Genomic DNA, 229,654 nt, shown 5'->3' with positions numbered 1-229,654 from the left:
GTGGCTTCTGTTGTCCACCAGATGTCACCGACACTGAAGATTCGACGCTTCCAACCTTTCTCGGCACCGACTGTCAGCAAAGCCTCACCGCGGCTGTGTACTGGCTCCCATGAACTCCGCCAAAGTAAAGTCAAAAGTCAGCCCGCGGCGGACAGTCAGCTTCCTGTCACATGGCATGCGTTGGACGAATCACCTTCACTGCGCTGCTGAGGCCACTGAGGAAGATGACCGTCGCTTTCATGAGGTCCATCTCAACGACTTTCCGCACACATCATCAGAAGACGTGTTTCATGTAAATTGTAAACTGACAATGTCAATTTTTTAGGTTGAAAATTGACCCTTCCAATGCCCTGTGACGCGCGTCCATGCGGTTTAGCGAGCGTAAAGAAAGGGCCTTTTCTCACTGAGGCTTTCCTGACAATCGTGCCGAAAGAGGTTCGAAGCTTCAAAACTTCATTTATCATTCAATATTAATATTGTGAAATTGTTGTTGTTAAAAGGCATTCACAGACGGAGCAATGCTGAGTGAGGAGAGAGTGGTTGCGTGTGCGTGAGAAAGAGAGAAGTCAGAGATGGACTACAATGGCGGGAGTGAAGCAGACACTGGAGGCCTGAGCAGACATGAAACTTGTTGACGGGTCCAAGGTCAGGCCCGGATGGAGCTGGATGGAGCTGATCCCGATAAGAGCCACCTCTGTCCGAAGGAGTGGAGCGTGTCTTGTGATTGTTGCCATGGTTACGAGGGAGCTAGTGACCAGCATTGGCGTCAACGGCTGAGGACCAATCAGACGAGCACAGAGTCCACGTGGAGAACTTTAGTGTAAACAAGGGTCAAGATCTCTGATAGTTTTTTGTCGCTTGACCGGCCTACTGCTAAATCTAGGTCAGGTGCAGCTGCTGACCCAGAAGTCTGCCCATGTATTAGACTCCTGTGTCAGGGAATACATTTCTTGGATGTAACTTGTCGTCATTCTCACTAGCAAACAAACGCGCAGAGATAGACGGGAGGTGTATTTTCAACAATACCTCTGGAGCTCCACTGTAGTGCTGGCAGATGCACTGCTAATGCGCTGCTGAGATTCAACATAATTGGCATCAGAATTCAATACTTTCAGCGTTAACTCACATACGCACATATTTCTACATCCTTGTGATCACATCCTGTCAACTAAACTGGTATTAGAGCAGTTGACTCTTTATTCCATCATAGAATTGAGTGAGTGGATATTTGCTCAACATTGCTTTGCATTACCTGGTTCTACAATGCATGATAATATGTTAACAATGTAAACACTAAACTCTGTGTTAATATTCTAAAGTAAATGTAAACTGTATTTTAAACATTTTATTTCGATTAATAGCTAAAGTTTTAACTTGAAGTCTAAATATTCATCTTTTGTATCTTCCGTGCCTCTGTGGATTGTTCCCTGTATGTACATAGTTCTCCTGCAAAGTAAATGTTTGGGTATGTTTGTGACTTCAAAACATTTCCAGTGTCAACTTTGAATCTGTCATTCTACGTTTATTCATCATTTAAAAAATATTGACTCAGTCTTGGAGAGAAAACTTTATTTTTTATACACATCATAAGAAGAAACATACTATTTAATTTGAAGGCTTTTTTCAGCACTGTTTTTTTCTCATCAATAAATACTTAACATCCTTGTGATCACATCCTGTCAACTAAACTAGTACTATTTGTGGTGGTGGGTCCCACTAGAGCAGTCAACTTTTTATTTCGTAATAAAATAAAATCATCACCAAGCTCAGCAGTGTGTGTCTACAGTGTGACTGACATCAGCAAAGAGTTTTCTGAGGGAACAATTACAGTCAAATACTATAATGAATGGCATCTCCACAACCAGCCACCGCCAATGTATCGACCTGGCTCTGTAAGTCTGCTGTTTTAAAATGTCAGAATATATGTCTTGATGTCCACGTGACTGTAAAACTGCACGTTGCAATTTCACCATTTCCTTGATGGTTCTGGGACCTTGTTCTGTACATTCCCTTCTTTCAGTGTATCGATAAAGCAGCAACTAATGCTGACATCAAGAGCAGTTTGGATATCTCTGAAGAAAATCTTCACCATGTTGATCTGAATCCCATCATGTATGAAGACATCCAGGTGACAGAGAGAGGGGAATTCACACGCATCATCGTCGACCAGGTTCAGACGACAGATGGTGACAGCCATCATGTGATGTTCATCGGCACAAGTGTGTATATGTGTTTGTCTCTTCATAACAAAAAAATCTAAACTATCATCCAACATCCCTCAGGAAGTGGTAATGTGTCTTGGTCCAATCTAAAAGACCACAGTGGTTGAAACCTTTGTTTCCTCACATGACAGAGAAAGGAACCATCCTTAAAGCAGTCAACTACGATGCAGAGAGCCTTACAATCCTGAAATGTAAAAAAAAAAAAAAACACACGGTGGAATGGTTGAAGATAGCGTTGATGATGTCCTGTTCACTCAACAACTATAAAAGGCCCTCTTCAATGGAATGAGCGCTCCAATAAGAGAATGGCTGCAGAGAAATTATGTGCCTCTGAATACATCTGGTCTGAATGATTTAATGACTTATGCGATCCATGCCGAAGAGGAGATGGAAGATATGAAAAAGCTCCGTCGGAGGGAGCTGGAGTCTATGTTGCTGAAGCAAAGACAAAGAGACGTTTTGATTATGGAAGGGAGAAGCAAGTTTCAAGGACAGAAAGATAAGAGAAAGTCTGAGGAAAGATAGACAGGAGAGAGAGAAGGGTCACATGGCCAAAGATTGTGATGAGGGAGACAGTGGCAAGGCCAGACCATGTGACCAGGCAAGGAAGAGACAGAAAGAGCAGAGGGAGGAGACAAAGAAGACTGTGAAGGAGGAGAAATGGGAGTTTTAATTGGCAATAAGAGCAACCATAAAGGGTCATTTCAAAGTTGGGCACCACCCTGTGCAAGCAGAAGCACCGGTTGCAGAAGCTGATGATTTAGACAATGCTGTTTAATGACCCCAGAGAAACAACCACACGTCTGCTAAACCTGGACAAACAAGAAATTTGTGTCCCACATGACACCCTGGAGACATGCGACACATCTGTCCTGATCATGCATCTGCCAAAAGAGGTTCAAAGCTTCAAAACTTCAGTGGCGGTGGTGGACAAGTGAAGCCTACCAAGAAGCCAACCTCTCAAGAACAACGGTTCAACCCCATGACAGCAGTGAAAGGTCAGAAAAGTCTCTGTGGCTGTTCAAGGGTTGTGTTCATGCAAACCAAATAATGTTGATATAATCATTACAATCAAATATGCAGATCCCACATTCTCTAAAACAGCTTCCAGACAAGGCAAAGAAGAAATGCAAATTATATTGAGAGCCAGTTGTAAAAAGCTCTATTTAAAACACTGCACTGAAGGTCACTACTATGCCAATGATAATGGTGTTTGGATTCAGAAACATTGCACCATGTCTGGGAAGTTTTAATTCATTATTATTTTTTATTTATAAGAAAACCTTCAGAAATGATGGTCTGTCATTGGTGGAGTTGGACGGCTGATTTGGAATGATTATTCACAGAAGCAGACAATTTATTTGTTGCCACAGGTTTCCATTGAGAAACATAATCTTTTCCACTGTTGTTGGCTTCAGTCGTCTCCTCTTCAGGGTGACCAGCTGCCCAGCTCTGGAAAATATTCTTTCGCATTGGCACACATGCTGCTGGGATGCAAAGATGTTTGCATGCAAGTTTGCACAGCGTTGGATACAATGTCAGTGTTCGTGTCACCCACCACTGTAGCGGATCCTCTGCTCATGTCAGGATGTGTTCTTTTAAATATCTATGTCACAGACAGGCAGACAATGAATGACGACAGTGATCAACCTGCACATTACTGGGAATTGTGCATTTATCATTCAATATTAATATTGTTGGAATTGCTTGTGCTACTAATAAAAAAGGCATTCACAGACGGAGGAATGCTGAGTGAGGAGAGAGTGGTTGCGTGTGCGTGAGAAAGAGAGAAGTCGGAGATGGACTACAATGGCGGGAGTGAAGCAGACACTGGAGGCCTGAGCAGACATGAAACTTGTTGACGGGTCCAAGGTCAGGCCTGGATGGAGCTGGATGGAGCTGATCCCGATAAGAGCCACCTCTGTCCGAAGGAGTGGAGCGTGTCTTGTGATTGTTGCCATGGTTACGAGGGAGCTAGTGACCAGCATTGGCGTCAACGGCTGAAGACCAATCAGACGAGCACAGAGTCCACGTGGAGAACTTCAGTGTAAACAAGGGTCAAGATCTCAGATAGTTTTTTGTCGCTTGACCGGCCTGCTGCTAAATCTAGGTCAGGTGCAGCTGCTGACCCAGAAGTCTGCCCATGTATTAGACTCCTGTGTCAGGGAATACATTTCTTGGATGTAACTTGTCGTCATTCTCACTAGCAAACAGACGCGCAGAGATAGACGGGAGGTGTATTTTCAACAATACCTCTGGATCTCCACTGTAGCGCTGGCAGATGCACTGCTAATGCGCTGCTGAGATTCAACATAATTGGCATCAGAATTCAATACTTTCAGCGTTAACTCACATACGCACATATTTCTACATCCTTGTGATCACATCCTGTCAACTAAACTGGTATTAGAGCAATTGACTTTTTATTCCATCATAAAATTGAGTGAGTGGATATTTGCTCAACATTGCTTTGCATTACCTGGTTCTACAATGCATGATAATATGTTAACAATTTAAACACTAAACTCTGTGTTAATATTCTAAAGTAAATGTAAACTGTATTTTAAACATTTTATTTCGATTAATAGCTAAAGTTTTAACTTGAAGTCTAAATATTCATCTTTTGTATCTTCCGTGCCTCTGTGGATTGTTCCCTGTATGTACATAGTTCTCCTGCAAAGTAAATGTTTGGGTATGTTTGTGAATTCAAAACATTTCCAGTGTCAACTTTGAATCTGTCATTCTACGTTTATTCATCATTTAAAAAATATTGACTCAGTCTTGGAGAGAAAACTTTATTTTTTATAAACATCATAAGAAGAAACATACTATTTAATTTGAAGGCTTTTTTCAGCACTGTTTTTTTCTCATCAATAAATACTTAACATCCTTGTGATCACATCCTGTCAACTAAACTAGTTCTATTTGTGGTGGTGGGTCCCACTAGAGCAGTCAACTTTTTATTTCGTAATAAAATAAAATCATCACCAAGCTCAGCAGTGTGTGTCTACAGTGTGACTGACATCAGCAAAGAGTTTTCTGAGGGAACAATTACAGTCAAATACTATAATGAATGGCATCTCCACAACCAGCCACCGCCAATGTATCGACCTGGCTCTGTAAGTCTGCTGTTTTAAAATGTCAGAATATATGTCTTGATGTCCACGTGACTGTAAAACTGCACGTTGCAATTTCACCATTCCTTGATGGTTCTGGGACCTTGTTCTGTACATTCCCTTCTTTCAGTGTATCGATAAAGCAGCAACTAATGCTGACATCAAGAGCAGTTTGGATATCTCTGAAGAAAGTCTTCACCATGTTGATCTGAATCCCATCATGTATGAAGACATCCAGGTGACAGAGAGAGGGGAATTCACACGCATCATCGTCGACCAGGTTCAGACGACAGATGGTGACAGCCATCATGTGATGTTCATCGGCACAAGTGTGTATATGTGTTTGTCTCTTCATAACAAAAAAATCTAAACTATCATCCAACATCTCTCAGGAAGTGGTAATGTGTCTTGGTCCAATCTAAAAGACCACAGTGGTTGAAACCTTTGTTTCCTCACATGACAGAGAAAGGAACCATCCTTAAAGCAGTCAACTACGATGCAGAGAGCCTTACAATCCTGAAATGTAAAAAAAAAAAAAACACACGGTGGAATGGTTGAAGATAGCGTTGATGATGTCCTGTTCACTCAACAACTATAAAAGGCCCTCTTCAATGGAATGAGCGCTCCAATAAGAGAATGGCTGCAGAGAAATTATGTGCCTCTGAATACATCTGGTCTGAATGATTTAATGACTTATGCGATCCATGCCGAAGAGGAGATGGAAGATATGAAAAAGCTCCGTCGGAGGGAGCTGGAGTCTATGTTGCTGAAGCAAAGACAAAGAGACGTTTTGATTATGGAAGGGAGAAGCAAGTTTCAAGGACAGAAAGATAAGAGAAAGTCTGAGGAAAGATAGACAGGAGAGAGAGAAGGGTCACATGGCCAAAGATTGTGATGAGGGAGACAGTGGCAAGGCCAGACCATGTGACCAGGCAAGGAAGAGACAGAAAGAGCAGAGGGAGGAGACAAAGAAGACTGTGAAGGAGGAGAAATGGGAGTTTTAATTGGCAATAAGAGCAACCATAAAGGGTCATTTCAAAGTTGGGCACCACCCTGTGCAAGCAGAAGCACCGGTTGCAGAAGCTGATGATTTAGACAATGCTGTTTAATGACCCCAGAGAAACAACCACACGTCTGCTAAACCTGGACAAACAAGAAATTTGTGTCCCACATGACACCCTGGAGACATGCGACACATCTGTCCTGATCATGCATCTGCCAAAAGAGGTTCAAAGCTTCAAAACTTCAGTGGCGGTGGTGGACAAGTGAAGCCTACCAAGAAGCCAACCTCTCAAGAACAACGGTTCAACCCCATGACAGCAGTGAAAGGTCAGAAAAGTCTCTGTGGCTGTTCAAGGGTTGTGTTCATGCAAACCAAATAATGTTGATATAATCATTACAATCAAATATGCAGATCCCACATTCTCTAAAACAGCTTCCAGACAAGGCAAAGAAGAAATGCAAATTATATTGAGAGCCAGTTGTAAAAAGCTCTATTTAAAACACTGCACTGAAGGTCACTACTATGCCAATGATAATGGTGTTTGGATTCAGAAACATTGCACCATGTCTGGGAAGTTTTAATTCATTATTATTTTTTTTTAATTTATAAGAAAACCTTCAGAAATGATGGTCTGTCATTGGTGGAGTTGGACAGCTGATTTGGAATGATTATTCACAGAAGCAATTTATTTGTTGCCACAGGTTTCCATTGAGAAACATAATCTTTTCCACTGTTGTTGGCTTCAGTCGTCTCCTCTTCAGGGTGACCAGCTGCCCAGCTCTGGAAAATATTCTTTCGCATTGGCACACATGCTGCTGGGATGCAAAGATGTTTGCATGCAAGTTTGCACAGCGTTGGATACAATGTCAGTGTTCGTGTCACCCACCACTGTAGCGGATCCTCTGCTCTGGTCAGGATGTGTTCTTTTAAATATCTATGTCACAGACAGCCAGACAATGAATGACGACAGTGATCAACCTGCACATTACTGGGAATTGTGCATTTATCATTCAATATTAATATTGTTGGAATTGCTTGTGCTACTAATAAAAAAGGCATTCACAGACGGAGCAATGCTGAGTGAGGAGAGAGTGGTTGCGTGTGCGTGAGAAAGAGAGAAGTCGGATATGGACTACAATGGCGGGAGTGAAGCAGACACTGGAGGCCTGAGCAGACATGAAACTTGTTGACGGGTCCAAGCTGCCCATGTATTAGACTCCTGTATCATGGATGTAACTTGTCGTCATTCTCACTAGTAAACTGACGCGCAGAGATAGACGGGAGGTGTATTTTCAACAATACCTCTGGATCTCCACTGTAGCGCTGGCAGATGCACTGCTAATGCACTCCTGAGATACAACATAATTGGCATCAGAATTCAATACTTTCAGCGTTAACTCACATACGCACATATTTCTACATCCTTGTGATCACATCCTGTCAACTAAACTGGTATTAGAGCAGTTGACTTTTTATTCCATCATAAAATTGAGTGAGTGGATATTTGCTCAACATTGCTTTGCATTACCTGGTTCTACAATGCATGATAATATGTTAACAATGTAAACACTAAACTCTGTGTTAATATTCTAAAGTAAATGTAAACTGTATTTTAAACATTTTATTTCGATTAATAGCTAAAGTTTTAACTTGAAGTCTAAATATTCATCTTTTGTATCTTCCGTGCCTCTGTGGATTGTTCCCTGTATGTACATAGTTCTCCTGCAAAGTAAATGTTTGGGTATGTTTGTGAATTTCAAAACATTTCCAGTGTCAACTTTGAATCTGTCATTCTACGTTTATTCATCATTTAAAAAATATTGATTCAGTCTTGGAGAGAAAACTTTATTTTTTATACACATCATAAGAAGAAACTATTTAATTTGAAGGCTTTTTTTCAACACTGTTTTTTTCTCATCAATAAATACTCCAGAATCAACGTGTAACACCCCAATTTCCTTGAAAAAAAATAAAAATAAAAATAAACGGCAGCACTATCTGTATAATGGACATTAGCTCAAGATCTTACAGCAGTAAGTGCTGCAGTCCAACCAAGAGCACCAAATGTCCCGAATCGAACGACACAAACTCAAAGTTTTTCCCCGTTATTGATCTCAGCAACACATTTTGGTGCATTCCAGTACATCCTGACAGTATGCTTTGTTTACTTTGACCTATAGAGGACAGAAACTGACATTCAGCAGACTGGCACAAGGTTTTTATTTTCTCAGTAGCAGTGACTAAATGTTGAGCAGCATTCGACCCCCCAGAAGGAGGTCAAATTCTTGTTCATCTTAATGATATGTTGAAAGCATCAAAATCACAATGGCAATGTCAAGTAGACATCCCAGCATTGTTGGCAGGAAACAAAGTCAGCAAGAACACACAGCACTTGTGGAAAAGTAAAGTTAAATACCAACGGTGAGTGCTGAAAGACAGACAGCTATACAACACGCACTGAAACAAAGACACAAATGATGGCATTTTTGGGATTGGCATTGTGTACCTATTGTAGAACTTGGGTTTTGGACTATGCACCACTATCAAGGCCTTTACAAGATTTAATCCTCACCAGTCCTGTGGCAATGAATGATTAAGCTACCTGGACAGAGGAAGCTGAAGAAGCATTTGACAACTTCAAGTGTGACCTGATGAAGCCAACTGTGCTTGCTTTACCTGCCTAATCATAAACCATTTGTTGAAAATGTTGATGCAAAAAATGGCTTCATGACGTCAGTACTGTTACAAGAACTTGGTGGTAAAATGAGACCAGTTGCATTCCACTCACAACCACTAGACTCAGTGGCAAAAACAACACCCTATTGTGTACAAGCTGCAGCGGCACTAGCCGTCGCCTCCTCCCTCCACATTGAAAGTTTCACACTCTGTCTCAAACAAAAATGGTGTTTTTGTCTCCAGCACGACACCTGTAGAGTCTTTATCACAACCACATGTTTCTATTGAAAGATGGGACACATTGACCCCAACAACATTGTATCCATCAGAGGTAGACGGAGAACCACACGAATCTGAAACTGTGTATAAACCAAGGCCAGACATGCAGGACCTTCCGGTGACAGATGGATGAGTTGTTTTCGTGGATGGTTCTGCAAGAAAGCACGAGTGTGGAAAGTTGCCATCCGACATGTCAGATCAAGCTGCAGAGCTTGTCGCTCATACTGAAGCTCGCAAACTGTACACAGCAAACGCTGTTGCGGACAGTATGGTTTCAGCTCAGTGCATGTGTTCTGCGGACAGTGGCAACAGAGAGGGTTCAAAACAACCACTGGAAAAGAAGTGGCTCGTCGACATTTGCTTGAACAATTGTTAGAGTCAATTCAATTGTCAAAAGCATGATGTGAAACAATCTGCAAGTGTGAGGCCCATCTCAAAGCTAATCCCATCTCAGTACAGGACAAATAAGCAACCAGGCCTTTGAAAACAAGCCCAAAACAAGCATCTTTTCCTCCTGAGCCCTTAGGTTCTGCCTTCAGAAAAAAAAAAGTATTGTGTGCATGTTTTTAACAATCTGTTTGGATGGATTGTAAAACCGTGGGGATTATAAAATGCCAATTTGCACCCTTGTGGACAGATTGGAAAACAGTCCACAGTGGACCCTGCAACATTAATAAACATAAGAAATAGAAAGGGATATCACAGTACATTAGAACACAGTAAAGCTCCACAAATATGTACCCTGAGTTCACAAATGCCTAATTGTTGCTTTAATGAACTCTTCCTTTTTTTAACATGTAAATTCTGAACTACTTCAAAACTAAAGTGGGGTGGAAACCATTCATGTCTGTTTCTTGTGTAGAGGTCACTCAGGGCTTGCGCTGCAAAAAGAAGACATTTTTTTTAGATGTGGTCAAATTATACTTCAGCCGTAACACTTGAAGGATATTGAGGATTCCCTGAATCTGCATTCATCAAAAAACTTCCATTCTTTCAAGCCAGCGCTGAAACAGCTCTGGTTGGCTGCTACTCGTTGCCATGGGGGAAAAACACTGCCGTCTCCTCTCTCTGTGTGCGTGTGTGAGTCGGGAGGGGCGACAGGGGAACTTACCAATCCTGCAACCCGCGACTACCAATATTTATAAGTCACCTCTCAGAAAAATAAGCATAAAGTTGCTTATTATAAGCGGACTTGGCAACGGTGATCACAATGGGAAACACAATGTTAGCAGATAAAACAGCAAAAGATGCAGTAAGCTGCTGGGGATGAAGAGGAGGATCCTTTCGACGTTCTGAAAAGCAGACAGAAACAAGCCTCGAGTGCAGAGAAAAGGTTTTGGATCAGGAGAAGCGCAAGACAAGTGAATGATTTATTCACTGGACCTGACAACAAACCATGGTTACTAATGTTTAAATGATCAAAAAACATTTATAATCAGCGCATAATCTGCATCAAAAACATCTCACAGGGGCAAATGAAGCCCAAGAGAGGAGCACTTCCTGAGCCAAAACATCCATTTCATACAATCCACATGGATTTCATCCAGTTGTCAAAATCAGGAGTTGAATATTGTTTATTTATCATTGATGCATTTTCAAATGGGTTGAGCTGTTTCCCACAGCACAGCCAGATGCCTTGACAGTCGCAAAAGCGCTATGCAAACACATTATTCCAACTTTTGGGATACAAATTATCAGAAGTGACAATGGCACACACTTTGTGAGTGAAACATTAGTTTAAGGTGTTTTAATGGATGCACTGAATGACTGACTAAAAGAAAATCATTGTCATGTCATGGTGTTATTGTGCAGTTTTATTCTTTTGATTACCCTCCGATAAGACACTGCTCTTATTTATTTTCAAAATGTTTTAAATGTGTTCTGATCTTTTATTGGTTCTGATTGTGAAGTTATCAAAATGCCTTAAGCTTGTGCTCAAATCATGTGAATCAGAAGAAAATTCTGGTCGTGTGTCAGCTGTAGCTGAAAAACAAGAAACATTTAATGAAATCGAGAATGTCCTTGAATGGCGCTGACTCCCAGGATTCTGGGTTCTCACCTGCGCGGATGATGTCAATGACTGTATGAGCTGATTGTGTGACCCATTAACTCCTACTGTCTGAAATGAATAAAGAGGCGAGGAGAAGTGAGGCTCTTCATTGCTCATGTGAGGAGCAGCCTCATGCAGTCCTCGCGAGTCAGATCCTGACCGAGTGTTTGACCGATTCCTTCTTCTCCTTTGCAGATTTGTTGGCGGGAGACGTTCTCCCCTGACGCGATCTCACTCAGACTCCCAGCTTCAGGCAAGAAAGGATGACTCCACTCCAGCCCTTCTTCTTGTTCCTGCTGCTGCTGCTGCCTCTGGCCTCAACACTGGAGCCTCGCAGATTCCTGCCTTATGACAGTGAGTCACACACTTGACACACCACTCTGGATGTTTGTCCAATGTTTCCGACACTTTCTTTTTGTCTGCCAAGGTGACAATACTCACACGTTTCATGAGGAGGGAGTGTTCGACTACTCCACCATGCTGCTGAGGGAGGACCTGGACCTGCTGGTGGTGGGTGCCAGCGGGATGCTGTACGCCCTCCACCTCAATGACATCTCCAAGAAAAACGACTCAGTGAGGATGTTTTTGCAGCAATAATCTGAAACGTGTCACTGATTTTATTGTTTTTATGCCTCTGTGATTCTCTCTTCCTGTTTGCTGCTCAACACTTTCACCTAATGAAACTGTTCCAGGTGAAATGGGACGTGACACCGCAGCAGGTCTTGAAGTGTGAAGCTAAAACCATCCATGCAGCTGTAAGTTGTGATGTGTGTTTTCTTATTTGTGGGCAGAACTGAACGTTTGAGATTTTTGCTTTGGTTTCATGACTCAACAGACTGACTGCAGGAACCAGATCAAAACCCTCCTGAAAACTCAGGACGACCGGATGTTAGTGTGTGGAACCAATGCACGGGATCCATGGTGTGATCACATGGTGAGACCTGTGTCTGTGTCCAATGATGCTTAGGAATGACAGCATTACTCTTGATGCCTTTGATGCCTTGATGCCTCTGAAGAGAACCTGCTTTGAAATCGATAGCTGTAGAACCTCTGACATTGTGATGATTGTGTTGTGTTGCTCAAGGAGACGATGTGTACTCAGCCACTGAATCTGTCTTTTCACGAAGTCCTCCAAACTTTGTGCGGACATCAGAAAACAAAGACACTTTCTCTGGTAAACAAAGCTTCAGAGTCAGGTGTAGTAAACATCAGCTCTCAAATCCTCATCACATTCACTGTGTCCAGATCCCAAATTTGTGGCCATGGAGATGATGCCTGAGAGTGAAAACAGTGACACTGGAGATGATGACAAGATCTACCTGTTCTTCAGTGAGAAAGCTGTGGAGTATCAAACCAACAATCCCATGCTTGTTAGCCACGTGGCTCGAGTCTGCAAGGTGGGAACAGATGCTTTTATGGTGTCGATGACATGATGTCCATGATAACTAGACACTGATGCAGGATTCTTCTTATGTTTTTTATGTTTGCATGTATGTAACGTTTGTTTCGCCCATGATGCTGTTGCAGGGAGACCTTGGAGGTCAGGATTATTTCCCTCAAAGATGGACGTCCTTAATTCGGGCCAGACTACAATGTCCAGTTCCAGGGTCCAAATGGCCTTTAATAATCCAGGACAGCTACCGCTGGTGTGACCCCCAACAAGACTGGAAGTCATGTCTGTTCTTTGCTGTCTTCACATCACAGACGTGCGTATATTTCACCTGAGGAAGAATCTGTTTCTCCTCAACTGTCACTCAACACTCTTTCTTCAGCAGGTCATCACCAGGCTCAGCAGTGTGTGTCTACAGTGTGACTGACATCAGCAGAGAGTTTTCAGAGGGAACACTTTTGATCAGAATTTGGGGTAGATGGGAACCATACATTGACTCATTGCTAGTGCCTCGACCAGGCTCGGTGAGTGTGCTGTGATGAAAATGATCAAGTCTATATAATGCTGTGAAAAGTGTATGTAAAAGTTCCAGCTTCTCCTTTGATTCTGCAACCTTGTTCTGTTCATTTCTCTTCAGTGCATCGATAATGCAGCACGGAAGGCTGGCATCAATCAGAGTTTGCTCCTCCCTGCGAGAACTATTGAGTTTATTCAGAGGAATCCCATCATGTATGAAGTCATCCAGCCAGTAGGAGGGAAAGCATCACTGGTGACACAGAGAGGGGAATTCACACGCATCATCGTCGACCAAGTTCAGACGACAGATGGTGACAGCCATCATGTGATGTTCATCGGCACAAGTGTGTATATGTGTTTGTCTCTTCATAACAAAAAAATCTAAACTATCATCCAACATCTCTGAGGAAGTGGTAATGTGTCTTGGTCCAATCTAAAAGACCACAGTGGTTGAAACCTTTGTTTCCTCACATGACAGAGAAAGGAACCATCCTTAAAGCAGTCAACTACGATGGAGAGATGTTCATCATCCAAGAAGTTCAAGTCTTTAAGACCCCGGAGCCGATCAAGATTCTCAAGTTCTCCAGCGTCAGGGTAATGATTCCACTGAGTGTTGAGCTTCTCTTTCATTTACAACCCTGAAATGTGAGTTTCTCTCTGGTGTGCAGCGTCAGATCTACGCAGGCTCAGACTCTGGAGTCGTGCAGGTGTCAGTGTCCTCCTGTGGAAGATCTTTGTCTTGCGTGGACTGTGTTCTTGCCAGAGACCCTTACTGTGGCTGGGACCAAGCTGCTGGCCGATGTACTGCTCTGTCTGCTGAACCCAGGTGAGACTCTGGTCCAAAATGTGAGCCACTGAGCTCAAGGTGGATCACATCAATGCACACTACAACATGATTCATTAGAATTGAATCGATGGTGTGCACCCACATGACTGTTCAGACAAGAAAGCTTCCTGCTTTGTTTTTCAGTCTCCTGCTCCAGAGTGTTAAAGAAGGCAACGCCTCTCTGTGTCCCAAAACTGGTGAGAACAGACTTCTCCAACCCTTTTGCAAAAGTAGTCAAGAATCATGGGCATTAAGTTTTTTGTTTGTCCTTTGTTTTTCCCCATTCCTAGAAGTCCCAACTGAGAAGAAATCCCTCGCTGCTCCTGGGTATCTGAAGCTTCTCTGCTCTTCAGAATCAAAGCTGGCTACAATCAGGTGGGAGAAAGATCATTCTCCACTGGTCTCTTCACCTCGTCGTCTGGAGCTAGAAGATGGACTGCTCATCCTGAATGTCTCAAAGTCTGACGCTGGTCTCTACCGCTGCCTCTCTGTGGGGAGGTCCAGAGAGGATGAATACATAACTGTAATTGCCCAGTACAATGTTACCATGGAGGAAGAAACCAGAGAAGCTCAGGTTCCGCTGTACAATTACCCTGTCCTTGCTCAGCAGGTCGGGTTGGTGTTGCTGGGCCTGGCTTTCTTTGGGATCCTAATCTGGATCTTCTACAAAGGTCACATGTGTTTTCTGTGTAAGTACAGAAGACAGACATACATGGTTAATCAGGGACCTCCACAAGAGCTCAACAATAGAGGACCAGAGAGCAGAGAAGATGAAGAAGATTCCATCGAAGTCTAATTATGTATTCACCTCAGTCTTAGGTTGAAATTCTTGGCAGTGACTCTTGAAACACATTTATTTTCAAACCGTTCAATCAAATGTCTAACACTCTGCCAGATACAAGTCCTCCCTGGTTTCAGGCTAAAAACAATTTCATTTGTTCATTGTCTTTGACTGAAATGTATAATACTTGGTTTGGTTTTCTATGATTCCTAAAGATTTTAAAAGGATGACTGAGAACACTGACGGTTGCCTTCTTCAATATCACAAGATGGCAGGGTTAAATTGTTGGGCAGAAACATTCCATAATTTTTGTCTTTGTGTCAATTTTCTTTTAAAAAAACTGAAATTATGTGGCACATTTCCTCAGACAGGAAGAATCTGCAATGCTTTACTGTGACTGTCAAGGTTTCTCAGGCTAGGGATTTTCTAAAGTGTAATTGTAATGAAGTACATCTTGCAGTATTTTTGTGTGACGAATAAAAGAACTGAAGTTTTCATGAGTCTCATGGCTGAAGGTAAAAACTTTTCCTGTTGTGGAGGTTCTAGTCCTGACTGCCTGTAGCTTCCTGCCTGAGGAGAGAGGCACAGTCTGTGTCCAGGGTGAGACGGGTGAGCTGTGGTCTGACTTGCTTTTATAGAGTTGGTGTTGAAGGTGGAGCTGATGTGCAGGAACTAGATCCTGGCGTAGGTTCCTGGGGAGTACTGAGGCTGCAGGATGGAGGTTTTTAGTTGGTGTTAAGCTTCACACCCTTCCACCAAGAAGTGGACCGCTTTAACCTTCTCCAGTTCCCTTCTATGTAGCAGGTCATGTTTCCACTTAGGCGAGCTGCCTCTTTCTCACAAATCTGGCTGAGTTTTGGTGTGAACCAGCGTATTTCATGTGGATAACTCAACCTGGTGTGTGGTGGTACAATGCACCCCTCACCGCACAGCTCCTCACGATGGCATATATGAAAGTGCCTACCACATCTGGACCATCGGACTCCTGCTAAACACCCCAAAACCCAACGCCAGACAAGCGGATGGATAAACAGTTTAATAAAATACCATGTCAGAATATAGTCAAACATCTGGAATACGACGGTTGTGTTAGCACTGCTGATGTCTACCTTCACTTTAATGTTAGCACTGATGTCACACAGCGAGTGACAAAATGTTCTCAGTTCATTCCCTCTCAATGTACAGTCACATCCGACTCACTTGCATTGGTTCAGTTTTGGAGCTGAATTGATCTGCTAATCACATTGACTGACAATGTCCATTTGAAGAGCACTTTCTCCGCCTATTGCAGTGCTACATTATTCCAGACATACTTCTCTAGTGTTAACATAACTTGTGTAGAATATAAATTGTGGAGCTTCAATACATCAAAAGAACATCAACTGTGCACTTCTGATGCGTATAAATAAACAGTGATGCAGTTTTCAGGAAGAAAAACAAAACATGCTGACACTGCTCACTAAAGTCGTATGAGCAAATGTAGACACTGACTTTAATGACAAGCTTCATGTGATGCAGAATTGTTTTTGTACGATTAAAGAATTACTTTTTTGAAAACATCTCCAAATATGAACAAAGACACAGTCTTTTATTCCTTTCATATCCACATGCGTCTTAGATTATAAATCTAGCTGCATCCAGTCAGTTTGGTCAAACAGCTCAACAATACTTCGCAGTGGTCAGAAGGAACGCTAATATTTGGGGGTTAGATACGATTATTTATCCTACTATTGCTCGCATAGATCTTCAAATTCAAGATCAAATGTAAGCGTGTAGTTCCAAGCAAGTACTTCCCAAATATTGGTCACACATTTATTATATTTCCTATTGCATGGATAACGTTTGCTCGGACAAACGTACATTTTTTCAGACTCCCAGCTTCAGGCAAGAAAGGATGACTCCACTCCAGCCCTTCTTCTTGTTCCTGCTGCTGCTGCCGCCTCTGGCCTCAACACTGGAGCCTCGCAGATTCCTGCCTTATGACAGTGAGTCACACACTTGACACACCATTCTGGATGTTCGTCCAATGTTTCCGACACTTTCTTTTTGTCTGCCAAGGTGACAATACTCACACGTTTCATGAGGAGGGAGTGTTCGACTACTCCACCATGCTGCTGAGGGAGGACCTGGACCTGCTGGTGGTGGGTGCCAGCGGGATGCTGTACGCCCTCCACCTCAATGACATCTCCAAGAAAAACGACTCAGTGAGGATGTTTTTGCAGCAATAATCTGAAACGTGTCACTGGTTTTATTGTTTTTATGCCTCTGTGATTCTCTCTTCCTGTTTGCTGCTCAACACTTTCACCTAATGAAACTGTTCCAGGTGAAATGGGATGTGACACCGCAGCAGGTCTTGAAGTGTGAAGATCCAAGGTTCCATGTAGCTGTAAGTTGTGATGTGTGTTTTCTTATTTGTTGGAAGAACTGAACGTTTGAGATTTTTGCTTTGGTTTCATGACTCAACAGACTTACTGCAGGAACCAGATCAAGACCCTCCTGAAAACTCAGGACGACCGGATGTTAGTGTGTGGAACCAATGCACTGGCTCCACGGTGTGATCACATGGTGAGACCTGTGTCCAACAGTGGCGGGACTTCAGTCAACCACCCACATTTTATTTATATATATATATATATATATATATATATATATATATATATATATATATATATATATATATATATATATATATATATATATATAATCCGGGATTTTTCAGTAAATAACACATGAAAACCGGCATGTTCAAGACCACCTCTTCAATGTTTCTACTTCGTTTTAATACTTTTGATCACGTGAGATTTCATGATTAAAAAGTGATCAGTTTTCTGATGGCATGGCGGCTCTCGTGTAAGTCGCTCTGTGGCTGTCAATGCTGGGGAAATGCAGGGGCTGAGAACAGCGTGAAACAGCGCAAACATCTGTGGTTTCATTTCTCTGAAGTTAGTTTGCCCATAAAAATCCCTGTTTAAGTCACTGGGTTCTGAGAGTGAGAAAAGAGTAGCGGTTAGTCTGGAACGGTATGAGTATCCAGTCACAGGACGCGTACAAGTCATGTTCAATGTGAGGCCAGCTAGATGGCCTCGCTGTGCCCAACTCATCATATCATTGGCTATCGCAACCAGGATTGCTAGGTCCAGTGAGATAAATAGATATATTACACTTACTTTAGAAACAAGCCCAAGAAACCTACAACCCACAACTATATATATATATAGAGAGGTGAAATACATGGGAAAATACATAAAAAATGAAATTTTGTCATAAATATGCTCATGATTTCTGGTTATGTTAGGCCAGCAGAGAAAGCATAATCCTTGATGCTTTTGAGAAGAAACATGGCACTTGTGTATTCAGAAAGACATTTTACTAAACCACCAAATCACACTGTGATTGAAGAGAACCTGCTTTGAATCGACAGCTGTAGAGCCTCTGATATTAAGATGATTGTGTTGCTACATCATGCTACTTAACTTCTCCATCGATGCCTTTGCAGTCATACGTGGATGGGAAGTTGACTCTTGAGGGGAAAGAAGAGAGTGGAGAATTCAAGTGTCCATCTGATCCTTCTGAGAGCTCTGCCTCACTCATGATCGGTGAGGAGGATTTAAAATATTCATGTTCATGATCAGTGTTTTGTCTGAAGTTGTATTTCCTTTCAAGGAGACGATGTGTACTCAGCCACTGAATCTGTCTTTTCACGAAGTCCTCCAAACTTTGTGCGGACATTAGAAAACAAAGACACTTTCACTGGTAAACAAAGCTTCAGAGTCAGGTGTAGTAAACATCAGCTCTCAAATCCTCATCACATTCACTGTGTCCAGATCCCAAATTTGTGGCCATGGAGATGATGCCTGAGAGTGAAAACAGTGACACTGGAGATGATGACAAGATCTACCTGTTCTTCAGTGAGAAAGATGTGGAGTATGAAACCTACAAACCCATACTTAGCCGCGTGGCTCGAGTCTGCAAGGTGGGAACAGATGCTTTTATGGTGTCGATGACATGATGTCCATGATAACTAGACACTGATGCAGTATTCTTCTTGTGTTTTTAATGTTTGCATGTATGTAACATTAGTTTTGCTCATGCTCATGTTGCAGGGAGACCTTGGAGGTGTGCGTTCTTTCCATCAAAGATGGACATCCTTTGTTAAGGCCAGACTACAATGTCCTGATCCAGGGTCCAAACGGCCTTATATAATCCAGGACAGCTACCGCTGGTGTGACCCCCAACAAGACTGGAAGTCATGTCTGTTCTTTACTGTCTTCACGTGTGTATATTTCACCTGAGGAAGAATCTGTTTCTCCTCAACTGTCACTCAACACTCTTTCTTCAGCAGGTCATCACCAGGCTCAGCAGTGTGTGTCTACACTGTGACTGACATCAGCAGAGAGTTTTCCGAGGGACATTTTCTGACCACAGTTTTGAATATGAGGACACCATACAAAGGGCCTCGACCAGGCTCGGTGAGTGTGCTGTGATGAATTTGATCAAAACTATGAGTCTAAATCATGCTGTGCTCGGCAAAATTGTATGTTGATGTTCCAGGCTTCTCCTTTGATTCTGCAACCTTGTTCTGTTCATTTCTCCTCAGTGCATCGATAATGCAGCACGGAAGGCTGGCATCAATCAGAGTTGGCTCCTCCCTTATGAAACTATTAGCTTTATTCAGAGGAATCCCATCATGTATGAAGACATCCAGCCAGTAGGAGGGAAAGCATCACTGGTGACACAGAGAGGGGAATTCACACGCATCATCGTCGACCAGGTTCAGACGACAGATGGTGACAGCCATCATGTGATGTTCATCGGCACAAGTGTGTATATGTGTTTGTCTCTTCATAACAAAAAAATCTAAACTATCATCCAACATCCCTCAGGAAGTGGTAATGTGTCTTGGTCCAATCTAAAAGACCACAGTGGTTGAAACCTTTGTTTCCTCACATGACAGAGAAAGGAACCATCCTTAAAGCAGTCAACTACGATGGAGAGATGTTCATCATCCAAGAAGTTCAAGTCTTTAAGACCCCGGAGCCGATCAAGATTCTCAAGTTCTCCAGCGTCAGGGTAATGACTCCACTGAGTGTTGAGCTTCTCTTTCATTTACAACCCTGAAATGTGAGTTTCTCTCTGGTGTGCAGCGTCAGATCTACGCAGGCTCAGACTCTGGAGTCGTGCAGGTGTCGGCGTCCTCCTGTGGAAGATCTTTGTCTTGCGTGGACTGTGTTCTTGCCAGAGACCCTTACTGTGGCTGGGACCAAGCTGCTGGCCGATGTACTGCTCTGTCTGCTGAACCCAGGTGAGACTCTGGTCCAAAATGTGAGCCACTGAGCTCAAGGTGGATCACATCAATGCACACTACAACATGATTCATTAGAATTGAATCGATGGTGTGCACCCACATGACTGTTCAGACAAGGAAGCTTCCTGCTTTGTTTTTCAGTCTACTGCTCCAGAGTGTTAAAGAAGGCAACGTCTCTCTGTGTCCAAAAACTGGTGAGAACAGACTTCTCCAACCCTTTTGCAAAAGTAGTCAAGAATCATGGGCATCAACTTTTTTCTTTGTCTTTTATTTTTCCCCATTCCTCGAAGTCCAAACTGAGAAGAAATCCCTCGCTGCTCCTGGGTATCTGAAGCTTCTCTGCTCTTCAGAATCAAAGCTGGCTACAATCAGGTGGGAGAAAGATCATTCTCCACTGGTCTCTTCACCTCGTCGTCTGGAGCTAGAAGATGGACTGCTCATCCTGAATGTCTCAAAGTCTGACGCTGGTCTCTACCGCTGCCTCTCTGTGGGGAGGTCCAGAGAGGATGAATACATAACTGTAATTGCCCAGTACAATGTTACCATGGAGGAAGAAACCAGAGAAGCTCAGGTTGAGCCGTTCAATTACCCTGTCCTTGCTCAGCAGATTGGGTTGGTGCTGGCCATCTGGGCTTTCTTTGGGATCCTAATCTGGAACTTCTACAAAGGTTACTTGCGCCTTCCTTGTATGTGCAGCAGACCAGGATCAGATGTAGATCAGGAATCTCCTGTATGCACAAACAGCAAGGATCAGCCAGAAAATGAAGAAAATGACATGTCCACTGAAGTCTAATTCTTAGAGGTGAACCAACGTCTCCAAGACCTGTATTCATTTTTTATTTACTATCCTTTAATATTTGTCTTATACTTATTTTTTGAGATACAACTACTCTTGGGAACATTATTGAGGTGTAGAGATAAAAAAAAATCTTCTGTCATGCTTACACTGTGTGTTCATTATGTTGCTTTAACTGACTGAAATAAATAATTCCACATTAAAAATACATTTTGTTGAAAGATTCATTATATCCTGGTTTTATCTTGGGCGCGTTCAGGCACAGTCAGGCAGACGCAGCACCGATTGGCGAGAGCTTGCGCTATGCACTATGGGAAGTCAGGCTGTTCAGGCTCGCGGAGTTCGGCTCTGACGTCATCGCCGATGCTGCCATCTAAATTTCAAGAGAGCCAAGAGCGTAGGGGCGGGTGATGTCACCGTATTTACTCCATTGACTCACCAAGACGGAGTTTGTTTTCAACTTCCACTGGCAAGGATCACAAGTTCCGCCCACCAGTCGGACTTTCAGGGTGTATTTGATCCAAGCCTGTCTTGGACAGTGAGCGGATCCGTGCACAATGGTTCTGTGTTCTTTAGTCACAAAGTTGTTGTATATAAAGAAGTCGCAGACACAATGCCAAATACGATGCCAATAGTAGTCAGTGCATTGAAAGCAATTGCTAAATTCCCATGAAATGTAAGATGGTGCTCTAGTTAAAAAAGTGATCATATGAAGTTGTGAACGCTTTTCATACTATGTAAACCTGTGCCACCACACCATAAAAGTAGTTTGCAAGATCACAATTGCAATTGTAATTGCACACAGAGGTCTGTTTTGTTCACTATTTTCATATTGTCTGAGACAATCTTTGGAGGTTTGTATATACCACAAAACATTTGACAGTGATCTGGAGGTCTGTAGAAAATGATGGATGAGGGCCGTGGTATCTGAATCTGTCTATCTGGGAGAGACCTGTCACATAGGTTCTCTCTGGGAGTGAGCAGGATGGATAGGATCAGGAAGCAGTATATGACAGGGACAGCAGATGTCAGGTGTTTAGGAGACAAGTCAGTGAGGTTAGATGGAGATGGTTTGGACATGTACAGAGGAGAGAGAGCCAGTACATTGGTAGGAAGATGTTGAGGTTGGAACTGCCTGGCAGAAGGTGGAGAGGAAGGTCAAAGAGGAGATTTATGGAGGTGGTGAAGGAGGATATGAGGCTTGTAGGTTTGAGAGAAGAGGAAACAGAGGACAGGGTCAGATGGAAGGAGATGATCCGCTGTGGTGACCCCTGAAAGGAGAAGCCGACAGCCCGCGTCACTGTTTATTTATATGTGTCAGAAGTGCACAGTTGATGTTCTTTTGATCTAATGAAGCATTAAAATTATTATTCTGCAGAAATTAAGTTAATAATTGAGAAGCAGGTTTGGAATAATGTCTCTTATCTGGCCTTGTGATATTGAAGGATGCACAGACAAGCCCAAAACAAAACCATTTCCCCCACAATCCTCCAGAGGCGGCGGCCCGAAGGACCGCATCACTTTAATTTTAAACTTTGTGCAACACGGAATAAAGTTCCCTTTCTTGTAGAATAGCTGATTAGCTTGTTCTGTGATTAAATTAGTACAGAAACCTTGGCATTTATTTGCCATTTACACGTCAACGTGTCTCAAGTGGACAAAATGGAGGCCTCACAACCAAAGGATTGCTGTGGCTTCTGTTGTCCACCAGATGTCACCGACACTGAAGATTTGAAGCTTCCAACCTTTCTCGGCACCGACTGTCAGCAAAGCCTCACCGCGGCTGTGTACTGGCTCCCATGAACTCCGCCAAAGTAAAGTCAAAAGTCAGCCCGCGGCGGACAGTCAGCTTCCTGTCACATGGCATGCGTTGGACGAATCACCTTCACTGCGCTGCTGAGGCCACTGAGGAAGATGACCGTCGCTTTCATGAGGTCCATCTCAACGACTTTCCGCACGCATCATCAGAAGACGTGTTTCATGTAAATTGTAAACTGACAATGTCAATTTTTTGGTCGCAAGTTGGAGCCAAAGCGCGGTTGAAATTGACCCTTCCAATGCCCTGTGACGCGCGTCCATGGGGTTTAGCGAGCGTAAAGAAAGGGCCTTTTCTCACTGAGGCTTTCCTGACAATCGTGCCGAAAGAGGTTCGAAGCTTCAAAACTTCAGTGGCGGTGGTGGACAAGTGAAGCCATCGCAACCTCTCAAGAACAACGGTTCAACCCCATGACAGCACTGAAAGGTCAGAAAGGTCTGTGTGGCCCTTCAAGGGTTGTTTTAATGCAAACCAAATAATGTTGATATAATCATTACAATCAAATATGCAGATCCCACATTCTCTAAAATAGCTTCCAGACAAGGCAAAGAAGAAATGCAAATTATATTGAGAGCCAGTTGTAAAAAGCTCTATTTAAAACAGTGCACTGAAGGTCACTACTATGCCAATGATAATGGTGTTTGGATTCAGAAACATTGCACCATGTCTGGGAAGTTCTAATTCATTATTGTTTTTTATTTATAAGAAAACCTTCAGAAATGATGGTCTGTCATTGGTGGAGTTGGACGGCTGATTTGGAATGATTATTCACAGAAGCAGACAATTTATTTGTTGCCACAGGTTTCCATTGAGAAACATAATCTTTTCCACTGTTGTTGGCTTCAGTCGTCTCCTCTTCAGGGTGACCAGCTGCCCAGCTCTGGAAAATATTCTTTCGCATTGGCACACCTACTGCTGGGATGCAAAGATGTTTGCATGCAAGTTTGCACAGCGTTGGATACAATGTCAGTGTTCGTGTCACCCACCACTGTAGCGGATCCTCTGCTCATGTCAGGATGTGTTCTTTTAAATATCTATGTCACAGACAGGCAGACAATGAATGACGACAGTGATCAACCTGCACATTACTGGGAATTGTGCATTTAGGTGAGGTGCAGCTGCTGACCCAGAAGTCTGCCCATGTATTAGACTCCTGTGTCAGGGAATACATTTCTTGGATGTAACTTGTCGTCATTCTCACTAGTAAACAGACGCGCAGAGATAGATGGGAGGTGTATTTTCAACAATACCTCTGGATCTCCACTGTAGCGCTGGCAGATGCACTGCTAATGCACTGCTGAGATTCAACATAATTGGCATCAGAATTCAATACTTTCAGCGTTAACTCACATACGCACATATTTCTACATCCTTGTGATCACATCCTGTCAACTAAACTGGTATTAGAGCAGTTGACTTTTTATTCCATCATAAAATTGAGTGAGTGGATATTTGCCCAACATTGCTTTGCATTACCTGGTTCTACAATGCATGATAATATGTTAACAATGTAAACACTAAACTCTGTGTTAATATTCTAAAGTAAATGTAAACTGTATTTTAAACATTTTATTTCGATTAATAGCTAAAGTTTTAACTTGAAGTCTAAATATTCATCTTTTGTATCTTCCGTGCCTCTGTGGATTGTTCCCTGTATGTACATAGTTCTCCTGCAAAGTAAATGTTTGGGTATGTTTGTGAATTCAAAACATTTCCAGTGTCAACTTTGAATCTGTCATTCTACGTTTATTCATCATTTAAAAAATATTGATTCAGTCTTGGAGAGAAAACTTTATTTTTTATACACATCATAAGAAGAAACATACGATTTAATTTGAAGGCTTTTTTTCAGCACTGTTTTTTTCTCATCAATAAATACTCCAGAATCAACGTGTAACACCCCAATTTCCTTGACGGCAGCACTATCTGTATAATGGACATTAGTTCAAGATCTTACAGCAGTAAATGCTGCAGTCCAACCAAGAGCGCCAAATGTCCCGAATCCAAGCACTGTGATAAATACCTGAGACACAAACTCAAAGTTTTTCCCCGTTATTGATCTCAGCAACACATTCTGGTGCATTCCAGTACATCCTGACAGTATGCTTTGTTTACTTTGACCTATAGAGGACAGAAACTGACATTCAGCAGACTGGCACAAGGTTTTTATTTTCTCAGTAGCAGTGACTAAATGTTGAGCAGCATTCGACCCCCACTCCACTCACAACCACTAGACTCAGTGGCAAAAACAACACCCTATTGTGTACAAGCTGCAGCGGCACTAGCCGTCGCCTCCTCCCTCCACATTGAAAGTTTCACACTCTGTCTCAAACAAAAATGGTGTTTTTGTCTCCAGCACGACACCTGTAGAGTCTTTATCACAACCACATGTTTCTATTGAAAGATGGGACACATTGACCCCAACAACATTGTATCCATCAGAGGTAGACGGAGAACCACACGAATCTGAAACTGTGTATAAACCAAGGCCAGACATGCAGGACCTTCCGGTGACAGATGGATGAGTTGTTTTCGTGGATGGTTCTGCAAGAAAGCATGAGTGTGGAAAGTTGCCATCCGACATGTCAGCTCAAGCTGCAGAGCTTGTCGCTCATACTGAAGCTCGCAAACTGTACACAGCAAACGCTGTTGCGGACAGTATGGTTTCAGCTCAGTGCATGTGTTCTGCGGACAGTGGCAACAGAGAGGGTTCAAAACAACCACCGGAAAAGAAGTGGCTCGTCGACATTTGCTTGAACAATTGTTAGAGTCAATTCAATTGCCAAAAGCATGATGTGAAACAATCTGCAAGTGTGAGGCCCATCTCAAAGCTAATCCCATCTCAGTACAGGACAAATAAGCAACCAGGCCTTTGAAAACAAGCCCAAAACAAGCATCTTTTCCTCCTGAGCCCTTAGGTTCTGCCTTGAGAAAAAAAAAAGTATTGTGTGCATGTTTTTAACAATCTGTTTGGATGGATTGTAAAATCGTGGGGATTATAAAATGCCAATTTGCACCCTTGTGGACAGATTGGAAAACAGTGCACAGTGGACCCTGCAACATGAATAAACATAAGAAATAGAAAGGGATATGACAGTACATTAGAACACAGTAAAGCTCCACAAATATGTACCCTGAGTTCACAAATGCCTAATTGTTGCTTTAATGAACTCTTCCTTTTTTTAACATGTAAATTCTGAACGACTTCAAAACTAAAGTGGGGTGGAAACCATTCATGTCTGTTTCTTGTGTAGAGGTCACTCAGGGCTTACGCTGCAAAAAGAAGACATTTTTTTTAGATGTGGTCAAATTATACTTCAGTCGTAACACTTGAAGGATATTGAGGATTCCCTGAATCTGCATTCATCAAAAAACTTCCATTCTTTCAAGCCAGCGCTGAAACAGCTCTGATTGGCTGCTACTCGTTGCCATGGGGAAAAAAACACTGCCGTCTCCTCTCTCTGTGTGCGTGTGTGAGTCGGGAGGGGCGACAGGGGAACTTACCGATCCTGCAACCCGCGACTACCAATATTTATAAGTCACCTCTCAGAAAAATAAGCATAAAGTTGCTTATTATAAGCGGACTTGGCAACGGTGATCACAATGGGAAACACAATGTTTGCAGATAAAACAGCAAAAGATGCAGTAAGCTACTGGGGATGAAGAGGAGGATCCTTTCGACGTTCTGAAAAGCAGACAGAAACAAGCCTCGAGTGTAGAGAAAAGGTTTTGGATCAGGAGAAGCGCAAGACAAGTGAATGATTTATTCACTGGACCTGACAACAAACCATGGTTACCAATGTTTAAATGATCAAAAAACATTTATAATCAGCGCATAATCTGCATCAAAAACATCTCACAGGGGCAAATGAAGCCCAAGAGAGGAGCACTTCCTGAGCCAAAACGTCCATTTCATTCAATCCACATGGATTTCATCCAGTTGTCAAAATCAGGAGTTGAATATTGTTTATTTATCATTGATGCATTTTCAAATGGGTTGAGCTGTTTCCCACAGCACAGCCAGATGCCTTGACAGTCGCAAAAGCGCTATGCAAACACATTATTCCAACTTTTGGGATACAAATCATCAGAAGTGACAATGGCACACACTTTGTGAGTGAAATGATGGACAACATTTCAAAATAGACAGATAAATTATAGAATAGATGATGAAACATTTGTTTAAGGTGTTTTAATGGATGCACTGAATGACTGACTAAAAGAAAATCATTGTCATGTCATGGTGTTATTGTGCAGTTTTATTCTTTTGATTACCCTCCGATAAGACACTGCTCTTATTTATTTTCAAAATGTTTTAAATGTGTTGTGATCTTTTATTGGTTCTGATTGTGAAGTTATCAAAATGCCTTAAGCTTGTGCTCAAATCATGTGAATCAGAAGAAAATTCTGGTCGTGTGTCAGCTGCAGCTGAAAAACAAGAAACATTTAATGAAATCTAGAATGTCCTTGAATGGCGCTGACTCCCAGGATTCTGGGATCTCACCTGCGCGGATGATGTCAATGACTGTATGAGCTGATTGTGTGACCCATTAACTCCTACTGTCTGAAATGAATAAAGAGGCGAGGAGAAGTGAGGCTCTTCATTGCTCATGTGAGGAGCAGCCTCATGCAGTCCTCGCGAGTCAGATCCTGACGGAGTGTTTGACCGATTCCTTCTTCTCCTTTGCAGATTTGTTGGCGGGAGACGTTCTCCCCTGACGCGATCTCACTCAGACTCCCAGCTTCAGGCAAGAAAGGATGACTCCACTCCAGCCCTTCTTCTTGTTCCTGCTGCTGCTGCTGCCTCTGGCCTCAACACTGGAGCCTCGCAGATTCCTGCCTTATGACAGTGAGTCACACACTTGACACACCATTCTGGATGTTCGTCCAATGTTTCCGACACTTTCTTTTTGTCTGCCAAGGTGACAATACTCACACGTTTCATGAGGAGGGAGTGTTCGACTACTCCACCATGCTGCTGAGGGAGGACCTGGACCTGCTGGTGGTGGGTGCCAGCGGGATGCTGTACGCCCTCCACCTCAATGACATCTCCAAGAAAAACGACTCAGTGAGGATGTTTTTGCAGCAATAATCTGAAACGTGTCACTGATTTTATTGTTTTTATGCCTCTGTGATTCTCTCTTCCTGTTTGCTGCTCAACACTTTCACCTAATGAAACTGTTCCAGGTGAAATGGGATGTGACACCGCAGCAGGTCTTGAAGTGTGAAGCTAAAACCATCCATGCAGCTGTAAGTTGTGATGTGTGTTTTCTTATTTGTGGGCAGAACTGAACGTTTGAGATTTTTGCTTTGGTTTCATGACTCAACAGACTGACTGCAGGAACCAGATCAAAACCCTCCTGAAAACTCAGGACGACCGGATGTTAGTGTGTGGAACCAATGCATTTAATCCACGGTGTGATCACATGGTGAGAACTGTGTCCAACAGTGGCGGGACTTCACTCAAGGCCCCCACATTATATATATATTTTTTTATTATTATTCCGGGATTTTTCAGTAAATAACACATGAAAACCGACATGTTCAAGACCACCTCTTCAATGTTTCAACTTCGTTTTAATACTTTTGATCACGTGAGATTTCATGATTATAAAGTGATCCGTTTTATATATATATATATATATATATATGGGAAATACATGGGAAAATACATTAAAAATGATTCATCATTCTTGATCCTTTTGAGAAGAAACATGGCACTTGTGTGTTCAGAAAGACATTTTACTAAGGCACCAAATCACACTGTGACTGAAAAGAACCTGCTTTGAAATCGACAGCTGTAGAACCTCTGATATTGAGATGATTGTGTGGCTACATCATGATACTTAACTTCTCCATCAATGCCTTTGCAGTCATACGTGGATGGGAAGTTGACTCTTGAGGGGAAAGAAGAAAGAGGAACATACAAGTGTCCATCTGATCCTTCTGAGAGCTCTGCCTCACTCATGATCGGTGAGGAGGATTTAAAATATTCATGTTGATGATCAGTGTTTTGTCTGAAGTTGTATTTCCTTTCAAGGAGACGATGTGTACTCAGCCACTGAATCTGTCTTCTCACGAAGTCCTCCACACTTTGTGTGGACATTTGATAACAAAGACACTTTCTCTGGTAAACAAAGCTTCAAAGTCAGGTGTAGTAAACATCAGCTCTCAAATCCTCATCACATTCACTGTGTCCAGATCCCAAATTTGTGGCCATGGAGATGATGCCTGAGAGTGAAAACAGTGACACTGGAGATGATGACAAGATCTACCTGTTCTTCAGTGAGAAAGCTGTGGAGTATCAAACCAACAATCCCACGCTTGTTAGCCGCGTGGCTCGAGTCTGCAAGGTGGGAACAGATGCTTTTATGGTGTCAATGTTATCATCTTGTGTTTTTAATGTTTGCATGAATGTAACGTTTGTTTCGCCCATGATGCTGTTGCAGGGAGACCTTGGAGGTCAGCGTCCTTTGCTTCAAAGATGGACGTCCTTTATTAAGGCCAGACTACAATGTCCAGTTCTAGACTCCAAACGGCCTTATATAATCCAGGACAGCTATCGCTGGTGTGACCCCCAACAAGACTGGAAGTCATGTCTGTTCTTTGCTGTCTTCACATCACAGACGTGCGTATATTTCACCTGAGGAAGAATCTGTTTCTCCTCAACTGTCACTCAACACTCTTTCTTCAGCAGGTCATCACCAGGCTCAGCAGTGTGTGTCTACAGTGTGACTGACATCAGCAGAGAGTTTTCCGAGGGACAATTTATGACCAGAGTCGGCATTAAATGGCAACCATACAATGACTCATTGCCAGTGCCTCGACCAGGCTCGGTGAGTGTGTCGTGATGAAATTGATCAATACTATGAGTCTATATCATGCTGTGCTCAGCAAAATTGTATGTTGAAGTTCCAGCTTCTACTTTGATTCTGCAACCTTGTTCTGTTCATTTCTCTTCAGTGCATCGATTATGCAGCACGGAAGGCTGGCATCAATCAGAGTTTGCTCCTCCCACCCGAGACCCTTGAGCTTATGAAGAAGAATCTCATCATGGAAGACATCCAGCCAGTAGGAGGGAAAGCATCACTGGTGACACAGAGAGGGGAATTCACACGCATCATCGTCGACCAGGTTCAGACGACAGATGGTGACAGCCATCATGTGATGTTCATCGGCACAAGTGTGTATATGTGTTTGTCTCTTCATAACAAAAAAATCAAAACTTTCATCCAACATCTCTCAGGAAGTGGTAATGTGTCTTGGTCCAATCTAAAAGACCACAGTGGTTGAAACCTTTGTTTCCTCACATGACAGAGAAAGGAACCATCCTTAAAGCAGTCAACTACGATGGAGAGATGTTCATCATCCAAGAAGTTCAAGTCTTTAAGACCCCGGAGCCGATCAAGATTCTCAAGTTCTCCAGCGTCAGGGTAATGACTCCACTGACTGTTGAGCTTCTCTTTCATTTACAACCCTGAAATGTGAGTTTCTCTCTGGAGTGCAGCGTCAGATCTACGCAGGCTCAGACTCTGGAGTCGTGCAGGTGTCGGCGTCCTCCTGTGGAAGATCTTTGTCTTGCGTGGACTGTGTTCTTGCCAGAGACCCTTACTGTGGCTGGGACCAAGCTGCTGGCCAATGCACTTCTCTGTCTGCTGAAACCAGGTGAGACTCTGGTCCAAAATGTGAGGCACTGAGCTCAAGGTGGATCACATCAATGCGCACCACTTTCGATTTTTTTTTTCAGACGACTGCTCCAGAGTGTTAAAGAAGGCAACACCTCTCTGTGTCACAAAACTGGTGAGAAACACAGTCCTGCACAAATGTCCAAAGAAAAAAATTGTTTGGCACAATGTTATCTTCCAAACTTGGTGAGTTGAGTGGCTTCCTTCAGGGGCTCAATCTGTATGTGGAGGTCTCTTGATCTTGGAGATATATATCAGAAATTTTGGTTAACAATAACTTGTACATTGACCTTGAAAATGTCATGCCACAATGCATTTTGCCTGTCATTTTGACTCACATTATTGTCCTTCTTCCCATTCCTCGAAGTCCAAACTGAGAAGAAATCCCTCGCTGCTCCTGGGTATCTGAAGCTTCTCTGCTCTTCAGAATCAAAGCTGGCTACAATCAGGTGGGAGAAAGATCATTCTCCACTGGTCTCTTCACCTCATCGTCTGGAGCTAGAAGATGGACTGCTCATCCTGAATGTCTCAAAGTCTGACGCTGGTCTCTACCGCTGCCTCTCTGTGGGGAGGTCCAGAGAGGATGAATACATAACTGTAATTGCCCAGTACAATGTTACCATGGAGGAAGAAACCAGAGAAGCTCAGGTTGAGCCGTTCAATTACCCTGTCCTTGCTCAGCAGATTGGGTTGGTGCTGGCCATCTGGGCTTTCTTTGGGATCCTAATCTGGAACTTCTACAAAGGTCACTTACGCCTTCCTCGTATCTGCAGCAGACCGGGATCAGATGTAGATCAGGAATTTCCACTATGCTCAAACAGCAAGGATCAGCCAGAAAATGAAGAAAATGACATGTCCACTGAAGTCTAATTCTTCGAGGTGAACCAACGTCTCCAAGACCTGTATTCATTTTTGATTTACTATCCTTTAATATTTGTCTTATACTTATTTTTTGAGATACAACTACTCTTGGGAACATTATTGAGGTGTAGAGATAAAAAAAATCTTCTGTCATGCTTACACTGTGTGTTCATTATGTTGCTTTAACTTTAATAATTCCACATTAAAAATACATTTTGTTGAACGATTCATTATATCTTGGTTTTATCTTGGGCGCGTTCAGGCGCAGTCAGGCAGACGCAGCACCGATTGGCGAGAGCTTGCGCTATGCACTATGGGAAGTCAGGCTGTTCAGGCTCGCGGAGTTCGGCTCTGACGTCATCGCCGATGCTGCCATCTAAATTTCAAGAGAGCCAAGAGCGTAGGGGGCGGGTGATGTCACCGTATTTACTCCATTGACTCACTAAGACGGAGTTTGTTTTCAACTTCCACTGGCAAGGATCACAAGTTCCGCCCACCAGTAGGACTTTCAGGGTGTATTTGATCCAAGCCTGTCTTGGACAGTGAGCTGATCCGTGCGCAATGGTTCTGTGTCCTTTAGTCACAAAGTTGTTGTATATAAAGAAGTCGCAGACACAATGCCAAATACAATGCCAATAGTAATCAGTGCATTGAAAGCAATTGCTAAATTCCCATGAAATGTAAGATGGTGCTCTAGTTAAAAAAAGTGATCATATGAAGTTGTGAACGCTTTTCATACCATGTAAACCTGTGCCATCACACCATGAAAGTAATTTGCAAGATCACAATTGCAATTGTAATTGCACACAGAGGTCTGTTTTGATGATGGATGAGGGCCGTGGCATCTGAATCTGTCTATCTGGGAGAGACCTGTCACATAGGTTCTCTCTGGGAGTGAGCAGGATGGATAGGATCAGGAAGCAGTATATGACAGGGACAGCAGATGTCAGGGGTTTAGGAGACAAGTCAGAGAGGCTAGATGGAGATGGTTTGGACATGTACAGAGGAGAGAGAGCCACTACATTGGTAGGAAGATGTTGAGGTTGGAACTGCCTGGCAGAAGGTGGAGAGGAAGGTCAAATAGGAGATTTATGGAGGTGGTGAAGGAGGATATGAGGCTTGTAGGTTTGAGAGAAGAGGAAACAGAGGACAGGGTCAGATGGAAGGAGATGATCCGCTGTGGTGACCCCTGAAGGGAGAAGCCGAAAGGAAAAGAAGAAGAAGGCATTTAAGTGTCCTACCTGTGACCCGACAGCCTGCGTCACTGTTTATTTATATGTGTCAGAAGTGCACAGTTGATGTTCTTTTGATGTAACGTAGCATTAAAACTATTATTCTGCAGAAATTAAGTTAATAATTGAGAAGCAGGTTTGGAATAATGTCTCTTATCTGGCCTTGTGATATTGAAGGATGCACAGACAAGCCCAAAACAAAACCATTTCCCCCACAATCCACCAGAGGCGGCGGCCCAAAGGACCGCATCACTTTAATTTTAAACTTTGTGCAACACGGAATAAAGTTCCCTTTCCTGTAGAATAGCTGATTAGCTTGTTCTGTGATTAAATTAGTTCAGAAACCTTGGCATTTATTTGCCATTTACACGTCAACGTGTCTCAAGTGGACAAAATGGAGGCCTCACAACCAAAGGATTGCTGTGGCTTCTGTTGTCCACCAGATGTCACCGACACTGAAGATTCGAAGCTTCCAACCTTTCTCGGCACCGACTGTCAGCAAAGCCTCACCGCGGCTGTGTACTGGCGCCCATGAACTCCGCCAAAGTAAAGTCAAAAGTCAGCCCGCGGCGGACAGTCAGCTTCCTGTCACATGGCATGCGTTGGACGAATCACCTTCACTGCGCTGCTGAGGCCACTGAGGAAGATGACCGTCGCTTTTATGAGGTCCATCTCAACGACTTTCCTCACACATCATCAGAAGACGTGTTTCATGTAAATTGTAAACTGACAATGTCAATTTTTTAGGTTGAAAATTGACCCTTCCAATGCCCTGTGACGCGCGTCCATGCGGTTTAGCGAGCGTAAAGAAAGGGCCTTTTCTCACTGAGGCTTTCCTGACAATCGTGCCGAAAGAGGTTCGAAGCTTCAAAACTTCAGTGGCGGTGGTGGACAAGTGAAGCCATCGCAACCTCTCAAGAACAACGGTTCAACCCCATGACAGCACTGAAAGGTCAGAAAGGTCTGTGTGGCCCTTCAAGGGTTGTTTTAATGCAAACCAAATAATGTTGATATAATCATTACAATTAAATATGCAGATCCCACATTCTCTAAAATAGCTTCCAGACAAGGCAAAGAAGAAATGCAAATTATATTGAGAGCCAGTTGTAAAAAGCTCTATTTAAAACTATACTATACCAATGATAATGGTGTTTGGATTCAGAAACATTGCACCATGTCTGGGAAGTTTTAATTCATTATTGTTTTTTATTTATAAGAAAACCTTCAGAAATTATGGTCTGTCATTTGAGGAGTTGGACGGCTGATTTGGAATGATTATTCACAGAAGCAGACAATTTATTTGTTGCCACAGGTTTCCGTGTGCGTGAGAAAGAGAGAAGTCGGAGATGGACTACAATGGCGGGAGTGAAGCAGACACTGGAGGCCTGAGCAGACATGTAACTTGCTGGCGGGTCCAAGGTCAGGCCCGGATGGAGCTGGATGGAGCTGATCCCGATAAGAGCCACCTCTGTCCAAAGGAGTGGAGCGTGTCTTGTGATTGTTGCCATGGTTACGAGGGAGCTAGTGACCAGCATTGGCGTCAACGGCTGAAGACCAATCAGACGAGCACAGAGTCCACGTGGAGAACTTTAGTGTAAACAAGGGTCAAGATCTCAGATAGTTTTTTGTCGCTTGACCGGCCTACTGCTAAATCTAGGTCAGGTGCAGCTGCTGACCCAGAAGTCTGCCCATGTGTTAGACTCCTGTGTCATGGATGTAACTTGTCGTCATTCTCACTAGTAAACAGACGCGCAGAGATAGACGGGAGGTGTATTTTCAACAATACCTCTGGATCTCCACTGTAGCGCTGGCAGATGCACTGCTAATGCGCTGCTGAGATTCAACATAATTGGCATCAGAATTCAATACTTTGAGCGTTAACTCACATACGCATGGATTTCTACATCCTTGTGATCACATCCTGTCAACTAAACTGGTACTATTTGTGTTGGTGGTCGACTTTTTATTTCATAATAGAATAAAGTCATCACCAGGCTCGGCAGTGTGTGTCTACAGTGTGACTGACATCAGCAAAGAGTTTTCTGAGGGAACAATTACAGTCAAATACTATAATGAATGGCATCTCCACAACCAGCCACCGCCAATGTATCGATCTGGCTCTGTGAGTCTGCTGTTTTAAAATGTCAGAATATATGTCTTGATGTCCACGTGACTGTAAAACTGCACGTTGCAATTTCACCATTTCCTTGATGGTTCTGGGACCTTTAAGACTCTTTAAGGTCTCTTTAAGACCCCGGAGCCGATCAAGATTCTCAAGTTCTCCAGCGTCAGGGTAATGACTCCACTGACTGTTGAGCTTCTCTTTCATTTACAACCCTGAAATGTGAGTTTCTCTCTGGTGTGCAGCGTCAGATCTACGCAGGCTCAGACTCTGGAGTCGTGCAGGTGTCAGCGTCCTCCTGTGGAAGATCTTTGTCTTGTGTGGACTGTGTTCTTGCCAGAGACCCTTACTGTGGCTGGGACCAGGCTGCTGGCCGATGTACTGCTCTGTCTGCTGCACCCAGGTGAGACTCTGGTCCAAAATGTGAGCCACTGAGCTCAAGGTGGATCACATCAATGCACACTACAACATGATCCATTAGAATAGAATCGATGGTGTGCACCCACATGACTGTTCAGACAAGAAAGCTTCCTGCTTTGTTTTTCAGTCTCCTGCTCCAGAGTGTTAAAGAAGGCAACGCCTGTCTGTGTCCCAAAACTGGTGAGGAAAAACTTCTCAAACTCTTTCGCAAAAGTAGTCAAGAAACATGGTTGTTTTTTTCTGTGTTAGTTCATTGGGGACGCATTACTTGTACGTCAAATGCGGCGGGACTCTCCCGCCCGCCAGAACTCTTCCAGTATTCCAACGGAGCAATCTCGAAATTTAACATCAAACAGTGAGTAATAGATTTGAAAATATGTTGAGATTATCTCAACATAATCTTAACATATTTGAGATTATGTTGCTGAACCCTAACCCTAACCATCATATGATATTGCGTTGATAGGTTTTGTTCACCAACTGTGAAACATGCGAGTAGTCGGCTAGCTTGATGCTAACTTTAGCATGTTGATGTCCACCTGTTAGATTCTTCATATCAGACTGCATTGGCCGCCAAATGAAGGCGGTGGATTCAAAATATTGGCAATCTTTCATTCCTACTGTAAAGAAGCTATTGCGCCTTTGTTGCTCTGCTCACAGTGACGTAACAATGAGCATCAACAAAGGCAAAGTTTGCCACTTTACATACAGTTGGATTAAAGTTCAGAATCACTCTTGTCACATATAAATAGTCCACAGACCAAAAGACATTTTATTGAGACCCTTGGCCAAAAGGAAACGAGAATGATTCCAGTGCTCTTTTTCTGTCTGTTTCTGCTGTTGGACCTGGCCTCACCGCTGGACCCTGCCCCTCGCAAATTCGTGCCTTATGACAGTGAGTCCCTAACTTTGTTCTTTGTATTTGTCCTGTGTTTTAGACGTATTCGTTTTCTGCCTAGACGCATTTCATCGCGCATTTCACGAGGAGGGAGTGTTCAACTACTCCACCATGCTGCTGAGGGAGGACCTGGACCTGCTGGTGGTGGGTGCCAGCGGGATGCTGTACGCCCTCCACCTCGATGACATCTCCAAGAAAAACGACTCGGTAAGATAACTTTTTGTTGAGATCGTTTCATCCCCACCTTCCAGTCTGTACATATTAAAGCCAGGGCTGCAACGACTGATCAACGTGGTCAAGTCTAAGTGTTCAATTAGTAGCAGATGGGTTCATTGATCCAGCTGTGACATCATTGTTTGCCTTTGGTAACATGTGAATGAGTGCAACAGTTGTAACAGTCCAATGTTTGATTTTTAATTGCTTTATTCTGTTATATTCAGGTGGAATGGAACGTGACACCGGAGCAAGTCACCAATTGTGTATGGAAAGGAAAAAATGGAGCAGTAAGTTGAATGGAAATTTATTTTTCTTCCTGGATAATGGACTTCGACTTTTGCTTGAATATTGGGAAGAAATGACTTTTGCCATTTTTATGAATTTTCAGATTGACTGCAGAAACCAGATTAAAACTCTGTTGAAACGACAAGACAACAGGATGTATGTATGTGGAACCAACGCCTTCAACCCAAAATGTGATTATATGGTGAGAGATGTTTGTTTTATCGACACAATGCTTAAAATACATAGAAAAATGGATATTATTTAGTCATCTTATCATGGTTGTGAGCATAGTTTTCCATCTTCAGTAATCAGATCTCAGATACTTAGACGTAGGGTCGCATCCAAATGAAAAATGAAATGTTCAGCAACAGTCAAGTTCAGAAAATGGCCTCCTTGTTCAAAGCTCTATGGTTTATGTTGAATGGCTGACAACAAATATATCTCCAAACATGGGGGGTAAGCTGTGCCCGTGAGTCCCTTGGAGTTTCGACTCATCAAAAATGTCAATTTGCCGCATTGTGGGAATCACCACAGCGATCAAAGCGTCTTAAACAAATCTGTAATAAAGTCACCTCAGTATTTTTCATCATGAAAAAGAACTATTCAGAAAAGAGGCCAGAAATTTAACAGATAAATCAGATGCCAAGAACGGAAACATGCTTAGTTGAGAAATAAGAACATTTAAAGCAGAATGTCCCATGAGATGCCCTTTATGATTCCCCAGTGGAGATATTCAATTTGTCACAGCTGAACAAAACATTGGAACATACAACATACAACATTTAAGATGCACAACAAACATCAATGACATCCCCAAAGCATTAGCATCATAAACACTCTCTGGCTTTGCAGGCATATGAGGATGGAAAGTTGACTCTTGAGAATAAGAGAGAGTCTGGAGTGGGGAGGGTCCCATATGATCCCTTCGAGAGGTCTACTGCGATCATGCTCGGTGAGTACGTTTACACGAGGATTCATTTCTATCACATTTGCATTCTTTAAATCACCATTTCTTTTTCAAGAAAATGATCTCTACTCTGCAACATCAGTGAATTTTCGAGCGACTCAAAAGGTCCTGGTACGACGTTCTCAAACCCTCATGCGAACTGATGATAGAAGATCCTGGTTCTATGGTGCTTTACTTAGTTGTTGCTCAAGTGTTATGACGCGGAATGACATGTATTCTGTCAATGGCAGACCCTGATTTTGTTTCCCTGGAGATGATACCTGAGAGTGAAAACAGTGACACTGGAGATGATGACAAGATCTACCTGTTCTTCACTGAGACAGCTGTGGAGTATGACAGCTACAAAGACGTGCTTGTTAGCCGCGTGGCTCGAGTCTGCAAGGTGAGGACAAATCCGTTTTTTTCCTTATGCATCCTCCGTCCATCCAATTAATTTGCTGAGCTTGCAGGGTGACCGTGGAGGTGCAAGGACTTTGCAAGACAAATGGACATCTTTCATCAAGGCCAGACTAGAATGTCCAGTTCTGGATTCCAAGTTGCCATACGTTATCCAGGACAGCTATCGCTGGTGTGACCCCCAACAAGACTGGAAGTCATGTCTGTTCTTTGCTGTCTTCACATCACAGACGTGCGTATATTTCAACGTTGACATGTTTTCGTCTCCTAACTTCTCCGCAGTCGCTGAATCTCTTTCTATTTCAGTCCGCCAACAGACATGTCAGCTGTATGTGTTTACCAAGTGCCGGACGTCAGCAGAGTATTTGCTGAAGGACAATTCATGACTGAAGAAGTGGTGGGGGGGATAGATTTGAAATGGTTTAAGCATCACAAGGAATTGCCAGTACCTCGGCCTGGTGCGGTAAGTGGACCCATTTCAGTGATTTGTTCAAATTTGTGATGCATTTATTTTACTCTTCTCTATTCCTTCTTTAGTGCATAGATAATGCAGCACGTAAAGCCGGCTTCGTTCAGAGTCTCGACCTTCCCGACTCCACTCTAATGTTCATTCAGAAACATCCACTGATCGGTGACCCGGTGAGGCCAGTCGGACAGAAAGCTTTGCTGTTTATAAAGGGAGTCAACTTCACACGCATCATCGTCGACCAAGTTCAGTCTGCAGATGGCGACAGCCATTATGTGATGTTCATCGGCACAGGTGTGTAAATGTGATGTGTGTACTTCTTCGGTTCTGAAGCATCACACAATGTCAGTTTCAATTTTATATTTGTTTGTCTTCCAACATGACAGAAAGAGGAACCATCATGAAAGCAGTCAACTACGATGGAGAGATGATCATCATCGAAGAAGTTCAAGTCTTCAAGCGTTCGGAGCCTGTCAAGATTCTCAAGTTCTCCAACGTCACGGTAATGGATTGGAATAAATAGTGTCACGCACTTCAGAGAACGTGGGTTATGTTGGGCAAGATATGTTTTGTGCTGATATGTGAGTTTCTCTCTGGTGTGCAGCGTCAGATCTACGCAGGCTCAGACTCTGGAGTCGTGCAGGTGTCAGCGTCCTCCTGTGGAAGATCTTTGTCTTGCGTGGACTGTGTTCTTGCCAGAGACCCTTACTGTGGCTGGGACCAAGCTGCTGGCCGATGTACTGCTCTGTCTGCTGCACCCAGGTGAGACTCTGGTCCAAAATGTGAGCCACTGAGCTCAAGGTGGATCACATCAATGTGCACTACAACATGATCCATTAGAATTGAATCGATGGTGTGCACCCACATGACTGTTCAGACAAGAAAGCTTCCTGCTTTGTTTTTCAGTCTCCTGCTCCAGAGTGTTAAAGAAGGCAACGCCTCTCTGTGTCCCAAAACTGGTGAGAACAGACTTCTCCAACCCTTTTGCAAAAGTAGTCAAGAATCATGGGCATTAAGTTTTTTGTTTGTCTTTTATTTTTCCCCATTCCTAGAAGTCCCAACTGAGAAGAAATCCCTCGCTGCTCCTGGGTATCTGAAGCTTCTCTGCTCTTCAGAATCAAAGCTGGCTACAATCAGGTGGGAGAAAGATCATTCTCCACTGGTCTCTTCACCTCGTCGTCTGGAGCTAGAAGATGGACTGTTCATCCTGAATGTCTCAAAGTCTGACGCTGGTCTCTACCGCTGCCTCTCTGTGGGGAGGTCCAGAGAGGATGAATACATAACTGTAATTGCCCAGTACAATGTTACCATGGAGGAAGAAACCAGAGAAGCTCAGGTTGAGCCGTTCAATTACCCTGTCCTTGCTCAGCAGATTGGGTTGGTGCTGGCCGTCTGCGCTTTTTATGGGCTTCTTGTTTGGAACTTCTACAAAGGTCACTTACGTGTTCCTTGTAAGTGCAAAAGACAGAGACACAGAGTGGATCAGGAATCTCATGTTTGCACCAATAGCAAGGATCAGCCAGAAAATGAAGAAAATTAGATTTCCACTGAAACATTAATCACCCTAGGTGACCACGCTGACTCACATCACTCTTATGTTGACGCTTGAAATGCCTTTAATTTACCTCACGACATCTCTAGGCAGCATGATTTAGATTAGATTGATATATGTATATATATATATATATTTTTTTTTTTCTTCTATTTTTCTTTAGTTGTAGCCATGAATACCGTGACATTAGTCTTGTTTTTGTTCAACGTCAGAATGCTAATACTCCAAAGATACATCTATATTTGTCTCATGATAGTGGGAAAATTAACAAAATTATATGACATTGCATCATTACTTTTACCGAACTATGCTGTATATTGTGAATATCAAATACATATTGCTATTATTGTCAATAAATAACACCACTGTCTGGTCTGATGTTTTTGCGCTTTTATGAGGGCCAGGATTCAACAGGGTGAAGCCTTATTTTCACGTGCATTTATAAAGTAGTGAATAAAATGTGTGCAATAACAATATAATAATGTGTCTGCTTCATCAGACGTCATTAAACCTTTATTAAAAACAACATATAAAAACCGATCGTGTTTTTGTCGCTTGAACAGCAACAGTCCATTGTTCACTTGTCTGGGGGCGACGCTTGGTTGGTTTGCTGCACGTGCACCAAACTCCCTTCCTCCCTGGTTGTGGTAGGACTTGACGGTTGAACTAGCCAGACGACGTGACGGTTCTTCGCTTACTGGGCGGAGACTGCGTTTAGAACTCACCAGATGCGGAACAAATCGCGTTCTGCGTTCGTTCATTGGGGACGCATTACTTGTACGTCAAATGCGGCGGGACTCTCCCGCCCGCCAGAACTCTTCCAGTATTCCAACGGAGCAATCTCGAAATTTAACATCAAACAGTGAGTAATAGATTTGAAAATATGTTGAGATTAACTCTGACCATCATATGATATTGCGTTGATGGGTTTTGTTCACCAACTGTGAAACATGCGAGTGTAGTCGGCTAGCTTGATGCTAACTTTAGCATGTTGATGTCCACCTGTTAGATTCTTCATATCAGACTGCATTGGCCGCCAAATGAAGGCGGTGGATTCAAAATATTGGCAGTCTTTCATTCCTGCTGTAAAGAAGCTATTGCGCCTTTGTTGCTCTGCTCACAGTGACGTAACAATGAGCATCAACAAAGGCAAAGTTTCAGAATCACTCTTGTCACATATAAATAGTCCACAGACCAAAAGACATTTTATTGAGACCCTTGGCCAAAAGGAAACGAGAATGATTCCAGTGCTCTTTTTCTGTCTGTTTCTGCTGTTGGACCTGGCCTCACCGCTGGACCCTGCCCCTCGCAAATTCGTGCCTTATGACAGTGAGTCCCTAACTTTGTTCTTTGTATTTGTCCTGTGTTTTAGACGTATTCATTTTCTGCCTAGACGCATTTCATCGCGCATTTCACGAGGAGGGAGTGTTCAACTACTCCACCATGCTGCTGAGGGAGGACCTGGACCTGCTGGTGGTGGGTGCCAGCGGGATGCTGTACGCCCTCCACCTCGATGACATCTCCAAGAAAAACGACTCGGTAAGATAACTTTTTGTTGAGATCGTTTCATCCCCACCTTCCAGTCTGTACATATTAAAGCCAGGGCTGCTACGACTGATCAACGTGGTCAAGTCTAAGTGTTCAATTAGTAGCAGATGGGTTCATTGATCCAGCTGTGACATCATTGTTTGCCTTTGGTAACATGTGAATGAGTGCAACAGTTGTAACAGTCCAATGTTTGATTTTTAATTGATTTATTCTGTTATATTCAGGTGGAATGGAACGTGACACCGGAGCAAGTCACCAATTGTGTATGGAAAAGAAAAAATGGAGCAGTAAGTTGAATGGAAATTTATTTTTCTTCCTGGATGATGGACTTCGACTTTTGCTTGAATATTGGGAAGAAATGACTTTTGCCATTTTTATGAATTTTCAGATTGGCTGCAGAAACCAGATTAAAACTCTGTTGAAACGACAAGACAACAGGATGTATGTATGTGGAACCAACGCCTTCAACCCAAAATGTGATTATATGGTGAGAGATGTTTGTTTTATCGACAATGCTTAAAATCCTGTCACAGCTTGTCACAGCTGAAGAAAACATTGGAACATACAACATACAACATTTAAGATGCACAACAAACATCAATGACATCCCCAAAGCATTAGCATCATAAACACTCTCTGGCTTTGCAGGCATATGAGGATGGAAAGTTGACTCTTGAGAATAAGAGAGAGTCTGGAGTGGAGAGGGTCCCATATGATCCCTTCGAGAGGTCTACTGCGATCATGCTCGGTGAGTACTTTTACACGAGGATTCATTTCTATCACATTTGCATTCCTTAAATCACCTTTTTTTTTCAAGAAAACGATCTCTACTCTGCAACATCAGTGAATTTTCAAGCGACTCAAAAGGTCCTGGTACGACGTTCTCAAACCCTCATGCGAACTGATGATAGAAGATCCTGGTTCTATGGTGCTTTACTTAGTTGTTGCTCAAGTGTTATGACGCGGAATGACATGTATTCTGTCAATGGCAGACCCTGATTTTGTTTCCCTGGAGATGATACCTGAGAGTGAAAACAGCGACACTGGAGATGATGACAAGATCTACCTGTTCTTCACTGAGACAGCTGTGGAGTATGACAGCTACAAAGACGTGCTTGTTAGCCGCGTGGCTCGAGTCTGCAAGGTGAGGACAAATCCGTTTTTTCCTTGTGCATCCTCCGTCCATCCAATTAATTTGCTGAACTTGCAGGGTGACCGTGGAGGTTCAAGGACTTTGCAAGACAAATGGACATCTTTCATCAAGGCCAGACTAGAATGTCCAGTTCTGGATTCCAAGTTGCCATACGTTATCCAGGACACCTATCGCTGGTGTGACCCCCAACAAGACTGGAAGTCATGTCTGTTCTTTGCTGTCTTCACATCACAGACGTGCGTATATTTCAATGTTGACATGTTTTCGTCTCCTAACTTCTCCGCAGTCGCTGAATCTCTTTCTATTTCAGTCCGCCAACAGACATGTCAGCAGTATGTGTTTACCAAGTGCCGGACGTCAGCAGAGTATTTGCCGAAGGACAATTCATGACTGAAGAAGTGGTGGGGGGGATAGATTTGAAATGGTTTAAGCATCACAAGGAATTGCCAGTACCTCGGCCTGGTGCGGTAAGTGGACCCATTTCAGTGATTTGTTCAAATTTATGATGCATTTATTTTACTCTTCTCTATTTGTTCTTTAGTGCATAGATAATGCAGCACGTAAAGCCGGCTTCGTTCAGAGTCTCGACCTTCCCGACTCCACTCTAATGTTCATTCAGAAACATCCACTGATCGGTGACCCGGTGAGGCCAGTCGGACAGAAAGCTTTGCTGTTTATAAAGGGAGTCAACTTCACACGCATCATCGTCGACCAAGTTCAGTCTGCAGATGGCGACAGCCATTATGTGATGTTCATCGGCACAGGTGTGTAAATGTGATGTGTGTACTTCTTCGGTTCTGAAGCATCACACAATGTCAGTTTCAATTTTATATTTGTTTGTCTTCCAACATGACAGAAAGAGGAACCATCGTGAAAGCAGTCAACTACGATGGAGAGATGATCATCATCGAAGAAGTTCAAGTCTTCAAGCGTTCGGAGCCTGTCAAGATTCTCAAGTTCTCCAACGTCACGGTAATGGATTGGAATAAATAGTTTCACACACTTCAGAGAACGTGGGTTATGTTGGGCAAGATATGTTTTGTGCTGAAATGTGAGTTTCTCTCTGGTGTGCAGCGTCAGATCTACGCAGGCTCAGACTCTGGAGTCGTGCAGGTGTCAGCGTCCTCCTGTGGAAGATCTTTGTCTTGCGTGGACTGTGTTCTTGCCAGAGACCCTTACTGTGGCTGGGACCAAGCTGCTGGCCGATGTACTGCTCTGTCTGCTGCACCCAGGTGAGACTCTGGTCCAAAATGTGAGCCACTGAGCTCAAGGTGGATCACATCAATTTGCACTACAATATGATCCGTTAGAATTGAATCGATGGTGTGCACCCACATGACTGTTCAGACAAGAAAGCTTCCTGCTTTGTTTTTCAGTCTCCTGCTCCAGAGTGTTAAAGAAGGCAACGCCTCTCTGTGTCCCAAAACTGGTGAGAACAGACTTCTCCAACCCTTTTGCAAAAGTAGTCAAGAATCATGGGCATTACGTTTTTTCTTTTGTTTTTTTCCCATTCCTAGAAGTTCGAACTGAGAAGAAATCCCTCGCTGCTCCTGGGTATCTGAAGCTTCTCTGCTCTTCAGAATCAAAGCTGGCTACAATCAGGTGGGAGAAAGATCATTCTCCACTGGTCTCTTCACCTCGTCGTCTGGAGCTAGAAGATGGACTGCTCATCCTGAATGTCTCAAAGTCTGACACTGGTCTCTACCGCTGCCTCTCTGTGGAGAGGTCCAGAGAGGATGAATACATAACTGTAATTGCCCAGTACAATGTTACCATGGAGGAAGAAACCAGAGAAGCTCAGGTTCCGCTGTACAATTACCCTGTCCTTGCTCAGCAGGTCGCGTTGGTGCTGGCCGTCTGTGCTTTCTTTGGGATCCTAATCTGGAACTTCTACAAAGGTCACTTAGTCCTTCCTTGTAAGCGTGGAAGACAGAGAGATAATGTGGATCAGGAATCTCAAATATTTGTCAGCAGCAAGGAGCAGCTTGACACAGAACAAAATGAGGTTTCCACTCTAGAATAAATCATGTTTAGACCCTGTTCAGCAGTGAAAACACTCAACTCAGTATTACGTTGAAGCTTAAATTGATAAATTTTCTTTCTGTGATGCATCTCTGGGCTCACTGAGATTAATAAGGAGCCGATTAAAGAACTTTTTTTTCCCCCTAGAATAACAAAATCTGACCACACCTATTAAATAAATGTATTTTGCATGACAATAATTTTTATATTTACAATTTTTGACCTGCGTTGATGTAAGTGTAATTTGTAAATGTGCACATTTGTAAATGTAATCATTTTATGTGGCTTCAACTTCATTGCATTATTTATTAAATATCTGTGGTTTTCATTTACTTTTTTTCTCATTTTAAATTTTATCGTTCTTTCTCTTAAAAAGACCATCATTTTTTTAATGCGAGAGTTGTGTATGTGTAAGTCTTTATTTATATGCTGTTTTTTTAAATTATAACTTTTATTATTTTTGTTCAACCCATGTTCACATATTGCTGAATGTCATTATTGTAATAAAATAGAGTAACAATGTCAAAAATCACACACGTATCTACAGATTCCTGACCCGATGTTCACTGAGCTGCTGTACAGTTACAGCTGACCAGTGGGAAACACACTTTGATGGACTTGTTCTAACAGACCTTGGGACATGCAATTCTGTATTGCAGATACTCTTTTGGACTAGAATAGGAGTTAATACTGAAAGCATTTATTTACATAAGAGTGGTCATTTTCCAGTTTACTAGTTACAAATGAAAACGATTTTGCAGCAGACTGTTTAGCAAATTACTAGTTTATTTATTAAACGATGCTGTAACCAGGAAGTTTGTGAGGATGGTCTTGCGCCCTCTGTTGATATTACAGGGTATATAGTTTACAAAGCAATGACAAATGCACTTCTCACCACGTTTATCTCAAAAGACTGCAAAAAAAAAAAATGTACATCCATGATTTTAAAACTGCAGGTGCTCATGGGCTTATCTCCTGTAGCGGTACCTCTTGAAGTGGAACCAAAGCTGGAAGATACCATTTGCAAACTGACAGCGGAAACCGTGGCGGTGAGAGTACTCCCACTCTCTGTTCACGATCTTAAAAGCGATATCCTCGTACGGTGGTCCGGCGTGGAATCTTAAGATGCCGAAGTCCTTGTTGTCAGGACTGGGCTCAAGGAAGTACTGAGGGGTGGAACGCTTGTCAATCAGATCGGGGTAGAAGATATTGAACTTATAACCCTGGACGATCTTCGGCGGCGGGTTGTCAAAGTCGTAATGAGTCTGGTTGTACTTGTTCCACTCGAAGCCGGTGTGCACTCGATTGAAGAAGCGTGGTTTCCTGGGCCGGTATTTGTCGGCCCACAGGTACATCTTCCCGGTGACGGGGATCTCCACGCTGAACTGAGCTTCGTCGTTGTTCATTCCTTCTTTGGCGCGGCGTACGAAGAAGTCCTCGGCGCTCTCGCTGGCATCACCTGACGGGAGGGCAGAAAAGTGACCATCTGTCACTTGAAAAGAGGTACTGCAAGTCTTAGAGATTTTGTTAGGTACCTGTAGCCTGCAGCTGCCTGCGCGCTAGCTGCAACCTGTGCGCGTCCTCTTCTGGTGTGATGGTGTGAGTGTCAAGCGGCATCTCTGAGGACGTCAGAAGAGCTGGACTGTAGCGGCCGGAGTCATACTCCGCCTGGCTCTGCTGGATTAGATCCTCCTCTGTCAACACAGCCTCTACTGCTTCCCCTTTGTCCTCTTCCCCCTTGTCGTCGTCCTTTTTTCCCTCTTCGTCTTCACCCGCTCGGTTGGTGCCGGCTGATGTCGATGGACCTGGTTCGTCAGCCTCCCCGCCACATGCCGCATCTGCCACTCTTCCAGTGGATGAAGTCGAAGAGAGGCCAGGCTCGTCTCTGCTCCTGCTGTTTAATAACACGAGATGCTTACACAGGTTTCTGTTCCTTGTTATCCTAATACCGTCCCCAAAACAGGTCACACCAAACACGATTTGAGCGTCAAAACCGACTAAACGTCAAGTCAACGCGGAGCCACAATTACTACAATATAGGAGCAGAGGATGCAACACGTTTCAGCAGGTTTTAAGCTCCATGTTTTTGTCTCATCAAACACTGGAGTTGAAAACGCCAATCCCGCTCGCTCCAATAACTTTAGCCCCGCCACCCCAGCAGACAGACGTTTTTTCTGACATGACCTGAGAGGCAGGGGAAGTCGCTTTGGAGGCTGGACACCAGCAGCTACCCGGGTGCGATTAGTGTGTCGCCAAGTCACGTTTCATGCGAGTCATGTCGGAGCACTCTGCTGGATGTAAACATTCACACCCGATGTTGAGGACACAATTCAACTTACTCAATACTTTCAGTCACCGGTTCATCCTTGATGATGGGGAACAAAGGTTCGCTTTCCACTCCCTGTTCTTGTTTCAGCTTGAAGAGTTTTTGCCGTAGCACATCCTGGTGTCTCTCTCGTAACCTGCAAAAACAAATATTTTTCACAATATCACTTTGAAGCTTGTGGAGTTTAACATCAGCTGGAGGTGTGTGAAGGTGCCTACCTCGCTCTCGCCAAATAGACTCGCACTTGTTGCAACAGACTCTCCCAGTACCCGATATCCAAGTTGGAGCCACCGGCTCGGATTTTAGACTCGATGTTTAGGTGCAGCGCCTGCAGCTGGCTGTATGTCTTCCCTTTAAACACGGTCTGAACATCTGTGCTGACAGCTGTGTTGATGCCCTCACGGCGATCACCTAGAGGTTGCAAATAATATTAAGCCGAGAACCCAAAGTTGTTTAAACATACATAACCGTCACCAGCAATGAGGTGGCCAGGTGAGTTTTTCCGATAAAGAATACAGCTCTAGTGACAGAAAGAACATTAGATCAACTGGATGTATGTACCCGGTCCTTTTCCAGATGCCTCCAGTTTCCGAAGCTTGTTTATCTCATCCTCAGTTATGGTGGTCATGTCTCTCCAAAAGTCCACGTTTTTGCCCTGCTCCAGCTCCATATAAACCTAAAGGAGAAATGAGGCTTAGATTAAAAAGGTTACACTGTTAGGGTTGGATTACACCAAAGTACATCGAGACGCTGTCCACAATCCACTGTAACTTCACAACAATTACAAACATCATGTATTTGACTGTTTAAGTCTGTCTTTTAGCTTCACATTTTTCCTCTCATCTCCTCCAGTTCCTGCAGTTGAATAGATTGGTTGCTTCTAGGGATGGGCGATGTGGACAAAAAACGTTATCGCAATAAATATGGTTATTTCGGTGATAAAGATAATTATCATGATAAATAAATTTTCATTCTATACCATGTGTTGGACACACTAGTCTCTCTTGAAACGGTTTTATGATGTTTTTGTGGTGAAACTTATTAGTGTACAGATGGGAAATTCAATGTTTCACATCTCTGGTAGAAGCCGCTGGTGTCTGACAGACTGCTCTACCAGTTTTATTTAGGGGTTAAATTGAGCCGTCTATCTGCTGTATCTCATGTCTCTGAACAGTTGACTTCAACTATGGACCAGTCTGGACACATTTCCTAGATGCTATTGAAGAAATATTAGAAATAATGTGAATAAATGATCATTTAGTCATATTCTATTCTGGGAATCAACCTTCTCTCTCCTAAAATGGTTGTTTTCCATTGCCTTTTGAAGACTTCACACCGCTTTTGAATTTGTTGATAGTCCCTAACTGATGCCAGGTTGCAGCACTAGCGCTGTCTGAGAGAGTGTGTCCACGATCAGTGAACCCTAATAAGGAAGAGGATGCCACCGCCAATAGCGGAGCGGATGTCTGTCCAATTCCAACTATTTTCACCACGGTGTTTCGCCGAGGCTCCAGCGCAGTAGGAGACCTGCAGACGACCGCGTCAGAGAACCTATGAGGACAACTCCATCTAATAAAATAAACACTCAAGAGTCGACCAGTGTCATTGTCAAAGGTTCCCAGTATTAAAAATAAGTTTAAAACCACAATAGTGAACCAAAAGCCACCACACTCTCCACAACTGTCACACACCGGTGTCAGCTGTCAAGCGCCGCGGAGATGGAGAGTTGTAGGTATGATCACCTTGATGTCCTCAAGGAGATCGTCCATGTCAGTCACGGTCAGTCCATTAAGGAACGTGTATGGTTCATGCATTTCAACTGCCAGATCATCATCTTCTGCACTGATGTACTTGGCCAAAAGGTCAATGGGCTTCGCACGACCATCACGGATCCTGATCTTTGACCTGAAACCCAACACACGTAAATAAATTACTCTTGATTCCATTGTAGTTTTTGCTTTACATTCTAATGATTAGTTCTGTTTATAAACTGTGGTGCAAACAAAATGAACTAGCGACTGCAAACATTGCTACCTGAGTTTGGCCTGATGCAGATGAAAGTTGTCTTCTTGTTCGGCCCAGGTCTTGAAATGCTCTGCCTCTTTTTCTCTCTGCAACATCTCCAGTTCCGTTTCCCTCATGGCTTTTTCTCGCTCCCGCTCAAGACGCAACTGTTTCACCTACAAATATCATTAAGTTCATCAGTGCTGCTGCGGCTTCACATCAGAACAGTTCAAATACCTTCTGTAACTCTCTTCGATTTTCCTCCTGGATTTGTTTGTTTCTCTCTTTGAGCTCCTTTTCTCCCAGGTGGCCAATTCCTTTCTTATCCAAAGCCTGAGAATAAATGTGCGATTAAAACTGTGACAAAAAACTCAAATCCAAAAAGCTGGAATCTCACCTTTTGCCATTTAAACGTGCCCAATAGGTTGTTGTCCCCAAAAGGGTTGTCAGCGTTGGTGTACCCCATGTATTCCTCACTCCAGCCCATCTTTTCTCTACGTTTCTTCTCCTTTGCTTCTTTCTTTGCCAGTCGTCTTGCCCTCTTCTCTTCTGGGGTCTCCAAAGACTTCATCATCTCCTTCTGTTTTTTCCTGTCCTCCTTCTCATTAATTGTTCTCCTCTCTGGGTCGGACCCCGAGCTGTCAGACGAATCTGGGGAACTTGAACGCTGCCTTCTCGCATCTTGGCTCCGATGTGTCTTTTTTCTTTTCTCCGGGCTTTTGTCTCTATTACCTTTTCGGTCTCTGCTGCCCCCAGTCCATCTGTCTTTCCTGGAGTCTCGCTCAGATCTCTCTTTATCGCGACTTCTTCGTCGTCTGTGTTTCCTGTCACCACTGCTGTCACTTGAGTGGGAGGAAGATGAGGATCTTTTGTCCCTTCTCTCACGAGACGTAGCTCTAACACGCTCAGGTTCCCTTTTTCTGCGGGATTTTGTGTTGTCCGCTTCAGAGCTGGGACAAAAATGCATTTATTAATGAACCGTTTTAAACAGAGTGAACGTCCACACAGTCAAAACAGCAAACAATCAACACAACAAAAATGCAGCTTATTACATAAGACCGCTTCAGTGGCCATGTAATAATGTTGATCACGATAGACTTCATAATGGTGTATCTATAACTGTATTGCAGTGAAGTGAACCACTGGCACAAGTGAAAATCTTCGTTTTTTGGTAAGAGCAATGTACAGTATATTTGTCTTTTTTAGTAATTCAAAAGAGTAAGTAATTACATTGCATAAAAACGTATATAAAAAACGTTAACAACGTTCACCTGGATGATCGTCCGCGTCTTTGTTTCGCGTCCGTGTCGGAACCACTTCGACCAGGGGAACCGCTGTCGGACCGTCCTCGAGATCGACTAACTTGTTTTCTCTCCATAGACCGACTACGACCCCTCCTTACATCTGGGGACCGGGATCTGCTTACTTTGGATCGATTCTTTCGGTCCCGAGTTTGACTTTTGGATCTGGACCGACGTCGAGATTTAGAGCCCATGGTGAGCGTAGCGTATGTTCATAAATGTTTTTTGTCGCATGAACATGACGTAATCCAACGGATGCTGGCGCGCGTGTGTTTTACGTCACCAGAAAAGAACCGTTGAAAGAAAAAAAAGATAATTAAAAGCAAATGAACACTGCAAACAAAGGAAATACTAATCCAACATGTTGTATCTCCATTAAAAATACAAATTTGCATTTAATTTGTCACCTTTTAATGTCGACTAAAAACACTGCCGGGTGTTTAGCGCCATCAACTGTCCAATAGTGTGCATTGTGTCGAAATTCTTTTTAAACAGAAAAATAATAGTTATCGTTTTTTTAAAAACATCAAGGAATCGTCAATCATAAATGTGGTGAAGTCAATGAAGCAATAAACACAACTGTGGTGCTGTTGTGCAGTGTCACCCCCATCCATCTATCGAGCTAGTTAAAGAATGTGGTCTTTATTTTCATTTTCTATTTTTATTTTTCACAATTGTAACTGCTGCACCTTCTGTTTATTGTGAAGGAGAAATGGCTATGAGTTAAGCAATCTACAGTGAAGTACACTGCTGCACCGATCCCGAATCAGCCGTGTGCGTTCTTGACTGCGCAATTTCCTGCTAATAAAGCGTTCTTAATCGGACCTAGGATCCGTTTCACAGGAGCCCCGTCCACCAATCGCAGACGCTGAGAAGTGACTTGAGAGAAACACACAAATCGTCTCCGCGGGTTGTGGCCCAATGAGTGTCGTAGACGCAGATAAGCGCTGTTTTCTCTGAAGGCTCCTGCGGAAATGAGAGACTTTGAAACTCCATTTTCCGGTAAGTCAATCGCACCCAAGTCTAGACAGTTCTTGCCGTTGTGTGGGGAACTATTGAGCGCTGTAAAACCAGTAAAACAATGATTGTTTTTACGTTGGGAAATACGCTAGGTGTGTTCTAGAGGAAGCGTGTAACTTGGGGCGTTGCCCTGCGCAGGTAAGCGATTGATTCTCTTTGATTTGTGTTGACCATCGTCGCTGTGCGTGTCTTCTGTTTCCCCGCTTCAATTTAAACTCTCCACCTAAGTGTCGGATTCATGAATACGCATCGAGTATTATCGATAAATGGGTGTGTGAGTGAGTTCAGTCGCACTCAACTTTTTTATACTAAGGAGGAAAACCATGATATGCGCGCGCCTGCGTGCGAGTATGGCTTTGGCGACAACTATGTAAAACATCTGCATTCTCTGACATGCTGCAGCTCATCAGGTCAGCGCGCGCGCACACACCCTCTGTGGGTACATTCAAACGACTGTCAGTATGGGTTTGTCGCGTTAGGGTGTTGAAAGACAGCCATATTAGGGAGCGTTTCACTGCGCTTGTATTGTAAAATGCATCAGTAGAATCCAATAAACGTCCAGTCAGAGTCATCATGAAGAGACAACAGGCTTTAATTGCCATTTTAAATATGTAGTTATACTGATAATCTAATTGAGCACAACATTTTTGTAACATTTTTTACTTCTAGCTTCTTATTTCATTGCATCCCGTCTTCCTGTTATGAAGTAGTGTGACTGATGTGAAGTTGTTTTATAATCGAAAGAGAAGCCCTGAAGTTTTGTTTCTGAGTTCTCTCTAGTCAAAAGACTTTCTCCTTAACTCTAGATCTTATTGTGTTCACTGCACCAGGAGAGTTAAAGTGGACATCCCTGCACCCTGCTGAACGCTTTTCACTGCCCCTCATTAACATCACTATAGCTCTGACAGATTTACTGGGGCGATGACTTTAGCTCTTTCTGCTTTCTCTGCTCACACTTTGTTTCAAGGAATTTTCAGTGTGCGGCCCCAGATCTCGACTTCTGTTAGGATCGCTTTTTATGCCCTTTTCGTCAGTTAAGTTGCTGGAGTTATTCACAAATGCATATCTCTTTCAGGTTTGTAGTTGGTGTCATCCATCACAGCATGGGTAACCCTGCAGACAGGGGCCAGACCTGGGGCCGTTTGGTTGGCAGCAGGGACTCTTCGTAGATGCCATTTGACGACTTCACGCCTGCATGACTGTTAAGGACCTAATAACGCTTTAAACTCCTGCTGTTCCCACAAAGACAAAATGCATCAGCAGTTCCTTCTCTGTGCTCTGTGGCTGCTGCCACTGGTCTTGACCATGGACTCTTCATCACCACTGGAGCTGGTCCCTCGAAGATTTGTACCATATAACAGTAAGTGATGCTGTTTTACGTTAAGCCAGTGCTCATGTTGTAGTTCAGAACCACCACTAGCTCATCACTTGTGTTAAGGTGAAGACTCCCACATGTTTCATGAGGAGGGAGTGTTCAACTACTCCACCATGCTGTTGAGGGAGGACCTGGACCTGCTGGTGGTGGGTGCCAGGGGGGTCATCTACGCTCTCGACCTCAAAGACATCTCCAAGAAACGTGCCTCTGTGAGTGTTTTACAAAGACTTCCATGCAAGTTCTCTCATAAATACAAGCCTCTATTGTCATAAACATGGGACAGGAAAGGCGTAATAAATACATGATGTACATGAATACATAGTTTAATAAATACACAAATTAATAAATGCAAAAATAAAAACTCAAATTAATAAACAATAATTTTCATGTTTTTCATGTTGTTCTATCATTTTTAACAACATTAAAAAAATATTTAAACATTGATTCATTCATTCATTCATGCATTATTACATTGATTATATTCAATATTTATAATTTTCCTCCAGGTAAGTCCACGCAAAAATGCAGAAAATACTACTTAAACAAATAAATGCATAAATCTGGAAAGGCAATAATACAACAAAAATATAATATAAAAAATAATGAATAAAAAATATATATTTTGAACCATATGCATCAAATAGAAAATACATCATGAATACATGTAACAGTATGGTAATAACAAATATTTCATAGTAATTACTATTTTTAAATTCACTTATGTTTTTATATCTGTGTATAATATTTAGGCTGTTCTGTAAACCATTTTAGATTTCTGAGTGTTGGTCAAATAAATGTTTTGGGAACACGGGAAGAACTACAGTTTTAAGAGATGTGTCTCCTGCAGGTGAATTGGGAAGTAACGAGAGATAAAAAAGACCAATGTGTAAGCAAAGGGAAAAACCTAGAGGTAGGTGGACGTGAATTGTTCGTAAAACTGTAAGAAAATACATTTTCCCGCTTCTCCTTCTAAATTTACAGACAGACTGCAATAACTATATCAGGATTCTGCACAAACTGGAAGATAACAGGATGTACGTGTGTGGAACGTATGCTTATGATCCGGAGTGTGACTACATGGTGAGACATATTGTTTTATTGAAGTATAATTTAGGACGACGAGTACATTTTTTTTGACTAACTCTGCCTCAGTCTTACGCAAATGGAGAGCTGATTCTTGAGAAGAAAGCAGAGGAAGGGAAAGGAAAGTGCCCATTTGACCCTTTCCAGAGATATGCTTCCATAATGGTCGGTGAGTGAGCATTTATTGGAATGAATAAATAAAGTAAACTTGTAAGTATAATGGATTTATTTAAGCCTGTGTGTCCTGACTTTCAAGAGGACCACATCTACTCTGCTACAGTCATGAACTTTCTTGGCTCTGATCCCGTCCTGATGCGCAGCTCTGACAGCGTCATCCGCACAGAGTTCAAACGCTCCTGGCTGAATGGTGAGGTGGCATGTTTGTGACATGGCTTTTCAACTCAAATTGTGGCTTGCTGAAACTGTTTTACATCACATATCGTACCTTTAATGCAGTGCCGGAGCTGTTTGTTTTCAATGTGCTGATAAATTTTTCTTCTCCGCGTTAGAACCCAACTTCGTCTCTCTGGCTCAGATGCCTGAGAGTGACAAAAGCGATGAGGGGGATGATGACAAAGTCTACCTGTTCTTCAGTGAGACAGCCGTGGAGTATGACAGCTACACAAAGACAGTTGTTTCGCGTGTTGCTCGAGTCTGCAAGGTAAACACCCACAAGCATAAAACCATCCTGCTGCCTCTGTGAAAACGCCTTGTGGATTCAATGTTGCAGGGAGACCTGGGGGGTTTAAGGATTTTGCAGAAGAAATGGACATCCTTCCTGAAAGCAAGGCTGGACTGCCCCGTTCTGGACTCAGCCTTTCCTTACATTATCCAGGACACGTACCGCTGGTGTGACCCTCAGGAACACTGGAAGAAGTGCTTGTTTTTCGCCGTCTTCACACCACAGTCGTGCGTATACTTTTACAAACCCATGTCTCCAATCGGCATCTTACAGTCAAATCGCTGGCTCTCCGTTTCAGTGACACATCAGAGCTGTCCGCTGTCTGTGCTTACCGTGTGTCTGACATCAGCCGAGTCTTTGCCGAGGGAAAATACAAGAACCCAGTTCATGTTGAAACCTCTTACGTGAAGTGGGTGATGTACAGCGGGGAGGTTCCTTCCCCTCGGCCTGGAGCGGTGAGTCCATCACTCCTTATTTTGTGGGGAATTTCTTCCTATAACTTTTTCCTCTGCAGTGCATAGATGATGAAGCTCGTAAAGCTGGATTTACTCAAACGCTCGACCTTCCGGACCGGACCCTGCAGTTTGTCAAGGATAAACCTCTCATGGATCAGGCTATCGAGCCGATATCAAACGAGCCTTTACTGGTGCAAAAGGGAGTGAAATACAGTCGTATTATTGTCGACCAAGTACAGGCAGTAAATGGCAAAAAGTACCATGTGATGTTCATCGGTACAGGTTTGTAAACATTTGCATTCATTCACCAGCCGCGTTTGTTGCAACCCATCTTGTCTTATGAAAGAGGAAGGAACCATTGTGAAAGCCGTGAACTACAATGGAGAGATGTTCATCATCGAGGAGGTTCAAGTGTTCAAGGCCCGTGAGCAGATAAAGATTCTCAAGTTCTCCAACATCACGGTGGGAGACTTTTTGTGTCTTTATTTTGCTTTGTTTTGTCAAGCTCATAACCAATGATCTTGTTTCTATAGCGTCTGATCTACGCAGGCTCAGACTCTGGAGTCGTGCAGGTGTCACCATCCTCCTGTGGAAGAACTTTGTCTTGCATGGACTGTGTTCTTGCCAGAGACCCTTACTGTGGCTGGGACCAAGCTGCTGGCCGATGTACAGATGTTTCTGCTACAAAAAAGTGTGTAAACATCATGTCATACGTTCCACAATAATTTCTTGTGAAGAGCTTTTTTGCTCTAAATGTGTGTAGTGAATCAGAAAGTGGTTCTTAATGTAAAGTTGTTGAGACAACTTCACAGACATTAACAGAGTTATGTTTCCACTTCAGAGGACTAATCCAGAGTGTGGAGGAAGGAAAAGCCTCTCTTTGTCCGAAAGCCAGTGAGTATCGCACACTTTCACCTATCATCTATTTAGTTTAGACTTTCTTAAAACTTTATTTACAACTTATTTTGCTCATTATTTGATGGCCCTCAGCCCCTCAACTGTCACATTTAACCCTTTAGAGAACTTTACTCGCCTAATGCTAACCAGCCACATCTGCTTAGAAGGACCACATTGTCTGAGGAAGACCACTGAATGACCTTTAGGAGTGTGTGACTGTTTTGGTTGGTGTATTGTGGTATATAAACTAGCATGTCCCTTTGGCACTAACATATCAGTTCTTTATGTTCATAGAACCTGTCTCAGTCGTTGATAAGTCTGTCTGGTCAAGTGGGAACCTAAAGCTTTCCTGCCTTTTACCTTCAAAATTGGCAACGACAAGATGGGAACGTGACAAGAGCCCCCTGATCCCTTCACCGCGTCATCAGCAGCTTCGAGATGGACTGCTCATTCTAAATGCCACTCACTCGGATGCGGGTCGGTATCGCTGCCTTGCAGTGGAAAGCTCAAAAGCAGGGGAGTATATCGCTCCAGCTGCTGAGTATGATGTGAGCGTCATCGAGGCGGCAGGCGACCGGGCTTCTGTTCCTCAGTCTCAGAAGGATGGACCCACTGTTGCTGGACTCCATGCAGTGATTGGGCTGCTGACGGTGTGCTTGCTCGTCCTCTTGGCTTGGAACTTTTACAAAGGCCATATACCTTTGCCATGCAAGTGCAAAAACAATAAACATGACGAAGGTCCAATTTAGCCCTCAACCAAGCTGTGAAGGAGGCAGACGTCCACGATGACAGAGGAGTGTTCTTGAAGAGGAACATGATTTTTCTAGCTTTGTACAAGCTCAATGACATTTTTTGAGTTCACCTTTGGAATTACTGCATTATTTGAGCAAAGATTGTAAATATCAGATGTAATTACTGTCTACGGATTAATTCGTTTATTCATTCAAATACGCTCACAAATGTAGTATTGCAGTGCATCTTGTGAAAGCTGCCTCCAGGTACAGAGAGTACGAACAAGACTTGACTTGCCAAAAATGTGAAGAACAGCTGCAGTGTTTGACTTGCTTTTATTAACCTTTAGTTTTAACTTTCAATCACAACAGACCCCCAAAAATGCAATAAAAGCTAATAAAGGCTCCATTATACATGTTTTGTTTCTAAATAAATGTCATGTGTTCAACAATGTGTTGATCAATTAATCAATTTATGTGACTGAATTGTTGATATCTTGGCGATCTTATTAGGAGCACGGGGTTTGTTGTCATTTTTTTATTACTTTTTTTATACCTTTTTATACTATACTATACTTTTTATATTTTCATGCTTACAATGAATTCACACAATGTTTTGTTACTAATAAATGATTGAATTGTTCTTTGACAGATTTCTCTTTTCATGTGGATTTCTGATTTATTTTGTTATTTTTCGAGTCTAGTAAAATAATAACAATGATAATAAGCAGAAAAAGAAGAACAATACTGTGAGTGCACCCAAGTGGCTTCACGCTAATAATAATAATAATAATAACAATAATAATAATAATAGCGATAATAACAATAGCAATAATAACAATAGTAATAATAATAATCGATACATTTTCGGAAATGTTGCACAGCAGCTGACGAATGGCAGCTGCCGGACTACAACTCCCAGCATCCACTGCGTGTTTTGAGACGCGAATCGACTCCTTTTAGCAACATTCTTCTTCAGTCCCTTCTTCTGTTTGACCTTTCCAAGTGTACTCCTAACTTTCTGCGCTCTTTATCTATACTGTTGTTGTCGTAGAGCTATAGGTTCGTTTTGACGAGAGACTGTTGGACCAGCGGTGAGTTAGAAAGTGTTTGTGGAGCTCGAGCTTGTTATCTAGCTTATTTTAGCCAACAGCTATCAGTAGATTTACGGCTTATACTCGAGGCTTTCCACTCTGTCCGCTCGTTAAAGGCTCAATGTTCTGGTCAAATACCAACAACAAGCTCGGTGACATTGGCGAATAACCCACCAAGATTGTGAGAACCCAATCTGCGTTCGTGTGAAGTGCAACCGAGCCTGTTTGGCCTGTTTTCCATTGTCTCGAACACCACAAGTTGCTGTTTTTGAAGTGTGGGGAGGTTGTGAGGCTAGTCGTGTTCCTGTAAACAAACCCAGTCAGCTGTCGTGTTTCAGATTATCTGAGGGGATCGACCCGACAACTATGGCGCAACACGACTCCTCTCATGTAGCCAGCTCGCAGAAAGCTCTCATGATGGAGATGAAGAGTCTCCAGGAGGAACCCGTCGAGGGATTTAAAATAACACTGGTGGACGAAGCAGACTTGTACAACTGGGAAGTAGCCATTTTTGGACCCCCCAACACGCATTATGAAGGAGGATATTTCAAGGTAAGGCATCTGTATGTGTCAACAACATGGATTGGTTGGATTATGTTTATTTCATGACTTCATCTTTGGTGATTTTATACAAAAAAAATACACACAGGGCTATGTATATACCTTCAAATATGTTGGAAAGTTGCCAATGCACAGTTACGGTAGTGCCCTTGAGCTATGGACTGCATTTTCAAATGCAGGATATACAGTGGTAGACCCAGAATTCCACCCCATTGGTTCTTAAGTGGGCCTTACAGTAGCTATTCATTTTCCCAGGTTGTCATTTTGCAATTGAACCTTTGTTTCTGAAGTTGTACAAAGATTTACTCAATGATGTACGCACTAAAACCACCAGCTGGAGGACTGAAACCAGAACAAGCCATGGATCATCCATCACTAGTGATCAGTCATCAATGATCGGCTGACAATTTCAGTGCTCCAAAAGTTTGGAATGTCCGTAAATAACCGATGGGTTGCCCTAAACTTCACTCTCGCTCCTCTTCCTTGGCGATGCTGCTCCATATATATTATTGAGTCAGACGTTGGCCGTATAAGTGCAGACTGGGATACATTATTAATGAGCAGGGTTTTGAGTTCATGTCAGGACTTTTATCAAATAACAGTGGAAATATTAGAGCACCAGTGCAATGTGTTGTGTGTGTGTGGATGGGAAAGAGTGTTCTTAATTTGAGAGACCCCTTTTTAAGGGATTTTCTTTTTCACTGTTCTTCTACAGCCTGCAAAAATACAAAAGTGAACCATAAATAATTAACAATGCATTGCCAACAAGCAACTTCCGTCTGTCTCTGACCACAGGAATTAAATGTGTTTTATTATAAACAGAGAGCTTGGTCTTTTCTGTTTTAAGGCTCGGATGAAATTTCCGATGGACTACCCGTACTCGCCCCCGGCCTTCAGGTTCCTCACTAAAATGTGGCATCCAAACATTTATGAGGTAAAGTCAGTGCTGTGCTCTCTTATTCTTGCTGTGTTCAATATATAGGTCAATAGACACTTGGTGCACATGAATGGACTGTTTTTTTTTTTTTTTTTTGCCTAGAATGGAGATGTGTGTATTTCTATATTGCACCCTCCAGTGGACGACCCGCAGAGTGGAGAGCTGCCGTCAGAGAGATGGAATCCCACCCAGAATGTCCGGTGAGTTCTCGCGTTGCATTATCTTCTCATGTGTCTCGGCACCGATCGGCCTCCTTCTGAAACCGATCACATGGCGTCCACGTTCTCACAACGGTAAAAAAAAACAAAACGTCCTTCTTTTGGAGGATGTTTACATGCAGATATTTGCGTAGTATTTAGTCAGCTTCACAAGATGTTTTGGCTTGGCTACAATTTAGTATTCTTGTGAAGTTGTCATCCACACAGGGCAATTTGCAGTTGTATTTCTGTTCCTGCTCATATAGTGAAGTGTGTTAACATTTGAGAAATCAGTTCAAGAAGTCCCATACCAAGAAAGGAAAATTAAATTGTTAAAAAAATTGTTATACTTTTTCTTTCAGTTTTATTCAGGAACATTCAGCTATTTTGGAGGTTACAAAGAGCTTTTGAAAATTATTTTCGCAGTACACTATAGAGTGCGAAATGATTTGATCAGAAGAAGAGACTGACTCTCACATTTCTTCTTTCAGCACGATTTTGCTGAGCGTCATATCTCTTCTAAATGAGCCAAACACTTTCTCTCCTGCCAATGTGGACGCGTCCGTCATGTATCGCAAGTGGAGGGACAGCAAAGGCAAGGACCGAGAATATGTGGAAATCATAAGGTAACGGAACGAGTTTTTTTCTCTGCAATGCAGTTCTTGAGGACAAGTCATATGTGTATATTCAGTGTAGAATTAGTGTTAAATGTTCTATGGCTACTAGCTTTCGTTGAAGATCACTTCTGTGATGGCTTTTCAAGTAAGACATAATGGTGCTCCTGTCATTGAAATGTCATTTTGTGTCATTCTGGTTTTTGTTTTGTGCACACAACCCACGTTTTCTCCTCTGAGCTGTGCGGTCATGCAGAGATCTAGCCAGGGAACGTGAACACTTGATATGAATGATAGTTTATATGTAAGTTTGCCGAAAACAATTACAGGTTCAACCTTTTTTTTTATATTTCAGTTCATATGTTACATAAATGACTATTGATTTCAGGGCGATATGGATGGCAGTGAAGGATCATAATCAGAAGAAATAAATGGCCTGTTTCAGAAGTTAAATAGTTTTTTTTTTCCTGCAGAAAACAAGTGTTGGCCACCAAGGCAGAAGCTGAACGTGACGGAGTGAAAGTGCCCACCACGCTGGCCGAGTACTGCGTGCGCACGCGTGCTCCCCCTACTGACGAGGGGTCGGACCTCTTCTATGACTATTACTATGACGACGACGACGTGGACGACGCTGATGGCGACTGCTGCTACGACGAAGACGACTCTGGGAACGAAGAGTCATGACGTGCTTTTTCCTCCTCCTCCTCCTCCTCCTCCTCTTCTGCTGCTCGGCTAATGAAGCTGACGTTGGCGACGCCCACGCTGTCGGAGACTCTTGGCGCTCAGCTGAGAGTCAAATGACGCCTTGTATTCTGAAACCAATGAAATTAGCTGTTTTCTCTTCAGCTTGAGGTGAATCTGAAAGGGTCCACCCTGGTAAGACTTGCACCAGCACAAAGGTCACCACTGCACCCAAGCCTAAACCCTGACATGGCCAGAATGACTTTCCATTCATTCTGTTCAAGTGTCCAGTTCAGAGTTGAGAGTAGTGAGATGTTGTCACTGTCCACAGTTGCAGCATTTCCACTGGAGCAAACTCTTGACTTTTCCTTCTCTGTATTTCCTGATGATCACGCAATGATTCTGAGTGACTATCAATGGCGATGGATGAGTTGAATCAGACATTCCCAAGTCTCTTCGGTGCTTCATCTAGACCTGACGTGTCTTGTGAGGTAACATCGTTTTGAAAAACCTTTGCATGCAACCTTCTATTCATGAATTGTTTCCCGACTTCACAACCTCTTTCCTGCGGGGATGAAGATCCTTAAGAACTCTTGTATATTGAGTGAAGTGTTAAGCTGAGTTAAAACGTTCATGAACTTTTTAAATCATGAAGCGACCTTTGCTGTGTCTCCTGGTTATGTTTGTGTGCTTGTCTGTCAATTTGGGGTTGGGCTAGTTGAAGTGTCACTGGTAAAGACCTGGCTTGTTTGGTTATTCAAGGGCAGAACTAATTATTATTTTGACTTGTATTTCTTCTCGGGTCGACTTCCTTAAGAAGCCTGACGGAGCCAGATTAAAACGATGTACAAACACAAGTATAAATCATTGGCTTTCTTGTAATCCTGCCTTTGTTTGCTTTTCTCCCTGCAAGCAAGCGTTGCTATTTCATTTCTTAAATTGGACTTTATGCCTGATGGAGAATGTGTCATGTGCTGAGATCAGCTGCAGTGAATTCCCAGGAATAAAGAAAAAAAATATTTGTTTCTTTCCAACTAGTCTCTTTATCCAGTGGAGCATTTCATTTTTTTATTATATATATATTTTTTTGATTGTTTGTCGGTCACTGTGTGTTCTACATCAGCGATATTGATTGTTTCAATTTGCTCATTTCGGACGTCATACTGAATTTCTCAGGATATTTGTCATAGCGAGCAAATACTTACTGCTACAGAGTGAATTTACAGCCTCAACCATAACTAATATGCACATGTAGCTGCGTGGATGGTCACCGTGTTTTTATTCACCTGTGTTTGTTTACCCTTTGTTTTTGGCTATTTAAAACTACAAAAAAATAAAGATTTATGGAAATGATTTGTGTTGATATTTCACTTTACTGCGAACCTTAAATTTTACTGTAAAAGAAGTACACAATCTGTCACACACTTGTGTTATTTAGGGGCTCCGTTTTGCTTCTCAAATCTCATTATCAACAACCTTAGATAGAAAATATTATAGTCTTTATGAAGTATTATTATAGCACTATATTGTGCTCTGGTTTCATGGCGTTTATTGAGTTAAAAAAAGAGCAATAGAGCTGAAATTTGGTGGCTGCCTTACATGTCTATAAATTTGATTCACTGCAAAATGCAAATACTTAAAAACAGTTTTGTAAGAACTAGAGTAATAAATGAGGGGATAAAACAAGATGTTTATATTTTAATTGTTTATTGCTTAAAATTCTAAACCTAACCTCAGGACTCGCTTCTCTCCGACGCTGTCGATTTCTCCGACTACACCTGAACGCAACACAACGCTATTGAATGACAACAGTTTCATGCGACATTTGTAGTTTAAACATTATATTACCCATCACTTAAAAACACAACTTAGCTATGTCAGTGAATTATGCTGCTGGGTTGTCGCCGTATGAAGACAAAGGAGTATGCGGACTCCCAGAGGTATATTCTCCGTATTCCTCTAAGTTAGCCTCATTAGCAACTAGCTTCTGCTAGCAGGCTTTTACTAGTTGCTTTTCCTCGCCGTTTCGGTTAATAAACGTGTTTTGCCTCGACTTTTTTGTTATCACGATTAAAGTATTGTCATGTGTAACACATGTGTGCTGATAGAGCACGGAACGACGTCTTTAGCATCAAAGGAACATACAGAAGCTGCATGCTAATGCTACAAAACATATCAGCTGTGAGCGTGCCACATTATCCAAAGTACAGAGTAACGTTCTCTTCTAAACTGGAGTGTTAAGAGTGTTTATACTGTATGTGCTGCTGTATATCTGTGCTCCGTGAGTACAGCCTCACATAACTCTGAACATCCTAGCACATTTGTAAATCGGTAACAGCAAGCAAAACCGTAAGTTCTAAGCTTGCTTTATTCTTTCAGATATTCGATGGTCCCGAGGAACTGAAAACCAAAGTGGAGACCCTGGCCCAGCTGATTAAAGAATCCCAGTACATGGTGGTCCACTCGGGGGCAGGAATCAGCACCTCAGCAGGCATCCCAGACTTCAGGTGAGTGACAAGGGACACACCCAAACACTGGCTCTGTGTCTTCACTCTCCTGCTTTCAGTTGTCTGTTCAGGTATGCTCTTTGGCAGCCATTGATATTCCCCAGGGCAGGACTCAAACATTACTTTTCAAATTGAGCTGAAATTCCATACGAATAAGTTTGGAAGCTTTTGTGTCCATGCTCAAACTTTAATGCTCTAAATGTAAATGTTACTATCCATAAAAGTTCAGCTTTCGTCTTTGCTTTCGTCTTTGTGATTATGAATTTTGCTTTTGTGCATAAAATAAATAAATGCACGCGACGGTCAATGCAACAGCTTTCACCCTCACATTAAATATTTAGCTGCTTCTTCAAAGTCATAGCAAGTCAGATTGGACGGTTGGTCGGTTGCAAGAGGTGTGTCTTTTGAAAAGGCAAAACATTTTATTGTCACCACAATAATAAAAGCTGTTCTCTTAAAACCACATGCCGTTCCAGTAAATGTAGTTGCTGATTTACTGGTAACCTTTGAAATGGTTTGGATCGGTTTCATGTATGACGTTTGGTTAGTTTGCTTGTTGTGGAGTTGGACTTTGTTGAGCAGAAGGGGGCAGTATAGATCAGTTTTTGAAGTCGACTTTGATGAACAACATTATGTATCACGTTGTGTGTATATACTGTATATACACAGTATATAGTTTCCGAAGAAGGTTGGTATATGCTTGACATTAATTTCTTTCATCTCTATTTTAGGGGTCCAAAAGGGGTGTGGACGTTAGAACAAAAGGGGGAAATGCCTCATTTTGATACAACGTTTGAAGACGCTAAACCCAGTTTGACCCACATGGCGCTGCTGGGTCTACAGCGGGCCGGCTACTTGAAGTATCTCATCAGTCAAAATGTTGATGGCCTCCATGTGCGATCAGGTTTCCCAAGGTTACTCCACTCTTAACAGCTTGTCAAATAACTGAATAAAGTTTAAAGTGCAAGAAAGAAAAACAAACATGTTATAAGAACTAGACACCTTTTTTGAATTACGTGTGAATATATTTCACAGGTCTTTACGTAGGTATACTAACAGTTTTTCATTTTTACAAGCTGAAGAAACTACATTCAGATCAAATAAACCAAGAACAGGAATACTTATTAATATCATTGTGTCTCTTATCTCTAGGGATTTGTTGTCTGAGCTCCATGGAAACATGTTTGTGGAGGAGTGTGAGAAGTGTGCCAGGTAAGTAGAAACATCCCTTATTTCTGAGTGGTGTGGCTTGTTTAGCGAGCAGAATAAGTCACAAGAGTAACTGTATTGTAAGAGGAAGCAGCTGCAACATTTTAAAAACGGTTCTCCACCATTCTTGTTCCCAGGCAGTACGTTCGAGAAAAGGTGATCGGAGTGATGGGACTGAAACCGACTGGACGTTACTGTGACATGGTTAGGTCCAGGGGACTGCGAGCTTGCAGGTATCACTCCTAAAAATCCGTTGACATATGGATGATTTTTCTGTGTTAGTTTCCATTCATTTATCAGCATATATCCTTCCCAAAAAGGGGGAAGCTGATCAGCACCATTCTGGACTGGGAGGATGCCCTTCCGGACGATGATCTGAACAAAGCTGACAATGCGAGCAGGTGATGGTGGTATTATTTATGTACTTATAAAAAACGTCAAGAATGAAATCACATTCATTCATTTGTATAATGCTTTGTTAAATATAATGAGCTTGTGTTGACTGAACTAATTCCAGAATGGACGCTGGTATTTAATGGAACTTTCAGGGATGCATGGATGTGGAAAGTGATTCAATTTTTTGTTTGTAGATTTGACTTAGCGTTGGTTCTATAGTTTCCAGTTGATTTTCAACATCCTGGATGGCACATCTGGCCACCTGCTCTTGTTGCAATGGGGCAAAAAATATTAGGTCAAAAAGGAACCACTATATGGCTTTGTGGAGGTCTAGGTTCAACAAACTGATGGCAGGTGCATTTTAGTTTAGTTTAGTTTTTTTCCCATCCGTCATAGATTTCAACTGTGCATTTACTTGGCAAAAATATTTTTTAGTTAAACTGTGATCTTGAAGCCTCGCTCTTCTTTTAACAGTTTGTCAAATGAAACCAGTTTTATGAGAAAACTGTTGAAGACAAGACAATGTTTAATTCCCGAAAATGATAACAAATTGCACAGAACTTGCGAACCGAGTAAAAATATTATTTGCACTTCACCATCTCTAAACCCATGTATAATGTCCGCTATTGGAATCAGCGTGAAGGATGACCTCTTAAATGACTTCACTTTGTGGAAGGTTAGGGGTTTGTGTCGGGGTCCGGTAATACAGAGAGCACGACAAACCTGAATTTTTGTCTTGTGAATAATTCTTTCTTTATCCTCTGCAGCATTTTCCAGTTAGAACTCTTGTCTTTTATAACCATTTCTCTAGTCTGTCATTCACTTTGTCTGAATTGTTTGTGCGTCTAATTGATTTCTGGGAACTTGTTTCCTCTTGAAAAAAAGCCTTTCTGATCGACCCACCAGCAGACGTGCACACTCGCATTCAATCCAACAATCTTAAAAACCCACCACACAAGCAATTTCTGTGATAATTGGACACTCTGATGCCTAGCTTAACCACCAGTCATTTTATAATCATCATTATTCCGCAACAGGATGAAGAGCCTTGCAGGTACTTCGGTCGGCCAATTTGTTGCGTTTTTGCAATGTCAGGAATTGCTGTTTTTGAAATAGGAAAAGTGCTCTTTGTGTACAGCCATTTCCGCCACTCATACTTTTGTTTCCTCTCGACCATGTGCCCCGAGCTGTAGCCTCAGAAATAAACCACTCAGGAATGGAATTCCACTCACATTCAAGTTTGTTTAAAGGATGGGTTAATGTCAAATGTTTTTTTTATTATTATATATATTTTTTATCCCGGTTCCAGACAAGCAGACCTGGCTCTGACTCTTGGCACATCCATGCAGATCAAACCCAGCGGAGATCTTCCGCTCCTCACAAAGCGCAAAGGCGGGAAGATTGTAGTCGTCAACCTGCAACCCACAAAACATGTAAGCCACTTTCTGTTGCTCCACAATGACTCATTTTAAAACATTAGTCTGCCTTTGTATGCTGTAATTTGCGGACTATAAGCCGCTGCTTTTTTCTAATGGTCTGAACCCTGCAGCTTATACAACAACGGGGCTGATATATTGATTTTATGCCAAAATGCTGCCAAAATATTGAGCCTTGTCACATCAAACTGATGAAATCAGAGATGTTTTATTGACCCACATGTCTGCAGCTCCACCAACGGAGACGAGAAGCAGCAGGTGAGACCGGCTGTGGTGTCTGAACTTCTGACACGCGGGCAAAAACAGTGCATTTTTTGGAGCACTTTAATGTCAGTAAAAGATGTGAGGAGTTCATGATTCAAGATTCATTGCACAGTTTGTTCCATGAGTCAGTCTCCTTGCTGGACCCTCGACCCCTTTCAACTTTGAAGTGATCTTCGTGCATTTTTAATCACCAGTGACCTCTCTACGGAGCAGACAGCACCACGCTCTATAGTCCTGAAAGAACATTATTAATTCAGTTACATAAAATGTTAAATATCTGTGATTAATATTCCATGATAGAACCTACAGTAACTCTGTTTCAGTAAATCCTGTTTCACACCAAATTTGGAGGTTTTGAGTGAAGCGTATGTCAAAGATTCTTTTTTTTTTTTTTAATTAATGTTTTTTAATGACCAATAAATGTAATGTGTAATTTGCTCCCTAATAATTTTGCGCTGCCATAAAATCTGTATATGAAATAAATGAATAAAAGTAACATGGGTGAGGTGTTAAAGACATGTTGTCATATTAGCATTGTTATTCCCACTTGTGTAATTCTCTGCCTTGTTATTTGTTGGTCCTTTTCATTCCTATAGGACAAGCATGCCTTCCTGCGTATCCACGGCTACGTGGACGAGGTCATGAAGCAGCTAATGGAACTACTGGGACTGGACATTCCGCTTTGGGAGGGGCCCACTGTGTGTGAAAGCTCCTGTAAGGCCGAGCTTGACGCCGACATCAAAAGAGCAAGTACCGAAAAGGCAGAGAAGAATGTTAAAACGGACCTTAATAAGGAGGAAAGGAAGCGAGATGCGGCGCAGCTATTGGACAGCGAGAATGTCAAAGAGGATGTTGTCCCAGTGAAGCAGGAGAGAGCAGACTCTGAGGTGAAATAGCCTTGAGTTGTTAAAGTCTCACCGATCAGATCAGCTGAAACCATCAATCCTACGACTAATTAAGCGGCGAGGGTAAGTCAAAATCCAACAGGTTCACATCCTCGTGGAATTCAGCACAAATCAGGATGGACACTCAAGGATTCTCCGAACACTGGGGTAACAGCACACGTTCATATCGCTTCTTTCATCTGACTTAAATATGTGTTTATACCTTTTTATATATAAGCATGTCCTGTGCTTTTACCCACCTCAAGTTCACTTGTCTTCACTGAACATCACCGGGTGAAGGACTTAGCGGCCTTGGTGGCTCCAGTAGTGCGTCCCAGAGCGAACATTGTGTTGTGGTGTTAAACTTTAACTATGTTCGACCATTGTGAACAAGTCGACGCGAGCTAGCTTTTCCATTCCTGTCAGTGATAGTGTTTATCTGTAGGCCTTTTTAAAACATATCTCAGGTATTTATGTTGTTAACAAGTTGTTTTTTTAATGTTTTATTTGGCAATAAAACCAATGAAAACATGTCACCTCAACATCCTCATCCACTTAAAACCACAACTGTTGAGAGTTTTTATATGCATTAATATAGATGTATTTTTCACCATATATTTTCAGTCACGCCTTCTCCCACGCCAAGTCCTCCCACTAGTGTCACAGCATTTGGACTTCTCTCCTCAGTGGTGTGGTGGAGTTTTATCTTTTTTTACTTGACCCATTTTAAAGCTTGGTTTCACACTCTAAAAGCTCCTTTCTTCTCCTCTACCTCTTGGTGTTTATCGGTGAAATGTTGTCTTGCCATCATCCCCCACAGGTCGTGCCTTGTCTCAGTCTTATATTATTTCAAATGAATTTTAGCCTTGGCCTCAACTGAAGCTCTTGTTTTTTCGCTCTCTAAGCCTGAATTTGTTGATCGCAACATTAACAAATTTGGTCATGAGTAGTACTACTATATATATATATATATATATATATATATATATATATATATATATATATATATATATAATTTTATTTATTTCTTTTTTACACTTTTTTTTTTTACACCTTCGCCCTGGACCAAAAATTTATTTGAATTAGCTCCAAAAAAATTCGGTTCTCGCATGGTATTGTCACATTGACTATATTTCACTGACTGAAGATACTTGAGTACTCAAGTAATCCGAAAGAAAATAAAGCTCTATTCCCCTATATTTTCAACCATAATTTACCCCCCAATGTAGCACTGCATAATCAGTACATTTCTCTCCTCTGCTGCAGGAGTGAAGTGCAGGAGTGCAGTCTTACATGAATACATTCAGCCGATATTGACTGTTGCGTGATTAATGAGCATTGAACATCCCGGCCTGCTTTGCAGGACTAAAAGATTCCACTGGCTTTTCTCTACAGGTCATGTTTCTCCATAAGGCAGCAGTATTTGCTCGGTTTTGGTGACATTCATTTAATGAAGAGGTCCACTTGGAGCATGACAGTCTAGAACAGGGGTTCTTAACCTTTTTGATCTCGGGGCTCAACTTTTCCAGAGCAAATGGCCCCAGGGGCCCATTCAAGGAATAGAACTGATTCATTACTCTTGATTTTGTTTGTGTTCAATAACCATATTTAATCTACTTACATCTGAACAAACCAAAACCTTGTGAAATGACTTGAAACCATGTGATCGACAAATATATTTATTCGTCATCAAAAAGTCCAACCAGCTGCAGAAGCAGGTACAAGTCATGTTCATGTAATTTACTAAAGAAATGTATGAAATTCTGATTAAAACAAATACAATAAAACGATTTCTTGTTAAAGAAGATATAAGTCAAGTGTAAATGAAAGTATCAAATTTTCTAATTGACTTTAAAAGTTTCTTTCATGACCAGTTTTTACGTTTGGGGGCACCCTCACTTGGTTTATCAATTTTTCTTTTTCAGGAACTTCTCCATAGTTGGTAACTACTACTTGTAGCTGTCAACTCAATTCAATGACTCACCACTGCCGCCATATGGGGCAAGTATATTAAGGCTGAGCGTCTTGCTGCCGTCACGCCCCAGAGGTGTAAAACAAAAAACTTTAAGTGGCCCTCTAGGTGGCGCTCGCGGCCCAACCATGCGCCTCAGCATCACTGGTCACTGGTGTAGAAGCCTAATAAAGAAATAGCTATTAAAACTGAGCAGTTTTGGAGGCATAACTTTGAAGTGGTTCTGGTTTAGAGATGGACTAAGTCTGTGTGCAGGTTTCGCCTGTGGAAAAACTGCATTGAAAACTAGTTCCCCTCTGCTTCAAATGGTGTCATAAGTAGTGGAGCCATTGTGTGTTTTAGGTTAAAATATGAACAATAAGGTTTTCCTCCTAAGGATTAGGGCGTTTATAGCTATTTCAATCAAATAGAAAACAGCAGGGCTTTGACTGGACATGACTGCACGTATTTGTAAATACTTGATATTGGAGTGAAATATGTTTTTTGAAGGGAGCTGCCAGAAAAGTCCTTTGGAATCATGCTACAGTCTGAAGAAAATTGCTGAAGACCTAATAACACCTGAAACACATACAGATGCAATCTCCCAGCGCGACAGCTTGAGTTGCTATGGCGACGTCTGTTATCGCACATTCCTAAATAAACCATGCCAAGAATGACCTGAATCTGATTGCAGGAGTAATTATACCCAATAATGGGGAGGCTGGTGCGTGTGGTATTTACTTGTCAACCGTCATCCCCGAGCCGCAGATGTGTATCTGTGTTCAGCATTTAAAGGTTGCAAAAGGGCAGCTGGGAACTGTCATTTTCTTCCCCTTTGGATTTGGTGTCTGTTTATTGGTTGACATTAATTCCAGGGGTCGTCACATCATGACGTGTCTTTTATTGGAAATCAATACATGATAACTCACAAATTCAGACTGGGATTTATCACGTGAAAAATAGGCAAGCAGCTAGACGCTGCTCTCTTTTTTTATACTCTCCAGATAGTTAGGTCTATTTACATTCAGCGTCGGCCACTGGGCCAAAAGCAGCGCAGTAGTCCAGGTGGTTGTGGATGAGGGGGTGATGATGTCATCGCAGGGATGCAGTGTAAATGTCACATGCTGTTGCTCTTGTGAACCATGACTACAACGTTGTGCGATGCCTCCTCCACTTTCCTGCCTCTCAGAGCTCGGGTGCAAATGTTCCGGATGGACAGAGACACGCGGAGCAGAAGCTCCTTCAGTCCGGCTCGGTACTCCTGGCGGATCAGGCAGTAGAGCACCGGGTTGAGGCAGCTGTTGGCCTGGGCCAGGCACACGGTCAGGGGGAAGGCGTAGGCCTGAGCGTTGTAGAAGGCTTTGCTGAAGTGCACCAGGTCAAACTTAATCAGGACCCCCCACAGAGTCAACGCCTGGTTGGGCAGCCAGCAGATGAAGAAGGACAGAACCACGATGCTGACCGAGCGGGTGACCTTGGAGCGGCGGCGCAGGCGGCCGCTCTTGGGCTCCGACTTTTCCGCGTCGCCGTCTGCGATGACGCTTCCCACGACGCGCTGACGCAGGATGAACCTCAGAAGCAGGAGGTAGCACACACTGATGATGATCAGCGGCACCACGAAGCCCAGGAGGACCTTCTGGGTTTGGTACAGGCCAAGCAGGACTTGAGGGTCCCAGTGGTCTGAGTCTGACTCAGAGAATCTCACAAGGCATAGCTCGTCGTCAGCGGAGACCTGGCAACACAAATAAGCATTGTAACTGAGTGGGGAAAAAAGCATGGACAACACAAATGTTTACTTCAATCAGTATCGGATGTAAACAACGCTTAGGACTGAAGAAGTGAATGGAGAGACTAGATACAGTGATTTCACCTGCTTTATTTTACTTACACCCTACCTTGCACCATTTCATAGAAAATAGAAGCAGAACTTATCAGTCGCAGCCTTCTTCCCAGTTTCCCCCTAAAATCCCACCAATTTTTGCATCTCAATAACTGGCAATCTGGGTAATAACAGACACACCAGAGACTTGACACAAACAGCTGATCGAACTGGCTTTGTGAGGTTCAGTTCTTCTTTCCACATTTGAAAGCATGATATAAAACTAACGTCCTATAGTTGGCGCTCTTTACTGTTGTCCAGAGTAGCAGAGTAGTCCTGTCTAAGTAACCTGCAGGGAGTCATTTCAGAGTCAGGCCTTAGTCTGGGTCTGCTCCCACTGACCTGGACGGTGGTGGAGTAGAAAGCATGAGGCAGCGTGGCCACCAGTGAAACCACCCAAATAGCCAGACTGGCCCACTTGGCTCGGGCGGCGGCCGCTCTGGGGCTGCTAATCTTCATGCAGGTCACCAGGGAGTGGTAGCGGGTCACGCTCATGGCAGTGAGGAAGAAGACGCTGGCATACATGTTCATGGTGGTGACCGAGCTCACGATCTTGCACATGAGCTTGCCGAAAGGCCAACGGAAGTCCAGCGCCGTGTCCACGGCCCAGAAGGGCAAGGTGAGGACGAACTGGACGTCGGTGAGCGCCAGGCTCATCACGAAACAGTCAATGGAGGAGTGGTTGTGGCCACGGTGGCGGGAGTGGAGCAGGAAGAGGGCCAGGAGGTTCCCCACCAGGCCCAGGACACAGACCACCAGGTAAACCAGAGCGATGAGAACCCGCACCTGTGGGACAGGAGCAGGAAGCCATTTTGTTTCTGCCTTATTTGTTACATTTTATATATATATATATATATATATATATATATATACATATATATATATATATATATATATATACAAGGTCATAATAAAAATAAAATGTATATAATGCAAAAGAAACTTGGAAATATGCTCCATTATAAGTGCAAACGTGAAGTATCTGTCTGGTTCTGCACAGCAGGTTGAAGTGAGTGAGTGAAAACACCTACTGCCAGGTTGGCGCCGTCTCCATGCAGATCCACCGTGGACTCTTTGGAGAGGATGTGGAGCCAGCAGTTCAGAGAAAGATTAAAACCGGCCAAATTGGAGGTGGCTCCAGTCGGGTTGACTAGTTTGGAGATTTCCCATTCATCCTCTCCTCCGCAGACGCTCAGAACACCTGGAGGTCCAGATGTGCTGCTGCTGCTGCTGCTGTTGCTCGGCATTGTTCTTCATGAAACTACTGCCAGACTTCAGAAAAGACTTCCTGGATCAGTTGTCGATGTTTGAAATATTGGAAACTAGGAGTTTAAAGAGAAAAAGTTCCCGGAGGATCGGCTTCATCGGGCTGCTGCGGACGTCCTCGCAGCATCTTCTGTATGTGATGCTGAGCGAAGACTGGGGTTTTTATATCGCCGGATACCGTTTTCTTCCACCAGGGGGCGCGCTACCCGCACAGCGAGCTCATGCATCTCATTTCTGGAGAGACGGTGGGAGCAGTTCTCTTCAAAAGATAATACACGAGGTCCAGACGGATGACTCATAGAGGGGGCGACTTTTGTGAATGAGAGACACTAGTGCACTTTACAGAGCAGTGGTTACTCCACAGTCTTTGTTTGTTTTTTCCTGCCACAACCTTTCATTTCATATTCCTGCCTGATCGTTTCCATATTAAAGTGCTCCCGCCACGAGCCACTTCAGAGGAATTTGAAATAATGGCAAACGCTTTCAGCCTTTGAGGAGAAGCCAGACTCAGACCCGAGGGTCGTGGACCGGATGAATTTAATGTATGACTATATATGCTCCCTTAACACACTTTCATGACATCCGTAACCAATGGAAACCCCCCTCTACCGCTCCATAATGCACGGCAACAGTTGACATTAATACATTGTTTGAACGTGTATTGACTCTCTAATTTGTCGCACTTTTAAGTGAAGAACCTGGAGGGTGAGTCAAAGCGGAAAAATCACTTAAATTACATTGAACTAGTTTTTTTTAAAAATCTACATTTTTTCATGTCGCTCAGACATAGACTTGACTTTATTGATCCCTTTGGGATGACTCCCTCCAGGAAATTTACATTTCCAGCAGCAATAGAGGCAAGAAAGGGCATGCAGTCAGGAAGAGCATCACACATAGAATAATAATAATAATAATAATAATATAAAAAAATAAATAAAATTAAATTAAACTAGATTAAATATAGGTTATTGCACCAGAGGGCATTCATCCTGAAGTAAAAAAAACTAACAAACACAGTAACAAGGTCAATTTAATATTCTTCATCATCACTACAATTATTTAACTTTATTAGCTTTACACTCACCAAAAAATCGCCTGGAAACGTCTTCAAGTCTACTGTCTGGGACGTGCACAGATTGACACCTAGTGGTGGCACCGGTCCTTTTTTTTCACTGAAAAAAGTGCGCCCATTGGAGTCCATTTTTCTCCCCTTCATTTTTAAATTCTTGAGAAAAACAGTTGCGAAAATAAGTGTAAAATACACCTTCTTATGGGAGATGAATATGTTTTATGGGAGATAACCTTTTTTACTACTATAATATATTTTTACAATACTTATTTTATACACATAATACACACAAATACGTGTATTTCGTAAATATACTCGAATATTAAGTGTATTTTAGTATCTGACTGTGTATTTATTTGGTCATTCAAAACCACACTGACTGGCATAATTATTTAGCTTAATATTTTTGAATTAGTTCACAGTAAAACGCGTTAAAGAGTGAGTGATAATAACAGTCTATATGGCATGAGCTCAGACGGCCAGCAGGTGGCTGTAGCATCACAGAGCTCCAATGAGACTCACACAGGAGACATGAAGAAGAGAATGACCAAAGAGAGAACCTTCAAAACGTTTGGTAAATTCATATTTTGTCACCATAGTCACATGGAAATGAAAAGTGACGTGATTGTATGTTTTGGTTTCTGACTGTTAAAATGCTAAAACACAAAACACTAAAAACACTAAAAACTAACGCTAAAATAAATGTATGTTTTTTACTTCGAAGATTTTCCTCAATCACGCTGTGGTGTTGGAACTCATCAAAAATCAAAGGCTGAATTTTATTATTTTACTATTTAGAAAGAAATACCTCGTAACGCAGCATAAAATGTCTGTGAGATCATTGGCCATGGAATTTATTTTGAACCCACAACACATACTGATGCCTTCAGGTTGAACTTCATCTCCATGATAGTGTTCATATCGCCAATAATGAAATGTCAAACATCGTGTTCCTGTCCGCTGCGTTGCAATAAGCAGACCATTTGTTTTTCATAGAAGCTCTCAGACACTTCTGGGATAAACTGCTGAATATTTATATTCATTTGCACGCTTTTATTTTCAATCTTCTGAGGCTTTGGAATTTATTTGAATTTGCAATTGCTTCACAGTGAGCCATGCGGTTGTAATTATCATCTACTTTGTGTAACTGCTTGATAAAAACAGGGAAGTGGAGAGCAGTACATCACTTTCTACTCCAGCTTGCCCTTTTGAAGGTGTTCCAGGTTGGAGCCGCTGGTTGTAGGTCACGACCAAAGCCAGGTGGGAATACAAGACTGGCATAGTCGCATGTGGAGATCCATCAGTCAGAAAAGTGGCTGGAAATATGGTTAATTTCAGCACAGGCTGACTGAAAAGTGGGGCTTCACTTTTACAAACTCCTGGATAGACTTACCAGCACTTTCCGAAAACATGATTTCACCACACAGTGGAGTTGCTGTGTGTTTGAGAGTGTTGCCCTGCACTTGCTCAGGTTCTGGGTAAATCACACTATTGAGGCTTTAGAGGTTATTAGACTGTAGGAGGATGCTTCTCCCCGGTGGCCCACATCCCCTCAGGTCGCAGTGCTGCTCGTCTGCTCTGACATGACTGAAATTGCAGTTGGACCTTCATCTGTATCTCCCTTCACAGTCGTTGCCGGCTGCCTGATCCATTATACATGTCAAGCTCCTGGGTTTTCTGAAATCTCAGCACTTCTAAGTTCCAGAAGTCGGCCACAGTAACACATTAAGACCTGATAACTCAACCAAAGATAATTTGTGAAAGGTCAACATCCACACGAAATGAAGTGAGTTTTAGAGCAGCGGTGTGGCGGTTTGTGCTGCAGGATCACATGCAGGTTCAAATCCAGCTTGTGGCAACGCGGATTTCCTATGAATCCAGGAGCTTTTATTGTATGCTCTCTCAGGAGTTTTTTTATGGGCACTCTGGTTTCCTCCCAGGTTTTTGTTTTCCCATAAGCCAGATGTGGGTAAAGTGAGGGTCGGGGGGCCACATGTGGCCCATTGCTTGTCTTTGTGTGGCCCTCAAGAGGACAGAGAGGGTGAAGCAGGCGATTTTTCTTCTCCTCACTACAACTCACTATTTAGCAACAGTCATCTTTGGATGCCTCTCTCTGACCTTAACTGCCAAACAACACAGGGAACAAAGGGCTGAACAAAGGGCCCACCTCTGTCACTCCTCCAGCTCACCTCACCACTGTCTCACTGTCCTCATACATACCCTGCACAACCTTCACACATCCCCGGTGAACCCCTCACACAGTATCACACTTCCTGTCAAGAAAATCACAGGATTTTTCTTGATCCACAAAAGACAGCGCAGCTCCTTCTGACCTTCTCTATCAGAAGGCAGATGTGTGGCGTCTCTCTCTCCGCAAACTATGTCGCTGCTCACTGGTGTCGGTTTCTAAATTCTGACTAGAAAATCACTTCACTATTTGTCCGGTCCCTTAACCGCCCCACCTCTGTAAGACGGCGGTTCCAGAAGGGAAACCATCACACTGCTCATCACCTCTGTCTCAGTCTGTATAAAAAAAACAACAACTTAATGCATCAACATATTTTATTTCGACATACATTTCCTGGTCCTTTGTGGATGCATAAATCCACCAAAAGAAAAGCAGCATAATACAAAAACACAATTCAAATAATGATGAATATTTGCATGATAATAAATTACTGCAGTGAACATAAATACATCTCTTCTTCTGGTCCAAACTGGAGCCTTTGTTTGACCTCCACCTGGGAAAACCTACAAGCTGTTGGGATGTTTTGGGGGATGAAACGCTCCATTGCTGAGCGGATGAGGGGAAGCAAATGACTCATTTGATGGAAGCACGAGCGTCTGCATCGCCTGCTACGTGAAGGTCAGTGATCATCGTGGTGCCGCCATTCACGCTCACGGGATTCTGGAATGTTAGCGCTGGGTGTGTTTGTCCAGCTCCAGAGCTTCTCTTTCAAGCTGCTGATGGTGGTAGATAGGAGAGGAAGGGGAGGAGGAGGAGTGAATACTTGGCCTTCATCCACTGACAGCAGGGAGCGAGAAGGTCCTGGTGGAGATGAATAAAAGGAGAAGAGAGTGGTGGAGTGGGGGGTGTGAATGAGTGGATGTGTGTGGTTGTAAAGTCACCTCGGGACCTCAGATTGAGTAGATGAAAAGAATCTGGTGTCAGGTTTGAAGAGATGAGCAGAGTGAAGGAGAGAAGCAGAACCTGTTTGTAAATATAGAGAGAAATGGATAGAAAGAAGTCAAGGAAATTATGAAGTTATTAGTTATTCATCCTTGTCGTGAAGCCAAATGCAAAATCTGCAACACAACAGATGTTTTGGAATGATGCATTGTCAAAACTCAGCGGTCTCACCAGGATGCAGGTGCCTCTCTGTGTGGTTCTGCTGGAGCAGTTGGGGAGCAGAGCCTGTAGTCGGCTCAGCTGGTTCAGCAGAGCACTGCAGCACAGGCAACAAGACTTTGGTAAACAGGTCTCATCTGTCAGGGCAGCACGTTTGTTGATTTATTCCTCCAACAAGTTTCATCACTGGAGGCCAAACCGCAGCAGCAGAGTGTGCAGGTGAAGCTGCTTTCATTTTCATTTATCACCCAGTCTGAGCCCATCTTAAGTCTTGCGTCAAAGAATCCGAGCAGCATAGAAAGAGGGCAGTGGCAGGGAAGCTTTTAATTCCTCCGTGTTTTGGAATACAAAGCCCTGGTGAGCCGAGTGTTTATTTGACCGAACAAATCGTGACATAAATAGAGAATCCAGGGGGAGAAAAGTGAGGAGGCTGCCTCATGCTACATTCTGAACACTTCGTCTGTCTGGGTTTCCCATCAGGCGCAGCCACAGCCAGTCTGGCCCTGTCCACCTCACCAATCCCCTGTCGTCACACCTATCTTCTGCCTTCTTCTCTAACAGCCTCTCTGACTCTCTTCAACACGTTCAAACCATCTGACCTCCCTTAGCTGCCAAGCATCTCCCTCTGCAGTTTGGGACTTCATATTCACATCGTTGAACTGCTAAACTATTATTTTCTACAAACTATTTTTGGGGCTAAGCTACTCAAGCTACAAAGCACAGTTCAGGCCAGAAATATTTTTCATCTTATAGAGGTTAAATTATTGACTCATGAAGTGTGTTCCTTAATGTCCCAGTAACTACTATGTTCTCCCAACCACAGTAGCCTCAGGAGGATATAACATGTTATTTGGATTTACAAACCTAAAAGATCTCTCCATTCATTTCTATTACTTCTGGTGTCAACTGCAGCTGAAAATTCTGGCTTTGGAGGACACAAAGTATAATAGAATCACTGTAATAAATCAGCTTTCATCTGTTTGTGATGACAAAGCACGTCTATTCAACTTGTTTCGGGACTCTCAAAAACTTGAAGTAGATCTAGAAATAAATCTCTATTATCAAACAGGATCAAAGGTGTTTTGGGCTGTAGCCCAGCTGCATTGGGGGACAGTCTTGAGAGGCCACTGCTCTGTCCTGGGTACAATATGACAGACAACCACTCACTCTCTCACGCACACAAACACATACTCATATCCCAGGGGAATTTAGAGTGTGAATTAAACTCCGGGTTCTGCACGGTTTGGAGGAAACCAGAGCACCTGAAGGACACCGAACATTCACTCCTAACATTTTAAGTGTGAATCATAGAAAACAAATTACATTTTCAACAACTTCACTTTGTAGATGACAAAATACCAGATCTAGAGTCGAATCATATTTTAGATTTTTAGTGGAATAAGCTGCTCAGACCAGTTTTCCACTTCCACTTTTGAGCTGGAATGAGTCAAGTCCTTAATCCTGTTGAGTGAATTTCTTCATTAAAGACAAACAGCTCGTCTTTCTCTCCAAACTTCTGCCATATTTTCCAACATCCTCGTCCTCCTCCACCGCTGACATTGCTACTCGATCATCTCTTCATCATTCTCATCATGAGAAGGAGCACCACCCGTAATGTGAGTTAACACACAAAAATCATTTCAAAAAATTTATGAATAAATATGGGAATAATGTAAAAATGAAGACACACGTTTTTTCCTGATTTAGCAGAAATCTTTGGCAATATTTTCACAGATTTGGATTTAGTTTTGAGACATTACGCTTTAATGTTACATCCCATTGTTCCATCTCTGTAAGAGTAAGAGTACTGAGAGTAGTATCCATATATTAAATCTAAATATTAAATTTAAACTCTTCAATCTTAAATCTATGTCTTAAATCAAAATCTCAGTTTTAAGGATTTGCAGTGGAGATTTAGATGGCCCCTTCTGCTCCTCAGCTCCCCTGACCGCTCGCAACTGAAAGTCTGTAATTTTGAAATGGCTACCGGAAAGTGCTATTGTGGCAGGTGTGCGAGTTGCACTACAAGGTGATGGCTTCATTCCTCCGCAGTCTGCATCACTGGCAACACAGGTAACAGTTAGATTTAGTTTTAAAACTTCCAGAGATGAAACAATGGGACCTAACATTAAAGTGCAGTGTCTGAAATGTAACAAATATTTGCTAGATCTGTGAAAATATTGCCAAAGATTTCTGCTAAATCAGAAAAACAACTGGTGTCTTCATTTTGACATTCTGCGCCCTACATACTTCTGAGGCTGAGATAAGTAATATAAACCAGTGGATCCGCTGACCTGTTGGCCTCCTCCAGTTGGTAGACTTTTCTCTGCAGCTGCAGGTTGTGAGCCGCGTACGCAGACATCCTGCAGAGGAAATTGCAGCAACTCAAGACATCAGTCAGGACTGGAGGAACAATGAACCAGAGTTTTAATGAATCTGCTGGAAGGTCTTTGTCAGTAGAAGCTTAAAAATGGATGAAGTCAGAGTGAAGGTCACAGCAGTGTTTGTGGCTTTAATATCCAGAAGCGATGGAGCTACGTGGATTGTGTGTTAAGAGCTTAACTTAGTCAGGTTCAACCTCAAACCCCGTTCTTGTATTCACACAGCCTTTCTCAAGTTGTGCCCACACACTGTGCTGAATGACAAGTTACGATGAGCGGTGAGAAGAGCGTCACGGCGACGGTGCATTACTGCTAATCGCAGGACAGCGGGAGCACTCTAGCTAGCAGCCAAAATAGCGTCTGAATTTCTTTTTATTGATATTTTAGTGGACGGTTAAAAAAAACATGCCACACCGGCATGTTTGTGAACCCCCTGCTCTCATTTGGCTCTTTCATCTGCGCTCTCCAGCCCGTGCTCAAGATTCTGTAATAGTCAAGTTTCGCCAGAGGCCAGTGGAGCGGGAGGACTGTCTGAAACTCAATGACTTCTCAGGAAAAAAACAGGCTGCAACTACACAGCTGCTCTGCTGGCTAATTTAAAGCGCCATCCCATCCAAGCAGGGTTTGTGCGTAGGCGTGACAACATGGAGCTTCAAGAGCCAACATGGAGGAGGCATGCAGGATTATTGTTTTTTTTTTTTTTTAAAGCAGCTACGGTTTTAAGGATGATAACGGGAGAGCAGCGAAGTGGGTGGAAATATGGCCGGCGATCTGCTAAACCTGCCTCCCGAAACTGAAGCCTCTTTGTTTCAATATTGGGATCAAACACTCATCCGATTCTAAAACCAGGCTCCCTCAGGCCATTTCACGTCTCCTGCTGAGGTGGTGCTTGCAGTTCTGTGTGGAGACTTCATGCTCAGTGGTCATGGCAGCATCTCACGGACATGACTCAGTAGCTACGACTTTGATATCCTCACGAGAGGCTTGACAGGAACACAACAACAGTGGCACCAGTCCCTCTGGTCGCTTGGAAAGGCCGGAATGACAGAGAGTGTGACAGGTCTTACTGAGGTCCCGGTTTGAGGGTGCTATTCTGAGGTCACCCCATGTTTTGTAGCATGTAACATTAGACTCCACAGAAACTGTTCGAAAAAGAATTCGAGTCGAAACACGACTGTCACTGTTACAGGTGAGTATCACCTAGAACCTCACGATACGATACGCAGCCCGATACATGGGTCGCGAAATGATAGTATCATTCCTCAATGCGATACTCAGCTCACACATTGAAAGACTGCTCTCAGCTCTCAGGTAAGATTCCTGTTCATCCATTGACAGATGACCCTCCGGAGCAAAGCCCCCCCCCGTATGTTGCAGTGATGTGTCCATCCCAAGTAGCACATCCAAATAAGAGACATTTAACTTTCATCGCACATCTTGTCTCATTATGTTTGTCCTCGTCTGCGTCGTCTTTGTGACTATTTTTTGTTCACATCTTTGAAGGACTCATCAAAGAATGTTTCCCTTTCTCTCTCTACAGTCTCATTACCATGCTTCCCACTTAAATAGCAATATTTATAGCACTGCATTCTGCATTACAGTCACTTCATCTGCTCATCGACCTCAAGACATGACATCTTTCATGACATTTTATAAGTAATAAAACCTTAAAATCATGCGATAAAGCTTTGAGCTCACCGGTTTAAAGCTATGAAATGTTATGGTTAGCTGTGTTGTGACTCACTATATATAAATAAAGGAGAAACGCATGGATGCGGAAAACAGTTGATCGTTTTAATCTTCATGTCCATGTTGCAAATCTCAATATAATTTCTAAAAAAATAAAATAATGATATTAAGTCATACTTTTTTAGTGTCTTTACGTGAACTAGATTAAGTAGTCATGGAGTGCAGTGGCGCCTACCTTCCCTCCAGACTGTACACATATTCTCTCTTCTTTTTTCGACTCTCCTGAGCCGAGCGCTTGTTGCGGATTTTCCGCCGGATCTTCTTTAAAACCCTTTCTTCAAACTTGTCAGGGTAGACAAGGCACGTGGGAGGATGAAAGAGGAGAGGGTTGAATTAGATCAGCTCGGAATGGCAGGCAGTGGTGCGCGGGAAAAAGCTGCGGTCGCTGGAAAGTGTGTCAGAGAGAAGCACCTTGGACAGAGGCAGCTTGTTGGGCAGGTTCACACCTTCTTTGGCCAAGAGTTTCTTCTCATCCTCATTAAGCTCCAGCTCCTGCCGGGACTCCAGGGAGTTAGGCTGCGACTGGGAAGCAGACGGACAAGAAAGCGCGCGCGGTTACAGCGATACTCGCAGTGATGTGAGGAGCCTCTCAACTTGAATCAAGTTCTGGCTCAGATGAGAGTTTTTCAAAGTTGAAACAATGCGCATTTTGAGAACATTTTCTGCAGCCATTATGGCTGTTGAGTCAGTCTGGAGAGACACAAGAAATTGACCCTTCAGAAGAAAAACCAATGAATATGTTCAGCCTTGAACTTCACCAGGTGATGTAAGAGCATCGTCTCTCACAGGAGCCGACAAGACTCAGACAGAAAGAGCTGTTAGTGAAGTGAACACAGACCAGACCTCTTGGCTGCCAGGTTTTCCAAGCTGTTAAGCCAGCTTCATTGAAGACGCGAATCAAGACACATTAGAGAATAAATGAAAGCTGCTGCGTCTGACATGCTGAAACTCAACCTCCACCTCATTTACTTTTGCATCATGAAAAGACAACTGCTCTCTATTGACAAGCCAAATAGACTGCGGCAGTGCCAGCGTTGCTTATTAAAAATCCCAGCTGCTATTTCATTTAAAAACATTGTCAGTTTACATCAGAGGCTTCAGACTCGCCGCCAGGAAACACGGCTCCCAGAAACACAGTGAATGAAGGACACTATCTAGTCCTCAAAGTATTGTCAATGGTCTGGTAGTTTTTAAAATACTGTCCATGGGGCTCTGTAATACCCTCTATTTTGCTGTCAAAAGCAAAATAATAGCACCAATTTATCATTATTTTTGGACCGTCTTTGCTGAAATTTTAAAAGCAGCATGTTTCAACATATTAAAATAACAGAGATTAGAGTTGAATAATCCTCCCTAATAGCTGGGTTATCTAACATGGCCTCATTATCTGTTTCTTATAATGTTATTATTGCCTGTTGTTCCGCATTGCCCCTCAGATCTGTATTCATTTGGACTCAGTGAAAAGGTTTATTCATGCAACAGAATGCTTCACGGTGGACTTTAAAGACGAGGGCTCCGGTCTGTGTCGCCCCTTCTGCCTCTGTTTATCCCTGCTCTGAGGTGGGAAGCCATTATGTGGCATTGCGGACGGCAAAGTCGAACCTTGATGTTGGCTTTGAAATTGAAATTTGAGTTTGACAGTTCCAAATGAGCACTGCAGAGATGCTAACTTTCAAGCCTGTATTTTTGAAGGCACCATCAAAAACGCTTGACTCCAGTTATGGCCAAAAGTGTAGAGTACTAGACTGCAATTATTTCGATGGTTATTTTAACAGGTGAATGTAAAATTCCCTGTATTTAAACTTACAAAAATGGCTCGGAAATACATATTTTGGCGCCTTTAAATAGTAACAGTCCGTTTTTTGTGTTCCGCTCACGTTCTGTCCCAGGTTGTTGAGCAGCAGGTCCTTCAGTGTCAGGGTCTGATTGAAGGGGAGTGTGGAGGCTTGGTTTGATGTCAGGTAATAGGCGAGTCCCAGCTGCTCTTGGAGGTCACTGGGCTGCCATCCTGCACACATCACAGCAGCGTATTGATTCAAACATTCTATGAATTCTAACAAAGAAAAATGTCATTACACTTTAAAGAGGCGGTTTGTGTTTAAACGGGAAGTCATTTAAGGCTGGATCCACTCCAGAGAAACGGGGCCACGAAGAGTGTCCTTCAAAAGAAAATTTGTCCACGTGATAAACGCCTGAAAATCTTCTCCACTTAGCAGAAAATAATTTATTCATTGAAAAGATTCCTGGTAAATCGCTCAATTTATGCTGCGGGAGGCGCGTAATAATGAACAAGTGCAACCCCTCTGGTGGTTCAGCCGTGACATTGGCGGTAAACAGCAGCACTATTTCCCGCTTGAGTTCTCGAGAACATCTCATACCGAGGTCGATGGACACGTCGGACGCCTCCTCTTTTGCGAGATGGCTCTGAGGGACCTGTGCTGGTAGAAGGTTTGGAAAAAACTCTGCGTCCAATCCACGCAGGGGCGTGCAGAAGCGGGTGTGCGGGCTCTTTTTAGAGGGGTCCTCGTAGATGTCGCTGTCAGTGGTGCATGGAGACCACAGGGGGGAAGTTGCTGCTGAGGAAGACTCGCTTTCCCCCAGCAGGGACTCCAGGAAGGCATCTGCAACGCCTTCTTCTGGACTCTGACAAAATGGTTTTGATTTATTTATCATGAAACACACATGGATTAAAAAAAAGAAGAAGAATGAGTAAGATGGAAACATTTATCTGATCTCTGGAATGTTGAGAAAAACACAGCTCACCCCATCAGTGCTTAACAACCAGGGCTGGTCGGAACAGACTCCGCTTTCATTTGTGGAACTGAGGAAGTCGATGAGCTCAATGGCATCGTGCACCTGAGAAGAACAACCAGCCAGTCAGACTCATCTCCTCTGAGAATCTTTTGAGAGAGTCACGTTTGCTTCCCGAACCTGCTGTCCTCAAGAAAACACAGCAGCCCACGGCTCCCGTTCATTGCTTCTTTCCTCACAAACAAGTTCATTTTGCACATAAACAAAAGACACCTGAAGGAACAGCGTGGCTTCAATCTCCGCTCACTGCTGCAGGAGTTGATGCCACTCTGTCTTTACGCACTGCTGACCTCCTTTATTCGATTATACTTCAGTAGTAACTGGGCCATCCAGAATAAAAGGGAGCTGACTCTCTATAGACGTGCAGCTGCAAACAAGTGTCAGAAGCAAAGCTTAAATAATTGATAAACGACTTCGTCATCATAAAACCATATAAAATGGGAGCCAACTGGCTGCAGTCCGACCCACGGGCAGCTGTTTTGTTTTCTTTTAAATTTCCAGTTAATTCCCTGTGTATTTTGTTCGCTGCCTTATCAGTGTTTCCTCGTGCCTGGTTATTCAACGAGCAGCCTCGGTTCTTATCTTCTGTGCTTCTCTCTGCACTGTCCTTCATCTCTATCTCGCTGAGGTTCCTAATTATTCTGGTGTTCTTCAGAAGATTCACGGGTTTAAGCGATCTCCAGACACACATCTGGTTCATTTGTGCTTCAGCTTATCAGAGGCCGCGCAAGCTGTTTAAATATCTCCCTCAATTATTTACTTCATGGGATGTTGAGTTCCAACTTAAATGTGATGAGTTTGTTTATCTGCGTCAATGTCATTGTGATCATAGGAAAAGGTAACTTTCACTCCTAAATGTTTCAACTCAAACACAAACAGGCTCACAGACCAGCCAACAGCGACTAGGTTGAGTCTTCAGCCTGTGTTTTTGAGGTCAGTCTCTACACCTGATACATAGTTTTTTTTTCCCCAACTTGAAAAATAACATGCTCGTGTTTTTCGACTGAAATTTTCTTTTCATTTGGCATTTTTGTGTGTATTTCTTGAAAGAAAGATAAAGAAAAATGCTAATTTATTTTGAAATAATCTCTATTGATTTACATTCAAATAAAATCCATATGAATTACATTTCTTTTATAGGTTTCATGGCATATTTACACTTCTTAACATCCTTACTTACATTTCATCTTTTTGTTCCTGTTACTTAAGTATACATTTTGGATTTGGATTTTCTTTCTTTGGGCATGATGGCCCCTCACAACAGTCACAGTTGAGGTGCCCACCTCCTTGGTTGGTTCTTGACTTGAAAACAGGGTCAGAGATAAAGAGTAAAGCACATCACAAAACCTCTTCCTAGGCTAAGACGTTGAACATGAGGTTTAGGGGCCAAATTTGTCAAGTCAAATTTACGTGGCCCACGCACACTTTAAAAGCCCATGAAATGTCTACCGCAAAGCAAGTGAAACTCCATGTTAAAGGCTGTTCTAGAGATGTTGTGTGAATGAGTTTGACATCACTGGGCAAAGACAAAGTTTTCCCACCTGTGCCCTTTGACATATTTCACACCGATGGCCTTTCACTTTCCTTCTTATTCTGAACTCCAGAGCGCCTGAACAATGCTTCCTGCACCCACTCATCACTGGCCATCCCTTGATCAGCTTCCCCCACACTGGACTCACCCTGTCACTTCACTTGGCAGGACACACCAAGACAGCTGCATTGATTTGTTTTAACACAATCCACCCACAATAACTCCGGCTGAATGCAGGAGCTGGACTGACTCCTGATGCCTAACATTCAGTGGGATGAGCACACAGATAAACCGTCATCAGAAGAGAGGGAGAAAAGTCGACACACTTTCTAGAGAAACCTACACTTCTCTGCTGAGGATAATAAATCCAAGAGAATTATTAAACTCCCCAGGTCCTCATTTGGAACGACTTGAAGCGCAAGGAGATTAAAGTTACACAGCAAGAATATGCTTTCAAATATTCCCGTGACTGCAACAGCTGAAACTCACAGGGATGGCGTCCATGTCTTACCTTGTCCGTGGTCATAATTCCAAATACAAATTCAACTGACAAGGAGCCGTTCGAATTGTTCCTGCGGGAGGCTACGTGTGGACCGTCTGATTCATGGGACAAAGTTGAAATGTCATATCAGAGATCTGCATTTCCCCAACCCAGCAGATCTCTGTCCAATCCGGCGACAGAGTCCATTGATAAAAGCACTCGTTCCTGCTGGTGCTTCTCTCAGTGGTGTGTATGACCTGAGGGCTGAATTTAATTCTTATCTTTCTTTATTGCTTGAGGTACAGAGGAAAAGAGTCTTCCGTTTCAACTCAGCTGTCAATTTCAGTAATTACTCAGGTGTATTCAGCGTCATTCTTCTGAGAGTCATCAAAGCCAAACATTCAGCTCATCACTTCGCGTGTCACCTGACATGAGCTAATTCTGCTTTTCATGAAGAGTTTGCCTGGGAAGCCACAGTCTTGAGGCACAGCTGCGATTTGAATTCCATTCACAAACCTCAACCCTGAACCTCCATTGGTCTTCAACAAAGACTTTCAAATGAGGCATTCAAGAGCGGTGTAGAAAAATAAAAGATCAAAGGACGATGACCTTCAACTGCAAAAAAAGCAGCACCTCGAATTACAAAACACAAAAATATGTTTCAAACACGATTATCATCGACCATGACTCCAATAATGAACAACCAACAATTCACATTTAATAATATGTTTCTGGACTCAAGGGGTTAACGTTAAAACCAAAGCCTTGACAAACCCTGTTCTGAAATTGCTCCAAATTCCAAATAACCGAGTCCAAATAAAAATCCAATTTAAAACACTCATACAATAGAAACATCTCAACAACAGAGCTGCAACCCCGCGCCCTGGCAAAAACACACAATAATACTAATAATAAACAGAAGAAAAAGCTGAGGATGGAAGCAAACAAACATGAATGAGACGACTCAACAAAGGAGGAACAGACGCCAGCTACAGCGGATTTTGTTTTGTTGGCCCCTCGCATTCCAGCAATGATTGGATTTTTCTCAGAACAACAAATTGTCCATCCTGACTGAGCAACTGTGGAGCTTCCTGTTGCCTATCACTCGCCTCCTCCTGCGATCACATCATCCTGGCAACAAGCCCGAGCCGCTCATATCTTTATAGCTGTCATTAGCTCCATCTGTTTGCTGCAGGTCTGTTATTCTTCGTGTTAAATTATGTAATGTGTTCTTAGAGCTGTAAAACAATGAGCTCACTGCTGGTCACATGACCATGGGGCGGCGGGGGGGGGTCATTCAAGGGGTCTGGTATTTGGGGGACGGAGAGAAAATAAACTTCATTAATTATGAACTCTTTTTTTTATTATTCTCTTCCACCACTTGAAAGAATGGAGAGCAGCACAAACAACTGATACCATCTCAACATCTCGGAGGAGCCGAGGCTCGCTCTCTTTTTAATTAATTCCTGGAGATACGTGTTAGACAGCAGCGCAAACTTGAGACCTGACACGCTCTCGTCGTCTCCCGACTGCCTCAATACTCCGCGTGTGTAAAATGAATGACTCCCATGAAGATGCTCGGGGGACTGTGACGCCATCTGGTATTACAGACGCGAATTTTTTGAGAATTCAAGAAACCCTATTTTAAGAAGTCGCTCCTGATTTAGGTCACAGGGCTGTTTCTGCACATATAGCTGATTTAAAAGAACCGTAACAACCCAAGCAGACATTATCAGCAGTGCCAGCAGTATAGATTTATTATCTTTATTGTTGTTCTTTCCAGAGATTTGACCTTGTCTTTGACCTTTGACCTTTGTCTCAACGTGCATTCAAGTGTTATCGCCCTGGACACTTCCATTCGCTTCTTTGAGTAGATAAATAGATACATGTACATAAGTGTCAGAAAAAAAACAGTTTCTATACATTGCAGTACATGCAGATCTGCAGTCTTATATAAGAGGTACAAGTGAGCCACAATGCTTTAGTGACTCTCAGTCCACCAGCTAATAAATGTATATAGGAGGGCGCTTATCAGCAGCTTAATGATAATACTGATGTTCTTAGAGTGAGATTGTGGGAGGATGTCAGCATGACACAAAAGAGAGAACTGAAAGCTACGCAGCTTTGGATATAGAGAGTGTTACATGTGGGGAATTTGGATGTGGACTGAAATAAACTGGTTGACTTGGAATAGATTTGTATTAAACTGAGCTGCACCTGAAATACAAACCCGTTTTAAGCGGATCATGTTACTGGAAATTGTTTGAATTATTTCTGTTTTATGTTTAAGATAATTTCTACAGCGTATTTTATGGATGAGTGCGTCATCTGGACCGAAATATAGAATGAAGTGCCCATCTTCTCTCGGTGTGGGTCTCTAGCACCCTCTTTTGGTCATATGTCAAACTGCAGGCAGCTGTTTCTTTTTTTTCCCAGACGAATTTATTTTTATAGATTTTGCAGACGCAAGTCCTGATGGGAAATGCCGATACACTGAAGATGAATTTGTATTGGGCACTTTGGTCATATAATAGAAGTCAAAGGGAAAAAAGAGACAGACGGATTGATTGTTTTCAAATTAAATCAACGAGTCTGCACTTTCTTTAAAATCCATAAAATCCAAGGCAGTTTTATTCCTGTCTGTGTTTTGTCTTCCCATGGAACGTCAATGGTCATTTTTGTTGTTTTTAGTACGTTTATTTTCATATTGAACTTGTGATTTTCTGCTGCTATATTGTGTACCTCGATTATTACTGATTATTATTAAATATTTAATTCAGATTTTGTTTTTATTCTATGCATAGTCTTAAAGGTATTGTGTATGCCAAGTACTCCTACTACTTGTGCTGCCACTGCACTAAAAGAAACGTGGAAACATGAATTGTTCAACTTGAAAATGTTGAAAAGATGAAAGACGAAAGATGAATCGATGTGTGTCAGTCATGTGCTTCACTACCAAAACACGCTGAGATGTCAAATCTACGAAGTGTACCGTTCAAGAAACACTTCATTATGGTTAGTTGCTATTTTATTTTCCTTCAATACTGAGAGTAGTGAAATTTTAGTTGGATTGGAAAGTTGACAATTTGTATTACAATGCGTTTCATAAAGCACAGTACAAAAGTATGTCACCTTACTTACAAAAATATCGTGATTTTATTGTTGAAACGAAATGAGTCACATTTTTTTTCACTAAATATAAAAAACACACCAGAGAATAGTTTAGAGAGGTCAGTACTTTTGCAGACTAGTTATTGTTTGTGTTGATTAAACACAATAAAACTCGACAAACACGATAAAACGGTGATTTTAGTCAAAGTGGTTTCAGAACGGAGCCCAATAAATAGGTCGGTGTTCGCCCCGTTTGGCTTAGACCCAGGCTGTGTACTTACCAGCAACGCCCCCTAGTGGCTCTGCCCTTTTCCCGCAGTGGAGCAGCAGCTGCAGCAGGACCGTCTCTCCAGACAGAACCAGGACTTTCTGTCTTGTGTGTTCTCGAACAATCCCCTCATCGAGACGCAAGAGCCGCCGCCAACATGGTGAGTCAGTGCTGCCGACTTAACTCAAGCACGCCTCGTCATCTGCTAAACGAGTGAAACAAGAGGACAGAAACGTCGATGCTCGGTTGTTTATTGAGGTCAGACGAGGACTGAAAGGTGCGTGTGATGTCCGGTCCAACATGCGCTGCAGTCGGCTGACCGAACCGCCGAGCCGCGCGGCCTCAGTCACGGCCAAAGCCTCCGGAACCACCTGCCCACCCGCCCGCACCGACACCGAGCGCTGACATGGCGAATGCATATGATTTATTCATTTACTGCGTCACAGCAATACGACGTAAAGATGAAACACCTTCCAGTGCAACATTGTGTAACCGCGGTGTTGGGCGTCAGGAAATGTAGCCCCCTATTTACGTCATTAACCGGAGTGAAATTACAGATGATGACTCGGCGTGAAAGTAAAGTCCGTCTGAAACTTTACTGACATTTAAATGACCCTTCAGTCGCATCGACTCCAACGCTTCTAATGACTGGAGATATATATATATTAGTGCTGTCATTTTAACGCATTAATTCGAATCAATTTAACACGTTAAAAATTTAACGCAATTAATTATGAGTATCGACAGTGGCGAGCTTTGGCCCATTGAAGGACCCATAGAGGCGTGTTATACTTCTATTATTCATTTTTGAATTGCTATATTGAGCTTCAGTGCCTGTTTGAGACAGCCTTATTTTATTTCAGAATTTTATTTACTTAACTGAATCGCTGTATTTGTATTGCATTTTTGAAAACAGCCTTATTTTCTTTATTTAACTGTATTGCTTTGTTTGTTTTACATTTTTGAATAATGCACCTGGCCTAACTGGTTTGCGGATGTGCTTGACCTTTACTTTTGGATTTCATTTATGAAGCACAGTTCACCAATAAAAAACTTTTCTCTTCTTACTGTATTCAATTGATTAGTCATGCACCACAATTTTTAATATCCTAGAACTCAAATTCTTTATCAGGAGACCTTAGCAGATATGACATAAAAAATGCGATTAATTCAATTAATGAATTACAAAATCCTGTAATTAATTTGATTTTTTTTAATCAACTGACACCTCTAATATATATATATATATATATATATATATATATATATATATATATATATATATTACTGTTGAAAAACAAAAGTCATTTTGTTTCAACAATAAAATCAGTATATTTTTGTACTTAAGGTGATATACTTTTGTACTGTGTTTTGTAAAACACATTGTAATAAAAAAAACAATATATAGAAAGGATGAAATATATATATCTATATCTCTCTCTCTCTCTATATATATATATATATATATATATATATAATATATATAAAACGTTCTGATTTTCTTTTTGTCTTTTTTTTTTTTTTTGTCAATGTAACTATCCTCTTTCCCTCCTCGACAGGTGAACTTCACAGTGGAACAGATCCGTGGAATCATGGACAAAAAGTCCAACATCAGGAACATGTCAGTGATCGCCCACGTTGACCACGGGAAGTCCACTCTGACCGACTCCCTGGTGTCTAAAGCCGGCATCATTGCGTCAGCCAAAGCCGGAGAAACCCGCTTCACAGACACGCGCAAAGATGAGCAAGAGCGCTGCATCACCATCAAGTCCACGTAAGTGCTGCAGGAGAGCTGAATCATGGTCCACTGCTGACCATTAATATCACAAAATAACACCGGTATTTTGGGACAAAACAAAGGCTATTGCGAAACTGAGGTTAATATGTATAGGAGGTTACAGCTGAGCTGGCAGTCGATCTAAGAGCCATGTTCCCTGCCCTCCTGTTTCTCAGCGCCATCTCCATGTACTATGAACTCAGTGAGAATGACTTGGCATTCATCAAGCAGAGCAAGGACGGGAACGGCTTCCTCATCAACCTGATCGATTCTCCCGGTCATGTGGACTTCTCCTCCGAGGTCACAGCTGCACTCCGGGTGACCGACGGAGCGCTGGTGGTGGTGGACTGTGTCTCAGGTAGGAGTCAGGATCACATCCAACCACCACATCTTTTTTTTGAAACTCGTCCTCCGGCAGGCGTGTGTGTGCAGACGGAGACGGTGCTGCGGCAAGCCATCGCCGAGCGCATCAAGCCGGTTCTGATGATGAACAAGATGGACCGGGCCTTGCTGGAACTCCAGCTGGAACCAGAGGAGCTCTTCAAGACCTTCCAGTGCATCGTGGAGAACGTCAATGTCATCATTTCCACCTACGGAGAGGATGAAGGGGGACCTATGGGCCACACCATGGTGAGCCATCTTCATACGCGATCATCATTCGCTAGTTCGATGAAAATAAGACGTCTGGCATTTCTTAGTCCAAACTCTGGAATCGATATCTTCTCGTTTTCCATCTTCTATCGCTCATTCAAGGTTGAGTCGTGGGGGCAGCAGCCATAGCAAATACTCCCGGACTTTCCTTTCCCCTCAAATGACCACCAGGTTTCATGCAGAAACACAGACTAAGCAAGAGTCTTTGCCCCAGGAAGGAGCTTCTTAACTGGCTTCTCTCAATGTGGGAGAGCAGTGCTTCTATTTGAGTCTGCCTGCGATGACTGAGCTACAGCCAAAGCCAAAGCCAAAAGCTCATTCCACTTGCCACTTGTATCTAGGGTTTTATTAAGAGGTTTGCCTTTTGCCTCATTTCCTTCTTCACCACTTCACGCATCTTGTCATGAACAGGACCTCCAATTCCTTGAGGAGGGATCTCTCCTCCGACCAGGACAGGACATCATTATGCTTGTCACAGTGAAGTGTCTCTCCTTTGTCTCCAGATCGACCCTGTTATCGGCACAGTGGGTTTCGGTTCCGGTCTCCACGGCTGGGCCTTCACTTTGAAGCAGTTCGCCGAGATGTACGTCAACAAGTGCGCCAAAAAGGGCTCTTTAATGGAGCCCTCAGAGAGGTGCAAGAAGGTGGAGGACATGATGAAGAAGCTGTGGGGCGACAGGTGACTGGAACGTTTGTGAACCTCAGATATGGAGAAGTGACTTGAGTCTGTGTGTTTCTGGTAGATATTACGACCCAAGTAATGGCAAGTTCTGTAAGACAGCGGAAGGATCTGAGAGCCAGAAGCTTCCTCACACTTTCTGCCACTTCGTTTTGGATCCAATCTTTAAGGTGAAGATCTCTGTGGCTCACCTAAGCTAGAAGCGCACCACAGTGTTGGTCATGGAGTTGAAAGGCAGATGAATCTATGCTAAGAAAATATGTAATATACAAGTAAACAAATGCTTTTCTTCTTCCCATTGCCGCACATACGCTCTCACTTCACTTGATGCGTTAGTAGATTTTTTCCAATTCTTCAAAGGGAATTTTGAGTAAGATATGTTCTCGCAGGTGTTCGACGCCATCATGAATTTTAAAAAGGACGACATTCAAAACCTCCTCACCAAGCTGGACGTCAAGCTGGACGCGGAGGACAAGGAGAAGGAAGGGAAGCCGCTGCTGAAGGCGGTGATGCGGCGCTGGCTCCCGGCCGGCGAGGCCCTGCTCCAGATGATCACCATTCACCTGCCGTCGCCGGTTACCGCACAGAAGTACCGCTGCGAGCTGCTCTACGAGGGACCTGGAGATGATGAGGCCGCCATGGGTGAGTCAACCTTCGGCAACCTGTCTACGCATCATCTTTAGCTTGAACGATCCTCCCAGGTATTAAGAACTGCGACCCCAAGGCTCCTCTGATGATGTACATCTCCAAAATGGTGCCCACCAGTGACAAGGGTCGATTCTATGCTTTCGGTCGCGTCTTCTCCGGCTCCGTCTCCACCGGACAGAAAGTTCGGATCATGGGACCGAACTTCAGCCCGGGCAAGAAAGAAGATCTCTACGTGAAAACTATCCAGAGGTCTGTTTACCAAGCTTCAAACAATAAACTGGTCGCTGTAATAAGAACCTTCCTTCTGTGAAGGACCATCCTCATGATGGGCCGTTACGTGGAGCCCATTGAAGATGTTCCCTGCGGCAACATTGTGGGTCTTGTTGGTGTAGACCAGTTTCTAGTGAAGACTGGGACCATCACCACCTATGAACAAGTACTGTCTTCATCCTCTCCTAAGTTTTCATGTGTAGCAGCCTTCACTGTTTAGTGTGGTGGTCTCTGCAGGCCCACAACATGAGGGTGATGAAGTTCAGCGTGAGCCCGGTGGTCAGAGTCGCGGTGGAGGCCAAGAACCCAGCTGATTTGCCAAAACTAGTGGAGGGTCTGAAGCGCCTTGCCAAGTCTGACCCCATGGTGCAGTGCATTATTGAGGAGTCTGGCGAGCACATTGTAGCTGGAGCTGGGGAGCTTCACCTGGAGATCTGTCTGAAGGACCTGGAGGAGGATCACGCCTGCATTCCACTGAAGGTGCAAGGAACTGGAGGGTCCCTTCGCCTAGATTTTTACACTCAAATATTTCCTGTCTCTCTGCTCCAGAAATCTGACCCGGTGGTCTCATACAGAGAGACGGTGACCGAGGAGTCGGACCAGATGTGCCTCTCCAAGTCTCCCAACAAGCACAATCGTCTCTTCATGAAGGCCCGACCTTTCCCAGACGGCCTGGCCGAGGACATCGAGAGGGGGGACGTGACGTCGCGACAGGAGATCAAGTGTCGCGCGCGCTACTTGGCGGACAAATACGAGTGGGAGGTGACGGAAGCCCGCAAGATCTGGTGCTTCGGTCCTGATGGATCGGGAGCCAACCTCCTCATAGACGTTACAAAGGGGGTCCAGTACCTCAATGAGATCAAAGACAGTGTGGTGGCGGGATTCCAGTGGGCAACAAAAGAGGTGAAGTCAGTGACGTCGCTCGCATCGTAGCTTTATCTTACGTTCAGTCTCTTTCATTCTGGGAAGGGGGTGCTGTGCGAGGAGAACATGCGAGCCGTTCGCTTCGACATTCATGATGTCACGCTGCATTCTGACGCCATCCACCGGGGTGGAGGGCAGATCATCCCGACAGCCCGCCGGGTCCTGTACGCCTGCCAGCTCACCGCTCAGCCTCGACTCATGGAGCCAGTTTACCTGGTAGAGATTCAGGTGAGTTAAGAATGAGTCATATTTGTTTTTTTTGTTATTTCACACTCATTCGCTGCTCCTTTCAGTGTCCAGAGCAGGCCGTTGGAGGCATCTATGGCGTGTTGAACAGGAAACGTGGTCACGTTTTCGAAGAGTCACAAGTGACAGGAACTCCCATGTTTATAGTCAAAGCCTACCTGCCTGTCAACGAGTCCTTCGGTCAGTACTCGACGGTTTCTCTGAATCATTTTAGCCTCTTGAATCCATGAAGTTCCGACATTCAGTCTCGCCATTTTGTTTTCGCTGTAGGTTTCACTGCCGACCTGCGCTGTAGCACCGGAGGCAAAGCCTTCCCCCAGTGTGTGTTTGACCACTGGCAAAACCTCCCAGGTGACCCCAGAGACCCCACCAGCAAACCCTTTCAAGTCGTGGCTGAAATTAGGAAACGTAAAGGGCTGAAGGAAGGAATCCCCGCCCTGGATAATTACCTGGACAAATTGTAACATTCGGTTCGGGAAAAAAAAAAAACAGAAAAACAAAGAACACTTCCCCTGTGAGCACTTTAAAAAAACACTTGCACAGTAAAATAAAGCGCTTCTTTGAAACCATTCCACTGCTTTAGTGCAACAATCGAAGCAAAGCACTTTTTAAATTGATTTCTATCTCACATGCATCACTCGGAATGGTTGCACACCTGCAATAACAGGCCAGAAAAACCATCATGTCAAACGCTGGATCGAACCTCGTGAATGTAAACAAATAAAAACATTTAATTCATCTGCACCTTGTCTTCCTTTCCTTCGACATTTTAAATAAATACAATAAAAAAAAACAGTCAACATTTTACTCACTCTTTAATCAATAATTAATTCAACTCACATATATAATGTCAATAAATGCCACTTAAACATACAACCTTCAACTGTCCACACGAGTGAGGCAAGCCCCTCCCTCTCAAAAACCAAAGCCAAAAGAGTAAGTGTGCATACAGAAAACAAATAAACATATGCAAGGCCCAGAAGTGCAAGTTTTTTTTGTATAGGCAACTACCAAGCAAAGACACAGAATATCACAGAGTGTACTGAATGTAGATTTTTGTATTTAGAAGATAAATATGAAGCTCATGTGTATTATTGAAGGGTTCATGATGGCTATGAGACTTGCGAACATGAAAGTTACAGTTGGTGGGAAACAACGAATTGCTGCTCCGAACAGTTACTGAGCTCTTTACTTGGCAATTCTATGAAAACTACATTCATACATTGGCCTTGAAACTAATGCTGTGGTGTACGGAACAGTGGAATCAAACGGCTTCATGGTGGACATCCACAGCAGAGAAATGTGTCAGACTCCGCCTCTCGCTTTCCTCTCTTTATGTAATGTCCGCTTCCAGTTATCACTACGACACACAGATCAAATGATGCTACGCAGAGAAGTAGTGACATATAAGGAGGAAAGTGTACGACGTCTGACAGATTTGCCCAGAGTTTGACTGCTAAGGTGCAACCCTGAAGTGGGGTCAGGCTGTCACGCTGGATGAAGACCATCGGCAGTGACTATGTGTAGAAGATGACCTCGGGAATCTGTCCGTCCTCTACTGAGGTGCCGTTGTTGTTGCCTGCCGCGTAGCAGAAGGTGAAACAGGTCTTTGTGCCGGTCGTGGATGACTCGTGGGTCACCTTCCGCATTCCCTTTGTCCCGTAATGAGAGTCTGGACCCTGGAGGACAGACACAGGTGAGGATGAAGACATGAGCGATTGAGATGGCAACAACTTCAACAGAAATAAAGTATCAAGAAGTTGAGTTAAAAAAATGATTAGGTTTCACAAACCAAAATCACCTTCTGACATGAAAAATGCAGATGAAATTCTGAATACAAACCTTCAGTGTAGCACAGGCAGTGTAATTGACGTTGGGTAGAATCTCCACTGGCTCCTTGAACATGACTCGGAAGGTGTTGGCCGAGCCGTCGCAGCTGAAGCCGGTATCGTTCTGGCCCAGGACCGTGTTGCTGTCTGTGTGGATGATCTGCAGAGGAAAGATGGAAACCACAGTTAAAACACAGGTGACAGGAAACAAGTACGTTCTCACAGCTTACCTGGATATTAACTTGGTAATCCGTGGGTCCATGTATAGACCCATACAGTCCAAAACCAACAACAAATATCCTTCTGTTTACAGAGAACCTAGAAGGCCAACAGGTGTTAATGTTTAATGTGCATTATTCAATTCAGGCCTGTGGTATGAAGAGTTATTTACCGAATGCGGTCACTTGTGCCGCTGTAGCCCCAGCGACTCTCCACTTGTCCAAATCGTGTGATGCTACATTCCTTCCCGCGGAGGCAGCAGCGAGGCCGATCAATGAAATCTACTCGAGGTTTAGGGTTGACTGTAAAGTGAAGGAAGAGGCTCACGACCTCTCTATCGGTAAGAATACTGGACTGAGCTGGACCTGCGGGGACGGAGACACAAAACATTAATAATTCAAGAAACCACTTTGTTAGCGGTGTGATTTACTCCACCTGCAGCAAACTCCTCAATGGTCATGAGAGGGAAGCGGATAAGTGTTAGGGCTTTTCCAAGAACCTTGCGTTTGTTTTCCGGTGTGGGCTGGAGCTGCTGTCTATGAGCTTCTGCCTCCGCCCAACGAACCGCAGCTCCAAAAAGACGCACCTCCCTCACGCCGAGAGTATCTCTCTCTAAAACCGCCACAAGAGTATCTACGGGGGGAGGTGGAAAGTCAAGTTTAAAGCGTGAAAATAAACATTAAAAATCTGTTCTCTTAGGAAATGCATTTCCTTTATTCTCCCTACAACAAAGGCAGGATGAATCAGCAGACGGCTCACCTAAGTCTATGTCAGTAAAGCCCTCAGCAGCCAGCGCATCCCCTGTGTTTTTATCAATGTTTTCTAGACAAAGACTGGCAAGTTGTGGCTCATCAAACAGTCGTGCCTGTCACATGAAAAATAAATAAATAAAATTGTATATATATAATGATTTGTTCCACATTCAAACACAATCCCTGATGTCATGCTTCTGACATAACTGACCTGTGTGAGTAGCATAAAAGCATTGTCTGCTCTCAGGTTCTTCTTCAGAAACTCCACACAGTGAGCCTCCAGTGCCGGCACTGCATACTTCTTAGCTGTGTATAAAGTGGTCATGACTGTCTCCGGACCGATCTGGACTTCATCAGAGTACAGAAACCTGAGGCGAACACAGAAAACATCACTTTGTTATCGCTGATTGTGACTGAAGTCAGGGTTATCGAATCAGTGACAGCAGTAGTCACAGGAATTGACTAGTTTATCTGTGACCTTTTATCACAATCTTACAAGCTACGAATTACAATGGAATCATTGTGATTCATGATCCAACACTCCAATGCGTAGCTGTGTGCGTAAGACATAACATAACAATATGGAGTACAGTCAATCGGTGCTTACTTTAACAGGGCCAGGAACGCAGCTGGCTCCACATCTGGAAGCTCTATTTCAGTAGAAGTCGTTGCCATCCCGCCGTTAAACATTGCATCAAACACTGCACTCCCCACAGCCAGAACAAACCTTGCAACGACAATTCAAAATGAATACAGTTCAAGCGGTAAACAAGAGCCTGGCCAGTCATTCTTACCTGTGCGCAGGGATTCTTTGGACGCCCATCCCTTTACCCACCAAAAAGTGAACATCGCTGAGAACCTCGTTGTTAAAAAGGAACGCGAACCTCTCCTTCACGGTGCTTTTTGTCGCCTGCCAGTTGTACACGGGTTCCCTGTACACCAGCACGGAAGCGGCCGCGGGAGTTGATGTTGGAGCGGCCGCTTGGGTCGCGTTAGAAGCCGCTATTGTTACCATGTTGGACGCCGGGGTGGACATGGCTGCAACCGCGGCGGCGCCGACCGCAGCGGGCTGCTGCAAAGAGCTCTGCGCAGTCGGTGGAGCTCCGGTCGAGATGCCGTTGCTGTCGCCGCCGCCAGGCCCCAGCTGCGGGTTGGGGCGCCTGGCAGCCCCCTGCGCTCCACCGACGGACCCAATCGCTCCCCCGTTGGATGCTGGCACTGAAAATACGCTGTTGCTAGGTTGACTGTTTCCCAACGGCCCGGGACCAGAGAAATTAAGGCAAGGAGGCCTGCCACTGTTGTCTCCGGCTGCCATTTTGGACTTGTCGTAGGCGTAAACAACACACTTATTCGTGGTTTCATTCTCAGACAGTCAATAGGATCCATGGCCTCTCCTGCCACCCTGTGTATTTAATTGGTATTACAGTGCAATTGTTGATACACTTATTTAAGAATTTATCAAAACACGTCAGGCGTGATAGCACTTTATTCGTTAATTCTTCTTTATGTGTCACCGAAAGGAATCATTTTATGTATTTCACAAGTACGTGCTCTATTCGATTTTTGAAAGAATACATTCCAGTCCTTTCACCTGGAAGAACAATGTACTCATCCATCTCTCACAACTGCAGTGATAAAGTAAACACAGCCCTAAAATTAACATAGCAACATTTGTCTTACCTCAGTCAAAGGTTAAAAGGATTTACCCATTGGACTTCTGTATTATTGTATAGTATAGTATAGTATAGTATAGTATAGTATAGTATAGTATAGTATAGTGTAGTGTAGTGCAGTGTAGCGTAGTATAGTATAGTATAGTATAGTATAGTATAGTATAGTATAGTATAGTGTAGTATAGTATTGTATAGTATAGTATTGTATAGTATAGTGTAGTATAGTATAGTGTAGTATAGTGTAGTGTAGTGTAGTGTAGTATAGTATAGTATAGTATAGTATAGTGTAGTATAGTATAGTGTAGTGTAGTGTAATGTAGTGTAGTATAGTATAGTATAGTATAGTATAGTATAGTGTAGTGTAGTGTAGTGTAGTGTAATGTAGTGTAGTATAGTATAGTATAGTATAGTATAGTATAGTGTAGTATAGTATAGTGTAGTGTAGTGTAATGTAGTGTAGTATAGTATAGTATAGTATAGTGTAGTATAGTGTAGTGTAGTGTAGTGTAGTATAGTATAGTATAGTATAGTATAGTATAGTATAGTGTAGTATAGTATAGTGTAGTGTAGTGTAATGTAGTGTAGTATAGTATAGTATAGTATAGTGTAGTGTAGTGTAGTGCAGTGTAGCCTAGTATAGTCTAGTCTAGTATAGTATAGTATAGTATAGTATAGTGTAGTGTAGTGTAGTGTAATGTAGTGTAGTCTAGTCTAGTATAGTATAGTATGGCACAGTGTAGCGTAGTGTAGTATAGTATAGTATAGTGTCGTGTGGTGTAGTATAGTATAACACAGTATAGTATAGGACGGTACAGTATAGTGCAGTTTATTCGAGGAGCATCAACTACTGATGCTTGGTTCCGTCATCAGGATTTGCCGTGCGTCCATTAAACCTCTGTGTCTTCCGTTCAGTCTCTGTATCTAAACTATGATCCCGACACTGGATGATTCACGCCACTGCAAATGAATGGCGCTGCATCCGCCGCACGGGTTTATGAGCGCATGAATGGTTCGGACCGCTCTCCTCCGCTCACCTCTCTCTCTCTCTCTCTCTCTCTCTCTCCACCTGCTCTTCATTAACCAGTGTGACGTCAGAGCGGCGCGCGGCGACGCTGCTGCTGAAACAAGATGGCGGTGCGCGCAGGAGGAGCCGCGGCAGTACGCTGAAGCAATGCAGAGGAGGAGACGAGGGGGGCGAGGGTACCACTCCTGTCCTCCCAAGGAAGCGCAGCTCCTCAGAACACGAGAAGAGATGCTCATGCAAGTGTTCGCTTGGCGAGACTTTTCTCCGGTGAGCATCATATAAAGGCGAACCGCAACACCACGGAGAAGAGGTGGAGGACGCTCCCGCCTCCACAACAGAGATGTCCCTACTATGTGTGGGAGGTAAGTGAGGAGATTTCTCATGTTTCACTCTGTGATAACTGTCTCGGCTCGCATCCGCGCCTGAAAGTCCGGCGGGTTTTCTGCTGAATAGCCATTTTTTCATCGAGCCGCCCGAGCACAAACACTTGTTTTTATCTCTTGTCATCATGAAAAACACTTTTAATAACCTGCGTATGAATGACACGCGTGAGTGTTTGACCAAACCTGCTCAGTTCCTGCCCTGTATTCACGATGGCACATGCGGGCGCGTCATATCAATTGATTTCTGTAGTAACTTGCCGACAATAAGTGGCACTACGTGTCCAGCCGTGTCGGTGTGTGTGTGTGTGTGTGTCCTCCTCCTGTTTATTCATGCGAGGACATGCTGAGGAGGAGGGGGCGAGGAAAAGCCCCTGCCGCTGCCGCACAGCTGCCGCCGCGCCGCTGTGCTCGTGAGGGAATACGCGTCGCTTTTTTTTTTTCGGGGGAGCGCGTCATTTTGCACGCTGTTTTTCCTCCAAGCGATGCGTCATCTCTTCCCACACGACTCCACGCAAAACACCTGATGATGCCGAGCTGCCATGAATAAGCAGATGCTGAAATTGCTCATGATGCCGTAAAACACCTGCTTCCGGTTTGGTTTTCACCAGCACTGATGATGTGTTTCTCTGTTTTCGGTGGGAAGAAAAAACCCTTTCCTTGCTGAATGATAAAGACGGAAATTGAGTTGTAAAGTGCGCCAAAGTTATGCATAACAATAATAACAATAATAAAAATTCAGAAGCACCATTTGTTTAAACACAACAGTAGTTCAAAATATGAACTACTGTTTGAAGTTATAAAGCCAGTTCCACTAAAGTATTTAGCATTTTTTCTCAGTGAGTCTTGTTTGGAAGTGTATTATACGGCCAATATTTCATTAAGTGAATCCAATAATAGCAGCTTTTGAACTAATAGCACTTGAGAGAGGTTTGGATGTCACCTTTTCTTCATTCTTCTAGCTACATTCTTTCCTTCCGTTCTTCCACTGAAGGAACTTGAGTTGTTCCTATGTGTCATGACGACCCTGAGCGCTCTTCATTCACAAACGCAGACTGTGGTCGTCTGTGGTGTGGAGAGTCTACGAGAATTGGCAGAGAGCCTCCCTTCTGTTCCCGTTACATCATTCATGCTTACCTGACTGGAGCTATTCCTGGCCTCCGCAGCACTTGTGCCCTCTTAAAAAGGCTGAATTTAGTTTGTGCACCTGCCAGCAAAGCAGTATTTTTCATCTTAAGACGCTTCTCTAGATGCACAACATGCATTCTAATCCACTTTGCAACGTTTCTGGTCAGCAGCTGCGAAGACAGCTGCAGATCTGTTTATCTCTGCTGCTTCTGAAGTCTCTAAATCATGTCCCAGACCGTGGCAAAAGTTCCCCCTGCCAGACCTCATTTCACATTCCTTGACAGTTCAAGTTGAAGGTTTCGCTGGATTTCCCGTCGGGCTTGCTTCCTTGGCATTCCGCGCGCTTCCCCCCCAAATGAGAATGTGCTGTGTCAGAGCGACCGCCTGCATTTTGATCAAAAATACATTTGGCTGAGCATCATATCTGGGTCTCAGGTACTGTACAGCGGCTTCTATAATTAAAGCAGCAGATTTATGGGGAAGGTTTGTTAATCCGATGGTGATATATGGTTATAGCTTTGACCTCCTTTTTCTGGATCTAGGCTACTCACCATCACCTACATTTCAGCCCATCGATTCTATGTTACAACCCTTCACATCACGTTGTTTATAGGTTACAGGCAGGCGTGCCGGATACATGATGACGGCCTCCCGTCCACTTGGATACACGCAGCTGCTACGAAATATAGTTCAAGGAGGCAGTTTTTCATCGCCACTCGCTCTGTCACAGGGACTTCTCGTGGGCTATTATTAAACTTCAACCTTCCGCCGCTGAAAATCCAATTCCTTTTTTATTGATCCTTTTCAAGTGCTAATATATATCTAGTGCTGTTTCAGCTCTAAAATAACGCGCAATGTGACCTCCACTGTTGAGTAAACAAACGTGATGGTGGCTGGTTTTATTGTGGTGAGGCTCAAACTGAACACCTGAAGTAGCTCTACGTAGGAAAAAATCCAAATATGCTGAGTGCCATAACGCAAGCAAAAGTTATGAAACAGATCAATAAAAACGTTTCTCTTCCAATTGATCTTATCACTCGGTATGGCAGCAGTGCAATGCCGGTGTTCACAGTCATTTCTTAAGCATCTTGTGTGCATAAAAATAGATTTCCATCCTCCGTTAATGGAATAATCTGCTGTATTTATTCCTGGTGGACAGTGACTTCCTGGGCAGAGGGATTAGTTTCAAATTAAGTGGACTGTCTTAACAACTTTGAAGTGAATCACTGTAGGTGTGGAAAATATTTCTGCTGCAGTTTACTGATTTGTACTGTGGAATCTAGTGCCAGATAAGCCCATTATTTGGAGCCAGAGAATCACCTTTTTGAGCTCCAATTGTTTTTGGCTGCGGAACACCGAGCCACCTCTTTCTCGCAGGTTGACTAATCTCTGACTAATGAGAGGGTGTCATCAGGAGAGGAGTAACTGAGGACGCGTGATGAAGGGGATTGTGGGTGGGACGCATTTCAGTTTGGCTGGAATAAGATTTTTTAAAGGATTTATTAATTTAGAAACAGAAATCGAAACACAATAAGACAGATCTAGTTGAACGTCTTTTATTTTCCCACGTTCTTTCACACAATAAACGGCATCTAATGTCTTCTAATATTCAAGAAAATCAATTGATATTATTGTTATCTCGCCTCTGCTTTCCATCAAACATTTTCCAGCCACTATTTTAAGTCATTGCTATTTAGTTCGAGTTCTCTCCTTATACTAGAACTGCACCTAAATTTGAGGGTCGACTAGTCACTGACTTTCCGAAACGATTAGTCGACTGAAAAGCAGCATGTAAATTATTGTCTATTGTCTACAAATGTTCTTATCCAACTTAATATTATGTATATTAATATTCTCATTAAACTTAATATTAGTCTTGTGTCCATTGAGAAACACTCACATATCCTTGACATTTTGGGTTGCGTTGGTCCTGGAGCCGCAGCTCCTTTCTTAGTAGTCACTGAATGCACCATTTCCCAAGTCATTCATCACAAACCAAAACTAGAAAACATGTGTGGTTAATGCTACTGGCATCTAATGCTGCCAACAAGGCAGTAAAATAGTCTGCTTCTTAGTTTGGTTGCCACAGAAGAGCTGGTGATACTCTGACGGCAGAGTTCCCTCCAAACACAAGATGAGTAGTACTAGAGTTTTGTTCTGAACAAATGAGAACATCCTGGCCGCAGCATGCTTGTGATGAATGTGGGAGGGCTGTGCATTTGTTGTGTGTACTTTTTAAGCTGCGCAGAACATACAGATATTCTCACTCCTTAATGGCTTTGGAACATCTGCTCTCCGATTTATGTTACTTTAGTAAACAGAGTACTGCGCCCTGGAGGGAAATTGGTTTAGATTCCGCCGGCTGCGCAATTTATACCACCTTTATGTGCTCACACATGCCGTCTTCGTGATAGGGATGTGTGTGTGTGTGTGGTGAGAAGAGGTGGTTAGTAGGACATAAAAAATGCATGCGTGCGCTACGTCAGAGCCGGTGCTGCAGCGAAAGTGCTGGGATTTTCTAGTGAAAAAAAAAACCCTTGTGTTTTATTGATGACACCATCAGTGCAGGTGCTGTGTTTAGAAATAGTTTAGCAGTGATTTTGAGGAGCAAATCTGTGGAGCGAGTGTACATTAATGACAACAGATGGTGGACCTGTGTGTGATCTTGCTTCTCTCTGTGCTCCCACAGTGAAGAAAGCCAAGCTGGATGGACCCCAAGGTAAGACTGAGGTGGATGAGAGAGAGGGGCGGGGCCTGAAGAGAAGAAGCATTACCTGATTAAAAATATATGATGAAGGCTTTTGTCTGTAATGCATTCTCTTTTCCCCCCTCTCCCAGAGAAGTTCAACACTTATGTTACTCTTAAAGTGCAAAATGTGAAGAGCACAACCATCGCTGTCAGGGGCAACCTGCCCAGCTGGGAGCAGGACTTCATGTTGTGAGTCTTTCATCTTGTTCTCCTCCTCGGCTCGCGCTCTCACTCCCTGCCTTCCCATTGATCCTCGCCAGCCAGCTTCCTGCGTCTCTACCTCCAGTGCTTTGTTTCTTTTATCTCCTGCGCTTTCTAAAACTTTCCTCCCTTCCTCGCTCGCAGTTTCATCCCCGGCGCCCTTTATCACTCCACTGCTTCTCATAGACTTTCCTCGCCATGTCTGCACGTCCTCCCACAACAGCCGTCTCCTTCAATTTTTCATCAACTCTCCAGTGGCCATTCTGCACCTCTCATCCTTTTTACTCAACCTTGCTTCCCTCCCAGCATCTTCCCTTTGTCACTTCCTTTTTCCCTGGCTCCTTGATCTTCATCTTTTCCACCCCGCCTCCTCCTACACTGCTCATCTCCAGCCCATACCGAGCCCTATTTCCCGTCTCTTTCTCTGTGCTCTCGAGGTGTTACTGTCATCCATTTAAATAAGTTTGTTTGAGCTGGCTTCAGTGGGATCACTGGAGTGAAATGCAGAGCGATCCGGCGTGGAATGTATGGCTGATAAATGAAGAAAAGCGTTTAGGACGTGGGCCGCAGAGGCGGGATGACTGCAGAATCCGGAGCATTAGTATGATGTTCGGAGGCGTCGAGCTTTATTGCAGGGTTGCATCAGTGAGGCCGTTACGTAATGATGGGTTTCACCCAGCCGTCCCCTCCTTCACACTCTTCCCATTGCCTTTAAATGACTTTGCCCCTCGACATCCCTCCTGCAGCACAAGTACGTGTGCGATGGAAAATACAAGCTTCCGTTTCTTTATTAAAGCTCCCTTGAAATCACCTCCTCTCCTCTTTTTTCCTTTCATTCATTCATCCTGTCCGTTTTGCACCCCTCTACCTTGTGAATTCTTTATGTGACCTTCCAGTCGATGCCTCACTCTGCCGCGGTGCTTGTTCTATATTTAACTTTCTAGTGAGATCAACCGCTTGGACCTGGGCCTGACGGTGGAGGTGTGGAACAAAGGGTTAATTTGGGACACAATGGTCGGCACCGTGTGGATCCCCCTCCATAGCATCCGGCAGTCAAATGAGGTTTGTCATCAATTGTATGTGGGAAAAAAAGTCATGCTCGGTCACTACTGCTGCGTTTATTTAATAGTTTGTGCTGTGTTGGAGAGTGTTTGGATGGTGGCAAGATGGATAAAAAGAGCCAGCACTATTGTTCTCCTGCACCAACAGGAAGGACCGGGCGAGTGGCTCACCCTGGACTCTCAGGTCATCATGACTGATAATGAGATCTGTGGCACCAAAGATCCCACACTCCACCTGGTGCTGCTCGACACGCGCTTTGAGCTTCCTCTCGGTGAGATCAAACATCATTTAAAGGGGGGAAAAAATCAATTTCTCTCCTCAATTAGAGTCTGTGGCTGGTCGGTGGGGGTGTGATACTATGAAAAATCGTCCACGACATGAAGTGAATAATTAAAATCGGCGACTGCTTTTGCCGTGAGCCGTGATGGATGAGCATCGGTGTAATTCATCTTGGGCTGATAATCAACGTGACCTAGTTTTGCAGTGAAACGTTTGGAGCCAAGTGTGATTTCTCCTTTCCACTGATCAACCTCTCCGCTCTCTTATTGATTTGGTGTCATTTTCTGTTTCCTCTCTCGGGTCAATACTGTACACCAGACACCTCTGTTTGTGGCCCTGCTCGATAAAAGGCGTAACACAGTCGACTCTCCTCGGCTATTCAGCGTCACAGGTCCAGTTCTGTGCTTCAATGAAAACAGTCTCCAGTATCGAGGTGGAATAAAAATCACCCACTGTCCCAGTGAAAGAGTTACAACTTTTATAATGTTACTTGTGTGATAAATACATGCACCTTGTGAACTATAGATATACAAGTTTTAACCCATTTTTTTGACTACTCTGTCCTCTGAAAGCATGTTCAGAGTATGAGTTAGAAAGTATGTGACAAGATTTTATTTTAGTTAGAAGATAGTGAGTCCCACTTAGAATCATTCATAAAGCACGATCAGTCGCCAGACAAAAGTGTAAAAGTAAATAAAAATGTAATGTAAGGGTGTCAAATAGTTTCAGTTTGTCATCTCAGTTTGCTTATTCATATCATTATAGAGTTCTTATCATCGAATAAACCATTATTTCACCATTTAAAAATGAATATTGTTGTTGAATAACTGCCAGTAGTTTTAAAATTTATGAAATGTTTTCAACAATTCCCCAGGCCTAAAATCAAAATGAACTCAGGCACCCTGTATATAATTGTGTAATTGCAATAATAGGGTTAAAGGCAAATGTTGGGAAGCATTTTCAACCATTTGTTTTTCAGATATCCCTGAGGATGAGGCTCGCTATTGGGCCAAAAAGTTGGAGCAGCTCAATGCGATGAGGGATCAAGACGTAAGTTGCGTGTAATATTTACATGCATTATTCAATAGAGCTGAATTTAGTGAATTTTGTTGCACAGTACTCGTACCAGGAAGAGCAGGAGCGTCCTCTCCGTGCGCCAGGCTCCCAGTGCTGTAAGTAACCAATCATGGTTTGTCCAAAGCAGTTAGTTAGTGCTCAACATGAGCGTGATGTGTTCAGCAGCTGAGATGTAATTAGATTGCTCCAGCTCAACATGGACATTATGTGTGTAACCACACTCGGGTCATAGTGTGTGAGGGGGTAGAAGGTCCTGAGCGGATGCACTGAGAGAGATCAATAATGGCATCAGATGTCTGGAGGCACACTTGTCCAGGATGCTTTCAAGCATCAGCTTGGTCTGCTGAGTCAGCTGTCTGGACCAGGTTGGAAAACTTGAGACTCAGCACTTGCACTACTCGCTTCCTTTGCTCCATTTGGGATTGTGGAAACATAAGTGTGTGTTTATGCTGGGACACCGGCGTTGGTCATAATCGATCCTGACACCATTTTCTTTCATTGCAGGCAATTGGAGTCTGTGGGGAGACCAACAGAGTGAGTGCACTTCAGACCGGGCCTGAAACAGCACAGGGTTTGGAGGGGAAAGAAAATATATCACACTGAAGCGCGAGAAATTCCTTTCATGCTTTGTATTTGTGCAAGGAGATACATTTGACTGCCTTATTTCCTCCCATTGAAATTTTGAAATGGATTCACTCTAGTCTTATACAGTGGTACCTCGATTCTCGACCACAATCCATTCCAGACGGCCGTTCGTGAAGAATTGTTCGAAATCTGAATCGATTTTTCCCATTACAATGAATGGAAAAAGAAATAATGCGTTCCAAGCCTTAACATTTAGGAGTGAATGTAGAGTGTCTGCTGCAGGTGCGCTGTTCCTCTATGTGTTTGGCCGCTGCATTATACAGAATAACAAAGCGCGTCGTGGGTCCGCTGATCAGTCCGCGCACGTTATGCTTTTTCCGGCTTTTTTCGGGGGCGTTCGAGTACTGGATTGGATGGAAAACCTAGAAATTTTTGTTTGAATTCCTGGACGTTCGAAAACCGAGGTACCACTGTATATCATCTACATGCTACCAGCTAATGTAAAGAGAACGGCATGGCTGTTATTGCTGTCACCTTAGTGCCACAGTGTCAACCTCTCCTGCTGCTCAGTTTCCTGATCATTTTCTGTCTTATTTAACTACTCCAGGGGTTGGTCTCAATTACCTGTCTTGTGGTGACGCTGTAGCACACGCTCCACCTGCAGCCATCACAGCTGTGCTTCTCTTTTATTGTTTCCTCTTAAGTCTCATTTTTTCGCTCAGCAGATGAGGATCCTGACAGCGCTGTGGATGACAGAGACAGCGACTATCGCAGTGAGACGAGCAACAGCATTCCGCCACCGTTCTACAGCACATCCCAGCCCAACGCCTCAGTCCACCAGTATCCCATCAGCCACCAGCACAGAAACTCCCGGAGCTATTCGTACCCACGTACGGCCAACAGCCACGACCCCGAGTATCAGCATCAGAGGACCATCAGGTATTTCCGAGGCGTCCTTTACTGTACTTACCGTAATTTCCAGACTACTGAGTGCACCTGAATATAAGCCACCCACTAAATTTAAGAATGTTTTCCTAATGTACTTTTAAACATCGACGCACAGCAATTCAAACAGTTGTTTTAGTTACAGTAGTTTTCAAAAGTAATGTACAGTAAAGTTTGCATGCTCGCAGGATTCTTCTAATGCTGCCGGACACTCTCTCCCTGTCGCTCCCTGTATTAGCAGAGGTAGTATGTAAGAGGGTAATGATTTGGTAACTTATTGAGTGAGCAGAATGGTCGCTCCGAAAAAACGATCACACAGTGGGAAGGCTAATTATCGTGTTTCTAGTTTTTCTCTGAGTGTATTGGCATGTTGGAAATGAAACTTCTCTGCTCTGTACCTTCTAAAAGCCACCGTTTGTGTGGGCATATTGGGCAGAACCACGTCCAAACACACCTTTTCCTTCCTTCTCCTGTTCTCTCTCTCGCTGATCTCACTTGCCATCGTCACTCTCTCGCCAGCCTTCATCCAATCTCCACCTTTTCTTTGCCATCATTTGGTTTAAAATAGCCAGTAACTTTCAAGTGCTTGTTTCTTTTTTTGTCCTGTTCTTTTTGCACTTGGCAGCTGGTCTGATACATCTCACTTGCCATGCCTCATTTTAGCAGCCAGTTTCATTTTGGGTCACTGTTTGACATTTTGGTTGAATTACGTCCTGAAATACGTGCATTGTCACATATGATGTCAGCGTCACATAATGAACACTCTCCTCTCGTCCTCTTCCTCAGTCCCACAGGAAGCTACGCATCATCTGCAGAGCTCAGCCGGTGCAGCAGCCAACTGAGCGAAGAAGACTATGTTGGAGAATACGAGGAGAGGGATCCTTACGATGAGAACGATTCCTACCACTCCTGCCACTCCTCAGTTAGCTACAGTAAGGGCTCTCCAGACTGGGATCTTGATGAGACCCAGGGTGGCTACAGCGATGAGTGCGGCTACAGCAAAGATGGAGGCGAGGAAACGGCTCTGTATGATGAGGAGGACGGAGGACTCTATGAGGGAGAAGAAGAGGGGCTTTATGAAGATGAGGAAATCATGTACGATGACGAAGACTTGTATAATTTAGATGGGACTCTCAGTGAAGATATGGAGCCTCCGTTCACACCCACACCGACATCAACTGCCCCTCAGACTGTTGATGTAACCAGCCCCAGACCCCCGCTGGAGAAGCAGGCCTCTATACACCAACAGCCACCCTCGACACAGCCTTCTAACCAGACGCCCCAACAGGGTCTTGGTACCGGCCCCGCCTCAGCAGGCCTGCAGGGTCAACATGCTGCCCAGCCACCGAAACAGCCTCAACAACCACCACAAGCTGCCCCTTCTGCAACGTCCTTCTTCTCCATGGCCAAGCCTCTGACAGCTGCCGTCAGCGGCTTGGCTTCTTCCTTCCTCTCCTCTGTCCCCAATGCTCAGCCTCCACAGTCTCAGCCCCCGACCTCTACTCAGCAGCACAGCTCTGCTTCTGCTTACTCGGTCCCTCCTTCACACCCAGCCACCATGGCGCCTCCGTCCTCTCAGCCACCCTCCACTGCAGGGGGATCGTCTACCCAGCAGGCACCAAGTTCAACTCTTCCTCAGCAGGAAAGTCCCACTGTCTCACAGACGACGCCCCCTGCTGACAAAGCTCTTCAGCTTGAAGAGGAGCCTTGGGTGGATGAGGAAACCATGTTGGAAGAGAAGAGATTGTCCCCTAAATATGAAGAAGAGAGCCTTGGCATAGAGGAAGAGCCGGAGTATGTGGAGGAAAGACCACCGACGCCGACAGAGGAGAAAGAACCTGCACCTGAGAGGTAGGAGCCACACAGGAGAATTCTTCACCCGGTACATGGTTTGGATCGCCAATAGCCAGTGATAGATGGTTGAAGTCGGACTTAAATTGTGTGGATCTAGACAAGTGAGGTCACACTTGGTTCCTAGAGTCAGGGATCATTGACCACCACCACACTTGGTCAATGTTTAAGGGCTTTAGGTAAGATTAAGATATGAAGACAAAGATGCCATTTAGATGAGGGTTTTAGGTTTTGCTGCGTCTACATTCAATGCATATTAAGACAGGAAGACTCTGGGTGCTGTCGCCTCAGTTGCCTGGAGTCTTTTGTTTTTAGATAATATGACAATGGCTTGAGACAGTAGACAGTAGTCTCCTGGTCCTGTGTATTTCAGTCCGCCTGTGGTAGAGGAACCCAAAGAGCCGGTGGACCCCGCGGTCAGAGCCAAAGAGAACTGGCTCAAACTCTACAACAAGGTCTTGGATCAGATCCGAGAGGTAAGTCACCTCGGTGTCGTGAAACACCGGCTCACCTCAAGTATTGACTTACATCTTAATTCACTAGCGCCGTGAGCTAAAGAAATACAACACAAGCATTTGAAATCTGTCTCCCAAGTCTGTCAAACACGTATGCGTGTGCATAATTGATCAATTTCTTTCTATTCTACGATTGGGTTTCTGTGGAATTGGCATCACGAAGGCTTGACAGACAGCAAGGTTTTGTGCTGCGACACTAGAACGCTGTTTGACTGCCTGACCAAGCTTCTTAGTTTAACTGTGCACATCAAGTTTGACTTTTTACTTTTGGCACATTTTGTTACTGTTCATTACTTTTGAATTCAGTTCTGCTGACAATTAATGGCTTGCTTCGATTGTTTATGTTGGTGTGTGTCACTTTGCATTTTGTTTGACACGTGGCCCTCTTTTGTTCGTCCTTTTTGTTGTTTCTGTTCCCACTTTGTTTTCTTCCCAGTTTCATGTCATTGCCATAGTGACACTCACATGCACTTTGCTCGACCATCATTGGAGCATGCTAACAGGTAGGTGCAAGCTGCTGCTGCTTGGATCAATGACGGATTGTTTAACCACCTTGTTACATTAAGATAAATACATGTTTGGATCTTGTCTGTCTTTAAGGCAGATCAATACTATTGGCCCTCTCAGTAAATCCTCGGTGTGATGGTTAGAGTGCAGTACACTGTAGTTACTAGGAAAACTCTACTAGTCCTGAGTACTCATTTACCTGTCCAAAATATTTAATAGCTATGAAGGAAATATTCATATTTAAGTTTAACATCATGTTTTATTGCTACAAATTATTAAATATTATTTTATTTGCTCTATGTTTCTGTAGTTTCTAAATGGGCAAAACTGTCAGCGACTGCTGTAAAAATGACTTAAAATGTTGCAGCATTTCTTGCAAGAAATACAATTGCTCCCGTGGACCAGTAATTCAAACATAGAACTGACCGTTATTATCTTAAATACTGGCTTGTGGATTTTCCCTCTATTGTGGTGCCTCTTCAAACAGATTTAAATGTCAACTGTTCTTTGACAGTAGAGCTGCTTATTATTATTAGAGTTACCTACTGTTACTTGTTGATAATAAAAGCAAAATTTTGTGTCTTAAAGTAAATGTCTTAGTAAATGCAGTTTATGAATGTGTTTTTGAAGAATACAGTTTGAAATAATTTTACCACTTTAAGATGAACATACTATCTTTATTACTGCTGTATTTAAAAAAGAACAATGATTTAAATCTTTAATTAATAACAACAGGTATCTTAGTCAAAAGTCATGTTGTTTTTCATTCCACGTAGACAAATAAATCCAGAAAAAAATTACTGTCTACTTGTGAATCCCTGTATACACATAATACTACCATAATGAAAAGATAAAATCAGATACTTGTCACTGACATTAAAATTAACATATATAAAACCTAATACATGAGCAAAACTATATTTTCTATACATGATTAAAAAAACTCATGCAAATCTTATCAAGTTAAAAAGGAAAGTGTGTTTAAAATGACTGCAAATACTGTAAAATTGAATGTAATATTTTCTAAGAAACAGAGTAAGTATTCAACTAGTATAGGCATCGTAGTGTTTTCCGTGTGCTTCATGACTTCTTCTGTCTGCATCAGGCTCGAGGAGAGACTTCCAACTCGCTCTGGTTTGGTAAAGGAGGGTGAGTGCTTTTGAGAGAGTTTTTTCTGGCGTAGAAGTGACATTAGAACACACACTGGTCGAGGGTAAGACTGCAGGGAAAGGTGGAAGAATGAAACTTTCATGTGGACAAATTAGGCACGAAGAAATAGTGTGTCTTCAAGTACTGTGTGTTGGACGTGTTGGTGGATGATCTGCAAGAAAACCTTCACTGAAAGATGAAAATATATTTATAATGTATATCATAATTTATTTATAATGTATTCTCTTCAACCCCAGAGAAGCCCTTATGGGATGAGTTAATCTTGACCGGTCCGTGGACTGAGTTGCAGAAGATGGGAAACATCACTGCTGGAGGTTTCACTCAGCCCATGAAATTGCAATTGCAGTGAATTGCATCCCGAATGTGCCGGACTCAGCTCATGTGCTGTTCAGAATGTCCATTGTCATGTTGTTCCTGTTAGTTCTTCCCACCACTGTGACTTACTTCATCCATTTACGCCCCTAAATGTGGCCCTGGAGCTGTTATTCCAATAGGCTGGGAATCCTCTGGTGATCTACCCCCGGTGGCCCATGTCCAGAGAGAGCATCGAACTCTCGTGGGCTGTCCTGACTTTGCTGCCAACTGATCCGCAGCTGAGGCAGAGCCACCAGGCCTGAGGAGGAAGCCAAAAGAAGACAATCAAATTATCCCCATGTGGACTGGCACTGCTATTATTTAAAATGCACAGGAGCACCCTCTAATTGAAAGCTCAGGGGGAGTCCTTGAGAATAATGATATCATGATCAGACAGGCCTAACCTGCCTCCTGGACGGTGTTCTGCTGGGGATATAGCCACCTTCTATGCTGCCTGTTAACCGCTAGGAAGTGAGCTCGCATTTACCGCAAATGTGCCTCTATATCCTACAACATATCACTTTGTAGATTATTGGACAGATGAATAGATGGATGAATAAGCTGCTCTATTTGTGTATTCAGGATGGGAGGGGCACTGTACAGTATCGACAGTATGCCTGATCTGCGCAAGAGGAAGGCGATTCCTCTGGTCAGAGATTTGGTGAGTCCCTAAGAAACACATCACTGAGGGAAAGTTGTTTTTTCACTAACATGGTTTTGCTATTTTATCTACCCGCACTGGCTTTTTCATCAGGCGATGGTGAGTCTCTGCCTCTGGCCTGTGTTTGTCGTTCGACTGGCTTAATTTCTAATCTGGTCGCACCTTCAGTCTTTAGTGCAGAACTCCAGGAAAGCTGGAATCACCTCTGCCATGGCCTCCACCACGCTGGGCAACGAGGAGCTGGTGAGTTCCTTCGCTGTGCTTTCACGTGACTCGGATTAGAAAGTAAGAGTCCCAACGTTTGGTTTCTGCAGAAGAGTCACGTTTACAAGAAGACGCTGCAGGCCCTCATCTATCCCATCTCCTCCACGACCCCTCACAACTTTGAGGTGTGGACAGCCACCACCCCCACCTACTGCTACGAGTGCGAGGGACTGTTGTGGGGCATCGCCCGGCAAGGCATGCGCTGCTCCGAGTGTGGCGTCAAATGTCACGAGAAGTGCCAAGACCTGCTGAATGCCGACTGCCTGCAGAGTGAGGACAGAGGACTTCTCCTATTTTCTAGTCTTATTATTTCTTATTTTGAAGTGCAAAATATATGCATTGATTTTAATACGTCTTCTGGAGATTGTGTCTTCCTCAAGACTTATAAATTGTAGTTCAGCTTAAGTGAATTATCAATATTTTGGTAGAACAAAAGGACAAGGAGCATAAGAGTGGTTTTCATCCGTTTCCATATCAGGAGCTGCAGAGAAGAGCTCCAAACATGGGGCTGAGGACCGCACTCAGAACATCATCATGGTCCTGAAGGACCGCATGAAGATCCGGGAGAGGAACAAGCCCGAGATCTTTGAGCTAATCCTCGAAGTGTTCGCCCTCGACAAGGCAACACATGGAACTCAGATGAAGCAGATCAAGCAAAGTGTCCTTGATGGGACGTCGAAGTGGTCGGCAAAGATCAGCATCACCGGTGAGATTGGATTCTTCCTCAGCACCTCTGTCACCTACGGATGAATGTGAACGTCTGTGTTGTGTGCAGTCGTCTGTGCCCAGGGCCTGCAGGCCAAAGACAAAACAGGATCCAGCGATCCATATGTGACTGTCCAAGTGGGAAAGACCAAGAAGAGAACCAAGACCATCTATGGAAACCTCAACCCGGTCTGGGAAGAGAACTTCCACTTGTAAGTCACTGTTAGTTTGAAAATGAAAAACAAAAGTATTGTATACTAAGTAACCTTTTCACGTTGCCGCAGCGAATGCCACAACTCTTCCGACCGCATCAAGGTCCGCGTGTGGGACGAGGACGATGACATCAAGTCGCGAGTCAAGCAGAGGTTCAAGCGAGAAAGTGACGACTTCCTGGGTCAAACCATCATCGAGGTTCGCACTCTGAGCGGCGAGATGGACGTGTGGTACAACCTGGGTCAGTTTGGGTTCCAGTCATGATCAGCTTAGGACGCAGTGAGAGACACTGACAAGAACTGTTGAATTTGGCTTCCACAGACAAGCGAACAGACAAGTCTGCCGTGTCCGGAGCCATCAGGATGCACATCAGCGTGGAAATCAAGGGAGAAGAAACGGTGGCTCCATATCACGTCCAGTACACGTGTCTCCATGAGGTCCGTTTCCACTGCTCATACATCTATTCCCGCCGTGATCTGCAGAGGTTTATAACTGTGTGCGTTTCATTGGCTGCCCAGCATCTGTTCCAGTACACCACTGAGGAGCAGAACGGAGGGGTGGTGAAGATCCCTGATGCCAAGGGGGACGACGCTTGGAAGGTGTATTTCGAGGAAACGGCTCAGGAGATAGTGGACGAGTTTGCCATGCGATACGGAGTGGAGTCCATCTACCAGGCCATGACGTTAGTATTTAGTATTTAATAAAGCTCAGAACCTGAGGTACTTCAGCGGTCCCTGACCAATTACAGTGTAATAACCGCCAAAGCAGACGCTCATAATTTACACGGCTTTATGTTTGAGCTGTGTCCACATAGGTGGAGGGAGTGAGGTGAATTCTCTTTGGATAACTTGATAATGTGGCGGAGCAAAACGCTTGACTCTCTTGTTGTCTACTCTGAAGGATAGTGTTTTAGAGTGAAATGTGACGCACTGCTTCAAGGTAGAGATGGTGATCGTGATGGCAAGACACCTTGATGTCACTTGAAAAATGAGAGTGTGTGTTTCTGACTTAGCTTTCCTAAAAACACCACATTCTTTTGTGTCTTTATCCAACAGCCACTTCGCCTGCTTGTCGTCGAAGTACATGTGTCCAGGAGTCCCAGCAGTCATGAGCACGCTCCTGGCAAACATCAATGCCTACTACGCTCACACCACGCAGTCCTCCAACAACGTCTCGGCCTCAGACAGATTCGCTGCGTCCAACTTTGGCGTGAGTACCCTTCCCTTCCTTGAACTATATTCCGTGGACGATGGTTTTGAGAGGACCACTATTCTGGAAGTTCAGGTTGTTCTTCAAGCGTGAGTCAGAACTCCCTGCCTCAGGGTGTGGAGTTGCCCCGCCCCCTGTCTTTGAAACACCCTATCAGCAGGAGGTCGTCGTAACTCCCTGGAGTTTGTTTAGTAAAATAATAAACAAATAAAAGTGTCAGCTGCTGCTCATCTGAGTGTTTCCTCTACTTTATGTTTGGGCTTTAGAAGGAAAGGTTCGTCAAACTACTGGATCAGCTCCACAACTCGCTGAGGATCGACTTGTCCATGTACCGGGTAACACGCTCTTTTTTAATCCAGTCGACTGCGTCCTGAAACACTGTGTTAGACATCATCATCTGTGTTGAGCTTTCAGTGAAACTACGTCCCAATAACTGTGTGTTTGTGCGTTCAGAATAATTTCCCCGCCAGTAGTCCTGAGAGACTCCAGGACCTCAAGTCCACCGTGGACTTGCTCACCAGCATCACCTTCTTCAGGATGAAGGTACGACTGCTGCAGTTGAACTTTTGGCTCTGCTGTTATTATGAGACTCCAGATGAAGACGCGTTTGTCTGCTCAGGTCCAGGAGCTGCAGAGTCCGCCCAGAGCCAGCCAGGTGGTGAAGGACTGCGTGAAAGCCTGTCTCAACTCCACCTACGAGTACATTTTCAACAACTGCCACGATCTGTACAACAGGGAGTATCAGACCGACCCTGTAAGTGTGGCGCGCTGCCCGACACCTCCTCGCTTGTGTGGACCATCACAACTCAACTATGCCTTTGGTCTGCAGTCCAAGGCGGTTCCCCCCGACGAGCAGGGTCCGAGCATCAAAAACCTGGACTTCTGGTCCAAGCTCATCACTCTGATTGTGTCCATCATCGAGGAGGACAAGAACTCTTACACCCCATGCCTTAATCAGTAAGTCAGAAGTGAAGTGGGCTTCTTTATGTTCCTCCCGCTCAGAAGCATCAGACTTAGACAGTCACGAGTAGCTTCATCTCAGCTCCCGATTGTGGGTCTTGACTCACAGAACATGGCCGTGAACAGAAGGAAGGGGATTATCTTCAGCACTGCTGTTTCTAATCGTGGGCTGAGGAGGAGCTGAGATAAATAAATATATATTGCTGAGAAGGTCACGGAAGTACGGAGCTCTGGAAGTGACATGCATGTATTTATTTTTTTGGATGTGACATGCATGACTTTTAATTTTTTTAATTTCGAGATGATGTTTATCTCAAGATACAATGGTAAATGTCAGCGCTTGTGTAACTGCCTCTCCAGCAAAGCATTTTGTAGGCATCCTCCTGTAACCACTATGTCTGCCATGGCTTCGTAACTGTCTGCAAGTCAGAATATAGAATAAGTCTCATCACAATGCAAGTCACATTCAAAAAAATAAACGCATGCATGTCACTTCCAGGGCTCTGTACGGATCAATGTAAGTCTTCGCGTTTTCTCAACACAATTGTTTGGCTGTGCGTGTCAGACCAGGTGGCAGGATAGTAACGAGAAGGTTATAACAAATTGCTTATTTACTGAACATTTTTTTGCCAATAATAAAATATAGTCAGGGTTAACATGTTTAGAATGATTAATAAGTGGCTAATACACAGATAAATAAGTTGTTTATTTTTGGTTGCTGATGTTCCCTAGGCCAGAATGTGCACTGCTGTTGACTTAAGATGGGAACCATGTTCCGTTGTTTTGGCAGAGGCTCATGTCAAAGTTCAGTCTGGGCTCCAGAAGACCCAGACTGACTCCTCCGTCAGATGCAGGCGGATGTTTCCCTCGTGTTTCTATTTAGAATCAAATGCTTCCCACAGTCGTCCTTCAATCTAGCTCAGCTACGTAGCGACAGGAACAGGAAACTTTTCAAAACATCCACCACTTTATTTCAATATTAAATCACTTAGTAGGCTCAGCATGAACTGAACATTAACTAACTGGTAAGTATTGCACTGTAATGACTTAGAGATGGAATTATGGTGAGTTCAAGATCTATAATTCACTTCTATGAATTCTAAATTATAATCCTAATGATAGAAATTGGTGACTGAGGACTAAAAAACATGGAGAAAGTGAAGGTTTATTAAGAGTTTTAGTTGTAAAAAGGACAACACTGGCATCAATGGTATGTGTCTCCAGACACCGTTCTTAAGGAGCAGATGACGGTGCAGGCCGCTCCAGTGTGAAGTACGTTCCACCTCTAAACGGGGTTGAAGGTTCAGCCATAGGGAACGATCAAACAAAGACGGTGTTTGCTTTAAATTCACCAGGTTTGCTCTTATGTGTATACAAATAATTTGTAGGCAAAACTGAGGTGAACCAGTTCAGCAGCTCTCTGACCCAGGGAGCAGGGGTCTGCAGGCAGGCGTGCGACGTTCAAGAGACTCTGGTTCCTCTTCCAGGTTCCCTCAGGAGCTGAACGTGGGAAAGATCAGCGCTGAGGTCATGTGGAACATGTTCGCGCAGGACATGAAATACGCCATGGAAGGTCAGTCTTCTCGCCGCCTGCTGAAGGCTCCCTGATCAAAAGGTTTCTCTCTTGTTCTCCCGCATGATTCAGAGCACGAGAAGCACCGCCTGTGCAAAAGCGCCGACTATATGAACCTGCACTTCAAAGTGAAGTGGTTATACAACGAGTACTGCAAGGAGCTGCCCACTTTCCAGAAGCACGTACCGGAGTATCCGGCGTGAGTCTCCCCCTCCCCAGCCCGCGCCTGACTCTCCTGCCACCTGACTCTGACTCCTTTTCCCTGCAGGTGGTTCGAGCCCTTCGTCATCATGTGGCTGGATGAAAACGAGGAAGTGTCTCGCGACTTTCTACACGGAGCGCTGGAGAGGGACAAAAAAGACGGGGTAACTGTTCCGTTGCTCCTCAGACTTTAAAACACTCCATCCCTCTGGCTTATTCCTGCGTCCCTCACCTGGGAAAACCTTTCACCTCAGCATGGAATTAAATTCCTGTTTGGACAGCAATAATGGACCGGTCTTCACGTGACCCCCGACCCCACCCCCCTCATCTCAGTCTCACGCAAATCCACACATTCTCACCACATGGCCGCTGACTCAGCAGATCTACACAGAAAAGGTTCGAGACCTCGAGGCGATCAATACTCGCTTGGTGCCAACAAACTGCTGCAGATGCTGCGGCTCAAGGCTGTGCACGCATGTACACACGCACACGTTTGTATTGCTGTCCCTGTGGAGACATTGTGAGGTTTCTCCCTGACATAACCCTTTCCCCAGCCTCTCACTCTAAACCGAACCTTAACCATGACTCTGAACCAAACTTAAACCCTATCATAATGACCCATTTATTTTGAAGTCTTCATCCTCAAATGGAGGTGGGGACTAGCAAAAGGACCCCACAAAGATATTGTTATGACAAAAATTGGTCCCCACAAGGCAGTGTAAACAAGCCCCCCCACACGCACACAGTGGGTTTATTTCGGTACAGCAAGAAGGTGGATAAAACACAGAAGATGATCCCAGCTCATATGCCAAAAATCCTGAGGGTCCAATTCCTGCAGCCTGAAGGAGCGGCCGAGTCAGTGAAAGACACGGACCCCAGCTCCACTTACATACTCTTCACTTGAGGGACAATGGCGCGGCCTGTCCACGTGTGCGCCGAGAACTATTATGGGATGGAGCCCTCTCACCAATAGAAGTCTGTAACCGTCGGCTTCCCTTCTGTGGGCCCTCAGTTCCAGGTCACCTCGGAGCACGCGCTGTTCTCCTGCTCCGTGGTCGACGTCTTCTCTCAGCTCAACCAGAGCTTTGAAATCATCCGCAAGCTGGAGTGTCCCGACCCGCAGATCGTGGGCAACTACATGAAGAGGTTTGCCAAGGTGACCACCACTCCTCCTTCACGCTGTCCTTGATAGAACAAGCAGAGACTCACCAGTGTCTTCTCCTCCACCAGACCATCGGGAACGTCCTGCTGTCCTACGCCGACATCATCGCCAAAGAGTTTCCCAACCACGTCAAGAAGGAGAAGGTGGTGAGTGATGGCCAGCCACAGGTGTTTGCTCATCAGGGGGAGTTGCAGCATTTCAAAGTGGATTAGATGTTGAATGAACTGGATGTGGTGTCACTCACAGAGCAGGAGCTGTAATTACTTAAACCTCTTCAGCCTCGCCAGAGCTGTTTTTGCCAGAGAAGCAATAAAAGTTATCCCGACCAAGTGGAAGAAAAAGCCAGGAGCAAGCAGAAGGGGGAACTCTGTCTGTGTGTGTAATGGGTTTGCTCTTCCGCCCCGCAGCCGTGTATCATCATCAATAACATCCAGCAGCTGAGAGTTCAGCTGGAGAAGATGTTCGAGGCCATGGGAGGCAAAGACGTGAGTCCCCCTGGTGGTTTCTCCCAAATAAATGCCGCCTAACTCGACAGTTTCTTCCGCCCCCAGCTGAACGTGGAGGCCAGTGACTTCCTGAAGGAGCTGCAGAACAAGCTCAACAGCGTCATGGACGACCTCAGCCGGATCTTTGCTGTCAGGTAGGGGGCGCTCCTCCGCGAGCCGGTCCAGTCTGTCCTCCGCTGACGCCTCTGTACGGGTCGCAGCTTTCAGCCCCAGATCGAGGACAACGTCCGGCAGATGGGGGACATCCTGGCGCAGGTCAAAGGTCAAACTGTACCAGCCAACGGCAGCGTGGTTCAGGAGGCCGACAACGTCTTGCAGCCCATCATGGACTTCCTGGACAGCAAGTGAGTCGCACTCACAAAGACACTTTCAAATGTTTAATGACTCATTTTAAATAGAGGACCAAAAAGTTCTCCCTGTCCCAGTGTCTCAGTTGTGACATGTTCCTGTGTTCCAGCTTGTCGCTCTTCGCCAAGATCTGCGAGAAGACCGTCCTGAAGCGTGTCCTGAAGGAGCTGTGGAAGCTGGTGATGAACACCATGGAGAAAACCATCGTGCTGCCGACGCTGACCGACCAGACGGTAGGACAGCGCTCACCCACTCCACATTCATCCTCTCATGCTGCAGCCGCTTCCTAAACCTTTCATCCCATCTCTCCTCTCTTCTGTAGGTCATTGTAAGTATTGTTGTGTGTTAGTGCATGAGGAGAAGCTGAGGGAAGTTCCTGCTCCCCTTCACTGACGTGTTCTATGTGTCTCACTTTTCACTCCTCAAGTCTCCTGCCTGCTCTCACCGCCACTCCTCAAGCCCACCAGCCTCCGTCTCACTCACTAATACTCTGTTCCTCACAGGGAACCCAGATGATCTTCAACGCTGCGAAGGAATTAGGCCAACTGTCGAAGCTGAAGGTATCTAGTCTTTTGATTCTTTAAAATCCTGGCCAGAAGCTGAACTGGTCCACGATCCACAGGAGCACATGGGTCGGGAGGAAGCCAAGGCTCTGACACCAAAGCAGTGCGCTGTTATCGAGCTGGCGCTGGACACGATCAAGGTGAGCATTAAGTCTCCATTCCTCACCTCCTAATGGAGCGTCCCACTTGTGGGAGCTCCGCACAATCTTGTTTATTCCAGCTAGTTTTTCCACACCTTGGTGCTTCTGTTGACGCCTGATTGTGTTTGAAACCCCTCCCGTCCCGCAGCAATACTTCCATGCCGGTGGAGTGGGGCTGAAGAAAACCTTCCTGGAGAAGAGCCCGGACCTCCAGTCCCTGCGATACGCGCTGTCCCTCTACACGCAGGCCACCGACAAACTCATCAGGAAGTTCGTCCTCTCGCAGCACGCTCAGGGTCAGTGCTCCATTTGAGCCCTCACAAAGTGCTTCAGACGTGTGATCTGTTTGCACAGAAGATCATCTCCATCTAACATTTTGTCTCACCACAGTCCACGGAGGTAAAGGGATCCGCTTCACCGCAAATGAGGACACGCCACCAGACAAACGTACGTGCCATTTACTGACTCCGGTCACATGACCTTTCCTCGCAGGATTAACTGACGACTGAATCTGCCGCCTGGCAAACAATAGAGACAAAAACAGGTCATAATAGATAATAATAATGACATGGATTATTCATTCAATACTTTCATCATCATCATAGAATATTTAATGTTTGTATTATTTATATATTTGGTCGAATAGAATGGTAAAAGAATATTTGCCATAAGAAGCCACATTTTTCAATATGAATGAATTTGGTATATTACTGAATGATGGACCCATACATATATTTAAACATTTATTTTCCATCAGTTTGACAACAGCACAATAAATCACGGTGGCTATATTCAACTTTTTATATCATCTTATTTAAATTAAAGCTCTCTTAATGTCTTGAAAATATTTCTAAAAGAATTTGTTGTAAGAATTTCAAGCACATTAAGAGCAGTGGAAACCCTGGCCATTGTGTAGTGAAAAACATCTCTGAACAAAAGCTATCAGGGATTCCTCCATATTTGTTGTTGTTGTTATCATCCTATATGTGTGTGTGTGTCTTACATAACTGGCTGTTGTGCCGCAGCATCTGGCGTGGACGCGGTGGGCGAGGTGGTGATGCACGTGGACATCTTACCGCAGCCCAACGGAGAACACAAGATCAGCGTGAAAGGTGACAGCTCTGTGCGCTCGTCCTCCGCCGCCTCTCTGACTGTTCACTCCTCCCCCTCGCAGTGGTGTCAGCGAACGACCTCAAGTGGCGGGCGCAAGGTTTCCGGCCCTTCGTGGAGGTCTACATCATCGGCCCCCACCTCAGCGACAAGAAGAGGAAGTTCGCCACCAAGTCCAAGAACAACAGCTGGTCGCCCAAGTTCAACGAGAGCTTCCAGTAGTGAGTATCACCGATGAGAGTGTGCGGTGGGAAGGAAAGTAACCGTGGGCTCCACTTTCAGCTCGCTGGGGACTGAGGTGGGGCCGGAGAGCTACGAGCTGCAGGTGTGCGTGAAGGACTACTGCTTCGCCCGGGAAGACCGCACCGTGGGGATGGCGGTGCTGCAGGTGAAGGACATGGCCAACAAGGGCAGCGTCACCTGCTGGCTGCCGCTGGGACGGCGGGTCCACATGGACGAGACGGGCCTCACGGTGCTGCGCATCCTCTCGCAGCGCAACAACGACGACGTGGCCAAAGAGTTTGTGAAGCTGAAGTCTGACCAGCGCTCGGCCGAGGAGGGCCGCAGCTGAGAGACCACCCACTGACCACTGACTCCTGAACCACACACACACACACACACACACACACACACACACACACACACACACACACACACACACACCTGTACATAGACCCGCTGACATTACATTGACATCAATGCAAGCAAGGAGGAGGAAGGTTCCACCCCACCCACGAAGCCATGAGTCGGCCGCGCCCGGCCACCACCATCCCACTTTTGTATGCCGAAACAACCGCGGAACCAGGAAACACGCTCATACTTTGCACTTTTGCTTCTGTCAGGAAAGGTTCCTGTCTCACCTCCTGTCCACTCAGCTGCCTGGTCGCCCCCAAACCCCGATGCCTGTTCTGTTCCGTGCCCCATCACTGACCTGCATGTGGAACCATAGTTACCGTCCACTGTTTCCTGCGACACAGCAATACACCCTGAAAGTGCACAGAAAAAAAGGGCTACAGCGCCTGTGGACCGGGACGTGACCCTCACCTCCGGAGTATTTTGGAAGGGACACACTCCGTTGCATGAAGCCAGTGGCCATGTTTGTGTGTGTGTGGGGGGGGGAGGGGGCGCATCTTTCATTCCCACCCTGATACTTAGAGCAATATGTTGCCTCTGTGACGCAAGCAACTGCAATATCCAAACCCAAGCAATCTCTCGTTTGACGTCGTTGAAGGGGAAGTGTTTTTTTTTTATCAAATAGAAGAATGTTTTCCATGAATTTGCCTTCAGCAGGACCAAAATTTGCACAAACCAGAGTTCTAAACAGGAGAAGCCATCGAGAGTCACCGCCAAGCGTTTATGTTTTGTCACGTGAGCGTCCATTTCCGGTGGTTGGATCAACTGCTGCCACCTGTCGTCCGGAGTCAGTACTGTCTCCAAAGTCTGTCCAGTAGTTTCACCCTGCTGCTTTATCGTCCATGTCGTCGACACACACACACACTCTCACACACACGCGCTACACTCAAGCACAAAGGGGCACATGTTAGGTGACACACATGCACGCACGCACGCACGACTTGGCGGAGACAGCGACACGCTCCGCCCTGTGAATAGACTCGACTGCATGATGAGAAACTTCAATGTGCCAGCACGCGTGTCTTCGGTGTTTCTGAACTCATGTCTTCGTCCGAGCAGGTTTGTGAAACTGTAACCAACATGAATGTAGTGTGACCACAGGCTACGCATGAGAGAATACTTTTCTACCGAGGATGTTTCTAATTCGTTCTTCTCGTTATTGCTCTTGAATCAGGACGCGGAGGAGCCGGAATGCAGCCTGACTGATCTGCTTCCTATTAAAATGACAGGTCTGTTGTCACAAGCCGAGCTCCTGGCTTCTTCTCTGCTTCTCCTGCGGGTTTGCATACCCGCGCTTTGGCTCCCCCTGCTGGTAGTGAGGTGCCAGCGCTGAGCAGAAGCGCCTCCAAATCGATGGACCGGTTCTCTAAATTCCCACCCGGGACCGACGTAAGCGATGCTTTATTCACGCTTCTGCAGCGTTTAGGAACGTCTTCAGATGGGCCAGTTTCCATAGTCTCAAACCTTCAGCTGAAGCGACCTGTTTCCACCTGAGTGAGTCCAGTCAGGCCCCGTGTGACCTTTGACCTCCCTAGGGAGGAGGAGGGTTGTGTAAACAGGCACTTAACAAAAGTTGAAACAGATGTTTCAGCGCAGAGGCGAGACTGCATGAAACTACTTCAGTTTAATGAGAAAGCGACGGAGAAACGACCGGAACAGGTGTTTCGGGACACCACCGTTAAACTAGATTTTTTTTTTGTTTTGATTTATTAATTTAACGTCTTTTTTTTTTTTATCCCACTCACATTTTTTTTCCCCTACGGCACATCTAATAAACCCCACCACTCGTCATTGCTGACACCTGCTGGTCAAGATAAGCACCTGCAATTCCGTGCGACCAAGAAATAAAGACAAGACGCCAAAATTCATTTTACAGTAAAAAAATGAAACCAAAAAACGAGACTTTATTAAAGAAGCATAAAAAATAAAACTCTTGATACATTTCTTATAACCGTCAAGTCGGCTAAAATCATACAATTATACAATTTTCCCTCCTCGCGGTTAAAAGGTCCATAAACTTTCAAATAAAATATATTTCAATTTTTTAAATTTATTCAATAATTTTCTCATTTTGTTATAAATTGCCTATATGTAATACACAGAAAATAAAGGAAATAAAAAAAACTTACAAAATAAAAATAAGATTTAAGTCATAAAAAGGGTCACATTGTTGTCTGGGATATTTAGGTAAGCAAATAAAGTGTAAAAAATAAAATGTGTAAAAAGTTTTTTTTTCCATCTTAAAAATTATTATCTAACGCCATGTGGCTTTAAAGACATGCAGATGGTTAACTTACAAATAATAATACATGTTTTTAGAAACTACACTTCTCTTCAATCAAGTCTTTTTGAAAACAAGATCCCATTGATTGTATTGAGGATATTTACACACTCGGGTCGCGCCTAAGAGTCGCCCACGTTTTGGTTCTGCATACAAAAGAGAATTAAAGCAAAAATAGGAGAGCAGAGGCTTGAGCGGAGTCTGTCACCGCTTATTGGCGAGGCTCTCTTCGCATCCCCCCCTCTAATCACAAAAAAAGGTCAGAGGTGAGTGGCTAGCATGCCTCAGGAAACCCTGTTTTCAAACCTTTAGGAAGGAAATGGGGGAGGGGGGAACGCACATTTGGCTAAAAACAAAATACGATTTAAAACAAAACAAAACAAAAAAAAAAAACAGCGATCTGAAAAAACTTGTACCTTTCAACGAGGAAACTACTGTACATTGACCGGAACATTCTCTCTGGGCCACAAACATCCCGGCACTGGGCCAGATCTCAAGTGAGAACTGGGGTTTTTAAAAACAAACACTTGTTAACACGGCGGCAAACTGGGTCTAAAACAGACTCCACACAACTGATCTGGACTCGCAGCAGGGACAGGACTCCAGATCTACAGTGAGCTGGAGTCAAGTCTGAGAGAGAGGGAGGGGGGACGACTCGGCTACTTTGTTCATCAGCATCTCTCAGTAGGGAGACGCCCCGAAGCACCAAGGGTCTTGACAAAGACCACCAGTTCACAAGGATCAGCGTGGGGGCCGCGGCCCTCGTCATATCACACGTATCACTTCAGCCTGTTGGAGCGCAGGAGCGCAACAACTGAAGGCTTCACTTCTGCAGCGTTGCCAATTATTCACAGGAGAACGGGCTCCGGGGGAGGGGATGGGGCAAGGAGAGGGGGTGTGGGGGTCACCCTGCTGTTGAGGGAGCAGGCGGAGATGGACTTTGAGGGGGTCGGGACTCAAAAATGATGACAAAACACGGCGACATTCTGCAGCTGCACAGTGAATGCGCAGCGTGTCTGGAAGCCCTGGGTGACCTGGCGACTAGCTGCCGTGAGGATGACTCGTCCTTCTGCCTGAAAGCGTCTGTGCAGTCAGAGGAAGCCCTTAACAACCAGGTGTGTGTGTGTGTCCTTAAATTGTGTCATGGCTTGTCTCATTCTATGAGCTGATTCAGAGTAAGTTTAGCCAAAGCACGGCCCAAAACACGCACGCGCACACACACAGAATTAACACTATAAACGGAGGCAGTTACTGCAAACTCGCACAGAATCGTAAAAAAATAAAGCGGACGCCACCGAGGCTGGGGTTGGAGCGCGGGGCGGGTCTCCACCTAGCATCCGCGTCGAGCGCGTTTGGCCCAGAATCCAGCGCTTTTTTTATGAACAGTGTTCCAGAGAGTGCCATACAGCTTTGCTGCCAGTGTGGGGTGGAAGACCGAAACAAAAGAGTTTTTCCTTTCTATTTGGAAGGGGCAAGGAGTGCATCGAGAAGGGGAGTCACCGGGCTTCTGTTACGGGGGCCAAAGAGGCCGGAACAAATACTGGAGCAGTGGAACAAACAGGTTCGGAGAAGGTTCTATAAAGTAAAGGGATTGTCTGGAGGTGAAGGTGCTCAGTTGGAGCTTGGGCCTTCCGCTCTTTTTCGAGTGATCATCGACGTGACTCACATCTCATTTGACTCAGAATGAAAAGAGCATCGATTTGGCTTCACTGATGGCTAATTTCTGTTGTGTGGCAACCAGGAAGATGTTCTATTGTTCTGCTGCTGCCCGACCTTTAGAAAACTGGACGAAAAAAAATTCAACCCTGCCGCGAACTGTCACAAACAACATGAGAGAAAAGAGAGAGAGAGAGAAGGAAGCAAGGTATTGTTGGCGTCCTGTCAGCAACATTAAAATAAGTAGAAAAAGTGCACGCCTCGTCGACAGCTTCATCAAAAAATATCTGTAAGTACAAAAGTGTCAAAAAGAGAGAAAGGCTGTGAAGAGAAATCGAGCAGAAGATCTGAGAGGATGGAGGATGTCGACAGATCGGAGCTGCTCGGGTCCAAATGAAGGCCTGAAGAGAGATAAGACACTAGATTCCCTCCGCTTCACTGAAAACACCTCAGTATTATTGTTCATCGTCAGCTTCTATGTTCTCTTAGTATGGTTATTATGGTCTGTCAGGAGTGAAGGTAACAAGCGTGAATCCTTCCATTGTTTCCTTCACATCTATGGATGGACTCCCCCCAGTCTTTTCTCCGTACCCCTGGACGTGGAGCCCCGACATTAAGAGAAGATGCGAATGCACTGTGTAGTGGGGGTGTGGCAGACGGGGCACTCGGGCTCGGCCGACTGGCAGATCTGCCCGGCGCATTCCATGCAGAAGAGGTTGTGGCCGCACGGCACCAGTGCCGCCGTCACCTCGCTCTCGAAGCACACGAAACAGTCCCTGTTGATCCCAGGGCCCACGCCGACCAGACCAGCGACCCCGGGTCCGGAGCCACCCTTCAGCCGACTCAGCATCCCAGAGCTGAGGCCCACGCCGCTGCCACCCCCTTCGGAGTCGGTGGGAGAGCCGCCGGGCAGAGAGGAGGCCGAGCAGGATGAGTATCCAGTGGAGGAGCCGCCGGAGCTAGAGCTGGAGCCTCCTGAGAAGGAGCCGCCGCCGACGCTGCCAGACTGGAGCCAGGACAGAGTGCTGAGCGGGTCGCTCTGGGCGCGGCGAGCCAGCGGGTGGTCCAGCGGACCCACGCCCACATCTTGAGGGAGAGTTGGAGACAAGCGTGGCGTGACGGCGCCACCGCTGAGGCCGCTGCTGTTGCGACGCAGGGGCTGCTGCTGCGAGGAGCCGCCGGACTTGTTGTTGGATCCTCCGTTGACAAACGGTGCCCAGATGTTGGAAGCGCTGAACTCGAAGCCCAGCTCATCTGACGAGGGAAGCCCGGGGTTGGATTCTGTGCCGAAGCTGAATCCTCCGCCGGCGCTGCTGGAGCCTGTGCTGAAGGGGCTGGTGGGGCTGCCACTTTCGTTGGCTTTGCGAGCGTTGCTGAAGCCGTCCGAGTTCATGCCACCGTTGTGCGTGTGGTAGGGCACCGAGGAGGACATCTTCCGGGAGGAGGAGTGGTGCATGGTCATGGGCAGGGACGGGGGTGGCGAGGAGGGAGGAGGAGGAGGTGCAGAGTGGTGGTTGCTCGCCCTGGACCACAGTGATGCTCCCAAGCCTCCGCTCAGGGAGCCCAGGCCTTCCAGGCTGACGTCAGTGCCATTGGTGTGGAAGTCGTTGTCTCCCTGGAGGTCCACAAAGGTTCCAGTTCTCAGGGTGATGTGGGTCTCGATCTCCTCTCGGGCTCGGTCCACGTTCTCAGGCATCCCAGTCACTTCAAACACGGGGTCCTTCTCCCGGCTGGGTGTCACGATGTAGGTGTGAGTCTGCTGCTGGATCCGCTTGATAGTGGCTCCCTTGGGTCCAACAACTAAACCCACCACTCTGTACGGCACCCTCACCTGGACGGCACAAGCAGTGGCAGGTGAGTGAGTTTTCCCTCAACAAAAACAAGCACCATAAGCAAACGGTGTGTACCTGGATTGTGGTCTGCCCGGGTAGATGAGGGGGTCCGGGGAGAGAGCCGCCTCCGCCAGGCCCACCGGCCTTGCAGCGCGACGCTCTGATCATGGAGAAATGCTCAGCCGCAGACACAATCTCACGCTTGGCCATCTCCACGTCTTCTCGGCGTCCGGTCACGATGAACACGGGCTCTTCGCCTCTGACTGGAGTCTTGATGTAAGTGTTGGTCTTGGCACGGAGGGCCTTGATCTTGCACCCTGACAGAAACACGTGTCAGAATCAGACTCAAGTTGTCAACACAGTAAACACCAACTAGAGACGGTTATCAGCCTCGACCTGGATCTGTATCAGGTCAGGCCCAGGCAGAAATCACACCACAATATCCTCAGTTTTTGATTTTACAATGGTGTGTCGAACAAGGACTAAAGTTGAGTATATTTGTTCTGGAATTACTTCAATACTTTTGCCATGCTGAATGTTTATTTATGCTATTTGTTTTAATAAGCAAAAGCTGCTTTTAGGTACCAGCAAACAACTTTTTTGAGTGGCAAGTAGAAGGTATTGGATTTAATCGGCATGTGAAAAAGTGGTTTGGAGCCATCCCTAATACAAACATTACAATTGTTTTTTTGATCTATATATTGAGACACAAAACAGTGAGGCTGTGTTCCTTTATATCTTGAACCAAGTGCAGTTCGTTAAAATAAAATAACTGAATAAAAAAACGTATGTAACAGTTTGGGATTTAACATGCTCTAAAAAAGCCAAAACAAATGTGACTAAACACCTCTATTTAGATGAATCACCCAGCTAAAAATGTTACGTGTTTATTTGCTCTGTGTCTTTAAATATGGACGCGGTGTTGTCTGCAGCCAATGGGAGGCGCGGAGTGTGATGTCATTGTGGGAAGCAGAAAGCATGGCTTTTTCAAACAAAGAGAACAATGCTACACGCTAGCACCTTTGCGCCAAGCTGGCCCGGTGCATAATGTTCACTCAAATAGTCCGTTAAGGCGCCGAACGGTGCCAGAAAACGACCCCGCGCTGTGAAATCCCGGCCACGACGAGGCCAGCGGAGCCGGCAGACGGAGCTGGGTGCAGGGCGTAACACCGCCCAGTCCCGAGCTCCCGATGCCCCATTTCTCCCGAAATACAGCTCCGCTCCAGCCAGTGCGAAGCACTCGCGTAAACAGTGACTACGGCGAGTTAAACGCTCGCGCCGTATCGATGAGTTGAAGGCGAGTAAGGACCATGTAATATCGGAGCGCCTCCTTTGTTTGGCGCAGGCTGCTAGACACGTCCAGACTCCCGACAATCTGCCGCTTTGTCTGACCCGCTCCCACCCCTCCCCCCTCCTCCTCCAAACCATCCTGTCAAGCTATTGTCCCAATGCACTCAGAAATACTGTTAAAATACGTCGGTTGGGAGGTTTTCACCCGCATATATGCATTGTTTGATGCCTTTACGCCAACAACAGGCGGGATCTGACCTGAATTAGCCCCGGCTCAAACTTCTGGGGAGGGGGGAGAAGCTCTGTGGTCTGACACCCAAACAAAGAAGCGGGCTCCGTCCACGCTGCCCGAGTAAACGTCCGAAAACAACAACACAAACAACAACAAACACCCCGTACCTTGTCTCCCCACGATCTCAGCCACATGCTCGGAGCTCGGCACAGGCACACACTCGGTCATGTTGACGCTCCTCTTCCTGCTGCTGAGCACCGAGCTTTGTTCCCCGTGGATCATGGAGTGCGAGCCGGCCATGTGGTACCCGCTCGAGCCGTAGTACTCGGGGGATGGCGAGCAGGAGGTCGGCGAGTCTCGGGAGCCGCTCGGGTGCTCCATCATCTGTAGATCCACATAGCCGCCTCCGCCGTTGCAGCTCTCCGAGCCGGGACCCGGGGTCCCCTCCAGAGAGTCGACCAGCCCGCCGCCTCCACTCCCAGCGTCCACCTTCTCCAGAGCCATGAGTGACAGCTGATCCAGGGCGAAGCGCAGGACCTCCTGGTGGTCCTCTTCCCGCGAGTCCTGGTCCGTCTCGCGGGGAAGACCGTTGTGCTGGCTGCTGATCACCACGTCGTGGTCCATGATCTCGGGATGGAATAAAGGGCTCGGCATAGTCTCTGTGGATCTTACATCAGATCACAGAAGCCCGTGTGATGGCCAATTCTGAAACGAATCGTTTAAAAATAAGTGTTACATTCTTAAAAGTGGGGGTGAAATCGGTTCGAATTCGGGGCAGACGACAACAGTGTCCGGGAGCTTTTGTCTGTTGTTGCTCCTCGTCTGACAAGCGGAGCCTTCAAGAAGCTCCAAGTTTAAACAACGAAACAAGACTAAAACTCACTCCGGCGAGTTAAAGTGAACTTTAATGGTGCGCCTTGCCGGGTGAACAAGAGAAAAAGTAGTGCATTTCCCTCTCCGGTGAAGGAGCTAACATGCTACCTCCAGAGAGTCGGCACTCAGTCACGTTGCCGACCCCTTTGTTTGGGAGCACCGCGGCTAACTAGTTAGCTCACTCCTGACACTGGAAGTTACGCTCATTCACAAACAGCGCCGCGCTCGTTTTCAGAATTAAATAAGTGCTGGAACCACACGGACTCACCTCCTCTGGTCGTGGCCGATAAACTCTCCTCTTCTCGTGTTGTCAGGTTGCCGAGGAAAAGAAGAGAAAGCAGCCGGGAGGAGAAGAGCTAGCGGTGTTAGCCACCTAGCAGGCTAAAGCAGGGATGGGGGGCGTTGGAGGAACGACGCTAAAAATGAGAGATGGAGCTGTTTTTCTCCCCCGAAGAGTCCGCGCATCACCCAGGAAGCGTCAATAGGTCTTCAGGCTGAGCATCGCCCTGGCTGCTCTGTTGAAAATCCAAGCGCGGGTGTTGAGTCTGACTTCACCCAGGGAGCGTGGGCTCTCCGCTGCTGCTGCTGCTGCCTGACCCGAGTCAGTCCACCGTCTTTGTCTAGTCGAGCACGCCGCTCCGTCTACCGCACACGGCACTGACGTCACCCTCACCCGCGACACAACAATGGGTTCAAAGGCCACATGCATCCACACCGAGCCACTGTCACTGCCATTGTGTCTGCGAAGGAAAACTGCACTGATACACAAGCATCAAGAAAGAGAATAAAAATCAGGGATCACGTCTGGGTGTGTTCTTCGGAGACACTGAGGATGCGCCGTGGATGATGCCCACCGGCTGATGCGAGGAAAACAACAATGGGCGGAAAACAGGTTGATGGGCTGGTCCGTTATGTTTCGGTGTCATTCAACCAAAGGGAAACGGAAAAATAATCGTAAATATGAGCCCTGTATCACGGAATAAAGGAGAGCTTTGTGTGCCATAGACTAGACATGTTTTCACACTTCTCCTTGCATAACATTAGAAGAGGTAACAGTTCAATTTATACTAGAGATTGTGCGAATTAGTGTCACAGATATAAACACAATTTTTAGTGCATAGATGCACATGATTGAGTGCACTTGGTTATTGTCCATGTGAGGAAACAAGCACAGGTATACACGTTGCTGTTGTCCTTTTGTATTGCAAAAAAAACATGTCGTGAATTTACACCATTATTTAAAAATATAAAGAAACCCCCCTATTTGAACAGTTAAATACATCCATACATGCTTAGGTCGATACTTTATTGTAGTGAGGAAACGTTCTAGAGAAACACCTTTTTTGTAGACTCAAATATTACTGATTAAGATAATAGAATACTACACTAAACTTAGGTAGGAATAATTGTGGAGTTTGTATGTCTGACAGGAATACACACCAAGTTATTGCTTTATATATATATATATATATATATAGTGTGTGTGTGTGTGTGTTTTCAATAACTGGTCCCCATATCGACAGCTAAACCCCTAAAAGTCTCCTGGCACACAAAAAGCAAATGAGTAGAAAAGAGCTGCATTTATTTAAAAAAACAAAACAAAGAACAATGAATCTCTATTGAGGTACAGTCCATCGGGTTGTGATCGGTCGTTCTCCCCACTTGATTTTTTTCTTTTCATTTTTTTTTTAGTATCATGAAGAGCTTCACACCGTGACAGTCATTGCAGAAAAGTAGTAAAACAAAGTACACAACAGATAACTGAGGTTAGCGTACAAATACATAAAACTGTTAAAACTGCTTCTGTAAACACACTGCATCGTGTTAACACAAATGAACTCGCTTACATTCCAAATGTTCTTACTCACAAACACCAGTTTTGTGTGTAACACCTGTGAACAAGGTTAACAGCACCACACATTAGTGGAGGTAAAAGAAAGTAAAACCATTAAATGAAAGCACCGTAAAAGAGGCAAACAGCAATGGAGAAAAAAAAAAAATCCAACCAAGATGTCTTCTTTCACTTTTCTAGTCAAACTTCTGCATGGAAGAAGTTTCCCGACAAAAAGAAAGACAATTAATGTGCTGCCGGACAGTCAAACATTATATAAAGCCACTGTCAGTTGCTCAACGTTGACTATGACTCCTCCATGTTGTCCTTCTGCTCCTCCTTTTCCTCCACTTTGTTGGCTGCTGCTGTGTCTTCTATTTGAGCCAACATGTCAGCCATGAGTGCTTCTTCTAGCCGCCGCCTCATGTTCTTCACCAGATCCTCCTGCTTCCTGGATGACAAACAGTCAAACAACAAAGTAAAGAAAAGGTTACACCTTCTGCCATCAAAGCAGAGCAGCTTCAGTATCAAGCAACATTCTTCTGTTGTCTTTATGAAATAAGAGGTTCCTTTTAAAGATAAAATCAAAGTCACATCTGGATTAGAACCTGAATAATGAGCCATTAAAGATGAAATCACCTGAAACACACAACTATATTTCATCACAGGAGCTCTGGACAACCAAATATTTGCCCCCTCAAAACAATGAATACCAATGAGTCATTTCCAAAATCACACTTGGGGGAGACACGCACTTGTTCGGTGATGAATAGGTGTCAGGTCTGCAGCACTACCTGACTGCACAGCTCCGTACTTAACAATGAATTAGGCTGGACGACAGCCCAAACTCATTTCGTCTTCTGGCTCGGCTCTGCATTCTTGACTCCCGCCGCCGAAAAGGGCACCTCACTCACAATTACCCGGCGACCTCTGACCTGCCTCGGACAAATTAGACTAAATAGAGCGCCACGTTTTGGACCACAGAGCAACTCTCGCTGGGACGGTTGCTGCTGATGCCTTCCTCATGGCAAATTGACTCCAGAAGAAGGCAGCGCAACACTGGCCTGCGCTCAACCAGCAGCTCCCCCCCTCACTCTCCTAGTGACCGTTATCAAATGTGGTTTCCTGATGAGGAAACAACCAGAAAAGGCTCTCACAGTGCACATGCTACCACTCATGAGGTTCTGAACCAAAGAAGCATGTTGGTCAGTGTCGATCCGAAACATGTCCCTTCCATAGAATAAGAAGATTAATCACACTAAGCTCAAAGTAATCCACAACTAAAACTGACAGGTGCGCTGTTTCTACCCAAGTCCTTTAAACACATCAAGACAGTGACAGGTTTTAGAAGTGAATTTTGCAAAGGGAAAGCATGACATAAAAACAAACTCTCTAAAAAATGTCCTCTCTGAACTCAGTCCTGGTCATGTCAGCACAACACGTGGGGGACAGGTGTTGGAAATTTGACTCATCTCTGTTTGCTGAAAAAATGTCACCTTTACTCTAGACGCTCAGTTCTGACAGGCAAAGGTCACTATGTTTACAACCAACCTTACAAACCATACTGCAGAGGTTTACTTCGAAAAAAGATTTACTTTGCTTGACTGAAAACATTTACTAAAATCAAGCTGTCGGTTTCCTTCAAAAGGCATCGCAAATATCCTCTTTGAGAGTAGAGTACTATAACTGCAGTACTCTAGTTAAACAGCTCATTTTTGTTCCACCAGTTAGGATTGTGCAAGAAGGGAAATCCACCTGACAAATGTGCCGCTCAACAGTGTGAACGGAGAGACTCACCTTATATCATCATCCGTCACCACGAAGGCTTTGCAGAGCGGCTGTGATGTGTTCAGCCAGACGCCGGGGTTCTTCTCCACGGCGCTGGTCAGCTGACCGGTGACAGGCGCCGGGCTGGTGTGCAGCGCGCTGGCAATGGCCGAAAGTAAAGTTTTATTGGAGCATGCCGGCCCGACACCTGAGGACAGATAAAGAGCAGCATGATAGTAAGAGTAGGACCTTTTCATTAACTCATTCTCTCACCTTGTAAACCTTTCGGAAGCTCCATTGTTTTCACCAGCTCCTCGGAAATATCAAACGCATTCAGTCCACTTAACTTCCGCTCCCAGAAGAGCTGCCACGGGAAGAAAAGCATAAGAGAGAAGGCTTAAAAACTGGATTCAAACTCACTTCAGACCACATGCTGGGCTGGTTCAGTCCAACTCACTTGTTTGGGTTGATCCACAGCCTTCTGGGGATCACTCTTCACCTTGTTGCTCGGGTGGTTGGTGACTTTGGTCACTGGCTGCTTGAAGATGGAGGCAGTCTGTCGAACTGGTAGTGATGTGTTGAGGTCAGGTTTGGCCTTCAAAAAGAACAGCATTTAGCACTGTATAATCACAGCCTTCACATGCAAACATCTCTCCTCTAAACTAAAAACTGTGCATGTCTACAGATCAAGTAAAATGAAGTGTTTTTTCCACAAGGTTCTGGAGATTATAACTCAACTGGACAGCATAAGAGACAAGATAAATGGGGAAGTAAATCATAATAAAAACGGAAAGGTCGCAACATTTGTCAACTCATCAGAAGTGCGAAGAAACCGACTATTTCAGATTACAAAAGTTCAATCACTATTTATATCCACGATATTTTTAAACAAATGCAATGTGTATAAAAATAAACACGTGTCTTCGTATAGTTACGGCTCATATTAGAGAGGCGTGACACACAACATCAGTCGCATCAGATACGAATCTGTGAAGCTGCAGGACCTGGAAATACAAGGGCCACTTCAACCAGCCCTCACCCTCACCCTTATCTGGTGGTGTTTGTCCTGCGAATGATTGTGTCTACTCCTCTGAACTTTAGTGAACAGCTGGCGGTCATTTCGAGTCTGGTGGTTCACATCTGCGTGAAGGCTGGTACCCAACCCTCGAACCATTTGTGGCTTGGCAAGGAGGCGTTTAACTGGAACACTGGAGGAACACAAACATCACAGTAGAGCTGTCAGTGCACCAGACTGTAAAACAACTGGACGATAGAACCACGGTGGCGCGTCTGTTACGCATAGTTTGTCCTAGATAAGTGCCGATAACAATCGCATAGATAGTGCTCTGATTCAACCGCCAATTGTATTCAAATAGGACTAAAATGATGTCACAGCTTAAGTTATAGTGAACTTAACCATGTTAGTCATGTGGTTTAGCACAAACATTTGGGTTTTTGTTTGCGTCGGGCCCGCTGCTGCGCAAGTCAAGCGTGTGTAAACAATGAAACTTAGCTAGCTAATAAAGCTAGCAGCTACGACAAGCGTCAATACACGCGGGGTTAATTACAACCGGGCCGCATCACGCTACTTTGCATACAGTGCGGGTCAACGTTAAACTATTTTCAGCGTAGCTCGGGTCACGAAAGGCGAACGTTAACACGGACGGAAGCGTTTGTTGGCGTCTCCGCGAACGCGTGTAATCGTGCGTGCATTTCCTGCAGCGAAACTTTCATTAGGAAAACTCAAAGTGTGGGACGGGGGAAGTCTCACCTTTTCCTCTCCATGGCTCGAGTTGGAGAGAGGCTGCTGCCGTTCCTGGCTGATTTAATTCACAAAAAGCCTGCGGTGTGCAGGTAGCGACCGCTGTCATTAATGTTTGTTATCGATCCTCGAGTCCCCCGTCAGCACCTTTGCTTCTGCAGATCCCTCCGCCGACCTCTTCACAGATTGACAAGCAGTTTAATTCATCCGCGCGCATCCCGTGACCTAGTTCGCGTGTGATGCCGGGCGTTCGCGCACAGTTTTATTCTATTTTCTCACAAAAACCGCTTTGATGGTCAACCTGAAACCAAAGACTAAGTACAGATTCTTCTGGCGTGACTTTTTTCCTTTAACAGAACCCGGGCGCTTTCATTAGCTTTAAAGTACGAAGCATCTCCACTGTCTTATTGGAACAGGGGAACTGGGCGTGGTCAATTCGGACAATGTAATGCAATGTAACCAGTTCGGCCACAATTCACTTAGTCTTATTGCTGCCAGTACGTTAATATAAAACACACAAAAACAAAATAATTATTTAAAAAAACAACTGTTATTATAGCTTAATATTACGGGTAACAGAAAACCATTATATAAGTCTGTTTACTTCAGTTGCAAGAGTTAGTATCACTGCTGTTGTTTGGGGGTGACTCGTTCTCTGTTTGTTCGGGATTGTAAATTTTGAAAGGATCAATTCACATTTAAATTTAAGTGGTTTGAAAGAGGATGCGAACCTCACAATCCTTGAGGTGGTATAAAGAAGCATGTGGGAGGGGTTGCCGAGTGAGTGAGGTCTCTCCAGAAGGGAAGAGGTGCCTGGTGTGTGTCCAGCTCTGAATGTGCGCTTCTGTGCAGTTTGGCTGTGACAAAGTCATAAACCAAGTCACGCTCTGTCCCAGACTCGCCTCATCCCTGTCCCAGCTCCAGCCCACAACAGGACATCAAACCCTGGAGTGGAGCCTCGGAGGTGTGGAGAGCGAGCACCTCCCCTGTGACACTCGACCACGGTCCAGTGTGGAGACAGGAAAGGTTTACACCTCAATATGAAGAAAAAACAGTCAGTAAATGTAGCTAACGGGTCACGTCTGCATACAGTGGCTGCGTTATACACAATAACAAAGTGTGTTGTGGGTCAGCTGATCGGTCCACGCACGTTATGTTTTTTTCCGGCTTTTTTTGGGGGCGTTCGAGTTCTTGATTTTCGTTTAAAATCCGAAGCAAAAAAATCTCGAAATTTTTGTTTGACCTCTGGGATGCTCGAAAACTGAGGTACCACTGATTCTGTTTGCACTCAAAATATCAACGCAAACACTGCCTTACTAAACAGAAGACACAATACTTGTACAACAAATAGCAACAGATAAATGCTGGGAGTATTAAGAGAAAACTAGATTTAAGTCATATATGCTGTAAACTACACACGTTCCAAGGGGCGACCAAATGGCATTACGGTCCACGTTTGTTACACCTTTCAATGTTTCCTGCATTCTTGACTGAAGGGCCTCGACTTTTTCAAACAAAATATGAGCAATAACCTTTTAATAACCCGTTTATATCATCTTCAAACCAGAAAACCACTCCCCTACACTACCACATCACCAGCAGAAAATGAATGGAAAAATAATTCATGTTTATTAATGTCCAGTGATGAAGGCGCTGTGAGACTTGTATTCAGTTTATGGATATTATATTGAAATGAAAATATTCCTTAATAATGACACACCAGATTAAATACATTAAACTTTACTTTTCTCTTTGAAACAACAATTTGACATGATTAGCAGAACTACTGTCCATCTAGCAGACAGAGAGTTACAATACAGTTGATCTTGTACAGACAGGGAAAGAAAAACAAAGTCCCATCATCTCCGTTTTCTTTTCCCTTCTGACTAATCCTGCAGGATTCCATCAGGAGAGTCTGAAGCTGTGGGATGGAGGCGTTTCAGTGAAGCTTGGACCAGGATGAGAATGGAGCTGAGGCAGTTCATCATTTCAGTGCTTGTGCAAAAAACCTGAGAAGGAAAAACAAAGAAACTTTAATATGGTCATCACGTCACTGCATATACAAAACTGCCGCCAGGTTTCGACACCTCATAGTCGAAGCAAAACAACTCATGTAGAATTCGGAGGAAAATCATTAATCCCTTCCCACACTTCTTTAGCATTAACTTTTCCTTAGGGAATACATGTACAAGTGTTACTTATCAGACATGCACATCTTTAAAAATTGCTACTCAGAAAGATAGTTTCAGTACAAAAACAACAAGTAAAATCGGAATCATAATTTCTGAAATTGTATAAATAGCATTTAGATATTATATAAAGATTAAAGCAATAGCTGTGTGCAAAGGCTTGGTATTTGAAGTAGAAAACTGGACTATTTAATGTCTTATCATATTGATACAAACCTCTTATTCGTCCTTCTTGAATTTGCCACTAATGTAGGGAACGTAATCCAAAATCAACCGCCAGTCAGTGAAGTGCACCAGAGCGACGCCTCCAACTGAGCCCCACACAGCCATCGTTGGTAACCTGAGAAGGGGAGACAACAGCTTTCACACTAGACTAACTATTGTTCTGGTTTCTTACAATAAATAAAAAGGAACTGTGTTCATGCCTTTGGTGTGTGGGACAGACCATGGCTCATCACTGTGACCGAGCTGATACAATGGGACGAAAATAATGGGAAAAAAAATCGATAGCCGTTGAAATACGGAACACATCTGAGCATCGCTCAATATCTCCCCTTTCTGAACTATTACGGAATGATGTTTTTATTAGAAGTTGTTAAAGATTTAAGTAGAGGTAATCTCAGCAATGATAACATTTATAAGACTAATAAATCTATCACAGTACTTCTGATTGTGGAAGATCGACTTGACAGTAGCAGTGAAGTCGGTAGCTCTACTTGTGCCGCAAATATTGTGGAGTTTGTCGCCAACAAGCTTGAAAGAACACATCCTGATGCACATCTGGTGAAGTCATCTCTTGAATTCATGTGCTCATCTAACAGTTCTTACAGAAGTGCGACTAAACTCAAATACACCATCAGTTTGTGCTCTTCACAATCTCAGGATCCCAGTCCCTTCCACCAAGGACACGACCAACGATTTCTCTTAACTGAACAAAGTCGTGTACTGCAACGAACATGCGACCATTTTTTTTGTTTTGCATTACAAACAAATATTATGGAATGAGATCCACCAAAGCACGTTTAATAAATGGCCTCCACATAAGCCAGTTCTGACTAACGAGACGCACAAGTCGGAGACCATTCAAGTGAAAACAACACGAATACAAAATAAAACATACTTGTAAGATACTAAGACCAAACACACGACTATAGCTGATTATATTAACGATAAAGGCAATTTCCCCCCGAGCGCTTGAAATACACCACGGAACAAATCTTCGACGATATCTACATTTGACTGGAAATTTACAGGGAAAAGCACTGGGTGAGTAAACGTTTTCTGCAAAAGAAAACGTGTGTTTGCCCCCAAAACACCGATGACCTCGGCTAGGCTAAAAGCTAACGCAAGAAAAGCGCGTTAAAAGACTCTGCCAAGTCAATTAAAGTCCTCGATGCAATGATACAGTAATGTGTGGGTGAAATATCTCTTACCATGACTTGGCAATGGCCACATACTTGGTACCGATTAATTTGTTAATCATTTTTTTGGCTGTCGTGTCCTCTTTGACGCCGGACAAGGGAACGAGTGAGAACTTCCGCCTGCGCTTGTACACGCTTACGTCTGCGCATGCGCCATCATTTCCACTTCCGCTTTTGTTTAAAGCAAACGCATGAAACTGTTAATATCGAAAGGTGAAAAATTGGAACTAAATGAGCGTAATGATCTTGGCATTTTATAATAACACAATTTTGCATAGATTCTTTAGTTTTTCTTTTGTCTCGTTCTTCTTGGATAAAACTTAAACAGCACAGGAATTTTTTTAATGAAATTTTAAACAAAAACAAATGTGGACTGAATACGAATAATAGAGTTTGTGTAGATAAAGCCAACAGTTTTAGAGTCATTTCAGGCACAATAATCGTGGATTTGGGGCCCTACACAAAATCTACTGAGCGACTTCTCAAGACAACATTATGCAAACAAGAATACATAGATGAACCAGTAAGTGCAAAAGAGAGGCATGAATGAGACAAGCCATTAGCAGGGGCTTTGAAAGGAGGACACCCTGGCGAGTGCAGCTGTGGGGGCTGGTGTCAGATGTCCGCCGAGACTAGCGGGTGAATCATCAGAAAACAGCTGCCTCCAACACGACCCCGGAGCTGACCCTGAAAACCTGCGGAAGGGTCGTCATCTTCAGCCACAAAATGATCATACAAAGTGACGTGTTGTTAATAAAAATGGCACATTTATTGCTACAATACTGTTATATACACAACAGTTCTGGATATCTACTTTTTGTATATAAAAATAGGAAACTGGAGGCACTTTGAGGACATCACCTACAGAGATATTGTCCTCAAGCATAGATGAAGACAGATCTGTAGCAGGTCATTTCAGGTAGAAAACAAAGAAACATCTGCCAACAAATAATATCAGATGTTGTACGGGAAACTGTGGCGACATCATCTACCAAACAAAAAAAGTAGTGGATTACTTCATGAAAACAAGGAAAAGAAAGCAATGTTTGGGGGTTCGGATGACAAAACATGATTCAGCTGACAATGATGAGGCATATCATACAGTTAGTTGTACTTACATATAACGTACACGGCAGTCAAGGACAAAAATATATATATATAAAAAAAAGACCAGTGAATACATGATATTTAAAGTTTAGTTTCAGTGTTTTAGCTGTAGACCGGGGGGTCACCCTGGAGCTACTGGCAGCCACACTGAAGCAGTCGCAATTATATCTCATTTACTATCGATGTTTCTTTATGTAATGATATAGCATCTGTTTCTTTAATTACAAACTACAACTCCTAAAATGCAGAATCAGAGACGCACTCAGGCACTGGTGAGAAAGAATGACAGAAAAAGGCCGCCCTTTTTTGTTTTATCGTCTGATTGATTGAACAGTTGTGATGGGGCGAGGGGGAGCCTGCACGACATGATTCATCACACAGCCGGGCGCGAGGGGCAAGACGTTTCTCATTGAAGAACACCAGCGTGATAACACATCTCATCACAGGTTTGGACTAAAAACATGAGACACCACAACATGTGATGTTAAAGCCAGAGCTCCTGGCAGAAGAAAACAACTCACTTGGTTCTGGGAATCTAAAGTGGGGCTTTTGTTTCACAATAGAAGAGGGATAGGGATTTAAAAAAAGAGAAGGCTAGCTTTTACAACTATTTTACACCAAAAATAATAAAAAATATTGGTAACTAAAAATTTAAAAAAGGAAGATCCTTACAACAGGCTTTGCAATTGTTCAAAATGAGAAAAAATAAGAATAAGTAACATTTAACAACCAAAACAAGTCCAAAAAAGTAAAACTAACACACATGATCCCTTTCGATACCCATATCTGTCTTGGTAAAGTTTTTTTTTGTACCACCTCAAACAAAGATGGACGACTCAGGGTTGGATGAGATCAACCAACAATTACTGGTGCTCCCGTCGGGACGATCCAAGGAAGCGGTCGCACCTTTTTGTCGGCGGCTTGTCTTTTCGATTCCACTTGCACGGCAGTGACGAGGTTTTTGTGGATTGACGCAGCTGATGAGTCACTGTAGCAGTTCAGTGGAGAGTCATCGAACCACCGAGAAAAAGTCTGTGGTTGCCAACATGGCCGGAGGTCCTTCAGTCATCACGCGCGACAATAGCTGGGATGGCTGCTTTTGACAAACCAAACACTTCAGGCACATCCACATGTAAACACCAGTTCCCCGTCTCAATTCTAAAGGAGCTAAGACCTCAGTTTTAAAGGGGAATGCCAAATAATCCACCAATATTAAAATCCTTACTCATGAGAGCAATTGATCCAAAAGATTATTTGATCCAAACACGTTTATCTCCCAACATGTATAAAAGAATGTCTCAAAATGCAACATTAACAAGAGTCCTTGAGTCGTCCTCGCCTTCTGTCCAAAATGTGGCCAAGAGTAAAACCATTTTTTTTCCGTTTCAAACATGCTGTGCTTTTTACTTTTTTATCGTCATCAGGAATGTGTCCACCGTCTTTGTCGTAGATGATGAGTGTTTTCCCAACGTTGACTCTTACACACTGAGATGATTGACAAAGATAGTAAAGGCCACGTGTTCGGAGGGCTGTACAATCAACAGGGTCTGGAGGGAAGGCAGAGGGACGGAGAGAAGGATTACAATTCAGCATCTCACTGGCAACTGACAAGACTGTGTTTGTCCACCTTTAACATCTTAAAATATTTTCGTGACATATCGAATGAGTAATATTTTGATGCAAAACATGGAGCAATCCGGAGACTGGCTGAGTATAAAGCCTTGAGAGAGCCACAGGTTTCGAGGACTGACCTGAGAATTACATGTGGCTCCCGGGGTTGTGTCCACCGCCTCCTAGACCAGCGTGACCCCCGCTCAGTTGCATCTGGGGGTCCACACCGGACACTTTCTCCTCCTCTCTTCTCTTGAGACAAGCAGACTTTGGGTTCAAGTTACGCTCTTAAAAACAGGAGACAAACATGTGATCGGACACTACTTCTCCAGTCCAGAATAAAAACAATCAAACACCTTGCAGTTATGAAAGTAAAAGACAAACAGTGAAAGGGGAAGAAGGAAGTGCATTGGCAGAAAAGCTGAGAGATGCTTCCTCATATGATCAAATTTTCTTGTCGAGTTAATGTAAGCAGGCAGCGAAGATCAGTGGCACAGCAGGAGAAGACAAACTGGAGGTGCAAGTGGCCCTAAGCTCCGCTCCATCAGATGTTTGTCTGTCAGTGCTCTACTGGCTGACCTACCTCGCACCTGATTCTCCAGGCCCAGTATGACCTGGACGGCCTGCTGCAGGATGACCAGCTTGGTCTGGGCCTTGTCGCTCTGCAGATGCAGCTGACACATCTTGCCCAGCTCTCTGAAGGCTTCATTAATGTCGCGCACTCGCACCCTTTCTCGTGCGTTGTTAGCTAGGCGGCGCTCGCGCTCCCTCTGCTCCTTCTCCTCGGCAGTAAGGTTCTCATCGGTCACGCTGACAACGCTGCAGCTAGGAGAGGAAGGTCGCAGGGGCTGGTTAACAAACCCAAATCACAACCCTCGCTGAGCCTGCCACCAGGCAGCACTGCAGACGCGGAATCATATCGGCCACTTTGAAATTGAATCATGTGGCTGCTGGGAATTGGGAAAGTTCTTGAGCCAACAGTCGCATCAGACTGTCAACTGCAATGGTGTGTCAGTTAGAGCCGATTCCTTCCTCTCTTCTCAGGTGTTTCTCAAATGATGATCAATAAACACACCTTTGGGGAATTTCATTTGGAACTCTCTCACTTCCCAGTAGCTCAATAACCAGCATGACATTTCAAACTTTTCATCCACAGCAAGATCAGTGGAATTGCTGAAGAATCATTTCAGCGGGTCTCGGCTGATTTGGGATAGAGCGAGTGGAGGTGCGGCTCTTGTTTTGCGAGGCCTTTCCCAGCAGGTTGTCCTTCATCTAACTCCAATGAATGACACTTTGAGAGCATCTAATCGACGGGGGATTTTTCTGGTCACTGAGGTCCAGGACGGAAGTTTCCAACGTGACTCAAATGAAAGATCAAATTGAGGAGGATAGAGGAAGCAGAGCCCTCTGCCAAGTACAGCACATAGAAAAGCTGGAGGTAAAAAGGCAAGAGGAGAGGAGGAGACAGTGGGCATCTTGATAAATACATCAGCTGCAGATGTATTTATTAGAATGTAGGTGGGGCTGTGTGAGCAGGTCCATCTGTTAAAACCATACAGGATGAATGAAATGGAAACAAAAGGAATGAGCTCAAGTCACATGAGGTTCAGATGAGGACGCTGATATGGAGGTGTTACGCAGCACTGCAGGGGAACTTCTACACGTCTCAACACCACTAGAACAGATGTTCTACGACCTGACCACAAACACACCCCTGGTGACCACACGAAAGAGCAAGTGGCAGTGCACCTGAAGTCAAGATGGATCGACTCGCTGCTTTCACACCACAAGTAAGACGAGTGCGACCGTATCTGTGCTGTAAACGAGTCTCGACCTGAAGTCTCAGGTCTGTCAGATGCAAATTGATGGCGCGAAAGAAATGAAATTTTACTCATATGAGGTTAGAATATATAAGGCAGTAAACACGTGATTCCAGTTAGTTTACGGTCACTAAACTCAATGGTCTGCAGAGATGGATTACAAGATCCACTTCCCAGCATGAATCAGGTCTGGACTTTTCAATACAAATGATACGATGTAGCATCAGGGGATTTCCTTCTCTTGTGTCTGTAATAACAAACGTGACAGTACTGGAGGTGAAAATGATAAATGATGAGAGCAGAAGGGAAACTCGTAACACGTAAGATGGCTCTGTAAGAAGGAAGTGAAATGCTTCGACAGAATAACGTGTGAGCGTAGAGGAGTTAGTTCAATGGATGATGCATAGACATTGAAGCTGAATGACAGTGTTGTTAGTCAGAAGAAGGACAAAGAGACAAAGGTACATTACAACAGATGCCCAGTGTTTGTTAGCAGAGGAGCCAAAACCTCTAAAGGCGAGAGGGCACCCTAAAACTGACACACGGCTTCATTCATTCTCCAGCATCGGGCTTAAATCTCAACATTTTGAAATTGAAAACATTCAATAAAGCAATTCAAATGCAAGCAGAGATGTAGCCGTGTGGAAGTTCTCGTTGACCCACATGACATTCTCTTCCTACTCCTTCCTCCCTGGACACCCACTGACCTCGAACTTGCTGCTCCAGGTTGAGAATAACATTAACGGCCTGTTGCAGAACGCCCAATTTGGTCTGCGGTTTCTCATAGCTCAGATGGAGCTGACACATGCGGCCCAGCTCCTTAAAAGCCTCGTTGATGTCCCGCACGCGAAGTCGTTCGCGAGCGTTGTTTGCCATCCTCCGCACTTTCTCCCGCCCAGCCTTAACCTCCACTGGAAGATCTTCGTCATCATCCTCATCATTCAGGCTGGCACACAGCCCATGGCGGATGAGGAGGAAAGGAAAAAAAAAAAGCACACTTATATTTGACCCAATTATAGCAGTTCAATCTTCATAACCAATTAGATGCGTTCATGTCAGGATTTGCTTTCAAATAATAGGAGACCAATCCATATAACATCATCTTAACTTTCCCACTGACCTGTGGAATAAATATAATACTCATCACTAATTGATTCTGCATTTAGCTGCGGGAAAGTCATACTGCTTTTTAGTTGTAAAACTCCACGAGATAAACATTGATACCTTCAATTGAATGAACAGTTGAACAATTGTTTCTAAAAATAATAGTGACAGTCTATATAACTATGTTTAATGCATGCATTTCCAGACAAATGGTAACTTTAGTGCAGAAGTCTGAACTGAATGATTATGCAAACATTAGACACCTTGATCGATGAGAGCCTTTTATGTCCTTGTTCTCGTCTTCAGACTTGTCTGTCACTGAGCAGTTTTCCTCGTCATCCTTCTCCTCCCGTTTGATGTCAGCACCGCTGGCACGAGTTAGGCCACTGGCCAAGTCTAGATGGGGAGTAGTCACACGATATATGCATTTTTAAAATGTCACAGTGAAGTGAAACGCTTTTTTAAATACGTTTAATGGATGATAAAAAATAAATTCTCACTGGTGAAACCTTCAGGCTGCGAGCCCGCGTTATGGTGGCCATGCACAAGTCCTCCACTAGAGGGCAGACCAGCTGAATCTTCGTGGTGACTGGCGACCTAGAGAGAGAGTCGAGTTGATCACATTTTGTGGCAAAATCATAAAAATCTGTTTTGCGAAATTGCATTCACGTTTAAGAAAAGAAAAATGTTCGATTGATTCGACTATTAAGGAAAAGGAACCCACCAGTCCAGGCAGGCGACCGGCCAGTCCAATTGCTGAACTGGCAAAACCTGGAGGCAAACCCAAGCCAGATGAGAGCAGACTGTGCATCTCCTCCATTCCTGGTGCTCCCTGCCCGCTGGCATGACGCTGAAGAACATTGATGGCTTCATCCAGACGGTCCTCCAGTTTATTAGGCTGCGGTGGGGGAGAGGGCGACAATGAGCGACTGCCTCTTGGCTCATCTATACTTCCGACATAGTGGTTCTTATCCTCACCATTGTCTGATAGTTGGGCGATGGCGTGGCCTGACCAGAGGAGCGGGTCCACTGGGATCCAGAGCCTGAAATCACAAGGTTGTTTTTACAAATAACTCATTCCTGACTTCCACTGCTGAGATTCAATTAAGCAGTAACAGCGGATTCCTGCCCATTGTTACTTATTTGGGCTCCTATCAATGACACAATTTGGGGTATTTAAATGGCAGCTCACTGATGCAACAATTAGACAGAGACCATTGGAAACATGCAGCAATTGGGGACAGTTAATAAGAAAAAAATAATTCTGGGGAAAGACTGACGTGATTTAATATATCAGTGAAATTTTGAGGAAATTATTGTACGACGTGGACCAGGTTCAATCTTAGATTGATTGTAGAGAATTGGGAAGTGAGCCTGGTCCTTTTGTATTTTTACCATATTCTCCCTTCCTCACTGGTGAGTTATATTTGGTGGCGACTGTCTGCAAGGCGAAGCCATGAATGTTATGTCTGTATAAAGCTTTGTCTAAAGCTTGCTTTAACTCCTTGGGAGTTTCACAATAATATGTGTATATCCAATTAATAATCAAAGAGAATGGGCTCGTCTGACCTGACACTGCTTGCGGAGACCCAGATGGGGTAGACGGAGAAGGAGAGTAGCCATTACTGTTCGGGTCAGAGGGATAAATCTGCAAAAAAAAAGAGGCAAAGTTAAGTGGAACTGTCAGTTGCCAAGGAGTGACAGCAGGTGTGCAACCTGAAATGTTCTGCAAGGACTCAGAAACACTCTGCAGAAGTTCATTAACTTAAACACAGTATAATGTTGAGCTGCTGTTTCTTTTAGCCAAAAGTGTCTCTCCGCAGTGTACATGGACTGAAGGAGGAGAGCTTTCCCTATTGTATGCTATGCTTTAAAAAGGCTCCAAACACACAGTGCACCCAATATTATCTTATTTTTTCTGCTCTGTCTGAACTGCTACCTCCAATTACTTTGCTGTGCTTTCAATGCATTGATTAAAAATGAAGCCAGGTCGAGACCTTAAAGTAAACAAATAATAAACAACTCACAGACGCCAGTGCTTTTCCAATCTCATCGCCAGAACTTCCAGGTACCCCGGCTCGATTACCTGCACAAGAGAGTAAATAAGTGTTGTGTAACCAATTCAGTGACGTGATAGCGAGAAAAAAAAAAAAAGAAGAACGGAGTGGCTACCCATAATGGTGTCACTGGCGGCAATAGGGGGGGTGTGGCTGGACACTCCGAAGCTGCTGGAGCTTGAATGGAAACCATTGACCTCACTGCCATGCAGGGGGTAGTTTTGAGGCGAGAGGGGTAGTGGCTGTCTTTTCTTTAAATCAAAAGAAAAAGGAGATTTAAAATGACAGAAAAATGCTTCATACTCTTAAAAAAAGGCAAAATCTGAGCTCACCAGTCGGTCTTGAGGGTTGATGGCAGTAAAGGGCCCATGCTGATTTAGATGGTTTCCCAGCATAGGAGGGTAACCAGGCTGGACCATTGACCCGGCAGAGCCCCACGAGTCTGGGGGTGGGTGGAGGCCTTCTGTCAGCAGAGAAAGGGGGAACAAGAACAGTCAGAGGCAACCAGCCACAGGAGACAAGCAAGACAATGAAAGGCACATATGAGACACGTCATATTACTGTGACGACTTCATTCAACCATGGTGATGTGTTCAGCACTGAAAATTTTGACACTGTATCTGTGTCACGTCAAGGCACCTTGTTTGAAAAAGACTTGTTTATTGTGCAGGAAAAGCTTACAATTGATGGAGGAGTGAGGTGATTTGTATGCGACCATTCAAAAGTACACAATGAACTTTTTCAAACTGACCTTGCAAGTAGAACGGTGGTGGGTAGATGTTTCCTCCTTTGGAGGCCGGATAGCCAGCAGCGTCCCTGCTAAACTCCTCTCCTGAGGCTGATGCATAAACCTTTAAATGGTTCAGAGAAGCTATCGTAAATGCATGGACATTATGTATCACAAGGACCAACACATCAAACTTGTTCTTCCCCCCAAGATTATTAAATGCACAGTTTTTGTTTGTTGTATGTTGGTGCTGAAAGGCCGGTGATAAACAAGTAAGGGGGTCATCATTTTACAACTGACTGGCAACAAACACTTACTAGAACCTTTTTTAATTGTTTAGGTATGTCATAAGAGTAGTTTAGTTGGTACAGGTGGTAGAATAATTTGTGGTAAAGCGGAAGTAGTTTATACGCACAAATTCTAACTACACCACCACACTTTGCATAGTGAGTTGGACAACAAATAAAAAATAGAAACATAATTATAAAATGAAGTTCAAGACCTTACATCACTGTATTATTTACATAATAAGAATGGACTGTCAAGTGTATTTCACATAATAATGTTGTCTTTTATGCTGCTGGGATACAGCAGTGCCTGTTTGTCTGCAGCAAAAGCTTGAATTTTCTGACAAGATCAACTTCTCAGAGGAGAACATGTATGATGTCTTGGGAAAGCGTCTGAAAGCAAAAATCGAGTCAAAGAAGACTAACTGTTAGAACAAGCATTGATGAAGTGGCGTCGTTGGAAAAAGTGCTCCCCTGAACCCGTGAACAGACTGATGCTATCCAAGTTCCCTTGCCAAACAGCAAAGTACGATGTGAAGTCTTCATCGATCGGCGTGAAAACCCACCCACGCATCTTGAAACACTTGGAGGATGTCCATCTTATATGGTGTTTTCCAAGCTGTACATTAGAACCACCTCTTATGTTCAAGTTTATAGTGCTGTTGCATCATCTGAGAACTAGTCCCTTCCCTTACTGAATGATTATAGCAGCCAGCTTATTCTGATTTATTATGTTTTAGGATGGAATTTTTTAGGTGAATACCACATAGCCTTACACTATTTCACCTGACCAGTGAGGATCAATAAAAATGCCTTCACCGAGGCCAACAAAATAGTAATGTGATCATGGAGGGCAAGACGCAGCAAGGACCTGCTCCCATGCAACAGGCCATTTACAGAGCAACGTTGACATCCATCTTAATTAACAGTTTTGGTGAAAATCGAGTATTTAACCGTCGGAAAAACTCAGTTTAAAGGCTGCTAAGTTTTCCTCTATAATTTGATTAAACAGAAAGGAAAAAATAGGGAAATAGAGAGGAGAGAAGAGGGAACGGAGTGATGCACTCCTAATTACTGAACCATCTGCCGAATCCTGGACGGCGGCCAACTCTACTGGCAGCTGGGAGAGAGGGATGGGGGAGGGAGAGAGAAAGGGAAGGGCTGTTGTTCGTGATGGTGGAGTGCGGGAGGGGCTGTGGGTTTAGAGGAGAGGGAGGGGAGAGGAAGAAATAGTAAAGAGGAGGAAATAGGGTGCTCGGAGAGTGAGACTTGGAGGGGAAAACGAGGTGGAGTCAGAACCATCAAAGCCCAATATGAATCCTTCCAGTGATCTGAGGAGTGCGCTTGGCAGCGGGGAAGAAATGTGGCCACAATGTAAAGGGCCTGCACAAACAAGCCTATAAATACATACAGCAAATGAGTGACTGCACAAACCAGAGGCTGCGTGTCCCCCTTTCAATCTCACATTCGTGGTTTGAACACACGGCTGTCATAAATGAATATCTGCAGCCGTGGAGGCGACCACAGAGATGGCAGATGATGACAGGTGATGGATGGTTGGAGACGCTAACATTTGTGGATGCAGCTACTCACCGAAGAGGGCAGACCTGGAGGAACCTTCCTGATCTTTTTTGGATGCGTTTCTAGCAGGAGAAGAAAAGAAAGTCTCTGTCAGAATGCATAAGTGTGACCTTGAGCTTGCAAGCACAGAGTGAAAATAGTGTTGTCACAAAAAGGATACATTCAATCAGCCACTCTTAGTGTGGAGTCATAGAATTGCTGTTCATTTGAGTCAGTTCATCGTCATACTGCACTGTCGCCCAGGCAGTTAATTTATGATCAGGACTGCTTTGATTTTGTTCAGTACTTGTGAGAATATACATGAGATTCAGTGAATAACATTGTTTGGATTGACACTGTAAAAGAGAGAGGAGATAATACGGCAGAAAGAATGAGTTGCAGTTGGTTATGAATGCATTTACACTGTGTTCTTCCTTAGAGTGGTAATGTTTAGTTAGCCTGCTTTATAGAGTTGTTCAATAACAAAGAAAGCTGACTTTAATGATAAAGTTAATTAAAAAGGTTTCAGTTCTTGCATTGGTTTTAAATTTTAACGCACAATACAGGCAATCTACAAGAGAAGATTGCACACTAAAAGCTATATTATCCCCGAATTATTCAGAAATGCTTAACCTACTTCCCGAATTGCAGATCCTAATCCAGAACAACGCATTAAGGTGGTAACAGTTTTGAAGAGAGGCATTATTTATAAGCTAAGAATGAGGGCGAAAACTAATTTTATGTCAATTGAATCAACGGAAATTCCATCAATGACGCTATTCCTTAGAAGAGGCAAATTCAAAGTTGCTTTTCACACCCCTCATATGAGTCAAATACGAAAGATTTCTAGAAATTACCAGTGATTGTGAGTGCAGCAGTATTTATTTCTATGAAAATAAATAAACAAATGCGGACACTCAGTTTTGCAGACGAGATTAGACATAAATCCAATTAGATGTTTATTTCCAGGCCAAGACCAATTAAACAACAACAAAAAAAGCAGATTGACATGATTAACGGTCCAACTAAAATGACTGTCTTACCAACTGGGTCTTGTGTGGGCCTCCTACGAGCGATGCTCCCCTCATAGGAGGAATAAAACTGGGAATTGGGCTTCAGGCCAGATGGGGAAAGGGCATCAGGACTGGGCATTGGCATCTCATTGGGCATGAAGCCCGGCTGCGGAACGCGCCGAAAAACAGTTAAGAGCTGAGTGACATGATGGCGAGTAACAAAATGGAAAAAATGCAGAAAAAGAGCAAAAACATGTTTTATTTCTTCACTAAATTACCTGATTTGCAAAATAAGGCCCTCGTTCTGCCTTCCCTGTAGATGAGAAAATGAGGACATGATTATGAAAATTGGGCATTTATGTCAAAATTAAATCCCAATCTGGCCAGCCCACCCTGGCCCATCTGCTACATGGGTATATATGAAGTTTGTTATTTATTGTTCTGGACAGGCACACAACAACAAATTGGCCCCTTTATAAATGGATGAGAAGCAATTGTGCCCTTCCTCTCCTCCACCAATGACAGTTTAACAGAGAATGACTATGGGCAGTGTAATCCCAGGGGAGGGTCGTGTTTCGTGCATGGGTGCTCTTTAGAGCCCCTCCACCCCCAACTTCACACTGAACACACGGGTCCACGGCACACAAACAAACCCCTCCTGCTCATCCCTCCCTGATTACCCTACGACCCCAGCATGAACATCCTTCACTTTTGGTATAACATTCGTGTGAAGGATTCCTCCCCAAAATACATGTGGACAACCCCAATATTCTTCATTCAGTATAAACAACAACTCATGTAAGCGAAACTAAAGGGACTCGAATGTCTTCACAATGGTCTGACAGTTGGATTTACGCTTAAACAGATAAGCCAAATTTAAATCTACTTACCGACAATTCCTGATCCAAACATGGGAGTGGTGGCAACGCCCCCTTGCTCATTGTAAATTCCTTCTTCACCATAGCCCTGGAGGGACGAATAATGGACGCAAAAGAACAAATGTTTTTGTTACTGCACGTAATATTTTGTCATCTACACAACCAGTGGAGCTATGTAAGAATATGCTCAGCATTTATTAATGGGAAACCTGTGTATTTATTCACATTTTGCCTCATGAAGACCACTTCAACAATCCAAAAAATATTGTGCATCAATATAAACGTTAGAGGGAAAGTCAAACTCATCGCACTGAATGATGATAGACGTACCCGTCCCTGACCAAATGATGGGGGGTTCTGTTCTCCTTGCCCCCAGGGACTGGAGCCACTCCTTTCATCAACATTTACGCCTGCAAGACACAATAATAGGTTTGCTTTTTTTTTTTAAAGAAATAATCAAACATAAAATTAGATATATTGCAAGCGGCCGTGACCCGCTTTTCAACATGTCATTTCGACACCTTGGTAGAGGAGCTCCGGTTCACAGCTGACACAGAAACGGCATAGTGACAGTGCTGTCACACATCATGGATATGAGCCGGAGCAAGTTTGAATAATTAACACTCAGTATGAGACTCGCAGATTCATTCTCAACATTCTTCATGCACCCCACTCCACTCCTGTACATTTTCCATGGCAACAGTCATCTATCGCTCTTCCAAGTTCTCACATTCGGCTCGACTCGATCGGCGCGCAGACGCGCAGCGGATCATCTTTAAGAAAGGAGAATCTTTTAGAAATATTTTATTGATTACAATATAATGCCTGTCCGTCACCCCCATCTCTTAATCTCCTCCGGTGCTGCAGATCAGAGTCCTTAGGGGAAAACTGAAGCTTAATTGTGTGCCAATTTGCATAATTGTGCATATTAATGAAGCAGGGCTCTATGAATATTCATATTTGTGTTTTGTTGTCTAATTAAAAAGCAGAGCAGGGAGGAGGTGGGGGTGGTGGGTATTGGAGGAATGGTGACAAGATCAGCAGTAGAACAGAATGATGGGTCCACAGCGCAGAGAGCTGCTAGATTGCCGTGACAACTGTGATCTATACGTTTGACACAAGCAGAATGAGAGATGAAGGAGACAATGGCTTCTCCTCTCTCGATTGCGGTCTGTCACTCATGATGTCAATCAATTTTGTAAAGACAGAGCTTTGGTCTCAAAAAAAAAATGGTAGGAACATGTGAAAGAATATACGCAACATATACATGTTTGTGTATGTGGTAAAAGTGGAATGATGGAGAGGAAAACTGCATGTGGAAGCGATACCATCTCAAATAATGAATTCAAATGCGAGAAAATGACTTAAGGAGATGAGGCAACACATGGTGAGCGAAATAAAGCCTTTTTAATGCTTTTCAGCTGCAGCCTGCGCTGTAAGGCGTTTAATACGGACAGCTCAGCCCAGGATCAGTGGATCTCTGCTCATATCTATCCTAAATATTGTTCAAACAATAATCAATTGAAAACATGTTTCATAAAATGGGCAATAAATTGATAAACTGTTAAAATGGAGGGGGAACACGACACCTACCTATTCTATCACACAATGCAAGACGTATTGAGAATCAAATCAACGAAGGACGACTCGACGATGAGCTATGATGAATAGCGGATTAAATAGATCACGACAATATTAATTACTAGATTAGATATTTAATTCATTTTTCTCCAATTCATTAGGATATTTCAGAAACATAAATAGGTGATTTTAAGTTAAACAATATCAAATGTAATAACACAGAGAAACCAAGCAGTACACACAAAATTTCCTGTTATTCAGAGTCACACGCCATTGATGCGGGAACTTTGTTACAGACCCCGAATAAATGGACGACCATCTCTCCCCACTTAACCACAGCTGCTCATTAACCGTTAAAGAAGCGGTTCACCATCATCTACAGCACATCCTTCAGTGTCGCACTGAAACACTGGATTCTGTAACACATGTTTTTGGAAACACTTGAGCTGAGGTTGTATACATTTTTTCAGCTGTCATTTTATTTCACTGGGAACACTCTTCAAGTTGAGTGATCCAACTTTAAAGCACATCATTTGTCCCCCCCAAAAAAACTGTCAAACTATAATTTGGGGGGGCATATGATCAAAATTAGTGCACATGAATGATGTGACTCTGTTATTGTTGTGTCTGTAGTGAATCATGTGCTCTTTCTAGGAACCACATTATAGGTAATTTTTTGATAGTTTAATTTAGAGAAAAGATTTTTCTGTCTGTTGGAGCATGTAGTGTTGACCATGTTTTAGTACATAAAAAGATTTTTCCATCATCATTTCAGGAAGCACAATAGGGACCCCAAATATATCTTGTTCCGCGTTACAAAATCTATGGTTCACATTTCAGAGCAGACCACAAGAGAAGGTGGGCCCCTTTTTCAGGTTGTGCGTATGTTCTCATCCAAATAGCTCCTTTGCTCATGATCGTGGCAATGCTTTACCATCAACAATGAACATCTAAGTCACAGATTTATGACTTTCTTGCTGAAAGGAAGTTTTCTGGAAAGTGTGACAAGCATAAGTAAAAACGAGCAGTAAAATACCCAGACGAGGACAAAGAGAAGGGGGTGAGTAACATCATAGACATTCTCCCCCTGCTCCTCTCCTTCCTGCACGCTCTTTAAAACACGGTTAGTCTATAATTACACAGGAAGAGATACTGAAAACAGTCAGACAATTTGAGTCATTGGCTTGACGGCTGGAACCCAGCGCAGCGCTGACCAAACTTGCAGACGTGTCATCGCTGTAACAGGAATATTGCCCCCAGCCACTCGAAGTCAGCCTGTCGCTCAGTCCACACACACCTTTTCCTTCCCCGGGTCAAGTGAGTCACACACGCAAACACACAAAGCATGATGTCACATTAATTCCCAAGAGAGTGAACGCTGTGAACGAAATAAGGAACAATGTACAATAACAGAGACGCTGCCGTTGTAACTTGTGAGCCACCGGAGAATTCTGAAAGACAATGCTGTTTTCCCCAGAGTCATTCAACCTGCTCTGCTTATATTCGCTGGTTCTTGTGCTGATACAGAGTGAAACTCATTAAATTGTGATAAAAATAGCTGATATTTACTTTAATAGTATCTGATGGTCTGCATGGCTGGTTGCTTGCATTTTAAGGTTGACCGTAAACCAACAGCAATGTGTAAAGCCTCTTGAAATACAAAACTGGCACCAAAGCATTAAGAATATATACCTTTCTGATAGTGCGCCTGCAAAGTGCGGAGCAGAAATTTAAAGGTCATGAAAATGGCAACAGTTGCATTGATAACATCTAAGTGTTTCTTTTGCAAGCATGCGTCTCACTGTTTTGAAAGCAGAATCCCATAGAAAAAAAGTGAAAAAAAGACTGCACCCCACTCCTCTCTCTGAACCCTTTCATCTTTACTTCAATATCCTGTTTCAATTTTAACACTGTCTTTACGATGCACTGCACCTTTCGAGAAAGCAAAGGCAAACTGCTTTTGTATCAGATATCAACACAACACAAAGGCCTGAGTAATAATACACTGAAGATGGATGAGTTCAGGGGTTTTTGAAGTGAGGCTTCATAACAGGAGCGAAACATAAGATTAACAATCGAAATGGAGAAGAAACAGGAGAAGACTGTTTTCTGCCGCAAGACTTAGAGAATGAAAATGTAACATCACAGAGTGGGTTCCGTCAGTTTGGGGTTAAATTGAATGTGTATGAGATGGTGAGAGAAATCGTGAGAGAGTGCCTGCATTCGCTCAGATGTTTCTAGTTTTGTTATAATTAGCTGTAAGCGCAATGTTTCTGTTCTGATTATTATAACCAAAGGGGTGCCGAGTATATTGCAACATCTGTTATTGTGATGTGAAAATTTTTCTTCGGGAGGATATAGTCATGGCGGACAGAAGTTGCAGTCAAGGTAGCTGCCTTAAATACATTGTTCTCGGGGACTTCCAGCCACACAAGTAGTGCAGCCCTTATGTCAAAGGCACAAAATGCAACAGTATCATGTTGGTCACAGCTAAATGTGGCGCTTATTGCATATGGTACACATGCAATATATGATATGCAATACTGGTGCCACCATCAAAAGTCATAAAAGAGGTCTTCCAAAACCCACACCAGAACCTGCATTTCAAATTACTCTGTTCTATTGCAGTAAAAGTCACTTGTACAGATTATAATTCAGTTTACAAGAAACACAAAAAATACATTTGCACTTGTATTTAAATAAGATATATTGTGCTTGATACTCTTCAAAAAGCAACACATGAATGAGTCCAATACAACAAAATAACACCACAGAGATGCGTATATCAAAACCAGACAAACATTCCAACATCTGCTGGGGTTTCCTGATGCCTTGGTTCTGTTTAATAATGTCAGGATTTGGTGTTTTTATTACTTCAAAGTGAACTGGGTTTTTGGAAATCAGTTTTTCCTTGTTTAATTCATTTAACAGATTGGATTTTGATGCAGGGAATGATGAGGCTTAATGGTGACACTATGACTGGGTCCTCTTGAAAGAACAGGCTATTTTGGTGCAAGAAACTTGTATCCAAAGAGTGTTCTAAAATAAGCGCTGCAATGAGAAATGCAGTGGCCTACATTATGAAGAGACGACAGGGTTTGCCAAATTCAGAAACTCCTCTTGGACCACAAATAAACTCATTAAGTAAATGAAAAAAATCTTATCTTCTCACATCTTCTCACATCTTCTAACATCGATGACATGCAATATATACGAATAAATATCAATAAAACGAGTTTGACACGACAGAAATAAACTATAATAAAACAGCCACAGAGGTCTGAAATGTCTATAGATTTCATATTTATAGCAGTTTCCTGAGTCACTAACTCATCTTGTACCCAGGCATAGATTTATTAATAATAACATCTAGTTAGAAAGAGGCAGCAGGTTAACAATGCATTTATGGTCACAAGATTTCAACAGAACATTTTGAACTGTCAAACCATGTTTCTTGCGCAAAAGAAATGCGATTCAACGCGTTGCCAAATAGAATAAAGGGGACACAATGAGAAACTAACTATATTAGAAAGGATGTCAGAAAATGTTTCTCTTACCAGAACCTCCAAACTGGCTGCTGGCAAGAGTTGTTGGCCCATTCTTTCCATTTGCAACCGGTAGCTCAAACATCTGAAATGAAAAGAAATACAGAGATACATTAACAAACACCTCAGACATCGCCAAGATTTCAATGTAAAACAATCAGGTGGCAACTCATTTTAGTCTTTCGCCAATAAAATCACTATAAAGCAACTACTACTAGCAGTGGCAGAGTAGGGGTATCTGAGTTATCGGCCCGGAAATCGACAGCGCCCAACAATCCCAAACATATCTGCCAACAATTTGGGAGAATACACTGATTAGTCAACAAACACGAGTAAGCTGCAAAGTGGTCTTACCGCGGTAAAATCCAGCAAGTCGCTGAGCTCCTTGTCTGTTCCCACTGCAGCCATTCTCTGCTGCTCACTTGGCCCTTTCAGTCTCCGCACCCCACTAAAGGCAGAAGTAAGGAACGTTAAGTGTAAGTTACCCATTTCTGAAACCTCTGACCAGTCACACTAGCATGCAGGGTAAGTATGAGGAGCCAATCCCCTGAACAAAAAAAGGGGGACAAACATCAACTCCTCTTTTCCACACTTATTAATGTGGAGCTGTCACGTGATCTGTCCTACTCCCAACATAATAACAGCCCTTAACAAATGTTGGCTGCAATTTGAGAATTGAATCACATCTAAAAAGACACAGAAAATATCTTCGAGGTGGTGTCATGCCATTACTGGTGCCGATACATGATTGCCCACTTTTAGATTCATCTGTGTATACAAGTCTATAAAAAGGAAGCATATCATGTAACTGAAAATTGCCACTGGTACATGATTTGGTGTGTCACCATTCACTCACTCACTCAAAGCCATTGGGGTTATGATCAGGATAACCTCCACGTGGCAGATGAGGAGATTAAAACATAAAATAAAACCAGTTTCTATTATAAAATAAACAGCACGCCACAGAGGTGCTCATATAGTATCTCTGCCTCAATGATCAAACCTTTTTTAACCCCTTCACATTACCTAGGGAATCAAAAGCTTTATACCAATACACCAGCCATTTAGGGTCCAACTATGTTAACATCTGGGCTCACTGCATCACAAATGCTACTAAATGTTATAGCAATCTATTCACTTCAAAGAGGTGACAATGTATCTGTACCAGAGTTCATCATTTCAATGTTTTCTCAAATAACGTGGCGTTTAAAACATTCCATATGTTTCACAGAGATTCAAACAAATACAAAACAAACACAAGGGTCCTCATCTCAAAATTAGCAGGATAAGTTGTGAAAGAGACTTTGCCATACTCTGTTCATCGCCATGAATCTGTCTCTTAAGCACCGTCTCATCGTGATGACAATGGGCATTTTTGGTAGCATGGTAGCACGAGTCAAGACCCACTTTTCACTATGAAAAGAGTTATACCCGTTACAGCAGAAACTGACTGTTTCCGATGCTCAGTAAATGGAATCATGTGGAAATAAACTAGAGATATCGGATCACGAGTTATTATTCTAAAATCATGGTGACAGTTAAACTGATCAGTATCACACTACCAATGAAACCGGGAGGCACAACAGAAGGGTTCCAATTTGGTAAACTTTGGCAGACTGTAAACTTAAAACAACATCACCAATTTCAAGTAGGCATTTGATGCCGAACCACAGACTATGGACCATATTGGGAGGTTATCCAGCTAAAGCTAACCAGTAGGTGACAAGTACGACCGTCTTAAATGATTACCAGCTCTTTGTACATTTACTATTTTTTATTTATTATTTTATTTCAAAACACTATATAATCACACAGTTGTGTACTATAAATATTATCAGAGAGAAATTCATCCAAAACTGTACCAGCCTGCTTGAATCTCTAAAAATAATTATGCAAATTAGACAATTGATTGCAAATGAATGCAGTTTCTTTTAGACAGTACAAGTACTCATGCATTCCAGACACATAGCATGCCTTATAGCCTCATTTTATAAAAGACTGAGAGCGGTGCGCCAGAACTTAACACAATATGACAGCAAGGCCTTCAGAAGGGGACATTTCTAATGTTTTGGATGCCACAGACATATCGAAAAATCAATTGTTTAATACTGAAATTTTAATAAGGAAGTATTTTTCTGAGTTCTGAAAACACCACTTATATTTTCACCAAATAAGGCAGATGACAACAAAAGGATACAATGCCTAAGACCTAGTTTACGCATGCTCACTTCCATGCATTTTTGCGAGCCGATGTATCGCTAAATGCATTAAACAGCCCGTGAAAATGTTGGTATCCTATTTTAAAAACCACATTGACGGCTTCAACATTATAGAACAGACATATTATTCATGTCATCAATTGTATACAACTTGAATTCAGGGTTTGTTCAATTGGAACAAGCCATTTATCTGCACAAAAGAGAGACTTGCTGTCAAATTTTGATCTCACAGGTGATAACATAATTTATGGTGTGGGTGATAACGTGTTTCATGTGGTTTTCAACAACTGAGTTATGTTGAGTTCAGAGGATCTTCATTTATAGCCTTCAATAAGGTCCAAAATGGAAAATCAATGTGGCTCTCTAGCAACTATTTATTTGTTTGATCATATAAGCACATCTCTCTGTACTTCTTTGTTCCAAAAACCTTGCAATAAACTTGCTAATGACAGTCTCACAGACCAAGACTCACAGAGTTAAAAAAAACACCTCAAGTGCTGTTGTAACAGAGATCAAAACACATGCATATCAAGCTTAAAACCCCAAATCGTGGATCAGACTTGTCCACAGTGGACACATCTCTAAATGGGATGTAACTAACAGGAGAGAGAAAAATGATCAGCACCATTTCTCCATTTATTAGAGTCAACAGAAAAACAAATCACTATTTGTGAGTCGTCTGGAGACAGAGGAAGGAGACAGGCACCAACTACAAATCTGCTATGTGAACTCCTTGAGATGCACATTCTCGGGTCACCACTTGTAATCTGACTGGATATTGGAATGCTCAGGCAAATAAAAGATGAAATGGAAGACAGCTTAAGTTCAGATTTTTTTCAAGTAAATGGACGAAAAGCAGATCACATAAGGGCGCCCACCATGAGTAGAGGGAGAACCTTCAATCACAGAAGAAATAGGAACCAGACACAGGAATATATGAGGCTGTCGCACACACAAGGTCCACCTAAGGCCCAGATAGTTTTCAAAACCTCACAAACTAGGACAGTGAACATCCAAATATCTGGTTCTTCTAGACATCTGCACGTCAACAATTTGTTGTGACTCCGGGATGCCTGAGTGCTGCTACGCTACATTCTTGCGAGCACCCAATCACTTGCACATGTGTGAAGTTAGTCCTTAAGAGGAGCGCATTCTATCTTGTAAAGAGGGGGGACTGCATGATGGCGTACACAGCTGTCCCTGGACACATCCCCATCAGTCTGTGCTAACCCGCACTAGGTGGGCTACCAGCAAAACTAACAAATCAAAAATCTGAGACAGCTCTAGATGCTCTTATAGACTCCACTACAGCTTGTCTCGCTCTTAAACCATAACTCCACCACCTTCACCGACTACCACTGCTAAAACTTCTCCCATGCGACCAGTAAGAGCCGCAGCCTCCAAACACAACATAGACAAATCAATTGTCGTCCATATCAGTTATGAGTAACAGCATCCCTCTGTAATAATATTTAACATATAAATACCATAAGGTTTTTGGTGGTTGTCTCTGCAAATGTCTTCACGTCTGCACATAAAAAAGGTCTTTAGATATGCGTGTCCTTCCTCTTCTCTTTGTGTGAGTCTCTGTACACGCTCATGTTTCACTGCAAAATTGTGTTACATGTGACGCTGCCACAAGAACATGCTTCACAGGAGCATGTATGCTCGTTGGTCGAAAAAAAAAACTTGCATATTGCAAAAAAGAAAGACAAAAACTGCTGTACCAAAAGTGTTGTGACAGATCAGATTATTAAATTAATAGCAGCATTGCATGCACACTTGGGCAACAATAAATTCAAATGTTAAGACTGTATAAGCATTTTGATTCTTGCCTTAAGCGTGCACAAAATTTAAAAAGAAAGTGTTATTCATGTGTTGTGGAATCTGGTTGTGTCAACAAGACCTGCTACTCAAAGCCTCAAAGTATTTAGTTAACTTACCAATAAGAGTCAAAACACACATTATAAAGCAGTTGTTGAAATCAAAACCTATCCAGTTTCCTACAAAAAGGTGAATAAATTGAGGTATTTCAAAGGTGGTATATGTAGTTAGTATGGGGAGAAGCATGACTAGCAAAAACAATTATTAGATTTATATAAACGTTTTACACTGACATCTCCACCTTTAACAGATGATCTCTTTTTTCAAGTGACTGACTTCCCTTCCCTGCCTTTAGTAGCAACAATTCAAGATTGATGAACATGTATTCCTCCGCCTAACACAATTAAAAATTTCAGTGGGCAAGTTGAGCCCCACATTGCATCTCCATTGAAGATGCTAGCCTACAGAGGATAGATATTTCAGTCGATTCTGAAGCAATTTCCTTTTGTTTACAGTATTACCAATGACGACAGTGCAAGTGCTTCAAGAATCCATTTGTATGGTTGTAATTGTGCCACCTGTGCTGTACAATTTGTACAGCACCAATCGCGAAATACATAATGTATCACAGCCAATAAGCAATAATTTAATTTAGAGCCCTCTTGTTGTTGGTGTATTCTGAGGTTCACCTGCCTGAGGGCTGAAAACCTGTGCTAATAAATGAGAGTGAATTTTATATGTACAATGAGGCCAAAAGCAAGTTTTCAGCCAATCCCAGTATTGACAAATCTCACATTATGGCACTCATGCAGAACACCTGTAATTACACGACACCATTTTTACCAGGATGAATGTGTATCTGAGCTAAACACTTCCTGCCTAAATTGTTTCATATCACTGTTAGTGTTGAAAGACATTCCATTATATAATGTTGTGTTGGCGGGAGACTCCATACACGCCCTATAATTTAAGCTTTGTTATACATGATTGTGGGAATATATAAAGTTTCAAGAGCAAATTACAAAAACGTAATCGAAAAACAAGAAAGAGGCATTTCTACTCACTAAAAACGTTTAACCATAAAAGGCACAACAGATAAGAGTTACTCCCTGGATTTTAGGCTGTTCTAGATAATAATTATAGTCACGATAAATTGCAATAAAATAAAGTTAGTGTCACAAATCGTTGGATGTTCAACACTTTTGTGGTTTGTGAACATGATGTTTAACTATTTAGTAATCATAAGAAAACGTTTGATTGAAATCTTATCAAACAAAAGCAGTCTATCACACTTAAACTCTTCACAATATTTGGACTATATTGTCTCAATGGGCTGAGGTCAAAATGGGGGATTACGCCTTTAGCCCCTCCTAACAAATGGAAGTTGCTGCTCTTGTGCACCCCCACACCAGGTCTGCACATATGGAGAAAAGTTTAAAGGAAGGAATAACAACACCAGGCCATAGATAAACTAAACCAAGGGGCAGTTCTCCATCAGCCGTGTGTTTATGTGAATCTTTTACTACCTAAAATCCTGCGAGACGTTTTTAAAAAAAAACCTGTTGCCCGGAGTCATGTCGAGTCGAAGATGAACACAAAGACTTGGCTGGCTAAGTTTTAGCTTTGTGAATAAACCGAAGTGGAGAATGAAGCGTTAACTTCGTCTATATGGTCAACGAATCGACGTGAAAGAGAAATCATAAAGTCGACTTTGATTTGAACAAGTCTGGTTCACATAAGGGGGTGCAATAATAACCCCAAAGTTATTACGGTGCAGAAGGTGTTACATACATGATTTACAAAACCTCGAAGGCTACTAGTCACGTATAGAGTGTTTTATTCTCTCACACAGTTAAGAATTTAAGACAATCTACGAGTTATATGCTCATTCACTGTTAATATAAATATATTAATGCATAATAACAGTTAATAATATAATTTCATTGTCAGAAAATTGTAAGCGTCGAGCGTAGATGGACAAACATATTAAGATATTTTGAGCCGTTAGCTGAAATGGCCAAATAACAGCACCACATAAAGCCCCTCTTAGGCCGGAGAAACCAACATCCAGGACCCCGCTTTTCCCGGTGGTGACACTCAACTTGTAACAAAAAGACGCTGCATTTCCAACCTCACAACGCGACAGCTAGTTTCACACAGACACACGTCATGAGCAAACTCGGCCATTTAGACGCGAATATTTACCTTGGTTCAGCCGTGGGGCATCAAAGTGAGAAGCAGTCGTTCGGAGTGGCGAGAAAAACAAAGTTGGGGATCGGTCCTTCCCCGTGGTCCGGACTGACGAAGATGAGGAATGACTACGCCGAGCACCCCGCCGTTTAAATAGCCGTGCTGTCTTCGTCACGATACAGAGAACATTTCCTTTTCACGCAGAGAAACTCGGCAAATACTCCGTTTCGTTAATGTTGAATTAGTAACCGCTTCAGTATCCAAGTCGACATTTTAACAGCCTCCACATTGTAGAATCCCGTGTAGTATCCCTCCGCGGCAGAGCCCACGGGAGGACGCAGGAACAGCGGTGTCCAATTTCAACCAAATCAAAGCGACTAAACCGTGTTACCGTCCTCACCGTTTTTATAATTCCGACAATTACATGAGCTATAGAGACGTTTAACTAAATTGATCTTACGAAGGCAAAATGACGTGTCAGGTCGCAAAATCGCGAGGATCTACGTCGGGTAGCGGATGGCGAACTAGGAGGAAGGGAACAAACTAAACCAGTGGAAGATAATATCGGCTCGGACCAATCGGCTGAGGCTAATGAGATGGACAGGTGTGACGCCCAATAACAATTCAGTGTCACACAGTGGGGCGGATTTTGTTTCTACTCCACTTATTAGTACACGGTTACAGCTGTATTAGAGTATAGTACTAAATATAATACAATATATAATATAATAACTAAATACTCCACGGGGCAGAGGTGGAACCAAATTCTGTTCTACTAGTGTAAATCTGTTGGACATTTGCCACTCACGATAAACTATCATAATAAACTGCCATGTTTTGTAGATATCTGTACAAATAAGTACACAAACACATTGACCATCCACTAGATAAAAGGCAATACAACAGCAAGAGGGAGCAGCTTCTCTGTGACATAAACCTTGAGAGAACCAGACAGTTGACTTATTAGATGTGTTGTGACATGGCAGGTGGAAAGATGGAGTAAAAAAAAACAGGGGGTAATAATGAACGTGTATAGATTTGCGCTTCTCTAATTTATAGAGACTTGAATGTGTTTGTGTGCGTGGTTGGTTTTATTGGTCAATGTGAGCCATTCCAGAGTAGCTCAAGCGATGACACTACTCCTCTGCAAACTGACCGAAGGATGATCAGTGAGTGTTTTGGTGGTCTGTGTGGTCATAGATGGAAAAAACAGGCGCATCCAGCCAAAATATGTCCTCTTCATGGGTTGAATTAACATTACAGCATAGACGTATGCTTCAGTCATGCACATCTAAAATTGTTCAATATGTTGCCTAACCAAACTGCTATGAATAAGTGATTTGTAAAGAGAGATAATGGCTTTGAATCTATTCCATGCATATGATACTTTTATACGTTTTAAATTGGACTCCATTTTGTTCTTAGTTGATGTTACATTTAAGATACGCTACACTTCACAAAATGGTTACGCGAACAACATGTCATAATTTTCAAGTAAAACCTCAACAGGGTTAAGGGTAAACAACCTCAACAACATCTGTGTCGGCCATTCACTAGAAAACCCGCGACGTAATTCAAGCATGCTCTGAATCAACAGGCTCATATGTGCACCTGCATGTCATTAACAGTGAGGCTAAAAAGAAACCCTAGTTATAACTTTGGAAAAACACTTCGCCGTGTTTAAGTATCCAAATTAACTCCAGACACATGCAATACCATCACAGTGCCTCCTTAAACACACCACTGATTTAAAGTTCTGCTGGTAAATCAACCCCATTATGTCACACGCCGTGCAGCCTCCGCGACATATCGACACCTGGGAAAAGTCGATCGTATGAAAAATTGCAAAAAACATCAAACAGTTTGCTTCGCAGTCCCAAAAAAAATAGGGCGATCTGAATGGAGGTAGAAGAACACAAATGTCAGACGCTGATGCAGTGCACACAGAAAATCTATATTTAGAGTGAAACTCTGTTTTCCCAACCCCATACACCCACACATTCACGGGTTCCGCCTCACAAAGGTAAACCTAGCATCATAACTGGGTTACCCCTATGTAGACATCCACGCATCAGGTACAGTCTTGGGGCATCCTGTTATGAGTTCTGGTTTCCTGTTTCCTGTGAACAATACACCCCCCTCCTCCGACTCATTCATTTATATACACACACTCATGCACTCCAGCCTGGGTGACACACTGAGCCAAACAGGCCTGGGATCAGCTGATAAGGCATGGAGGGATTGTACTCACAACCTTAAGTTCTGAATTTCATGATCTTATCAGCAGAAATGCATCCATTTTCAAGTTTCAGTTTGTCAAACAAAAGTCTGTCAATATGTTTTTCTTCCTCTCACATTCACAAGGCGCTATCGTCATGGTCCGTATTTCAATCCAGAGTGAATAAACAACATCAGCAATGACGACAACAGCTGCTTTCCCTCCCATACTGAACAATATAACATTTGTTTTTATGTCAAGTATACGTTCCCTTTTTCACATGACAGTGAAGGAGACATACAAGTGTCAGGGGAGCACTGAAACAGCAATAACAGCAGTGTGTGCTCATGTGTGAACTCTAGGCGCCACTTTGGCAAAAATAACAATGTTTGTGAAACACAACAAGCTGCCAGTGCGCACCTCCTGCAGAGGTACCTGAGCATCCCTCTCCACGGGGGTCAGCTACATCACTCCTAATGAGCAGACATCATTCTCTCCTCCTGCAGCTATTGTGTACACTTTTAATTGTCTTGGCACGCACACGTATCGCCACCTTTTCAAACCACACGTCTATAAAAATCGTCCTCGTCCGACACCTACGATTCCACATCTGATTCCCTGTCTAATCAGCTGAGGATAAAACACGACATTATTCTGCTCTTTTTGTTTATTTTTAAGCTTCTCGTCCCCTCCCCCTTTGCTGCAGTTCGGAATTCATTAGCAATCAAAGAGCCACTGACAAACACCCAGCCTTAATTACCCTCTTATTTGCATATTTGCATATTAATGACTGCAGACTTTGCGGATTCTCTACTGCAGACGTCCCCCTCCCACCGTCATGGCTCTGACTGAGACACAGAATCTATTGCAACACTGAGTCTTTGTTGCAGTTTAAGGCCTTTTGCTCTCAAGTTTTGAACACTGATAAAGAAATGTTTGTGAGAACATGAGATCAGAAAGAATACGGTCAAATGTTAATACTATAATCATTACTGACGCTATTACTGTCCGACTATGGATTTGAGACGCACGCACAGGAAGGTGTAGGTATCTGTTCTGTTTCGAAGACCCACAATTTGCCATGAACTCACCACTGAAACCGCCAATTTATTTGTCTGTTATTGCATCTGAGGAAGCACACACAACTTGACCCAAACAAATCCTCTGCAACACAGGATGTAGCTCAATGGAAAAACGAACATCCTGTTATATGCATTGTGTTATTTTCCTCACTGTACAATATATAACATGATTATATAAACAATTGCAAAAAGCAATGTCTTGTGTTCTACAAAAACTAATTGTCAGAAAGAAAAATATATTTTGTGAGTGTCATACTATTTGTTCAACAGCTCAGTGTAATATACCACAAATAATGTTGGATCAATTTTTAAAATCAAATTTTGGATTTCATTCTGACCTCTGACGTCATTTTAATATTATATTTAAATGGAAAAACATCTGTATTCATAGAATTATAGTCACCAAAATGCCATCATATTTAAGCAAAACATAATATCAATACTAGGGGCTCATTACAGTATAAGGCAGCAATAACTTAAGATAACAACAGTGTAGTCACACAGCAGATGATAAAATGAGCTGAAAGATAATAATATAATGATATAAAACAGTGACATAATCGACTTAGTGTCAATATGTAGGAGGATAATCACTAAAATCATCAGTATATTAAATTGATTATTTTTTTAATCGCCTAAAACTAGCTATTCATCTAGTTGACTCCAAGCCGTTCCCCCCAGTAGCAGGGGCGCAAAGACAATAATTGAAAAAAATAATTCCATGGTGTCATTGCGGGAGAAGACAGGCTACTTTCACGACATCAATGTATTAGGTTTATGGAGTGAATTGCTCGAACATATCGGATCTCGTGGAAATGCGTCTTATCTCAGCGATGACGCTTGTTTACCACAGAACCGCTTGGTTAGTGTAAAGTGTTTCTTTTGCTGCCATCTAGAGCTGCACGTGTGCAAGTTTTCCTTTTTGCGGCTGAACCGACAAACACGTTCAAAATAGTGAAGCAACTTTGAATTTACTTAGTTCTGCTTGTTGTAATTTAAACTTAAAATAATACTTGACTCTCAACGTTAAAATTTCACAGTGAAACAACGATAACAAATATCAGAAACATCGATTCTTCCTATTTTATATAGAGTATTATTTGGTCATGTCAGGGTAACTGTTGAAGAACAATAAACATCACCAAAATATCATTAAAACTAAATGAATGAGGTCAGTGTTAAGCAGTTATGAGGAAGACTGCAGGGCAGATTATTGGTCAACAGAGGTCGCCCTTGCTCTTTAGTTTATACGGTCCGACGGCATTCTTTTACACCGGGATATGTTCACACGCGCAGCATATATTAATAACAAAATCAGAAATGCTCCGAACACGATATTATAACGTTGGCAAAACCAAAACCATTCGTTCCACTCAGAGGTCAGATGAGGTCAGGGACTTTGCCGTTTTAGGGTCTGGTGGCATCGTGGGCACCTGCTCAATGGGGATGTAAAAATTATTTATGAAATCTGTGCACAAACTAGTTTAGATTTCTGCCATGTATAAAACAGCTTTATCTTCTATTAATTACTAATAGATCAAATCAACAGTTGAGCAAGGTGCCATGGAACATGTTCTTCTATAACAAAAATGGCTTATTTAATATTTATACATACAATATTAGAAATCGAAATGATTTATTTATGTCCAGATTTTATTCTATTCACTAACAACTTGCATGGACAAAGCCTTGTGTAGGGAGAGACTGTTTTTTTTTTTAGATAACCGATCTGTAACTCTACTTAGACACTTCATAGAGAAGTTTCATTTATAGATTACATAACTTTAAGGCAGAAAAATGATAAAGGAACACGGAGGACTGCACAAAGGCCGACCCCTACAAAAAGACGCAGACCGACATCAAGAGAAAAAAAAAGATCCATTATCAGGGAAACAAGTGTCACAATGTGGATGCAGAATTGAACATTATTCAGAATGAATATAAATCATTTTGTTCACCTTAAACATCACACTAATTCAAGTGGTTAGATTCATTATAACTGACATTTTGAAATGTAAATTATAATATTTCTAAATGTTTTTTTTTTACCTTATCCTTTGTTCTTCCCACAGCTACTATAGTTTGTTTATGACCAGCAAAGAGCACATTTTGATACATTCCAATAATGGAAAAAATGGAAAAAAATGTCAACCAGTAACATTAAATGAAGTTTTAAAAATTGTTATTTTCCAATGTTTTTCAGTTCTACTTGTGGTTGTTGGTATCAAAAACTGCAAAACATGACGTTACTGTAACCCCCATTAGTGTCACTTTTATTGTCAAATTTAATCTGTGTACCTCCCCCAATATATTAATTTTGAAGTTATTTCAAATGACTCCAGTGTTGAGTGCAGCACTGCGGCGTATATGGCCAGTGACTGCTGGAGAGCTCGCTGGTCAGTGCCGTAACCAAGGCAACCCCCCTCTGGTCAGCGCACAGGATGCCCTTTGACCCCTGGTGAGGTGGGCTCCGGCCTGGGGGCCATCAAATGGGGTCAGGGGGTCAGCTCTTGCTAGAAGACAGTAAGTGCACTTCACTGATTGGCTATCATTCGCCCTTTCTATACCTTCATCTATGTAATTGGAGTATTGACCAACTGGACCGGTGCACATTGTTAGCCGCACCTTAACGCGTTTACATGAGGAAGTGGACGGGCATGATGAGTTGTTTGATATTCACGTGCTGCATCTTTTCAGGTGCTTCAGAGGACTTGATTAACCTCACACCTCTTCACTGTCTGAATGGTGTGTGACACTTCACTAAGGAGCCAAATCAGCTGATGACAACATTCTGTTGATTTGGGCTTTTAAACAGCCCCGTGTTTTGGCCACGGTAGGTGTTAAGTCAAGCACTTCAGTCTCAGCAAAACACCCACAACGCAGCCCGAATGACGTTCCATGTTAAAAGGAGTTCAAAGATAGGTATGCTATATAATTTACACGGATTTAAAAACACCTTTTTTACAACAAAGAGACTGAAAGAAGACTCATATGTTCTCTACAGGGTTCCTGGGCTCTCACTTGGAGACAGACTGAGGAGCTCAGAATACAGGCAGCGCTACGTAAAAAGAAGCTAGATCTGGACACCTTCCTGGTGAGATCTAACCCAGGGAGACCCACTCTGGGAAAAAGAAAACCCTTGCTGTAGTTTCAAATGGTTGAGATGAAACTGCAACCCGTGCAAGGAAATTTATATCTAAATATAATATATATAATATGAAAAATTTGTATGAATAACAAAACAAATACCGCGGCAGCTGTTTGGAGATACAGCTTATAGACTTGGATCTGTATGTATGGATTGTATATATGGATCTGTATCCAACATGGATTTGGCGCCATTTAAATGTATAAATAACTATATAAATTATATGCACAACTGTTTCGGTGTGTGTGTGTATATATATATATATATATATATATATATATATATATATTTATATTCAAAAAGGTGCATTAGAGAGTACCATTAAGGTGTCAAGATTTCTTGACACCATGAAGGTGTCAAGAAATCCTCCTCTGCTCCTCCTTAAATCCTCTTAAAAATCCGTTTTTTAGTCACTACACATCCATTTCAATTATAAAAGCAGACATTTTAATGCAAAAGAGTCTGTAATAAATGCAATAAATTAATAAAAAATAATAAAAAAGACAAGCCTATTATTGTCAAATGGAGACTCATTTCACAATCAGAAGACTTCAGCGAGATCTTTAGCTTATCTCAAAGGGCTGCATTCTACTCACACTCTTATGGGCTTGTCACACATCTGAACATGGCTTCCTCTATTAGACAGTAATCCAAAAAGATGGGTATGTAAGGGCTGGATCAGTAAGGAGGAAGCAGGGGAGGTTATAAGGCAAAACATGGAATAAAAGCTGCATGAAGACCAGACACACAGACCAGACAAAGAAGGTGTGTTTCACTCACTTCTGCTTCCCTCAAATACAAAAAAGCGCAGTCCATTTGTCTGAGTAACACCTGAAGTCAGCAGTATCCCTGGTGAAAATGGCTGTTTGAGAGTGGAGCTACACAGCGCGGAGAATCCATCATCGGCTGCCATCAGATCTCCAGGCCTCTGCAAACAAGAGAGTGAGCTGCGATGATGATTTATGACTGGAAAAGTTGAGTGCTAATTTCTAATTTATACAGTAAAACAAACAATTTGATAAAGATATATCCTTGCGTTTGTTAGCACTTGCATGTAATGTTACAAAAACATTATTGTACAGTGTGAAAGTGAACGTAGAGAATAGCAAACTGAAAAACCCCAACAAAAAATACTGATAGCGCAGTTAATAACCATCTTTCTAATATTGTTCTTGATTCAAAAGAGTTGTTGTAGGAGGACTGTAAATGTCATTTTTATGTGGTAGAAGTGGTAAACGACTTCCGGTAATGAAGGTGACAATAAACATGATGGACTGGGGGTCAATAACCATCTTCTCTCCTTTGATCACAGCATTCATCCTTTAGGCTCTTTTGGTATTTCCACCGATCATACGACCTTTCACCTCTCATCCCTCAACTCTGATCCCATTGGTCCCGTCCCAGATTACACTAGGGAGTGAGAAAACCTTGTAACAGCATGACCTCGCCCCTGCTTAAAAGCACGTGTTCGTTCGTCGACCTCCCATGTCAATTCATTATCCCACGTCCAGTCAAGTTCTATCACGAACCACATAAGGCGTGATGGTCCAAAGAACGAAGAAAGGTCAAAGAAAAAGGAAACTTCTGGTGAGAAAGATGGTGACATTCTGCCGTTAAGATCAAACAGAGGTGAGTTATTTCATTAAATGTTGAGTCTAGCTTACAATCAACCATCGCAGAAACGTTTATGAGGTCGGTGTTCCATAAAGAATTGCTTCATGATTTTTTTTTTTCATAGCTGCAATAATACAGGCCTGTCGGTTGGACGAGGCCCAAGTTACGATTATATAAATTGCAATGACACACCTCCATAATGTCAACAATAATGACTCAGTGGCAAAAGCACTCTCACAAATCATACAACAACACCATGCAGCACAGCACTTGAGGCTCTTCTATTTAGCTCGGCCAATCACCGAGTGGCGCAGTATATGTATCAGGGCTCTGTTCGTCCGTAAACAGAATCCCTCCTCAAGCAATGAACGTATTCCAATGAAACGTTCACGGCTGGTGGGAAACAAGCGATTTGATTTTGGTGGTGTTCAGTGGGTTCATTGGGATTTATGGACCTTCTTTCGATAGGTCTATGCCATTTATTTTCAATGGACTGGATGGTGAATCTGGTCATGTGTCTTCCTAAGACATTTTACAAAACATAAGATGCAATCAAAACACTGTAATAAATCAACCTTTTTGTAAGTATGGTCAGAAAATGTGGGTCTACCAACGTTTTGAAGATTTCCTCATTCATCGCTTTCTTCTTCACGCCTCATGCTTGTCTTAAAATGGACGTCCATAGCGCTAATGCTGTCTGTTTCAACCCAATATGCTAAAAATATTTAACAACGGAAAGATAAATATCAGTAGGACTGATATTAGGTGAAAAAAAAAGCCAAAAAGAGCATGAATGCTAATTAGTTACATAATAGGACACAGAAGTTTGTATTAATTCCCAAATCATACATAGCAGGATTTACTAAATTGAAGAAATCTTGAGACAATATTTGTTCTGGTCCCATCTGGGATGGAGCTTGACTCCTCTGGGGCAATTGTTTTTGATGGTCTTAATGACCCACGTCTAACTGACCTAGGCACAAATGTCATCTCACTGCACACAGCAGCTTTAAAAGTCACAAAAGACCATCTATATTTCTACTTTTCAGTAGAGTATATTTATTCAGCTAATTGTTATTCAATCTGAGTCGGGGTGTTCCTTTGTTTGACAATGATCTAAGGTGGAGGTGTCCGACGCCATCTCAACAAGATGGAGAAACAAAAAGGAAATAAATGGGGAAAATAGAAACAAGTGGAATAGAATGAACACATATTGAATTTCCTGAAACTAACCATGTTCAATCAGGCATGCAAATTCAATTAAATGTCAATTAAACATTTAGCTTTGGTAACTGCTGAAACAGTTGCATTGCATTATGGGACAAAAGGAGAATTTGGAGTGTTTCTTTACCAGCTGTCCATCAATAAAAGACTATACACATTAGGTTGCGGCCCCTATATAACTGTAACGTGGACCTAAGGATTGTGAGTTGCACAAGCTGTCTTCACAAAAACATCATCATCCTCCTCAATGGTTAGGCGAATCATCGACCTCGCTACTACTATACCCCCTACTATACATTGATTTGAATTAGACTCATTGTTCAAAGGGCCTCCAAGTCCAAGCTCCCATTTTCTTTTCTTGAGTTACCAAGTGTCTCCACTAAACAGATACCGAGCAGTAAGGGTGGTCTCTCGTTCCAGGACCATGACATCTACATTCATTACAGATCTGCAGAGGAATGCTCGTCTCCAAAATTGATAGGGAAGAGACAATCTTTATTTCTCAGGTGCACTATCTTGGCGATTCCCTTAATATGCTGGCCGTCTCAAAGAATCGGAAAGTTCTACGGCATTCAACAGCCGACAAACAGAATAATCCCTGCATTAATTCATCAGAAGCTAATAAGTGCGGCGTGTGACGAGGCCTCGGGATCAGACTCCGACTCCTTTGTCACGGCGCTTGTTAATTCCACGCAAAGACTCATTGATCACGTTGCGGTCTGTTTAAGTAAAATGATCTCGATTCATTTTCTGCTTCAAAATTCCCACCTGCTTTTGACTTATTGCTGAGCAATCTTAAAGACCGGAGGGTGTGTGTGAGTGTGTATTGAGTGCGGCTTGCTTCAGTGAATATTTCAGCCTACAGGAATTCTTTCAAGTAATGGTCTGCTAAGTAACTTCACTGCATTGAACTCAATAGTTCCTCCAGACTACTTACAGAAATGATTTTTTTTTGGGGGGGGGGGAGGTATGGCTTCTGCACGCTTATTTGAAAGTGACTCTCATTATTTATAAAAATGCACAGGTGTGTGTCTGCCCGCTCCGGGTTTTCCAGCTCTCCTGCGATCTAATAGGTTATTTGTCACCCACAGAGTAAAGGATTTTTAAAAGTCAAGCCAGGACCGACTCCCTCCCTATCCTTTCTCTCGCCCTCCCTCACTTTCCCACTACCCCCTGACACTTGCAATGGGAGATCGATAGATTATTGATCAACCCTCTCTATCGCCAACCCACCAGACTAATCACCTTAACACCAGCCCAACTCTCCTTCTCCTCTTCCCTGTTGCTCTCCACTTCCATCCTTCACCGAGTTGCATGCAGCACTTTGTCCGTTCGGTTTCATGAGTGTAAACACACAACCTAATGAGGGGCTAAAATGAATGGCACGATCTTTTCAATAACTACTGGCACCATTGTTGAGCTAAACAAGGAAGTGGACCATCAGCAACTGCTTGCCATCCATCGCTCATCCCTCCTCTTTTCCCACCACCCGCCATCCCTTTCCATCTCTTTGTTCAAGGGTAGAATCGATGGAATGTATGAAACCTGCATATTTCTCTACTTCTGCTCCAGGCGACTGGTAGGAAGTGACCAGAAAATACAATGGAAATTTCTGATCTCCACTGCATCTTAACGGTGGTTAAAGGTGACATATTATGCTTTCCTATGTTCTCAGACTCCTCCAGGTTGTCAATCTCTTTTTTTTTCCTCAGTTTGGGGACTTCCGCGTTGCAAACCCATATAGGAGATTGATTTTTCACAAAAAGACCTGAGAAGGATTCGACTGATTCGAAGAATTCTGGCTGTTTTATTGACAAAGAATAGGTTAAATATCACAAAACAACTGCAGGCTCTTTCGAATTTGTTCAGGGCAAAATCAATTGAAAGATTTTTTATTTTGACCATTTCCAAAAACTTCCAAATAGATTTTCAGTGAGTCCTTTATCTATCTAACCAGTAAGGCATCAAGAAACATAGGAAAAGGAAATGGAGGAAACTGTGTTTCTTTTGCATGCACTGAACTAAGCTGAAAGTTGGATGAATGAAACAACAAAATCCAGCTGGAAATTAACAGTAGCCAATGGATCAGTTTCACAACAGATTTACGTCCATGTGGTCATGCTGGGATTTGAAAAACTTGTTGGCTGCACTAAAGAACAGTGAACATACATAAACTACTTATTAATATTTGTATAAGCTGCGTATTAGCTATCAATTAACATATAATAAAGTACTCAGTATTGTATTGTTCAGCCTGAATATATTTTACCCAGGAAAGTTTATTCTAAACAACACCATAATTATGAATTATTAATATAAGGTAAGAAAGTGATTGGTTAACTAAGTGTGGCCTATTGCCATTTAAATCACAACAAGGGAGACTAATGTAAGTCACGAAAGTCTCCACAATATCCTCGCTCAACCTTCATCAGGGTTCATGCAGAACCAGTCTTGCGACGTGACTTATTCTAATTTTGTTCATCATTCATACTTGGGTAAGTTCTGTTTAGCAATTAAAAATCCTAATAATTACATTCTGAGACGAATCAATGCAAATTAATGACATGGATCCGCTTCTGTTGTCGTGGGTCGACTGACAATGTCAACGGTTGTGATGCAGGATTGGCGTGTCAGCGCAGATCAAGCCAAAAAGAATCTGAAGTTACTTCCCTCAAATAGCATTCCGACATTAGTACATGAGAGAAATCAGAGTTCAAAATAATTCTGGACTGTGAAACAAATCTATTGCAAAAACAACAATAAAAAATTTGGCTATAATGTCTTTGTTTACCATTTAGCAATGCCACGGATATCTGAATTACAAACAATATGTATGTGATCAGTGTTTATTTAATATAGTTAGAATTTATATTTCAATAATGTCATTGATACTACTCGGTATAAGGAAGATGTGTCAGTGGAACTTCGGTGGTTAGTGAAGATAAGAGTTTAGGGAATAAGCTGCTTACATATGTCTATGTCCCTAAAGGACCATTCAAATGGCCTTTGACCTTTCAATATAAAACATACGGAGGTAATCCAGGCCGAATAAGATGTCTGTTCGTATCTTGATAGCACAGGTTTCAGCTCGCAGGTGTGCCGTCACTTCTGGGGACGCGGCAGAGTTAAGAGCAGAAACAATATGACGGCGTGATACTTAAGCAAACAGCTCACAGGAAAATTGATTGACCATCCTGTCTCAATACATCTCTCCTTCTGTTCCTTAGCAACCGCGCCCTGGAGGATACAGATGCTGGGGAAGTTGTAATCCTGGCATTTTCCGGTGATAAAAAGAGATATGATTAATGAAAATGTCATCATGATGGGCTGGGGATATTCTGAGAGGACGGATAAAACAAATCTTTTTTGATGTGTAGGATAATTACAGCTGCCAAAGAACTGAAATATGATCATATATCAGTTTAATATACTTGTATAATACACTCCTAAAAAAATCAAACGATATTATGAACATGACTAATAGATTTCAGATGAAAGAAAATATGAGAAGATGAGGCAGTGTTGGAAATAAAAAAAGCGGTCTGTTACTCTCCATTTTTAGTGTTTCAAAAAATTGTCAGCATAATGATTTGTCATTTATAGAACTCCTGTACATAAAAGCAAAAGCTGTTTTTGTCCCATCCTGAGAGGACTTATAGCGACACTTCTCAGAGCTAAAACGTCAGCTCTATTTCTAATGAGATTTTTTTAGACTTCTGATTGGAAACTGATTTAATATATACAAGACAGTCATCATTTTGAAAAGTTGAAATATGAAGTGATGGATAAGTTAATATTACTACTATTATTGTCCTATAGTCCTATTGTTTGAATACATATATGCTTTCACATTTCATTCCCACACACAGTCAGAAACGTCAAATCACTGTCACTGTATTGTTTTCTGATAAATTGACCAACTGATATTCAAAGACAAACTCTGAGGCCAAAAGGCCTTTAATGGGGTGTTCCCTTTCTTCATATCTACTTGTCCCCGTTTTTTTAACATCCAAGTTAATTGCAATGATTTGACAAACCAAAAATTCTACTCCTCCTAAACTCAAATAACAATAACTGTATAAATGTTATGGACAGTAATTTATTGTGTTGAATCAAATGTTATTCACGCCTCAATATTTCATCAAGGACCGAAAATAACAATATATGTATCCTATATTATACACATATTGATACTTTATTAATGTGAAAGAATATTAATAAATATTATCAACACTACATCAAAGCATTTACAATGTATTTATATATAAATACGCTGAATCTGGATGCACTATGCAATTATGTTAGCCAGCCATTCAACATTTTTTAGTCACTGAGGTAGTGCACAAATTTGTGTTTCATCTTTTTATATACAGTTCGGTTTGAATGTGTGTACAATTTGAAATGTACATGTAGCCCGTTAAAACCATTTAGAACAGTATTTACGTGACAATCTTTGATAACTCCTACTAAACGTCCTCCCTTCCCCCTCACTATATTTCAAATTAAAGTTAACTTAATGTTAATTCTCAATGTATTGTGGGATAACTGTGTTTTGTAATGCAAGAAAAGTCACGGTACCTTCCCCCACCGATGACACGTAGCTGCGCAGCTAACGAACAGGAAGGCTAATGATCAGAAGTAGTCGGAGGCCTCGGATGAAAATAATCCAGCGACGATGGTCTTTCCTCCCAAAATTCCGATGTTGCTCGGTCAAAAGCCACAGGTCAGAGAATAAACACTGAAATATCCTCACGCAAATGTCTCTGTGTGTTTAGGAAACAACTGCAAGGGAGATTGAACCATCGATGATCAATAAATCGACCGCAGCGATCAATTTGAGGAGTTAAGAGAAAACAGATTCGCCACATCCGCTTTCACGTTTGTGATAAAACAAAAAAAGCACATATTAGATTTTTAAAATGAGAAATTATTTTTCTACGTGAAATACGATCTCCAGATGTTGTACACATATTTTTTTCAATGTTGCGGAAGCAGCAAATCGAGGCCTTCAGATGTGTGTGAATGTGCGCGTGAGAATGTTATAATTTACTTAAAGTGAGCGAATCATTGCGAATAATAATAATAATAATAATAATAATAATAATAATAATAATGTAATGTACTGTTTTTTTTTTTTCGTTTTTTTTCCAATAGGAATTGGGGTTTGTACATTTAGTTTAAGCATTTGCATTCAATTTGACATAATTTGTTGCTTGGTCTTTTAGTTTCCGTGAAACAAGGTTAAATGAGTTCACCCCACTTGTCTTCTCTAAATGATCGCTTATCATTATTTGACATTTTATCTTATTTCATATGTTAATGCAAGTACTTTCTATTTGAATATTTAAAGACATCGTGTCCAAGGGGGACACGCACACACTCGCACACAGACACACACTTGCTGACAGCCAGATGAAGCGGGCAGCATCAGTGTATCGGCTGTATTTGAAGGAGGAACGACGCGCTCACATCCGTCACTGGGAGTGTGTGTGTGTGTCTATGTGTGTGTGTTGCACGGAAAACCGCGTAACTTTTTAACTTCTTTTACTCAAGGCCATTTGCTAGGACTCCAATTGTTTGAGAAACACAATATATAGGACTAACACCAATACATAGCGGTTATGAAATCTAATTAATGTATAGCTGCTTAAAATGTTGCGGAAAATCAGACTTTGTTAGTTGGGATGTAAGATTCTACCTTAAGATTCTATCCCAGCAGAAGTTGCTCTCACCATGGCCTTCAGCGTGGCGATCCTAACTTCGTGACCTCCTCCTCTCACCTCCTCCCTCCTCCTCCTCGCACACCTCCTCACCCCCTATCTGGCCTGAGTCGTGTCATTAATCTCTGTCAGTCAATACTTCGATCAGGTTTATCACTGAGGGTATAAATGCAAAACCATAGAGTCCGTGGGAAAACAAAGTTTATCTGGAAGCAACTCCACGTGCCCAAAATCAAGTTTAAGGGTGACTTACGTTTTCTTACACCTAATGTACGCAAAACCACCGACGCATGCGCGGTCAATATAAAGGTGAGTCCAGTTAGTTTTGGGGTGTTACTGGGTAGTAACATCATAGTATGGTGGGGTTTGATGAGAGGGGTGAGTTTGGCTGTGAAGTAAGGGACCACATTTTGCTCGCGCCCGCCACCGATTTTAAATACAGCGCGCGCGCTCCCGCGTCTCTGACAGAGCGCTGCTGGACCGCAGATGAGCTCGAGCCACGGACGGAGACAGAGCCAGGGAGCCGCGGAGCGCGCGGTTCTCTTCCTGCTGGACCAATGAGAGACTTTTAATCAATGGATCGGTGTTTAAACGCTTTGCTCATTTCGTCGCTTCAGGACGGATAGGGGTTCGAGGGAGCGCGCGCCTCGGAGTGGGAGACAGGAGCGAGAGGGCGGGGAGGGTGGGACATATATTGTTTCAGTGATGGAGCTCACCATGGACAATCTCCACAGCGTCTCCTCGCACTCCCAGGTCGGGGACCTGATGAGTTCTCCACACGCCCGGCCGTCGCCGTCTCCCAGCACCTCCTCCCGGAATCTGGCGTCGCACGCCCCCGGCACGCGCTCGGCCATGGTGTCCGGGATGGCGTCCATCCTGGAAGGCTCCAGCGGGGACTACCGGACTGACCCGTCCGCGCTGTCCGGACACTTGCACCCGTCGATCAGCATGTGCGACACCGGGATGAGCCTTAGCAACACTTACACCACCCTGACCCCCCTCCAGCATCTACCTCCAATATCCACGGTCTCGGAGAAGTTCCACCACCCGCACTCGCACCACCACGCTGCCGCGCACCAGCGACTCTCCGCCGGGAACGTCAGCGGCAGCTTCACGCTGATGCGGGACGACCACCGGGGTCTCGCCTCCATGGGAAACCTATACAATCACTACCCGAAGGAGATGTCCGGCATGGGCCACGGCTCGCTGTCCCCGCTCTCCAGCGGACTGGGATCTTTGCACAACCCGCAGCAGCCTCCGCTCTCCTCCTACGGTCCAGGTCCGCATCTCTCCACCGACGCCAAAATGCTGTCCCCGGTGTCGGGGTTCGAGTCGCACGCCTCCATGCTGTCCCGCAGCGACCAAGAACACTTGGCGAGAAGTTTAGGAGGTCACGGCCACAGCATGATCTCCAACCTGAACGGGATGCACCACCACCACCCGCACTCCCACCTCCACTCTCAGCCGAGCAGCGCGGTGATGCTGGGTGAGCGGGACAGACACGGGCACGGGTCGGGCCACGGGGTATCAGGGTCCGGCATCCAGGCTGAGGAGATAAACACCAAAGAAGTGGCTCAGAGGATAACAGCCGAGTTAAAGCGATACTCCATCCCGCAGGCCATATTTGCCCAGAGGATCTTGAGTAGGTCACAAGGAACTTTGTCGGACCTGCTGCGCAACCCCAAACCCTGGAGTAAACTCAAGTCGGGCCGGGAGACCTTCAGGAGAATGTGGAAGTGGCTGCAGGAGCCCGAGTTCCAGAGGATGTCGGCACTGAGGCTGGCAGGTAAGATACTAACCCCTCGCTGCTCACGACTCGATCACCCTCATCCTGAAACTTCAAATCTAAGTTCAGCACCAAGGAGAGCTCAACCCGCAGAACTACCAAAGCGCTCGACTCACAAGCCAGATTTCCAGTATATAGAAAAACATAACGCACCACATTGCATCAACATGCTTCAGTATAATTCATTACTTTTAGGTTTTGTTCATCCTCGTGGCCCCACTACCCTCCACCATGGGTCCAACGGTAGATGACCCTCGGCTGCCTGATCAATAACCCACATCCAAGGATAGTACAGCGCACAGTTAATATACATCCCATAAACTCTTATCACACTTTTACACTCGAGGATTTTGACACATGTAGACCACCTCTCTATTTCAAAGAAAGGAAAGTGTTTGATGAAATATTGATTGGACCTCGGATGTGCACCAGACAGAGGAAACAGACTTCAAACATGACATAGAATAAACCGCTACAATGCACTGCGCCCTGATGCATTTACATTGACGTTCATTTGGAAATCATATTCCAAACCAAATACATAACATGAGTAAGTCTACATTCATGAAATAATGCCCTTTCATGCTTACATGAGTGGAGATAAATTTGTATTTATATGGATCTCTTTCCTATATTGCACAACACACATTTGACTTCCAATATATATTATATTTTTTCGTGTGTAATTTTAATATGTATTGCATGTCAGCCAATGCTCTCTTTAACTGTATATGTGAAAAACCAAATCTTTCTGTTTAGACTTACAGAACACCAGGAGCCCTATATGAATATTTACACTTCGTGTTTGCTCCATTTTATCTACATTGACTTCTCTATCACCCTTTTCCCTCCCCACATCACTCATATCTTGACCTTTCTTCTGATACATTTTACATTTAAATTGCTAAATGGTTAACATTTATCAACGTCTCTTGTCAATATATTCGGTTATCTTAATGTGATTATTAATACTCTGTATCTGCATGGAAAATACATGACTTCTTGAATAACAGAATATTTAAGATATTAGATAGATAGATAGATAGATAGATAGATAGATAGATAGATAGATAGATAGATAGATAGATAGATAGATAGATAGATAGATAGATAGATAGATAGATAGATAGACAGATAGACAGATAGATAGATAGATAGATAGATAGATAGATAGATAGATAGATAGATAGATAGAGGATTAGTATCAGAGGCTGTGAGTGTCATTAATAGTGTTGCTCTGTCCTTTTACTGTTTGCCTGGCTTTGCACATAGAGGATCAATATTGCTGTTTCCCCTTCCCCACCCCCTTCTCTTCCACTCCTCTCTCCCGTTCTCTCTCTATCTATACATTTGTTTCTCCATCTCCCTGCCGCATATGACAGTAATATCACTTTCACCTGACGACACCAGACGGGTTCAGGGAAACCGCTTCATAGATGAGAAACAATATCAGCATTTCCGTCCACTCAGAAACATCATTTGATGCCCATCACACTTGTTTGTCCCATGAAAGATTAATATCCATCCTCGATGTTGCTCATATTTGTGAAAACCCCAAACGGGGAGACTCCAGTCAGATGGAGCGGAGTGTCCAAAAATGAGGAGTGAGGTGTGGATGGAGAGCTGGAAGAGCTGGGAGATGCCATTGATTGAGTGAGGGCAGCCAGGTTTGGCTTTGTGTGAACAGCCAGATAGAGGCAGGCTCGTGAAAGGATCAATACACACCTTAATAATTGATAAGCATAAGCGAGAGAGGGAAGGCAGAGATGCAGAGAGTGCTGCTGCTGGTGCTTGTAACAGCATCTTGTAGGTAAGCAAAGTAAAATCTGCGGTTAGCAGACGAGGACCACACACTATGGCACCGCCTAAACACACAGAGGGGTGTGTAAGCGGATTGTAAAGCCTGTTTTTTTTTACCCCCAAACAAGCCAAGAATGTCAATAGAACACATCTATCTGCGGCGAGCATGAATCAGAAAACCAGCTCAGACTTTCCTCAGCCTCCCAAACAGCCAAAGATCAGAGAGCTTCACACAGCAGACAAAGAGCGTCAGAGCTCGGAGTTGTAATGATGCGCTTTCTGCTCGTGTCAGCGAATCCTCAAAGCGAGCCAAGGTTGGGATGTGACGTCACCTGATGCTCAGAGGTCGCTGGTTTATGGCGTTTTTGGAGTACGTCTTCATGGTGACGTGCGTGTTCGATGTGTGCGTGTGTGTGTTCACGTGCACGCACGTGTGTGACTGGGTTATAGAGTGTGTCTGCGCTATACATTGTTCAGGCTTATCTGACTCGCTCTGAATCGGTATTGATTTCCTCTCTTCTGCTCTCTTCCACGCGCTCACTCTCTCCCCTGCCTCCCCCTTTTCTCCAGTTCTCCCCTTGTGTTACACTTCTGGCTCCAGACCAGGTCCAGCAAAGCTGGTTTTTACTTCCAACTTCACCACTCCCTCCCTCCATGAGACGCCACGCAGCAACATCCGTTAAATATCTGCTCAGTCGTTGGTTTAAAATGACCTGTTTTGTTTATTTAACACGTCCATTTATCTGATAAAACTCTCATACCGACCTCGCCTATTGCGCGCTGCGATATATCTTTCTCAGTTTTTGTATCAATATTTAACTGCCCGGTGGAACAGACATATTCATACGAAGAAAATTAAGTTAAGTAATTAAGTAAAATGAAACTATTTAAAAAGATATTTAGATATTTTGATTTTTAAAAAGTTACATTTCAATTTATTGATTTTTTTCTCATCCACTTTTTTCATAAACACGTTGTTTATTAAATTTTTGTTTTAATGTCTTCAAACATCACGCATCTTCTCCAGCAGTAGTTTTATAGTGAAATTAAATTGGGACGCTTTGGCCACCTGTAACATCCAAAACCTGTTCGTGAAATGAAGATATTTGTTTCAACAAACTTTTTTTTTTATCTGCTCTAAAAAAAATGAGTCATCTGAATTGACGATCAGGAGCTTTATTATATGGCGCTCTTGTTTAATTACCGTCCATGACGGTCAGAAGCGCGCAGACATAAAGAACCGAGCCAGTAATCGGACTGTGTTAAAGACAAGCCGATATCTGATAGCTCGTAAGAAGCTGCCGATCACTTGTCTTAACAAGACAACACTGCCTAAATATCGACAAATAAACTAAAGCTTTCAAATAATTCAATCCTGATCAATCGAAGCTATTTTTCCAGATTCCGCGGCGAGGTTTGGCTCGGCTCCTCCGCCGCTCTCGTGTCACTGCAGACGGGGCTGAAGGAGGGAAGCTCGCCCGGCCCTTTTACTTCCCAACAATGAATAGGCCTATAACCTGATCAATATAATCAATAAGCCTACATCTGAGAGGTGTGACACAGAGTGATTGACGTCAAACTGTTTCTCGCCTGCAGTCGTCCGTCCAGGACGGGAGAGGGCCCGTCTCACCGCACACAGAGCCCGGTCTCAGCCCTCCGTCCCGGCGCCGACTAGCAGCAGCACGGTGCGGTTAGTTCACCGTCTGCCCCTCACTCTCTCATTGTCTTCATCTTATTCCACACACACGCACCTACACCATGACAACGCATCTTTTCTCCCTCAGCCATTTTCCTTCTGTCAACTCATCTAAACACAAACATTTTAATCTGAATGAAAGTTTGTGTTGAAGTTAGTTTCCTTGCGATATTTGTCCATATCACCGCCATCTCACTCAGACGCACATCTATGTCTGTAGATTTTTGTCAGAGTTAGTTTAAAAAAAAATACAGATAGGGTGTATTAAAATATTAATAGCCCCAAATCGAAACTGGATAAAATGAACTGTGAACATAAATAAACGTGTGGTCTCATGATTGTTTGAGTCAATATGAGCGTTGAGGTTTGCACTCAAAAGCGCGGTGCTCCTGCACCATAACCAACATGGCGAGAAGAGCATAAGATCTGTTCCAAAATTGTCAGTTCCAGAATGTCCCCTCTGAGATGAGGTGCAATGGGTAACTAGATTGATAAAGGATCAACATGACAAACAAATATTCTTTAAATTGCCACCAAAATTCAGACATAAAATCACAGCAACAGTACTTTCGTGTGAGTCAATGTTTACTGTGACTCAAGCATGAAGGGGGATCATAAAAAAATAAATGATGATGATAAACAGTGTCTTCTTTTCCTCAGTGGAGGACGTTGTTAGAGGGGCTTTGTAGGGGAGGCTTTGCATCACGTTTCATTAGAACCTCATCTTTAACTCTGACTCACTGTTTGTGTGTTTATCACAGTCTAACCTGATGCATTCACCCCGAAAAGTGGCCCATTCTTTCCCTATCACTCTCCCCAAGTGTCACCCATTTTCTATCGGCAATATAGCAACTGAATCGTAACTGAATTCCTCGTCCATTGTTTACTGGTCAGCTCATACGGCTATGAATATTGTGAAGAGTTTTACGCATCTTTTTGTGCGGCAGCATCCTTGACAGCGCAAACATGACCGAGTGCCACTCGAGACTTCGCTGAGTGTTACTGCGAGCCCTTTGTGAAAAGCTCATTTGATAATGAGGCGGCTAAAGATAGCTCCACGCCTGGTTCTTTCCTCAAGAGAGGCCACTTTAATAAGAAGCCCACTCTTTGACTTCCCTGTGGTCCTATTCATTGCAGTGCCGGGGAATGTTCCACCACACACAGGACTCTCATTTGAAATGGACCTATTGATTATCTGAAATATGTATTGACTAGGTGCAGGTCTTGTGCTAATGCCCTCACTCGGCTTGTCGAAGGCCTCCAGCGTTCAGACCTTCCGGAGCAGAAACCCCAGTGTTGGCAGTGTAAAATGGCCGGTAGCACGAGTTGTTGGAAAACAGGCATTACATATTAAATTATCACTATATTAGCAGTAGCATTCAGTCATTACATTAGAGCGTATTGAGTTGGGTTGGAGACAGCACTTAAAGAGCCGTGAGCAGATTCGGGCTTGGCTGGGTCTGAACCAATTGAATAAACGTTCCATGAAATGGTTCTGAAGTGCGGATCAATCAATATGGTGGCTATCAATCTGAGGGCAAATTAAAACAATTGAGAAACACAACAAGAGGGAAAGAGTTGGAGTCTGGAGGGAAACACAGGGCGACTCTAATGGAGACAAAGGAGGATCAGGCTCGTGTGGGGAACACGGAGTCTGCTGAGGGCAAAACACAGTAATTATGCTTCGCTTGCACTTACAAACATGAACAATGACAAACCAAAACAGTCGCGGGCTCCGATGTGCACGGCCGTATTGATCCGCTGCTCACAGTCAAATCTGTTTACTGCTCTTGTCTAAACCTGCTCTGGAGTCATCAATCATTTGCATACACACTCGCGCTCCACGCCCACATCATGATCGCACACACTCATATATTTCTTTGTTCCTGCGCTGATAAACATTTCTTCCCCAACTGTCTGTCACTGTACGCGCGCTCCCGCGTCCCACTCCCCCGGCTGTGGGCGCGTGACGCGCGGGCGCATGCACGTACACACACACACACACACCACCTCGCGGATCGATGGGGATCGATCGGGTGGGGAAGGGAGCCCTGATTACTGGACCACGTGTTCGGGAGAAAACCGCGGAAAATCGATCATTGCAGCTTTTTAGGGCAGCAGAACAGAACAGACTCCCTCCAGTCTCCACAGCCGGAGCCGACACACACACACGCACACGGACACACACACACACACTGTCAGCACTTCACCCTGGTTCCACCGAGACCAGAACCCAGCCGAACACAACAAGCGCCTTTTCACTGACTGCAAAATACTTTAAATACGTTGATGAAAATAAATACATTTAAAAATATGAATGTTGTCATTTCATGCGAGAAAGTATTCCACATTACATCGCGTGTATTTTGAAGAGAATAACAGATAAATAACACAGTAATAGTGTGAAATTATCAAACGTTACCATCTTGAAATAGTAAATAACCGGTTAATAATTTAAAATATTGTTGTTGAACCAGAAATGCAAAAAAATCCTGTGATATTATTTCACATCCTCATTGCTCAGTCGTGTTGAGAAGTGTGCAACTGATGTGTGTTTTTGGAAGGAGAACCACAGTTAAATCATTAATTGTTGTGCATAATATTCACCAAATTCCTGCCTTTAAAAGCAATGTAACATGATACTACGTGATCTGAAAATGTTCTGTTTCCTCTCACAACACCAGGAAACAAGTCAATGTAGAAACCACATCTATTTCCAGGATTGTTTGATGGGCCACCAACAAGAATTCACATGTATTTCAGGATTGATATTACGTTAGAAAAATGATTTCAATACTACCATTGATGTCAGTTTTCGCCTCTCTTTGCGTAAGATAATAGAAGACGGTGAAACAGAGCTTGTAATTTGGGGGACACAAGACCCTCTAGTTAACCTGCAGGGAGGCTTTTTATATCGTAAAGATCCACTGCCTTAAAAGCCAAACTTGGCTCTGTAAGGAAGACAACAAACATTTGAGCGCTCACCAACATTATTCATGACTGTTGACATCCCCAGCGTGTCATTGTCTATGGCTCCAGTGCAGTGCACAGGAGCTCCTCAGCTCAACCTGGTGTGATGTGTCTCTCTCCAGCATGTAAACGTAAGGAGGAAGACCGAGGACGAGAGCGTAACCAGGTGCCAAAGAAGCAGCGCCTGGTCTTCACAGACCTGCAGCGTCGGACCCTGGTAGCCATCTTCAGAGAGAACCGCCGGCCCTCCAAAGAGATGCAGGTCACCATCTCCCAGCAGCTGGGCCTGGAGCTCTCCACCGTCTCCAACTTCTTCATGAACTCACGCCGCCGTTGTCCGGACCGCTGGGACGCAGAGGAGCACGGTCACAGCGTCCACCACGGCCACGTGCACACGCCTCACAGGAACGACTCCCCCATCCACCCCGGCCCTTCCTCGGTCGCCACCTTCTCCAAAGCCTGACGGTGAACTCGGGGATGGAGAGCTCACGGCTGTCATCCTCATCATCGTCAGTGATCTGAATGTGTTTAGAGCTGAATGTTTCTACGTCTTAAACCAAAGATCCCGTAGCAACTGTCAGTCAGTCAGTCACATGAGGCTCACTCTGAACCAAAGATGAATCACAGAACCTCACCGCTCACGTGTGATCTGGACCTCAAGAAGGTTAGTGCTTACCTTGCTGTCGAGTAGCTGTTCAACACAATCAGACCAAATCAGAGTGATCGACTGCAATTCTCCCATTTCACTAACTGGGCTGATGGGCCGCTGCGCACACGTGTCAAGTGTCTATCAAACGCCCTTTGACCCCTCTAACGGCTGCGCTGCAGTGATTTGGCCATGCGGCGCTAACACCGCCCCCTGCTGGCCATTCAGGGTGAGGTCGATCGATTTGATAACACGATTAAAGGATTTAGAGGCGAAGCCCATAAAACAAACGAGGAAAACGTGACTCATTATTATTTGGCTTAAAGATAATATTAATATATTTTTGAGCGAAAACACGTACATAATAAAACAACTTAAAATTATGGGTTTTTTTTCATTCTGATTTCAGATAAAATGATAACATGCAGGATTTATATCTCAAGATGAATGGCTGCATTTGTAAATTAGATAAACTAAATTAGAAAACCCGAGTCCTGTGGGCCTCATCTGGACCACCTTTCAATCATATAGGGTCATGTAGTATTTTAAAATGTGTCCTAAAACTCGGCCCCTAATCCAAGTAATACACTTCAATAGTTGGCGCACACAGTTAGTGATGCAACCCCAGTCTTGGCTCTATTAAGGTTGTGTTGAAGGTTGAAAACACGCTGAAGCTGAGAGGAAAACAACATCAAAGGAGCATCAAACGTCTGTTGGAGATCAAAGGTCCTCGTCACAACGGAGCGGTGTAGCATTCTGCGACCGAATCAACCAAAGTAGCTCTAACCAGAAACCACCGCACAACACTTAATCGGAGAAGTCACGTGATCAGGTTCGAAACAATCATAAAGGGGAGGAGCTTGCGCGCGCGGGGCCGGCGACGGAGCGAGGTCAGCTCTGTTCTCATGGCCAAACGCAGAGGTCAAATGTCACAATATAGGATCCCGAGTGCCAATGACGTTTGCCTCGTTACGATAATCAGCGAGCGGACGCGGCCCGCTCCGTCCGCGCCCCCCGCGCCACACCCGGCCTGAGTCATCACAACCTTTAAAAGTGCAAGCACTACGGGCTCCACCGCCCGTTTCATACCTCAGAATTGTGTAAATACTCTTTAATTTCATCTCTGTCTTATCTATGCTATCTACTTTATCTCTTGCTAAAGTGACCCCTCCCCCCCGACCCTTCCCTCCTCCTGTCGTGTCTTTCTTTCCTCTTTCTCCTTAATATTGATGCGGGTAAAACTAGTACCATAGACACATGGTCTCCTCTCTATTGTGTCGTGCTACGTGTAAAGAAGCACCTTGTGGACAAATGTAAAGATAGTGAAAGACTGATTCTATGCACAGACAAGATACCTGGCGAGACTGACTGTGCAGATTTTTTTTTTTGTGTGATGGAATGAACACGAAGAGACGCTTTTGAACTGCTGAGAAATCGTTCCGTTGCCATGGTAACCGCCTCATTTCTTGGTGTAAATATGTATTTGTTCGTTTATCGTTGCGCGACCGGCCACTTGTTGTGTAGCATCTTCTAGCGGGAGATAATCATAGAAGAGAGCGGACGGGAGGCGGACGCAGCAGCAGCGGAGGCCCGAGCATCAGCGGACGAATCAAAGCACCGTGGTTTGGGATGCAGTGCACTATATCAGACTCCCTGCTGCACGTGTCACTTCTCCTCCTGAGCACAGGTGCCGATCCCCTCGGTTCTCCTGGACCTCAGAAGAATATTTACTGCCCTTTGACTCGAGCTTAAATCAGCATCAGAGCTTCTTCAGTGAGCTGAAGATCAGATACCAGAATCATAAATTTGAGGTCCACATTTTAACTTCACCCATCTATGGAAGCATCTGACAGCAGATCAGTGCTGGAAAATGTGAGGTAGATCCAGGACCAGACAGACACATCTCCACTCTGACCAGGGAATATCATTCCGATGATGAAGGTTGAATAAGGTGAGGAAGGATGAACCCGGGTCCTTTCATGCTAACTCACTATGTGAACTCTGATTTCCTCCCTAAACAGATAAATTGCGACTGACCTATCCACGTACCACTGTTTAATATCTATTTTGTTGATACAATATTTTTGTGAGAGAGGGGCGAGCTGTTCCGGCGCCTGTGCTCCGGAGTCCAGGGGGAATATATTTGTGTTTCAGTGTTTGTGAGTTGAAGTGGTGTGTGGCGACCAAACAGCCTCAATACCAAAGATACTGCGTGTCTGTTCACACTGGACCTGGGACACACACACACACAGTCTAGCCTTGTGGGGACCTCTCATTGCCACCGATCCAACCTTAACCAGGACTCTAAACCAAAGCTAAACCCAATTATAATTACCTAGTTATTATGGTACTTTCATCCACAGATTGAGTTTTAAGCTCGAGGTGGCTGGAAAAAATGTCCCCACAAGTGTAGATAAACCAAAGACCAACACACAGACGGAGCAGTCGCGCTGCATGGCAAACACAAGGAGGTGTTGTTGTGATGTGGGAAGAGTTGAGTGCCTTTTTCCTTTCAGCAGAGGCTGGACTGCTCACACACACACACTGACGCCCACCACAGTGAAGGGGTGCACACGCTGGGTGGAAGGGGGTCCCGCGCCACCTCCATATCAGCAGACTGTCTCTCCGCACACACACACACCTGCCAGAGATATTTTTGTGTAATTTGTAAACTGAGCGCAGGCGTGTGTGTGTGTGATGTGTTTACAAAATCAAACCCAACGATTGGCTCGCGTCAAACTTCCACAGAGAATTTGTCGATTTCCGACCGATTCCGGCCCCTCACCCCCAACACCCAAACCCTCTTCACTCGTCCCTCGGTCCAGTGGCCCCCCGCCCCTCACCCAGCCCACGCCCCCAAAGAGGCCGCTTGTGTAGACAATTCTTGATATACCTCAAAACTTTACCGTCAAGCCGACGTAGCGGAACAGCAATGTTTAGCAACAAAGACGTCTTTTTATTTTTATTTATTCATGACTTTGTTTACATATTTATGAGTTACAGTTTCACTATTTATGTACTTTGTGTGTTTTTGCACGGCCCGTTCGGGAAGTAAAAGGGTGAAGACAGAGGTCAAATCAAAACGGTTTGAGATATTGTGGAAATAAAGGTTAACATGTAGGCATTACTGACTCTTATGATCAGCCATGAGCCTTTTAATTGTTTACATTTTCTGCACATTGATCATCATCTACAGTGCTTCAGTAATAAAAACAAAAATCCCTGAATCACCACCCGAATTAGGACTAGGTTACATTGTTGTCTCCTGATTTGATAAGGAGGATTTATATTTATATTTATATAAATTGCACTCAAATCTTTTGACCACTACATTGTTATTGCTGAAGACTAAATGAACAATGGAAACAATTAAATTTTATCCCCAAAAAGAATTTGGTTTATTATCAACATTATTATTAGTTTTATTTAAATTTTATACTTAGAATAAAAACAAACAAACAAAATCAAAAATTAAATCAATGTTTAAGGTTTTATATAAAATACACTTTTTTTTTATTTTAGTGTTATTTTTTTAATTAATAAATCTTGTTTTATTTTAATTTAATTTCAGCATAGAAAGCTCTGATTGATGATGAGAATGAAAACAAAAGGTCAAGGGGTCAAATTGCCACTATTTATTTACATAAATTGGACTCCTGGTTCTGCTCCAGTCTTCTCTTTATTTTAGTGCTGTATTTGTGTGTTCAAGTGGAAGCGTATTAAAAAATAGAGACACGACGCAAACGCCTCGACCTCCGGAGGCGGGAGGAGCAGTTCCTTTATGCATGGATACTATAAACTTGTATATACTCTGCAGGATTAACTGTACCTCTCCTGGGGGAGGAGAGGGGGAGAGACACCTTGTCTTTTTGTACCAAGTGTGTTTGTTTATATGTCGATGCGTAGATGTAGTCCGGATGATTTCTCATGCATCACACGGTCGGTGTGCTCTGTTTTCTGATCTCTACATCTGATGGACAAACAGTGCATGAAAACGCCGTCATTTGTTTTTCCTTCAGACCGTCGATGTTCTCTCCCTCTTCTCTTACCAATCAATCAATCAGAACCAAGTGTCTTTGTGATGGTAGAAGACAATCAATTTCAGATGGAGCAGAGGCAGAGAGGGGAGGAGGGAGGGCTGGAGGTGGTGGTGGTGGTGGGGGGAGCAGTGACACTGACCTGACGGCAGAGGGGGAGAGAGGAAGGAAGGCTGTCATAGATGAGTGTGTGTGCGTGTGTGTTGACCTTTAACCTCGGAGAGTGACCTTTAGGGCCCTCTCTGGGTTATCGGGGAGCTGCTGCTGCTGCTGGGGGAGCAAACTTGTTAAGCGGACATCTAATCGAAGATGTTGATCACACACACGCACATCACATCACCTGGAGAGCCATGTTCCTGAGCCCGCCCCCTCCTGTCACTCAGCTGTCTGCCTGAGCGGGAGGACCAGGACTATGAGAAAAGCAGCGAAGCGAAATGTGTGTGTGTCACTACAACAAATAAAAGAAGCAAGAATTCGGCCTGGTTGTAGTTTTTGTCACCCGAGTTTGAGGTTCTACTGCCATCTCGTGGTGAATCCATGAACTGACCCGAAGAGCTCTGACTTATTTGTCACCGCGAACGATCACGAAAATATCGCTTCTTCTAAATTACTTCACAATTTGAAAACATGGACAGCAACGATTTGGCTTTAACCTATACATTGTGTTTGTTTCCTTTTTGCCAGTCAAAATTACGTTTTTGAAACAGATTTCCAACGTATTAGATACATACTAATCTTAAGAACATTTAGATAGTTTTAATTCGAAAGTTTGTCTTCTTGTGTTTCTTTCATGTAGATAGTGACAACAATTTTTTGTGCAACAGAAATATAATAATAATATACTCACGATATACTACGACTACTACTAATAATAAACATGATGTACTACTGCTTTATTTGTATATTCTACTTCTTATAAATAACATAAAATAATAAAATTATATATATATATATAATAACTCACAAAACAATTTAATAAAAGGTCAACAATACTCTGGTTGTACTGGTGTTTATATCCACCACCATTCATGATGCAATGCACGGACTGACAGAAGAGGACTGTACACCGACAATGATGTTTTCTAATGATACAGTGATGTGTCGTGAGAGTGAGGAATAAAAGTCAATAGGAATGAGAACACCTGATGGGGAGGAGTAAGTGAAGGTGGCGGACTTGAGGAAAAGAAGCAGGACACACCTTAGACAGAGTCACATCATGCTTTTATGACGAAATGACATTTTTCCTTTTACAAGACAGACAGTTTATAAAACATACATGAAATAAATAGAAAGTCATAGTTATTTTACAGACAAGTACAATTGAGTCTTTTCCTTCCCTTTGAGTACAAGCAGCCATGGGACTGACCACAAGATCCTTGGACGTGAAGAGCAGCAGCTAGATCCTCTACAACTCTACGTACACTATTTACAGTTCAACAGTCATTTCCTCTGTCAGACATGGCAACCAGGTCCACAGCTGGAATGACATGATATGGCTAGTAATTCTAATATGTACACAAGCTGCTCTTTACATCCAGAGATCAACAAATATAAGATACAGTCAGAATAAAAGTCTGGGTTTGTAAACTGCAGAGTCACAGTCTGTGTTATGATCTAATATTATGACTTATTGATTCATAACATTCAACTGCTTGTCTTAATATCGGCTCTGCATTGAACTGGAGCACTTTCGCACTCATCCCTAGGTTTCAGGGGTCATTAAAGGAGAAAAGAAAATGGCTTCACGAGGCTGGTGCCAAGATGGAGGCAAAGAGAGTTTCACACGGGGATGAATATTCCCTCTTAGTCAAAGGTCGCTCCAGTAAATGCAGTGGGATATCAAGAGCAGTTTCCTCTGAAGACCCGCGAGGCATCACAGCGCTCACGACCAGCCACAAAATACAAGTCAGAATCCGGCACCTTCTCGTGAACATCAAAATGACTTGAGAGGAGTGACGTGGAAACCTAGGGACGAGTGCCAGCCGGGTGTGAGCGGTGTGTGCCTCCCCCCCCGCCGCCCCTTCTCCAGAGGGATCCTGAGAGTGACAAGGTTCACCACAGATCGATCCAAGTATGCCATTAATAATCCCATCCCCATAGCACATTGATCAGTCCCATCATCCTCACTGGAATATCAATGGCATGATCTGCAGCGTGCACCTCGGAGCAGGTTCTCTCTGTGCCGAGAGATAAAAGTACAATCATCCAGAGAGATTATTGGAACCGGATTCAACCGCCTGTCTGTCTGCTTCGGCCCCCCGTCGGTCCCATGGCCGACACCTATGGCACCCGAGCGTGGGTGAGTGGGGCCCGACCGAGTACAAAAGGCATGCATAGATTTCAACCTGCCATGGTCACGTGACAAATCAAGTCGCTGCAACTCACTGCAAGAGCACGAGGGACACCGATATGACGCTGCGTTAAACCATGACTTCATGTGAGTTTCATTCATCTGCCACTAGAGGGCAGAATGGCAACACGCAAAAGCCTTTTAGCGGCACCGCCTGCCGGGAAATGTATAACTGAAAGGCAGTGAATTAAGGGTTGATTTTGATTATTATATATCTGCCACCTCTGGATGCTGAGACGTTTCAGTGCCACAGTTCCGATCCTTGAAGTGACACCCCGATAACGCAAGAGCATACTACATTTTGCGTCAGAAAAACGCTATTAAATTTAACGAAAGAAGCCAAAGGAGCCCAATTGAAATTGTGCACTGTAGCAGGTAGATACAAGGTGTTTATGAGAGGAAATAAGCCTTAAAATTCAGCGAAAATTTCCACTCACTATTAATTTAGATTCTGTTTGTGACTCACATTTGCCACTAGGTGGCGGTGTTGTCAAACGAAGAGGAGGTTAAAGTGAACTGGCTTTTCTGGGTAAAAACGCTTGGAAAGACACTGGCAAATCATCTTGTCTCCCGCCCAGTCGTCTATTTTCGGAGGGCCTCTCGCAGAAACAAGCTAATAAGCCAAGTAATCACCAAATCGCTTCCCATCCATATGTGATCCCATTACTGTTCCACTCAAGTCTAATCCAATCACAGAGGCAGCTGGATGATCTGGAGATGGGACAGTTATTCGGAGCAAATTTGGACGTCGGCAGGCGACGGTAATCGGGCTTTGTTGACGTGGTTTCCCATTTCCATAATGTGGTTTGTTGTAGATTCTGAAGGTTTCGCATGATTTGTTTGCACCAGGCTTTTCCTTTTCTCCACACATATTAGTCAGGAAAGTGCTTGACTCGAATGAGGAAACCGAACAAGCCTGCCGTAATGAGAGGCTCATCTTTAAAAGCAATGGGAGGCGGCAGGATGGGATGGGAGTCGCGAGGGATGTTTCCCGCGTGGGCAAATTCAGGCACTGGAGAATGAAATATCAGAGGGAACGAATTAAGCTGCGGCGGCCGCCAGGAAACGCCTGTCAGCAACTTTGCGTCTTGGCACAAACGCTTCATGCACTTACAGCTGATTTGACGGCGGTTGAGGACTCGCCGGGCCGAGTGTCAAGTATCGGCAATTACAAGGTCGAACAACCTTCTAAAATCTTTACTAATGGATCAGTGGCAGTTGAATTGTGTCGGGGTGTGATACATTTGTTTGTGGGGGAGACAACGTGGAAACGTTTGCGTCGGTGAATTGTCGATGAATCACAGTAGCAGAGCGCAAGCGTCCTGGTCACAGCAAACCCACCGCCCCCTTTTTACACACTTGTCCAGAGAAGTATATTCCACAGTGGTACTGTCCAGAGGAGGAAAGTTCCAGAAATGTTTTTTTTTTTTCAGGGAATGAGCATGAAGGGGTAAACAATGTCTTTTAGGGAACCTGGGTCACCCCTTTTGTCTTTGCTCCGTCTTCTGATGGCATGAGGCGGAGCCACTGTTCATTACAAGACGATGACAACCTCACACGTGTCAACTACCGCACAACCATATTCCAGCCTAATACTGTGAACAGGAACAACAGGGGAATGCTCATAAGACAGAGTGGATCGAGACGGGTTCAGAGAGGGGAGATAATAAAACGACAAATACCTTCTTCAGCTACTCTTACACTGTGATTGATGTTTACACGATAACACCATCCACGATCACGACAGACATTCGCACTGTCTTCTAATCCTAGTTTCACTGAGAAATACAGGGGAGGGGAACTCAAAGACGGGAAAGGAAACACCCACACAGAGGCGAGGTCCTGTTCTCAACACGCTCGGGCTCACAAGAGTAAAACATCATAAAGGTTTGTTTGTTTGTCCCGGTTTGCCTTCATCCATCTTTCAAAGCGAAAGGAGTTGCAACGGTTTCATCAGCCTTCCCAGGGCGCAGGAGTACAGATTATAATCAGGCTTCTGAGAGCTGTTATGCTTGTACAGCGTTACAGACGACGTGACTAAATAATACTTTAACCTGTCGCTCTTCGGGGGTCAGTACAGAGGAACTCACCCTGACCTTCCTGCTAGCTCAGATTAGTGCAGCCTGGGGAGCCTTCTGCTTGTGTTCACCTCACAAGTTCAGTGTCAAAGTGAGCATGTGGAAACGCTCCTTGTGTTCAGACAGATCCAGCTTTCTGTTGTGATGTCTTCAAAGTGTAACTGTGAATGACTCTTGACAATACAATTTCAGTATTTCTCATGTAATAAAGTGTATTAAAACAGTGTATCATGTAAAACAGTGTATTATTGTCATCATCATTGTTATTTTAGCACAGTTGTTTTCCCAGATATTTATCAATCTACTTTACTTTTTTAGGCGAATATCTCTTATTATGTGAATAAAATTTAATCCAATTTAATAACATATTTTCTAGTTATGTAATGGCCCTCCAGTCCACTGTGACACGAGTGCTAGCTGTAGTCTGTGCATTGACACGGCATTTTTTTAAAGAATTAAACAAAATCATGTTTTAATTTACATACATTTGGAGTATTAAAATAAGTTTCTGTGCTCCAACAACAAAAAAAAAGCATTTGAGATGTAGCATTAGCTTTTATATTTGCGTGCCACTTAGCTCCATTATTAACTATTTGTATGGCTGCAGCATCATCCTTAAATTTATTACACACTTCTACTCAAAGGTGTGTGAGACAATATGATATGTTTAACCAGGACAGCATGTCAGAATAGAAGTCCAAAAAGCAGTTGGGATATTAGGTGTTGAGAACAGGACGGTCCCTCTATGAGGATGAGGAACATCTCAAGGTCCAACAGTTTTAAAATCACTGGGGGGGGGGTGAGAGTTGAACGAAGGACAAACAAGAATCAACAAAACACTTCAAATCATTTTTTTCCGGTTGTTTTAAAAACCACAGTACAACTTTCCACTATACGTACACATGGCGCGGGTAGGGTTAACACGACTTCATTTACATTTTTAAATCCGTGGTCTCCAGCCAGGGACCCCTCCCTAAGGAGGACCCAGTGGGGGTAATGGGGGCGTAGGGTGAGGAGGGGGGATGCACTGGGCTAGGGGGGCAGAGACATTTGCACACTGGACAGTGCAGAGACAGAGGAGCCATAGCTGGCCTCACACTTCCTGGTGTGGATGTTTGTGTCGCTGTAGTCCCTACAACCTTGTTGTGATGTCTACTTGAGCGCGCACAGTGAGAGCAGATGGTCTTATGATCATCGCGGCAGCTTGTCAGACATCAGCAATGATGATTGTTACATAAATGAATCATGCAATAGAAAAACACTGACTATGGCTTCTGGCGCATTATTGCTGGAATGTATTCAACTTTCTTTGTCAATCTGCTTCACTTTGCCTGAGAAAAAAAAGTTTCTATCCGTGTGTGATGCATATTTCTTGGTGTGTGTGAACACCTGTATGTCCTCTGTCTCTGAGGTTGTCTGGCCCCACCGGCTGCTCCCCCCCGGCAGCGCTGGGGAAGGTCAGACTCCGCAACACGGCAGAGAGCGAGAGGACGGACTGCAGACCGGCGGGTCACCGGTCTCCTGATGATAACAGACCTTGAATGTGGCCTGTGATGTTGCCAGAGAGGAGGAAACGCTCGTATTGACTTCTCACCTCCTCCCCCGCCGACGCAGGCGACACTCCCCCAGCTCTCTTGTGTGTTGCTGTGGTGATTGCTGAGGCTGCCCGTGTCCGACAGGCTTGACTTCCTAACCAAACCTTCCGGGCCACGGGCAGCCGGAGCACCTTGTGACCAGTGTGCTCGTCCCACACAGCTGACTTTGTCGCAAAACATCTCAATTCAGAAAACTAAAAAAAGAAAAAGACCTTCTGGGCTCATCGTAAGCTTCGGAAAGGTTTGAGTATAGAAATTAGATATTAAATATGTATTGTGTTTTTAAGCTCATTCCTATCACGTGCAGCAATCTCAAAAAAGCATGCTCATCTTCTACATTTTACATTTCATATTACTTCATGCCAATTTCACCTTAAAAGTAATCTTCCTTCATGGGTCTGATTTACTTTGGTTTGGAAGAGTTCTCTACGACGTAGCTTCATTTTTGCGAGTCAGCAGCTGTGTGTACTGTGTGTCAAACACGTTTTTGGGACGTGCTCATGCCTCCCCTGAAGGACCCCTGGCTGCGTTGTTTCATATCATCTTCATATTGAACTTCCTGGTCCCACCTGAAGAGCCTCCGGTGGCGGGCTCAGATTTCCGGAAAGAGTACTCCACTGTGAAGTTGTTCTTGCGTTGGCCGCGGCCACGGCTCCACACGAACAACAGCAGGAAACAGAAGAGGACCACTCCCAGGAAAGTGATGCAGCCCATCGCTGTGGAGACCAGAATGGTGGTCAGGTCCAAGGTGAACTTGAGGAAAACACGAGTGCTGTTCATGTTGGTGTCGTTGAAGAACTCCCCGCTGTAAAGGGAGCGGTTAAAGAAGAAGGCCGAGGCGGCGTCCAGCGGCTGTCCCCGCACGGTGAGAGTGGCGAAGTAGGTGTCGTTGCCGCCGGCATTGGTGGCGATGCAGATGTAAGTTCCGCTGTCGGTGAGTTGGGCGTAGCGGATCTCCAGCGTTCCGCTGGGCAGAACAGTCATGCGGCCGGAGCTCTTGGCGGTGATTCGTCGACGCTGCGGGGAAATCCAGATGATGGCTGGCGCTGGATCTCCATCGGCACGGCAGAGAAAGTTCACCGGCTGACCCTCACGAGCGACAACCTGCAGACAAGCAAGCAACGGCATGAAGAGACGACGAGAACATGTCATGTTTTAGACTTTACCTGCTGAAGCTTCCGGTTGCGTATTTTAGGCTTCTGGCATGTGAAGTGATCAAAGAGAGCAGAGTCGGTGAAGGAGCTCAGGCTTACCCCTTGCACCTCCACCGGCCCCACACACACTGGCACTCTCCCGTCGAAATTTAAGGTCCTGCGCCTTTGCAGGATCCAAAGGAGACGGCAGTCACACAACAGGGGGTTACCGTCCACTCTGAGGGTCTCCAGACTATTTACAGAGTGGAACGACCCCTCTTCCAACGTCTGAAGGTCATTGGAGGAAAAGTTGAGAACTCGGATCTGCCGTAAGCCTCCCAGGGCGTGAGGCTCCACCGTCAACAGTCCAGTGTTCACCATGATCAGCTCCTTCAGTCTTAGAAGGTCCCTGAAGGCCCAGGACTCCAGTGTTGTGATGGGATTGTAGGAGAGGTTGAGGTGGGTGAGGTGCACCATGTTCTTGAAGGAGGACGAAGGGACGGAGGTGATGTTGGTATTGGTTATGGAGAGCCAGTGGAGATCTAGACCTTGGAAACTCAGAGGGGAGATGTATTCCAAAAATGGCCAGTGATCGATCTCAAGGCCCCGCAAGTTGGACAGCTTGCGGAAATTCTGGTCTTCCAGGGCGGTGATGCTGAGGTGACGGAGGCGAAGGGTCACCAGGCTGCGGAGGTACGACAGCGTCTGGCCAGAGATGGACGTCAGATTGCAGCGCTCGATCGTGAGATCCTCCAGACCGAGAAGTCCGACGAATGCCTGACAAGCAGAGACAACGTGACAGTCGACAAACAAAACCCGCATCACTGGAAATGCGTCCAGACTGGTCCATAGTTAGAGTCAACTGTTAAGAGACATGAGATATACAGCAGACAGAAAGGTATGACAGAAAACACTGTAAAACGTTTGCTGCATAAGACTGTGATAAGTATGATGCCCCTCGGCTGTCTGCATCTTAGCAACTGTAGGAAGCAGCTTGCAGCTGTATTAACGTTATCGTCGCCCACATCCTTAAAAGCTTTGCCATTAGTCGGCTTGGAGGAAAGTGAAACTCTGAAAACCTGATGTGAAGATTTAAAACAGTTCACCTTGTGTGAAATGTACACGAGGTCGTTGTCTCCCACTTGCAGGTGTTTGAGGCTCTTCAGGTCCTGAAAGGTGTAGTCCAGAAGGATCACCATCTTGTTCTCACTCAGGTCCAGACTGGTCAAGTTGCCCAGCTTGGCGAAGGCCCCCATGGGCACCAACTTCATCTGGTTTCCTCTCAACTTCAGCACTTTCAGATTCTGCAGGGCGGCGAAGGCGTTGGGCTCCAGCGTGGCGATGAGGTTTTCGCTCAGATCGACCTCCTCCAGCCGCGGGTACGGAGCCAGATCGCCGGCTTGCACCCAGCGGAGCCGGTTCCGGCTGAGGTCCAGGAGCTGCGTCTCCGTGGGAATCCCCTCGGGTATGTTGGTGAGCCGCCTCCGCTGGCAAGACACGGACCTCAGCTGCGCCGAGCACTCGCAGCGCGGCGGACAGGCTTGGCTACTTCCTGGCAGTGTTAGGGTCAACACAGACACCAGAGAAGCAGCCAGCACCCACTGCCACATCTTCGGCCATGGCACTAAGGCACGCCCCCCAGGGCCAGGAGAGCCAATCATGGCCCTGGTACTCGGACTCCCCACCTGAGACAGGCGGGGTCACTGCGCCCAACACCTGAAAGACAAAAGAGGGAGAGAGGAATGAGCTAAAACTGTGGGCGAAGACAAGAACCACCGAGGAAGAACACAAGTCAACACAACAAAAGTTGAGTCATTCAGCTTGGAATTTTTTTTATATAATCCCCACATTTCACCTATTCTACCTCACTCATCTGTTGATCCTAAGATACTTCTTCACCTAGGGAAGGATTCCTCTAGTGAGGGCTCTCCACCCTTCTCCCACAGTAAATAATACATGCTTTCTAATGCTGTTGAGTGCGCTAACAGAAAACCATTTAAGACAGACAGAAAGAGGTTTTCCAAGTGGCTTTTAATAATCCAAGCCTCCCTTGTTTAACTGTCCTCAAAGCTGGAGAGATTTTAGACAAACTAAATCTGTCTAAAAGCCCATCTCACAAAATCACATCAGCGGTTATCAGATGGTATTCACGACAGTTTGTTCCCGCCCTTGTTCATCCAGTTAGCTAACTGGGGCAATGGGAGCGAAAGGGCCCCGAGCTGCACTCATACATGCTGCATCTCGTCTGCCTGCAGCTCAGAGACTGTCTGCTCCATTTTGATAAACACAATGAATTAATGATCAAGTCACATGAGCACAAACGGAGGTATTTAACAATCACGTTACGCTCCAAAGAAACGCAATCCGCCGAGGCAGGGAAGAGCACATTCCGATGCTGAGCAGGTACGAGGCTGCATGTGTGAGTGTGTGTGTGGGATGTGACATTTTACTGGGATAAATTAAAAATCATTTTAAGGCATCCTAGCACATTGATGCGATGAATCACGCACTTTAATATTCCTTCAGGCAACCGGTCATCTCTCCCACACACTCCTCGCTCTTGAAGTGCACATGGTGTTCGATTTGAACGCTGCTCAGCGTCCAGCAGGGCAGAATGGTCTCGTGTCATTCAAAGTTTTTCTTAACATGACAAAGGAAAGTGAGTCTTCAACTTGGGGGATGCTGAAAGCGCTGAAATGTGGGCGGCAGAGACAAACAGAACCCATCCATAATATATCAGTCGGGTTGTGTTTTAATGATTATTGTTCCGAGCAGCTGACTAATATAGATGGTCGCTGTCTGCAGCCTGCAGCTCCTTCTATTTTAAACAGAAGACAGAAAACATACTGCGGCGTTACAGTTCCATTAAAGCCCTTTAAACAATCAGTGCTTCAAAGATATGCATTTTTTTTTAAAAAGTTTGGAAATCCCAGGTGATACTCGATTTAAAAAGTTATTTAGTTAGAATGAATGAAGAATGACTTTATCGTAAATACCGTAGTGGAAGAGCAGGTTTTTTTCGTACATCAGCGGCGCCTCATTTAGTCTCCTTCATCGTGGATGTTTTGGTTCTTAACCGAAAATAGTTCCTTGTTCAAACGCGATTAATCTGTGAATTAAATTTTTTTTTTTTACTGTAAAAAAAAAAAACAAAAAACAAAAAAAAAAGAAATAAAATGAGTGACTTCTCAGTCCCACTAAAATGATTCATCCATGTCAAAGTCACAGCTGAGTTAGAACACAAAAATGAAATTAGGTGCCACAGGACGGAACCATGTGTCATTAATTTGCCTCCTAAAACAAACAAGGTGCGAGCTGCCGGGGGCCAGTCCTTTGTCCACAATTAATTCAGTCCACTCGCTGCTGTGGAGCAAAAGGGGACGGTTGTTATTGGCTTAGTTAGTGTGAAATTGGCTCCCAAAATCCTCCTTTAATTCCCCTTTTGAATTGAGGGGAGGACTGTTCACAGACGGATGAAAGGAAAACTGTGTTTCCCGTAGGTGTGACTGATGTCACCAGTCACACTGACCCAAGAAGGTGGAGTGAGGGACTGAAACACCTTTGTTGGAGGAGCCTTCAGGCTTTGGCTTGTTGACACTGGGTGAAACCGGCAGCAGGGATTTCAGCTCTATATTACGTGGTTGGACGAATGGACTGGAACAAATGAGGAGGTGTTTCCGTACCTCCTCTGGTGTTTAAACTAATGTAAGTCATTGGTGACAGTTTAACTGCATGTGTCTCGGAGTTACATCTATAATAAACTAAAATTTAACGTTGGGACAAAAACGACTAATGAGAGTGCAGTCTGTTAAATCCAGATGAAATAAATTAATTTTCCTATAGAGCAACAGTCAACCTTTAAAATGTAACTCTTATTACGGAAAAAATAGATAGAATAATAAAAAAATAATGACAGATAAAAAGATTAAACAAAATGTATAGGATAAATGCTTAAAAAATATATATTTATAATATTTATATAGTATATAAATATCTATCTATGATTAAAATATTGTTTTATTTTATTAATATAAATACATTCTAGACCAATATGTCTTTAATATTATCTTCTAGTGCAATGCCTGTCATTTTGCTATGAAGAGGTCAAGGGGATTTTTAGCTTAGTTAAAAATGGAGCCATTTTTCCTGAGCAATAATCTCCAGGATATTCAAAGTAGAAGGCCAATGACATTGAAGAAGACACACTTCCCAGCGAAGGGTTAGTTAAATATTGTTGAGAAATGAGGACGCATGAGTAACACACACATACAAGGATTCAACAGTGTCGTAGCTCGAGAAAAACTTGAGTAGATCTACATCGCCTGGAGGAGGATCGGCAGCCGCAGCTAGAGACAAGCAGAGAAAAACGCTCGCTTTAAAAAAAGCCTCATGTGAAAGATTGTGTTGAACCGTCACCCTTTTTTTTTTTATTATTTAGCTGCGAGACAAAACAGAGGCACGACTCTGCAGCTGCTGCAGACTGACCCAGTTCTTATACTGTCAACCAGCAACAGCTCATCATGACAGCAACAAGCCAGCAGAGGAACCTGGCAGTGGAGAGGCAGCACAGAAACCAACCCACACAGTTGTAGCAAATGAATTTCCTGCTTCTCCTCTTTACGATTATTACACTTTGTGTGAGTGTTGTGTCTCCCCTCTCTCACCGGCTCTTAGGCCCGGTGATGGATGCAGCCTGTCTCCTCCACTCCTCCTCCGGAGACTCATCTCATGGGTCAGTTGGCAGAGCTGCAGCCTGAATCAGTGAGCAGGCATGGCTGAGGTGGACAAGGTCTTCTACGCTTCACTCAAGGACAAGCGGTGATCCTCAAAGCTCACACTCCGTCAAGCACAAGGATGGTTCACATCATCCAGCGGACAGAACAAATGCTCCGGACAAACACAGGAGCTGTGCGAGCAGCAGGTGGTTCCACCATCTCTGTCCCCGGGTCTTGTGCTCAGACGCAGAGCAGCTAGCTCCTCCACCTGAACACCTCTCTCACACACACACACACACAAGAAGATAACCCGAACCCACGCCACAACCTGTAATTGAACATCAGACAGATGTCAGGGCAACCGCCATTTCCATCCAGAGAGTGACGGATTCTGCTGCAGACCACCTGCTGAGGAGACGGAGGAACAGGAGGAAAATCAGCCCCCCGGCTAAAAATAGCCGATTATCGGAAGCAGTGCTAATGAACAGATGTTGTTCATTCCATATTTTATCAGCCTGGACGGGCACAGAACCGATGACCACCGCCTGAAAAACTTGTGCCTCGGTATATAGGTCACTCCTTTGCATTTGTAGCCTTCTTAAGTCTTTATATTTCCCCGGCAGAGCGTGAACAGCCACAACATTAGCCGTCCTTCCTAAGCTTTATCTGGGCTTCACACACACAGCAGAAACTTCACAGAGACACAATTCGGCGTCTGGCATGTGGGAGCAGTTATTAGCGAGAGCTTTTTACATTTTGTTGTTGCAAACAAACCGAGGTGCAAACTTGATAAGCTTTGACGTGTCAGAGGAAAGTTGACAGTTCGTACTCTCCTCGCTAAGTAGCTCTGAGTCCGTCGCTAAATCTGCGCTTAGTCCTCACGTCAAGTGTGGGATACAGCTCAGCAGTCGGTGGGAGATGTGAACAAACCAGAGAGAGACGAGTGTATTACAGCAGAAAGTCATGATTCACCAAAGTATGGAAATGGTTTTTTTTCTGCTCAGTTACTAAAATACTTTGCTCATCTCAAGTGTCTTGGTGAAGTGAAAAAGTGCTCTTGGAAAGTGCTCAAGCATGACGGACGACAGGGTTATTTCTGCATGTTGGGTTTGAAAACGATTCATTTTAATTTCATCCGGACTTCACAACTAGCCTCTGCAGCAAATCTGGGAGTTGAAATCTTCTCAAATCATCGCTCCTCTGCTTCCTCCACGACTGGAGAGCAGGATGATTTGGGCAATCCGAAGAGAAGGGAGACCTGCCAAGAAGGAGGTACAGTGCAGCAAGAGCCTCTTGGCTAGATAGGGAAGTGTTCTTGTGGTATTCGATCCACGCCTGCGTGATATCTCATGAAACAGCCTATTATTAGAAGACCATGAACCCTGCTTGGTCATTGACAAACTTTGGGTCACTTGTCACCCCCACAGCCTCCATGATGGATGATGATCACATGGTTAATCCTCAGCACCAAGCGCTTGCAGAGACTACGGCACATTTTTCAAGCTGCCATCCCGTCAGTGGGCAGCCATTTGAGACCCTACAGTTGTGTTCCGGTGACAATGACGGCGTTCCCTGCCGCACAATCCTCCAGTAAGTGTGTGGTCTTCCTCTAAGAACTCTGAGTCACCGTGCCATGTGAGGAGATGGAGACTGACGTGCTGCCTGCTGTGACCTTTAGCTGACAGGAGGCGAAATTATGTGACATGACTGACACAGTTCTGTCTAACAGTCAGCACTACATAACTATATTTAGAGACTCGAAAAAACTCTGAAAACCTTTCAGCGGTATTAGTGTTTCCCCATTTAAAATGCTGAAATGAACCTAATAAGTCTGGTCACTTACGCTAGCTCCATAAAATGTAAATTAAAAGAAACAGCTACGAAGCAGGTAGCTGTTAAGAATCGAAGCAAACAAGCTCATTTAAATCTAGTTATAATTATTAAAAACTGACTCTATTTTCAATCAAAAAAAGGCTTCAAATGTGACGTTTCTCATCCGGTGAGTTCATTATGCAGCTAAGGGAAGTCATAAGGAGTTTACAAGTCTTAAATAGGGAAGAGAAAAACACTAAAATGAGATGAAATCACACAACATAAAAACTAGATTTGGGACCACTTCAACTCTCATCTCATTTGGATAAACAACCCTGTTTACTTCACCCTAGCTGTTGGGTGAATTTCCAACACATGAGCTTCATAGTGGTGTAAGACAGTGGTGAGGCGTGCTGCAGGTGTAACAGAGGAGTTCAAGGTAGAGGTGGGACTGCACCAAGGCTCAGCTCTGACCCCCTTCTTGTTTGCCACGGTGATGGACAGGTTGACAGATGAGGTTGGACAAGAAGCCCCTTGGATGGTGATGTTTGCAGATGACATTGTGATCTGTGGTGAGAGCAGGGAGCAAGTGGAAGATCAGCTAGAGAGGTGGAGGTATGTCTTAGAAAGGACAGGAATGAAGGTTAGTCGTAAGACAGAATACATGTGTGTGAATGAGAGGGACCCAAGTGGACAGGTGAAGTTACAGGATGCAGAGATAAAGAAGGTGGAGGATTTTAAGTTCTGAGGCTCAACTATCCACGGCAATGGAGTGCGGGTGCAGGCAGGATGGAATCATTGGAGAGTGTCAGGTGTGATGTGTGAGAAAAGGGTGTCGGCAAGGATGAAAGGAAAACTGTACAAAACGGAGGTCAGGCCAGTAATGTTGTATGGTTTGGAAAGAGTGGCACTGAGGAAAAGACAGGAGGCAGAGCTGGAGGTAGCGGAGATGAAGATGCTGAGCTTCTCTTTGGGAGTGAGCAGGATGGATAGGATCAGGAAGCAGTAGATCAGAGGGACAGCACATGTCAGGGGTTTAGGAGACAAAGTCAGAGAGGCTAGATGGAGACGGTTTGGACATGTACAGAGGAGAGAGAGCCAGTACATTGGTAGGAAGATGGTGAGGTTGGAATTGCCAGGCAGAAGGTGGAGAGGAAGGTCAAAGAGGAGATTTATGGAGGTGGTGAAGGAGGACATGAGGTTTGTAGGTTTGAGAGAAGAGGAAGCAGATGGAGAAAGATGATCCACTGTGGCCACCCCTGAAGGGAGAAGCCGAAAGAAAAAAGAAGTTGCTCACTGAAGTCTCCAGTTCTTCTGCTCCCATCTTTGTGTGTGCTTAGCATAGCCTAGCGTCCTTCAACCTAGCAATCGTGAATATTTTGTGATGTGGTGAGGATGAAACTGGACTCCTTGGTGATGGTTATGGAGAGAAGGATGCTCTGTAAACTAAGGAGCATACTGGACAACATCACCCACCCCCTCTATGAGCTCCTGGTCCAATACAGAAGCACAAGGACCAACAGACTGAGACTACCCATCTCAAAGACTGAGCGGACCCGGGGGGTCCTTTCTTCCTGCGGCAATAAAAACGTACAATTCATCTCTGAATAAAATCACAATGAAAGATTCTTCTTGAACTGCTAAGCTCTTTAGTATAGCTTTATTTTTTTGCACTTTATAATATTATTTCTTTTTAATTTATTGTGATGTGTTGAGTACAGAGCATGTTACGAACATATTCCCTTGGGATTAATAAAGTTTTCTGATTCTGATTCTGATATTTGTATGTTAAATTGGTTAAAAAAACATGAGTCAGTGGTGCAACATTGATGCAGTGAGGTTCAAAAAGAATTTCAAAACCCTCTTTTGCTCAGCACCAAATGATTGTTAAATAATAAACCACTTTGAAACACTTGAAGTAGAATGTGCAAAGATGATTAATATTGATAGTAAAGTGGAAAATGTCATAAATACAGATATCCTCGTGGCTTGTATTGCTATTCACTCTCTGCCACATCAGTAATACCACATTTGGCTGAGGCAATGAGAAAAATAATGAGAACAATAAGCTTATTTTTTTTATGATGTTTTACTTGTTAGCTGTTATTGAGGGCTCAGCATGGAGTCAAGTCTTCAGATATTTTTGATTCTGATATTAATAAGACCTTTTGTTTGTAGCTTGAAGTATAAGATGATGTTTATTGTGTTTATTGTAAATAACAAACTCTACAGTTATATTGCATATACTGTACAATGTGGTAGATTACATGGTTTGTGCCAGGATTTTTTTAAACTGTGGTGGAGCGCCCCTTGGACCCGCACAAAAAAAAAAAACAAACAAACAAAAAACGTTTTGTCATTTACAGAATTGGTGACAGTAATCCTTAGAATTAAGCCCGTCTCCATTCATCCTCACACAGTCTGTCTCTTCATTTGTCCAGCCAGAATGCGTGACTTGAGTTCCAACGGACTTGAAAAGCAACAGACTTCAGTCATTAAGTCATTATGTCTCAGAATTTTTCGGTGAAAAATACACTGAAAATCATCACGTTCAAGTCCACCTCCATGATGCATTATGTGTTCGATGCTTCCACATTGTTTAAATACGTTTGATCACGTGAGATTTTTTCTTGCGTGGCTCTCATTTAATGTAGCGGAAATAATAAAATATCATTGACCTATATTTGTATTGCTTTAGGCTCCTGGATCAACGCAGCGAATGCAGCCCTTCATAGAAACATGGTCCTCCTGTAATCTCACTGAGAGAATAACCTCAACTCTTGATCTCTTTTAATGACTTCGTCGCCGAGCAGAGAGTGACATTTACAAAGTAGGTTTCTGACTCATCATACATTACTGGTGTCCCTGACAACATTCTCGAGTGAAGATTCTCTGTACAGCGCATCTTTTCCTGGTGTGAAGCAACAGTGTTATCTTTGATTCAGCTCCAACAGTGATACCAGCTTTAGAGAAACCCTTCTGTATTTCCACATGAAACAGAAAAATAAACAGCGACGCAAGAAACAGGCACAACAAAAATAACTAATTAAAAAAGTTCAGGGTTAGAGACTTACAGTTTGCCCTCAAACTACAAAAATACAAGCGCAACATTTAAATTTCATTCCAATTAACTATGCAAGTGTCGACAGACTGTCAGCTCATTATGCTGCTTTGTGGGAGCTCAACAGAAAAAAGGACAAAACAGACAGACTGAAGGGGGAGAAGGAGAACTTTCTTCTCCAAAAGGGTTCAGCAATCATCACATAGTTGAGCTAGAGAACAAATATTTCTCCTATAATTTCTCCTGTTGAACGCCCCAAAAAAGTAAAAAAAAAAACAAGTCTTTAGAAACAATATCACCACTTCATCTCTGGTACAGTTAGAATAAGCTAGCCCATGATGTTCGCTGATGATATAGTGATTTGAGGTGGAAATGAGGAGTCAGTAGGTGCAAGAGCAGGAGGAAGGACAGCAGACCAGTTCTTAGGAAATAATTCATTAAAATGTATTTTCCTATAGTTAAACTTCCTCCTCTGTGGTGACAGTTTTCGACCCTTAAGGGCATCACTCACAAGTTAGAGCTTCAAACCGCCGGATGTGTCTGTGAACAGCCGAGAAACGCGGAAAGAAGGAAATAATATTGCTTCATCTTTTTGATCTTTTTGTTCTGTACTTGATTTGGCTCCCACTCGCTTCTGGCTTTGTTATCGCCTTTTGTGTTTTAATGAGCGACAGCGCTGTGCAGTCCACATCTTCAAATGACAAGACAGCCACCAGTGAAGTGTACGTATGTGCGAGTGGGCACGTTTGAGTCCTCTGTAGTGACTGGATCTCAACATTGCATTTGTTCTCGCGTCGTTTTTGCGACCGTGGGACGCACCCACCTGTCAAAACAAAGACTTCTGCTGCCTTTCCTGTCCATTTCTTACATGTTTAGGATCTATAAATCTTTGACTTTATCGGTAATTGGAGTTGTGCGTGTATTTTCAAACATCCCCAGGTGCTTCCATGTGTCATTGTTTTTCCGACTCACTATAAAATATGACATTTGACGGCGCTGGTAACTACACGCGTTGGTGTCGTGGGATTAAAGGCAGAGAGAAAAAAATGAGTCTTCAAAAAGCGATCTCTATAAAAGTAGGACACGCGCCCTGTTTGTTTGTACTTTGGTTGTTTGACTAAGCAGGGAACAAATTAACCGTAAACACTAATGTAATTCTATATTTCACCTGCTTATTATATAAGCCATAAATTAGCTGAGTCACAGTCACCTCCACAACCACATGCTGAAAACGATTCCGATGCCGGAGATGTGTATCCTCTGAGCGTTCTGGGAGGCTTTGTAGTCTAAATGTAGCCGGTGCATAGTGAGATAGTCATAAGTTGAAGACGCATGCAAGGCCAAACAAACTTTTGGGAGTCTGGTGTTCGGCTGCTTTTGGTCGTGACTCAGCATCTTAGTGACTCATTTGTTTTGGACAGAACAAGAGACTTTGCACAGAGCAGTTCTCCTCGAGTAGAGAGTGCAAGGCTTTATATGTGTTAGGAGCTCAGGAGCTACAGTGTAAAAACTGGCACCACAGGAACCATAACAGCTTTCTCCAGGATGAGCTGTTAATCTTGATATACGGCGGCCATTTTGTAAGAAAGATGACGTCAACTGACGCAGGCAGATGGGTTTTAAGAGCCTTTAGCCACCTGCAAAACTGCTAAACACACACACACACACATTTGTTTTTTGTTTTGTGTTGACCACAACCCACAACCCTTTCCCCAGCCTCTCACCCTAAACCTATCCATCTAAAACAAATGGCTAAACTTAACCAGGACCCAAACCAAACTGAAATTCAATTATAATGACCCAGTTATTATGAAGTTTTAATCCTCAAATTGAGCCTTAAACTTGTGGGAAGGTTCCCGCATACACACCACATGGCCCAGAGGCCAACAACCATTGGTCAACATAGTCAATTATTGAATACTTTCTTGTCAAAAATAAAGCATTCTTCTTTTAATACTATATTTCTTGAAGCTCAGCACATTCATTTGGCTCCTTCTCTTCATAGTTCGATGCTTCTTTTTGAGTACCCATGACAAAGCAGCATTTTTTTTTAGGTTTTCAGAGCAGAAACCCACCAACCGCAAGAAAAAGGGATTTTGACGGCAAACTTTGGTGGCTGAAAAATGAAAGAAAATGTGTCTGACTTTCAGGGAATGTTGAAGACACAAGAGGAATAGAACCAATGAGACTCATGGATGTGATAAATGAGGAAGAAGAAGAAGAAGAGAAACAAGATGAAGAAGAATATATCTTCATTTGCCTGTACTGCTGGCCTGTATCGCATCAAATTAAACTAATGATTATCTGCTTCTAGCCAAGGAAAAAAGATTTGTCACTTCAGCAGTCCACGTCTGTCCAAGTTTAAATGAAAAAAAAAATTGCTCGCACAGTGACAGGAATCTTTTGTGTCCTCTGAAAACCCGACACCTTCAATTAGCTGTAGCTGCAGTGATGATTCTCGTGGCCCGCGGTGTTGTGACCTGTTTATCTTTGGATCAAACCTGACCACATGTCGACACACACCCAGAGCACAGACGCACAAATACACGCCATCAGCAGGCAGCTGGGGAATCAGCCGTTATTAGATTGGTAACATTGCCGGGAACCACAAGGCTTCTTTCTGCTCAGGTGTGGTTTTTTTAGACTCACTTAGCCACTGTAAAGCCAGACTATTTCGACTAGATGACATCATATTTTCCCCCCCTCCGGGGTCAAATGGAGTCTTGGGTGTAAAGGTCTGTGTTGTTATCATAAATCTAGAGAGCAGCCGTCATTTCGGCTCAGCAGCCAGACAGTGGAATGCCACCGTAGTAAATTTGGGTTTTCATCCCAACACGTAACTAAATTTAGGATGTTTTTTGACTTGACAGATACTTGAACAAACACATTATAGTACATCTATCTGTTGATAATTTAATGCTTTAATAGTAATAGGGTAAAAACAAATTAAATTCTGAAATATTATTAAAAACTAAATGTAAATAAGTCAGTGACATCATTGTTCCAATTGTACTGCACAAAAATGATAGCCAAACTATCAAAATATCTAATGGAAACAATAGTAATCTTCAATGTTTAACTCAATTCATATGCACCTCAGGAGCGTTGGATGCAGTCAAATGTGGCTCCAGGCCTCGGAGTGCTGCGGCCTGGTGAGCGGTAAATTAACTCTACAGTGAATAATTACCAAATACAGATGGATATGAGGCAAGAACTGAGCGTGAGGAAGTGAAAAAGGTTTAAAAGAATGTTGCTTCTTCTTACGTCACTTCCCTCTGGCGCAAAGCTTCACCGGAATTGACCTAAAAATGCTATAGATCCGCCAAACGGTGGCAAGTCTCCTACAAAGGTTTGGCAATTTTCTATCTTTGTAAAACCAAGAATCATATAGTTTTTATTATTTTTCAATCAAATTTAAATCTGGGAGAAGCAGCTTGCTTTATGAACAATGGTACGATTCCTGCTTTAACCAAGAGCCACACCAGCTGGTTAAAGACCTAAGAATTGTACACGACAGCGACTAAGCTTGTGTTTACACGACACATTGTGGCGCAACAATCACTGCTGCACTTGTTTATCTTGGAGTCTAATTACCCAGCATGCACTCGGATTATTACACTATTAGTGAGACTGGCAGATCCGGAGGAACCGATAATAGCGGCAGAAGATAAAGACCAAGTATTTATACTTAGCCTTTATCTCATTGTTAATCAAACCCAACTCATCTCAGAGGGAAAAACTTCCACACACGCGGCGACGGATCACTTTGAATGACACGCACGATGACAAGTGAATTAGAATTTCCCTTTGAGGATCAGTGGCCTTATTACTGGTTTGAATTGAAATGGCTGATTAATTATCTCGCACTTGCTTCCAGAGGGCTCTGACAGTGCGGTTAACTATATCTGACAACACTGTCACAAAATGACTCTCCCAAAATCCCCCCTTTTGTTTGCCTGCTGATGTAAATCCAGGGCCACAGATGAAGCTTCTGCCTGATGCAAGTGCAAACAATCGTCTCTCTCACGCCAAGGCTGTCACCATTGTGATTACAGGGGATGAGAGGAGGTGAGATGGTGTTCAGAGTGGGGACGCTTCCTTTCTTAAACTTAGATATGATAGATGTTTTAGGATTTTGTTCACTCCAGGGTCTGTCAGATTCAAGCATTCATTCTTCTGCATAGCAGGAGAGGGCCTGATCTAAGGAGGCCCAGATTCCTTCAGCTCCTCTGAGAGCGGCAGAGAAGTGAGGGGTAAGCTGAGTGTGGTTGGCCAGCATCCACAAGGCGTCCAGACAAGATGCCCGTGCCACATCACCGGCATCTCCTGATGTGGCAGAGCAGCAAATACGGAGGACCAGAGGCGGTTTCCGAGCAAGCTTCTTACTCACTTGCACGAGAATTGCAATACGACAAGGTTGTTGACGTATTGTCACGCTCACTCTTGTCGAGTACTTCACACTGAAGTAGTAGACGAAAGTGGGGGGTATCCAAGCGGCGTCTCGGGATTACTGAAAGCAAGGGATGTGGGAGTTGTGGGAGTTTTGCAAGCAAGCAAACAGATATTTTTGACTTCTTCAGGTTGTTGGTGCATTCTTGTCACTAAGAATTGTTAAGTTGATTTGACTCTTTCATGGAGTTTGTCACAACTCGACTGTGGAAGCGGGAGTGTCAGTCTCAGAACACCACTCTGGCGGGGCTGATTAAAAGTCAAGTACTGTATTCCAAGTTAGCAGGGGAGCGATTCCCAGGGAGCCACTACAAACTTAAACATGAAGCAGCAGCATGAGCAACTAGAAACTGGGGGGTGGGGGGTCTAAGCGGCATGTTGGAGTGAGGAAGAGCGAAACTAAAAAATATATATGGGAAAAAGAAGGCGCCGCTTTCTTCACACTTCGCCCTCTTGATCTACAAGCCGAGCTCAGTGGATGAGGTAACCCACCTGGCACATCCCTGATAACCTTTCCTAGAATCTTACCCACAAACCTAGCAAATCATCATTTCCATCTTACTGCTCAGAACCTGGAGAGGCATCTTATCTGACTTCTGCAGCACCTTCTACGCTATCTGACGTGATCAGAGAAGCAGCAGCAGTGGACAACGCACTAGAAGCCTGGAACACTGTACAACAGAGAGTCATTTGTTCCGTTGAAAGGATGTCAATGTGGGGTGATGTTGAGTAATCTTGGGGCCCCTGAGGGCACTGTTTCCTCTCAGCGCCTTTCCAAATTCCATTCTTCAGATTACATGGTAAACTCTGTTCAGAGGTTACCTGAACCTTTCAACCTGATTTGACAGGAAGTCATCACCTGAGCGCTCACTGTGTCAACAGTTTAAGACTTGAATAACCTTCTCTGCTCATAGTTTGATGGTAATCTCTGGGAGTTTTTTTTTAATTATATCGTTCATAGTATCTTGAAAGATTCCACCTCCACTTTATCCAAGCGCACCAGCAACATCATGTTGACATTTTGCAGGGCATCCTGCATTCTCAAAACTCAGATGTGTGAAGATGAATATGAGGTGTGTCTTATTAATGTGACTCTGTGAGATTCCATTTCCATCACAAAATGTAAATTGAATCAAGTTTTTCATTATAGCACTGCTTTATGGTTAATAGATCTCAACAACACCTTACTGCCGCGCCGTTGGTCGGCCATTGGAAAGTCCAATCACGTCCTCTTCCCAGCGCAGCTCCAGATTGTGATGATAACCGAGCAATCTCTGCACACAACAACATTTCCCTGGAGACACCGCACCTGAAAGGGAACTGGCCCCTTTTGCTTTATACGGTTGCTGTGTGTAGTGTATTCACGTCCATCAATATGTGTGAGACTATTTGTGTTCCTCCGCTATCAAAACACAAGAAAGGGATTCAATTCTCTGGCTCATTAGGTCGGTGAAAACCAAACAGGGAATTTAAACCAAGAAAACCATCTTCTCCTCCCTGGTATACCCCTGTGAATAAGCGATGAAAATAAATTAAGGCCGGGGTTGAAATTGATAAGTGCAGCGCTGCATGAAAGAACAATGACGAGTGGTGGATATGGATTTGTGTGTCAAAGCGAGGGAGAGATGATGGACACGGAGGACAGGAAAGTGAGTCTGATGGATGAAATGGCAGGAAAAGAGCATGACACTGTCCCAGTCTGTCACTGATAAAGCAGAAGGTCAAAGCTGTTCCACAGATGAGAAGACTTAATGATGCAAATTAGGCCCGATGCTCCGAGAGGCCATCTTGATGCTGCTCCATTTAACGTCTCGTGGACACAAATAATCTATTCCTTTCAAAGTTCTCTCTATTCAACATCTGCTCGCAGTATGAACAAAAGTGGAAGCTCATATTAAAGGCTAGGTATGGCAGAGGACATGGTGTCCGAGACCTCGCAATATTCGATGTTTGAAAGTAGCACAAGGAGAAAATGTAAAAGGAGAAATCTGTTATGTTACGTGTTTCTCTCTTGCTTTTATTTTGTTATTGCCTGTTTGTTTCTGTGTTTCTGTTTCCTTGTTTTTCCACAGCTTTCCGAGCGACACGGCTGGGACTCATTTGCAAATCAAGCTCTCATGGACTTCAACACCGCGGCTCCAGCTTGCGTCACCAGATGGTTGCTTCGCATCCCCGCGGTAAACTCCATCGACTCTCGCTTCTGTCGTGCTCCTGTCGTTCCAAATTCTGTGCGTGCTTGACGTCGTTTCTCAGCCGCCTCCGTAGTTACTCTCGCTTCAGTTTTTCTTTAATGCTTCTTGCTGCTGCTGCGTGTGTGAGTGTTTTGGTTAGACTAACTTCTCCTGTTTCTCTGCGTTATAGTTATTCCTTGTGTGTGTGTGATTTAGATCCACTACAGAGGGCTTTTTGGCCTCGTGAGCAACCTCAGAGTGCGTTTTCTGTTGTCCCCCTTAGTCAGGCTTAATCTTATTCACTTCTTTTCAGGTTTCTCCCTGCTCCTGCTCATGTTTCCTCACGCCGCGTTTTGGTGTTGACGTCCTTGGTTCATCATTCCTGTTCGTCTTTTATGATATATATTTGTTATTTAAATAAATTGTTAAACTACCCTCGCTCTGCGGAGCCTTCTGTAAACCTGCAACAATTCAGCAACTGGGTTCCACATCCTTGACAAGCCATGACAAAATCATCAAGAAACATCATTACAGTCCACGCTACCATCTGTCTGTGTGATGAGCAGCCTTCATAGGTCTGACTTAGATGGCAGCAAGGGACATAACAAGGAATCAATCTTCCAATGTTGCCACGCAAGCGCCTTCTTCAAATTAAAATAGAATCATTGGCTGTTCATTATTCAAGGCGTCAAAACATAAAATGCATTCATTGACGTTTTGCGGCATGAAAAGGCCACATCTGCCTAGAGAGCAGGAGCGATTCCATTCCCACTCCCATATACAACCGCTGCGACTGACAGACAGCATATAAATATACAAGTGACTGTGTGACAAATAAACAGTGGGAAAAGAAATGAGTTGGAGGGGAAAACGAGGGGGAGGGGAGGCGCGAGACAGCTTTCCTTTCCTGGGTCTTTGAAGTGCAGCGTGGTGCCAGATTCACACGTAGAGAATTTATGATGAATATGTACATAGCTTTGACCCGAATGCATAAAAAGACTGCAGATGTGTGGTTAGCCAGTCTGTGTCTGTCTTCCAACACTTGCCAAGGTGAATGGACGTGGGAAATGAAAGAACTTGACATCAAATTAGCTCCTGGAAGAAGAGCTCGTGTGAATAAACCGTAGCTCTAAAGAGGATATTCCTGTTCACCAGCAGTGCGACTTGGATATCCAGAGATGGCAGGGATGTTGGAGGCAGAGCGACTGCACAGCTTCATGGATAATGGTGACCCTGTTAGCCCGGAATCTGATTGGATGCCTGCACCTCGTGGAGCCAATAGGAGCCATTGCTGCGGTTTGAGATGTGGGGATGACAGAGGCGAGCAGAGAGATGGGGGGGGGGGAATAGAGGTTAAGGAGAGAGAAAAACGGGAACGGATGACATTGAAAGACAAGTGAGCAGAAGAGTGAGATGTCAGGAGAGGTGCAAGGATAAAAGGGGGGACATGACCCATTAAACAACTACTGAGAATTGCTGCTATCAAGGATGTGTTCATGTGGTACTGTGGCTGGAAATACAGTCCTGTGATGATCACACTTTCAGCATCTTTTTTCCCAAAGGGGACAGTCTACCTCCTCCCACAGCAGCACACATTCATGTACACACACACGAGTTTGCTTTGTAAACATGGCTGAGCAAGGTGCCGGAAAAGAAACAGATCGTTCGCTGGAGGAGGAGGGGAGGACTGTTCAAGAAAAGGTCATCAAAGCCGATGAGAGACAGGACAATTCCAGGTGAAAACAGACAATGAGGCGTAGAGGAGACGGGACAAAATGGGGTGCGGCGGGACAACTCGAGGTGATAGATGTTTTTGAGCGACTTCAGGGATCGTGAGTGACAGCAGACTGGCGAGGTCACCAAGACGACCTTAGGGAGCCGCCATGTGACAGCTGATGTTAGACTAGACGTGTCTGCACTTCCGTGTGGAGGCACACACGTCTTTGTATGACACCAGATTAACATATCTGAAATGTTTCTCTGCATGAAACACACTTTAGATGAGGAACATTACCTTCACGAGTCCTTGAACTGTGAAGTAAGTGTTGAAAGAATGCAAGATGAATGAAGACGAATGGCACAGATATAATAACATGGATTCTTAGTTGAAGCCATTTGCCGTGACTTTCGATTCTTATTCACTTGTAGCTAATTCCGCAGTAAAACTGACATTCTTCACGGCACACGCACAGAAATGGAGTCCATTATATTCTGTTTAATTTTGACTCTAAGGTGGCAAAGCCTCTCTCATGTTTTATATGTTCCAGCAGCAGAACTCATAATTGGAATAGTCGGAATACTTCTCACTATCAGGTAATGGAATTTATCTAAACAAATCTGCTTCAAAGGGAAAAAAAGCATTCAACCTGTGATGTCCCTAAAAACACAAACCTTCCTTCAATGTCAGGAAGCTCACCACATCGAGACCTTGGATCTAGTTGTTCCCATTTCTGGGAGGATTTTTTTTTTTGCAAATGCAAAAAAAACATAACACTGCATCGAGAATATTAACGCCAAAATGTAAAATTCAGGTTGGTCATCTCCGCCCTACGAAAAGGCGATTATTGATGGATGCGCATCAAGGTCGGTCACATCATCATGGAAACTTTTCACAGGAAAAAATTGAATGTGAAATGCTACCTTTTACTCGCTATAAATATCAGCCACCAAACTGATCAGCGATGGAAGTTGAAAAATAAACAAATATATTTTGAAAGCAGCTCCGTCCATTATAAATCCACACATAAAGTACTTTTACAATTCAGTCGCACATTTCTATGTATCTCTTAAATGCTTATGTACATTGTTATCAACATAAGCTTTGAAATACTAGTTGTAATGGATCTCAACCACACATGACGGCAGACGCATATTCACTGGGTTTCTCCATCCAACCCAACATGCATGGGATGACGTATATAAGGTTTACAGGAACTATTAAAGTGTGTAAAGCAGTTTGCTAATGCCAAAAACAATCGATATAGTTCATATAACATGAAAGGAGCAGGAGTGAAGGTGGGTTCTGGTGCAAGTCTTGGCTTCTAACATCTGTTTTTAAACATCAAGCGAGCTAAACATGTAAGGCACTCTACAGTAAACACTTAAATTGTCTTGTTGCTTAATCTCATTACCAACAGCTGATGGTGCTCGCTCAAGTTTCCGCTTAAATAAAGACGTATCAGTGGAGCTGCTGAGAGTGGATAATGGAAACTCTCTTCCTCTGATGCATCAGATTAGTTTTCTTCCTGTCAAAAAAAGCTGCTAAGTGTGTGATGGCACATTATTTTCTCAGAGAGGACATTAGCAACGACAGGGTCCTTGAGCTACTGAAGCAAGCCGAGGCTCTGGGAAAACACAGAGATGATGGCCGCTCTCCCCGGGGAACATCTGATTCAAATTCAAGGACTCTCTTGGTCTCTCGTTTCTCATCTCTCCGGCTCTTAGCGAGGTCATGGCTGGAAAGTTTCAATGATGCCCCAGGAGGCCAGGAATTATCATCCAAGTGTGGGTTTCTATCTGCATGTGTATGTGTGTATCCAGGCGCATGATTGAACTTATGCGCACACAATGCTGGGCTGCGTCTGCTCATTTAAAGTTCATGGATGTAAAGACGAAAAGGACTCTCGGAGGTTTGCCACCGATTAGCACGTTTAACTGGCTCTTTCAAAATCCAAAGGTCTGCACTGTGAGTTTGAGCTCTCATAATGCTAAGAAATGCTGCAAAGCCAGTACAAACTGCCAAGAAGCCCAAACATTGAGTGCAGCTGAGGCAGAGGAAGACAGGAAGTGAGCCAAAGGGATGAAAGGCCGTGTTTGAGGCAGGAAGCTGGTGAAAGAAACTGCAGCGTGTTATGCCACCAAGTCTTTTCAGTTGGTTCATATATGTGTGAGAACCTATCAGCAAACATGGAATCCACTTTCAGAAATGCAAACAAAAAACAGGATTCACAAGAAATCCAAGGAAGCATTCAGCCATCTGAGGAAACTGGTGAGAGGAATAAGAGAAAGCACAAGTAAACAGTGAATGCTGTTGATGAGACATGGCATGAAGCAGGAGCTTGGAAATGGCTTGAATGGTGTGGCTCCAAAATAATTCTGTTTCTCTCCCTCATCCTAATTTCAACCATGGCGCCTGAATTATTCATTCAGGACCAATGACATGCAAGGAGACAAAGAGTAGTTGCTCTATTTGGATTCACATGATAAATTCATGTCTGAGAGTTGAAAATGGCTACGGGGAGGGGAGGAGAGTGAGGAGGATGATGTTGGAGTTTTCAAGAGGGTGAACAGAGTAAACCAGGCGTCTCAGCCTGAAGACCTGTAAACCGGTCAGAAGGTAAAAATGCAAAGTACATTCTCCTTAAAAATTCTCACAGCCAAGTGCACAGCTGACACAGCGAATCAGGGTCCGTGCACAAAACCAGAAGTGAGCAGCGCCGATGTCACGCAGCGTTTTAGAACACAACCAAGTGCTTCGTGACAAAAAGCAAGTGGAGCAAGTAGCCAAAAGCTTCACGGCTCCCGAAAACACTGAAATGCACTTGCACTGAAGCAAATGAAGGACACCTACTTCCAGATTACTTTCAGCCTCTCTGACCGTGAGTTTCAAAACTTATGACAGAGAACCAACCCTTGAAGAAGCCATTGTTGCAGGGCATCCAATCCGTGTTAATGAATACAATTTGCGTAAAAGTAATGTTTAGATATGAGCATTAGTGCTTTAAAGGCTAGCATTAAACAAACTACATCTCAAGTCGGCAATGCAAACACTGTTCATCCTACATTCCACTACTTCTTTTCAATAACTCAGTTCAGATAAAAACTCATAGAGACATAGAACACACTCACACCTGACGACAACAATAAAGTCACAGATGAAACATGTCTGAGTGCCAGGAAGAAACCCAGCCACACAGAAAGCACCAGGTTCGCCTCCAAATGGACTGTTTTGTGATTATATTTTTGAGTTACATGAGATCTGCCCACAACCTTTGCTTGTTATTGTGCAGTGACAGCAGTCGCATGAGGCCAATGTGGAGCTGACCTTCTGCACCAATATACTTAGGCTGCTTTCACTTCAGGCACACACAAATAATAGAGCACTGTGATGTCATAAGCTGACCTTGCCTTCAAAGTACACTCTATTTTCACTTCCTCATACTGTTGCTTTACAGAAGGATTGACAGGTCTCTGCTGAGCGAGGTCAACAATGTTCCATCTGAGGTGTAGTGGAAGTGAAGCAGATCCATGCTCATCCAACTTTTGACTCCTTTATTGTTCATGACTCATATAAAAGACCAAAGACCACATATGTAACGGCCGCGGCAAGTGAATCCCACACGGCTCCGGTCCAGGGAGAGTGACATATATGAGTGCTCCGTTATGTGTGTGTGCATAGAAACCAATGGTAAAAAAGTCCCCAGGCTTCTGTGAGCATGTTTGTGTAGCAGCGAGGCAGAAATAATGTCTGAATCTGTGCTCCCTCAGAGCTAAGTGTGTGTATGCAAGTGAGTGTGCAGGCTCGTGGGTCAGTCAAGAGGGAGGACACCAAAATCACCTTAAAAAAAAGAACAAAAACAAAAGACGCAACCAAAGGAAAAAAAAATGGATTAAGTAAAAAAAAAATGATGTAGTCAGCCTGAGGCGTTGGAAATTCCCTCACATCGACGTGAAAAATAAACTCTTCCTCCACTGATGTTCAACTGATCCGGGATTTATCACCAACATTTTTACTCCGTATTTCATGGAAGGACTAGCATTTTAATTTCAGTGGTGAGCAGTGTTGGACAAATGATACTTGAATCAGTAAATCCAATTTGCAGGCTCAGAGAACAACACTCCATCACTGCTATCAGCTGAGCCCTCCTCTCCACCTTCCTTGTATTGTTCCAGAACTAACTGGGGAATCACAGGACGGATCAATAACCAACCAGTATTCATTAGTGGAGTGTTTACAGATCACTAGGTCTGCTGAGAATCACACATGAATGAGTGAAGGCGAGTGACAGAAAGTCTGATGGCTGACTGACCTTATGTGTGCAAGCATACATGAACAGTGAGAACCCACTGTGGGAGTCATGTGGTTAGACTTAATGAACAATGCCCGCCGTGCCCTCTGGGTCGTGCTGCAGATGGCATCACCCAAGCTTGTCCACTGAAGGACATCGGCACTGTCCCTCAATACAATCACTGACAGCAATTTAAAACAACTTAAACCATAACATGACTCATAATTGCCACCGACACACAGATGAAGGGGACAACCTGAAGAGCCATTTTGGATGGTAGACACTTCCACGTGTGCTGGAGTTCCATGGCAGCTGCTCTGTGATGGAGCCGAACCAAATCAATTTTGTAATGAGGAATTATTGCTCAAGTCTGGAAATGGTGATGTCTCTGTGGATTAAAACTGTTTATCATTCACACCAAACGTCACACAGAGGGGTTTTAAAATTGCATTAGAGATGGCCGAGCAACAGGCGGAGGTTCCGAACGCTGTTAACTTTTATTGAATTTTACTGGCCATGTTTAACCAGGTCGCAAATTTGATGCAAACATTTGGTTCTAAGTGGGTTATAATGTGGGGATGAAGGATTGAGAAACAGATGTTGACTTTTTTTAATTGTTGCAGTGCAATACAGCACAGCTGTGTCAGCAACGTTTTAATCGGATATGTGGTTCTTTTGCCATTTTCAGCCCGGGTTCGGATTTCACTTGGCCTCAGTCAAACTGTATTATTTGTGTCTTCATAGCACTGTAACCAAGACTCACATTTCTGTGACCATATTTTTTTCATTGGCTCCCATCAGTTAAATGCTTTCTGTGAAGAGTTTGTATTCTGTATTTTGAACCAACGGATAACGCTTGTCATGTCTGCACTCATAACGTTAAACTAAAAAATAACATGAACTTAAAAATGAGGCTGAGACAAATATTTTTCTTTTAGTTTCAGACAGCTTTTATCTTTTTTTGAGGAAAAAAAAAAAAATATTTAATATTATATTATTAATATTTTCCACTCCAAATATATTCATATTATATTTTATAACTGCAGATCCACATAGAGAAAAAATATATTATTTAATTGAAAGGTGCTTAAAATCATATAATAATCATATAATCATATATTGAACCGTCTTTTTTATGTGGCTACAAATGCAATATCACATTGAATTCCTATTAAGACCAAATTCCAAAGACTAATTGTTGAAGCTTACGTTAATTTCTCTACAAACTTGACCTAAATCTGGACGACCTCACCAATAAAGACGTCGCAAATTGTCCATCAGGAGCTGCATGAAACTTGCAGGTTTCACTGCAATGACAATTTCTATTAACACAGAAGCTGAGCTACAGAAAAAAGCCAAACATCAGTCCCGCAGCAGCTCAAGGTAAAACATGAAGGTCAAACACCGTACGTAACAATAGAGCGTCAACATCTTTCCAGCTGTAAAAGTAGTTTTACGCTGTGCTCAGTTATGCGCAGGTTCAGTCGAAGGCTGCGCAGTGAAATATGTAACAGGCAGTGTTTTGTTTTTAAAACAGGACTTAGAATAGCTGGCGAACCTTGAACTGCTTAGTACAAGCAAGAGTCAATTCATCACGGCCCCTCGCTGATGTTGAAAACAATAACAGCCCTGGAGCACTGAATCTCTTCTGCTATTTGAAAGGGGAGATTCACTCATCACTAAATTCAATTTGAGAATTAGGAGATGGGGAATGACTCCGGGGTCGGCTGTGTCGGTCTGAATAATGAAGCAAAGCACAATGCTAATTTATTATGAGTGCTGGATGAGCGATATCAGGTGACCTTAAAACTTTTCTATCAAGCCTGTGCAGCCAGAGGGGAGCGACAGCCAAGCAGAGTGGTGCAGGCAGACAGACAGGAAGCATGAGCGGAAGAATGAGCCACGGAATGTGAAGGCCCAGGGTCAGAGCAGAGGAGATGCAGGCAGGAAAGTAAATTAAAGGAAGTGAAATTGAAAGTAAAAGGGTAGGAGAAAGGAAAACAAGGATGAGTGATGGGAAATGAAACATTATGAGTGAAGTAAAGACGAAGGCCATGGAGGGGAGTGTGATCTCCCAATAAGGTCATGAGTCTATAAGAAGCACAACTAGAAAAGCAGCAACCTCCCAGCTCAAACTCACGTTATTGCTGTGTACATTGGCCAACGTTTTACTGACGCTGTACCACTGACTGTGTAGTATGTTGTAGCTTTAGGAATCCTATATACATTTGTAATGGTCATGAGCAATTGTGGCAAACTGATGCTAGGGCCATCACACAAGGAGAACATGGAGCTTGTCCATCTGTGTTTAGCACTTGTGCCATGTTTGTTTGCCACTTGTTTACCTGCCTGCTAGCGAAACACCCCCAAGTTCTGAACTATTTAAATGACATTTAATCCACATTTCCATGTGGACTTTATTGGTGTTGAAGGAACTGTGAAAATCTTGAAGGCAGGATGACAGTATTGTGGAAATTGAGGCAAAAGGTTGCAGGTTCAAATCCAGCCAATACAAAGTATTAAGTTGCTATGTTTTTTTGAGTTTTTCCAGTGTGTACTTCGTCAGGTAAAATTCCTTGAGGCAAATCGTGAGCCCCACTGACACATATGTTAATATTGTGTCACCAATCAAACAAGCAGGAAAACACTACCAGCAGTGATTCGCAAAGGTAACACAAAATATCAGGTATTTATTCCACACTGCAGCTTAAATACAAGAACATGCTGCTCATGAAGAAGGGTGATAACAGCACACGTGTGTAACACACAGATTAATACACTAAATTATACTGTAACTACAGTTCACTTTCTCATACTCAAACAGTGATATTTCTAGTTTAAAAAGAATCTTCGGATCTTCTTAAAAGATCTCTAATCTTCTTTTAAATCTACTTAAGAGGAAGTGAAATTGCCATTGTCAGTATGTGTCTCAAATCTTCCCAGCAGGACAACCACAAGCTCCTCTGTAGATCTGTCCGGGTCAACTATCCTTATACAGCCAAGCATATAACAAAGGTACTTCAACACACCCACACACTCTCAGCCGCCCAATCAAATCCTCTCACTGTCATCCCATCATCCTCCTCAGGTTGAAGCATCATTCTCCCCCATTTCTCCTTCAGATTTTCAGGATCTCCCATGCTTCCTAAACCTCTGAAATTCTCAAAGAGCTTTCTGCTTCTGTTTTCTTATTTATAGCTGCATCTGTCACTGTACAGCCACACACACACAAGATCATCTGCCTCAGATGACACGATGTCAGGAGAGTGCCTCAGAATCATGAGCAGGATTATGACTTCTGACGGAGCAGACCTAAATTAATGAGTATTTCATTGTGCATTTAAGTTCAGCATTAAATAATGTATTTTAATGGGTTTGTTTTGGGCGAATTTGCTTCATTACAAAATGCTGTTGGTGTTAATACAGAATTACATTAATGCACATTTTCTTGAGAAGACCAGGTTTGCAATGAGTAAAGACATTTTATGACCGATTCAGACATTTGTGACCAATAGGGACCTTGCGAATCATTTAATGCAACACTATATGATGAATGAAGAATTGAAATACATTGATCAAACTCAGTTCAACTTGACTTGACTTTTAAAGCATTTAATTTTTAGGTTATTCCAACCAATATTTCATTTATTATTATTATTTAAATGTATTCTCTAAATCTGATCCTGGTCATATTTTAGTTTCCATGACAGCGGCGACACACTGCTCATCAACCCACCACTGGTTGCAGGAAATGAGGCGAAAAAGTAAGAGCTGTTCTGGGCGAAATGTCAAAATATTGTTCAAAGACTTTGACTTGCATTTAACTTTGAAACATAAACAATAAACCTTGCTGCATGTGCATGTGGGGGGGGCTTTCATTTTTTTTTCATTTTTCAACTCCAAAAACTGCATACCATGACTTTGTTCAAGCCCTTTCTGACAGCGCAACATGAAATTACTCTGCACAGAAACTGGATGAGCAGAGGCGCAGGACAAGAGGGAAAGTGACAGCCTTGTGGTGGTAGAAGTAATGGTTGGTATTGTCCGCCTGAAAAACACAAGCCTTGAAGCAAGACTCCCTTCTGTAAACGTCTCCCGCAGTGTAACTCAAAGACGATCAGAGGAGGAACTGTGCTGGAACACCAAAGAACCAATTAAGTGTCACAGCAGCATGAACAGAACCAAAGCCACACGTGAACTCAGTGATATACAGGGATCACCCGCATGTACCATCTAAAACACTCAGCTGTGGACAAACCTGACACCGGTCACTGTAACTCTGACATTACAATAATCCACCTTTCACTGGCCAACACACTTCTAGACAGTTTTTAACGCTATTAAACCAACGTTTACCAGTTGTAATGCATCCTTTCCTAACATCAATATGCTCAGTTACACCTGTGCCTTCACCTGAGTTCAATGAATTAAAAAACAGAATCCAAGATTTTTATCAGCACAACCATCACCAACAAAAGGTTCCTATTTAATCACCTGTTCAAGTCCCATATTGACTATTTGGTCAATACTTGTCAATAGTCAGTGTGCAGCACAATAATGAAGGGAGCAACAGGTTTAAACTGAGCGGCCAATGAGAGGATGCAGCCAATCAATCAAGCACCGTGTGCTCATCCAGATCGGTGGCTCTGACACTCGGTTTCTTCTCCATCTTCCCCCAGAGGCCGCTAAAAGCGATCACTTTGCTGCTGCGTTCTCCTGCCGGAGAAAGACAAGAGCGATCAGCACCTGTCAACACCTAAGCCTAACACTTTCACTTGCATTCATCAGTTATATCCATTTAGATTGCTGTTTGTCTTCTTGGTTGTGACTTCCGATATTTATTTTCTGCCATAGATCTTTTACAGCGTTCAAGTTCCAGTGTTCCGCAGATGTCTCACTTCCTGTTTCCGCCTCAGTTCTCCTCACCATCTTTTGTAGAGGACAGCGACTCTACGCTTACACAGATGTTAAAATTGTGTCGGACTGTCTTGAAACTTGGGGGTCAAGTAGAGCAGCAGGGAGCGGTTTTCCTCACCCGCCGTCTCCAGGCAACTCACCCAAAACCGTTGCAACATTTCAAGCACATAAAACACACATCAGAAATCAACAATCTCAACTTGGCAGTGAAAGACAAGCTAACAATACCGAGTTTACACATCAACACCTTGACACGTCCTGGCAAGACTGTCTGATTGAACGTGTATTAAAGACAACATTAAACATTAAAATTGCACTTTGTGTAATGTTTTCTCAAGTAAACATTGGAGTCAAAACAAAAAACAGTGTGTCAAGTCCAACTTTCTGTCTTGAAGTATTGCCAGCAAGTTAGGAAACACATTACATTGAGCAGAGAATGGTGGCAGCTGTTTGGACGAAAAAGAGCGGAGCTATAAGGCAATGTTCGTCATTCTTAGCAAACTAGTCTTGGGCACTGAACTTCTTTACAAAAGACTCCTTGCCAGATGCCTCAGGTGCTGGTTACCACAGACAAGAATGATAATTGCATTGTCCCTGCATCTGAAAAATCCGACGTATTCATCACTACATTGGCAACTTAGCGTCTCCCACATATTCTTCTGTGTCTATTAACTCTTTTCTAAGTAAAAAAACTGAGGTAAGGACACATCATGCAGGCGGCAGCACATGTGTGTTTAGTGACCGATTCTCAACAAACAGGCGCAGTTACTCAAATAACATCATAATGCACAGCACGATTGCTGTAAAGGCGCCGTTTCACAAGGGGTGAATTCTCTTGCATCCTCTCTTGGTCAAAGTGAGCCATGGGCTTGAAGGTACTGTAAGGTGGTAAATCCAGGAGTGTAAAGAATGAACTTGCCTTGTTAAGGTACCTTTGAAATACCTATTTGTGATGCTTGATAAAATTGAAGTACATACTGAATTAGATCCAAGGACCATAGGACGTGAAAAAAGGACAAGTTGTAGGTAACAGACAGATAGGACAATGCAAGTTGAATTTGCATCAGAAACATAGAGAATTTGATGAATATATATTGAGGGAAGGAAGGAATTAATCGGCGGTTCAGACAGCCTGAGAGGTCTGGGAGAAACAAAGGGTGTCATCTGGAGAGGTTTCATCATTCTTCAAAGTTTCTCTTCCACCAGACGCCAACAGCAAGTGTGCCCATAAGCCCGGGGGCGGTCTGCCTGCCAACTCAGCCTGAGTCTGAGGTTTCTTTTTTCACCAAGTCTAGTCTGAGCATTGCTAAAGTTAGAAACCAAGGCAAGCTAATGAGGAACAGGAAATAATGAGCTGATTAGGAGACCATTTCCTCTGAACCGAAATCCAAAATGTTCATTTGGAGTCTGAATCTGGAGGTTTTTCAGGTCAATCTGTGGCATGTATCAGAGGACGCCTGGATCAAACCGCACGCCACTCCTGACTGATGTCAGCATCAGACAGGAAGGCAGTCACCCATGTTGTCCTGAGAGGTGGAGGCAATTGTTTGGCAGGAGAATGAAAGTGAAGATTGGATCACAGTCAAAAGGGAAAGGCAGAGAGGTAACAGCTTATAATTGGTGACAGAAGAAAGGGCAGAGAAGGTAGGAGTGATTTCACAGCACACCAACTCGGACTTTAAAGCCGTATGCAGACCTGGAGGAGGTGACACAATACATGGCAACTCCTGTCCTATTACCACGCAGGCGTCCCGCTGTGTTTTCCGTCTCACATCAAAGCACACAAACAAGACCCGCTACAAGCCTTCAGCATAAGCCTACTGAAGTTACAGTTCGTGACTCACCTGTCTGCATATTAGATCACTTTTGGATGATTATCAGGCTTCTGTCTGAGACCTGAAAAGACCCTGAGAGTTCTCCACCATGTAGACAACTTATACATTGCCTCTGGTTATGATCAAACACATTACTGATATCTCAGGTTTGTTCGGTGGTGTGATACAAGCGCATCCCTTTCTGATATCTCCATGTAGTAGCACTGGCCATGGTGACATGAAGTTGTGTGAGCTCACCCAGGATTGAACCGTGGTCCCTGAAGCCGCCTCATCTGCCCAGCTGTGTGTGAATCCGAGTGTGTTCTTCCGGTCTTGGTCAACAAGTTGCTGACTCTGCTCCACCTCTGTGTGGACTCGCCAGGCTTCAGGTCTCCTCAGTCTCTGTCACCCTCAGAAGAAGGCATCCGCCGCTGTAATGACCCCGTCACTGACACACACCCGCGCGCAGACACACGCTCTTCTCCCCTCCTTCTTCCTTCCTCCCGCGGACAGCCTTTTATCCGCACGACTACTTCCACTCTGAGATGGTTTCCCCCACCTGACAGTGGGAATCCGCGAAATATAATCCAGGCATTTGCGGTGAGGGAGCGTCGCTTAGATGTGTCTGTCCTTGAGACGGCGCTCCTCAGCGGGTCCTGGTGCCCTCTAACTCCCCCCAGCGTCAGTCAGCGATTGCAAGAGAAAGCCCGAAGGATGGCGAATGAACAGTTGCTGTGGCTGTTGCTTCCTTCAGAATGAGCGCCTCTCTCTCATTTAGTATTCTTTTCATCTCTCGCTCCCTCTCTCTCACTATTTATCTCACAACCCACTCCCCCCTTCTGCACAGTCGGTGCCTATCTGCTGCTGCCGCTCCGGCTGTTGGACTCACAATCCACTGAGCCGGCGGGCTCGTGGTGAGGGTGTCTCTGGAAACAGAGAGACGCAGGAAAGGTACTGAGAATATTCACGAGAGTAAAGGAGAGAGGATTTGCTGGCAACATCACTGTATCATTGAATTTAAAATCTGATCAAATGTTCTACATGACTGCGATGAACACAATTCTGGCATTCTTGAACCATCTCATGAAATAAAAACAAAATAAAATATGCCTTATCTATCTATCTATCTATCTATCTATCTATCTATCTATCTATCTATCTATCTATCTATCTATCTATCTATCTATCTATCTATCTATCTATCTATCTATCTATCCATCCATCCATCCATCCATCCATCCATCCATCCATCCATCCATATGCCTTTTATATCAAACGTCAAAGAGCACGAAGAAGTGGTAGCCCGGTTCTTGACCACATTCCGTTCCAGACGGCCGTTCGAGAAGCGTTTTGTTCGAAATCTCAATCGATTTTTCCCATTACAATGAATGGAAAAAGAAATAATGTGTTCCAAGCCTTAAAATAGTCTTTTGTAGGTGTGAATGTAGAGTGTCTGCTGCAGGTGGCTGTTCCTCTATGTGTGTGGCCGCTGCATGTGGGAGGGGTTGCCGAGTGAGTGACGTCTCTCCAGAAGTGAAGAGGTGCCCGGTGCGTGTCCAGCTCTGAATGTGCGCTTCTGTGCAGTTTGGCTGTGACCAAGTCATAAACCAAGTCACGCTCTGTCCCAGACTCGCCTCATCCCTGTCCCAGCTCCAGCCCACAACAGGACATCAAACCCTGGAGTGGAGCCTCGGAGGTGTGGAGAGCGAGCACCTCCCCTGTGACACTCTACCACGGTCCAGTGTGGAGGCAGGAAAGGTTTTACACCTCAATATGAAGAAAAAACAGTCAGTAAATGTAGCTAACGGGACACGTCTCCATACAGAGGCTGCGTTACACACTATAACAAAGCGCGTCGTGGGTCAGCTGATCGGTCCGCGCACGTTATGTTTTTTTTGAGTTCTAGATTTTTGTTCGAAATCCGGAGCAAAAAAATCTCTAAATTTTTGTTTGAAGTCTGAGACGTTCGAAAACCGAGGTACCACTGTATCTTGTTTTACCTCAGGAAAATGAAGTGCATTGCAATGAGCATTGTGGCTAAGTCGCTGAATTTATGGCAAGATAATGTCCATGACGGCATAAAAAAAAAAATGTGGCGACATCTAAATCGT

The 229,654-nt window shown here is 43.6% G+C and overlaps 17 protein-coding genes across 33 annotated transcripts; 8 read left to right on the top strand and 9 right to left on the bottom strand.

The window, feature by feature from the left end:
• Positions 1-11,446: 11,446 nt before the first annotated feature.
• On the top strand, positions 11,447-40,254 carry LOC128770149 (semaphorin-4E-like). 8 transcript variants are annotated; one of them, XM_053884459.1, is made up of 27 exons: positions 11,447-11,463; positions 11,542-11,700; positions 11,774-11,919; positions 12,039-12,101; positions 12,182-12,280; positions 18,356-18,455; positions 18,523-18,612; positions 18,684-18,832; positions 18,963-19,132; positions 29,474-29,612; positions 29,740-29,959; positions 30,094-30,209; positions 34,922-35,079; positions 35,224-35,276; positions 36,035-36,201; positions 36,435-36,497; positions 36,599-36,697; positions 37,348-37,447; positions 37,518-37,628; positions 37,693-37,844; positions 37,912-38,090; positions 38,165-38,321; positions 38,396-38,618; positions 38,711-38,826; positions 38,929-39,086; positions 39,231-39,283; positions 39,377-40,254. In XM_053884459.1, the coding sequence occupies exons 2-27, from the start codon at positions 11,610-11,612 to the stop codon at positions 39,862-39,864; spliced, it is 3,660 nt and encodes a 1,219-aa protein (XP_053740434.1). In that variant the 5' UTR covers positions 11,447-11,463; positions 11,542-11,609; the 3' UTR covers positions 39,865-40,254. The 8 variants fall into 8 exon arrangements, with proteins under 8 accessions (XP_053740434.1, XP_053740433.1, XP_053740438.1 ...); XM_053884460.1 differs by lacking the exons at positions 11,447-11,463; positions 11,542-11,700; positions 11,774-11,919; positions 12,039-12,101; positions 12,182-12,280 and adding exons at positions 16,500-16,623; positions 16,730-16,844; positions 16,918-17,063; positions 17,183-17,245; positions 17,326-17,424; XM_053884457.1 differs by lacking the exons at positions 11,447-11,463; positions 11,542-11,700; positions 11,774-11,919; ... (4 more) ...; positions 18,684-18,832; positions 18,963-19,132 and adding exons at positions 27,372-27,388; positions 27,467-27,625; positions 27,699-27,844; ... (4 more) ...; positions 28,978-29,129; positions 29,226-29,404.
• A 251-nt stretch (positions 40,255-40,505) lies between these two features.
• Positions 40,506-45,278, top strand: LOC128770151 (semaphorin-4E-like). 3 transcript variants are annotated; one of them, XM_053884467.1, is made up of 14 exons: positions 40,506-40,738; positions 41,249-41,415; positions 41,649-41,711; positions 41,813-41,911; positions 42,073-42,172; positions 42,242-42,352; positions 42,417-42,568; positions 42,635-42,813; positions 42,888-43,044; positions 43,119-43,341; positions 43,434-43,549; positions 43,652-43,809; positions 43,954-44,006; positions 44,095-45,278. In XM_053884467.1, the coding sequence occupies exons 1-14, from the start codon at positions 40,663-40,665 to the stop codon at positions 44,598-44,600; spliced, it is 2,160 nt and encodes a 719-aa protein (XP_053740442.1). In that variant the 5' UTR covers positions 40,506-40,662; the 3' UTR covers positions 44,601-45,278. The 3 variants fall into 3 exon arrangements, with proteins under 3 accessions (XP_053740442.1, XP_053740443.1, XP_053740441.1); XM_053884468.1 differs by having other exon boundaries at positions 40,584-40,738; positions 41,299-41,415; positions 44,095-45,275; XM_053884466.1 differs by lacking the exon at positions 40,506-40,738 and adding an exon at positions 40,783-41,205 and having other exon boundaries at positions 41,270-41,415; positions 44,095-45,268.
• Positions 45,279-45,365: 87 nt separating this feature from the next.
• On the bottom strand, positions 45,366-50,462 carry cactin. 2 transcript variants are annotated; one of them, XM_053884464.1, is made up of 10 exons: positions 50,201-50,462; positions 49,327-49,879; positions 49,167-49,262; positions 48,960-49,105; positions 48,668-48,830; positions 47,487-47,601; positions 47,144-47,336; positions 46,939-47,061; positions 46,135-46,493; positions 45,366-46,058 (listed from the first exon to the last, which is right to left on the bottom strand). In XM_053884464.1, exons 1-10 carry the CDS (start codon positions 50,422-50,424, stop codon positions 45,568-45,570), a joined length of 2,463 nt encoding a protein of 820 aa, XP_053740439.1. In that variant the 5' UTR covers positions 50,425-50,462; the 3' UTR covers positions 45,366-45,567. The 2 variants fall into 2 exon arrangements, with proteins under 2 accessions (XP_053740439.1, XP_053740440.1); XM_053884465.1 differs by having other exon boundaries at positions 46,135-46,490.
• Positions 50,463-51,087: 625 nt separating this feature from the next.
• LOC128769864 (semaphorin-4E-like) lies at positions 51,088-57,086 on the top strand. Of its 2 annotated transcripts, none has more exons than XM_053883906.1 (15): positions 51,088-51,232; positions 52,326-52,610; positions 52,689-52,834; positions 53,473-53,535; positions 53,607-53,705; positions 53,778-53,877; positions 53,965-54,075; positions 54,218-54,369; positions 54,439-54,617; positions 54,689-54,845; positions 54,905-55,127; positions 55,192-55,307; positions 55,379-55,536; positions 55,687-55,739; positions 56,037-57,086. In XM_053883906.1, exons 2-15 carry the CDS (start codon positions 52,502-52,504, stop codon positions 56,489-56,491), a joined length of 2,121 nt encoding a protein of 706 aa, XP_053739881.1. In that variant the 5' UTR covers positions 51,088-51,232; positions 52,326-52,501; the 3' UTR covers positions 56,492-57,086. The 2 variants fall into 2 exon arrangements, with proteins under 2 accessions (XP_053739881.1, XP_053739882.1); XM_053883907.1 differs by lacking the exon at positions 51,088-51,232 and adding an exon at positions 51,252-51,388.
• A 327-nt stretch (positions 57,087-57,413) lies between these two features.
• cdc34b (cell division cycle 34 homolog (S. cerevisiae) b) lies at positions 57,414-61,898 on the top strand. 2 transcript variants are annotated; one of them, XM_053883908.1, is made up of 6 exons: positions 57,414-57,567; positions 57,906-58,119; positions 58,976-59,062; positions 59,168-59,265; positions 59,754-59,888; positions 60,350-61,898. In XM_053883908.1, exons 2-6 carry the CDS (start codon positions 57,934-57,936, stop codon positions 60,558-60,560), a joined length of 717 nt encoding a protein of 238 aa, XP_053739883.1. In that variant the 5' UTR covers positions 57,414-57,567; positions 57,906-57,933; the 3' UTR covers positions 60,561-61,898. The 2 variants fall into 2 exon arrangements, with proteins under 2 accessions (XP_053739883.1, XP_053739884.1); XM_053883909.1 differs by having other exon boundaries at positions 57,414-58,119.
• Positions 61,899-62,337: 439 nt separating this feature from the next.
• Positions 62,338-68,134, top strand: sirt6 (sirtuin 6). 3 transcript variants are annotated; one of them, XM_053883127.1, is made up of 9 exons: positions 62,338-62,497; positions 62,937-63,064; positions 63,796-63,978; positions 64,217-64,276; positions 64,411-64,506; positions 64,594-64,674; positions 65,979-66,102; positions 66,336-66,363; positions 66,966-67,226. In XM_053883127.1, the coding sequence occupies exons 1-9, from the start codon at positions 62,432-62,434 to the stop codon at positions 67,073-67,075; spliced, it is 876 nt and encodes a 291-aa protein (XP_053739102.1). In that variant the 5' UTR covers positions 62,338-62,431; the 3' UTR covers positions 67,076-67,226. The 3 variants fall into 3 exon arrangements, with proteins under 3 accessions (XP_053739102.1, XP_053739101.1, XP_053739103.1); XM_053883126.1 differs by lacking the exon at positions 66,336-66,363 and having other exon boundaries at positions 66,966-68,134; XM_053883128.1 differs by lacking the exons at positions 63,796-63,978; positions 66,336-66,363 and having other exon boundaries at positions 66,966-68,134.
• A 2,008-nt stretch (positions 68,135-70,142) lies between these two features.
• On the bottom strand, positions 70,143-72,369 carry LOC128769684 (relaxin-3 receptor 1-like). Its single transcript, XM_053883602.1, has 3 exons — positions 72,115-72,369; positions 71,426-71,869; positions 70,143-70,936 (listed from the first exon to the last, which is right to left on the bottom strand). The coding sequence occupies exons 1-3, from the start codon at positions 72,328-72,330 to the stop codon at positions 70,322-70,324; spliced, it is 1,275 nt and encodes a 424-aa protein (XP_053739577.1). The 5' UTR covers positions 72,331-72,369; the 3' UTR covers positions 70,143-70,321.
• Positions 72,370-76,116: 3,747 nt separating this feature from the next.
• Positions 76,117-85,765, bottom strand: LOC128769749 (cyclic AMP-responsive element-binding protein 3-like protein 3-A). Its single transcript, XM_053883721.1, has 10 exons — positions 85,751-85,765; positions 83,661-83,753; positions 83,276-83,540; positions 82,775-82,905; positions 81,309-81,419; positions 81,073-81,179; positions 79,062-79,130; positions 76,780-76,864; positions 76,548-76,629; positions 76,117-76,467 (listed from the first exon to the last, which is right to left on the bottom strand). Exons 1-10 carry the CDS (start codon positions 85,763-85,765, stop codon positions 76,286-76,288), a joined length of 1,140 nt encoding a protein of 379 aa, XP_053739696.1. The 3' UTR covers positions 76,117-76,285.
• Positions 85,766-89,077: 3,312 nt separating this feature from the next.
• Positions 89,078-94,764, top strand: LOC128769618 (elongation factor 2-like). The gene is made up of 14 exons (XM_053883504.1): positions 89,078-89,259; positions 90,659-90,873; positions 91,053-91,234; positions 91,295-91,506; positions 92,031-92,206; positions 92,271-92,376; positions 92,596-92,848; positions 92,908-93,103; positions 93,167-93,290; positions 93,362-93,604; positions 93,674-94,027; positions 94,094-94,276; positions 94,342-94,474; positions 94,565-94,764. Exons 1-14 carry the CDS (start codon positions 89,257-89,259, stop codon positions 94,756-94,758), a joined length of 2,574 nt encoding a protein of 857 aa, XP_053739479.1. The 5' UTR covers positions 89,078-89,256; the 3' UTR covers positions 94,759-94,764.
• A 318-nt stretch (positions 94,765-95,082) lies between these two features.
• LOC128769620 (BTB/POZ domain-containing protein 2-like) lies at positions 95,083-98,452 on the bottom strand. Its single transcript, XM_053883505.1, has 9 exons — positions 97,889-98,452; positions 97,702-97,821; positions 97,306-97,462; positions 97,102-97,207; positions 96,778-96,975; positions 96,515-96,707; positions 96,354-96,441; positions 96,137-96,283; positions 95,083-95,973 (listed from the first exon to the last, which is right to left on the bottom strand). Exons 1-9 carry the CDS (start codon positions 98,407-98,409, stop codon positions 95,812-95,814), a joined length of 1,692 nt encoding a protein of 563 aa, XP_053739480.1. The 5' UTR covers positions 98,410-98,452; the 3' UTR covers positions 95,083-95,811.
• Positions 98,453-99,888: 1,436 nt separating this feature from the next.
• Positions 99,889-125,017, top strand: LOC128769105 (protein unc-13 homolog A-like). Its single transcript, XM_053882419.1, has 42 exons — positions 99,889-100,153; positions 103,989-104,018; positions 104,138-104,237; positions 105,194-105,311; positions 105,459-105,582; positions 106,570-106,640; positions 106,708-106,762; positions 107,172-107,201; positions 107,978-108,191; positions 108,984-110,048; positions 110,422-110,524; positions 112,176-112,219; positions 113,177-113,255; positions 113,349-113,354; positions 113,424-113,498; positions 113,570-113,789; positions 113,998-114,225; positions 114,295-114,436; positions 114,509-114,678; positions 114,759-114,874; positions 114,956-115,119; positions 115,493-115,646; positions 115,913-115,981; positions 116,100-116,189; positions 116,266-116,400; positions 116,476-116,603; positions 118,094-118,179; positions 118,252-118,378; positions 118,448-118,544; positions 119,393-119,536; positions 119,611-119,688; positions 119,950-120,027; positions 120,094-120,182; positions 120,249-120,392; positions 120,506-120,629; positions 120,900-120,956; positions 121,019-121,099; positions 121,248-121,395; positions 121,490-121,546; positions 122,125-122,211; positions 122,274-122,430; positions 122,492-125,017. The coding sequence occupies exons 1-42, from the start codon at positions 100,132-100,134 to the stop codon at positions 122,778-122,780; spliced, it is 5,595 nt and encodes a 1,864-aa protein (XP_053738394.1). The 5' UTR covers positions 99,889-100,131; the 3' UTR covers positions 122,781-125,017.
• On the bottom strand, positions 124,621-131,897 carry LOC128769103 (RNA-binding protein MEX3B-like). The gene is made up of 4 exons (XM_053882417.1): positions 131,275-131,897; positions 130,301-130,838; positions 128,687-128,928; positions 124,621-128,610 (listed from the first exon to the last, which is right to left on the bottom strand). Exons 2-4 carry the CDS (start codon positions 130,785-130,787, stop codon positions 127,393-127,395), a joined length of 1,947 nt encoding a protein of 648 aa, XP_053738392.1. The 5' UTR covers positions 130,788-130,838; positions 131,275-131,897; the 3' UTR covers positions 124,621-127,392.
• Positions 131,898-132,571: 674 nt separating this feature from the next.
• mbd3a (methyl-CpG binding domain protein 3a) lies at positions 132,572-136,615 on the bottom strand. Its single transcript, XM_053882418.1, has 6 exons — positions 136,376-136,615; positions 135,650-135,812; positions 135,062-135,199; positions 134,878-134,968; positions 134,635-134,812; positions 132,572-133,288 (listed from the first exon to the last, which is right to left on the bottom strand). Exons 1-6 carry the CDS (start codon positions 136,387-136,389, stop codon positions 133,144-133,146), a joined length of 729 nt encoding a protein of 242 aa, XP_053738393.1. The 5' UTR covers positions 136,390-136,615; the 3' UTR covers positions 132,572-133,143.
• A 1,371-nt stretch (positions 136,616-137,986) lies between these two features.
• On the bottom strand, positions 137,987-140,113 carry LOC128769698 (cytochrome b-c1 complex subunit 10). The gene is made up of 3 exons (XM_053883636.1): positions 139,989-140,113; positions 138,772-138,895; positions 137,987-138,375 (listed from the first exon to the last, which is right to left on the bottom strand). Exons 1-2 carry the CDS (start codon positions 140,036-140,038, stop codon positions 138,775-138,777), a joined length of 171 nt encoding a protein of 56 aa, XP_053739611.1. The 5' UTR covers positions 140,039-140,113; the 3' UTR covers positions 137,987-138,375; positions 138,772-138,774.
• Positions 140,114-140,731: 618 nt separating this feature from the next.
• On the bottom strand, positions 140,732-164,013 carry tcf3a (transcription factor 3a). 2 transcript variants are annotated; one of them, XM_053883631.1, is made up of 20 exons: positions 163,515-164,013; positions 157,621-157,714; positions 157,279-157,351; positions 152,471-152,550; positions 152,153-152,228; positions 151,541-151,575; positions 151,293-151,428; positions 150,283-150,332; positions 148,427-148,526; positions 148,008-148,138; positions 147,791-147,926; positions 147,646-147,704; positions 147,188-147,266; positions 146,597-146,661; positions 146,343-146,516; positions 146,119-146,215; positions 145,882-146,014; positions 145,222-145,460; positions 142,835-142,981; positions 140,732-142,630 (listed from the first exon to the last, which is right to left on the bottom strand). In XM_053883631.1, the coding sequence occupies exons 2-19, from the start codon at positions 157,672-157,674 to the stop codon at positions 142,842-142,844; spliced, it is 1,857 nt and encodes a 618-aa protein (XP_053739606.1). In that variant the 5' UTR covers positions 157,675-157,714; positions 163,515-164,013; the 3' UTR covers positions 140,732-142,630; positions 142,835-142,841. The 2 variants fall into 2 exon arrangements, with proteins under 2 accessions (XP_053739606.1, XP_053739607.1); XM_053883632.1 differs by lacking the exon at positions 157,621-157,714.
• A 15,197-nt stretch (positions 164,014-179,210) lies between these two features.
• onecut3b (one cut homeobox 3b) lies at positions 179,211-187,245 on the top strand. Of its 2 annotated transcripts, XM_053883153.1 has the most exons (3): positions 179,211-180,291; positions 183,688-183,781; positions 186,880-186,997. In XM_053883153.1, the coding sequence occupies exons 1-3, from the start codon at positions 179,211-179,213 to the stop codon at positions 186,884-186,886; spliced, it is 1,182 nt and encodes a 393-aa protein (XP_053739128.1). In that variant the 3' UTR covers positions 186,887-186,997. The 2 variants fall into 2 exon arrangements, with proteins under 2 accessions (XP_053739128.1, XP_053739127.1); XM_053883152.1 differs by lacking the exon at positions 183,688-183,781 and having other exon boundaries at positions 186,880-187,245.
• Positions 187,246-196,257: 9,012 nt separating this feature from the next.
• LOC128769598 (leucine-rich repeat and immunoglobulin-like domain-containing nogo receptor-interacting protein 3) lies at positions 196,258-228,432 on the bottom strand. Its single transcript, XM_053883446.1, has 4 exons — positions 227,802-228,432; positions 199,703-200,312; positions 198,630-199,373; positions 196,258-198,567 (listed from the first exon to the last, which is right to left on the bottom strand). Exons 2-4 carry the CDS (start codon positions 200,255-200,257, stop codon positions 197,998-198,000), a joined length of 1,869 nt encoding a protein of 622 aa, XP_053739421.1. The 5' UTR covers positions 200,258-200,312; positions 227,802-228,432; the 3' UTR covers positions 196,258-197,997.
• Between the last annotated feature and the right edge of the window lie 1,222 nt (positions 228,433-229,654).

This window comes from Synchiropus splendidus, chromosome 13 (genome assembly GCF_027744825.2).
Source record: "Synchiropus splendidus isolate RoL2022-P1 chromosome 13, RoL_Sspl_1.0, whole genome shotgun sequence".
Lineage (NCBI taxonomy): Eukaryota > Metazoa > Chordata > Actinopteri > Syngnathiformes > Callionymidae > Synchiropus > Synchiropus splendidus.
This window is presented reverse-complemented; position numbering and strand designations above follow the sequence as displayed.

Coding starts and splice junctions, on each gene's coding strand:
- LOC128770149 (XM_053884455.1), top strand. CDS start 16,691: ATGGATAACGTTTGCTCGGACAAACGTACATTTTTTCAGACTCCCAGC. Junction 18,613..18,683: donor AAACAAAGACACTTTCACTG/GTAAACAAAGCT, acceptor CACTGTGTCCAG/ATCCCAAATTTGTGGCCATG. Junction 35,080..35,223: donor GCTCTGTCTGCTGCACCCAG/GTGAGACTCTGG, acceptor TTTGTTTTTCAG/TCTCCTGCTCCAGAGTGTTA.
- LOC128770151 (XM_053884466.1), top strand. CDS start 40,917: ATGAAGGCGGTGGATTCAAAATATTGGCAGTCTTTCATTCCTGCTGTA. Junction 41,912..42,072: donor ACCCAAAATGTGATTATATG/GTGAGAGATGTT, acceptor CTGGCTTTGCAG/GCATATGAGGATGGAAAGTT. Junction 43,045..43,118: donor CAGTACCTCGGCCTGGTGCG/GTAAGTGGACCC, acceptor TTTGTTCTTTAG/TGCATAGATAATGCAGCACG.
- cactin (XM_053884464.1), bottom strand. CDS start 50,424: ATGGGCTCTAAATCTCGACGTCGGTCCAGATCCAAAAGTCAAACTCGG. Junction 48,831..48,959: donor CTGCATCAGGCCAAACTCAG/GTAGCAATGTTT, acceptor GTTGGGTTTCAG/GTCAAAGATCAGGATCCGTG. Junction 47,602..48,667: donor ATCTCCTTGAGGACATCAAG/GTGATCATACCT, acceptor TTTCTCCTTTAG/GTTTATATGGAGCTGGAGCA.
- LOC128769864 (XM_053883906.1), top strand. CDS start 52,502: ATGCATCAGCAGTTCCTTCTCTGTGCTCTGTGGCTGCTGCCACTGGTC. Junction 52,835..53,472: donor TCTCCAAGAAACGTGCCTCT/GTGAGTGTTTTA, acceptor TGTCTCCTGCAG/GTGAATTGGGAAGTAACGAG. Junction 55,740..56,036: donor CTCTCTTTGTCCGAAAGCCA/GTGAGTATCGCA, acceptor TTATGTTCATAG/AACCTGTCTCAGTCGTTGAT.
- cdc34b (XM_053883908.1), top strand. CDS start 57,934: ATGGCGCAACACGACTCCTCTCATGTAGCCAGCTCGCAGAAAGCTCTC. Junction 59,266..59,753: donor AATCCCACCCAGAATGTCCG/GTGAGTTCTCGC, acceptor TTCTTCTTTCAG/CACGATTTTGCTGAGCGTCA. Junction 59,889..60,349: donor GAATATGTGGAAATCATAAG/GTAACGGAACGA, acceptor TTTTTCCTGCAG/AAAACAAGTGTTGGCCACCA.
- sirt6 (XM_053883126.1), top strand. CDS start 62,432: ATGTCAGTGAATTATGCTGCTGGGTTGTCGCCGTATGAAGACAAAGGA. Junction 63,065..63,795: donor GCAGGCATCCCAGACTTCAG/GTGAGTGACAAG, acceptor TCTCTATTTTAG/GGGTCCAAAAGGGGTGTGGA. Junction 64,277..64,410: donor GAGTGTGAGAAGTGTGCCAG/GTAAGTAGAAAC, acceptor TCTTGTTCCCAG/GCAGTACGTTCGAGAAAAGG.
- LOC128769684 (XM_053883602.1), bottom strand. CDS start 72,330: ATGCCGAGCAACAGCAGCAGCAGCAGCAGCACATCTGGACCTCCAGGT. Junction 71,870..72,114: donor GAGACGGCGCCAACCTGGCA/GTAGGTGTTTTC, acceptor CCTGTCCCACAG/GTGCGGGTTCTCATCGCTCT. Junction 70,937..71,425: donor TCTACTCCACCACCGTCCAG/GTCAGTGGGAGC, acceptor TTGTGTTGCCAG/GTCTCCGCTGACGACGAGCT.
- LOC128769749 (XM_053883721.1), bottom strand. Junction 82,906..83,275: donor CGACGTGTCCATCGACCTCG/GTATGAGATGTT, acceptor TGATGTGTGCAG/GATGGCAGCCCAGTGACCTC. Junction 81,180..81,308: donor ACAAGCTGCCTCTGTCCAAG/GTGCTTCTCTCT, acceptor TACCCTGACAAG/TTTGAAGAAAGGGTTTTAAA.
- LOC128769618 (XM_053883504.1), top strand. Junction 90,874..91,052: donor TGCATCACCATCAAGTCCAC/GTAAGTGCTGCA, acceptor CCTGTTTCTCAG/CGCCATCTCCATGTACTATG. Junction 92,849..92,907: donor AGATGATGAGGCCGCCATGG/GTGAGTCAACCT, acceptor CGATCCTCCCAG/GTATTAAGAACTGCGACCCC.
- LOC128769620 (XM_053883505.1), bottom strand. CDS start 98,409: ATGGCAGCCGGAGACAACAGTGGCAGGCCTCCTTGCCTTAATTTCTCT. Junction 97,463..97,701: donor GCGTTCCTGGCCCTGTTAAA/GTAAGCACCGAT, acceptor TGTTCGCCTCAG/GTTTCTGTACTCTGATGAAG. Junction 96,284..96,353: donor ATTACCAAGTTAATATCCAG/GTAAGCTGTGAG, acceptor TTTCCTCTGCAG/ATCATCCACACAGACAGCAA.
- LOC128769105 (XM_053882419.1), top strand. CDS start 100,132: ATGTCCCTACTATGTGTGGGAG. Junction 115,647..115,912: donor TCGCTGCGTCCAACTTTGGC/GTGAGTACCCTT, acceptor TTTGGGCTTTAG/AAGGAAAGGTTCGTCAAACT. Junction 122,212..122,273: donor ACACAAGATCAGCGTGAAAG/GTGACAGCTCTG, acceptor TCCCCCTCGCAG/TGGTGTCAGCGAACGACCTC.
- LOC128769103 (XM_053882417.1), bottom strand. CDS start 130,787: ATGCCGAGCCCTTTATTCCATCCCGAGATCATGGACCACGACGTGGTG. Junction 128,929..130,300: donor TGAGATCGTGGGGAGACAAG/GTACGGGGTGTT, acceptor TGTTTCTGTCAG/GGTGCAAGATCAAGGCCCTC. Junction 128,611..128,686: donor CCGGGCAGACCACAATCCAG/GTACACACCGTT, acceptor TGTGCCGTCCAG/GTGAGGGTGCCGTACAGAGT.
- mbd3a (XM_053882418.1), bottom strand. Junction 135,200..135,649: donor ACAAACACCACCAGATAAGG/GTGAGGGTGAGG, acceptor TTCTTTTTGAAG/GCCAAACCTGACCTCAACAC. Junction 134,969..135,061: donor CTGTGGATCAACCCAAACAA/GTGAGTTGGACT, acceptor TTCCCGTGGCAG/CTCTTCTGGGAGCGGAAGTT.
- LOC128769698 (XM_053883636.1), bottom strand. CDS start 140,038: ATGATTAACAAATTAATCGGTACCAAGTATGTGGCCATTGCCAAGTCA. Junction 138,896..139,988: donor GTGGCCATTGCCAAGTCATG/GTAAGAGATATT, acceptor TCCCCTTCTCAG/GTTACCAACGATGGCTGTGT.
- tcf3a (XM_053883631.1), bottom strand. CDS start 157,674: ATGGCTGCAGTGGGAACAGACAAGGAGCTCAGCGACTTGCTGGATTTT. Junction 152,551..157,278: donor CAGCCAGTTTGGAGGTTCTG/GTAAGAGAAACA, acceptor TGTGTCTTGCAG/GCGTAAATGTTGATGAAAGG. Junction 146,216..146,342: donor CCGGTCGCCTGCCTGGACTG/GTGGGTTCCTTT, acceptor CTCTCTCTCTAG/GTCGCCAGTCACCACGAAGA.
- onecut3b (XM_053883152.1), top strand. CDS start 179,211: ATGGAGCTCACCATGGACAATCTCCACAGCGTCTCCTCGCACTCCCAG. Junction 180,292..186,879: donor GTCGGCACTGAGGCTGGCAG/GTAAGATACTAA, acceptor GTCTCTCTCCAG/CATGTAAACGTAAGGAGGAA.
- LOC128769598 (XM_053883446.1), bottom strand. CDS start 200,257: ATGATTGGCTCTCCTGGCCCTGGGGGGCGTGCCTTAGTGCCATGGCCG. Junction 199,374..199,702: donor TCGTGTACATTTCACACAAG/GTGAACTGTTTT, acceptor TCTGCTTGTCAG/GCATTCGTCGGACTTCTCGG. Junction 198,568..198,629: donor GCAACCGGAAGCTTCAGCAG/GTAAAGTCTAAA, acceptor GCTTGTCTGCAG/GTTGTCGCTCGTGAGGGTCA.